At 33.8% G+C, this 242602-nt stretch overlaps 15 protein-coding genes and 1 long non-coding RNA gene across 19 annotated transcripts; 7 read left to right on the forward strand and 9 right to left on the reverse strand.

The window, feature by feature from the left end:
* Positions 1–11245: 11245 nt before the first annotated feature.
* LOC137925410 (uncharacterized) lies at positions 11246–12671 on the reverse strand. The gene is made up of 2 exons (XM_068768847.1): positions 12595–12671; positions 11246–12433 (listed from the first exon to the last, which is right to left on the reverse strand). Exons 1-2 carry the CDS (start codon positions 12610–12612, stop codon positions 11879–11881), a joined length of 573 nt encoding a protein of 190 aa, XP_068624948.1. The 5' UTR covers positions 12613–12671; the 3' UTR covers positions 11246–11878.
* A 3977-nt stretch (positions 12672–16648) lies between these two features.
* LOC137926000 (uncharacterized) lies at positions 16649–18136 on the reverse strand. Its single transcript, XR_011107688.1, has 2 exons — positions 17536–18136; positions 16649–17021 (listed from the first exon to the last, which is right to left on the reverse strand). It is a non-coding gene; the product is annotated as an uncharacterized lncRNA (long non-coding RNA).
* Positions 18137–20466: 2330 nt separating this feature from the next.
* Positions 20467–53531, forward strand: LOC137927135 (uncharacterized). Its single transcript, XM_068770956.1, has 4 exons — positions 20467–20647; positions 50510–50753; positions 51792–51965; positions 53234–53531. The coding sequence occupies exons 1-4, from the start codon at positions 20467–20469 to the stop codon at positions 53511–53513; spliced, it is 879 nt and encodes a 292-aa protein (XP_068627057.1). The 3' UTR covers positions 53514–53531.
* Positions 53532–63654: 10123 nt separating this feature from the next.
* Positions 63655–70447, reverse strand: LOC137924394 (CDK5 regulatory subunit-associated protein 3). The gene is made up of 9 exons (XM_068767795.1): positions 70354–70447; positions 69857–70270; positions 69131–69283; positions 68353–68580; positions 67339–67464; positions 66441–66596; positions 65646–65836; positions 64366–64537; positions 63655–63774 (listed from the first exon to the last, which is right to left on the reverse strand). The coding sequence occupies exons 1-9, from the start codon at positions 70357–70359 to the stop codon at positions 63703–63705; spliced, it is 1518 nt and encodes a 505-aa protein (XP_068623896.1). The 5' UTR covers positions 70360–70447; the 3' UTR covers positions 63655–63702.
* An 813-nt stretch (positions 70448–71260) lies between these two features.
* Positions 71261–79176, forward strand: LOC137924259 (leucine-rich melanocyte differentiation-associated protein-like). Of its 2 annotated transcripts, XM_068767643.1 has the most exons (5): positions 71261–71535; positions 72471–72608; positions 73543–73653; positions 75684–75833; positions 77063–79176. In XM_068767643.1, the coding sequence occupies exons 1-5, from the start codon at positions 71492–71494 to the stop codon at positions 77298–77300; spliced, it is 681 nt and encodes a 226-aa protein (XP_068623744.1). In that variant the 5' UTR covers positions 71261–71491; the 3' UTR covers positions 77301–79176. The 2 variants fall into 2 exon arrangements, with proteins under 2 accessions (XP_068623744.1, XP_068623752.1); XM_068767651.1 differs by lacking the exon at positions 73543–73653.
* Positions 79177–82056: 2880 nt separating this feature from the next.
* LOC137925256 (peroxidase-like) lies at positions 82057–95660 on the reverse strand. Its single transcript, XM_068768682.1, has 12 exons — positions 95544–95660; positions 94100–94355; positions 93816–94024; positions 93437–93610; positions 90781–90974; positions 89830–90025; positions 88681–88878; positions 87831–88011; positions 86147–86374; positions 84652–84715; positions 83226–83424; positions 82057–82405 (listed from the first exon to the last, which is right to left on the reverse strand). Exons 1-12 carry the CDS (start codon positions 95596–95598, stop codon positions 82209–82211), a joined length of 2151 nt encoding a protein of 716 aa, XP_068624783.1. The 5' UTR covers positions 95599–95660; the 3' UTR covers positions 82057–82208.
* Positions 95661–100114: 4454 nt separating this feature from the next.
* Positions 100115–113721, reverse strand: Fa2h (Fatty acid 2-hydroxylase). The gene is made up of 6 exons (XM_068768671.1): positions 113309–113721; positions 106811–107033; positions 106188–106363; positions 105412–105538; positions 102878–102997; positions 100115–100263 (listed from the first exon to the last, which is right to left on the reverse strand). The coding sequence occupies exons 1-6, from the start codon at positions 113612–113614 to the stop codon at positions 100178–100180; spliced, it is 1038 nt and encodes a 345-aa protein (XP_068624772.1). The 5' UTR covers positions 113615–113721; the 3' UTR covers positions 100115–100177.
* A 5830-nt stretch (positions 113722–119551) lies between these two features.
* Positions 119552–120873, forward strand: LOC137927145 (DNA primase large subunit-like). The gene has a single exon (XM_068770968.1). The coding sequence runs from the start codon at positions 119617–119619 to the stop codon at positions 120871–120873; it is 1257 nt and encodes a 418-aa protein (XP_068627069.1). The 5' UTR covers positions 119552–119616.
* A 1521-nt stretch (positions 120874–122394) lies between these two features.
* On the forward strand, positions 122395–131105 carry put (activin A receptor type 2 punt). 2 transcript variants are annotated; one of them, XM_068767545.1, is made up of 6 exons: positions 122395–122733; positions 123950–124848; positions 125549–125916; positions 127283–127433; positions 128802–129002; positions 130462–131105. In XM_068767545.1, the coding sequence occupies exons 1-5, from the start codon at positions 122691–122693 to the stop codon at positions 128994–128996; spliced, it is 1656 nt and encodes a 551-aa protein (XP_068623646.1). In that variant the 5' UTR covers positions 122395–122690; the 3' UTR covers positions 128997–129002; positions 130462–131105. The 2 variants fall into 2 exon arrangements, with proteins under 2 accessions (XP_068623646.1, XP_068623639.1); XM_068767538.1 differs by lacking the exon at positions 130462–131105 and having other exon boundaries at positions 128802–129867.
* Positions 131106–134907: 3802 nt separating this feature from the next.
* eIF4EHP (eukaryotic translation initiation factor 4E homologous protein) lies at positions 134908–139862 on the reverse strand. Its single transcript, XM_068767019.1, has 4 exons — positions 139373–139862; positions 137551–137715; positions 136551–136673; positions 134908–136150 (listed from the first exon to the last, which is right to left on the reverse strand). The coding sequence occupies exons 1-4, from the start codon at positions 139610–139612 to the stop codon at positions 135968–135970; spliced, it is 711 nt and encodes a 236-aa protein (XP_068623120.1). The 5' UTR covers positions 139613–139862; the 3' UTR covers positions 134908–135967.
* A 391-nt stretch (positions 139863–140253) lies between these two features.
* Cdc16 (cell division cycle protein 16) lies at positions 140254–148133 on the forward strand. The gene is made up of 11 exons (XM_068768192.1): positions 140254–140486; positions 141003–141160; positions 142049–142181; positions 142878–143040; positions 143635–143765; positions 144280–144586; positions 144941–145077; positions 145602–145730; positions 146352–146543; positions 147122–147398; positions 147976–148133. The coding sequence occupies exons 1-11, from the start codon at positions 140397–140399 to the stop codon at positions 148083–148085; spliced, it is 1827 nt and encodes a 608-aa protein (XP_068624293.1). The 5' UTR covers positions 140254–140396; the 3' UTR covers positions 148086–148133.
* Positions 148134–149106: 973 nt separating this feature from the next.
* Positions 149107–157705, reverse strand: orb (polyadenylation element binding protein orb). Its single transcript, XM_068770979.1, has 13 exons — positions 157688–157705; positions 157053–157190; positions 155066–155220; positions 153632–153893; positions 153420–153512; positions 152887–152950; positions 152118–152289; positions 151652–151838; positions 151183–151348; positions 150537–150664; positions 150259–150350; positions 149694–149953; positions 149107–149415 (listed from the first exon to the last, which is right to left on the reverse strand). Exons 1-13 carry the CDS (start codon positions 157703–157705, stop codon positions 149339–149341), a joined length of 1812 nt encoding a protein of 603 aa, XP_068627080.1. The 3' UTR covers positions 149107–149338.
* A 6414-nt stretch (positions 157706–164119) lies between these two features.
* LOC137923157 (nonsense-mediated mRNA decay factor SMG8) lies at positions 164120–177740 on the reverse strand. 2 transcript variants are annotated; one of them, XM_068766319.1, is made up of 13 exons: positions 177518–177740; positions 175838–176133; positions 174501–174722; positions 172888–173140; positions 171733–171885; positions 170993–171067; positions 170381–170538; positions 169306–169509; positions 168448–168710; positions 167249–167465; positions 166782–166898; positions 165486–165720; positions 164120–164576 (listed from the first exon to the last, which is right to left on the reverse strand). In XM_068766319.1, the coding sequence occupies exons 1-13, from the start codon at positions 177653–177655 to the stop codon at positions 164379–164381; spliced, it is 2529 nt and encodes an 842-aa protein (XP_068622420.1). In that variant the 5' UTR covers positions 177656–177740; the 3' UTR covers positions 164120–164378. The 2 variants fall into 2 exon arrangements, with proteins under 2 accessions (XP_068622420.1, XP_068622411.1); XM_068766310.1 differs by having other exon boundaries at positions 164121–164576; positions 166782–166904.
* Positions 177741–178398: 658 nt separating this feature from the next.
* Positions 178399–184584, forward strand: LOC137925241 (peroxisomal membrane protein 11C-like). Its single transcript, XM_068768657.1, has 4 exons — positions 178399–178772; positions 181755–181919; positions 182878–183065; positions 184095–184584. The coding sequence occupies exons 1-4, from the start codon at positions 178713–178715 to the stop codon at positions 184375–184377; spliced, it is 696 nt and encodes a 231-aa protein (XP_068624758.1). The 5' UTR covers positions 178399–178712; the 3' UTR covers positions 184378–184584.
* A 4575-nt stretch (positions 184585–189159) lies between these two features.
* Positions 189160–194559, forward strand: LOC137925965 (peroxisomal membrane protein 11C-like). The gene is made up of 4 exons (XM_068769471.1): positions 189160–189238; positions 191106–191270; positions 192357–192541; positions 194132–194559. Exons 1-4 carry the CDS (start codon positions 189179–189181, stop codon positions 194385–194387), a joined length of 666 nt encoding a protein of 221 aa, XP_068625572.1. The 5' UTR covers positions 189160–189178; the 3' UTR covers positions 194388–194559.
* Positions 194560–195987: 1428 nt separating this feature from the next.
* Positions 195988–240211, reverse strand: LOC137927160 (uncharacterized). Its single transcript, XM_068770991.1, has 40 exons — positions 240058–240211; positions 238907–239469; positions 237145–237430; positions 235538–235746; positions 234655–234794; positions 233796–233944; positions 233329–233534; positions 232163–232332; positions 231159–231304; positions 229763–229898; positions 226902–227055; positions 226062–226293; positions 224341–224468; positions 223975–224103; positions 222233–222380; positions 221366–221557; positions 220353–220498; positions 218904–219290; positions 216847–216940; positions 216032–216180; positions 215339–215449; positions 213944–214088; positions 213248–213300; positions 212317–212403; positions 210919–211042; positions 210031–210225; positions 209750–209875; positions 208276–208434; positions 207556–207681; positions 206749–206920; positions 205759–205923; positions 204701–204885; positions 204168–204332; positions 202945–203072; positions 202646–202821; positions 201279–201376; positions 200817–200952; positions 199831–200014; positions 198120–198329; positions 195988–196747 (listed from the first exon to the last, which is right to left on the reverse strand). The coding sequence occupies exons 1-40, from the start codon at positions 240088–240090 to the stop codon at positions 196516–196518; spliced, it is 6774 nt and encodes a 2257-aa protein (XP_068627092.1). The 5' UTR covers positions 240091–240211; the 3' UTR covers positions 195988–196515.
* Between the last annotated feature and the right edge of the window lie 2391 nt (positions 240212–242602).

Raw genomic sequence — 242602 nt, forward strand, 5'->3', positions numbered from 1 at the left:
GTCCTGCGCTGCCCGCATCTAGCGACTTACCGCAACCTTAACTATACCTTTTTTTAAATACTCTTTCCCCTATCATGTTTTTGGGAGAGGATATACACCCTCCTACTTTCACTCTTTCTCTCTCATCCTTCACAATTTCTCTTTTTATTCACTCTTTCATCCTTCATATTTGCTATCATTTAGCACAAATTCAACATACAGTATTCACCCACATTACATTAACGTATCGCCTCCCATACCTCACCACATTTCCTGTTACACAGTTTTGTTTTGCCTAATTATATGACCCAACACCCTGAAATAATACCGTAAGAAAATGTACCTGGACTTTATCTATTCATCTAGTCCACTCTACGATCACCAATCCAAATGAATGGCACAAAATATAACATAGCAGAAATATAATTTTGTTTGCCTATTGTAAACATACACAACTTCGGCTACAATTATGGTAGCCGTTAACAAAAAGTTAGTAAATGAATAAATCTATCATTTAAAACATTTCTAGCGTCTCCAAAAATATCTACCTTTGACTTTAGTACATTAAATTGTCGGTTGCAGATTCTTTTAATCGGTTGTTGCAGTCCGAAGTTAGTTTGGTTAAGCGAAATATTAAAAAAAATATATTCATAATTAAACGTAATTTAAAATATAATAAGAGAGAGATTCAAATAGATAAATAAGTAATCTTATCCTGGACTAAATTTTTAGTAACGATATTAAGGAGTAAGACATTTTAGGTAAATAAAATGTAATTTACTTTATTCTATGTATTTTGAGGTTCGACTATTCAATATAACAAAATTAAAAATCGACCATTGTAGAAAAAAGTCATCTGCTATATATATAAATATATATATATATATATATATATATATGTATATTGTTATATTTACATAAATAAATAAATACACATTTTATATTAATTTTGACAGATAGGTTACGGTCAACTATCACCTTCATCTAACTCTCTAACAGTTCAAACATCTAAATAATGACACATGACAATGTCATCGTGTTTCACAAAGAATGATCTTAGTGTTTATTTAATTTTAATAGAATCGTATTTGTCTATTTATTTATCATTTTTTTTATACTGCACTAGCAATACCATACTCCACTTTATAGAATGTATACATACTATTTCGCTATCCAAATAAAATCAATCATAATTCTTCTGGCTAATATGCTCCATTTTTAAAATCAAATGTCCTAACAAAAAGAGAGAGCATGATGTAGTTAAATCTATAATAAAAAAACTACAGACAATACGGCGACCTTAAACTAGGACATAGGCCTCTCACATAGATTTGTAATAAGTCCAATTGCAAGCGGCCTTCTTTCGGCGTCTTCTGGAGATCACTCAATGTTATCAACACCCTTGTCACTGAACGTCATACGCTCTCTTTTTCGGTCCTGAACCATGAGACTACAGCCGCTGTTCTGTTCACTACCACTTCAACTTATAAACCACTGGGCAATGTCGGTTACTTTTGTTCCTCTACCTATGTCATAATTACTGATTTAATCTCTTTGAGAAAACCCCAGCTAGAACAATTGCCGTAGCTTGTTGATGGACTGTGAACTTACCAATGAGATCTAAAGTTAGAGAACATGTATAATGATAATACTGTGATCAATAAGCAACGTGAATTTGTTTACAAAATAAAAGTTCTTTATTTATTCTTCCAAATCAATTTTCTCCTCAAAGTAATCCCCGTCTGATAAAACGCACTTTTGCCAACTCTTTTTCTAATACTAGAAACAGTCGGAATAGTTTTTTTTTCGGTATAGCATTCAAGCCCTTCTTCGAGACGGTTTCATCTCGGTCGTACCAAAAAGAGGTCTATATAATAAAATAAAAATAGCCAGAAGTTGCACGAAGCCAAATCAGACGAATACATTAGTTGTTAAACGATAAAACTATAGTTTTAGTCGCTTTTTTTTGAAAATTTAGTGATTTTGGCACCAATCGAGACGACGCATTTGAGACATAAAACATCCATCAAAAAGGTTTGAATTAAGCAAATGCTATTACAAATTTTGACAGACAGACGCTTAGTTAATATTATAGACAGTCCTACTGACTTACAAAAGAAGTTACCTGCCTTCCTAATATCGGAGAGTTTTAAATGACTATTTCACCATTGATTAAAAAAAAAGATTCCTTTTTCTTATTTTAAATTTATTATGATTTTTATTCGATATTCAAAAAGAGATTTTCAGATACGATTTGCAGTGTCTATTATCCTATTGAATACATAATAAGAGTGGAGCCTGTATCTCCTTAGAGATTCCGCATATTATTAGTTTTCTCGTTAACCCTCTTGAATTACAGGTTTCCCGTTGTATTACAAACTAGCTTCTGTAAATATTTACATTTTATTGTCCGTATTGTATGATTAAAACATTTACATATTATATGCAAGCTTGTTAAAAATGCATAAAATCAGTTTGTGTTTGTGTAAATCATAAAAATATCAACATTATAATAAATAATAAATAAGCCTTAAAAACGCCATGGATCATGGGCTTATATCCAGAGGTATAGAAAAATGATCTAGAACAATCATGTCTTGGAACCCCAGGAATGGAAAGAGAAACAGAGACCGTCAATTACGATGGGAGTATGAAATAAAAATGACAGCAAAAAGTTTATGGTGAAGACTGGCACAAAACAGAATGGTAGGGGATGGAGGAAGCCTTTGCCGGCTACAGGCAAACAGAAGGTTGTCAAAGAATTTATTTCTAGTAAATATAATGTTGTAAAATTAAATATGTGATCTTTTACTGAATAAAGGCTTATAATAGTGTATAAAAACGCAAGCCCGTGGACGCGGCGTGCGTATGCCCTTCACTCGGTGGATCGACGACTTAGTTAAATTCGCAAGAAATCACTGGATCGGGACAATGTAAGACTGGCAATCGTCATGATCTTTACAGGATATGTGTTCCTTGAAATGGACCTCTATCTCCTGATATGAAGATGATTTTTGTGGGAGACCTATGACTTTGCGTACAAAAGGATAAAATAGTGACTTACGTACATTCTTGTCCATTCAAATTAATTAAAGATTATTATATAAAATTTGGTGTGAAACTATCTTTGTCTAAAACAACGTAAAAGTTTAAAAACATTAAAAATACCTTTCCGTTTATTTTTAAATTTATTATAACTTTTTATTTGATTTTTATCAGTTATCGTTATAATGATTAAAAAAATTGCTCAAAGCAAAAGCTGGAAGTGAAGTCTTTCCACGTATGATCTTAATTAACTTAATGAGGTCATTCTCTTCTAATTCAAGGTGTAATCCCACGGGCTATAGTTTAAAATGTCTTCATCTAAATTGCCTGCAATCAAAAGCTTATATGCAATATAATATAATATAATATAATATAATATAATATAATATAATATAATATAATATAATATAATATAATATAATATAATATAATATAATATAATATAATATAATATAATATAATATAATATAATATAATATAATATAATATAATATAATATAATATAATATAATATAATATAATATAATATAATATAATATAATATAATTAAAACGATATGTGATTAGATGTTCCAACACCCAATTACTTTTTTAAAACAATAGAAAAGAACTTTAAAAAATAATAAGTTTGTTAAAATTTCGTCATAAACGGTCCGGGTTCACGTGGTTATAGAAAACGGTCTTGTACACTTCTCTCCAAGGAGAAGCTTATCTTTTGTAGTGTGAACATTATAGACTATCAGAATTACTGCTTCATGAACAAGAATGGGAGTGGGTAAGCCACCCACTCCCATTCTTGTTCATGACATAGTTAAGGTCACCGGAAGTCGTTGGATGCAGATAGAGCAGGACCAGGAAATGAGGCGATCTTTCGAGGAAGCTTATACCGTGCAGTAAGATTCCATCGCCTGAAAAAAAGAAGAACAACTAGAATGTAATCAGGTGCAGCTAGCAAATAAATTTTTATTTTGCCTTGTATAATCTATCGTTGTCAATATTTATTAAAACTGTACCCTTTTTTGATCGTCAGTAGGATTAAAACAATTGAACTTATAAATAAACCGATTTTATTTACGTTGTTTTACCGTTCATCCAAAACGTGAAATGGTAATTTTATTGTAATAGCGGTTTTTCTTTCTTACAGTAACATAAACGTAAGCCGTAATGCGGACAAATAAAAGCTAATTGCCATTATATGAGTGTATGCTATATGCTAACGCTATTTAAATACTGTATTGTGGGCAGACATTAGCATAATCATGTACTACAGTGGCTAACAAAATTTATGCAAAAGTCCGCGGGGAAATTTCCACAACATTCAACTTCTCATTAATTTCTTTGGGAGATATTTTTTTACATTTGCTTGATTTATTCAAATCGTATTACTGTGTTTGGTTGTAGTGACTACTCCTACTTGATAATATGAATATAACGATTTATATTTTACTTTAATGTTGACAGCGTTGTATACCGAGAAGGAGAGAAATAAAATCAAATGTTACGTGATAATGGTACACATATTTAAGGTTCTGGAGTGAAAACCACGCGCCGGCAAATGCAGCACACAGTGTACACCCAGAAGGTGGACAGGCGACTTTATTAAGATCGTTGTTGGTAAACAATGGATAGTGTATACTCCTAACCGTAAGGAAGGCCGCTAGCTCCCTGACAGCGAACAGCGTGGGCGAACTGAGGTAGGATCCGGATCCATCCTTGGCTTACCTGTGGTCCACGCTGCCGTCCCAAGCCGCATATACACAACATCAACACTACACAGCTCTACTCGGGTAGAGCGGTTTACTTCGTGCGAACGTCATCGTACAACTGGAATGCATCTGTCCAGCTTCTATTTTATTTTAAAGTTCATCGACCCTTCCGCCCCGTGAAGTTAGTTCCGATGAAGCTGGAAAAGCCCCTGGGCAAATAACATCAAATTCAATCGAAACCAACCACCAGCTATTCCTAACCGATTCCTTTGTCCATGGTGGACGGTTCATGGCTATAATTTTGATGATAATGTTATGTCTGAGTTGCCTTTCTAGTTTACTGCAAAAAAAAAAACAATTAAAATGACGAATATTAAAAAGTGAATCTGTTGCATTGTTATCAAAATATGTTGTTTTGATAGAGGGCATGTGAAAAATTAATACTTTATAACTGAAAGGTGCTAATTTTTATGTAATTTTTTTTTCACATCATTGCAGAAATTTTATATAAAGTTTAAATAATTCGCATCTACTTAACACTATAATAGTAGTAAACGAAAAGTAAGTGTGAAAATATGTGTGAAACTAAAATCAATTCTGATTTCATAATGTACTTGTAAATTCTAATTTTATGGGGGAACGAGCTATGCCTTGTAGTGGGCGTCTTTATTCTGGAAAGATTATCCTCATTTCAGCCGCAGGACGTCCACAGCTTGACATAAGTTCCCAAAGATCTCCAACCTGTTTGAAACGGCCTGCTACCGTCTTCCGACGACATTAACAACATCCTATGTCCACCTTGTGAGCGAATGAGTTTCTCCACCCCAACTCCGGGTTCTTGTACAAAAATAATATATTAAATATCTACAATGATATATTTCTTTACACACAGAACATAAGAGTACAGAAGATGCTTTGCGCTCTGGGCCAAAGACAAAGTTTTGGCTATACCAATAAAATCAACTAAATGATATTTTTGGGATTCTAGAATTTCCATCAAAAAGCATAGACGATAGTTATTTCATAAATATACTTAAATAATGCGTAATAAAAAACTAAATGACGAAATGAAATAAAAATAAACATTTAAAATAACTCATGCCAACACTTTACCAGCGAAATATGATAAAGTGAGCGGTTAAGTGCATCCGCCTACGGGATCATTAATAACGCAGATACGTAAATAAGCGACTTGGATCAAGTAACGAAATGTTACGTACACTTTAATATCAGATAAATGCGTCGAAATTAATTAGAAGTCCTAAAAGTAGCTTGCTCTGTTTGTTCAGTTTAGAACAGTGTTTCCCAACTTTGGATTCACGACCAACAATGGGAAAAATTTCCGGTAAATATCGGCAATTGAAGTAGCTGCGGCCATAAGAATATAAAGCAGTGTTTTCCAACATGGAGCTCACGCCTCACAGGAGGGAAATTTGATTGACAAGGGTGCCTCCCTTGATTTAAGTAGGTGATCGAAAAAGTAACGAGGTCTGTAGAAGAGCGATAGTATTCCAGCAGATCGGCAATTTAAAGTAGCTTCTGGGGCCATAGGGATTTGGAACAGCGTTTCCCAACGTCGGGTCTACGCTCCACAGAGGGACAATTTCATTGTTAATGGAATACATAGACAATTCGAAAGTGGACTCGACTCGAGCTTAATCTTTTCGCTTTAATATAAAAAATGTGTATGTTACATAGGGGGTGTGAGAATTTTAGAAACACTAAGGTAACACTTAGGACATGTCACAAAAAAAGTAGGAAAATAGTGGTCTAGAAGGATGTTTCCGAGTATTGCGTTAAGCTCAAGTTATTTTCCATACAGCTTTGTCGGATTTCTCTTTTCTTTTCTCTACTCTATAATTATTATACGTGCCTTTCACTCCTTTCTATTTCCAATTTTAATTTTATATTATTTATAACATAAATGACAAGTCATTGTAAAGGCAGCGCATTCAACATAATACGTTACCAATGCGTTACTGATAACAATATGACGCGCGCGATCTATATCTATTTTTAAGAAAATGGTCAAAGAGTATTTACTTTGACTATTGATTTTTCGTTTATTTATTTATGGTTATATGTATATGTTAATATCTTAATGTGTTAATATTAGTATTAGGGTCCAGAAAGATAGAAATACAAATTTTATAATATATAATTATTTATTTTGTAGAGCACGTATTACACGCATACATAAGGATTTTAAATAGAGTAAAACGTCGGTAAATCAGTACGATTTCTACGACGCTTACTGGCTAGCGCCATCTAGTAGGTTTTAAGAGAAAATATGACAAAAAAGTTTATGTATATACCAGTATGTTTAAATAAATGTATGTATAACGTGTATATAAACGAATATATATGTATTTGTCTATTTAAGTACGTAGAATGTACACTACGACTTCCCGTTATAAGTTCTTCTGTTTCCATACTAAAGTTGTCTATAAGAAATTGCTTTGTGTCATGGTGAACTAATATGCTTTTTAATGTTATAAATCAGGGGCGAGTAACCTTTTTCATCAAAAGGCAAATGTAATTATTGAAATTGTTTGGGGGGCCGCAAATAATGTAACACGTATTGATAATCTACAAAACTATATTTATATTAAAGATTAGAATAAAAATATGCAAATAAAGGAATGTAGTTTCATATACAAATTCAATACAATAATGCGTGGACGCGTCTCGTCGTAACGCATGTTTAAATAGGTCGCTGTGTGAGTAACTCGTCACAAATGTTTTTGTATGTACTACCATTTTTTATAATTATTTAATGGAATCAGGCGTTACTTTGCGGAAGTCCATCCTAAGTAAGAAAAGGACCAATATTACATATTAGTGACAATATACCGATTAGTGACTCTGTGTTTGGCACTAATCGGTGTAACATAACTCCTGAAGATGCCCCGTGGAGGGGTGAAACACGTGTTGAGTGATTTGACGGTGGCAGTTGTGTAGTTCGCATTGTTTTCCGCATGCGTATTTGTCAGTGGGCTGGCGGGCGGTGCACTTTGTTGCACGACTACCACTGCATGTGCGAAAGTGGCTAAATATTGGTCCTTTTCTTACTATTTTATAATTAATTTTATGACAATAAATTGATGGGAGAAAGTCGATATATAAATTTAATTTTCGGAACACTTGGCGTGCCTCATAAGCAAGTTTAAAGGGCCGCATGCTGCTTGCGGGCCGCTTGTTTCTCGTCCCTGTTATAAATAACTCTATATATATTTTTAAACTTACGTGTACAATAAAGAGATTTGATCGCTAATCCTTACCTATTTGAAATAGTTACTTGACAAAGGTGAATTCCGTCCACTTCCGTTTGTATCTTTCTGCTAAGACTAAATTTTATTACATCTTTCTGACTTCATATTGAGCTGTTCCGCTTCAGTAGTTGCAGTTTTTACTCGCAGAGTGGTGAGTGATACTGTTAAAAGGAATAAAACAGTATAGATAAGTAGGTACAAAATGAACTGCACAAATAACTAGTCAATTAATAATAGGAAAAATAAACTAAAAATAGAATAAGAACAAAGTAGTATTGTATTAAAAAAGTCAAACCCAAAAAAAAGAAAACTGTGATATAAGTAATGAAATAAGGAATAAAAGAAATGTACCTAGCCACCTAAGAATAATAAGATGATGGAAGGAAGGCGATGAAAGCAAGAAGGAATGAAAGATATTGTGAAGGAAAAAAGGTAAGAACAAAAGAAATTGAGAAGAATGAAAGTGAGTGAAGAATAAAGATAAAAATTTGAAAAACTTATTTGTAAACAAAGACCCTGACCCCAACAAATTAGGGCTACGAGAGGCCTCCAATAGCAGAGGCCATAAAAAAAAATAGTGGTTGCAGTTATTAGTCTTATTCCCACTATTGGGACACAAGTTTTGTTTCAGAATGAGGACGCACGTGCGAAATGACAATATAGGTACAGAATTATAGGTATAATTTATAAAAGATTTAAAACAGTCAATATATTTTAATGTAAGTTGTACCCTATTTTAAAATGACAAGTTTTATAAATAATACATATCGTACTTATATAATATGTATAAATACAAAAAATATACTCAGATAAAACGTGTTTAAAATTAGTTTTTTTGCATATTAAAATTAAATATTATTAACTATCTGCCTCGGCGTATTTGTGCAGTCAGAAGCAATAAGCCCGTCGCAATTAAAAAGAAGTAAATACATTTAAAAAACTTTTAAGTTAAACGGTTTTTTGATACCCATATTGTGGTGGTTGTGGAAAAATATGTACCAAGTCCGCCATATTGGAACGGCGTTCATCTTGAATTTTAAATTTTGACATAATCATCATGTTTTACTAGTGTAGCCGTTTCATTTGATACCCATATTGAGGGGGTTAAGGAAAAATACGTAATCCGCCATTTTGTATCGGCGGCCATCTTAGATTTATATTGTTATTAATTTTATTATTTATTGTATTGTCATCTAAATTAATTGTGTATACCAAATTTCAGATCAATCTGACAACGGGAAGGTGCTTAAATTTCAATTTCTAATTTTGATCCAAATAAATTCCGTACGGGTCGAACTAAATAAAACCGTTTAAAATAAATAACGTAACATATTTTAGAGTAATCACGGGTGATCGTAGATCGTAAAAGGTATTTGCTAAATAGGCTATATATTTACCCCCTTTAAACCTTTTACCTCTACAATCAATCAGCCTCATCATAATATGCTCAGTTTGAACATAGTTTAATAGTATAAGTTTAAACATAATAAAACGTGATTCAGAAAATTACTACAAATGTTTACATGCTGTACCAAAATGACTCGCTACGGTTTTATTTGCGTTAACTAAAACACTGGTCTGATTTAATTGTACAAGATTTGTGTTTGGTTGGGACAAATTAAAACGGTTTTTCTTTGTGACTGTACAAATCCATTACGCGACTGTTGGATATTTTATAATTTGCTTTTCATTAAATAACGTAACGCGTTAATTGTTCTAGAAAATTGTGTGTACGTTTCAAAATTATTAAGAAACGTTTCGCGAAACTTCTTAGAAAATTTCTGTACTTACAAATTCGCGGTTGTAACTTTTCATGTATTAACATATATTTATACTTGAATCTACTGCGTACATAATAAAGTTATGTATACAACTGTTGAATACTAAGTAATTTGTCGCCGTAAAAATTAAATTGTATTCTTATTGAAATACTTTCGAATAGTCCTCATTTTAAATGAACTTGATTTGTATTTGAATATGCAGGTGCCTGTATGTACTTTTTTAACACATCCATACTCATCACCATCACCTTATCAACCGCCTACTGGCGGTATGCCATCGCCTTCGACAAGACCTGTTGGAAACGGCCTGCTTACAGTATCTTCCGACGACCTTAGCAACGCCGTCTGTCTACCTCATATATAAATAATGGTAAGCCTTAATTGATCTTTATATAATATTTTTCGCAACTGTATATGAAAAGTCACTCTACAAAATCTTTGCTCCTTTCCTTAATACAAAATATCAGCACTGTCAGTAGACAGAATAGTAGAGGAGACGAAGTATCCTCTGTTATTCAGTTGCGATTTCTGAAAAAAAAATATTGTACTTTATACAAAAATTCAAGATACATCATACGGTTTTACGACATTTCGTTTCTCCATTCAGACTAAATACAAATAGGCGTCGACGGCGCCTTTGCAACGGTCACATTCGTCGTGTTTCAAGCACGAAACGTTTAAAATATGATAGTGGAAAATTATTATCGTCCATTTTTTTATACCGCTCCGTGAACGGTACGTAACTGTATTGACGTGATGGAACAGATCACTGAACATAATCTCATATATATCAATACAAAGGATGACTTCTTACCTGACTCGTTCCTACCACGGTCATGTTATGGTATGTCGCAGAGGACAGACATCTTTCCACGGTCATGTTTGTACATGATATACAATGTTAATCCTTTCATAATATACTTAATATAACTTGGGTCAATGAAAGAACTTACTGCATAAATCTATAAGAATTGTGTTTCATACATTTATGCTAAATATTGTACTCTATGGTTGTTACACCTGGACTTAACCGATAAAGTCAAAGGATAAAGACCACGTAAAGCGATCTTTGATCTATCGATACAGAGAGGAGTATACTTGAGATAAGAAAAGTCCAACATATTAAAACCTTATGGATTAAGATTACCAGCAATCCAGATGCTCGCTCCTAGGCAATGAGCTGAGGATATCCTGCTTTGTAAAGATAAAAGATGGAAACTACTGTCAATGAATAAAAGAAATAAAAAAAGGTAAAGAGATAATGTTTTGAAAAATACAGGAAGGGATTGGGTTAACAAGGCGAGACAAGAATGCATGAAAAACGCAGGAAGAAACGTACACTTAAAGAGAAAAAAACAAAAAAAAAATTATAACAACTAAGTACCATTAAAGTAATTTTTTAAGATTAAGAAATAAATGTTTTTATTTATTCATTTAATGTACTTATTACCATCAGTAGCGTAATTATTAAGGTAATGTGCTGCTCTACCAATACATAAAAATTGTATTAACTAGAACTAATATAAAGCTACTTCCGCTATGTAACAGTAATCGTTTAATAAAGTGCACCGCCCGCCAGCCCGCTGATAAATGCGCATGCGGCATACAATGCGAATTACACAACTACCACAGGTAAATCACTCAACACGTGTTTCACCCCTCCACGCGGCATCGGCAGGAGTAATGTTAACTAGAACTAACAAGATATATCCCAACAATTTGTATTGTTAAATACTAATCTTGAGAAAATATCATCAAATTTAAATTAATAAACATTTTAGTCATCGAATAAATGTAGAAAGAATTTCAACGTTATAATTAGTAAATGACCTATATAAAATGTTTAGTTTACCAACACTCTAGTCGATATCTACCATTTGTCACACACTGCAAGATGTTTGTATCAAAACTTAACAACAACACAATAACGTATTTACTTGTGAATTGGACAACAACAGCTCTACATTTGTCAAGATGAAATATTACATTGAAGAAAATTCGTTCATTCGTTCTAGTTTTCTTTTCTATTTCTCAAACATTACAAGCTTCTTTTTAACCTTGATTGATTTATTGTAAATTTTGTTAGGAAATATATTTTATTGTTGATACTCATTATTGCTGTTATTCTCTTCTGTATTCAGATTGTTAACTTCTCTTCTTGCTTTTATCATCTCCATTAGATCAACTTTCTGCATGGTTACACGAACTAGATCTTTTAATATCTTCCTTATGTCCTGATCCTGTGATATCAGGCTTCTGATGTGCTGTCTAGTGAACTCTACGTTTCTCCTTCCATCCATAGGAGGCTGTATAACAGGAAGTTGTCGTATTTTCCCTCTTTTTCCTCGTGGGTTTAAAGGTGGTTGAGGGACAGGGATGGGTTGTCGATATGGCGGTTTGTTGATCAATGGTTGTCTACTCATCACTGACGCGTGCTGATTGTGGACACATTCATCACCGCAACACATGCTACAGCACATTTTACACTCTTGGGGTGGTTGAGGCTGAGTTCTTATGGCTGGTGCAGGTGTGGCGTCCTCTTTGCGTTTATGATTACAGTCTTTATAATAAATGAGATTTTCAATACTCTCCTCTGATGATGACCGATGCCTCTTTGCTAATACGCTGGTTAATTGAATTGCTATTAATATCTGGAAGTTAGAAAATATTTTGTATCATTAATACAAAACAATGCTGACGTTTACTTTGCGGAATTGCTTCCGCTCATAAATTTAAATAGCATATTTATGCTTTGTTTTTTTTTGTAATATCCATGTCTTTAATGTTTATAAGGATTTTTTTATGTACTAACCGTTTCTAATATATCCATTACGACTTGATCTCGATCAAAGAGAGTAATAATACCTTATCAAAAATCGAGGAAATAATCGATGGCTTGTTTTGAAAACTTCGTTCATATTTGCAGCTTGATTTTCGTGTTTACATAACTTTTGTAACGATTGATTTATAACGCTACCGAAAGCGCTGTATCGCAGCTATCGACTGGTCGGTTAGTCAATGCTCGCGGAAAAGGCTTTTATGCTCTTTTTCCTCTGCCACCACCACGTCGTTTTCGGTAGCACTATAGCAACTTTGTGAAGAAATTTTAATGAAAGAAACATAACTAGATTTTCTCTAAAGTTGTTTATTATTATGTCATACGATATATTTTACAGCCATTAGCCATTAGCCAAAAGAAACCTGTTATCTGATTGATTATAATCTACCCGAGTCTACTCTTAGAAATAAATTTACTTTTACATCTGTAATTTTTAGACAAAATTTATTACCGATTGTCTATGTAACGTTAAAGCTCCGTATTGCTAGCTACTACAGCCACAATACTCTCATGTTAAAACATTCTTAGGCGAAATCAAATTCGAACGTCGATTGAAATTCGAAGCCATCAGTGATGTGGTCGCTGCTGTTATGTTAGGATCATGTAAATAATAAATACCCTTTGTACATATGCGAATACACATTTCGATCACTCTTTGCTTTCATCTTCTTTGCCAGCGTGCTGGATGGTAAATCTCCTTTCTCCGCTATTCAGGTATACTCCACTCCCTAGGCAGGCTTTTGCAGAAAGCAGCGCCATGTTGCTCCTACCTATAGATAAGGCTGTAGTCACACTTGAAGTTACATATGTTATAGTTTAATAGTTAGACCGCAAGTCTTGACCGGCGACATACTTCGAGGGAAAATAAAATTTTCGTTATGTTAATAGACTTCGAGTTACGCCTAAAATACAACCTCTCATAATTTTACTCCTCTAGATGTATACGAGTTAATATAATAGCTATGTAGTTTTGACAAAGCAAGCATTCTGTAATAGCGCTCCATACGGAACAGTTATTGCTAAGGTCAAACAACAGTGTTTTATATCAATTAGTATAGATAACCACCTTCTAATCCTAAAAAGTATTAAAAACAAAATCGAACTTAGGACTTACAATCGAAGTCCCAAGTGTTAACATCTAGGCCACTACTGTTCATTACATAACAAATGAATAATATATCGATTTGACCTACAACCTATGATTTCATAACTACATACGTAATAATTCAAAGAACTCTTTCGGCTTTGTACAATAGCATAAAGATACCGAGAACTTCCAGTTTGAATAAAAGAAATTATTAATAATTTTTATGTATATTGTTTGAAAATATAAATTATCTGTTAAAATTCTCTTGTTATTGGAGAAAAAATACGCGACAGTTATAAATGAAGGAATATGTTTTAAAATTATTGTTATATTATTCCAGTGACATCATAGAATTATTCTGTATTATATATAATTAAAAAAATTTTTTGTCCACTGCAAGGCAAAAGCCTCCTCCAAAGATATCTATGGGGGATTGTACAAAATCGCTACGCTTAACAGGCGGGATGGCAGTATAGTATTATAGTACGCAACTAGCTTTGCTGTCTACACTCTAAAAACGTTTTTGTGTAGTGGCAATCCTTTAGATAATACACAAAGTGTGTATTATATATAAGACTGTAGACCTACAATCATAAGTCCAAGTCCACTACTGCTGGGCTCTACTCGCCAAATGTAAACCATTCCTTTCATTTTCCTCTTAGTATTATTCCAATATAGTTAGTGATACAGAATAGTCACATAAAATAAAAGCCAAAATAACTCGCTTCGAAAGAAACACACAACATGCTCGACATGCTCACAACATCTTGCTTTTAAACATTATCCTTACTTTTAAAGACAGTTAATGCCAATTTTACTTCTTTTTTTAACGGGTATATTTAGTTCGACCCGTACGGAATTTGTTTATTTATTTGGGTCAAAATTAGAAATTGAAATTTAAGAACCTTCCCGTTGTCAAATTGATCTGAAATTTGGTACGCACATTTAATTTAGATGACAATACAATATAATAAAATCAATAACATTATAAATCTAAGATGGCCGCCGATACAAAATGGCGGATTACATATTTTTCCTTAACCCCCTCAATATGGGTATCAAATGAAAGGAATACACTAGTAAAACACGCAGATTATGTCAAAATTTAAAATTCAAGATGAACGCCGTTCTAATATGGCGGACTAGGTACATATTTTTTCACAACCACCACAATATGGGTATCAAAAAACCGTTTAACTTAAAAGTTTTTTAAATATAATTATGTAAATCTCAAAATCAGTACAATCTTTCAAATTTATGACGTGTTTGGAAAACCAACAAATAAAAAAAATACGTAAAAAAATAACAATACATTCAGTTAATTTTAACTGAAATCGTCAATATTTTATAGCATGCTATAAAAATTTTATTTTCTTTGGTAAGATGCATTCATTCCCTGCTCCATTTTTACATATAACACTCGTAATATATTTAACGCAAGACTATAACAACATTATTATGTTTTAATTATAATGAGGTTATATATTGCGTAAGCTAAATTAATATGCCGAGTGTTAAAAATTTTAATACATATTTTATGTACTATATTATTAACAATATGAGTCACCGCATTAAGAAAATGACTTTTGTAAGTATTTTTACCGCTGCGTCCTCTGCAAGAAAATAAATACAAAAATGTTTAAAGATATGTTTTAAATTCTTTAAATACAGTGCTTAAAACAAAATTAATATTATCCTAATAAAAATATTTTCACAGCTTGGCGTTGTCATATATCTGATGACATTTAACTACGTAGAATCAAGATGGCGTCCAATTAGTCGACCGCCAACTAAACAAGACACCTTATATATTCCCGAAGACATCCATCCGAAATTATTGAAAGAAATGAAAATACCAAACAAAGCGTTTTGTGCTGATAAATATAAAAAGTCACTTGAACAATTTCTAATAATGCCATGGTGGTACGACTATTGTGAAAATTTAAGAGAGAGAACTCAAAAACAACACGACGCTAAATTAATAAGATATAAATATGTTTTAAAACAACTTGAAAACTATAGGAGAAATGGTGGAAGAATACCTGTGCGGGAAAAAATAAAGACGGCGAAAACGAAAAGGATTTGAATTAAAATTAATATAAAACATAAATAATTTTAATTTTGTTAATATTAGTATAATTTACATAAAGTTATATTGAGAGCTTTCAATGATATAGGCTTTCGGCTTTATCTCAGATATCCGCTGTATCATTAACCCTAGGACTGGCAAGATGAAGTAGCAGTTGGCAAGTCCTATGGCACACAGAACTAATGACCACTGAGGCCTTAAGTTTCTAGAGTGGGAGACCATGGTCCAGGAGAAGTAGCGTAGAACGTTCTCCTAATAGATGGACAGACGACCTAGCTAAGCTATCCGGGGAGGGTAACAGCTGCAGCTTTCCGTCAAAATGTAGGCTGCCGTGCACATGATCTTTTTTACACAGTATCTCGCCTGCCTTCCCAAATGCGAGGTATAGCAGTTTCGGTAGCACTTTAATACAAATTTTGAATAACTTGAGAATGGAGGCAGTAATACGTCAGATATAACAAGGTGCTAAGACAATGACTGAATACTAAATTAAAACTTTTAAATATATTAAAAATTTAAAGCAAATAATTTTCTGCAACTGTCCGTTATCTCAAAAAGTTACGTCGTGTAGGATATATTTCCCTATAATATTATTATACTATAGTATTTCCATCAGGTAAATGACTTGAAGAAACGTTATTTTTTAAATACAAGTTTTTTTAGATTGTAATATTTGGTGCTACGGATTGGACCACGCGCAGTCTATCCACAAGGTGAACAGAGGCTCTGATTGAGGTATTTGATAGACGCTTGATGCAAGCATCTAACATCTAACGGGAACCTCTAGTAGATGTTCTTTGGCTGAATTGACGAGGGTGATATTCTCATCAGAACAAATAATGAAATAAAAATCAATTCAATAAAAGTTTATTTCTTCGCTGTAATTTCCTGTACATCGTTAGGTTTTTTAAAACGTTTTTATAATAATCGTTGACAGCGCTGGGCGTGGTCTTCACAACAAATTTATTTTTCGGACTAACTAACCATTTGCAGTAGAAATACCACCAAGGAAGTGGTGTCCACGGTACCAATGGATTAGAAAGTTTATTCTTACATATTTCCTTTGTTGGTATTTCCAAACATGCGTTGTTGTTCTCCTCGTTACAATAACTTGCTATTTCTATTTCACCAGGCGTGAAAGGACCTATAACTGGTCCTTGGTTACTTTGATATCCATGCGTAAACGTACCTAATGCAACTGCAAATCTCCATAATGACGTCATACTGAAATTATAGATGTTTTATTATTCCTAGCCAAACAAATTGCCAAATTATTTTACAGATATTTTGTTGTTTTTTAATATAATAAAAGAATATGTCATGTGATTCTTTATTCTAAAGCCAAAAATAATTGTAATATTTAATTTTATTAAAACAAGTTGTTCGTCTCAATTACATATATTATTTAAATTTTATCCAGTAAACTTTAACTGCGGTTACATAGTATCTCTAGTAATCGGCTAGTATGAGGCGAAAAATCACGAACACGAACCTTACAGTAACATTCTATCATAAAGTTTCCTGAAAGAATCATATATCAGACGATTTATTTAAAATATTTGAATTTACATGAAATGGCACATCTATTAAGTTCCCCCGCCCCTACTACGTTTGATTAACCACTCCAAACATGCTGTATAAACGTAAAACAAATTAAAAATATATTCTTTAATATCAATTTAAAAAATAAACAAATAATTTCATAAATAACAATAAAAATACTCAAAAAAAAACTCACCCCGAAAGCTTCTCACGGGTATAATACAGTATATTTATTATTTATTTATTACTCTATTGTAATTTTTTATAAATATAACCTAGAAATTGTACAATAGCACTACAAATGTACAAATAGCGGCTTTATCGCATTCCACGAATTATATTTATATTTTCAATTTCATTTAGAACCCATTCACATATTTGAGAAAACTTTCAGCCGTTTCAAATTAATTATAAGTTGTATCCTTTTCAATATAAATATTATACATCCTATAATAATTATCCGAAAAAATTATACGCTGGCATATAGTATGTGTAGACCGGATAATACACAGGAAAAACATGGAATGTTATCTTCTCTGGAGATTCTTTTAAATATCGTTTCTTGTTAATATATACACGATTGTGTTTGCGACCGTTACACACGTTCAACAATAAAATAATTAAAAATATATATTTATTTAACATTATAGAGCTGGCTGGAAAAACTTTATGTCCACAGTTTAAAAAAAAACTAAGTTCTTTTAACACAAATGGCGCGCACAACGGCCGCCTTGCTCACCGTTATCATGAGAATAAAAATTTACTTTTTATCAATAATTAATTTGTTGCTCTTTATTAAGTTTCCAACGCCTTTTAAGACGTCAGGAAAAAAATTACGCACATTATTTATTAGATTTTTAAGGCTTTTAATCTTATTTTATAGCGTCATAAAAATTATCTAACACAGAGATTGTACATTGCGATAGAAAACATTGAATAATTTTAGAAGGAAAAAAGCTGTTTTGAAGTTATTATTATTTTATTCAAATTCAGATAATTAATATTATTTTACATACAGTTGTCACATTAATCACTGGAATTACACACTGAAGACAAAAATTAAATTAAATTGAAATTATCAAAAATATTTAAATTCATTATGTTTAAAAACGAAGTGTTTGGTTGAGATGGCAATGGCCACATAGCGTGTAGAACAAATGGATGCCGGGGCCTTGAGTTTCTGATGTGGAAACCACTGATCGGTAAACACAGGACAAGACGTCTCCGACAAGGTGGACAGATGACTTGTCAAGATTGCCAGAAAACGCTAGTTGCAGGCCACTTTCTATCGGACCTATCGGAAATAAAGGAGTCCAATATCTAGCAGTGAATATCCTGCGGTTGAAGTAATGAGAATTATAAAGTGTTAACTTTAATGTAAGCTATATACCTTTGTCATGACTGTATGGTACTATAAAACGTTTTAAAATACAAAATCCTACACAGCATTGCCTAATTTTGTCTCAATAAATTTTACTTTTTTGGACACAAATGGTGTGAACAAAGGAAAAGTTTTTATGACCAAAAACATAGATAGACAGCAACAACGAGGTTATAGTCTTAAGCGCTTGTCTAATCAGGCTTAAACCACCATCGATACCTTAGTTGCCGAAGCAATACACAAGCAAGACCGACACAAAAGAAGTAACATCGTGTGCGAGAACCTTTCCAAAATAGTTAACGGTCGTTAGGGAAAGATATAATTCAAGGAGGATGAATATATATATTGAGAGTGAAAAAATTTTAAAAAAAGAATCAGATTCTTCCGCGTCCCAAATAAAGCGACAAACAAACACAAACACAATTCTTATGTTGTTACGCAACATAATAAAATACGGAAATAAAAATTTTATTGGTAAAGCCTATAAAATTGATTCGCTTTTTCACAACAGGTGTTCGCGAATGTACAAATAACGAACTGTGTCTAAAAATATATGTACCGGCCTTTTTTAGAAATATCGATATGGAAGAATTCATTCTTCTGAATCATCTCTTCATTTCTGAATATATAAGCTCTTTCCATGTTATCTTATCCACTGTTTGTCTCGGGGCAGTAGTAACGGAGAGAAGTATTAGTGATCGCCACGGAAGATACCTTTAATTGGCATAGTCTAGGATAAAATCCGAAAAATTCTCTGTTTCGTTTTCCAAATTATAAATGGTGAATGCGGAGCTCATTTCTCAAAAAGCTTTGAACCTATTACACTTAATTCTAATCAACTTTTGTAAAGTGATCACTCTGGTGTATTTATTTTTTCTTAATAACGAATAGTTATTGAAATTCGAAAGGTCAATATCTTATGACAGTACAAACTCTACAATGATAAATTGTAAACAATAATTTATTGTAATATGTAGTAATCCGAATTTTTCACACAATATTATCATTGCATTATGTATTTTACTGAAACTTTTGATTTTTTTTTTTTTGGATAGGTTATACCAGATATAAATTGACAGCAAATGCGCTACACCTTTCCCCCTTTCAAAGCTTTCACGCATATAACTAATCACTCTACATAACATGGTTGCGCCTTTTGGAATAACACCGCAATGTTCATACAAGTCATTTTGTATTTATTTTAAATAACACCAAGACAATCCGGGTATTAAATCTACTAATGAATTATCTTTATAAAAGATATTTAATGGAATCAGGCGTTACCTTTCGGAAGTCCATCCTAAGTAAGAAAAGGACCAGAGTTCAGAGTCTTGTCACATATTCTTGACTCCGTGTTTGGCACTAATCGGTGTAACATAACTCCTGAAGATGCCCCGTGGAGAGGTGAAACACGTGTTAAGTGATGTGGCGGTGGCAGTTGTGTGATTGGCATTGTTTGCCGCATACGCATTTATCAGCGGGCTGGCGGGCGGTGCACTTTGTTGCACGACTACTACTGCATGTGCGGAAGTGGCTAAATATTAATCCTTTTTTTATTTATAAAAGATGTTACGCAGGAACTATCTAGACTATCGCAAACAGGAACAGAGCGAGCAGAGATATATCTGTATGTATTTCTTCCAGTTAAAAAAGTATAACAAATATATAAAAACGCGATTCGTCTTCTTGTCCAAAATACCGTAATGTCTGAAGACGAAGGTCTTTGACCTATGTATATAGCTGGTGATGACTTATGGATCTGACATGCAGTCGCTGACGGTGAACCCTTTAAGAAGGATCAAGGTCACACAGAGATCAAATCAATTCACAAAACAACAAAGTTCATCGACGTTGTTCGAGGAATCTAAAAAAGCGCTGGGCGAGACATGTACCACGCAGTCTGTCTGCTCGTGCAACCAACGCCATTGTGGGTAGTCGCGGTGTGGAAAGGATCCCATCCAGGTGGATCGACGAAAAAGCGAAGTCCTGGAAAGATTTTGGACGCAGACAGCATAAGACCGGTCATCTATGGAGGGAATCCTATGCTTTGCAGTGGGTGTCTATCGGTTGACATGGTTATGATGATGATATATAAAGATTACTGATAATAAAGGCCAATGCTGCGAGAAATGCCTACTTTCCAACCATCCACAACTATAACGAGAGCGCTAACTAATGAGAATGGATAAAACAATTTGTGATTACGTTGTGATTTATTTATGAATTATGTAAAATGTTTCGTTGTTATCTTATTTTTTATTTATGTTTATGAATATCGACATAAATATCTTCATCAGTGGATACTAAGTGTGAATGGGACACTCAAAAAGAATGAGATAACTTTAAGAATGTTCTGCAAGTCATACCATTTTATTAAATCTTTTCAAAGATATCTCGACCAATAAACCAAGCACATTTTCCCATCTGCAAAAGGTACTTTCTCTACGGCACTCTGGAGCAGTGAGTTTTCCGGCAATTAAAACGGTATCAACTTGATTATTAATATTAATAATTATGGTGGTGTCAAGTTTCAACAACACAAATTTATTGACACATCCTCGATCCTCCTTACTTAATGTCACTTTCGTGAAATATCTTGAACACCTTATGATGAAAACCTATTTGAAATAGATTAAACGGTTTACCAGGTTTGGTGTTATAATTACAAAAGCAATAATATATACATTTATAATTTAAATTTACAGTTCAGTTTTCTACCTAACACTTCAATGTTGGCAATAGTTCGACCACAGTCAATTGGTCAAATTGTATGGATGCATTTATATTTTCATTTATTTAAACAATTTGTTTATCTATTTTTTACACTTTGAATTACATTTGCAAGTTGTAACTGGCAGACATAAAAATATAAAAATAGAAGTAACTGATTCCCTGATAGAAAAATAGCGGTGGATTACGGATTAATCTGTACTGCAGTACGTGCAGCTGAGTGAGGGTTCCCATTGTTAATACTAGTAGTAATAACTTGCCTGTATTCATTTTAAAATAAGCCAACAAAAAAAACCTTCTTTCGTTCTTTATATTGAAGTACTAGACATTATTGTACGAAAATGTTTCCAATGTAGATCCTGTCATCTATGAAGAATAATATCATAAAAAATGAAAAATATTTTTACTTATATAGTTAAAACTACGTTCCATTTTTAAAAAATTTACTTGGAAAAACTTTTTAAATATTCGTATGATCAAAAATGAGATTTGTTTGTTGCGTAACATTTTAGAATTCCGAAGTTACGGAATATTGTCAATAGGAACAATGTCTGTAGGATTAATCACCGTTTCAAATACAAAATCATTAGAACTATGTAGGGCGCAACCTGCTTATACTCGTAAAGATTGCGTCAAGATATTTAGAAAATTTCGTTATCGTCTTCAATGTTAAGCAAGTGATGAATTAAACATGACCTCATCAGCGGTTCGGTGTCCGTCAACAAATTAGGCAAAAGATATGTGTTTATCGGTTGGAATTTTTTTTAATATTACAACGGATATAAATAGTTTTTCTTAAAAATAATTTTCCATGAAATACTTCAATAATATTTGTAATGAATTGTCTTGTCTTTATATCAGTAATAATAAGATATTTTAAAACAATACATAAAAGTTAAATCATCCTGACATCACATGCGCTAAAAATTATAGCGTTTTTGGTTACCAACTCAGTGTGAATAACATAAGGATAAGATGTGTTAGCCGATGACATAATTCAGGTCACCGAAAGTCTCTGGATGCTGGTAGCACAAGATCGGTCATCGTGATGATCTTTGGAGAGCGCTTATGTAGGGATGAAGGAAGGCAGTAAATGATCCAAAGTGAGTAACATCAATAAAAGAACTAGACTATTATTGGTCTAAATATATTGCAGTAAATATTTAATGTGAATTTCTTACAAAACAAAATAAAAGAAAGCAGACAAATTTCACAAACTCAAGATCCGGACTGACTCGTAATATGTACAGAATGTAACGGCATTACAATGCACTTTTGTACTTCTAACAGCGAATGTGTGTTAAGGTAGAAGACAGAGGAAATTGATTAACAAGAGATGTATTTTTCACTCTCAATGCCAAACCATACCATAAGTAAACAACTTAATAAAAATTAGGGAGTCCTGTTTGTGTATATACATGCATTCACTACATACGGGCTGTGTTTGTCCTTGCAGTCAAAAATTTTATCTATTGCTCTTCAAAATTTTTTACTTACTATTATTTTCACATAGTCGCAGTTAGTTGACTTGAAGTACGATAATTTCTACATTTTGGGTGTACATATGTATTTTGTATTGTTGTATACTTCGGACGGTGTCGATAGATGTCGCTAGGAGACTATTGCCTCTCGCTGACGAACGTGGATGGTTTGTTCTAACCGCAAATACCACTTGAGTAGTAGTGTACCACAGGTAAAAAATTGAGTTAGAAGTTGATCGATAAAGAAGAATCTTGGACCCATATATGTTTAATAAACGCAAGTGAAGTATGGTATCAGAAAAAACTAATTCACAGCGCAGTAAATACTTTTATTCCACTTTTAACACTCTTATAGGCCTACTAGCATAGTTTCCACTGGACAACTTATCACTTAGATGGTAATCGAACGAATGACAGAGCTTCCGACTCAATAATCAAAACGCTGTTTCAACCCCACCACTCTCAATCCTTTAACTGGAACTTATCACAAAAGAGTGACGGGGTCGAGTAGTGTACCTTTATAAAATTATTACAATGGTAATAAAAAAATAATCAAAAGGGTTTGTTTAATTAACTAGAAAAAACTTTAAAAGACCTCGACAGGACATAATTATTTGCATTGTCTTTATTGTCCCAAGCACTTTTCTCTTAAGGTCATGTTCATCTTGAGTGGACGGATATTGACGCACGCAAAATTTTCCATTCTTTTGCTGATCGTATTGGAAACAATGCAAGGAATTTCCACAACAAAGATAGGTGATAATAATGCAACTGTAGAACTAATAATGCGTAAAAACTATTAATGCTAAAAATGCGAAGAAATAGATATAGCGCATTGAGGAAAGGGTGGGCAATAAAGTTCACTTTTGTTTTTAATAACTTATTGCTATCAAAGAATGAAGAGCTCAACGAACAAATTCTATTATTTGGTTCAAATAGGACAAAGCCACTTGTCACAGCTAAATTAAAGCCAGCTTGTAAATGTTACAAAGAAAAATTATGAAGCAAACTCTTCATTATTTTTCTTCGACACATATTCAGTTATCCATCGAGTAGCCTACACGAAGTAGAAATATGTTGCTGTGTGATTTTTTATGGAAACATATTTAAGAAGAAATTACACTTCCTCTAGCTTAAAGTGTGGTTTCAAAGAATCTTCTCGAAGATCCGGAGGATGTTTTAACTGTATTTTTATAATAAATTGCATTCCGTCTTTGTTTATACAAATATGAGAATATCAAAGCATTTTATGATTTTTTTTTGTATTATTTTCAAAGGTGAACTTTATTATTGATATATTAACTTTATTATTGAGATATATACTTTATTATGAGAAAAGCAGATGGTTTCGAACGGTGTAAGAATACCTTATGTTGTATTTAAAACGATAAAACAAGAACACTTTCACAACAGAATTTAATTTCATGTGATCACAGCTGCAATAGGGCTTTTAATAAAAGTAAAATTTACATCCAAATGTGTAAATATAGTTTTTAAACTGAACGCGCTCGTACATAATTTCTGAAGAGACGATAGTATGGTAAGACCTTGTCATCGGTTCCGTCAAAGCATTTTAAGACTTGCTTGACTCTTGGAAATGAAGACATGTTATAGAAGATAATAGGATATGTATTAGACGTGGATATACATTATAGATATTGTATACAGAATCAAATTCGCTGAAATAGCTCAAAGAATTTCGTATCTGTAGTGGCACATCAGCCGATGGACCTTGGAACTGAAAAGTTCTCGAGTGATATCAGCTGTTATGATAATAATGATTTTAATGCAAAATTTTATGAAATATTAACGTTAAATAAATCGTAGTAAATCATCTAAATAATTCAGACAAAAATTTGTTTTTTTTTTCTTTTAAAGAATAAACTAAAAACATTGTTATATAATACACAAGAATGAAATAAAAAATTGTACTAGAATTAATTGCATTGACCAAGTATATGCACAATGGTAATTGATCATGATCTCTGTTTTATTTCACTATTTAAGGCTGTATGGCGTGAGGCCTGTGCCTCCTGTTCACTTGCGAACGAAGCGCGCATGTGCGCGCGCTCTACAAATTTGGCGGGAAAAATCATTCGCCATATTTAACATAGATAATATACTAACGAAATAAATTTAAATAAAATTCTTAAAATATAACTTGTAAGTACTGTGATAGAGTGTGTGTCTAAACAATATATTTGTGTTAGTTCAAATTTTAATACAAGTCGAAGTGCTGTGATAAAAATGAAAAATTTAGGCAGTCTAGTGTATGCGGGTCTGATAATAGTTTTTATGCCGCATGTGTCGAGTGGAGGTAAGGTTGAGCAATTCTTTTTTCAATATTTTAACATTGTAAAAACTATTTATTACTGTAGAACATTTTCAAACAGCCATGTTTTAAATTTAACACTAAACATACCATAACAAGTCAAATGACTCATGTTGAACTTTTGAAAATGTAAAAAAATAAGAAAACGATCAAATATTCTAATTTTTTGCCTTTGTAATACAATTGGTCAATACACTACTTTGTTTATTAATAATAAATTTAATTTTTATTTTCTACCTAACAAACATATTTCATATATTCAAGCAGGTAACATACAGACGGGTCTTATGACTCGCTATGGTAGAAATAGGTGCCTAGGAATGGTTGGTAGGATTAGTGTTCAAAAAGTGTTGCTAATATCATCATTTTTAAATAAAGTCCTTAGTAATAAAAACAATATCATTTTAAAATGTTAATTTATTAATATTATAATAGTGTAATATCTTCCACGAATCTTTACGTATTTGTATATATGTTTATATATGTATGTGTGCGTATGTACTCCCTAAACTGCTCTCTCCTTCATGTCTCTTATCTCTATCCAAAGGTCTAATTCTAAATCTAATTCAAAAAATGAGATATACTTTTCTTGATGTGTTTCCTTTACAACAATAGTATTCGTAATATTTCATTCAACTGATCGATATGTTTTCTGGACAGATTCCAGTGCTTATAAATATAGACTTTGTAGATCGGTTATCAAAGCTATGTACACTTATCTTTTTTATTTCTATGCACTTTACTAAGTAAAACATTAGAGTCAAAATATTAAATGAGAATAAAAACGAATTATAGATTAAAATACATATTATAACAAAACTGATATAAAATGTTTCCTAAAATAAATGTAAAATTTTATTATTACTCAATTTGATTACACCACACTAAATACAAAAATATGTTATAAATATTTTTGGATGTCCAATTCTCTTTTTAACCAATACAAATTATAACCTGTCCATTTGTTTATATATATCTTTTTAGTTTTATTTACCAAATGGTTATTTCGACTTTACGAAAGAGGCTGATTAAATCAAGTAGCTTCATATATTGTTTTTTTTTCTGCATGTATTTTGAAGGTATAGAATCTCTTTAGTAAACATAATAAACTTCTCCATGGTGGTACAGTTCGGTTAATGATTGTCAAGTTAACTCGATTACACAAGTCACGTATATTATGATCAATTCAATTGTTTTCTTTTGTTAGAACGAATTTAGCTTTCTTCGTTGGCAACAAATGTGTATTTATTCTCTTAAACATTATATATGTACACAAAAATACGAAATTTTGCGTAAGTACCATGTATTTATTCGAAAATCGCAATCTAACTATCACAGCAGAAATTTAAAATACTTTTGACACATGTAAATAAATATATCATTCAACATTTTTGTATTTTAAATCCGGCGTAATTGCTTATGGCTGTAAAAGCCTTAAAAATGGGTGAATAAATAGCTCAATTTTCAACAAAAATTTTAAAGGCTATACACGTATTTCCAATCATCATGTACGAACTAAACTGCTTTTCATAGGCTACATTTTTTGAACCTCTCATGCTCCCTTGCTGTGTGTAATTAGGGTCATTATTTACAATAATTAATTCACAGAATTCTGTTATTTTCACGCTTCTGTTTTATCCGTCTTAGGATCTTTCATTAATTCCTGTTTTGTCTTTCTCACTACTTTTTAGGTTTAAGTTACCTTACATGCATCGTCTCTCTTCCTATGTCTTCCCTCCAGACCAATGGGATGAGTCTAAACTTTATTTTATAATTTATTTATTTAAGTTTTGTTTCATATCTACTTTTCATTTTATTACAATTTTTTTTTCAATTTTATAATAGTTTGGTTAACAATGTTTATTTATCTTCTATTGATTTAGGTCTTATTACTTTTTCTTACTTTTGAATAACAAGCGAGACGATATTACTTTCCACTATCCTTACTTGCAACCGAAACTGGCAATCTATTCGGTACATGCCAAATACGGAACAGCAGGTGATTATGTGCACCAATGACTGGTCCGCGCATAGGTCATAGGTGCTCGAGGGACTCCTCTTGAGCTGAAACCTGTGAAGGTACTCGGAGAATCCTCCGTACTATGTATACATCTGGAACATATTCAGCTCAACCTGGCGAAACACACGTAAGGCCAAGATCGCGTCCGGGAAAATCTTCCGCATTATCGAGGCCTTTGTACAAATTGATTACACTGAAATAGGTTACATTATTTAACTTCTGGCATTTCCTAGTCTGTAGGAACAGGTAGTAAAGTATAATTAATTTTAATAGGTTGTGAATATGGATTTTGAAAACACTTTTTCAACTACATTATCAATACGTAATTTGTTATTTCTGAAACCAGTGATTTTGGATATGGTGTATCATACATTAGTGACAACAAATAAATTAAACATTTACCCCTTATAGTTTTACACCAATCATCCTGTATAACTAGTACAAATGTATTTCATTATTAGATTATACACGAGATATCATAACACATACAGACAAAAGACTAGCATATCTATGGCATGTATAAATAAAGAGGATAGACAGATAAATAACGTTACGTCGGATTAAGAAACGAAGCGGCCCCGATGTAACACGCTCTCTTTCACACGCGGTCGCCAAAACATGGGCCATTCCGAATTCTAACCGTGGGAACTGAATATTCACACTTCTAATTTGTAATACGCTAAGCTGCGTGGCTTTGTAGTATGACTGCCTGTGCCGGATTTTAAAAGAAAAATAAATATGTTTATAGACAAGGCTAGTAAAATTATTTTTTATGATCCCTAGATCTCTATCATAATTTTAATTTTAAACTATCTGTTCTGGAGGTAACACAAAAACATATTATGTATAATTCGTCACAGACGAAAAAACCCCCTGTCATAGTTTACAAAACTAAAAAAATATGCAGTCGGCACTTAAACTATGCTAGGAATGAAATTACCTTTAAAACTTGAACTGGAGTTTTTTAAAAATTTGTGCAAGTTTTAAATCGAAATCGATGAGTTGACACAATGGTTCAAAGGTATTATTGCCACTCAGTATTCTTCAAGGGCTTACTCCATCGTATCAAATTGACAACTAACCTTAACGTCATAAAATAAAATAAATTAAAAATCGAACAGACAAAACTAAATTTCATTTTTTTGTGTCAATTAGCTTACTCTTCAATATTCATGCATGTCAGACTTTATTATTCAAATTTAAATTTATAATATCTTTATTCGAGTAGGCATTTACATGCACTATTGAAACGTCAATAATTTTAACATTATAAGTAGTAAGTTACAAATAGCTCGGAATGCAGATCTGCTGAGAAATGACGTCCAGAAACTTAACAGTTGTTCTTTTTAAATGAAATTTTATAATTTTTTATGTGTATATTATAACATCAACCATGTAAATGAAACAACAAACCAAATACCACGCATTTCAATCAACCATAATCTCCTGAATGCCACAATAAGATTAATTTAATAATATACTTTTACTTTCACATTTAAAAGTAATAAAAAGAACGGCAAAGACAGCTCGTGGAACTTTATTACATATACATATAAATCAGACCCATGAAGGATCTGTTACGTCTTGTAATATCTTTTAGACGTTTATGATGTCTGTAACTATTTCTTACTTAAGACTATATTATAGTATTAAATTATTATTAAGAAGCATCTGTTACAATACCAATTTCTTAAACATGTTCATTAAAATTTACAACTTTACAACAACTAATTTTGTCATCGATTAAAGACAATCTGTCTTATATTGAAAAAACAATTCTTAAATTTGTAATTAAAATATAATTATATCATGCATCTGTAAGATTAATTATATATGTACTATATGTAAACATATTAATGTATATATTGTAATGTATTGTAACAATCGATAATCCTAATGAATAAGAAGCGGTTTGAAGACGCGTGGGTTGATCGTAAATAGAGATTTCATGTCACATGTAGGTCTTCGCATCAACGGCCTTATTATGCCGATAACGGTACATGTAGTAAATATATTTCATATTGAGAATATTTTAATTTACATATAGCGGTATATTATAATTTATCTACGTATATTTATATGTTTGTGAAAAAATTCTCTTCAATATTACTGTCGCTTTTAGAACTTAATTAAATTACCTACATTTTATGTATCTTATAAAATAAACATTAATAATATGTTTTGTTGTTGATGAAAAATGTTTAAAGTGGTGAATATATAAAGCATTTTCTGTCATATAATTTATGGTAAACCATGTGCATAATCAATGGTTACGTAAATAATAATAAATAATGATAATATGGGACGAAAAACCTATTTTCAAAATCCGAATTTCTACATGTTAGATTTAATTATTATTACTATCTCTCCCTGCAGAATTTTTACTTGCTGAATTTATTTGCTAACAGAAAAAACCAGAACTCTCCGCAAATAATTCGTTAAAATAATATTACATTGTAAACAAATGCATATTTCAACTACTAAGTTATTAATGACTTAAATTACCTGATAATTAGTAATATATCCAAACAATAACAAAATGGATGACGCGAGGACATTAAACAAAGTAAAATGTATGATCTCGTTTAGGTTAATGGTAAAATGGGTGACATATCATTAACTGACGATTTTATTAAAGAGAAACATACGGCAGACATATACAGGACGTTTAATTTACATCAATAATCACCTGTACTCCGGAACAAATTTTAAATGAAAAACAAAATATTTCCATTATAAATATTACATATATTCATTATTGAAACTTTTTTTAGAAAAGGTAATTTATAACTTTGAACAACGAACTTTACATAACGACTGAGGTACACCGTTAACAATGATTGGATTGGATGAATTGGATCATATATCACATTAAAAAATGTGAGAAAGACAAAAATAATAGACACATAAATTCGAAATTGATCTTTCCTGTGATGGTATTCTTCAGTCTAAAATAAATATGAATCTGGATTCGAATGTGTTTTTATCTGACAAAAAACGAACAAACAATTTAGGTCTGTTTTCTTATGTGATCATTTCATATGTAATATTATTTCATATTATATACGATATATAATAGTTATTTCATGTCCAAAGCTACTTAGTTTTTAAATTTTTTGTTTAAAGACATTTTCTAAAATAAAGGTAGACTAAGTTACTCTTAATTACATCAACTACCTGCCAGTATAAATCTTGTCATAATCGGTTCAGTAATTTCAGATATAATCCAAAACAGACAAAAAAATGTAATAAAATATAATTTTAATATATACCATATATATATATTCATATGCTTGAAATAAAAAAGCGATTATTTTGATATTACAAACAGACACTCCAGTTTTATTTATATGTATAGATTATAAACTTAACAGATTCAACAGGCAATATGCCATATACCATAAAAGGGCAAAAGAAATAATACAGGAACAAAACAAATGTACTTACTATAAATAAAAATAAACATGAAGTACCTTGTTGGTAATCACTCGTTAGAGCAATGCATAATGCAATTACCATTATAGCTGCACTGTATTGCTAATACGTGATCTACATCAAATGTGTGCAGTACACAATGGGATAGAATACAATAGTACTATCATACTGGTGTATTATACTATTGATTATTGCAGCCCGTGTCCTCTTAGAGGTGGTTTGTATCCTAACAGGACATTTATTACAAGGCTAACATACATCTATACCACATATACATATACATATATATATAAGACAAATACATACACAAATCCGAGCAATGGTTGCAATCGTAGGTCGCGGGAGTGATTTAATTGATACTATGTTATATGTTATATAATTCACACTATGTGCAATAATTATATAGGATTACCACTGCTCACAAACAAGTTTTCAGAGGATAGACAGCGTCCTCTGCGTACCATAATACCACACTGTGATCGCCAAACCTTCTCCCAAACGTGGTGATGATATGTCCCTCATAGATATCTTTGAGGGAGACCTTGCAGTGAACGACGTGCTGATACAACGACGATAATATACACAAAGATGTAAAGTAATTTTTCGGACTATTAATTATTTAAAATTAATAAAAATATACTTCCTAATATATATCTTTTAAAATCTGGTTGTCGATTAGTATGTTAAGATTTTGAAGTTACACCTGGTATCGTATATATAGACGGATAAGTAGATAATTTTGTTAAAGTTAATTAAATATGTATACGTGTATGAACATTTATAGATAGTCCCTGTGTACCCAAGAAAGGAGAAGTACGAAAGACTTCCAAAGACGGGACTATACAAAAATGACCTTGCCTAGGTCACCAGACAACGCTATTGTATGTCGCATTCAATAGGTCCTTTTAAAATTCCAAAGAGGCTACCTATGTCCAACAGTGGACGTCATACAGTTGAAATGATGGTGATGGTTATTTAAATGAAGTCAACATGACTGTCTGGTCAACTACTATCTCTTAATTTTACGGCTTTATTGTGTCTATCCCAATATGACAAATACCTTTACGAACGAAAGCGTTATTACCACTTTATATTAGGTGCTATAAAGAAAATCCGAAGTAATTAGAACCGAAAGATTCTTGAGTAGACACCACGTGCTGGTAGACGCTACATGAACAGGCCCTCACTAGGTAGACTGTCGACATAGTTAAAGTCACGGGGAAGTCTCCGGATGCGAGCAGCGCAGGACCTCTCGTAGTGTTTGCGGGAGACCTATCTCTTGTAGAAGACGTCCATCAGCTGAAAAGAAAAATAAAAAATAAAATATACACGTTTTATTATGAAATATGAATAGTACGATTATAAACAAAGGTAGTGTCGATTATTTAACCGCACTGAAATCACAATAAAACTTTGTTACGTATTCGCAACCAATACACTTGCAGTTGTTTGAGCAACTTCATTAATATTATATCGCTAAACTCGCGTAACGTTTATGTAGTTTAATTAATTGTTGTTAGATATGAAAGTTACAATCATTATTTAACTTTGCAAACATTTATCTATTTCTCGTTCGTCTGCAAATGCCCTCATCCAATATTTTTTTAAAAGCCAATTTCTTTTACGTCGAATAAGTTAAAGGTACTGGGTTCATCATATCAGCCGTAGGAGATCCACAGCTGAACACCAACCGCTTCATAGATTTCCAATAGAACCAGTTGGAAGTGGTGCTCATCTGATGACCACGATACGGTCGTCTGTGCACACTGTAGGTAGAGTTACGTTTGCTATTCCGTAGTCTACACTCTTATAATTTTTAGGTCCCAGCACCTATCAGCTCTTCGTGTTATGTGGTCAGCTCAATGCTACTTCAACTTGTCAATCCTAGGGTTAATGATACAGCGAATATCTGAGATAAAGGCGAAAGGCTATATCACTGAAAGTGAGCGCTTTCGCTCAATATAACTTAACTTGAATTTTACTGACATTAATGAAATTAAAATTATTAGTGTCTCGTAATAATTTTATTTCAAATCCTTTTCGTATTCGCCACCTTTTTTTCTCGCACAGGTATTCTTCCACCATTTCTCCTATAGTTTTTAAGTTGTTTTAAAACAAACATATCTTATTAATTTGACGTCGTGTTGTTTTTGAGTTCTCTCTCTTAAACTTTCACAATAATCGTACCACCATTGCATTATTAGATATTGTTCATGTGATTTTTTTTATTTATCAGCACAATACGCTTTGTTTGATATTTTTATTTCTTTCAATAATTTCGAATGGATGTCTTTGGGAATGTATAAGTTGTTTTGTTTATTCTATGGCCCCGCGACTATCTGTGATAAAGTACTTAAAACGCTGAAGGTTTTAGATCTAGGCCTCTTTACTAAAACTAATTCTTAAGACTCACGGAAAGCTTAGCTAATGGCATTATATTATTAGTAATAAGAATTGATTTAATAATCGCCAAAAAAATTCTTTGTTATGGGTTGGAATATAACAATCTCACGCATTTCCTTTGTTAAACTGTAGGTACTTATATTAAAAAGTAATATGTATCATAATTATTTATTGGTGTTCTTAAACGACATTCTTTACGTACGATCAGGAAGGACGCCATCTTTATTTAAGCGTAATGAATGTGGAAATGAAAAGATGCATGATTGACTATAATTTACGAAGCACTTCCATTGAAATAATAAAATTGTTCAGAAAAAATTACGCATGTAAACATCAACTTTTTTTGGTAGAGTCGTTCGGAATTTATTACTAAAGATCGCGAATTAAATTTTCGAATAAATATGAAATAATGCGTCGTATGAAGGACTTAAATGCTCGATCAAATCCAATTTTCTATTAGTTTCATTACTAGTTAATTATAAATCTAATTTTGATACACTCTACTATTCCAATGTATTTTGGTGCTTTTCTATATAAATATCTTTGGAACTATAAGGCATAGATACTTGAAATTTAGTATAAATATTCATTTTATGATGTGAAGGTCCACTAATGACGTAATATACAAAATTCAATCGATAAGGGGGTGGAGGACGCATTTATTAAATTCGCGAAGCGCGTGGAGGACAACTAAATGTATATAACAGCACCGTATTCACAAAGTATATAAACATATTTAAAATTTTATACAGAAACGGAGTTGCATTTGGCAATATATTATTAAAATATTGTAGATAAAAATAATGTGTGTATTACTTAATTTCGTTATACGAGTTAATCATAGGAATACGAGAATCAAAGAGCAGAAAATTGGTCAAAGCTATAATTATTTTTGAAAAGCTTCGTGGCGGGAGATTCGTGACGGCCTGCATTTGTTTGCGAACGTACGTCGCATGCGCGCAGCGTTTTTGCCGCCAAAATTATTCGTTCCGAATTTAAAAAAATAACAACAATGCATAGAACAGAATAAAAATATAATTATAAGAACGCTTTAAAATAGTGAAATTATGTTAAGAAAAATTGTGACAATGTGGACAAAACGTGATATAAATATAAAAGTTATTAAAAAGAAGTGTATAAAATTTAAAAGCGTTTGTGTATTTATGGTTTTGTTAGTGCCATCAGTGTTTTGTGAAAGTAAGAATCTTAAAATTATTTTTTTTATTTTAAAACAGTAATTAATTAGAAAAAAAGATTTAATTTTACAGATCTAAACCTTATTACTTATTAATGTTTTGTCATTTATTAGGGCTAAAATAAGTACAAATTCATTCATCATTACTATTTTTTTATAATTATAATAATATTAACTAAACTGAAATTACATAACAAACATAAAATTTGAATAAAATCAACATAGACATTACTATACAAAAGTTATAGTAATCATTAATTGAGATCATCAAAATATCCTATTTAGCTTTACGTTCAACCTAGAATTCATTTGTTTTTTAACTCACATTTTTTTTTAGTTTTGATTACCAATCGCTAGTAGAAGATCTACAGATTCTTTTGCCATCTAATCTAAAAGAGATCATCATCTCAGCTATTACAGCTTGTTACAACAGTACTTGTAGAAGAAATATTATATTTTATTCTTTTAATGCAAATGGCATATATAATAGGTAAAAAAAATCAAAGAATTTGATTACAGATTATATATACAGATTCAAACCTTTTAACATTATTTATGATATTAGTCGCTAGTGAAAAATTAAAAGCAGTGTATTCTAAAATTTAAAAATTTCCGAATCATTTTTTTTTGCTGTAAATAAATATTAAGTTTTTTTTATTTTTATACCAATATTTAGATTTAATGTTATGAAATATAATATATTACCTGCTCTCTTCTGTTACAATCTAATGTTTAATTTTTTACTCAATATATCGGCAATATTTTGAGCCTCTCTCTTTCATCCGCGTCCTCGGCTGTGATGTTACACTATATATCTTCGCGACATTTTCATATAAATCTATATTTGTCACCATTGTTATTTTGACGGGTCATTAGAGCATTTGATCAATCATCAGTCACCATTGTAGTCAAATCATTGGCCGACATTACGTTTTCGTATCCAATAAATCTAATAAAAAATCTTTTTGCGAATTAAATGTTCGATTAGTGTATTTACTTATAATATAACAATTGCTACATAAAAACATTGTAGCCGGATAGGAATAAATAATATGTCGTAATAATAAGCCGTATTCGTAAAATCACCATTGTATTAAAAAAGAAAAAATATTGTTATAAAAAATTTTATGAAGCAGAGGACTTGTGCACAAGTTCTATGACTGAAATCATGATCAATCATTGCTTATAACATGACAATCTTATCTAATCTTTATGTTTAAAAACAAAATTAAATGTAACTGTATTTACATTAATAATATTTCGAGAAGGCGGTTACAACTGCATTGAAATACAAAATTTAAAATTATAATATCTTTTTAAATATGCAAACATCGGTTTTGTAATAAAACACGTTTTATGGCAATTTTAATCAACTTGTAACTATAAATATACATCGAAATTTCTAACTTAAAAAACTAAAATGCCAAAAATTACTCGTTTCTTTATTTAAAAAAGGTAAGTACCATTTATAAATGTATTTTATGGTTTATATACATATAGGTATATAGTGTTATGTTCTTGGATTCTCCTGTTAATATTGAATGAAAAAATCTTTCTATTCTTATGTTAAATTTATTATTCATACTCTTTTCATACATTGTATAACCGTTTACTAAACGCCGAAGGTATTTTCTGCAATTAAGGCATTTCATACCCATTTGGTCTGTGCTTATAAAAATGAATAGTACATTAAATAAGAAATCATATTGTAAGAAAAGAAATACAAAGGGAAAATAGATAAGTTAAATAAATATATTATAACCCATAAAAAATTATTTAAATGTAATAAATAATAAAATCCAATTTATATATATGTATATATTGACATAGAGAAATATTGAAATTTTTTACATGCAGTACTAGAAGTAATGTTGACAACCCTACAGTCTAATTAGCGATGAAACTTTATAGTCCCTTATTCTATTCCATCTGTTTAACAAAGATTTTTTTTCTAAATGTTATTAAGACTATTACATTACCAATTAGTCCATAAGAGTACAAATTTTTAGAACCTTATACAGTACTTTATAACGACCTATTATAAGTTATGTTACACTAAAGACCTTGACCACGGTCGACTTCCGTTACCGAGCAATGAAATATATGGAACTGTCTCCTCAAAGCATCTGAAGCACGTCGATGCTAGAGATAAACACAACTAATGCATGCATTAAGGAAAAACAGGAAATATATATAAGGAAACTGGGAAATAATAAAAATATCAATTCGTGTACAAAATATCCTATTTCAAATAGGCATGCATACACATTTACTTTTGAATAGTTAATTAATTTTGATATTTTAAAAAGGTCAATGAAGTTAGTTCGAGAATAAGCTGCCACTGGCTCGGAATACAGATCTGCTGAGAAGAGCCAGATGGAAACTGAACGCTTGTTTTTTTTTTAATACAATTTAATAATTTTTTATGTATATATGGAAATATAAATCTTGCAATGAGTCAAGAAACCGGGTTCCATACATTTCCACCTATTAAAAACTCTTGAATTTTATTATTAGATTTATTTAATAACAATATACTTTAGCAATTTTTTACTTAATTACACGCTAGGATTTTAGTATCATCATTCAATATAATTTACTCGTAAAAAATCCAACTCTAACCTTCCTAATGGAACGTAAATATCATTAAGAAATTATTGCAACAGCTGATTCATTTTGATCTTGGCCACTATTATCACAACCTTAAGACGCAAATTCACGCACATTCAAACGTTACATAATAATTAAATAGCATTAGCGTGTATGTATTTTATTGCATTGGCATATATAAATATAAATATATATATGTAAATATATATACATACATTTATATAAATATATATATATATATATACTGTATACTATATTATTACATAATAATTAGCATTAGCGTGTATGTATTGTATTGCATTAGTATATATATAAATATATATATATATATATATATATATATATATATATAATATACGTTTCTCTATAGGACGAGTAGGAAGTCGACCCATTACCGATTGGTGATGATCTACCAGTTTCAGTTCATTTACCAGGAATTATATTCCCAGGTCTCTTTAGGGTCAGAGGGAATAGGCATCTACTGAATCTGCTTGCTTCATCTTCGACTATATCGTCGCATTCCTCCAACAGTGAATGTCTATGTCCAACAGTGAACGTCTTATGGTTGAAAGGATGATGATAATGAATGATCGGTGATTAAAAATTCTACGACATTAAGAGTCATAACTCTATGCGTGAAGACTGCAGGAATCAAATACATATTTAACTCGAGTTATTATTATCCTTAGAAACTATAGAGGTAGCTTCAATAAGCTTCTTATAAATGAATTACAAATCGAACTATTTAATTCCTCTACCTGCGTATGAATTTTTTGTTATCCGTAACTCTCTCCTATATGTTTTATTAGATACATAAGCGTTTTCCACAATAAGCCAACAGTTCAACTTTAGGTAAATACGAACACCCAATATCTGTTTATTATAGTCAAGTGTAGCACTACATAAAATATTTGAATTTACTCTTTGTTCCTTGTTCTTAGACATTAAAACACAACAATTCAAATGTCTTTATTAATATAATCACAGTTAAGATCAAGATATAATCCTGTTTAATGAACGTTCAAGGTTGTTTAGGTTAGGTTTTATTATACCTGCTAAGACCTAAATGCACAGAACAAAAACTGTGATATCTTGTTATATATACCAAACCCCGTGAATGATTAATAAACACTTTATAGTAACAAAAAACATTGACTACTGATATATCGAATAGGCAAATCAACAAGGCATAAGGTTATATATATAAACTCAACTAAAGTTAATTTAAAATGAAAAATAATAATAAATTCACAGCTAATATTAAAGAGATACTGATCAGTAACCATTTCATAGTATCAAAGATAACATATGAGACAAAGGTGCCTATGATTAGTATCCTGATTTTTATGTGACAAACAAAAGATTTATAACAAGAAAAATATTTTAAAAGAGTAACCATCGATTTTCTTATGTGATTCATCTATAAAGAATCAACATTCCATATCTGGCTACATATGTTATATCTATATATACATAGTAAATTGAGACCAATAATACTATGTATAAATATATATTTAATTGTACATTATTTCAATACTTAGACTTTTAATAAATTCTTAGCAAAGCCTATCGGAAAGAAAAACCTGCTGATAAATAAACATCTACTGTTTCAATGCTATGGTTGTCTGGAAGAAATTGCAACAATAAGACCACCCATTATACTTTTTTCTTTACTATTATGCAATATGTGCTTTTTCAAGCGAGTACAATATAGGGTATTGAATCAAATTAATGTTCCCGAATGGCGACCACGAGCCTGTAGACGTTGCGTGGGCGTGGTCACTGGATACGGGCAGCGCAAGACTGGTCATCAAGACGGCGACCTTTGGGGGAGGCCTTAACCTTGCAGTGGGCATCTTAGGGCTTGAAAGAAAAATAAGATATGTTATATGCTGCAATTACAATGTGAAGTACTCACGATTTTGAAATATGATATATTTTGTTTTGAATTACGTTTTGAACATAAAAATCTCACTCGTCATTTAACTCAGTTCTCTCCCGGCTCTCTTGGTACAGGTTGTCGTAAAGATCATCCGACAACATTGAATTCCCGAACGAAATTTCACGTTTATCTCAATGACATCGTTAGATCTGTAAGACTTCTTTTTAAATCATAAGTCAGTGCTGTGATTCGGTAACATTATTACGGTAAAAATAATCATTAATTAATTACGTAAAAACCGGTGTTCGAACCGCCGCGGTTTTATCTACTCTACATTTTTACTGAATACATTTCACTCTCACTTTCAATGTTAAGATCTGATTTTAACCATTTCCACTGTCAGCACGTGAACGATTTGAACAAAAAAATTAAAAGGCTTTAAATCAGTTTATTTAAAATAAAAATATTTTCCAGCCATTGTTAAGACTCAGGATAGACCTTTATTAAATACAGGATGATCAATAATGGGTGAAAAAGTTTTAAAAGGGTGAATATATCGCTTATTTAAAATTATGAAATAAAAACTAATAAATGATTTAATTTAAAAATTCGGATTAAATTTTTCGGATTAAATAAATTTATTATTGTTCACTATGCAGAAACAGCTTATAAACTTTGTACGAGCATGTAACATATTCCGGAGTGATCATTTAATACAGAATGATATAAATGTATAGGCTTTGAAGGTGTATGTTCACACCTTTAAATTTTTACACCCTGTATTAAGTAATCATTCTTAAACATGTTACAATAATATATTTTTCTACTGGAATATTCATCTTTCAAGCTTTTACATCGATGACTAATCATCATGTATATCAAGAATTAATGTGAAATTATTATTTTATGATTTTCATTTGCGTTGCTTCTGCGGTTGAACAGTAGCCTTGGCATTGACAAGACATATAATGTTACGGAATAAACACCTACACAGTGTAAAATATACACTTGATCTGTCTTTGTTGTATTTCTAATCCGGAGAGTTAAATTTACGTTTAAGGCTAGAACCTTCATCGGAAGGTTTCTTTTCAAATAAGATATTGTTTATTCTATTAATGGCTTATATCTAAATTAGAAGACATGATAAAATATGAAACTAGTTTTTTAATAAAAATGGCTTTTTACGCCTTTAAATAATACATATATGTACCGATACCTCATTAACTTAGTGTCAAGGATGTTATATAGGAGCGTGGGTTTTATTTGAATTGATTTGATTATATACCTTCTATTGGTCAGAAGTCAACAAGATTGTAAAAAACTACTTATCTGTCCTGACAGAATTTGTACTGTCAGAAGCTTTTGGCCTGAGCAATGGTAGAGATCTGCTATTTGCGATAGTAGGTGGGAGATTGGATTGGAATACAATCTTAATTCACACATTGTGCAATAATTATATAGGATTGTCACTGTTTATAAACAAGTTTCCAGAGGATGGACAGAAACGTCCTCTGGATACCATAATACAACACTGCAATTGCGAACTCTCCTTCTAAGCGTGGTAATTATGCTATATCTTCCCATAGATACTTTTCGGAAAGGCCTGGGCCTTGCAGTGGACATCTATGGGCTGATACGACTAAATGTATTTCGTAATTTATCGCATGAACTGTCAAACGCGCGAAGTTAAAAGCGAACTGTCAAACATGCATATAACATGTTACAATAGTAATTAGATTTTTTGTATAATGTACTGTACTTTTTTTTCCATGAGATCCTTCAGTTAAGATTTTATTTACAATATTGAGTAGTTAGAAAATTTATATGAATGAAATCATATTTTAATTGTTTTTAAGTTATAGATTGACCACGGGACACGGATTATTTTTTTATATATAATTTTTCTTCGCTGAATAGTGACACTATTTAATTTAATTTTTTAGTGACTTCGATATACAGAATGATTAGGTGTAATAATTAAATAGATTTATAGACAGCAAATTAATATAAATTAAGAATTTGTAATATATGTATTTAATGTGCTGTCTTTTTATGATTTCGATATAACGCATTTGTTAAAATGTAAGTTCAGTATCCGTGAGTTAAGATTAACGTGAAGCAATGGACACGCGCTTCGCCACCACTGGCGGTCAACCAGTCACATCATAACGCTTGTTCCGCCACTCATTTTCACTGCCCAAACACGCACTTTCACTTACGAAGCCGTCTCATTTTATCTCGGACTACCTCGGACTTATTACCGCATTCCGTTTTTTTTTTCTCTCTTTTTTTTCGGTTACGCACCTGTGCCTAAACAACTTTTTACTACAACTATTTAGTAGATATAAAAGAAGCTATTTTTGTATAACGAAAACCTTTAGTACCCACAAATATCAACCTATATCTATAAACTTTACAAACTTAAGTTATGACGACATTGAATAACCAGACGAAATTTCGACACCTAATTTACTTAGTAATAAAGATAAACATAACATCTCACGCAATTCATTCATAACATGTAAACTATTCCCCAAGAAACGCTACGACAACTGGTTTTAACAGCAAATTGATTTATACTAATCGATGTTTGTTATGAACAGGCCAAGGTTACATTGCCATTTGCAAAGCTATGAAATAATGCTTAAGCAACTTTTTTGTGAACGCATTGACGATAGAAGCTTACAACACCTGATTACAAGTGGTTTTGATGAACAAAGAGAACATTTATACATTTATTAACTACGCATAACACACATTATTATAATTAGCAAGTCGACCTTTATAGTCTGTCGGAAAAGGACTTGATTTTATTGTATGTTACGGATTTAATCCCTGTAAATAAACGGTATAATGTGTGTGTTGCAAGGCCTCCCCTAAAGATATCTATGGGGGATATATCATAATCGCAACTATTAGCAAGTTGGTTGTCGATTGCAGTCTGGTATTATGGTTTATAAAGGACGCTGCCGCCCATACTCTGAAAACTTATTTGTAAGCAGTGACAATCCTGTATAATTAATTCACAAAGTGTCGAATCAAATCCGCGACCTACGATCTTAAGTCTCAATCCTCTACCACTGGGTTACTACAACTCGAGTGCAATTCATTTATTTTAGCCATGATGCCATTCAAGAAATAGTTTATTTATTTGTGTTATTATCCATTTAGGACCATTTATAGTGATAAATTTGGTAGAAATTCGAATCAGATTGAGCTTCCTTATAATAGCAACTTTACAGATAATGGTAGTGTACTTTTTAAGGTCCAGGAACACCGGAAAACCATTTTCTGTGATAAATAATTATTTATTTTTCGTAGCATGTATTACAAGCAAATAAATAAATTGATTATAGCTATTTATTTTCATCTATCATTTCCAATTACATTCGAATGTCTCTTTATTTAAAAACCAAAAAAAGTATGTATAAAAAAACTTATAGGAGGAAAATGCTTCAAAATTAATTAAAGCACGCGTATGTACCCAGCCTCAATACGATTTACTGTACCATTTATACGCATTGTATTTAAATATGAAACTACGTTTGCAGATGCCCTAAGATTAATAAGAGCACCAGATATATTCATAATTTCATAACAAAGATCTTCTCGAATGAGATGATTTGGAAATTTAGTTTGAAATGTTGAAATTAAAATAATTTAGAATGTGCGCAATGGAATGTAAATTGATTTCAAAGCGTCTAACTTAACACGTACATTGCGTTACGCGATCTTAAAGATTCTTCGACTTTTGTTTTATGCGTCAAACAAAATTCATGCCATGTCATATATAGTTCCTTATGTAAGACTAAGATAAAAATACATATCTGCTTCCCATTTTACATTTGATCTTATAGCATAATAAAAAAATATTAGAGACTTATCAGGTCTCATACGAAGTACAGGAAAAATTAATTATGTGAAATGTTAACGCAGGGTGTATGTTAACAAATGTTTTTTTCAAATTGCAATGAGCTAAAATTGAAGTCACAGCTTGCATACATTTCATCCATCTGGTGATATAGGCCTCACGCATAGAATTCCAAAAGGATTGGTTTGATGCGACCTACAGTGGCATCTTTTGATGATCTTAGCAAATTCATCTGTTCACCTTGTGGGTATACGTCCTAAGTTACACTTGATCCATGGTCCATGATCTCCTCTCCAAAACCTTAACGCCTCAGTGGTCATATATTCTGTGTTCCAAGTGGCCAGCGCATTACCGTTCTACTTTGCCAATTCGCTGAGCTATGACAGTTATTTACATCTAACGAAATTCCTTTGTTTAAAGTTGGAAGCGGCGTACATACATCGTCTTTTCAGTGGAATCTTTTCCAGGTCCTTAAGGGTTCTGCGCCTATCTGTTCTTCGCGCTATATAACCTACCCATAGCCATCTCCGTGGGTCGTTGAACGACAATGAGCTTGTCAATAGAACCAAAAGTGAGAGACTGAAGCAAGCTATCAACGGTAACACATAGTCCATAGACCTTCCTCGTAGAAATAGTAAATCAAAGGCATATTATTAAACATCTGTACTACTCGAATCATTTATGACCTTTTCGAGTTTAATTATCTATTATTACAAATTAGTACGCCTTGACATTTAAACATAGTTTCTATCAATAAATAAAGGTTGAAAACCTGACAACTACATCACTAGTTTTATCCATTACAAATGCAGAGTCATCGTACCTAAAGTACTTGTTCCTTGACACATTGATATTAAAAACTATAATGGAATAAACAATTATAGTTTTAAAGTACAAGAATCGTAAATGGTATTTTGCTATTTAATGAATACGAAATGTTGTCGAAATAGTTAGCTTGTTGATGTGGCCCAAATGTTTATTTAATTGGATAATCAGTTTATTCAATTTCGATGTTCTACTCAATTGCATCAAAATAATTGTTCACCGTCGGCATTAGGTGTTGAGTGGCGACCATGAGCCAGTAGACGCGATGTAGGTAATCCAACTATGTGAAAAGAGGTCATGGTCAAGATCGCGAGAAGTCGCTGGAAGTCGCTGGAAGTCGATGGAAGTCGATGAAAGTCGCTGAAAGTCGCTGGAAGTCGCTGGAACTCGCTGGATACGGGTAGTGCAATACCGGTCATCGTGGTGATCTTTGCTGGAGGCCTATGACTTGCGATGGGCGTCTTTCGAATGACGTGGTAATGATGAATTGATAATTTCAAAATAACTTTTTGCGTATCAATTTAGAATTTAGAATCAAATGATTACATATCCATGCATGATTTTTGTTACTATGGGGGGAATTTTCTAGATACAGTATTATGTGAGATTGTTACCCACAAATAGGAGTAAATTAAATTCCCAGGATCCCAGGATTTGCTATTTATTACACCGGAGAAGCTATGTGAAATTAACACGTATATCATTTTATGGTAGCAATTCCCATAACGAGAAAATATGTTCATACGATAAAATTTTAATTTTCGAATTTATATTTGTTAATTCATTAATTTACCTGCAGATCTATTTATTAATTCATTTAAAATACCAATAAATAAATTTGTCCATATCATCTATATCATCATATATTATCCATATGGAATAAATTATGACCGCATTTATAAGTTACGAGAAGAATACAGGAAAAGCTTAATTCGATAGAAACTAGAATTAGATAGAGCTGCTCGATTGAGACGTCATTTAACTTTAAGTTAAATTAGGGTAAACTACCAGGATTCCAAACGTGCCATAATCTGAAACGAGCCCACAACAAATTCATGCAGTTTTTTTTTGCTAGTGGTCAATTTTTCAGATAACTGTAACAGAGCAATTTACTCCCAAGCTCTTGTATCTCTTTAAAATCATAAACATGCTGAAACATGCAATATGGGATATGTTCCTATATTTCTATAAACACTTCGTAAGATCATTGTAATCTTCTGCCGGTATATTTTTATTGCTAATTATATACACTAACTTTATACCGACAACCATTTCTCCGAGAGTAAATTGCCAGAAATTAATTCCAGTTGGGCATTTTATCCACATTTTATAACTAATAATTGACTTTTTTCCAACATTATAATAATTTTATTACTAATTAATTAAATAATAACCCACTTTACGGTGAAACTAAATCTACACTAACCAGACATCGATTAATATTTCTGGTAAAAATCTATTGAATCTCTTGACTTGCGCCAAAATATTACTTCTTTGATATTTCTGTCTCCCAAATGTGTGTCAATGACCTTCATACTTAGTAATCTAATAACAATTGATTATATATAAAGATATATCTACATCAGATAGATTTTAAATTGGACATTCATAGTTTCGAAAGAGAATGTATATATCCAAATTATAGCATTGTAAGTTTTATTCTGTTAACGATAAAGTTTATTTTCGTTACAGATTATAGAAAACAAATGATATCTATTGGCACACTATATTTAAATGCATTAGGAAATTTTATCATGATTGTTAACAATGAAATGGTTCATTTTGAATAGCCAGTTCTTACGTTTACTATCCAAACTTAATTTTAAAAACGAATACCAAGGTGACAAAATTTGTAAAAGTTCTATAACAAAATTCTTACATTGTTCTACTGAATATTTGATATGTTAAAACTTTAACTTCGGACTTATGTGAGTCTTTGTATACGTGATTTTTACAACCAAGAGAAAATCAGATTTTGCAATTGTGATTTCAATCAAGTAAAAAACTTTATTCGTTCGTATAGCTTATAAGTTAGCAAAAATAATTTTGCACATACTTCTAATCACCAAGTTTAACGTGATCACTGTGAAATATGTAATATTTTTTTTATTGGAATGCAACAAATCAATAACGTCAGACAGTATAAGTTTGCAGGAACAGATAGTAAATAATTATTAATTTAAATATGTATATATTAATTCTGAAACCGAAATTCTGAAGTTTTGGATAGGGTGTCGTCGTTTCAGCCCATAGACGCCCTCTAAAACTGGCCTCGCCTAAAGCTATGCAAGGATATAACTAATAATCTAAGGAATAATCATGTTTGGTTTGGAGATCGCAGTGTCATTTTATGGTACGCAGAGGATGCTGCTACCTTTTTGTTGAAAACATGTTTTTGAGTAGTGGCAATTCCACATAATTATTGCAAAGAGTGTGACTTATATGAGATTGTGACCCGAGAATCGACCCCGCGACCTATGATCGCAAATCTCAGTTCTTAATCACTGGGCTAACATTGATTTTATATATATGATATATTCTCTTCATAATATTATTATTCACGCGATAAGAACCTTTGAAGAAGGTGCCTTAACGAAAATATAAAATATACATTCGGCGATTTGTTTTTCTGTATGACTTCGTGGTTACTTTGCAATATATTTACAATCCTTTGACTCTACCTCGTCTCTACATTAATTGACAGCATTTTCACACTTTAAATATATTCGAATAGTTTTTCACATATTCTTCCATTTATTGTTTTCTACTTAGGTATTATTACTATATTATTATTTTGCAAAAGTTGTTGCTGATATAGTCTATCTCAGTTTTATGTATTATTGTAGTTTTTTTTTATTATATTACAACTATGGGTTTAATTTGCATCGATTCATGAACATTTCATATTCTTTAAGAAGGTTGTGAACCAGAATATTTATTAAACTACACCGATGTTAATTAATTTATAATGTGAAACTTGATATTTTTATTTGGTTCACGAAATTTGTCGATTACACTAACTATAAATAAAAAAGTATACGTGAAACTAAACAAGATGACATAACATGCAATAAATGTAAAAAAGAAACTATATTACAATGGGAAATTTGAAAATGAAACATTACGGATGGAAGTGATTATTTCTAGGCTCTAAATTTGAAATATTACATTTGACATATCACAAAAATTGTATATATATATATATATTTAAGCATATTATTTTAAACTATACACGTACGTACGCCTGTTGGCTGGGCGGATTACTGTCTGTGAATCAAGTTGAGACACGTTGTCATTCCTATTATTGTAATAAATAAATAGTTCAACCGTAATCACTTTCTGTATAGACATTTATATTTTTGTTAGCCTTATGTTGGGTCCCTTGTGGTAACATAAGCCTTTACTTGTAGAGATAGTGTCACATATAACTCCATTTTTTTTCTCTCCTCGAACTTTATTGCACATCTTTATTTAGAAAAAAATAGTACATATTAGTAACTATTAAAATATATATTTATTTAATAGATTACAATAATTTATCATCCAGTTGTTTTATAACGAAACAAGATGGCGCTGTGACCAAAGACAATTGAGCATGGTAAATACAATTTGACATGACCTGTTGATGTAATAATTTATTAGCTGTTTTATTTTCGTATGATCGTTACAACACGATAAAAGTTTCTTTAGAGAGAAAACAGAAAAATGGCGATGGAAATTGTGAAAACAACATTCATTTTCTTTTGTTGATAAATATTGAAATTAATTTTTCTTCTTATAAAAATATTCTCCTAATACATTAGGATTATATGAATACTTATTTTTAAACGTTTACTTGAAACTAATGATGACATTTTTTGTATCACATTTCTTATTTTAGGATTTTTTCAATATTTTTTTCTTGTGTAATTAACACATTAAGTAAGATTGATGTATATTCCGACTTATGAACCAAAATTAATGAAAAAATATTAAATTAAAATATAATATCTTTGTTGCTATGAATATATTTAGTTGTAATAAATACTCGAAGTTTACCTAGATATTTGCATGTTTACTATAACAATAAATGTAACCTTATTTCATCAATTATTTTTCTATTTCACATAAAGAATCAGTGATTTTGTATCTAAACTACTATTAAATATTTTGTTGTACTTATCAAATAAACATTTAAATTCAAAATCATACTAGGTAATGCTGTATATTCTAATCTAGTTTTAAGTACATTCGGTCTAGAATAATTCGTATTGATTCCGTATAACATATTTTTAGATAAAAGAATTTAAATGAACTATATTTTATTTTTCGTATTATATATTAAAAATTCTACACGACATTTCAAGAGCTTTGTAACGAGATTAAAATAATTAAAAAAACCCAAATCAGGGATGCAAATTCGAAGAAAAACAAACCATTCGTTAATGTTTCATTTCATTAAACCAAATCGGGTTGATATTCATCCCGTGTCGTACATTGGATTAAGCATTTGATAGCGAGCGTTCATTTTCTCGGTCCGCTGGGCCCACATCCTCTCCATTGAAATGCGTATGCCCTATCACAGGATCTCTTTGTGTATTCGTTAGTACTCGGTATTGTCCTAAAGCATCTAGTGCGTAAACTCAACTGATTTTTCTATTGATACCTACCACTGGGTCAGTGTTTCATTGCGTCTTTTTCATTTTATATATCTTGTTACTGTTTGTTATTTATCCAGTATGTGAATACAACATTATCTAAACCCATAGATTTCCAAAAGGACCAGTTACAATCATATGATTTAACAAGTGTTTTTAAGATGAAAAAAAAATTCAATTAATAGCACTGCTTGCAAATACATGAAGTTATTTGCAAGCACATCATTTCCTATAAAATTAGTTGGAAGCGAGCTGTATTCAGCGCCTTCCCACAACCTCGACAATATCGTCAGTTTGCATCCAAAATGCACTTGCCGACCCATACTTCACAACTTTAAAGCTCCAGTTCTACATGCTATGCGTTCTACTTATAACCATTTGAACTTGCCAATCGACTGGACTATGTTGGTTAATATGAGAACCTCCTCATTCCTGACTAGATCTCAAAAAATTTCGAATATAGCACTTGAAACCAATGAAAAATAATAAAAAAATAAGAAGTATATAAATAGAACAGATAAGATAGATAAAAAGGAGCAAAAATGCAATTGGTAAAACTGCATAGAGATGCAAAGAAGTAATTTACTGTGGTATTTTAGGAGCGAAAGAGAGTGAAAAAAGGTGGTGTGTATAAGGAAACAAATAAGGCAGGAGAGTATGAAAGAAATTGTGAAGAATTTAAGGAGATAAAGAAAATTAAAAAGGGAAAAAAATATCTAACACAATTAAAAGACCCTGTCCTTCTCTAAATAGGGGCGAAAGAGTATATTATGAAACCAAAAAAATATATAGCACTCTCCATGGCTAGGTTACCAATGAGATTCGAAGTCAGACGACCACCTGTCGTATGTATAATATATTACAAATCATTAATTTAAATATTTATTTATACATACATATATATAATATACATTTATATGTGACAGACAGAGACGAAAAATATTTTGCTCTCTCAATAAAAACTTTACAAATGAAATTCAATATTTTTCTTCAACACAAAAGTCTTGCACTTGTTTTCTAATCGCCTGGTATTTCTTGTGTAAGTAATTCCAAGTTATTTATTTGCGCTACACAAATCTGGTACACTCTGTCTCCTCTTATACGATAGGCATCTGACATGAGTCTGTTTGAAAAAGCTAATTCGAAAACTACAAAGCAAAAGATATTTAATGAAAACTCTATTTTTGTGTTTTTTTAATTACATTAATTTATTGTAATGTATACGAGTATATATACATATATATTGTTTCGAGGATAGGAAAAAGTGTTGGAAAAATTGCGTTTTATCGGATAGGAATTACTTTGAATGGGGTGAAATTGATTTAGAAGGATGAATAAAGAACTTACAATTTATAAACGAATTTACCATACTTTTTGATCACAGTATTACGTCCACTGCTGTTAAATGCTTGAAAAATACAAATTAAAAACTTTCAATACTAAGTACACACTCAACAAACTACAGGATATAGTAACGTTAAATTTTGTTTGTTACACCGAGAAACATCTATGTGTTTGGTGAAAGTTTACGATGTCCCTTAATAAGTACTAAAATTACAATCGAATTGTTTTTTAAAGTAGTCTCACATAACCTTAGTTTCGGGGTTGGGTTTATATGCTATGTTTATATGGTATATATACTATGTGGTGTATAATACATTTCGAAAAATTCTTTTCTCCTTTCTCCTCCATCAATAATAATACGAAAAAACAGAAAAAATCTGATGCATTATGATTGGTACTGGTCGCAAATTACTTAGTTTAAATCATCATTTTAGCCGTAAACCTCCACTGCTTATCATATAGATATTCAATATTATGCCTCTCTTATATATACTCAATAAGACCATCTGACTGCGATCTGCTTGGCACTAATTGGTGTAACATTACTCATTATTACATTACTCCTGAGATTGTCCCGTGGAGGGGTGAAACACGTGTTGAGTGAATTAACGGTGGTAGTTGTGTAATTCGCATTGTCTGCCGCATGCGCATTTATCAGCGGGCTGGCGGGCGGTGCATTTCTTTGTACGACTACTGCTACATAGCGGAAGTAGCTATATATTAGTCCTTTTCTTACTTGGGATGGACTTCCGCAGAGTATCGCCTGAATCTATTAGATATGCGATTTACTTACATCATCTTAAAAGAATCCTAATAAATTCGTCCTTTCGCTACTACGTCTCCACTCTAGAACCTTAATTTTCTAGGTTTTAATTCCGGTATAATTATAGTCTTTTCTTCATAAAAATAAATCTTGTTTATTAAAATTAGTGACGGCTATTTTAAATTCGTTACACTCCGAATGTTTTATTTTTCAGACGAATTTTTTTTAATCTTACTAATATACTATTTATTATTGTTACAGATCGATCTAAATATTTAACATACGGCGAAATATATAACAGCACTGATTATGCACAGTTACGTGATACAAGACCATATGGTTTTACGAATAACTACCATAGCAATCATAGATATAGTTTAGAACAAACCAAAGTTAATAATTTACAAGAAAGAAGTATTAAAAGAGATAGTGATCTCTTAGTGGGATTTTCCCACGATCCGTATAGATATTCGATTCCTGAAGGTGACTACCTCAAGGGAGTTAGGTAAGTTATTGATTTTACAATGCTTTGGTCTTGTTGCAAGATGACCCAAGACCGCCCTTTGTATAGAATGTTACTGCTCCTTTTTCATGTGGTTTCTTTTTATGTCCAGTTGTAAAATAAACAGTAAATAAATAAATAAATGCAATTTAAAATATGAATATAAATGAGACTCATTAATTTTTACTTTACTTTACTCAACGTTGCAAGGAATATATAACTAAATATAACTATAAAGTGCGGGTGACTTCGTCCGAGTGCAATTAAAAAAATATTTAGTTTAATTAGAATTTGCGGTAATTTTTCTATAATAAATGTAACCTGAGTAACTTCTTGTTACATCAGCTACCTACAATTATAAGTTTTGTGAAAATCGGTCTAGCCATTTCAGAGATAATCCGGAACAAACAGACAACAGAAAAAAAAATTAAAAATATTTTTTTCGTATATGTGCAGAAAACACATTTATATGCATGTAGTCAAAAGCGACTATTTTAACAAAAAGACACTCCAATTTTATTTATTTGTATAGATTAAGCATTATAACGTGAAGTGTTTCAAAAGAAAAAAAAATACATTCCCACCTTCTCCAAATGTATAGTTCTTTCAATCATCATTATCATCATTCTAGACGTAGAAGATCTACAGCTTAACATAGAGCCTCTCACATAGATTTCCTGTAAGACTGAAGAGGGTTAAAGCGCATCTAGCGTTTTCCGAAGTCTTTAACAATGTTATCAAATAGATGTAAAAGCTTTAAAGCTATAAATGTGCTGTATATTTACTCCATTAAAGCCTTTAAACCTATAACCTGCCAAAACCATATAATAATACCTGAAATCGTAGATTTCCTCAAGCTCTACTATCGCACATACAAAACATAATTCGCTCTTAAGTAACTTTCTATTGACAGAATTCCCAAAAGCAAGTCTTTTGGTTTATATAACCACCACGCCTCTCGAATTTATATCATCTACTCAGTAAGCTAACCAAATATAAACTTACTTTTGAGACACCTGTAATTATTTGTTATAATTTCAGAAATATGGACCCTAAGAACTTTGTTAGTAAAAACGAGAACCGCGGAAAACGTGGAGTACTACATTTGTATAACATGATATTTTGTGCGACGGGTTGCGAGCCTCTAGCCTACAAAGGCTATGGTTGTTACTGCGGCTTTCTTGGCTCAGGACGGCCCACTGATGGGATTGATAAGTAAGTTCACAACGTGCAAAACCTACAAAATTAAAATATTTTCATTTACATGCGTTTTTAAATCGTCGATTATTTAAATAGTATAAGTAGTCAGCCACCACCGGCGGATAACGTTGATCTGTTGAAAAGAGCCGGCAAGAAACTCAACAGTTGCACTTTTAAATGAAAACTACAATTTCTTATGTGTACATTATAATGTTATTCATGTATCAGCAAACAAAGTTCCACATAAATCGATCAAATAAAACTCTTGAATATTATAATAAGAACTATTTAATAGTATACTCCTTATTTTAAATTTATAGCTAAGAAAAGGAAGGTATAAGATATCTTGTGGAACTATACTATATTCGGAGGACCGGGAAAGTAATGTCGCTTTCTTAAGTTAAATTACACAACTACATTTTTAACAAGTTTTTATTTCTAATCAACAATATATTCACCTTCGTTATCAGCAACCTTTTGCCATCCAGCATATAAATTTTCAATGCCGGAGCGGTAAAAATCAATCGGTTTTTCTGTAAAATATGTCAACAGAAACGATATTACTTTCCGGTCCCCCTAATATATGCTGACACTCCGACCCGTAAAGGATTTGTTAACTAAAACGAAATTGATGCGAGTTTATTTCTATTTCTCGTATTTATTAATGTCTGTCAAAAATTTTTATGTAAGCTTCGTCAACAAATACACGTGTACCTTGTTGGAAAGAAATACCTTTTTATAGTATACTCTGTATATAGTATTTCATTATTCAAATATGTTACTTTATTGAGCCAAAGTATTTTTATGGAAAAAAAACGCGACTTTTAATTTTAGATTTTAAAATAAGAATAGGAAGATATAAGATAACGACCCATGAAAGAATATTACTATCATTATTATTTTAACTGAAAGACGCCCATTGCTGAACATAGAGCTCCCTGAGGATTTCCAATAAGACTCTTGGGATGTGGCCTGCATCCAGCGTCTTCCGGCGACCTTAACAAGGTCGTCTGTATGAGGTTCTATTCAGTGCTTGATCGTTGTATCCGCTTTAGAACCCTAAACTCTATCGACCATCTGTTCTATGAGCCATGGACCTAGCTACTACGTCTTCAACTTGCCAGTCTGCTAGATTATAGAACTAAAGCACATCCATCTCCATGGCCTGTTAACGTGAAGTTCTGAATGAGGTTCAGAGTGAGAAACCGTGTGAGAGAACATTCCTCCTACAATACTCTGGTTAAAAAATATATATACATCTTTAATAAGCTTTTCATCCACAGCTGCTGTCGCCTCCATGACGAATGCTACGAAAACATCTACTGTCCCTTTTACACCGTGTACTTCCAACCGTACTACTGGAAGTGTTACCACAACCAGCCGCTGTGTGCACTGGAGAATTACCAGACACGGCACAACTTCATCAACGGATGTGCAGCGAGGCTCTGCGAGTGCGATCGAAAGTTCGCGATGTGCGTGCAAAGGTATTCCTGTCCACGAGGTCGGGCACTCTGTCACTCCTCACCGCTTAGGTTGCTGCAAAATTTATTAATGTTCCGATAATTCTCATCATAATATCAGGCAATGAACGCCCAATTGAAGGAATGGGCGTTCTCCAAAGACGCCCTCAATTTCCAGTCTTACGCTGTCCGTATTCAGAGATATCCCGTGGTCATAACCATATCGACAGACTACCTTGTGGGGGCCTACATACAACCCCCCTAATAATTGTAAATGCAACCTATTCACTAAACATTTTATAACGTGCCGCAATAGTTACTAAATAAAAGCTTAAATTATTATCAATCGTTCTATACGAGTATTTGTATCCTTGGAACACGACTCAAGAGACAAATACTACAAGCAATAATGTATCAAGTATAAAAAGTAATGTTATAAATTCTCGTTCACTTGTATAACTTAAATATACTTATTACCAAATGTATAAATTGAAAATAATAATAATACTGTTGTATTTTTATGACCATATTTTATAAAAATTGTAAAAAGTTTTGATTGCATTTATAAAAAAAAATAATCTCATGCAATCTTACAAACGATTCAAATATATCAATTTAATGATCATTGTATTAGCCATAGTACTTTTATTTGATTTGTAAATAAATTAGAAATATTTTATCTGTATATTTTTAAAAAGTTATGTTTTTGCCAATGTTACCAGCTTTATAATTTATTTCATCCAAACAAAATGGAAACAATAATCCATAGTTAATGTTTAATTGGTTATATCTCTTTACTGTATATAAGTCACTTACTTAACTACTTTTTAAAATGTAAGAAATATCTATAATAATATTATTAAAGTAAATTAAATATTACCATATAAGGTCTTATTGATTTAATTAATTTTACAGTTTAAGTGTATAAAGAATGTAAAATATTAATAAATTTGCAATAAAGCTATAAATACTTGTAAATATAAAATTGACGTTATTGTTATAAGCTAATTTACTTATATTAAATATTGTACTAAATAACACTGAATATTTGTTTTTTTTCCTGTCTTCAATATATACCTTGCAAGCTTGGAATCTTGGCACCACGTCTTATTTTTCCTGCTGTACCACTAACAATAAATTACTAAAAAATAAAATATGTATGTGTCGTTGTCGAGTCTTCTTTATTAATGTCGATTGTACCGCGCGGTGCCCCTTTTACACATTTACGAACAACTAGCGCCATCTGTTGACGCCGACTGATATGTTCATGTTTATTCTCGCACTACAAGAAATCCTCTACTCCAAAATTCCGATTAACGATCATGATCATTATTCTATACATAAGTAGTTCACCGCTGGACATAAACCTCCCCCACAAATTTGCAATAAGGCTAGTCTGAAGCTGTCTGAAACTGTCTGAACTAATTGACAGTTTTTTATCAGAAGTGCCAAAATCTCTACAACAACGGCATCCTATCGCTAACTACAAGATGGAAAAAAGTCATCGTAGAAAATGACGCTTAAATTCTACAATTTAATCTATAAACTTTAATATCTACCTGGAACAAACCATTCAGATTGATAATTCCAACTACGAGAAATTACTCGTCGAATCCAACTCGGGTGGGCAACGGTCGGGAAGATCCAAAACATCTTCTAGTCCAAAATACCGCAATGTTAAAACACCAATGTGTGCTGCCATTGTTTAAATACGGATCCGGGACGTGGTCGTTTACGTCAGACCTCATAAGAGGGTCATCCAGAGAGCAATGGAGAGGGCTAAACTAGGAGTTTCGCTGTGGTGTTGAATCAAAAAAGAGGAGATCCACAGAAGAACCAAGATCACCGATATAGCGCGAAGATTTGCTCGTCTGCACACCCCCCACTAAGTGCACCGACGACATAGTTAAGGCTGCAGGATGTTGCTAGATGCAGGCAGCGCAGGACCGGTCTATCGACTAAAAAAGAGAAGAAGAAGATACTTTGAAAAAATATATCTGGATTTTTTTATATAAAATGCGAAGTAACTTTTTCCCCAGCCTATTGTCTCAGCGTGACCACAGTTTTGTATGCTAGCATGTTCTTATTTTTTTTATAATATAATGTTATATAAGCTGATCCAGAACATATAATTCAGATATTATAGATAACCAGCTGATCCCGCAAACGTTGTTTTGCAAAAAAAAATTAAAGTTTTTAATTAACAAATAAAAATAAGGGTTAATCGTAGGGGGATAAAAATTTAGGGTGGTGTATTTTTGTATACTGTATCATAAAAAATAAAAACAAAAACTTTCGTCAAAATATTAAAAAAGAAATTAAGGGTGAACGAACAACCCTTATCATTTAAGGGTATGGAGAATAGATAGTAGCCGATTCTCAGACCTACTGAATACGCATATAAATTTTATTTAAAAATCGGTCGAGCCGTTTCGGAGGAGTACAGTAACTAACATTGTGACATGGAAATTTTATATATTAGATAATGCTACGCTATTTTGTTTTTATCACCTTTACGAATACATTCAGAAACTAATTACATGAGACATACGTAAGCCATACAAATAAACTACAAGAGAACACATTGGTATGGTTTAGCGATCTCTGACATATAAGGTTATTGTAGGTGTGAAATCTGTATAGGGTTTTGCTCATTACAGTACACTCTATCCAAAAATAAATAGTTTCAAAATATTAATGATTACATAGTATGAAAAAGTTTTTTAGAATTCTTCTTCAATTTATTGCTTGTCCCCACAGGTTTTGTACCACCAGAATTTTATTAACATTCCTAAACAAAAAACAAATAAATTAATATATTGGGCAATACATACATGGTGATTCGAAATAGGTGTAACAATTTTAAATCTTTTTACTGACATTCACTCCTTTTCGTTTTAGACCTACTTATGTACAGGGTCATTAGTTAATGACCCTGTATATAAAAGCACAACTGTTTCTAATGAGGTAACAGATGAAGATAAAATCAAGGTCGTGTATTTTTTGAATTTCATTTTATTTCCACGTTCCAAATCACGCTAACCTTCATCGTAAATCTTTAAGATGCATCTGACTGGATATAAAAAACAATGAACCTACAACGCACTTAAAAAGGAAAAAAAGATTAAATATAGTTACACAACCGAAATGAAACAATGTTCAATTATAAGATGTAAATGAGTGATAATATAAAAGATTGCAAATGCTTATACAGAGAACGGTATGCTTTCGGTCCACCTAATGGAAATCCTAATCACGCCGCCTCCACCGGTTCCTAGTCGCCACTCGAGAACCTTTCAGCTCCAACTGCCATCAGTCGCATGAGCGAAGTGCCTTGCATACTGCCACTTTAAACTAGTGACGTCACTATTCTTTTTATATGATTACCACTTGAAAGTAGCCAACATATTGTATCTTTTTTAAAACATGTGATACGACTTCATCGAGTTTGTAAATCTTTCTAATGGAAATGCATATATTTTACAATGATGATAATTCGATAAACCGGAGTCAAGTTACGTCAATTCTTATAGTTATAGTTCTTTTTAAATATTCATGTAACGTTATGCTGATTAAGCTTCTATGAGTTCATTCTAAAGTAAAAGCCAACTAAGAATTTTCATTCATTCATAACAGCTGATAGACGCCCACCGCAAGGAATAGGGCTCCCCAGACATCACCACAATGGTCGGTGATGCGCTGCCCGCATCCGGCGACTTCTCGTGACTTCAATTATGTCGTCGGTACACTAATGGGAGGTTTACCCACGCCGCCTCAGTCGCCTTTCTGAAACTGTGGAACTCACTCAAATACTATTTTCCGTAGGTAAAACTTTAATTTCATGCGAAGAAATACAGACACAGTATGCGTGTGCAGCAAATCAGCACACAAGCTCGGGATTCCCCGTAAAATGTGTACACACCACACGTGTTCAATCACAGTAGGATTTAGTAGAGTACGATAAAAATAAAAAAATAAATTATTTGGAAAACCGTGTAAAAGCGAAAACGTGTAAATAAGTACATGATATGATAAAATGAGTACACCTATCCCCCGTGTAAATCGGGGGATAGGTGTACTCATTTTACTAAAATTAATTTATTTTAATTATAATAATTTTGAATTCGGCATTATCTATTCAACAGATAATTTTGTTTTTTTTTACTGATGATTGGAAAAGTAACGATCATTATTAATAGAATAGTACACAAATCTTTTTATTTATGATACTAACATTTTCTTTTTCACACACTGCGTTGTTTTTTTTTCTACAAGTCATCCGACAATAATATATTAAGTAAAAGTGCACCGACTTTAATTTAGTCTTAAAATATAATAAACTAGAAGCAATTACAGAGATAACACAGAGTATATACTAATCAATTAAAATTCAAAATCGATTTGAATGATTGATCATCATAACAATGACTAATCGATTTATTTTCTCTCAGCATAAAATCGTTTCTACGGATTCCGATAACAGGCTCTGGCTGTTGTAAGATACATTGGTGCCTAATTTTTACTTGACTTTAATTAAAAGTAATAATGTTATTACTTAATCGAAAACAATACATATTTCAAGCAGTAAGTATAATCTTCAATCCATTATTAGACTTCAAACTCCTGACTGTTATAAAAAACTGTACTTTATTTACTATATTACATTATATACTAATGATTTTGATGTCATTAATTTAAAGAACATATTCAGTGGTTTTAAAATCTTTATATGTATTTATAAGGCCGCATAGAACTAATTTGACTAAAATTACAACAATAAAAACAATTTCTAATTTATTTCTAATAAACGAAATCAGATTTAAAGTACCATCTGTTAAATTGAAAGCATACATTAAAAATACATCGTCAAAAAAGGTATATTATTCGGTAAGCGAATATTTTAATGACAAGAATCCTTGACATTAATATCGCTTAATTATTTAGTATTAATTTAGGCTATAATTCAAAGAAAGTTTAAATGGGTATTGTTAATTTTTTTTTAAAAGATGTTATGAAGTTTCTTCCTGCTTCAAAAATAATATATAATCTAAAAAGAATTAACCATCGATGAAAGTCCTGATAAAAAATTCAATGTTGAATAAATTAATTTTATCTTTTATCTCTATCTAGTTGTTGGTGTACATTGAAAACATAAAAAAACACTAAATTGTTAAACAAGCATCGGATAGACATATCAGCTGTATGTGATTTAATTTTAAGAAAAGCTATTTAGTTGAAAAAATAATCGTTGTCCACCTATTGGCACTTTTCCCGCGTGAATGCAGTCCCTTACATATTTTCCCTGTCTCTCTTTTTCTCGGGAAGTTGTCTTATTAGTATATAATTAAAAATATATTTATTCAGGTTAGCATTTAGATTCACTTTTGATTCGACTATTAACATTATAAGTAATAAGCTAACACCGGCACGATCTGCGAAGAACCGGTCAGAAACTCAACAAATGCTGGTTTTAAATGAAATTTTACGATTTTTATGAGTAAATATAATATCAACTATAACTCTCTCTCTCTCTCTATAATAATATTTATTTATTAATATACTTTTAATTTTAGATTTAAAATTACGAAAACGAAGGTTTAATTTAAAATACAAACAGAGAGAAAGTGAATAAACTTAAAAAAAAAATTATAAAGTTTTTACATTTGATTTCAGATGAAGAACTTTGGCCTAACCATGATATTAATTGTTATATTGTTGACAAACTCATGCAAACCGCGCAGTGTCTACAGGAGGGCGGATGACCCAATAACGGAGGAGTGTAAAAATGTAAAAGTCTGTTTTTATAAATATAATTACCCCTATCCCTTTGCATATACATATCCTTACATTCCATACTCGTATCCGTATTATTATTATTACTATCCTGTTTACTATTATGGATAAAAACAAATGTAAAGTTCACGTGTTCTGAATTCAAATGAATTATATTTTTTAAAATTTGCGGCTTGTATTTTTAATTGATTTAGAAGCGTTCTGATTTGGAATGAACTTCCCCTCAGCAATAGAAAGTCAACAACCTGTATATTTGTAAATAAGGTTCAGAACCTATTGGCGGAAGAATGGACATAACTATCAATTATATATATATATATATATGTATATATATATATATATATACATATATATATATATATGTATATATTTATATATATTTGGATGCGAACAGCAAAATCTGGCCATAACAACACAAACATCCAATAACTAAGTCATCAACATCATGTAAGCCGATAGACGCCCAGCACAAAGCAGAACATTACTCCTCACTGAAAATCAGCTCTGCAGCAGGAATCAAGCTGTACTGCAATACGAACCTGAGTATAATATTTTCACTGTATTCATTTTGAGATAAACCAATAATGGTAAGGTAATATAATTAGAACAGAGACAATAATAAAGATCTCCATTTATCTTGGTCTCACCTTGAAAATCGACTATTTCGTCCCACCATTTACCATATATAGCAAAATCCGTGGACCTTATACTTTATAATGTAACACAAAAGCCATCTGTTGTTAATCAAAATGATATCTAAAATTTATTGCGTATAATGGAATTTATGTGTAAATTTGATAAGCGCTTATTAAATTTGTTTGCACGCATCCCTCGTCAAGCTATCCTAAATTAACATTAGGCGTTTTATCATATTTATTTTAATTGAACTAACACATACAAACCAATTAAAATTGGAGAGTGATCTGACCAGATAAAAACTTTTCTTAATACCATATGGCATACACTAGAAAATATATAAATAGATGCGCAAAGGTAAAGAAAAAGTGCAATGGGCGGTCTAATCACACGAGGCAATTTATTACAGACAACCATAGTATGGAAACAGTAGAGAGATAAATAAAGGATATTTATTTATTGGAGATAAACAGTAACAAAAGGTAGTAAAAAAGTACAAACTTAGAAACTAAGAAATATAAATTAAGTTACAATTATTAAATTTTAAACAATGACAAAACAAATAAAAACATTACTAAACAGGGATCAAAGATTCTACATATCACACCGCAATAATTACGAGTCACAGCAAGCAGTCATGTTCCAATGAGGTTTAAATTGTATTGTGTGTACTCAATAATTTCGAACGCAATTGCCCTTCAAGAGATACGAGAGAGCACGAGAATATATTAATATCACTAATATATGAATTGTGGAGGTCACACATCCTTTATAAGGATTGCACGTTTACCGATATTTGTCTTAGTCGTTGATAACAAAAAGAGAGATCTAGAACGCGTTCTTGCTGCAGGAATTCTAAAGTTTACCTCGGACAATAGTTCCGAACAGTTAACATTGCCACCACAAATATTTTAAGTGTAGTGGCGTCCATTAGAGAACGTCGATCCTTTAATGATAGCATTCGGTATCTGTTTAAAAACATTTTATAAGAATCCCGGGGCAAAACGGGGGATGGATACTCTAAGTGAGATCTTACTAGAGATTGTACATATAGATAAAACATACATACATAAACATATATACTCATAATACATAATTATAAATACAATGATAACCTTATATTTTGCGTATTTCAATTTATTTGTTTATATTTACACATAATACAAATACATTCAAATCCCCTTGAACAGTTACTAAAATTACGTTCCTAACACACAGATATACATTACATACACAAATACATTTATGTGGGAATCCCACGTCAGTTATATTATTTAACTATCATCGTTTCAGCCCATAGACGCCTACAAAACATTGCTTGGTGCTTGGTTTCAGTTGAAGTCGATACTGTTACCCGGGGGCTTTTACAGCTTCATCGGAACTGGGTTCACGGGACGGAAGAGTAAGTGAACTTAAATGCAAGGCATAAACCTTCCATAAAAATATATGAAGGGGGATATACCATAATAACCACGCTTGGTAGGCGGTTTGGAAATTGCAGTGTGGTATTATGGTACGCAGAGGACACCGCTGCCCATCCTCAGGAAACTTGTTGCCAGTGGCAATCCTTTATCATTAATGAACAGAATGTGAATTATATATAAGACAGTAACTCGGCAATCGAACCCGTGACCTACGATCGCAAGTATTGGGGCTAACCGTCTACCGCTGAGTATCAATGCGGCTGGCGCCTTTTATTACTAGGACAGCAAGCCGGTATTACTACTAAGAGTCACACTGTTAACTCTGGGTCAATACATGAGTGTCGCAAACGTATAATGAAGTTAAGTAGTAACCTCGCAACCATACAGTGGATTAAAGGTCATTGCGGCTCCATAGGCAACGATGCTGCAGATCAGCTGACCTGGAAAGTCACTAGTATAGTCGAAAAAAAAAAACAATTTACAAAAACCAAAGCTAAATAAGATTAATAATATTGTAAATAAAAAAATAGTAATAATGGTAATAACTCTTAGTAAATTGTAAATAAATAAAATTATAAAGCTAATGTGAAATAAATATGAAACAAAAAGAATGTAAATAAACAAAAATAAAATGCTAATGTGGAATGGAAGGTCACGGAGCGAAAGAGAATGAAAAAAGAAATGTGGAATGAACACCGAATGAAAGATGCATAAATGAAGAGTGCGAAAATAAAAAAAAGGATGTGAAAAATTAAATACATGTAAACAAAAGTCCCTGTCCCACACCAGATAGGGGTTACGAGTGGCTCCCAATAGCGGGGGCCAAAAAAAAAATAGTTGTTTACTACCAATCGGTAAATTTAGATCTCTCGTATCGGAGCGTACTAGAAGTGAACACGGTGGGTAAAAGACGAGCCATGAGGAATGCTGAAAAGCAAGAGGCTGAGCTGCCGGCTTTCTTAGCACTCTGCTCGAATGTCGCGACCCCGACTGCGACAGGTGGCAGGGATCTTAGCCGGCCATGGTATTTTTAACAAACATTTGTTTACTTTAGGTGTTAGAGACAGTCCTCTGTACAGGGCGTGTCTGGAATAGAACGAGACAGCTGCCACCATACTACTTCGGTGTAAGGAATAGCACCCACATCGGAATACCGAAGTACGTCCCCCCTAGAAACACCAAGGGTCCGCTGGGATTTCTCGAAAAGATGGGTTGACTTGAGTATGACTAACCCCGAAACAAAATGAGCGCAATGCCGCTTGGTTGAAAACACATGAGAAGAACAGACCCCTTTAAGGCCTTTAGATGAACTGACGACATAGTTTAAGTCCATCGAAGTAAGTAAGGGTCAAGGTTACAATGAAAATAATATAATCAAAATGATATTAAAAATATAAATCGTGAAGCTAAACAGAATTTTGTTGAGAATATTCTTATGCAAACCCGGGCGAAATCGTCGTACAGAGTTATTCGGTACAAGTTCGTATGAAGCGTTTAATGTATTCATTTCAAAACATGACTATATAAGATAAAAAGATACTGGTGCCCCACCACTAGCTCGATAGTTCACTTGCAACTTCAACGGTAAACGCACGCTTGACCAATCAACTTTTCTTCTAGCGATTTACATACGCTCTGTGATATTTTTAACGTATTTCCTTTTCTGATTTTATCTAATTGGGCATATCAATTCTTTATTTATGTATCTACCTAGAGCTGTTATGTATCCTGTTCACTTCTGCACGTGTAATATATTTTTATTGGGCGTAGTATCTGACTTTCTATTTCTTATCACTGTAGGGCAACCACACTTACGTTTGCCATCTAATTTTATGTTCTTCTCCTTCTTTTTTTGAGCCAATAGACGTCCACTGCACAGCATAGATCTCCCAAAGATCGCCTCGATGATCAGTCTTACGCTGCTCACATTCAGAGACTTCCCTCAACTGTCGTCGGTCCATCTAGTGAAGGATCTCCTCACACCACGTCTACAGATTCTTGGTCAATCGATTATCTTTAAGCCATCGATGGTTCGTACGATGACTAGCCAACTGCCATTTCAGACATGCAATTATTGGAGCTACAGCCATGACCTTGGGTCTTTGTTATTTTTTTATTATTTTTCGTAAGTTGCTGTACAGTGCTATTAAAAGTACCTCCAGCACTATAGGCACTGGTTATCTTTTTACTTTTTTTTATATCAGTCTATAGAAATCTAAGATTAATACCGAACCGTATATTTCTCAATGTAAAACCTTTATGTAAGTTTCAATAAATTAAATAAACCTTCACATACCGGTGCCCGATATTTAAATGTAATAAAATGTTATAAAAGATTAAGTTATGTTTAATATATAGGGTAAATAAAAATGCGTACAATTTTAAAAACAAAAGTATATATTTCTCTCTTCATAGAAGAATTAAATTGTTTACTTTGTGCTATAAAAATTTAACACCTCCAATTATATTCACCGGTCTCCCTTTGTACTTCTTCGAAATGTCTCCCTCGATCTGAAAACAAATAGGAATTATTAACTTATCATTAAATTTACACTTACCCGCATATGTGGGTAGAATTAAAAAAATACAAATACTTGATGTACAGTACCCGGCGATAAATATTGCTCATCAACCATTGGAAAGAGGAAATCTGCTAATTCCGGCTTCGTAGAGCATCATCTCGGTCCCACAATACCTATGCGACGTTTTTCCAGTCGTGCTATCAACGTTCAATACACGATTTTGAAATGTATTCTTATGAACAGGTTGTGATGGGATCTTTGTCACTAAATTAAGCCGGACTGCGATTTCCTTACTTTAATTTACCATTCTTAAATTTTAGTCCCCTTTGATTTCTATGGTGGCCACTTCTCTAATCATGTATATATATTCTAGAACCTCCTTCGTGCATGTAGGATCAACAGAATCCTGATACAGCCAATCAGCGGAGCCGTGCGACAGTGACAGGTAGCTGTGTGAAAGAGAGACACGACCATTCGCATTCTGTGCAGTTTCTGTGAACCGTTGCGATCTTCGGACGTCTTGCAAATGTTCACTGATTAATATCAAGGTAAAATAGCCTTTATTTTTATAAACACTCACTTGAGCTTGCAGTTCTTTAGTGCGCTGTATCATCCTCGCGAGCACAGGGCGTAGCTCCGTCGCCCGGGCCTCTGCCGCCGCCCTTCGCTCCGACTCCCGCTCAGCCAAGCGCGACATCTTACCGCATAGCGACAGCTTCTGTTCTAACTGAGCGGTCAACACGTCCACATACCTAGAAAAAGTATCTTTATATAATAATAATAATAATCCAGGACTTCTTAATGGGTAGAGTAACCTTATATGAACAGTTTATTTAAGGAGTACAGGAACGAAGAAGATTGAGCAGCATTAGGCTATATTTCATTATATCGGACAGAGATAATACTGGGAAAAGTATATCATATATCATTGATACGTTACATTGTAAGGATGCGTTTACATTAACTGTAAAATTCCAATTCACATCCAAGTGCCATGTGTAAAAGCATCTTTATGTATCTTTATAATTGTTTATACCCGTCTCGGAAGTCTCTTTTAATTGTTTCACACAGCGGAATAACGTAACTTCTCAGCATTCCCTAGATTCAAAGTGAGATTGCAGTGCCCGCCGCATTCGGTTTAGCAGCCTTCTTGCAATGCTTTGGTGTTCACCATCACCAACCAAACTTCTCTCCCAACCTAACCTTATTTCAAATGATGCTGTCGAACCTGTTTTATTAACCGGTCCAAAAAATAAAGCCGATGTTCATTTTTAACAGGCCACAGTCTTTCTCTTTCTTTCTCTTTTAGCCTTTAGACGTCTACTACAAAGCATAAGCCGCGCTTATACCTACGAAGGGTATGCCATAATCGCCACACTTGGCAGGCGAGATGGCTATCGCAGTGTAATATTATAGTACACAGAGGACACCACGGCAGATCAGCTGGAAATTGTAAGCAGCGGCAATCCCATATAAATAACGCACAAATTGTGAATTATATCAGATTGTATAGAGGTAATCGAATCGGCGAACTACGATCGCATGTTACAGTCCTCTACCACCCGGTTACCACAGGTCCTACCTCCAAGCATAAAAATTCATTATGAATTTATTACTATTCATTACATTTTCTATTTTGTAGTGCATGATCTTAGTCTTTAAATATATTTATTACGAAAAATAGGTCCGGTTGAAATGTAGAAAGAAATAGGTCTGGTGTAGTAGACATCACCGGTATATATTCTCAAGGATTTTATTTTGTTTCTCATACGTGTCCATCAGTAGCATATCTAAACATGATCCAAATTAAATCCATAACTTAAGTAATATTGATCATTGCTTTCAGTCAAAAGAGTTTACCTCGGTGAATGCTTGACGTTATGCAAATGTACGATCTCCGGAGCAGTCAATGAAGCTGATGCGCTCTGCACTGTTGCCAACATGGCGGACAACGCAGACTCACTCTCCGACGGCAGCTGTTGTATGAGAGAAAACATCTGATTCTCAGACATACTCGTCTCATATTGACGCATTTTAAGGAATGATTCCAGCTGAAAACAAAAATTGTTTTGAAATGAAATACTATTTATTAAGTATGCTTTAAAAAAAGGATTTCTTTCCAACAAGGTATACATTTCTTTGTAGGCGAATCTTATATAAAAATTAGTGACAGGCAGAAATAAATAAGAGGAATAAAAAAGACATAAATTTTGTCTTAAAAAAGTTAACAAATCCTTCATGGGTCTGAGTGTACGCATATATATTAAAGTTCCAATATATATCTTAGACCTTCCGTTTCTTAGTTTTAAGTAAAAAATCAAAATAATATAATAAAAAAATTCTTGTTAATAACTTTGAAAATGAAATTTAACACTTGTGGAAATTGGTAAATTTCATTTCGAAAGAGCAACTGTTGAGTTTCTGGCCAGTTCGTCTCAGCAGATCAGCATTCCAAACTGGTGGTAGAGTTTACTAATTATGTTAAAATAATGAATAATTTAAAAGTGCATGTAAAAGCTTATTTAAATAATTATATACTGAATATGAATTTGTGAGAGTGATCATAAAAAATCGTCGGACTTTACCCTAACAGATAACAGATAGAGAGTCAAAATCCTGGTGAGAAACTGACTATAAAGATAATCATAATAATACCTCTAACAGTTGAGCCACAATTTGACTCCTGGTGATAGGGTTATCAAGGAGAGTGAGTGCTTCTCTACCAGTCGCCACTCCACCACCCAAGCCCTGATCTTCTACCACGATGCCAGATCCCTCCAAAGATATTTCTGCAACATCTGCTGAGATATCCTGATGAAAATTATTTTCAATGTATTTTTCTGTGTTCTGTTTTAGTATACCCTTACTAGAAAATTATTATAAGTGATTATATATAATATTTTTTTAAGCACAACAGAAATCTATAGGGAAAGCCTGGGTTCAGCAGTGGGCGGGGCCTATAGCTAAAAAGATAATGATGGCACGAAGTATTTTGATACACTACTATTTGATATTCGTCTCTCTCCACTGTTTTGCTACTTACACTATACAAGATTCTTCCTCTTCTATCAAAACAGACATCAAGTCTTATTAGACCCTGGTAAGTTTTTTCTGATTTATATTTGAATATCACAGTAAATAATTACAGAGATTATAATAAGGTAGCATAGGGAGTATACCCACAAAGTGAACAGATATCCTTGTTTAGGTCGCCTAAAAACGCTGAATACAGTCATTTCCAACTGGTCCAATTGAAAATATAAGTGAGTGACCTTCCTCTAGCAGGGGGCGCGAGTTATTCAAAAGTTTTCTTCTTCACTTCAGCTGTCGCCCACTGCAAGACTTAACTTAGTTGACTTAACTTACTGCCACTTGTAGACTTCAATAACCTTGGTTCTTAAGTGTATCTCATTTCTGATTCTATCTTTCAATTTAAAAATTACTATACAAGATTCTTCCTCTCCTATCTAATATCTAAAATATATTCAAAGTTTTATCTGATTTATACATATATATAACTTGCAGTGATTATAAAATAATTATTTATACGTACAATACTTGCCGGAGCGACATCTATATTGCCCCAATCGATTTCACCAGCCGCGTCGCCGTCTCCGAAGTCAATGGAGCTGGTTGTATCGATAGAACCAAAGTCAATAGCATTGTCGCCAAAATCGATCTGAAATAACAATAAACATTTTTTTTTACTTAAATTCCTTTTATTATCACATTTATTTATATTAGAGTCCAAATAGGAACATTTAGAATGACTACATAGATACTACAATCAAATTCAACTCCCATATAAGGGCATTGTCAAATTCAAAGGCTATGTGATTTCCAAATGCAACAAGCACTGACAACAGTACCGTATCAAAAAAGCTCGCATTAGCGCCATCTAGGGAACTAGTAAAATAATAATTATAATACACTGCAAGCTACTTACTAATAGGCAATCAATTTGTAATAGTTCTAATTTCTGCCACGCAATTACAAGTGGCGCGCATGCACTGCTATTAAATTATAATGTTATGTAGAATTCCCTTTTTTCGCATTGAACCTCCCAACGCAATAAACGGTCAACCACCTAATTCAAATCTATTATTTTAGGCTATCTTGTTTATAACAGGGCACATGTCTTGTAACGAACACAAATTCAATATCTTGTAACGAACACAAATGGGCTTTTTATGGTCACAGCATATATTTAATACATTTATTGTAGTAGTTCCTTCCAAAACTTTTTATTACTTAAAAATCCTTGACATGAAGATTTTTTAACAAGTTTTTGTATAATGAACTTCTTAAATTTAGTAAATAATAAAAAAGATAATTTAGAGACATTACACGGCATCATATTGTAATACCATATGAGACCAAAGGAACAAATGTATAACTTAGTGCTTTACATTCATCCCTTTTAAGGTTTTACACCTATTTCCAATCAACCTGCGTATATCTCTAAATAACAAGGTGTATAAACAAGTTGTATTACTAGATAACATATAATATTTAAAAAAAACATTACTTGGTGCAAACACAAACATATTCTTAAGACTTCTATTACCTGGTCACCAGCAGCCTTATCATCAGATTCCACCTCAATGTGCATTAAATCTGGTTCAATACTGAGTGGTGGTTCACCATATGTCCATTCATAAACAGTTGTGTTGCCATTCTCTACCAAATATTGCAATAACGGCAACACTTTTGGTGCATTGTCACCAATTATATATTTTGTAAATGCAGAATACAGTTCTATTGCAGGAAGTAGAGGTTTCAGTGATTTACCAATCTAAAATAATAAAATAAACTTTGAGCGTGAGGATACAATTTAAAGTCATTACTGCTAAAGTTTTTCTTAATCATTTAATGTATGTTTTCTTATTGTGTTACAGACAGGACATGATTAGTTGAGAAGACTGCTGCTCACATACTACTCCAATGTAGCATCCTAAAGGGCCTACATATCTCAGTTCACTAAAGTGCCTTCCCATGGTTACCAGCAACATCAAGTGCCTGCTACGATTTCCCAAAGAATTGGATTGCCTAGTTTAAAGCTAGATCTAAGCAAAATAAGCACAGTGTTGCTTAGTTTTGGAAATCGGACACTAAAGACAAGACAAAAGAGCAGTGTCAATATTATTATTGACCCAAAAGCCTAGGTCTCCTGCAAAGATTGCCACAATGACCGATCTTGCACTGTGCGACCCTACATTGTCAATTTACTTCCACTAAAGTGTGCTCAAATTGTGCCTATCAACTCAAGTATAAGCTAAGTATATCTTGAGTAGAGAACTAATGATATAACTGTATATGATGAATATTAATATTTTTTACTTTACCGTGTGATAAATATCGGGTAACTCCTGTAACCTCTTAACTAATTCCTTTTTAATTTTGTCCCCCGCTATGCCTAGCTGCTTACATGATGTAAGGAATTCTGACTTGCAAGACGATTCACTTTTTAAATATTCTAAATGTTTTTTTTCACATTCCTGAAAATTATATGTGAAAATGATTATACATTATTTAATACAAAATACGACACAACTAAAATAAATAAAAAAGATCAAATTAATGGATGTGTATCAAATGGTCAGACTCTTGACAAATGGACACTTTTTTTATATAATACATAAGCAATAGAGATCCTTATGATTTATCACTTACCAAAAATACCAAAGATAAACTGGTTTTATGCAGGCCAACTTATATTGATACAATGTTTTAGAATACAAAATAAACTTTACTCTTATACCAAACCAAATTAAAGTTTCAAGTGAAAACTAAAAGTAACTCAATAAGTATGTAAGCCAAGAAAATGTCATTATTTGTATCCTTAACTATAATTATCATACATTATAAAGAAAATTTAAAATGCTGTTGTTTGACAAACTGACAGAATCTACATGACATACATACACACATTATTAATATCCATATATAGTATTTTTTATTACTTCATATGTTATGGTACTTAGAAAAATATGAATTTCTAATTTAATATAATTAATGCTTTAAAAGGCAATGAATGACAACCTATTTGAATAAAAAAAATTTCTACCAACCAAAACTAACTGCTCTTCCTTGGCTATCTGTTTTTTTAAACTTGGAATTTCGTAATTAATGTTCCTAACAAGCATCTGTGCTGCTTCTGCCAAATAGATGTTCTCTTTTTCGTAGTGTTTAGCCACATCCTGCCAATCCTTCATTCTTTGAGAACCATATCTTCCAAACAGGTTTTTAGTGTCCGCTTCAGTTTCTTTGAGGATCTCTATGATTTTTAAACAGTGAAAGTAATTTATGTAACTCCCTGACAATAGGGTTGCAATATCATTATGTACAGGCATATCCTGTATGGCATTGTTTATTTTTTCTCGGACTGGTATGATATTTTTCTGCCATTCTTTATTAACGTGGCGACGACTTACAAGCCAGTCTTGCAGTTTTCCTATATTGATGTCGATGGGAATATTACTTTCCTGAAAATTATAAACTATAGGATATTAACAGTGTCGATATAAAGAATATATTTATTGTATTAATAAGAATTCAATAAACTTACATCCATATTGTGTTATTTATAGAGATTTGCAATCCTGAAAAAATACCATAGAATTTATCAAAATTTTGTTTTGTTATGTGCCACTCTGTATGACGTGTCAACAAACTAATGTCAAATTAGATATTTTTTAATATATGTGACAGAGGACTTTAAATGTTGCTATCACTCTCATTGTATTTTCGTACAAATTAATACTACAATGATTTAAACCTTCACACGACAACACTGTACAGTGGCCTCGATTGACAAGACTATACAAATAAACAATTATTCAATACTCTTATCTTAACGCACGCCTTGGACTTTATTGATAAGTTACTACGCTTAAAGCTGTCTAGAAATAAGTCTGCATCTTTTTTTAATTGCTTAATTATTAACTTAAAATGTAACAAATTATTTTTATATGTTTTAATCTATCAATCAGTTCTGTGTGATAACTATGGATCTTATAAATTCCGGAACCAATCAGTAAGTAACAGTGAATAAATAAAATATTAATATTTTTAAGACAACTATGGATAAAATGACTTAAATTAGTTTATAGTTTAAGTCGGATTTTACAATAAGTATATGCTTGAATTATTTTAACATCTTTTGGTGTACAAAGAAGATTTATATTTTATGATTTAATGAAGGGTTGGTTTAACAATGCAAAAATAAACGTAAAGATATTTCACAAATATTTAATTAAATATATCTCTTATTTTATAATATTTTAATGATTTTATGATATTCACGTAAATTAACTGACGTAAATGAACACTTATTGTTTATAACAAACACAATCAACAATATTTTTATTCGAGCATAACCTATATTGTTCTTTATTTTTTTTAATGACAATGCAATACTCTATTAGGCAACATTAATATTTTTATGTCATTCTTTTTGTTTTGTAAGATGGGTGTTGAATATTGTGTAAAGAAATTCCCTATGCTTCAAACTTAAGTTTCACATATGTATTAAAAATAAACTAAAAACATGTGAAAAGCGCTATATCGTTTTCCGGAATAAAAAAGTATAAATAGTAATTAATCATTGTTATTATAAAATTTGCGTTTATAGTTTCGCGAGTGTTCTCAGTTGCGACGAAGGAATCCAAGAATTGAACGTCTCTGGGGACGTACTTGTTGATTCTATGACAACAATGGCTCAGGCATCAATACCTCCCGATCTCATCATGTAAGTATTCATACGATTGAAATATAAAATGAGTTGGTTTTTGATGCTTCCAGGTACTCTGTAAATGTCTGTTATTTATGTACCAAAAGTGTTATTAAATTAAATGTAGATATTGTACCAAAATTCTCTCTTAATATATTTCCTGTTGCAAATTAGGAATAGATAATAAATTGTTTTTCATTTTTTATTTTCATTGTATGTAATGAGTATCTACAGCCTATGATCATAGGTGAAATGTTTGCTTTCCAAACCCCCTTTTTACCTAAATATAACTAAAATTGACATATATAAGAACCAGAATTATGAAAAAATGACATCTAATCAAGTGCTGAAATGGTGAATTGCAGATTATACAATATGGGTGTAAGTATGTTGGGAAACATACCCTCTTTCTGTGAAAATGTTTGTCTACAGTTAAAACGTAACATGCTATATGATGATACTGACTGCCCCCTCCACTTCATGAACTTAATACACACCTCCTCAACCCCTCTTACAGGTCAAATTTTGTAAAATCTGTTCTTATCTAGGTTCTACTTATAAAAATGAAATATTTTTACCAAGTTTCAACTCTCTAATTCTTATAGTATCAAAGACATAGTAATATGTCAGTACATGAGTGGAAATCCATGGATTCACTATGTGGGTGCCGGGTACATAATACTGTAGGAAAAGGGTCTGGAATATTGCCTCCATACAATCTATAGGTGTTTACCAACACAAATCTCATTACACTATGGAATCCCATTCCTAAAATGAGCTAATGTACCCTTGACTGACAACTGTGATTGGGGTATGTGAAAAAGTTTTCCAGCTATGGCGAGAATGCCTATAACATAGTATAACAAAAATTCATATTTTTTATATATTGAATGCTCACATTGTTTCATACTCAATAGACTGATTTTTATTACATAGTAGTCAATTTTTCCCAGGTCAGCAGATGGCAATTCCGATGATGATGATGCAAGACTGACCCTAGCATATGAAAACTTGTATGAAGTGCCAAGAACAATTGTGGAGAGATTTTCTGATCATGTCAAGTACTTAGACATAAGCCACAATAAAATTACGTAAGTTATTCAGCAAAGTCAAGGAAATATTTAGCATGTCAGTTGTGCCTTGAAAATATATTAACACCCACTAAAGAAAATATTTATAATCATTTTTTTCGCAATAGTAAGGATTTTTTTATATTTTAGGTCATTAATGATAGATTAGTAAAAATTTCTTTGCATTAACAATTATTTAAAAGTTTGCCATTGTCACTTGGCTCATAAAAGACGGACTTTATTCTGAACTTTTCATTAGGTTTGTTCTTCGAGTATGCAAAGCCTCCTGTTAGTTAGCTAATACATAGTCCTTGACATATCTTTGTCTGCTATAAGCAATTTTTGATAAAATATTTGAATATATTTTGACTATTTTCTTAAGCTAATGTTAATAAAGAAAAGCTTTTATATTTTACACTTAGTTTTATAAAGTCAACCATATGTATAAAACGGTTTTGAGGAAATTGATAACTGTTGATGAAAATTGGATCACAAACCACAAAAACATAAAAAAGTCATGGTCGAAGATCAGTCCGGTTTCAAAGACTGACAAACTCTTGATTTACTTGTAACATGGTGATGCTGTGTGAATGGTTAGATCAGAATGACTTTGTGTATAATGACTTTTACTGATTGACTCGGGTCTCTATCACCAACAACTGATGATATTAAAGCAAGAAGTTGATAGAAAATGGCATAATCAATCAATAGATAAAATGCAGTCTTTCATCATGATAACATTAAATCATGTTTATTAACCTTATTTACTCAATACATTTATCACTTTCTTATGATATATTGTTCCATTCCAAGTGCAGTGATTGTACATATCTCACAGTTGCCAGAAGTCAATGCCACTAAGATTCCTCCCATGTACACTGGATGCAGTGATTATACTGAAGTTTAAATTATAATATACATACTCCATTTTGATTATAAAGCAAACTTGTTTTAGGAATCTCGATGCTGTAGTCCATTTTAAACATTTAACATCTCTCATTGCTGATTCTAATCCAATAACAGAGAATTGCACTCTGCCACCGCTGCCAAAACTGCAACTGTTGTGGTAAGTTTTTAATATTCTTTATCTCACTCTAAGCCTCTGTCAATATATGCAATTAAGATACCATTCCATTTTTTCATACCATTTATTAAGAATCATTTGAGTTGAAACCACAAGTCATGGTAACCATATGCTGGTACATGTAATATATTACCTATAATAGATACCTCCTATATGAAACAATGTAGTAAATATTGCAGTAAGTTGCTGCAGTGCAAGAGTGGTCATCATAGTGAACCTTGGGGTGGCCTATGACTTGCAGTAGATGTGTTTGTGGTGATGTGACTAAAATCATCCATTGTAATAATTAGTTGTGTCATGGGTAGGCTACTTATTAGATGTACCAGAGTAATAAATATCAAAATAAGTTACTGGATGTGAACAGTGCTGGAGTTGTCATTGTGATGATCCTTGGGCCCATGCCTTGCAGTAAATGTCTTTGAGATGATTAAAAACCATTCAGTAAACATTATAATCAAATCCAACTGTTGTCAATCATATACACCAATGCTATGGATATATCAATCCCTTTGGTCATCAGCGCTTAAAAGTAGTTTTGAGATTATTATTATAAATATGCATATTTGATAAGATATATTATCTCTTATCTATTACTATATGTTGATAGACAATATTTTAAAACACTAAAATTCTGCATAATTTTTGAGAATTATTAAAACTAAAGTTGTAATGGCCATAGTGACTATTGTACCTATTATATGAAGTGTTCATATATGAACCCTTTAAATCCAGCAATAACACATGATTATTGTTAGTCTGCCTCCACCAGAAATTTGAAGATGAGGTGGAAACAGTGATGTGTTTGTTAAGAACATGTACAAACACTATTTATCACACTTGTTACAGTGCTGCAGAAAATGTGCTTTGGGTACCAGAAAGACAGTTCTGTCTAGACCATATGTTCTGACTTTTTTTATTTTAGACCACCAGTGGACCACCTGTAGGATTCACTATATTCACAAAATTTATAAAAAATATGAAAGTTAAATCTGACTATGGGTAGTAGTAGTAGTCTGAATATGTTAGTTTTTTACAAGTATCAGTCTCTAACCTTAAAATATTTGCCTACATTGATAGGTGAAGACAAGGCAACATTTTAATTCTTCACTGTCCACCCCTTCCGAATTATGTATCTTTAATTTTAAGTCACACCAAAGGAGATTCTGTCGAGTCTCCCGTGGGGGTGCATAGGGGTCCAGTTTGGGCTAAAACGAACCCACGGTTTTTCGTTATTGAAAATTATATGAGAATGTATCCTTTGTAAGTTTTTCAGCCTTCTGCACAAACGGTACATCAACGTGAAATATACGAGTAAATAAAGGAATTGTAGCTGCTACATTTAATCCTATATACGATTGTCCAATCTCTAATCTCCAAGACCCGACCGGTGTCTCACTTTATGCAAAGATAGAATAATCGTCTTGTTAAGAGACAACGTACTTCTAGTAACGTATAAAGTGAACCCTCATTTTTAACACCTAGGCATCCACCTAAACCACTTTGGGAACTAATGATCTAGGCCAGGGGTGAACAACTTTTTTAATCAAGGGACCAATTTAAATAATTATTGGCGACTCGCACATGCAGCACTTATTAATAAAACTCAAATAATAAAACTTTATTTATGATAAACATTATTATGTTAATTATTACATTGAAAAATATGCAAATTTTAATGCAAAATTAAAACCAAAAATAGAAAAGAAAAACGAATGTATTCGAAATTTTCGATGAGAAATTTGTTACTGTTTTTCTATCCAAACTGGTTAATATTACTAACAACTTTCTAATTGTGCAATTAAAATTGTTTCGGTTTATTTATGTACTACCATTTTTACAATTAATTTGGCGTGAAAAGTCGATATAATTAATTCAATTTTAGATATACTTAGCGGGTCGCATAAACATGTTCAACGGACCGCGAGTTGTTCATTCCTAGTCAAGGCCAGTTAAAGAAACCTTTGTTAATTACAGATTATATATCAATATACAATGAGTATGTATTATTTCAGGTTAAATCATTGTAAAATTTCATCACTTTACCCATGGGCTGGGAAGTTAAAAGAGTCCTGTCCTAATTTGGAGTACATTAGTCTTATGGGCAACCCGGCAGCTCCAAGTTACTTCAACGGTGGAACCTTCTATGAATATTTGCAGTACAGGTATGTTATAAAGCTATTCTTACATTCTATTGGTAAGCTCGCAGAGGCTCATTAGCCATGAAGGGGCATTGCCCAGGATTCAGGAATCAGGAATTAGGAACTCCATAGATGAATAAAAGTAACCAATGTAGTCCAGTGGATTGACAAGTTGAAGCGTTAAAGTTCTGGAGGTGAGCACTGAAGAATGTTTACCCACCAGGACAAATGACTTTCTAAAGGCCCTGGAGATGTTGGATGCAGGCTGCTTTCAATTGGTCTTATTTTAAATCCGGGAAGGCTATATCATCTCAAAGAAGTTCCCAGGGATAGCATAAATAACATATATCCTGGAATGGATTATCCAAAACAGTATAATGTTAGACAAATGCCAGGCAGTGTCCCTCATGCCAGGACAAGGACGATCACTCAGGTGGTATTAGCGGGTAGGATTCCATTAAAAATATTTTTACAATGTGTTGAGTTCTTTAAACATATATGTTTGATGTGAGAGAATGTATCCATAGCGGAGGCTATCTATGAAGCAAGCGCTGAACCAATTTTAACTCAACTGGAATACTGCAGTATAGGCTGTTAATATTAAGGAAAATAAATCTTTTATATAACTTCTTTGTTAAAATTAAGGTGTTAATGTTAATTACAATGTTACAAAAATTACACTCTTAATTAGACAGAGTCTGTGTCTTGGTAAACTGTTACATCATTAAAACAATTTGGCGTTAATTGTTGAGCGTCAATTATCGAGATTTGTGTTAAGTTATTTATGTCTGTGTGTGTGTGTGGCTGTCTGATTGCTGGCGTGCGCGCGTATGTGTGTTTGTAAATACGAAAGGGTTTAATTATCTCATGCACGTGGATGCTGAGAGATCGAATTGATAACAACAAACCATAAATGAGTATACCCGCAGAAGAACCAAATTCATTCGTGTAGCTCGAAGAATTGCTAGTATGAAATGGCAGTAGTGCTTGCAGCCGTCGGTCCTTGGAACCGAAAGTTTCTCGAGTGGTGACCACGATCCGGTGGAAGCCCGGTGACATACTAAGGTCGTATCGGCTGACATGAATGATTGAATGAATGTAAGGTCAATAAAGAGAGGAAGAGATATTTCCATTCTCCTGGTAGTCTATTCTATTCACCACAATTCAGTTCACCACAGATTTAAATAAATATAGAAACGTTATTTATAAATATTATTTCTAATACATGGAATAAATAGTTTTAATAATTTTAGGCTGTTCGTAATATCAAAGTTCCCATCTCTGTCCCACCTGGACGATAGGAGAGTGACGGAAGACGAGAAGGCAGAGGCCCACCGTTTGTACAAGAGGCCGTTGGTTGAAAGAATAGTGAGTCCAGGGTCTGGCGGCCTGTCACAGCTGATGCATAGCTCTGTCTCCTGGAACGCACTCCAGAACAGAATAAGCTCGTTGTGGTCTCGGGAGAAGCAGGGAAGGAATCTTCTGATATGACAGTTGAATAAACGTTAGGGTGTCATCTATGAAATGATATGGATCATAGCTAACGCTTCCAATCAGAAATCAGATAGACTTAATCGCTAAGAAATTATGGAGACAGCTTCTTAACCCCGATTCGAAATGTTTGAATATTTACTAATAAGATACAAGGTACGAAAATATCTTAAACATATGCGGCAGTCCACCCGGCATATGATTTGGCACATCGGAATTCTTATAAGACGTTTCAAATACCATGTATAATTATATTTTTAAAATATTTATTGAATTTCCGAAATTTTAAAATTATCTGTACCTTTACACTTTTGAGTTATACCTTTTAAATCTTCGTAAACATTCCTATGGTATAGTTGTTAACAGCTTATTATAGCCAATAGCTTAGAAATAATGTTGTTTTAAAATTGGTGCTGTTTATCGTGTTAAGTCTACTATCTAATGTTTATATTGTTGCAATAATATGTTACGTATTGCAAAATGTCTGAAGGTTTGTTTTCACTTGACGTTATCGTCTCAGATATTTACATTTGATATATGTTAGTATAATGCTCCCGAAAGCGCTGTACCGCGCCGATGTGACCTGCCCCACCCCCTTCACGCCACGAAGATTAGCATACCTAATCGTCTTAAAAAAATTGGTTCAGAGAGTTTGCTTCCGCGACTCTATCGTATCTATTGTGAATTCCCAAGTTTGGGTCTTTATTATGCTTTAAAAAAAAAACAGGATTCAGGCCTAAAACAAAGGACAAGCTATAAATGTCAAAGGGTAAAAAGACTTAAAGTCTGTTGTTCTTGTAAAACAATGTTGCCCAACGTGGCGCCCACGCCCCATACGGAGAAAGGGGGGAAAATAATTGGGGCAATTCGAAAGTAAACTCGACACGAGTTTAACCTAAAACGTAATTTTGTGGCGTCAATAGTCGCGAATCAGCTGCAGCAAAAAACTATCCTTCATTGGATAGTCTTTCAAGAAAATCGGTTGTGTTTAAGAAGAAAATTCATCAGGTAGACCGGGAACTTCTAGATACTGTAAAGACCCGTGTTCTTTATGTTCGTAACCCAGAGAATTCTACAATTTACTTAGGAATCTATCTTCTTCTTTTTCTTCCTGTGGCGCTACAACCCAATAAGAGTCTTGGACACCTCCACTTTCCTCTTCCATCTCGCTTTAACATTATTTGTCAAGATGTCTTCCTTCCGATACTCCTTAGATCTTCCTCTTCACATTCCAGCCACCTCTTCTTGGGTCTTTTTTGTTGCGAGGTCCACTTGGATATGGTATTAACCGCCCTAGTGTGGTTCATTCTTTCCTAGTGGCCCGCCCACCTGAGCCTTTGTGACTTGCAGAACCTTCACACTCGGTTACATTCTTGTGCCGGTCCGAAGATTGTTTTTAAGATTTTCTTCTCGAACATTACTAGTTTTATTTATTGGATTCTTTTTTACAAACGTATTTACATAGAAAGTTTTGCTAGCTCGATGAAATCTAGTCTAATATGTAAAATTTATTTCTGCTTCTGATTTATTTGGGTTTCATTTATATTGTAATATAATCATCGCTATTATGGACATAAATAGTTGAATTTCTTTTTCAAACATCCTGTATTTTCTAATTCTAGGAAAGTTGTAGTTATCCGATCTTTTCCTAAATCATTAGAAATTTTAAATAATAGATAGAGAAATTAGATGCAGATTTCATTCCTAAATATATCAATGTAGATTATAGTTGAGGTTAAACAAAACGTAGATTCCAATTTAAACTTTATCACCTATGAATAGAGTTTAAAATTAACTGTAGTTGTTAAGATATCTTGTTATGCTTAAAATACTGTGCCTGTATCAAATGTGCATACAGTACCCGGCGATAAATATTGCACATATTTAGAAAGAGACAATAAACTAATTTCGACTTCGTAGAGCATTATCTCTGTCCCACACTACATATGTGTCGTTTTGTTAGTCGTGCGACAGAGATAACGCTCAACGAAACCGTTATTAGCCGATTGTCTCTTTCCTAAGGTCGATGTGCAATATTTATTACCGGGCATTGTACATCGACTGAAGTAATGTTTAGGTCGATATCTTGAAATGACTTTTGAAATTCTTTAAACGTAGTATTTAATATTATAAAAAATCGTGTTCTACTGTTTCGGCCTAGTAAATCTTTAATTGGTTTAAAACCTTTTTATCATGAGTATTTATGCTTTAAGTAGTAAAAATATATTAATTAAAGACAATACTATGAAAATTTTTAAATAAATTCCATAACGCAGAAAACATTTTTACGCGTTAAAAAAAATATTAAATTTCGATTTGGATACGAAATCCATTCGAACTTCCGTGATATACGGACGACCTTCTCTCGATATATATATATATCATTAAACGCGCGAAATAGTGCCAATTCGGACATAACTAAATATTTGATGGTTAGTGATATATCAGTCTAGTCTAACATTTCTATGCAAAAAAACTAAGAGAAAAAAAAAGAGAAACTGGGCCGAGGTTTCTTCATAGGGGCCCTTAAAGGATAGTAACTCCATAGAGCGTCTGCCGAAGCAATCAAAGAACTCAATGACTTCCCAAGCCTGTAAAATAGTATGCAGCAGCCTCGGCCATGTGTCCTCCGGGACCTCACGAAATTCGGTACCTTAAAAGAGGATTTTGAAAAATCTTTTACTGCTACAACTATGGTAACAGTACGGTGTTTAGACGCCTCGGTGAAAAATTTTCGTAATTTTTTATTTCTTAATATTTAAATATGGCTTTGTCAACCAGTTTTGCATAACATAAACATTCTTTTAATAATAAAACACATTAGATAAATGCAAAACGTGTTATATCGCTTCAAATATGTGTACAGGTTAAGTAAATCAGTGGATTTATCAATATATGATAAATATGTATGTAATGATAATGTAAATATTATTCAATTGTGATATGATCGCAGACAATAATTTAAACATCACATGGGTTGTTAAACGTTTGGCAATTATTATGTTTTAATAAAACTTGTCTTTATTTGTGTGTTTTATTTCTTTCAACAATCCTTTGAATTAACTACTTAACATTAATTATATCAATACTGAGGTACATATATCTACTGGCGTGTCAAATGACCTGTTTTTTTTTGCTTGAATGTATGATTGATTAGTAATAAAAAGTCATGAAGTCGAAAGTGCAAAAGTTATACGTGTATTTCCAATGCAAAAATTCAAAATGGGTGATCGACCCTGTAACCATAACATACCAATGTTTAGTGTTAAAAAAATCTTCTTAGATTGTATTGGGCTCTTGATCAAGGCTCATTTAGAATCCGCATAGCATTATGTTGGACGATGTCATCATATATGTGGGAGAAAAATTCTTATCGGGCAACATTAGGATAGAAAGATATAAGGGTTGTCATTGACGGTATGTCAGCGATGTACTTTTTTCATTTGATTAAAGTTCTCGGTTTAAATCAAATGTACACATAACTTTGTTTTTATCAAATTAGGCTCTTGTGGTATACAAGTGATTACTGTAAATCTAAGTGGATAATTATATAAATAAATATGATTATTGTTTTCACTATGGTCAATTTGACCATAATCAATCATCTGTATCACTGCAAGGCATAGTCCTGCGCCAAAGATATCTATGGAGGTATATGCCACAATCGCCACGCAGGAGAGTTAGCGATCGCAGTGTAGTATTATGGCACGCAGAGGACGATGCTGCCCATCCTATCCTGGTAACTTGTTCGTTAGCAGACGCAATCCTATATAAGAAAAGGATCAATATTTAGCCACATATGCACATGCACTGTTAATCGTGCAACAAAGTGCACAGCCCGCTGATAAATGCGTATGCGGCAAACAATGCGAATCACACAACCGCCACCGCCAAATTACTCGGAGTAATTTGGCGGTGGCGGAAGTGGCTAAATATTGATCCTTTTCTTACTTAAGATGGACTTCCGCAAGGTAACGGCTGATTCCATTAAACATAGCAATCCAATATAATTAATGTACAAAATTTGAATTATATATAACACTGTCTGTGTCTCCCAGGAATCGAACCTGCGACCGCAATTCTCAATCCTCTACCGCTTGGCTACCAGAAGCAATCATCAATTATGAGTATTTTACTCATTTGAGGTCTAAAAACCCCATAATTTACATGACCTCAATGCGGCTGTGCTAAATATTTTAATAGTCAAATGAAAAATAGTATTTAACCATCAAATTTTTAAACATTCCCTATTTTTAAATCAACACTAAAAGTAATGTATCTGAAACCATATAAATTCCCTACTGAGTAACTCTACAAGAAGTTAGTAATGGAAAGAAAGCTACTGGAATAATCCTATAACGCGTTTTCATATTACGCGATTTAATTAGCCGGGTACAAGTGTTTGTAAAACTGTAATAAATAAAAGATGAATTACAAGGGCAGTCGTGTATCAGCAATGTAGACGAAAATAAAAGTATGCTCGTAAAATAAATAATCTTTAATACAAAAAGTTCTTAAGGCTAAATTCTTAAAAGTAACTAACTTAACAGGAGATAAAAATATTTATGCAAATTCTAGTTCCGCATTTAAATATCATTGCATTCTATTTTTAAACCTGATTGTTTGACATTTCGATATTGAATTAAAAAATATCATATAATTTTCGCTCGAAAAATCATACTGTCAAAAATTTAAACTGAACACAGAATAAAAATGAATTCGAATCGAATATTAATTTTGTTACAAAAAACAAGTTTGTTATAATTGAAAAAAGTTCTAATTCAGTCAATTCTTCTGTTAATTTTTTTAAAGTGTAACACAGGTGCATGTATGTTAACCTCAAATAAATATTTAGTAGTAAGTTCAAAAACCAGAGATATTTTTATAAAAATCACTAGTCAATTTCAATTAATCATACAACTCAAGAATAGGTCTCTTCCAAGCTGTTAGATCCACGAATGGTATCGCGTCGTAATCCGAGCAACAGTATTTCGGATTCTGCGAAGATTCCATCTCAAATGCTCTCCTCTGCACGTAATTAACTCCGTCCGTGTTGTCGCAGATCAAGCGCGCCATAGACGCCTTCTTTATTTCTTTTAGTTGATCTGTGGGTTTTCATAAAAAAGGCGGGAAATTACAATTGATTAATGACATCTATTTAAAAAAAAACATTTCAATTATATTTCCTACATTCTTTTGAATATTGGTCTAGATGGCTTAGTATGTAAGTTTTTTTTAATTAATTATGTCTAATACTTATAATAAAAACCCGGGAAAATATACTTAATATTATCTGTGACTAAGAAATTATTTAAATTATAAATGTCGATTCTGTGGTATGTAAGTTCTGATTTTTGCTTTTGTAGATCTTTTGCATACGTTAAACTAGTCTAAATAATTGTTGTGGGTAAAGTAGCTCAATTATTTTGTACGTTGGTTTTGGCGATTTCGTAAATATGGCGGATTAGATTTTAAAGTTTGTTTAAGAAAAGCTAACTTCCCGCGTTACTAAATTAATAGTTTTGTAGGTTTTTTGTAATTATTCTGGGGGAAATTAGAAATAACTAACATTATCTGTGAGGACTTTTTTTTTAAATTTTTACGTATTTCCTTTTTCAAATTCTGACTAGAATTATGGCAACGCAATACCATATTACTCGTAAAAGTTTGTTAACAGAAGATTAAAAAAATATTTAATAGCTAAGTATTAGCAATGTCAAACTTTTTAAATTTCTAACTACTAACTGTACTTTTAATTTATAAATGAAATTAAAATATGGCTCCATTGTTGTACATCTGACTGATACTGCTTGAAACATAATTTTAATACTAATTTTATTATCTATTAAAAATATTTTTGAAGCGTGGATATTTAAAAAAATTGTCATACTTATTTATGGATATCCTGTTTAATATTTAACTCACCAGGTGTAAAAGAATGTGACATTTCACCGTTGTCATAGAAAAATCTGTCTCCGATCCTCGTCCGATAGAATTGCTCCGCGACTATGCACTGGAATGTCGGCCCCAGTATTGAACCCTTCACGCTCTTCTCCATTATTCCACCGACGAATAAATCTATATCATCTACTGACTCGTAGATTTTAGAAAGTGCGTATATACGCTGAAACAATTTTTGTTAACAATGTAGTGAACCAGTCATACAACGTGCAGAACAGATGACAGTTGAAGCCTGTTCAGGGTGGATAGATGACCTTGTCAGAGTCGTTAGCAGACACTGAATCCAGGTCGTTTACAACAGGTCCTTTTGATAATCTATGGGAGACCTACAATCAACAGTGAAAGGCCTATGGCTTAAATTATTTAGTGACCTCCCTGAGATAATGTAATATTTTTAGTATTTAGAATACACTCATGGTTGAGGTGTCTTAAATTAAGCTAGCCCAGTAAGGCTGGTCATAAATTTGCCTCAATATTCCAAAACAATTAAAAGATATACTAATAGTAATGTTCAAGTTAAATTTATTAAGGCTAAAGGTTAAATTTATACTAAATTATTTTCTTTAAAAAAAAAATTAATATTTTTTTCTAGATATGTGAAACTTAACATTACTATATTTTGCTATGGGTAAACAAATTCTTTGCAAATAAAATAATCTTTCAATTATAGGCTTCAAACTTAAAATATCAATTTAACAAAATATATCGTATACCATTTATGAAGGGTGTAAGTGTAATATAAATATACATATATATATATATATATATATTAATGACGAATCTACCGCGCGATGGCCCTTTTAAACGTTTACGAGCAACTGGCGCCATCTGTCGACGCAGGCCGAAACTAAAGTTAAAGTTAAGAAATATATCTATATGGCTATTGTATTAATATCACATACACACATTATTACTAAAGTCTTGCAGTGTACAGTATAGAAACTCCCGGACCACTCTGTTTCCGCGAACTCATTTCGACGAAGCTTTCAGCCCGCAGGACTAGCAGCGTCGATTTCAAAAAAGATATAGAGAGAGAATATAAATATATTTTTTATAAGTAATCTTTGCTAGTTGTTAGGACAAAACAAATAAACAAAGCGATCACAATTAAATACGTCATTTTTTTCTATTGGTCTACGACAGAGATATTACAATATTAAGTCTTTCAGATCGGCTCATTTCAACAGCAGGACATTTACTGCTAGAAAGATCTCCCTAATCGATTATCAAGAAGACCGTTTGGAAGCGCCCTGCATCAGATGTCTTCCGATGACTTCAACAAGGTCACCTCTCTTTGTATGTGAACATAGTACTGTACTTGACGGGATAACTTCTTGTTAATAAATAAAGAATAATCTAATAAAGTAAAAACAACTATTAATAAACTTACGTCTTGTGGTATTTCTCCGGAAAGATCTTGAAAACTGTGCGCCCGTTTCAAGCCGCAAGTTTCTCTAAAACAATTTAATGTTGTTAATAAACACATATACGTGTATACATAAATTATAAATATAGTGCTGGAGAAGAATGTTGAAGATATCGTGAACTCAATAACTAATGTCTTAATACTCCTGAAGCACGAAATCAAGCAACGGCCTCTTGACAATCTTACGTTATCAAATTTTATAATACTTTTTCTACGTGATGGGAAAGAAAGCGCTTGGAGAAACTCTACAGGGTAAAAAGACTCAAGAGGTCCTTCAGTATTACTATAAAGATAAAATACATTTATTCAACGTTAGAACTTTTAACAGGAATCTTATTGATAGTCAGTTTCATTAAATCGATTTTATTTTTGACTGTGCAATACGAGGTGTTATAGTTGCGAAGAAGAATTAAGAAGAAACTCCACAACAGCACCTTTCAGAAAAGTTCAGCGTCGTCATATATAGACTAAATGAAAACAAAATATTGAAGTTACGTCATTGCCAAGGATTCTTGTCATTTAAATATTCGTTTATCGAATAATATGCCTTTGTCATCAATTTACTTTTAACTAACTTTGGTACTTTAGTTAGTTTCTATTTCTCTAAAATTGTGTGTATTGTGTGCAATAAATATTTTACTTCAGACGTCTACTGCAAAGTTCGAGTCTTCTACGAAAATATCTCTACGAGGATACATTAGAATGGCAACGATTGTCAGGCCACCCGTTGCAAACTTATTAGTGAGCAGTGGAAATCCTATGTAATTAATGCACAAAGTGTGAATAATACAAGATTGTATTCCGGGAATTGAACACGCTACCTACGATATGCTATACAGCTGGGCTACCACTGCTATGTTATAACATAGTTGAATTCGTAATTATATAGTATAAATAAATATTTATCATCCATGCGTCGTAACTTTCAGTACTCAAGATCGTGAACCTTTTTGAAAAGTTTGTCGTGCACTGTTACCCCGTGTCTTTTGCTTTTTTCTTTCGAGTCTTCTTTGTTAATGTCAATACTGCTTGGTGTCTGGTAATGTTGATGCCGTTAGCCCGGTGGCTTTTATAGCTTCGTCGGAAATGAATTCACGGAACTAAAGGCTCCGTGAACTTATCAAAAAAAAATCCTGGGCATTCGTACTCCAGATGCACGATGACGTTTGCACATAGAAGACAGCTCTAGCCGAGTAGAGATGTATAGTGTATATGTGGCTTGGGACAGCAGCGTGGGCCACTTGGCTACCAAAAGTAGGATCCGGATCGTCCACGCTGTTAGGAGATAGGTGGCCGCCTTTCAATACAGAACGTGTGGTATGGTTAGGAATGTTTTCTCCTATTATTTAGAACGCGGTGTTGTGCAAGTTGTCGCAGGTGGATGCGGAAAACAACTAATGCCATCTATCGACGCCGACCGAAACTACAGAGTTTTGACAGGTGTATTCTTGCTTCTTACCTATAGTCGTTGTAAGAGGCCAAACCGTGGTCCCTGCCTCTCTGAATATCCATAGCCACGAGATCCATGCCCCAGTCGTTGTTCAGCTTGAACAGCAAGTTGGTGATCTCCCTGGTGCAGTGCGGGTCGGATTCCGCGGAGCTCTGCATCAAGATGCCGCGCACTATATCGTCGAAGGACTCCGTAGATGACTCCACTAACGCCGGATTGAAGTAATGATCGCTAAGCCTGAAACATACACGGGAATTATTGCGCATTGAAAAATATTATTATTAGAGATTTATCCTTTAAAAATGTAAATCGTGTTATAAGATACGTAATATAAAAGGAAATAACAAACAGGCAATAAAGGGACATAAACATAACAAAGATACATATGTACAACATGTTTATATATATAACAAGGCCTGCAGGTTGTTGATGTAAAAGTTTTAAAGGTGTGAATGTATAGTACATTTGCTGTCAGTTAATGTATTGTAAATGCTATCCAAAAATCAATTGTCCTTGTAATTAAATGTATCTCTCTGTCAATCTATTAATTGGGCTACCTAAGAGAAGATTTACTTCAAGTCCATTTTAAATTGAATGAGTCACGCTGTCATGTTCAAGAAACTGTTTTAAAAATAACTAAACATCTAGGACAAGAATTTATTAGATGAACACTTGCTATAAAACAAAGGCTAATTTAATTATAACTTAATATTTTATTTCATATAATTTAAGACAAGAATTCGTCAGCCGAATTTAATTTTTTGTGTCCCAAAAGAAACTTTTTTACAGACTATAAATAAAGTATTGGATCTCTGTTTCACCTGTTGCACAAAGCACATTACATAAGCTTGCCTCGACGAAACCTATTCACTCGTGACTTGAAGGCTCTCAAGTTATAGTTAGCTAGAAATAACGATGCCGATAGCTTGTTCCATAACTTGAATGTTCGCAATATAAAAGTAGTGTCAAAACGCATAGTGCGGGTTGAAAGGATTTCAACCGTGTATGGATGTAGTGAATCAGTGCATCTTGTTCGATTGAAGAAAGGAGATGGGTTAATTAATCGTAAGTATGTATTGTACCAATTTTTTTTGTAAACTGTATTATTTGTACATAACTTAGAAATAATCGCCCAGAAAAAGAATTAAAAAACTACAAATAAAAGTACAATTTAGTGCAGTTCTATTAAAAGTCTGTGAGGAATAACATAACACCAAACGCGCAAAAAAAATTCAACAATGTTCGGCCGTCGCATATGTGTAAGTACAGAAGGGTCAATAAAAAAGAATTTTTTGAGAAACCTCATAATTTGGGTACCAAATGAAATTATTGTTTCATTTAGTTGTTCTATAAGGCGCTTCAGGAATATCGGTTTAGGTTATACTAAACATTCTCTACAGTTCACATAAAGTGTGTCGCCTTGCAGGCGCCGAAGTCATGGCTACTCGAGTCTACCACAGATTAGTAACATTTATTTGTTTAGTAAAAAGACGTTAGTCTTTTTTATCTTTAGTGGGCATGTATTTTGGTGAACCCTGTAAAAAAAAATTAATAAAAAGACTACGCAAATGTAAAATGACATTTAGCTTCCAACCAGTCCCATTTGAAATCTCTAGTGGAGGCCTAGGTTCAGCAACGAACTCCTTACGGCTAAAATGATGGTCACGATAAAACGGCATATCTTCATCCTTACTTGTACATGTAGGCGCATTGGTAGGTTGACGGGCAGGTGAGAAAAGAGTCCGGGATCACAGAGTGTAATGATCGGAAAGCTGCTGCGAAGGATCCCACCACACCTGGATTCACTTCAGGATTGTAGTCACGGCTGTATAGCGTACTCGGGATAATGCGGTAGTAGTGAAGGTAGCTCTCACCTGAAACAAATATTTACAGATGATACACTTCATCTGACGTGAACAAGACAGAAGTGTACAAAATTTGTTGGAGACCCAACATCTAAGATTTTTTGTATGTACGTATATACACATATACATAGCTTCTTTTTTTATTATAATGCCTTCCTTTTTGGGGATCTCGCGTTCCCCCCTCTGCGGGGCATGGCCGTTACAACTCGAGTAAAGTATTTTTTTTTATTTTATTTCACTTTCTCCTTTCATCCTCCACAGTTTTTTTATAGATATTCACATTCAAATCGTCTTCTGCATCATCATCCTTTTATCATCTTCGTTCCTAGACCACAGTTTGCTACATTAAAACAGTTAACTATAATATTTTTTTTATTAAAGACTCGATTTCATCCAGTTAGGAAATGATTAAAACATTCTATGGGCGACGTATAAGTTAGAATAGTATTCCAGATAATATAACATCCATTGCTATATTTAACCAAAATTTGTAAAAGGTCTTGTGTGTGGTTACTGCACTGTAAATAACTTTATAGAAGATAGTACATCTGAATGATGTTTTTGCCTCTAGGCTTTTTCAATATTAATTAAGTAGTATGTAAATTTAGATTACTTAAAAAAGTTTCCAACTTTACGTCCACACGAAATGTAATCCACCATATTTTGATCGTTACTTACCGAAGTTCAAAGGAAGCCACTCCTGGTACGTGATATGCTGTATCTCAGCGATGACGATCTTCCTTGCCTCCTGGAATATCTTCTCGTCAGTCCACAACGGGTTCAGAGAGCCAAGGATGTCGGCAACTCTATTATGCTCCCGCAGTAAGAGAGTGTGTATTACGGTTAACGTTGGAGTCTGGTTGACTCTCCGATCTCCTGGAAATTGTTTATAATTAAAGTCCAACAAATCTATCGCTGACAAACTTGTATAGTCCTACTCATTATGGTTCCTACAACTTTGTTTTATATTGTCGAGCTATACGCCAGAGATTCACTCAAAGAATGTCTGTGATTTTGCCAACCAATTCACATAGAAACCAACATAGTTTCCAGGACGACTGCCTATATTGGTTTAAGGTTTGTATTTAGAGCAAAGAATGTCTGTGATTTTGCCAACTTTTCACATACAGAAACCAGTAGTTTCCAGAACGACTGCCTGTATTGGTTTAAGGTTTGTATTTAGAGAAATGACAAACTTTTCTTTGTTTTTAAGTCAAAGAACTTGATTTATATTGACAGATATTACATCTAGTTTAAAAAAATAATAATTAAAGTCTTTTAAACGCCAGGCTTTTATACGTACGTATTTGTTTCATGCATTGAATTTTCGCCTTCCGAGAACGGAACCAGAGATTAGGTTACCACTGTTCAAGAATAATCAACATAATAATCTTTGTGAGTACAAAGCTACAAATGGTTGAATATAAAAGTCATTCGCTGTTAAATTATACATGGAACACTCTAACCAAAAATCAAATGTTTCAGAAATAATAAATAATAATTTAGTAAGAAAAATCGTATTCGAAATTCGGATTACCGAATATTAAAATAAATTATTGTTTACTATCTGTTTCTTCAGAATTTCTACTGCTAGAAATTATTGGCCTGTCGCATTCTATTAGAAAATATAAATTAATGTGACATATTTCAAAGCGATCAGTTTATGCAAGATGATGGAAATGGGTATAAAAACTTAAAACTTTTTTACTGATAAATGAACTACACATTTACTACAGCTTTAAGTAATATCACACATTACCTTGTATTTTGTGTTTGATAATAATATCCGCAATTGTCAAAAAAATGCAAAAGAAATGATAATCATACCAGCGAGATAGCACGGGTCGGACGCGTTCCTAAGGTCGCAGGTCTTGGCATCAGCACTCGGTAAAAACCCTCGTTTGCAGCCCGGCTTCATCTTCTCCTTCAATCTCCCACCACTTCTCTCTCTCAATTTTGAAGCGAGCATTGCTTCTGAACCATAAAGCGGTGATCCGTCCAAAAAACTCGTCACTGTGTTCATCTGTATGTAACATTCATATATAACCATTTCGACACAAATTTATATATATATATTTATCGCTATGTGTTTTAACCTATTTTGCTCAATTTAAATATATTATAACCTAAAAGCATAAGTTAATTAGATTATTAGCAAGTATATCGCTTTCTTATACTACTGGTTGGTGTTAAATCCAAAATTTTAAGAATAAGCGCACTTTTATCTGACCACCTAGTGTATAAGGATTTTAACGATCCCGCTTCGAAATATTTTTTAAATAAATACAATATTTTATTATATTTTTCACCAGCAATAATATGAACTATTTACATAAAACAATCACAGGTTTCAAACTTTGATTAAAACATGCTGAACAGTTTGAAAAAATAATTCAAAGTTCTATTAGGGTAAAATATTAATACTCGTATGAAACTGATTTAAAATATTGTATCCCGAATGAATGAAAAAAAACATTAAAAATCTAACCGACAAGATATCTATTCCCTTTATATATAATAGTAAATTATATTTATTTAGTAGCATCGGAGAATTTATCATATCATTTAAAGAACGTATATTTATTACCTAAAATTTCAAGGGTGACTAGTAAAATCTACATTTGATTTTAGGTTTATTAATTTAGATTTTGAAAGTACAGTCGTTCTCCGAAATAATGCAGTAAATTTTTTGAAAAATTTGAGTAAATATATTTGCTTTATTGAAATAATACAGTTTCTTTGCGTACAGATGTTCTGTTACTAAAGAATAGATCTCACCTGCTCCGCATAACCTAGACTGCAGTCATCTCTGGGTGTGGTGATGCTTCTAACAAAGTTAATGCAACGGACGCCGTGATGACGGTAGAAAGGGTCGTCTTCGGGTACGCAAATGGGAATGCATTTGTCGTTCTGCCACTCTGGAGGGAGAACATCCCTGCCGTTGCCAAAGCAACACTGTATACCTCCTTCATCTGAAAATCAAGTCATCATTATTTCAGTCGTAATATGCTTTTCAAAGGCCTCTCGCGTAGATATCCAGTAGAACTAGTTGAAAGCAGTCTATATCAAACATCAATAGATGGTTTCTATAAGGTCTAAGTAAGAAAAGGACCAATATTTAGCCACTTTCGCACATACAGTGGTCGTCGTGCAACAAAGTGCACCGCCCGCCAGACACTAATTTTGCAAATTGACTCTGTGTTTGACACTAATCGGTGTAACATAACTCCTGAAGATGCCCCGTGGAGGGGTGAAACACGTGTTGAGTGGTTTATCGGTGGCAGTTGTGTAATTCGCATTGTTTACCGCATACGCATTTATCAGCGGGCTGGCGGGCGGTGCACTTTGTTGCACGACTGTGGTAGTCTTGTGCATGTGCGTAAGTGGCTAAATATTGGTCCTTTTCTTTCTTAGTATGGACTTCCGCAAAATAACGCCTGATTCCATTAAAAATCTATAAGGTCTGTATTCTGTGTTTTCTACTCCAGAACCTTTTGGACCCACAGACTTTGGGGGAGGTACATATCAAGCAACGGCTGGACATAGACCAAGGGGCGTTGCTAAGATGAAAGAGGATTATGTAATTTCTTTAGTACTACAAGAAATAGTTTTCATAATTCTAATCGTTTCGTTATTACGAATGTGTTACCTATTTTTTTTATTAAATACGATATCTGAAGTATTGTATATATATATATATATTTATATATATATGTATGTTATTAGATATCAATTTATAAATCCAGTGGCGTACCTAGGGGGGGGCGGTGGGTGCGGTCCGCACCGGGCGGCACTTACCTTGGGGCGGCATTTTTTATATTTACTTATAGTTGTAAAAAGCAACTTTTTCATTTCAAATTTATTTTCTTTCTTGAATAATAAATAATTATTATAAGTTTAATATTTGATTTATATAAATTATGATTAACTTTAAGATTTCGAATATTATTCCTCGGTGTATATAAATGCATTTTAGTGTAAATTTTGGATTCTAATTCAAGAACAAGATAATAATTTTATTTTATTGTATTCATTAAAATTTGTTGAATTCATAAAAGGATCTTTACGACTTTGTTCGGCAATTTTTCCTAACTAAAATTTTTTGATGTCAGTTTATAAATGTCATTTCTTTTGAAAAGTTTGTATGATTACTTTGAAGTGATCAATATTTTTTTAAATCAAAAACCACTATTTCATTGACATATAATAGAAAGGGCGGCAAACTGGAGATCGCCCCGGGCGGCAAAAGTTCTAGGTACGCCACTGTATAAATCATTTACAAAATCAATTGCTTCTTTGGTGAATCTCTTTCGAAATAGTCTTTGGTCGGTGACGTTTCTAAACGTGGGCTTAATATTTTGTTCTTATTTACATTTTGTGATCCTGGTTTATATTGCTACCTTAATAGCCTTCGTACTTTCTAGATGTTTGATTTGATGGCAAATAAAAGAAAAAGCTGGAAGGTCCCGTGAAAGCTAGGGCATCAACCGCTACATATATTTTTTTATGTCCGTCGTTTTCGGGGAGCTCTCGTTCCCTTATCATATTTTGAGACATTTCACTAAGTTTTTAAGTATAATTTTTTTATATTTCTTCTTTCCTGCATTACTATATCTGATATTCTATCTGCTTCCTTATTTCACATTTTCTTTCATTTTTATTGCTTTACCTACAAACCTTCTATGCATCGCCTTCCATTCTTCGAGACATTTTTTAACAATATTACATTTTTTATTCTTTTTATGTAATTTATTTACAATGATAATTTTCTAATAAACCTTCTTTCCGATACAAACATTGCCGGATAGAGAGGCGGTAGAACTCTTAGATCGCTAAGGCAGATACTCAATGAAATAACCAAACACAAGGGCCTAAGATAGAAGATCTCAACTTGAACTTTCAATTCGTACAAATTAAGTATTTTGGCTCAAAGGCTCTCGAAAGGGGGCGAACATTCACTTGGTCGTTTTTTACTGGCTAACATCACTATCACTTCGGAAAGTATTAAGCACATATTAAGCACTTGGAGAAGAGGTAGCGGAATAAATTCAAGCAACATTTACAATTTTTAAGTTTTCTTATGTATGGTCAGATTTCTGTGAAATGTATATGCAATTTTGTTTCATATGTCGTGATACAGTTTTTGACTTTTTTGTTTCATTTTTTGTTACTTTATACACTTTAATGTATAATATATTTATTTTGATTTTTAATAACGAGTGCAGATAAAACAACATACTAGATTTACATATGGTAATTTCAAATAAGTGAAGAATTTCACTGCATGTTTAACAGTTTGTATATACGCAAAAGTATGCTTTCATGTAGATATTTTTCCAGTCATATCTGCTTATTCCGTTTCCTTTTTCATATCTGTTTCTCATAGTTTTGTTTTCTTAATAAAATTAGTTAAACATATAGTTATGTATCTTACCGTTTACTTCCATAGCTTGCGATAACAAATCATGCGTGACGAATTGTCCCCACTGCATGTTCATATATGTCAAGGTACCGCTTGGAATCGGCCTGTCCCCGAACAGGTCAGTTGACAGAAGCCTAGCGTTTGGGAGCGGCTTGCCACTCTTAGCCAACGGCATTGCGTATATACCTAGACAATACATTAAACCTTAATAGCTTATTAAATAAAGAGATCCGGAGACAATAAGTAATAACCTACATAACCTAGAGGATTGGAAAGTTGAATAGGCATTGTATACGGTGTACATTCCTATGTAAAGTCTAAGTTATCATAAACAAAGTAATTAACTTAAGAACTTCAAACTTGTAAAAAAATCTGTCAAAACTTAGCTTACCGTCGCTGTATCTTGGAGGGGCTATCCTCGAGAACGGTGCACCAGCTCGTCCCCACCCTGGATGCTTCACATTATTAGAAGTTCCATCAATAGTGCGATACTTGGACTTGATATAAGGAACCTTGTAGGGTTTACAGTAACCAATGTCTGTCACTTTGACTGACTGATCTTCCAGGCATTCCATAAACGTGTTCGGCGATATATCGTAACTAAAAAACAGTTTAATAATAAACATAATAATAAATTGCTTGCAAAATAATATTATAAATGTAAAGGGCATTCACCTTGAGCATATTTTCATCTGCAACAACTTCGTAGCTGTGAGAAGTTCGTGGGAAACATCGGCTGCTTTTCTGGCTTCCGGTGAGAGTTTCGCGGAGAAGAAATGGAACAGCGCGGGGGAAGAAGAATCCAAACAAACTCCACCGCGCGCCAACTTGTTGCCGCGCTTGCTCGCCGCCCGTGATAGCTCGCGGCCGCACCGCAGACTTTCGGAAACCATCTCCTTCGTTATCAACCCGCGTTCTTCTCTCGAACATTCTAGAAGACACCGTCGAAACCGTATAGCACATATTCGAAAAATTATTACAATTAAATCGGTAATTGGTTTTGTAAAAATTACTTCACTAAAGATCGATTTATGTACAATTCAGTTAGTATTAAATATTTAAAAAGAGATAATGAAAAAAAAAAACATTTTTTCTGAGTAATAATCCCCACCCGACAAAGCTCACTTTTGTCAACGCTTTTTACGATTCTCAAAAAAACCGTTTTCAAGACCTTATATTCAGTTTTTATCTTATCCAAAGTATCAAAACGGCGTCCCCGCATTGACTTTTTGAATCTGTTGAATCACCAGAAGCCGCACGGAGTTAAATTATGAATACGGTGGTTGCGGGCCAAAGAGTCTAGTATTTAAAGTTTTTTTTAATTGGGCGATTTCGGCTTTAATCAAAACTTGACGCGTTTGAAACGCAAAACATCCTTAAAAATGGTTTAGACTGAGCAAAATAATATTACAAATTTTTGTAAACAGGCGCTTAGGAAATGTTATAGATCAATTTGAGATTATAGATCCTAATGTCCGAGAGGATTAAATGACAGTTTTACCTTACTTTTTGATTACAATGTGTCATATGTTCACATGTCAGAAAATTATGGAAATTATATGTAGTGAAAACATATTTATTTAATTCTTATGATATAACTCCCTTTTTATAATTTTGGTATAATTGATGACAGCACTTTTTAGTAATTCTTTCAAATACTGATTCTTTTTTTAACCTAAAGAAGTAGACCTTTAGTATGCTTTGATTTTAATTTTAGGTATTATGTGCACATTTTCTGCCATGTCCTTATATCCCTTACTTCTACTTTTACATCCTCTATTTAGTCCTTTTTAGTTTATTCTATTCCACTTCAATAGTTAATTTTCTTTTCTTTCTTAACAATCGAATTCCTTATATATTTATTTTTTACTTATCAGGCAACGTTTTCTTTATATTTACAGTTACTTAACTTTAATTATAATTTACTTCGGGCTTAAAATTGAGTTAAGAGTTTTTTAGATATTTTTTCTACATTTTTTTGCTGTTATCGGAAAAGTATATCTTAGAAATTCCGTGCTTGTTTCATTATTTTGATTAATTTCATTATTTTCTTAATTTAAACCGTTCCACAAATGTTATCTTCTAGATTATCTTATATTCAAAGCTAACAGAAACTTACCTAATGAATTAGGAGACAACAAATCCTTAACAATGGATGTAGCGGTTGCCAGCATTGGGCAAACATCTGATATCAAATCTTCCAGTAAAAATTCCCAGCCACTATTAAAACACCCACTAACACTTGATACAAAAAAGTAAAATAACACTGAAAGCACTAATACGTTTTTACTACCGCGAAATATAAAAACTGCTTCCATAATTATCTGACTTTAATTTTTTTTTCTTTGTTGATAATTTTTAATATTTTGGCATTTTTTAAGCAAGACTATAACTTTTTAATGGCAACTTTGAATGTGACAATTTTTACTCTGTAATACTTTTCAATAGTAACGTATGAACTTGGCAAAATTCGATCACATAATAATAATAAATTAAACCGATGAACCACAATAACTTATCATGTCACGTCCCTATTGACGTAATTATGAACAATGGGCCATGTTTTATTCCTTTATTACAAAATATTATTTTATCGAGTGATAGTTACGATATTAATCGGCTTCATTAATTAGAATTCCATTTTTAAACGAAATTATGCTCTATGATCGTCACTTTTATTTAATTTTCTTCGTAAATGTCAGTTTTGAAAAAAGAATTTTTTATTATGTTGTAATCTTCGATTAATCTAATGGCTATAAATTTTAATTGAGATTCGAAATTTCTTTATTCAAATAACATTGACAGTCACTTTTGAATCATCGCTTATTTTAATATTACAATTAGTAAGCTACAACCGTCTCGGAATGCTGATCTGCTGAATAAAGCCGGGCAGAAAGTCGACAATTTCTTTTTCAAAATGAAATTTAATAATTTTTAAATTACACATTATAACTCTTCACACTTATTCGCACTCAGCATATCTGCTAATAGCATTCAACACTCTTAAATGCTATAAGCAGATATGTTGAGTGCTTTATGTTCAGCTGAGCGTAGACTCCTTCGAGGTACCTATCCACAAATTGTATATTATTAGTTACTGCTGAGTATTAAGTACCGGGATTCTATGTTGCCAGTTGCAGCTATTAAGCTAGTACGTTTAGTTCAATTTATAGCTTTTCCATTTTTTTGTCTTTATCTCTTCACCATCCACCAATCTCCACTGGTTTTAGATGGTAGGCTATGCCCCATATTCTCATTCGAAGCGATTCTCCTCAAGTATCACATCACAAGAATGGTTATCTTACTTGGTTAACAACAATAATATTAGTCTGTAGTTGTCTGAAACAAATCGCCGTTTTTTAGAAAAACGCCATATTTACTTCTTTTTTTAAAATGTATTTTCTATCTAAAATCATATATATTATTACAAAACTTTTGAAATATGTATAGAGGGTATATAGGAGAAAGTTGAAGATATCCTGGACAGATAAAGTTAATAACAGTGTTAAAAAATTAAAAGTGCTATGTACAATAAAAACAAGAAACCTGCAATGTTTGGGCCGCATGATGAGAAACTCAAAATATGAACTACTGCCACTTATCGTCTAGGGTATAGTTCACAGAGAGTATAGAAGACGAAATCCTGGCTGAAAAACTTACGCGAGTGCTTTGGGTAAAGTAGTATTAAAACAGAGATCCGTCTCTACTATTACACGCGGCAATTTTTTGTTAGATTTTATAAGACGATCTTATTAAGGGATGAGAGATCCATGAATTATAGGATAAAGTAATAAGAGCTTCTTTATAACGCTAAAGCCCAGTTAGCTAACTTTTGTTTTGACAAACGCTTATCGAATTTTCTGATTTTTTTTATTTCTTGCAACAAAAGCGATCATTCATCTTTATTGTCGATATCTTAGATGATTGTAGATCGGTCACGATGTACTCTCACCAGTGCAGCTTGGTGAATTGCCAATTAGTTTTCAGGTTTTTGAGGTAGATGAGTGGGGACAAAGAATCAGTAAGAGCAGTGTAGTATGTCGGCCCACAGGTGGACAGAGAACATTGTTAAAATCATCGAAAGAGGCTGGATACAGGTCGCTTGCAACCAGACATAATAGAGATCTATGTCCTGTATAAGACGTCTTACATCTGAAATAATGATGGGTATATTTGTTATTGGACATACACCAATACCTCGCTTTGCGTCGTTTCGTATTGCGTTTTTTTTTTTGGAAGTTGCGTCGCTGCTGTTAGTTTTTCGAGGTCACGTTGTTTTGGGTTCGAGTCTAATTTTTTTTAAATTTTCTAAAAGATGGCAACACTTTTGTTTCTAATTGCGCCGTGCCATCAACACTCGGGGATTCCCTTCCTAACTAAAAACAACGCAATTAGAATACATTTTTATTTTCACTTTCTTTCGCTAATTTTAGAGTTCAGTTTCAATTACGTAGTGTGTTGTGCTTTTTTTTTCAAAAGAGATTAATAAATTTATATAAATTTCTACGTGTTGTTTCTGGTTACAAAAAAGGTAAATATTTTTTCAATTTATTTATTGGCAGAGTCATATTATTTTTGCTTTTAAAATGTTTACTTTGTTCAATTTTCTTTTTAAAAAGTAGTATTTTCGTAACCATGGAACCTATCTTCGATCTTTACATGGTTTGCTATAGAAAATCTTAATTCACTTTGCGGCGTTTCAATTTGCGTCGCGTTTTTTGGAACGTAACCACGATGCAAAGTGAGGTATCGTTGTATATTAAATAATATTAAAGAATCAGTCCATCTTACATGCATTCTAGTCCACTAGGAGGATCGACAACATAGCCGAGGTCGCAAAAAGTCGCTGGATTATGACAGCACTAAACCGCTCATTATCGGAAAGGCCTAGGACTTGCAATGGGCATCTATTGCCTGACATAACAATGTTGACGTGCCTTAATTTGGTTTTACTCAAACTTTACACATTTCCTAGAACCTACAATTCCTAGACCTCTCCATTAGTCATAAAACAATAATAGATAACATTGTCAAGAATATAAAAAAACGAGTCCTTTGTTGGTTTTTCGTTGATAATAAACAATAGGTTATAACACATGTAATTTATTATTACAAGCGTCAATAAAAAAATATCTTTTTTTAAAAAATTGCACAGCATTTGAATCGTTTATTTGAGGAGTGATATCTCAGCGATAGCAGAAACTTGCGATCGCAGGTCGCCTGTTCGATTACTGGTGTATGTATTAATTATATAGGATCGGCAGCGTCTTCTGCTTAACATTATACCACACTGCGATCGCCTGCCAAGGGTGGCGAATGTGGTATATCCTCCAGAAGATATCTTTGGGGGAGGCCTAAGCTTTGTAGGTGGGCTGAAGCAAGGACAGCGACAGTAACTGACTAAGTTTTAACTAAATTAAAATATTTTTATTTTGATTATAAACTTTTTTTTAAATCTAATGTTATAACTTTAAAAACAATAACATGTACAATTTTACTTACCATACAGTTTTCTACCATTTGATGTTGCCAATTGTTTAATCTATGAGATAGCTAAAATTTATTAATTTCGATAACTCATAGATAATAATTATGTAATATTTAAATTATTATGATATCAATTTATTCGATTGTGACTCCGTATAACTTTTGTTGATTATTAAATAATTTTAAAATTATTTGAATTGCAAACCTACATTAATTAATATTAAATGTAAAAATACTTTTTTTGTTCTTTCAACTATCACAGAATAACAATGTCATAATTTTTATTTAAAACTATGCTAGTGTAATTAGTATAATGCTATGGAAACCGCTGCATCGCTCCTTATTTATACGTATGGAGAGATAGAAAGGTGTATTAACAGCTTTTTTTACTTCACTCGTTCCGCTGCCAAAATGGCATTTAGACAAGCTCGAAAGCTCTCTGGGAAGCCTCGCCTAAGGCTTCTGCATACAGTTTCATCGGATGCAAAGACCGCAAAGCTTTTAGATCGCTTGGGCGGATAGTACCTTGAATGACTAGCTTTAAGGACACCACCATAGGGACCCCGGCTTGGACTGTCATTCGACGATAACACACATTTAGCATTCCGACTCAAGGGTGCTCCAGAGGCCAGGCCAGTATCTCTGTTCTGTCAGTTCGCCGTCAACGTTCGTGGCGGCGCTCATGTTCTTACTTCAGCCCTCACCTCGATGCACCTTCCTAAAGCGCGGCACAGCGGTATCGGTAGCACTATATTACAGAATATTTCACTATTAACTACAATATATTATTTACAAGGTTCACAATATCAAAATATTCTTATGGTCACATTATTGTAATAAAGTTAACAAACTAAAACGCTGTCGATTATCTATGTCATTTATAGGTGTCCCATTATATATATATATATATATATATATATATATATATATATATATATATATATATATATATATATATTTATATATATATACATATACATTTAGAATAACGCATTTATATGTTTTTACACTATATTTTTTAAAATTTATTTTTACTTTCATGTTTGTGTATGTTGTACATTTATGTAAAACCTATGGGTACATTGTAATATGTCATATATATATGTGTACCCACAGTGGTAGTAGATATGTTGTTATGGGTAATCCCAATAACTTAGTCTATATTTTTACGTTTACTATATAAATACCACTATATATAATAATATACATCTTAAATTTCTAAATATTGTACATTGTTTATGAGACCTAAAATTAGTATAAACATTTTCACCAACGCAAACTAAAACCTAATCTTTTAACATGGACAAATGTTTTAAAAACTCGATCCCAAATTTTACTGGTGATGCCGAATGCTGTAGAAAGAAAAAAAAGTTAATATTATATCAGGAAAGAAAAAGATCTTATAACGAAACAGGTATAAACAACACGTTTATAGAATAAAAAGACACTGTGTTCACATTTTTATAGTATTTACACTATTATAAAGAATGTAGACATGAAGAAAGACATGATACAAAAATATACGAAAAAAAAATTGTGATAAAGTAATAAGAATAAAGGAAAATAAAAACTTTTACCAGAATCGTTAAAAATACATATAATAAAATAAAATAAAAAATTGTAAAAAAGCTGTCCAGAAAGAAATGGTGAAGGAAATGAGATGAGGCATGAAAAGTAAAGAAATGAAAATGAGGAATGATAGAGAGATATTGAGGCGGGCTAAAGAAGAGTCTCGAATTAATAAGAAAAGAAAGGGAATAAATTAAATAATATAAAACTGTCCACGTGAATCCAAGACAGGGGTTGTACGAGAACTTCCCAATAGCGGGGGCCATAAAAAACGTAGTAGTAAGAACTGTGTTAATGCTACATATACTGTTATATTATTATTCCATTAAATATCTGTCCGTTGCATATCGAACCCTCGAACTTAGACAAAAGCCAGTGTTCTAATTTATTATGCATGTGAATAGTTTCATAAAATGTAATGTACAATGTACTTAGATGTTTATTTCTTCTTCGTTTGTTTTTTTTTCTTTTTCTCCTAAACATTATTATTTAAAAATATATACATAAAGCTAATCCCTATTTACTTTGGTCAGTCTGGAGTCTACTTTTTTTTTAAATTCATAAAAAGGAAATTGCTAAAATTTAAAATTTTCGGAAAAAAAATTTTTTATGCAATTGCGCCTTTGACAGTTGACACGCTGAAAATTTATAATATCGTTTTTAACAGCTGTAGCGGTCAGAATTTATTATCACTAATTTTTTTATTAATATCGCATTAAATTATTAATGAAGTACACTCTGAAACATGTAAGATTATTTTTTTTCTTTAAGAAGGCGGTAGGACAGTTACTTCTGGCAGTACAAAATCTATCGTGACAGATAATATTATATCAATTGTTATTATGTAATAAGTTGTGTAGTTTCACACGTATAATCTATATAGTTTACACAACCTAGAAGAATCAATCATAAATGGAACTCAATAAACTATTGATTTGTTTTTGTACACGCTAGGATACATTTAAATAGTTTCATAATAATTAACAAAATTATTATAATGAACTAGCTGCTCCCGCAAATGTTATTTTCCAAAAAAAAAAGTTTTTAATTAACAAATAAAAAATAAGGATTGATCGTAGTGAGGGGAAAATTTAGGGTTGTATGTATTTTTGTATTCTGTATCCTAAAAAAATAAAAACAAAAAATGTTGTTTAAAAAATAAAAAAAAAATATAAAGGTACATTTTAGACCTTTGTTTCGATGTGGGCACGCATCAGATGTATGGTTCATTTCTCCACAGTTAAAACAACGCACAGGCCGCCTGTTCTGGGTCTTATCATGGTCATTCGCACTTCTACAACTTACACTGGATCTTCGGTGTAAATTTTCCTTGTATTTCTCATACAATTTAAGCTTCTCTTTTAAACCCTTAACATTTAGGGGGAAGAAAAATAGATGTTGTCCGATTCTCCACCCTGGCCGATATGCCGCTAAAATTCACGACAATCGGTCGAACCGTTTCGGAGGAGTTCAATCACGCACACCGTGACACGAGAACTTTATATATTAGATACATTTAATTAACAAATTTAATTTATTATTATTAGATTAAATTTTAGGGGGACCGGAAAGTAATGTCGCTTTCTTAAGTTAAATTCACTCTACTACATTTATAACAAGTTTTTATTTCTAACAATATATTCACCTTCGTTATCATCAACCTGTTCCCATCTAGTATACAAATTTTCAATGTCAGAGCGGTAGAAATCAATCGGTTTTTCTGTAAAATATGTCGACAGAAACGACATTACTTTCCGGTCCCCCTAATACATTTCAGATGATTATCTATAAAAATAAATCCCTTTTTCCCTTTGTCATAACATGATTTAAAAAAAATTACCGCCTTCGTTAATTTTTAAATGAATTCCTTAATATTTTGTAAAAAAATTTTAATGGAAAATAATTTTAGACTGGCTTAAATTAGAAATATCGATAAATGAATCGCAAGGGCGGTCGTTAAGTGTTTGTGTAATAAATCTTGAAATTCCTTTTTTTTTCGAATTAAGAACGCTTCCATATTATTCATTGTCTTTATAAATAAGTACTTATGTTTATTTATTTATTTATATATATTGATTATTCATAGCATAGACAAGATAACATCTATGGGTGAAGCTAATATTTTTATTAAAATGTATTAAGATCTCTGATCCATTTTAAAAAATTCTGTGTTTCTTTGTAAGTAACGATTGCTTATCTATTATGGTAGACGTAACGTCAACATCCTGGATACAGATATTAGGCCTAGTTTAGTATAAAAAATTTTGTTTTTTTTGACAGGAGAAAGAAATGTCACAGATAAAATGACATAGTCCGAGTAAAAAAAATTGTCAAGCGTGAGCTGATATAACAGTCACGAAATATTAATTGTATTAAAAATAATCGTGAATCACTTGCCTTTATCATGGTTAAGGAAATGATGGTTGGAGTGATAACGTTTCATCTCGTATAGATAGCTGCCGGCGCTAGGCGAACAGTGATGTAGGTAGTAATGGATCATGTCGTAACAAAGATAACCTGTAGACAAAAAAAAAGTAAATAGCTGATTGCGATTTATCAAATATACACGCTATTAGCGGAGGTGAGTTACTGCCTAAGCAAAAATTTATCGAAATGGTGGCTGTGACGTCACTGATACCGAATTCGGAATTCAAATGGGCGTTCGAATTTTAAATCAAACGCGCAAGAATGAATTTACATAAAAGTATTGTAGCCGTAGTGGCTAGCAATAAGAAACGTTAACGCTACAAATGGAAACTAAAACTTCTTACATCCAAGTAAAGTTTTTAGTTTTTTTCATTTAGTGACTTATATATACATCGTGAAAAGAATGGCAAAAAAGCCCATTTTTATAAAATCTAGAATAAAATTCAGCTGACATATTACAAAATGCCACAATTTATGATCCTTTATTTTGTAATTACTAATGTTTATAATACCGCAATTAGCCATTCATTCATTGTCTTCCCGAATTATATCTTTAATCCTGTACACTGTAATAATTTTTTTTTACGTGTTTTCATTTGAATAAACTACATTTTTTTTTACAATTTGTCCAACCGTGAACTCAAAATGATTATTAAATCTAATTCTTTAAATAAGTGACATTTTTTTACATTTCTGAAACATAAAATCATCTTACTTTATTCTATTGCAAAAACTCAAAAATACGTGACGTAGATTTTTAATTAATTTGTTGAAGTAAACATTGCCTGTAAGATCTTGTTTGACGAAATAAACTTGACGTTTATTTAAAGGACAATCTTTATAATAATTACACCGAAGTTAAGTGTATATATATGTGTATAACAATATTACGCGATGAAATTTTTTTATCGGACTTATGATGTTTAAATGAATTACACATAGGTATTGCTTTCATTGATAAGACAATTACGATAAAATATTGCAATCGCTACGGTGACTCATTTTACAATTTAGATACAACTATCAAATAAAATTTGACAGACGTTTTGAATTTATTTGAAAGATGATTTATAAAGAGTGTGTAACAAATCAGATTGCGTATTAAGTTATCGTAAAAACATTTTGATAAAGATAATAAATGGATTTATTTAAAAATATATAAATATGAAATATTGAATACGACATATCATGATTTTGAAAGTAAAACTTGCACATAGCATTCTACAAAATTTGAACTATTTGTTTTCATCATCGATCAGCCGATAGATGATCACTACAAATCATAGAACTTCCCCAAAGATCACCACAATGACAGATCTTGCGCTGCCCGCATCCAGAGGCTTAATACGACCTTGACTTTGTCGTCGGTGGACGTAGTGGGGTGTCTACACACGCCTCAGCCACCAGTTCCAGAACCAGTCAGTCCCAATGGATTTTTGCTATTATGGCATGTTAAATAACTAATCTAACGAACTTTGACTAATCGGTGTAACATAACTCTTGAAGATGCCCCGTGGAGGGGTGAAACACGTGTTGAGTAGTTTGGCGGTGGCGGTTGTGTGATTCGCATTGTTTGCCGCATACGCATTTATCAGCGGGCTGGCGGGCGGTGCCCTTTATTGCACGACTACCACTGCATGTGCGGAAGTGACTAAATATTGGTCCTTTTCTTACTTAGGATGGACTTCCGCAAGGTAACGCCTGATTCCATTAAATAATCTAACGAACTCTTATGTGTTAACCAATGAAGTTGTTACGGATGTAGGTTTGAGTCTGGGTAAAGCTCTGGTATTATTCCGGGTAGAACTAATTAGCCGAGTCCTTAGAAGGCTTCACTCGAAAAGTACCTCGATACTGACCTCTGTCATTCGCTGAGATACTTAACGCTTCTTCTCCAGTTAGGCTATTCACTATAATACGGTTTTCTACAAAGGTAAACAGACGACCATCTTTTGGTCATCTAAAGACATTGAATGCAGGCCGCTTCCAAACCGTGATTGGTTATATAAATTGACTGTATAAAAAATGTTGCGTTCGAAATTAGACTTCCTATTAGTATTAGTAACGAAACACTTTTGCAAAGCTAGAATAATGCAGTTTTTCATCTGCAAGACATTTGTAGATGAAAAAAAGTAACAGCCATTGCACAGACGAATAGCTAGTTGAAGTAGCAGTGGGTTATTAATTATGGCTCTGGAGTGGTGAATGTAGATCGACAAGGGCAGGGCAGGAAGTCCGCGCATGAGGTGGATATCCCTGTTAAGATGGTCAGAAGACGCGGGATCCTGGACACTTACGATATTACTATACGATGCAAAAACCTAAACTTCCCTTCACATAAACTAACAACTGATAATTAAATATATGTAATTAATTAATAAAAAAGTGCATTCTAAAGTAACTGACAGACTAGAAAAATTTCCGTTATCATTTGACGTGAAAGTTATAAGTTTTTTAATATAATTTAAGTTATGATATATAACTTATTCTAAACTTAAACTTACCAATTAAACCTCCTATCATTCTTATCATCGGATACGTAATAATTTTACTGACAGCAATATAAACAATAGCAGCAAGAATTAAAGCCGGTACAGGAGGGAAAACTTGACGTAATCCATCAAAAGGTACCTGAAAAATAATAGATTACTTATTAGATGATATACAAATTTATATATCATCAAAAATTTTGCGAAATCAAATTAATTCTATACAAAAATAAGATTTATTTTTATAGGATATCATTGTAGTAGTATGATTCCCACAGCTGGACAAAGTCCTGCCCCGTTTATTTCCGATAAAATCGAATCAAAAATAAAGAGATTCGTAGAAATACAAAACTGTCGACAGAGTGCTTCGAATTGGCCAGTTGAAATAGCATGTGGGAGGTCACACGTGAAGACCAGATGGCCACTCGTGCTTAAAGATTATGAAGTAGTGACTACAGACCAGTAAGCACAGCGTAAGACCTCTGTCCATAAAGTGAACAGACGACCTTGTTAAGGTACAATTAATTCTATTTGAAAGAAGTGTGTTCAACAGTGGGCGTCTTTCAGCTGGACTGATGAAAACCTCCTAAGAACTTGGCAGTCTCTCGGTAAACTAAATCGGAAATTACAGGTACCCTCAGGCTTATTAAGGTTGAAGAAGTTAAGGCTATGATAATAGCGCTGTTCATACAATACTAAATAATGTCCACAGATCATTGCTTGGTGTGTACCACCAGGCGCTTTGGTAGCTTATACGACTTCTGAGGGTGCCTAAAAGTTACATTACGTACCTTATGATGAATACCATGGATGAGGAAATGGATCTTTATCATTGTGTGGGACGTCCCCGGGTTGAAGTGGAACACCCATCTATGCATAGCGTATTCGAAGATAGTCCATAAAAGTGTCCCTGAGATTACGTACTTCAAGTACTGTAACGTCGAGATATTTTCAGGTCCGCAGGAATCTGCAAAAAGTTGTTTAAGTTATAATAACTAATTACCCACATTTTAACTTGGTTTTTTTTATTATTTACTGCACCTTTAAATTCATTTAAGTTAGCTGTTAATACTGAAAAACAAGTATTACTTAATTCGAGGGAAAAATTACCTTTTCCTTCATTACTGAATAGCCTTTATGTGATCGAAGCTGTACTTATTGAATAATATAATATAATTTATATATAAGAATAATATACAGTAGAAAAATCGATTTTTTTATCTTTAAAAGAGCATCGAATATTTTATATAAATCGATTTTTTTATCTGTGCTGGTCTATCATTCCTTTACAACTTCATCTAAGAGGATAGTGATGCAATAACGCGCTCACACACAACAAACATATAAACAATGTTTTAGAAATTGTCAACGCAGTTCTCCTCAACATTCTTTTACAAAACAATACAAAACTTACCTCCACAAGCCACATATTTGTCATACGTAGTAACAATTAAATAAAATATGATCGGTATCCAGAAGATAGGGACAAGATACCAGGACGTGTATGTCAAACTTTCCAGTAAAGGATTGGAGAACAGCTTGCATTGTCTGTAGACGGCAGTGTGGACCCATTTTTCGTAATGCGGTGCAATCTCACTGAGCTGACTGAGTAGTGGTTTTGACCAGTCCAGTCTACCCTGGAAAGACATAATACTATTAAACAAATACTTTGTTTTTAAAATCAAAACAATATTAGATCTAATATATAAAATTCACGTGTCACGGTTTCGAACTTGAACTCCTCTGAAACGGATTGACCGATTTTTACCAAATTTTATATGCAATATATTTTTCATACCCCTAAGCGATAAGGGTTGTTCACCCTTAAATTTTTTTTTTATTTTTTTGGACGAAATTTTTTGTTTTTATCTTTTTATAATACAACATACAAAAATACATACAACCCTAAATTTTCACCCCTCTACGATCAACCATTATTTTTAAATTGAAAATTAAAAATATTTTTTTTGTTTTTATTTTTTTATGATACAACATACAAAAATACATACAACCCTAAATTTTCACCCCTCTACGATCAACCATTATTTTTAAATTGAAAATTAATTTTTTTTTTTTCGCAAAACAACTTTTGCGGGATCAGCTAGTATTTCTATAAAAATCATTAGCACCAACATATCAGTAAATAGACGACTACTGCAAGGCAAGGGAGATCAATTGGTCCTGCGCTGCCGGCATTTGGCGAATTCCTGTGAACTTTATTAAGTTATAGATTCACCCAGAAGGTCCCACGTCGCGTCTACTGGCTGAAGTGAACCGCCACTGAGAACCTTTGGGTCTTAGTGTCTGTCGATTGTACGAGCGACGTTGCCGCACTGCCAATTCAGACAAGGAATTCTTTGAGGTACGTCGATGACGTTGGTTCTTCTGCTCGTTTCTGATTCGATCTCTCAGCGTAGCTGTCTGTCTAGATATTGAGCCTTATTAAAAGGCCTAACGTTATCTACCACGTATCGGATCCTTATGTCATCACCGGCGACAAACAAACCAAAACCTTCGTCATCAGACATTACGGAATAGCATTATTGAATTCTTAACTACTATTATTTTACTAATATATGGCCAACTCCATCGAGAAGATCTTTACAATAAATTATAATAATACACTTTTATTGTACATCCCGTAAGAATATAACAAAAAAATTACGATAACAATACAAATGTACAATTGGCTATCTTAACGCATTCCGCCATTTTTTAAAGACAGCCAATGGATGGATTGGAAAATATTTGTAATTCAATAAATAGGTGTCCACTAATACGAAGATAAAATAATTATGTCGTGTAAAGGTAAAGTAAAGATTTAAAATTATCCGATAGTGTATATAATTTAAAATAAAATACTTAAAAAATATACAAATATTTAATTAAGATATATGTAATAATATACATACACTAAATATTGTAATACTTAAAACAGTTCAAAAGTATTACAGGCAAGGAAGAAGATAAACATGATTATGAGCGAAAAATAATGCAAGACTTTAAAGGTCAAAAAAAAATTGAATATATAAGAGTTCAATCTATAGATATTCATCAATTTCTCAAGTGGCGACCACGTGCTGGTGGACGCGTGGGCAGGTCCCCCACTAGATGATAGTCATCGTGATGATACACTATGCCCTACAGTGGACTTCTATCGGCAGACATGATACTAAACCATAATGTTCGCGCATGCTGATATAGATTCTTTTAATAAATCACGCTTTGTAAAAATAACGTAATTTATATGTATGAAATGTACGTGTAATTATGAAATAAAAAAAAAGTTTATTTAAAAATTCTAGTTCAATATAATAAAATAATAAAATTTCTAGTTGTTAAGCATCGCCAAAATGGACAGTTCCTTTCCTTGCTACGGAGAATTTTGCGTTGTGTACCACGCACACATCCGATATTATGACGTCACATTTGTCACACCCAACACCAATATTTATTTTACTTTACCTTACAGACAAGCCTAGCATTCCTAAAACAAAGGTTTCCTACCTTTGAGTTCAATTTTCTGTATTCAAGATGGCGGCCTATAGGCGTAAAATCTTTAAAAGGGTGAGTGTATAGTTCTTTTTCAATGAATCTATGGCACACCGTTTACGAAAATCATTTTTTAAGAAGTTATAAACAACGTAATAATAATAATATAAAAAGAAAAAAGCGTTACTTTTAAAGATTTCTACATAATTAATTTAATTATTGCTTTCTTTCTGTCCCTGCAGAATATATACTTCCTTGGAATGAAAAAGAATAAATTTACAAAGTGATCACATTATACAGGATGATTGCAAATTGGTGTAAAGTCTTTAAAGCTTTTTGCTAACAAATGAGTTACACATTCACTCTTTTAAAGCTCGCTTACCAGTTCCACTAAGGATAATACACTCTACTTCAAAATTAAAAAAAAAGTTATATATTTTTTATGCTTCGAATTTTTTCTTTTCGGCTATTTGTTTGTACTTGTCGAATTAATAACAAAAGAGTGTTACGGTACAGTAAACCATGGCAAATATACATCCCATAACATTAAAGAGAAAACTGAGAAGATATTCATACTGACCGGACCCGAGAAAATTGGATTAAAATTTAGGATTCACTCGAAAACCTCGGCCCAGGATCCAGGGCCGGCTCTAGCTCGTGTAGCGCCCGTGTGCAATGAAACCCTGGCGCCCGCTAGGCCTGACCCACCCCCCCGCGCGGCTTTAACTATTAACTTTGCCATCGTAACAAGAAAATTATTTCATATACCAATAAGCTATTTTATAATTATAGGTATAGCTTACAGTATGGTATTATTTACGGCCTTTCTTCTTATGACAGCAGAATAACACTCATTGTTTTTATGCCTGTAGCACATCTCTCATAGTTCATGTTTTTCTTTGTGTTTTAAGTTTTTTGGACAGCGAAATAGAAGCGAAATGTATAGAATTTCTGCTTCGCTGCGAATAGAACATCGTCTCAGGGAGCGCCGCGGCGCCCGTGTACATTGTACACCTTGCACTATAGGTTAAGCCGCCCCTGTCACGATGTTACCTTATTAAAAATTGTAAGGACATCAGGTTTTAGGTTATGACGCTCCTTAGACTGTTGAATAACAAAATATGTGATTTTCTACAAATGTTTACATTCGCCGTTTTAAATCTTAAAGAGTATTGATCCGAATACGTATTCTGTAGTTCTTTACATTAAATTAACAGAACTGTCAGATGTTTTTCTGTCTTAACCAAGAGTAATCAATTCTAACCTCAAAAATGTATTTGTAAAACATTGTGTTAATTGTAACCTTTTAATATACAACATTGTTGGTTATATTATCTGATGCGTAAATTTTAAATTTTATAGTTTTATAAACACCGGTGAAGTTCACATACAATAAGCCATGAGAGAAACATTAATTTTCAAAGATCGATGCCTCAAACAATCAACGAATCTCCTTTTATTTATCGACATTTCAAATGCGTCTCCAAAGTATTAGTTAAAATTAATTCAGTGAAGTCTTTCACAAATTATAGCGTGACTAAAAGAAATAAATAAAGGTAAACCATAAATTCATTTCAGTGATAGAAAAAGGCACGAAAAAATCATAGACAAATATTCCAATCACGATGTTTTACACGTATCTAATCAGAAATGCAATTAATCGTTCGTTAATGTTTGTGGGTAGTTGCTAATTGTTTGGAAGGTAAACAATTACGATTTGTAATTCTTAAACATTATGCAATTGGAGTTTTTAGACTTCGCTGACGTTGAATTACAGTCTGGTCATGACCAAGGTCGGCGTGATTTATCGATTGTTTACGAAACATTCGCTATTCTTTTTTGTCAAAAAATATGTTAATGGTACTAAAATATTAGATAGAGTTTGGTTTTTAAATAATTTACAGATGGTAATTGTATTTCTGTGCCATCGGACGTCCACAGCTGGTAATAGATCTCTCACATAGATTTCATATGAAGATGGTCGAAAGTGGTTTACATCCAGCACCTTAAGACTTAAGACGACCTTCGCAAGGTCGTCTGTCCGTCTCGTGGGTCGTTTGCTTTGCTTACCAGTCTATGGTATCCATTGCCACTTCAACCTGCCAATTCATTGGACCTCTTTAAATCCCTATTTATATATATATACGCGGTCAAGTCATAATTTGAAATCTACAATTGTTTCCGATTTATCTGTATACATAAGAAAGACGAAGGCAACAGCGAGAAATGTTTACTATTTATTGTGGTCATTATCACAAATACAGAAAGTACGTCAAATAGTAGATACTTTTGTAAAATTGCCAACCCCTAAAACCCCAGGAGTGAGAAAAGTATTTAAAATTATAATTCAAATATCCTTTTTTCAAACATTGGTTTACACCTCTTACTGACGTCTAGTTAAATCTGTTCAGATGATATATGCTACAGATCTGAGAAGAACAAGCGAGAGAACAACAAACTCAGCAGGACTACATATTTTTATAAAAACAATTTCAAAATTAATAGACTAAGCATTGTAATTTACAGTATAGTTACTTTGAACACCCTGACGTTCTTTGACATTTAAAAAAAAATAGCAATAAAGTTTGTTGAAAATTATCTGTGATCCTATTTTAAAAGCAAATACTTTGCCCATATGTTTATTAGATTTGGTTATTTTAACAATTAATCCTTACTAGCTATACCCGCCGACTACTTCCGCGTGAAATTAAAAAAAATATATTTTTTTTTTTCGCTTAAAAATATGTCTAAAATAAAATTAGCCTAAGTTACTCCTTATTATATCAGTTAACTGCCAATATAAGTCACGTCAAAATCGAGTCAGCCATTTCAGTGATTATCCGGAACAAACAAACAGACAAAATATTTTGTTGTATGTATCGTATATATTCGTATATATGTTATAAACAGATGTTATTTATACATTCAAATAAATTTTATTTATTTGAATGTATAGATTAACTCTACTAATGGAAATTCTTCTACTATGTTTCAGCTAATGGTCTATCAGTTAAGTATCTGTCGGTATAACTTCAACGCACCATCACTAACACCGGGATCGCAGTCGGAGCTTGTTCTAGCTGTATAACATATCTATACTTATCACGTAAATCTTATCGATAGCAAACAAAAGATTGTATTTAAATCGCGGTTTTGGAACTGAACAGCCATACGTTCGTTCGTGTAGGCCACGCTAACCCCAAATGGCAATCGATATCAAAATTCGCGTATCAGTACCATGTTTTAAAAGAAAAATTAAAAATAATATCAGACATAAAAATATATAAATAAACATTACCATTGTGAGACATAAATAATCTTATATAGAATTTCTTCTAATTAGTAAACGTTATGTCATGTCCCACAGTGTTTCCCAACGTGGGTCTCACGCCCCACAGAGAAATTTTTAAGTTGGTAAAGAAAGTGGAATCTAACTCTAACTCTACTAACCTTTTCGCTTTAATATATATATGTATATATATATATATATATATATATATGTATATATATACATATATATATATATATATATATATATATATATATATATATATATATTACATAGGGGGGGCGTAAGGTCTTTGAAAAGGGTAAGTTGGGACATTACACATAAAAGATTTTAAAAAATGCTTTTACATATCAAGTATTGTAAGAAATAAATATCATCGTAGAATTATTTCATTGACTACAACTGTACAAGCGTATATAAAACTAAGTCAAGATTAAAAATGAAGAGGATAAATAATAGGGAATACAGATGTGATTTGCTTTTGTAACAAAATATTGTGAAGTCGTATGTGTTCAACATATCAGCCGTTTTACATCCGCAGCTGGACATAGGCCTCCCCTATAGATTTTCAATAAGACCTTTCGGTGGCGCCTTACAACCAATGTTTCTGACGATTTTAACAAGGTCATCTGTTCACCTTGTGTGTGGACGCCGCTGAAAACATAGCATTTATCAATGCTTTTTCATACACTACATAATTAATTCTATTTTCTTATTCGTAAATAAATTAAGTTCAACTTAAGCAACAGCGGAAAAGGCGACATAAATATCGTCACCGCTCGACTGCTCTTGTGATATTTATCAAAAACAAATACAAGTAGTGTTCGACAGAAACGTCTGTTAATAATTCTAAAATAGATTCTTCTTCTGCTTTTAATCCGATAGACGCCTACTGCAACGCAAATGCTCCCAAAGTTGGCACTGGTGACAGGTCCTGCACTGCTCGCACCCAGCGACTTCTCATCACCAATTTAGACGAGCAATTCTTAACCCTGCGTCGGTGACCTGGGTTTTTATGCGGATCTTTTCATTTCTGATTCGATATCGCAGCATAACTCCAAGCAAAACCCTCTTTATTGCTCTGACCCTCACCTATCTTCTGAAGATCAGCGAAAAAAATAGAATAACTACCTCTAATTCCTCCAAAAACGCAATCTCTTCCGGATTGCGATGTACCTCCTCCTTCGTGATAATCCTTCCGTTTCCGCTTACAGCACCCGCCAAGTTACCTTCCCGTGTTCCCTCACTCACTTTAAAATCACTCATCATATGATACGCACTAGAACTGTGATCATACATCTTCATGGCTTGGACGATCGACTTCCCTTTGTACTTTTCCAGGGTGCTCCTACCGCCCGGGTGGTCGTGAAGAAAACGCTTCAGGTCATAACTGTTATCGTTAAAGGCGACCATAAATCCGTTATTTTTTGCGAACATGACGACAACCACTAGCGTTAACGCTCCCGCCTCAACTACCTTATCAACGAATGCCGGTGAGACATTGCAGATGTGTTCGAACCATTACCACTGGTTCACGATTCAAAAAAAAAAGAAGAAGTTGTTTTTACTGACTAATAAATATTTAAACACACGATACACTAATCAAGTTTTTCTTTGAATCAAAAGAGAAAAAAAAAATGGTATTTCGTGTACTTTCGTAACTGTGAATCATACTCCTTCAGTTTAATTGAACTATAATGTAATTTTAATGTAGTTAATTTAATGTGTTAATGACAATATCGTTAAAACGAGTCGTAGATTGTACGATTATTATTAAACATTTTGAAATATTTTTTTCGTTACAAATAAATAAGAAACCGTTATTCTTTTGCCTTGTATAAGAAAACGACTTTTTTCTTGGTTCTGACTATAAATAAAATCATAAATAAGATATAAAACCAACCGCATACTGATTTTGGTTATGCTGTATAAAAAAAACAAAAATAAAAAAGTTATAATGTCAAATACGCTTAACTTTGGGTTCATATAAAATTATCGCAAATTTAAATTAACAGAACACATATATACAAAAAACATAAGTAATGTTTTCATTTAAACTCTTGATGTGCATTAAGATATTTTTATAAGAATAATGCATAAAAAAACTTATTTAGAATAATTACGCATTACTAAAACATTTTTAGAAATAAACAAATTACAGTCACGATTTATTTTTTGAATCATCCAGATTAATCTGCATTTTAAGAACGTATGTGAGGCCAAGGCTTTATTGATTTTCAGTATAATCCTACCGAAACCGCTGTACCGTCCTTTACATATATGCGCTTTTCTAACGCGTGTTAAAGATATTTCCGTCGGATTATAATAAAAATCTTAGCAAAGCATTGCCAACATTCATTCAATCGATATTTCTAATAAATTGATATATAATTTCACTTAATAATCCTAAAGAGACTAATCTAAATAATGTTTTTCTTATCAACTTTCTTTTTTTGTATTATAGAGTATAATCTATACAAATAAATAAAATACGGGTGTCTGTTTATAATATTTAACTAACCGCTTTTAACTACGTATACATAAATATGGTAAATATACCTTACTTACATTTTTTAATTTTTTTCTGTCTCTCTTTATTGCTAATCTCTGAAATGGCTGGACCGATTTTGACGAGACGTATACTGGCAGATAGCTGATGTAATAACGAGCAATTCTTAAATGAAAAAAGAAACACTTTATAAACAATTTTTTATGATATTCTACACAGTCGAAGTCGCAGGCACAGGTAACAAAGAATAAAAAAATAATTATTAATGATGACAGCACAAATTTGTTAAGATGACAAAAACATCAACATATGATATGTTTAGAAAGCCAAAGTAATGGATAATAATTTATATGGATTTTACGGAAGACTGGACCGGACCAGAACCATAAACAAACTTTAACAGAATAGCTACAAATAGATCACTTTATATTCCAACGCAGGCGCATTGCAATTTTTGGCAATGGCAAATTAAATAAGGAATAAGCACTTGAAGGTTTTTGACATGTCAAAAATTACATAAAGCCACCATAAGTGGAAGCCGAATCTATACATCAGTAATCGTATCAGGTAAATGTTAAAAAAATATTAGTGTGGGGTTCTTCCTAGGGGCGACAACTACCAAAGCAATAACGACAGGAAGTCTGTAGTAGAAGTGTTTATTTCATTGGAGCTACGCCCCTATTTATACCTCTGTCTATAAAGAATTATATTTCTCTGGAATTCCCCTTTTCGATGCGCCGCTGAAGATGACGTAATATAGCTAAGAAAGGGACTAATATATAGTCATGCAATGAAGTGCACCGCCCGCCAGCCCGCTGATAAATGCACGTGCGGTAGACAATGCGAAACACAACTACCGCCGTTAATCTACTCTACACGTGTTTCACCCCTCCACGGGGCATCCCTAGGAGATATTAAACCAACCAGTGCCAAACACCGAGTCATCCGAGTCGACTACATATTAGTCCCTTTCTTAGTTAGTATGGCCTTCCGCGTGGTAACGCCTGAATCTATTAGAAATGTAATATAGCTCCTACACGGGGATAAAGAGACGAGTCATTTGTCTCCAAACGATAATCAAAGTCTACATTTATTTTTGTTTAATATATGTTACAGTAACCTCCTATAGGACGATTGTTTGAAGTAAAATCATCATCGTTATCATGAGCCGTAGACCATCTGTTATTAGACAAAGGTCTCCTTGATAGGTTTCCTTTGAAGAACCTGTTGATAGCGACCGGCATCCTACCTTTTACCACAACTTTATTAATGAAATTGTTTACTAATTTCCGTTGCGGTCTGACCAGCAAAGTGTCGCGTACGTTCAAGTCACCCAAAATACGTCATCATGTCAGAAATCGTCTATAAAATTAATAGAATAATATTGGAAGATAGGAGAATATAAATTCGTGAAATGACTGATGCTATAGGCATCTCAAAAGAAAAAGTATATGACATTTTACATAAACATTTGGGCATGACACACTCTTACACTAGATTCGAATTTCTTCAGGTGAACGTGCAATAAAGTAAGCACAGCAGATGCCTATTTTGAAAGCCTTGAGAACACCTATCATTTGGAAGGAATAAATATTGAAAATAAAAGAAATAAGTTTATTAATTATGTTTAAAAATAAAACGCTTATTTGTCGATAATATTTTTATTCAAATAGTCACGTATTGAAACAGACAAAATACAAATTATAGCAAGTATCAAAATACATTTTTTTAAATAAATACCCCTCTCCCTTGTAGGTGGAATTTTGTAAAATCTGTTCTTAGATGAATTCTAGTTGGTGCAATGTATATTCCTACCAAATATCAAGTATCTAAGTCTTATGGTTGTGAACATATCGTGATGAGTAGGTAGAAATAGGTAGAAATCTGATAGTACTAAGTCTAGTAAATATGTAGTAATCCAAATTTTAAGAACGCTTTTTCTTACTTCATTATGATTACGTTATTTACTATATATATCTAAAGCCATTAATTTTTGTATAGTTTATAAGGTACATTATTTGACAGCAAATGACCTGTACATGAAGTGGCAGGAGGCGGGGCATATAGTTCGTGCAAGCGATGGCCATTGGGGAGACGTCACGTGGTCACCACTCCAGAACCTGGAGTGATGACCACGTGACGGTAGACGCGCCGTGATTAGGCCTGCCGCTAGGTTGACCGATGACATTGTTAAGACATTGAAAAGTCGCTGGATGGGGGCAGTGCAAGACCGTTCATCGTGACGATCTGAAAAGATGAAAAAGAACAAGATCTATACATTTAACTCTTTTATTTTTTTTACACAGATAACCAATCACTCTATATTATTTATAAGTTGAATAAAATATATTTATGTTAAAAAGTTTGTCATCAAGTTAACCTAACCTTTTTATACATTATTTTTTAATTTTGTTTTATTATCTATCTCAAAATGCTCTTTTTGAAAAAACTATTACCTTCACTGTATAAAAATCATTAAAGATTCTTTGTAAATAATTAAGTACAGTCTACTGCCTACAGAGCATCCTTGACACTAGATCGATACCTTAATACGACACGACCTGCAGTTCTGCAAGTTCTCAATTCATAGACAATATGTAAGATTATATATAACACATCAAATGACCCGATGAACTTCGTTCCACATAACAGCCATTATGTTGACCGGAAAGTAATGTCGCTTTCTTAAGTTAAATTCGCACGACTACATTTTTAACAATTTTTTTATTTCTAATCAACAATATATTCACCCTTGTTATCAACAACCTTCTGCGATCTAGTATATAAATTTTCAATGCCGAAGCGGTAGAAGTCAATCGGTTTTTCTGTAAAGAATGTCGACAGAAACGACATTACTTTCCAGCCCCCCTGATATGAACAGATTTCGAATTTTAAAGTTTACATAAAATTATTAAATCCTATTTTTTACACAGCTAGACTTATGTTTTGACATTCTTTAGTTTTTTAATTGATGGTTTAACACTATTTATCCCATTTTCGACAATTACAAATCAAAACAAAAAATAAATAAAAATGGTCTAACAGTTCTAGAGTTATAATTTACCACTAATGAGAAATATGCTTCTGTTTGCGTGGGACAGGTTCGTTATAGCTTTGCCATAGGTGATCAGACCTCGGTTACTGAGTCATCAAAATTACTTATTCTATTGTAACACAAGACAATAAGCAACACCATTAAACATCTTTATTCTCTAACATAAAAGAAATATCCTCACATACTCTTATGTGAAAGTAAGGTGAAGTTATGTGGAACTGACTAAAACCTTTATGAAGTACACGATACAACACAATCCTGCTCAGTCACTAAACGTAGGGAGAGCAGCGTGTTGTAATACTGAAACTCCAAGCCTTCGGCGACTTTCCCTTCCCAGCAAAAATAGAGTCGCCTCGTAACAGCTGTACGCCTCGAGCTAGTATCGCATGTTTCTCTTAACCAGGGGTGAGCAACCTTTTTTTTATCAACGGGCCAGTTTAAATTTATAATTTTCTTGTCTGGCCGCAAATAATGTAATTTAAAAAAAACCTTACTATAAGAAAATATACAAATTTAAATGCAAAATACAAGTAAAAAATAAGAATAGAAAAACGAATATACCAGAATTTTTTTTTTCTATACTACCTCTATGTAATAAATACCCAGTTTTCTAATCATGTATTATAAATGAATTGTTTCATTTTAGCATACACCACCAATTTATAATAATTAATTAAAAAAAATATATATGAGAGAAAGTCGATAAAATTAATTAATTTCAGAAATGCTTGGCGGGCCGCATGACCATGTTTAACGGGTGGCAAGCGGCCAGCGGGCCGCGTGTTGCTCACCCCTGATCTTAACTTCACCGTAGGTCACCAAGCTACGACAATGGAAGCATGGTCACATAAAAGCGTTAAAGATTGAGGAATCAATCAACATCTGATATTTTTTTTAATAATAGCTTGAGGACTACGTATCCAGAGTCGAGTATCTCCTAGAATGACAGAGATTGATAGATACCCACCAAAACTTTAACCATTGCTTAGCAACATTGAGTTTAGTTATTTACTTACATAAATATTTATATATGACTTTAAAACCAAAAACTATTTTTACGATGCACATGGTACCTACACGTAATTTTAAAAACCGGTTGTAGATAGTTAATTAAAATGACATTACCACAGCCCAATTAATACCGTTTATAATAAAAGTAATAACCATGTGAATTATTAAATATGTTTATAATTACACTTTAATGACATGCTTTAAAAATTGTCTTTATGTGTTATAATTTCTTTTTTAACGTAAACGTAGGGAACCTAAATAGTCATGTAGATAAAGCGATAAGAAAAATAACTATTACCGTCAGCGGTTTATAACAACAATTATATCTATCACCAGTGTTTCTCAAACTGTCACATAAGAATAAAATCCATTGGTGTCGATCCATTTCACTTGTGAAAATTTTAAAGGCAGAGTTAAAACTGTTGTAAACATATTAGAAAATAATACTTTTGTTGCGTCTCATATTGCAGCTTCAATGTGGTTTATTACGGCTGTGAATGTGGAATATATGACAAGAATTTAGGAAACATATCATACTTTTTTTTACCAAAAAAATATAATGATCAAAACTTGGCCAACGAGATATTCTTTATTTAAAATTTCTTCTAATCAATTTCATCTAAATTCCGAATATATTACTTAACTCTATGTAAAAAAAATAAGTTATTTATTTACGTTTACTATTATTTTATAATAAATGTTACAAAATGACAATTTCAAAACTGCGTAAACAGGAATAATCTTATTTAATTGTCAATGTCATTATTGCTGCATCCATAGTGCTTGTTGTGAATTTTGACAAAGAATTACATTTATATTTAAATTAAATTTTGTAATGTACTTTATTATTAATTATGAATAATAATGTCTTTCTTTTACTTAAGTCCGATAAAAGGCGATATGCCTCTGTATTTATTAGAAACAATTATAACAAAGAGGATAGAATATTTAAAAAGTATTTTAAGACAAGAAGAAGCATTTTATAGTGAATATATGGTGGAGGGCGGAATATTTGACAATGTAGGGTATTTCATGTTGTGTATTTTAAGCATATTAAACAATAAAGATGAGTTTACAAGATTTATTTTACATTCAGAAAAGGAACTGTTTAAACTGAGGCTAAGATCATTATCTGCTTACGACTTACGTTGTTTTTCGAAAAAACTATTAAGAGCTATTCGAAAATTAAACACAACACCCACATATATAAAACCTCTTCAAGTTTTGTGTCAACATTTAATGTTAAGAGAACTTGCACATCATGTTGGGCAGACACATGACGATAATTGCTGCATGTATAGCATTCCAATGAAATTCCAATATTGTTTACAGCTAATAGCTGCAAGACAAGTTGAAATAACAAATGGTATAGCACGAATAGCATGCTGCAAATGGAAATATTTTTTAATACAACTTTTTCATACTCAATTAAAATACAGATTGCAAAACACTAATTTGACCAACTTACGAAATGACATGCGAGTAATGGACTTGTTAGGAAGACTCAAGGAACAACTTTTTAATCTAACTTATCACCCACGTCTTGAACTCAAGAGTACAGAAGTAGACCAAGCATCAACATATTTTCCACCATGTATGCTTAACCTCCATAAAAATTTACGTCAAAAACATAGAATGTCTCATATACATCGGTTTAATTATAGTCTATTTCTAAAAGACATTGGTATGCCTATAGAAGAAGCTATTTCTTTTTGGAAAACAGAATATAAGAAGCCTAGTGAAGCACATAGCTGCTGCCACAACTGGGATAATGATGAGAAAAAATTTGTCTATGGTATTAGACATCTTTATGGTTTAGAGGGTAGTAGAAAAACATACACATCTGTAAATTGTCAGAAAGTCCAATCTTCGGAATGTTCAATTTCTGAGGGAGGTTGTCCCTTCAAAACATTTGATTCAAATACTCTATTAAAACTTTTAAATGTAAATAATAATGAAATACTATGTTTACAAATTAATGAACTAAGAATACAAAAGAAATATATCTCAGCTTGTCAAATGTACATGCAAAATAAATATAGAAATAATGTATTATATACAGATTATAGCTTCAATTTTAGTCCAATAAAGTTTTTTAGAAACGCTATAAATAGCAACTAAATATCTGGGATATTTATTTTATTTTCCTAATCAAATAAATATTAGTTAAAAAACAGCAGTGATAGTTATAAAAATTTAGAGGGGTCAATGCACAGCTTATTTTTCGGCATAGGCTGATAAAGCTGTTACACCTATTTCCAATCATCCTGTATAAAGTAATTGACCATAAATGTAACATTAATTTATTTTGTTCTGAAGGAATGTGACATGCCAATAAGTTCTACTAGTACAATCTACTAAGACAGTAAACTATATTTAATTTTAATGTGTAATAATCTGAATTTTGAGAATACTTTATATTTCTATTCTAATTTACTATTACATTCTTTATTAATTCTGTAACCTTTGATTTTTGGATACAATGTACAATAAATTAATAGCAAACAAGCTAAATACACCCTTTTAAAGGTTTTGCACTAATGACCTTGTATGTGCAATATCTGTTATAACATTAAATAAGATAAATAGCTGAAGTCACTGAAGGCGACCTAGATCACAGTTTAATATTACATCGATTATTTTTTGTCTGGCTATGTAAAAGGTATAGTGTATCCAAAAGTAATAGAATTAACTGCAACTTTAGAACTCACAATTTAAAAGAAAATTTTTCTGAAAGATGGGTACACACATGTTCGTACAGGGCATCAGTAATAAATTATAACCAAATGTTTTACTTTTCAATATCATAAACTTAATAACTAGAAAATGATCAATAAAAATTTGAAGTTAGTTAAATGATTTTCATTTTGTTTGACTTGTAAGTATTCGAAAAATAATTTTTGGATACTTGCGCCCAGAATGTCGAATTTATTTTCCTTTCTATACATCTTTATATCACCACAATTCTTTATATCATCACAATTCTTTGCTGATATAACTGCTATTCATAAACAACATCATAATTGTATTTTGTCTAATCCTGTAAATTAATAGAACTATTTAATAATAATATTACCCAATATTTATTTATTTAATATATAGCATCATGCTGTTAATTTAGCAACAATATACAGATTGTTATTTAAAAAAAAAAAAAAACAAAAAAATCTCTCGTGTATTCGGATATTAAATCATAATCAGATTTTTATGACATATACATATATAGATTTTTTTAAAACTTAGGTCATCGAATGGACACTAATTGAAGGTACCTCGACAAGTACACATGTGGTCGACAGATATAAAACCGACAAGACATTTGGCCGATACATAGAAACAATGTTATATTTTCCAATTATAATTTTTTTTCTAACATTCATATAATTCATTAATTTCAATATTTTATTGAATAAGGGTTAATTATCAGTAACAATTTATATTTCCTGTCCTTTTATACGCATTTCCGGTAAAGAACCTGTTGGCCGTCACCAAAATTTTTCTTCTTTGATGTTTCTGTCGCTCAAAAAAGACTAAAAATTTTTGGTTTTATGTCCGGACACAGTAGTTAAATGCTGAGAATGACCATAGACTAATTTTGTTTTTCGGGATGCCTCATCTATACAAACGTCAAAAAAACTAAGCTTATGATAGCTTGTCCGTTCGTAATAATACGTATAAAACGACATAAATCACAGTAATTAAGTTAATTAAACTGATTAACTCTGTCAATTGGTTGCGGCCAATGTATTAAAAGTTTTGTGTGGTGTAATTCTGTCTGATTTAGCGCGAAACGAGATGTGCGTTGTTTGTGTTGTTTGACATGTACCTATGTTGGGATATTTCCTAAATAGAGCTTTCATGTTGGGTTTAAAAATAACATAGTTGTGTCGCGACGAAGCGGGCGGCGGCGTCTGATCGTGTGCATCGGAGCCCTCGCCATGGCCACTAAGTCTCGGCTAAGATTTACCTTGCTTATACTGGGTAAGAGATATTTGTATACACAAGATATTTATCAAAAGACTTTAAGATATCTCTGCCTTCATTAGCTTTGCCCCAAGAGTCATCATTTACGAACCTTAAAATTATATTACGCTATTCCAAGGCTGTATTGTTTGCTCTATTAGTACATTTAGATAAGACACAATATATAAATTGTTATGGACCTTAATATAAGCTCATATTAACGACAATCTATTGCTTATAATCATTTAAATCATGATTTTTATGCAAATTTAATAATTGAAATAAAGTCATTGAAAGAGAGCTACTTAAAAAAACAAGAAAAACCCAATATACTTACCAAAACTCTTGTTATATCACTTATTAGAAAAGTCAAATCACAGCATTATCTGTTATATGGTTTATGAATACATTATAATTAATTGTAAACCAATTTAAATTTGATGTATTATTAGACAACACAATTTCATATTTAAATTACAATATTAATAGGAATTTGGGAAGTTTATTATGAGACACATTTTAAAGATACTACTTGTTGCATTCACTATTGGCCACAAGTTTGTGTTTAATGAAGATTTTTACAATAAATTATATTAAGTACATTTAAAAAGCTGTATTTGCACTCCTACATATTGTATTGTTATTAAATAATTGTGACAGTCATGCTCTTTGTTATATTTATGATAAATCATTCTATAAAGGTCTATTAAAGGATTAGTGAAGCTCCTTTGTAGGCAGATAAATTTCACAATCTGTAATTGAATACTAAATAAATGTTAAAAATTTTAAGAAATTATGTTTATTGCAAGTGTATAAATAAATTTAAAAATATGTGTATACAATTAAATTATAAAATTCTTTAAAATTTGTTGAATACCTGGTGGCAGCACTTCTTAGTAATCCTTTTAGATGCTAGTTAATTAATGGTCACCAGTGTTTGTATTTCATGAGTGGAATGAAATTACTCATATGAGTATGTTTTCCAAAAGATTTTAAATGATTCCATAAATAGTTGCTGTTAAAAGAAATCCTTCAAAGAGCCACAAGAAGCTTGCAAGCCAGAGCTTGGCCTATCTGATCTAATATTTCAAAACACTAATGAGTGCCACCCAAAGACTACGCTTCATTAATTATTGTTTTGTTTGGCATTAATTATTTCATTAAACATATTTATTACTTGTGTTTTTATTAACTCAATCTTTTTCTTTTAAATAGAAATTATGTAATATTTTAGGTATTCAAGGAACTGTGCTAGCAGCACCGCCTATGGATGAAAATCTTCCACCCAGACCAAAAGGAGGTGGAGTAGAAACACACTATTGTGAATTCTTTAATGAATCCACAGCTTGCAATAAAACAAAAGACCCAAACTGTTCCACTGAGGTGAAGAGGGATGAATGTCAAGCGATTGAGACAGATAAGAGTAACCACTGTTTTACCCTTTGGCACTTCAACAATGAAACAAATAAAGCTACTGTAAAAGTCAAGGGTTGTTTCCTGGATACTGTAGCATGTAATGATAGAGTTTCAAATTGCCGACTGCACAACAGTAAATTGCCACTTCTTCATTGTTGCTGCGAAGGTGACATGTGCAATGAGAATGCTACATTTCCAGGATGGGAAGCTGGCATCTCATTACAAACAGAACTGCCTCCAGAGAGGGTACCTGCATCACCCTTGCCGACTCCAGATGATGACACTAAAGCTGTAATAGCATATACATTGACACCTCTCTTCATACTGTTTGCTATATTAGTTGGATGCTATCTTCTTTATAGAAAACGTAAAGGAAGCTCTTTTGCTGAATTAGCAAGTGGTGAGGCATCTTTATCACGACCACCCTCTGCCGGTGGCGGTATGGAGAATGAAGCAGGTGGTTTGCTAAGTCAAGTTACATTATGTGAAGTACGAGCAAGGGGGCGTTTTGGTGCAGTTTGGAGAGCCAAGTTAGGACCAAAAGATGTTGCTGTGAAAGTTTTTCCATTGCAAGACAAGCAGTCCTGGTTAGCTGAACAAGAGATTTTTCGGTTACCAAGGATGGACCATCCAGACATTTTGCATTATATTGGTGTTGATAAAAAGGGGGACAATCTTCAGGCAGAATATTGGCTCATCACAGCTTACCATGAGAAGGTAATGTTTCATCTTGCGATTATAAACATTTTCACTATCAGATAATTACAGCTAAGATTCACGCTTAGTTATGATTAGTGGATATTATATATCTTTCAGATTTTATTCCTGGAACTTATTGGTTTGAAAACAGGTTCTGACAGGCTTAAGTGAAATCAGGTCAACCTGCAACCAGAACCTTGGTTAAAGTGCGTAATCACTAGGCTACCATATTCATAATATATGTAGAACTTTATAAGTCTTAATTAAATTTTTACATACTTTATCCATATAAAGTAAATTAAAATAATCCTTGCATTATCTAAATTTTTATACACACAACCTTCAATCCTATAAGATTCTTCTTTATCTTTAAAAAAGAGTGTGATAAAATATTTAATGTGTGTGTAAGTGATAGTGTGACCTAAGGTTTAGATTAAGATTAATTTTTAAATATATATGTATTACTTTTGCATTGTTTGTTACTTCAAATTGTATATGCACTTGTATGATAGTAATTATAATGTGTTATATTCCATAAACTTTTTATATAATTATTGAAATTTAGATACTTGCTTTAATAACTAGATCTTTAGTAAATTTTGACAAAAATAAATTTGTGTAACTAATCTTATAGATAAGTATAATTAAAACTCTGCACTATAAATATGTTATTAATATCAATAAAAATAGGTTACACAACAAGAATTTTATGTTTCAGGGTTCTCTTTGTGACTACCTGAAAGCACACACATTGACATGGGCGGAGGCTTGGCGCATTGCCGCATGTGTTGCAAGAGGTTTGGCGCATCTTCACGAGGAAGGCGGCGGAAAACCGGCTGTTGCGCATCGAGATTTTAAATCAAAAAATGTTTTGCTAAAAAGTGACATGAGTGCATGCATTGCTGACTTTGGACTTGCTCTAATCTTTGTTGCTGGAAGAGGGTGTGGCGATGCGCATGGTCAAGTTGGAACACGGAGATACATGGCACCAGAAGTACTGGATGGAGCTATAAACTTTACAAAGGATGCATTCTTGAGAATTGATATGTATGCATGTGCGCTGGTGTTGTGGGAGATTGCTTCCAGGTAAGAATTAAACTTGGCAAAGAGATTAAGATAAATAAATAGACCTAGGTCAGGGATTGACAAAACATGGACTTGAATTCCACATGTTGCTTCTTGTCTACATTAGCTTTAATGCTGCAATAAAGGGAACTCATAACTCCTTTGTCAGCAAATAGCTTTATGGGACTCTTCCTAGAGCCAGTAGGTCTTGAAACACAGTAGAAGTGTGTATATTCATTTGAGCTTCGTCCATATTTACATCAATGTATATTAGGAATTATATCTATATGGAATTCCTCTTTTCGATGCGTCGCTGATGATGACGTAATGTAGCTTCTACAGTTTTAAATGCATTGACACCTATTATTACACTATATATTTCCAATCATCAAGATCACTGAAAAAATATGTTACATTAATTATTTCTATTGTACTGCAGCAGGTTAATGCCTTCTAGTAGTACAAAGTCTGCAGGGATTAGATAGTTAACTGTAATTTACTAAAACTTTAATGGGTAGTAATTCAAATTTTAAAATTACTTTTACTTACGCCACAATTTTTATTTTTTCTGAAACCATAGATTTTCAGATAAGGTGTACCATAAATAAATTGACAGCTATGGAGTTATACGTCCACATCTTTAAAGCATTTACACCGACTAGAGTAAACCCTGTATATTATTAGGTCTTTTAAATTTTTTATTTAGGAAGATAAGGCATATTTAAGTAAGAAAACTTTCTAATGAACCTAGTTATTTACACAAACATATCAAGTTTTAAAAATTGGTCTTTTAATGACAATGTTTGAGTATTCCTGAACTAAAAATATCTTACCAATAGCTTACATGTTCCATATAGATATTTTTTTTAATTAACTATGTTACATAGATTAAAATAGATATAAATTTACAGCCAACTTATACATCAAGGATTTCACAATTTCCTTTTACCAGATCAGTTTACAATTGACATAAAAATAGCACGTATTTATTTTAATGAATTTGCCACTATAGTGCCACTGAAACTGCTGTACCACACCTAATGAAAGAGCAGCGAAGTGGGGGATGAGAAAAAAATATAAGCGTCATCGTAAGCGTAGATGGTAGACTGTCGAAACAAAGCTGTCTTCGATATGTCCCCGTCTAACTATGCGCGTAATTAAGGTGTACTGCGATTTCTGTAACACTATACCTGCCTTAACAGCAGATTTCGACTTGACTTTGATTCATGGGACTCGTGTGTAGGAAATTTTTTTTTTTGTTAAACACCTGAGAATCATTTATGTAGCAAAAGAAGCGTTATATGTAGTAGACAATACACACAGATTAAAAAATTATGTTGACATTATTATTATGTGTAAGTTATGTTGACTTAATTATATTTTTTAGATGTGACGAAGGAGGTGCCGAGCCAACAGCACAGTACCGATTACCTCTAGAGGAAGAGGTAGGCTCCCACCCGGGCTTGGAAGAGATGCAGGAGGCTGTGGTGCAAAGAAAATTGAGACCGCATATCCCACTGCAATGGCGTGAACATCCAGTAAGTATCGATGGTTATTTGCGACAAGCTTGATGATATATTGAACTTTATTTAAGTAGGCAATTACACATTTATAATTGTTTATTATTTTAATATTATATGTAGTTAGTCATTATTGGCTCGGAATGTGGATATGCTGAGAAGAGCCAGCTAGAACCTCAACAGCTGCTTTTTTAAATATAATTTAAAAAAATTTATGTAAACATTATAATATCAAATATGTAAATGCGTCAACAAGTTCCACACATTTAGATCAATTAAAAATCATGAATGCTATAATATGATTTATTTGATAAAATACTGTTAATTTTAGATGTAATACTAAAAAAAGGAAGATCTAAGATATCTTGTAAACTATTATAAATTCTGTCTTTACTGCTGTCTGAGTGTACACAGACCCATGAAAGATGTGTTAAGTTATAGAAGGCGATATACTAACTTTAAAAGTTTAATTTGATTTATTATGTTAATGCTGTACCCGTGTGCAGTTCGTGCAGAATTAAAAAAAAATAGTTTATCATATTTTTTCAAGAATTTTACAAAAATTAAAGTATCCTATGCTACACCTTTATCGATCTAATGATCAGATGCGTGCCAGTATAAGTCCCGTCAAAATCGGTCCAGCCATTTAAGAGATTAGCTGGAATAGACATACAGACAAATTTTAGAATTTTCTAATTATTTTATTTCTTCTGTTATATATTCATATGCATGTAGTAAAAAACAGTTTTTTTTTGTATCTGTAGCTATTTTTAATAAGAATTTAAATATATATATTATACGCATAAATTATATATATTAAGGAGCAACCATTATAATACCAATTTATGTGAAAACATATTTCAGATAATCTCTCGATTGTATGTTATTAATAGCATCTAGAGATCTTTTTTGTACAATAAAAGAAGGATTGATTTCGACGACACTTTTCCGTAATAAAATTCCTTGAGATAAAATACTATGAAAATAACGAAAATAAACGAGTCAATAAAAAAAGTAAAATAAATAATTCAAGCCACTACCAATCTTTTCTAGTTACTTCTTTATCCAATTGATGCATTTATTTAATGGTATTTTATTTTTATGTTTACACACTTTCATGTTTGAATAATATATAGTTATCATTTGTGTTTGTCTAGAGAAAAATACCAGAATAGCCAAATTTGATTGAAACTATGATAAAGATAGGTCAAGTTTTACATAAAAACTATTTTAAAACGTATTCATACTATGAAGCTATTTTTAAAGTTATAACAACTATACTGTTAACTTAAAGTGACTTTTTATTAACATGAATACTGAAATTATTTTATATTTCGTTTTTTTTTTAATAATTTTTATGTTAATATATAACTATTTGTTCCTCAGGGCCTGTACGTTCTCTGCGACACCATGGAGGAATGCTGGGACCATGATGCAGAAGCTCGACTCTCGGCCTCCTGTGTTCTGGAGCGGGTGGTCGCACAAAGACCGGCCACAGCAACTGCCCCAGCACCAGCACCATTCTCCCAGGACACCACTCCTCTTCTAATCCATGAGCTAGCTGAACAGCAGATGTGCTGACCGGTGGTACAAGATCTGCCCTTGATAGAGTTTTGAGGGTTTGAGAAAAATTTTAGTACAATGTTTTGATTTGATAAATTCATAGGTCCATACCACAATAGCAAAATAAGCACTAAACGAAATCAAATACTTGTTCCTTTACAATATATGATATGACAAACTTGGTGAAAGTGGGTAGGTAAAATTAATAATGTTGAAAATTATAGCAGAGCTATACTAAAGTATTGTATTAACGAAATATCAGTAAGTACTACTGCTATATGTACTGTATATAATATATTTATATAAATAACAAATCAAAGATATGAATCACGGTTTACACAATTTGCACATTAATATGATTTATATTACATGACAGCATGAAATAAACATATACTGCAATGATTTATATAAATTTAACAATTATGTGTAACATGATTTAGGGTGGGTATATTCTCAAAGTACAGAAATACCGGATTAGTCTGATTTGTCTCATAATTTTCTTTGGCTATTACCTAAAAATAAATTAATCAATAAATATTTTAATCAGGTTATATATAGATGCAATCTACAAAAGCACCCGGACTTTGTAAATTAATAACAAGCCTACATTACATAGGCGCGATTCTTACAGGCTAATTTCACATCCACAGAATAGAGATAAAAACCAGCAATGGAACAATGCAATAATTATCATATATTAAATTGAAAAGGAAGTTAGCTAATTAGGAAAAAAAATTAAAAAGTTAAATCATAATACATCTATTAAATTTTCCACAGCAATAGCTTTACAGTTCCAATAGATCTATCAAATTAACATCTCTAACTCAGATGTATCTTTGATGGGGTAAAAGTGGAAGGAGTAATTTATTTTCTCACAACTTGGCCAATAGTGTTCCATTTAAAAATATAATATAGTTTGTCAGCATTAATAATGCAGTGAATTTTTTTTTGTCTACCTGCCTAGCTATGGCTCTAGCCTAGGGGTGTCAAACTTGCTTAATTTTAATAGGACCACAAAAACAAATTACTAAAACTATACCATATTGATATGAAAATATATTTCAGTATTCAGTGGTATTGTTTCATCTCTGTTTAAGTGAGATCAGTCGAGTAGACTTTTTAGAAAAGGGGATGTCAATTTTAAAAGCTTGGGCCAAAACAAAACAATGCTTTAGGTGTGCTGCAAAAAATATGTCCATAGAAACAAATATTTTGATTTTAACTATACATTGTAATAAATTTTATATACTTGACACCCCTTTTCTGCCATTATCTATTATTTCGAAAGAAATATTACTGCCCCAATATTTTTATTTATGACTTCACAAAGTCAAATTGACTGGGCCGTAAAAATGTTCATCTTAGGCCGCGAGTTAGACACCCCTGCTTTAATCAATCAAACAAGTGGACACAACCGTCACCTTCAAAAGCATGAAATCTGATCTCTGTTGATTCGAACTAATTACTAAAAATTTTATTTCAGGGCATTTTTAACGCAAGTGAACTATATGGCGTCAATATGTAACGCATGTTTATTTATAAACATTAAATTCTAAATCATGTTTTGTGGATGGATTTTAGTAACACGCCTGTTTTTGTGCGGTATATGAAAATTTCAATCAAATCGAAACATAATTGACGATATAAACGATAAAAAAATAATGTTTGATCGGACATTTACTTTTTTTAATTTTTGATATGTACATGTTTCGTCGCATTACATTCGCCTGTGCCATTAGGTCGCCGAATTAGTTTTATGCTATTGATATAGGTTCATTGTTTTTTAACGAGTAGGTAGAAAAAATATACTGATCTACGCAAATGACAATTCCGTAAGGTTTTGAATTATTTTCTGTGTAAGACTTTTTTATGTGGACTCTATATCATATAAAATATTATTTGTAGCTACTCATGAAGTTTTTTTAAGATTTTTTAGTCTTTTTTTAAAGCGGTCCCTATGCACCGCACAAAAACAGATTTTGTTGTAATCAGAATTTTAATTTGTCGACTAAATAATAATGACGTTAAAAATCAATCAGTATTGACTGTACAATTGCATATTAGAGAGACCGGAAAGTAATGTCACTTTATTATTAAAAATTCACACAACATTATTAACAAGTTTTTATTTCTAATCAACAATAATATATAATTAATATAAAAATAATTATATTTCTAATCAATAATAATACCTTCGTTATCAAAAACTTTTTGCCGTCAAGTATACAAATCTTTAATGCCAAAGCAGTAAAAATTAGTTTCTTTGTAAAATATGTCGACAGAAACGATACTACTTTCTGGTCCCCCTAGTATATTGTTGAGTCTCAAACACAATCAAACCTAGATTTTTTACTTTATTCTTTACATTATTCTTTACATTATTTGACGAAATGTAAGCTTTATTTATGTATTAACAATAATTACATTATACCAGGATTCTATATTCTATACAATTATCATTTAATATAAGTTTTCTACTAATTTTGTGGCTCAAAACTTTGCAGCATTTATATGAAAAAAAAAGTATGTATTATTTTTATAAATCTAGTCTTGAATTTATAATCAGATTTACTGAAATTATCTCCAATAGAGGCCTAAAAAAATTAATTCACTAAATATTTTATTTTAATACTGGCCATTAGAATAAGTTTATATGTTTAAGTCGTTAAAAAATATATTTTAACTATTAATTTAATATTATAATCAGATATCGGATATTCGGGTGCATACAGATGATTGATTGGAGATTTAAAAGCTTCAAAGGAGTGAATATACAGCTTAGTTTCATTAAATTAATGTATGGCATACACTATCTAAAAAATAAATAACATAATCATAATATAGCAAGAAAAACCATTGTCAAAAATGGGATTATTATTAGCTATAAGCTATAAGAGTGAGCACATTATATAGGGTGAGTGTAAATAATCATAAAATCCTTAAAGCTTTTGATGATAAGGTTGCATTTAAGCAAATATGTAACCAAGACGACAAAGTAAATATACATATATATTGACAAAACTTGTTTACAAATAATACAATACTGCGTCGCATGACAATTAAAACAATGTAAAGTTCGCTGTATACAAGTCCAAACCGGACTGGCGTCAGTGCAGGTCCCTCACTGTCCTTTCTTTAGCCTCTAGCGACACCTATATCTGTTCTTTAGTGTTTAATTTCTTCAATTCAATATGTGTATATACAGCCCACATGTGATAAGCTCAAAAATACCACTTTACCTCTATGTACCTATAAACAGTCACACAGTACCTTTACCTGCTTATTTTTATGCTTAAAGACAAATTTAATGAATTTATAATAGAGTACTATTTAGTCACATATGTATAGTCAAGTAACTTGCCCATTTAAATCTCAAGATTTTTTTCAATACAAACGTGCTTTCCACCTATGCTAAAAATTCAACTTCAGGTATATATATATATGCATCCGAATACCCAACTGATTATAATTATTATTAATTTGTTAAAGTGATTTTTTATCTGTTGTATTAATAAATCAAATCTTTTGAAGCCCCATGATTAGGAAGACTGCCACTATTTGATATATTTTGTAATAATCGCCATTTTTTTTAAGTTAATTTGGTATGCTTGTAACTAATGACGAACAAATAAAAGCAATCGATTTAGTTTAAGTGTAAAATATCTAAGATAGATATAAAGCAATGGTGAGTAGTTGTAAATTACGAAGTATTTCTGCATAGTGAATTCTATCAATTCTTTAAATATTGTCGTTTAGTGAACTAGGTTATCTTTAAAGGAGATCATATCATCCGATGGTATTATGTTGAATGGATGTGCTTTTCTTTAAAGGTAGATTTAATGTCTAAATTGTATACAAGGAATCACATTTAGACGAGTAACTGAAAGTAAAATTATCATTGGAAATGATTGTGATTAATAAAGCATATTCGTTTTATAAAATATCAAAGGGCTGCCACTACAATTGTTGCCCGATGCCATGAGCATATCACCACCCATAGACTAAGCAATGTTGCCAAATGTAAATATGATCAAGGTTAGCTATAAGTATTTTTGTCTGGATGTCTGTCTGTTGAGTTGTGGTCACATCGTCTGCTTTGTTGATTAATAACCGTTATAATACATTTAGCTTTATTTGTAAATAAATGTATAAATGGCCTAATTATTTGAAATTTAAAACTATTTGTGTCAGCATTGATTTGTTATATAAATTTTGTGTAAGCTGTTTGAAATTTGTCAATTTGTACATAATGCTTCAATTGTTATAAATGTTATATTTACATTGTTTTTAATAAGCTCAACAAGGCTTTGTTATACACTGTAAATTAGAAGCTTCATATTAGACTTAATTGTCTTTATAAAAACCTATGTGTTTTCATATTTGTATACTTTTGTATACAAATTATTGATGTGTCCACAACTTTGTAATATAAATTTTGTCGAAAGATAAGCTAGCTAATGTCCTAGATTGTGTAGGAAATTCAAAAAAAAAATATGATTTATGGAATTCTTACGCGCAAAAGAAGCGAAGTAAGTGACCTCTGTCGTTATTTTTTTTTATTTTCTTCTATGAACGTAAATGTCTGTTGAGAATTGATGTATTAAAATATATTTTCTAGACAATTTTGCTGTTTTATTAAGATTCGATGCTTTATTTTGATCTTCCAAATAATTCCTAGGATATTTATTTGATAAAAAATCCTGTGACATTCTATAAAAAAATTCTTTGTTAACTTTAAAGATTTATACTGGATGGTTGGTTATAGGTGTAAAGGCTTTAAAGGGGTAAATTGCAATGCTTATTTTATAGCAAAAATTATCCAAAAAATTAATACTTACAAAAACAATAAATAATGTAAGAAACAATGTTTTCAAAATTGGAATTACTGCATTTAAAAATTGTTTTTTGTTTATGACAGATATGTCATTGCAGACTTTGTACTGATTTTCTTTAGAAAAAATAATGAATTTAACATATTTAGGAGTGATCACATACAAAGATGATTGGAAATTAATGTAACCGCTTTTTGCTGACATTCAAACTTAACGCGAAATAATTTAAGAGAGGGAATTTGTTATTATAGACATAAAAAACAGACAAAATCGGTATTGATACCAAGTATTTGGTAAAATTTCGTTGGAATTATTTTCTTCTGAAGAGGTTGGCGGTATTCATTAAAAGTTGGGTATCTATAAAAGAATAAGAGAACTTAAAAATACGCGAACGAATGTATACTAGTCAACACTTCAGGTATAGGATGTCCACTGCTGAACATAACAGAACACACATAGATTTCCCACAGGACTATTTTTTTTTATTTGGCACCGTTTGTTTGGCCTTTCATGGCACCATCTTAATATAAGGACTTTCTTTCAAAATATTTTTCTTGTAATTTGTTTTATTAGCATTCTATATCTCTCATCCATCAAAATATCTTGTATTCTCTTTTCCTTCACTGCTCTCTCAAACAGCTTGCTTACATAAAATTCGTGCACCCTTCCACATTTCATGAACTTTTCATTAATTATATTTTTATAGTTTTATTTCTTATTTTCATTCAATGTATTGCTCCATAATTTAATATTTTATTAAATAAAGATTTCATTTACAATTAAGATTTTATATTATTTTATTATCAATTCACCAAGAAAGTGCAACATCTTTCATGAGGTGACTGATTGAGAGGTGATGTTGCCGCTGGTGATTTATTCTCTCAATTCTATCTCAAAATCCCGTCCTTTTTGTCCTCCACATATGGGACAACAAGTGACAGATGTATGAGGGATTCTTGTGTTTATACTTATGTAGGTCAGAGAATCCCCTATGCATGAACAATTGGACTTGACACTTAGAACTAGTGGTTTCAGCTCAGATGGACAGACACATTTTGTGCTGAACTAAAGAAGGGGTTTGCAAATATAAAAACACATTCAAAGTATGAAAAATCCGATTCTTTAATTTCCGGCAACACTGTCCAATTCAATGAACAGGTAATATACAGTCATTTTCGTTTATGGCAACATATTGATTCTCACAAGATCAATCCCGCGTTGAGCAAACTATCCGACCTATAATCACCTCTATATGTACATCCTTCAGAAACTAACATTCTGTGAGAAACATACGCTGTGGGACTCGAACGGGGAACAAATTGCGTTCATTTTATTTCAATATGCAGTTTTCTGAAGCATAAATCTTGCCAGTTAATGCTTCAAAATCGTCCAGTCGTGAGACTTGATAATATATTTATTTGTACTTAAATTTATAGGTTTTTTTATAATAAATTATACACAAAAAAATATTTTTCGCAAAGGTTCAATAACTGATCTACTAAAAAAAAATCGACAATGTTTATTCAGAGACATTTTAAAATGACAATCTTTTTTATATAGCGTTTCAGTTTTAATATGTTTGCAATAGAAACAAGTAAATAATGTATTGCTTTGTGGACACTTCTATATAAAAGAGTATTTTAAGCCCAAAAATAAATCCGATCTATTTAACTGTAACTTCTTATATAATTTAAGGTTAAGGATAATATTAATTTTTTATCAAATCATTGTATCTGGAAAGTAAAAAGAATGTAGCATATTTCTATATGCTACCATCTTTTTTTAATCACAAATTCAAGTCATGAACAAATCAAAACTGTAATATAGTTTATATTAGCAGTTCAAGTTCAGTTTTGTTGGCTACGGTTTTCTAAAGTTGCCTTTATCGCACAGCGCTGAGACATTTAGTGTGTATATAGTTATTAAAACCAAATGTGTTTATTACACATTAATATTTCTTAGAAACACATTTCCCACATGACAAATAATTTGGTAGGATATCTTGTATTTATTTGATATTAAATCCAATGTTTTACTTGACTGTCATGAAAAATCTATTTGGATTGAATGCAAATATAAACTGTTATGTAATAATGTGGTGGATACTTGCATATTGAAATAAATTGAGAGTATATGTCAGGGAGGGATGGAGCGTCGCTACGAGTGGTTATTCATCTCTTCTTCTGTATGGCGGGTTGATGCGCGGAGGCAGTCTCCGTGAGCCTTGTAATCTATAGGCACTGAGACAGGAAGCTGGAGAATGCGTCTCATTGCATCCCTTACTCTCGCCGCTGCCGCAGTGTCCGATGCTGTTTTGTGCCATACTGCTAAATGATCCTCCTAAAAATAAACAAAAAATTTCAACAAGAGATAAATTCAAATTTTAATTTCGCGCCAAATCATTTCAGTATGGGCCTATATGGTCCATACATTACAAAGAATCATCATCGTCATGCCAACCGTTAGACGCCCATTGTCAGGCAAATGCATTCCCCAAAAATCCTTGACCAGATGATGACCAGTCTTTAGTTGCCTGCATCCGTGTGTCATCTTGTGACTTTGACTATGTTGTTTGATAAACCTAGTGTAGGTATATCCACACCGTGTCTAACGTTTGATCGTCGCTACTGGAGAACCTTTGGGCCCTAGTCACCACTGCCACTACAGATAAGCAATTCTTCACAATATACCTAAACAAACATAATATTTGAAAATTATTGAAATTGACAGATTAACAAACCTGGAAGCGCACGGATAAAACAATGCCACAAAGCTCAGGACCAACCATGAACTGCTCTCCAAGCATCGCCATGCACAGTTCCTCCCACGCACGCCCCGTCTGAGCCTTTCGCAATCTGACCACCTGCAAGCAAAAATAATTATATATTACATATTCTTCTTTTGTTTGTGACATCACTAATAAAATTTCATAATGAAACTATTGTATTCCATGGGGCTGTTCCTATAAAGAATCTTCCCTCTGTAGTGGGGGAGATAGCTTAGTGGGCCAGAGCGGTCAAATAAAATGTGCCGTTCACTATTAAGATATGTTTATGAATATTTAAACAGCCCTTGGACTCCTGAACATATAAATATATTAATAATTTATTTCCTATTGTAGATATACATCAATTTATTTGAATTTTATCATTATATTAAAATTCATAATTTTTAGGCTAATTTGTGTAATGTAATATTTCTAAATAATTAACCATAACCAGATACATCTGTTAGGTTATGATTAATTGTAGCCTATTTTATATTAATAGTCTTTATACTATTAATTTATGTTATGAATACTATACAAAAAATATTATAATAAATACCAAACAATGATAACTATCTTCCACATTTTTGGAACACTGTGTCATTTTCAAATGCCTAATTTTTACTTTGATGTTAACATGAATAACTCTGCTATAAATAATATAAAATATTTTATACTGCAGTGGCATGATTTTATTAGAAAATATCACTCTTTGTTAAACCTACATGATTTTCACACAGGATTTTCAAAATCAAACTGGATATCCCGCTTTGAATGCGAAATATCGAAAAAAAAGAAATGAGAGGCGAATGTTAGAATTGCCATAGGATAATCATAATTATGCTGCAAAGAGTAATCACTGACCCATAATTTCGATATTTAGTTTTCGTTAAAACACTCATTTAACTCATCACGGTTTAGATGGAATACCTTAATCAGTGTTTATGTACTAAATAGTCATTTACAAACTTACCCATTTCCCACCATTAACATTGGCAGGGTCTTCCCACATAGGCTTGATGCCCAGCTTGAAGAGATGGAGGTCAGAGAGCGGTGGCAGCTCATCGGGGCGCGTTAGGTGCGTGTACAGCCCCCACCACTGTTCCACACTTCCCACGCGACCCACCATACGTAACGCCTGCAAAATGATAGTTATTTGTGAGAATGCTTAATGCATGTAAGTCCGTCTTTTATTCTTTTCAATTCTTATTATATAGTACCTTTGACTTAGCAGTACCAAAAAAGGCCCTGGTTTTGATATAAAACATATGAAGATAGACCAGCTACAATGTGTAGTATATTATTATAGTAATGCATAATTATTAATTTTATGTAGTCTAGAGCAGTAAAGATATTTAACCAAGTGGAATATAAAAGAAATATAATTTATATACAATGCACGAAATCAGTTCAAAAACATATTTTTCAGTGTAAATTGGAATAAACAATATTGTTTTAGCCCATAGACTTGCATTGTATGGCGTAGGCCTCCGCCAAAGATATCTATGGAGGACAATACCATAATTCACACACTTGGCATGTGGTAATCCCAGTGATTATGGCATGCAGAGGATGGAAGATGGAAACATCTGTGATGAAAATTTTGCTTGTGTAAACCTCTCATTAACTTGATATCACAAGCTAATGACATTGAAGAAAAAAAACAACTAAATTTTCCCATTCATACTTGTTTTTGATTTAAATGAGATTCTTGTGTACATACATAAAATTTTCATAAATAATAGTTGTATACATTCTTTTATGTAATTTCTTTAAATTTTCTTCTTAAACATAAGTTCCAACTTTTAGCTCAATCTTTTAAACTTGGTTTACAAAATAATTAAGATTAAGTTTATAGTAAGTATGGAATAGAGGAAGGAACAAGAGGTACATCTCTATAACACACTGAAGGATTTAAACCTTTTGAATGAAGAGCGAACACCAGTTCATTTGTGTAACGTGCTTTTAAAACAGCATAAGAAAGAAAACAACATTCCCAAGCTAACCAAATTATCAATAATTTGGTTAGGTTTGGAACAATATTTTTCATTATCGCTGTTTAAATGCAACAATAAATGGAGATAGAATATCTTGGTACTAACTCATTTATAACTAATTAAACTTATTGTGAATCAAATTGTAAATATATAGATATGTACATTAGTAATAAGTAGTAACAATATTGAAATGACTGAGACTAGCAAAAATAGGTCATGGGCTTAATTCCTGGGATACAATAAAAAAATTTCAATACAAATAATTAAATAATACAAATAAATACTGAATTGAAGTATAATATTATGTATTAATTTTATTGTATTGCCACTGCTCACAAGCAAGTTTCCAAAAGATGGGTTGCATCCTCTGCATACTATAATATTATAACTGTGATCGCCAACTCAGCTGCTAATCATGGCAATTATTGTATATCCCCGCATAGATATCTCTGCGGCAGGCCTATGCCTTGGTATGGGCATCTATGGGATGAAATGACAAGTGACAGCATAGCAATAATAATAATTAATTATTGCTTTACTACTGGCCTACTTTACCTAATCATCAATACTATCTAGTGGATACTATTTATTTATTCAAGTAAATTTTTATGTTTGCGTAATAAATATTTATTTTACTACATGAATGCAACCAATGTTCATTTTTATAATATTGTTTTATGTTATTGACATATGGAAAAATGAACTGTTTTATATATTATGACATATGTTATATTTATAACATTAGTCTATTTGCCCTATTTTTGTCGGATATAATATTTAACTGTGGTGATTACTAACCTGGCCAAAGCCCGAGGTGGCATCGGATAACTCGCGGGCGGGCGGCCGCCGGGAGAACCACATCCAGTAGCTATATTCCAATTTGTGTTCGTGCGGCGGTACATACGGTTGCACGACCTCGTCCGTAATATGATCTTCTTCATCACTGCTCCCATGGTTCTGCGTTGCACCCTCGCCTGACCCAGACCGTCGTTCAGGTACGTTTAAATTGTAGAACTTGCACATTTTCCGTTCAGTCATGTTATGCCAAATGCACTAACATGATTCCCTAACGGCCTAACCCTAGGACACGTTGCTTTCTAATCAGTATCGGACTATTCACAAAACGTAATTTATAATTTTATAACTACGCAACGTTTTTATTAGACCACTTAAATATAATTTATAATTATTATAAAAATAAGCATTCCATAATCAGCCTATTCCCTCTTTTTCAATGTATAACCTTTTTCTTTCCGTCATCAAAATTCAAACTGTCAAGTGACAGCATGGGTAGGGGACCGACGCGTTCTTTGTGAAGTAAGCATATGACCTTTTCCAAACTTAGTTATTTTAATTTAAATTACGCATAAACAGAACGTTGAAGGAAAATATGCAACTATGTAGTAGTGTTTCATAACTTATATTCAGCCAAGCCGACAGTTTCATTTATAGTGCTTTGAGGAATATTGTCCACCAATATTTTATAGGAAACGAGACATTTAAAAAGTACCAATGTAAATGCATCTTTATATTACTTTTATTTAACGTTAACTCTTCTGGCCTTTTCATTTGCTAACAATTGAAAGTATCTTATATAATCTTTGTCTGAAAAAAAAATAGTAGATTATCTGTTTTCAAATACGTTAAAAAAAAGTAACAGATAGTGTTTAGAAAGATATCCTTGGAGAAGTATACGTCAAATTTGATTATTGCGGCGGGTGGAGTTTTGAAATAAACAAATACGATTTATTATTTTGTGTTAAAAATAAGTTTATTTAATTATATTGATTATTGAACATTTTAAGATATTAGTTTACGAGCAATGGCCAAAGTAGATTCCCTTGGCCGAAGTAACCCTCAGTGCTTAAATGTAGACTTTATGCGGTCTTTAGTGAAACAGTATTCTGAATTGGTAAATATAAGAGAAATTACTTTATTCGTTACTTAATTTTTTAATTGACGTATAAATAAGTGATTCAGTGAATTAAAATATGACTTCAGTGCTTTGTAAGGTTTTAAAGTTTAATTTTAATATTTTTAAATATTTTATGTAATTTCTTGAAAAAGACAATGTATCAGAAATTTTTGATGACATTTCAAAATAACTACGTTTTCGCTCGTTACTTTTTTCATCTATAATTAATATAAGTGAAACAGTACATACCTTAAGGAATTTTTAATTCTTTTTCACTTAATTAGAGCACATTTTCAGTCTAATCTTTTACGGCAATTAGAATACCAGAAGAAATCTTGAATAACAAGTCTCCCCGTGGCATCTTTCTTTCGCATAATTAGGCTAAAGTATGTCAAAATTCTATGACGAATGTTAACCAAGATGAATTGATTGCATCTTGTGCTCCTGGAGAACTTAGATAATATTAGATCTTGTTACTATTACCTGTATTAATATCTATGTACATAATTGTAGGGACAATGGACCAGTGCATTCTTCTGGGCAGATGCTGCAGCTGCCTCAGCCAATGACACAGCTAGTGGTGATGATATATGGCTATTGGCTAGTGCCATGCTTGCAAGAGGAGAACTACATCGTGCAGCACATGCTATCACATCTAGAGGACTGCACAGGTTGTAATTTTTAAAAAATAATATATATGTAAACTTATATTACTAGAGACATAACTTCTTAATATTCTATAGATTTACTGAGACATGAGTGCCAATTCTATCACAAATCACTGAAGCATAGCAGGTTTAATGAGACCACCTTGTAATGCCTAAGTGTTTACCTACCTGACTAAATTTGTTTTCATTCTATCAATGAGGTCTCAAAGGCCCGTTCCAAAAATGAGCTGATATTCTTAACAGGTTACAATCATTAAGTAAGTTTTAGAGACATTTCGTTCTTATACTTGCTCCTATCTCCACCAGATACAAATATACTATGATTTTATATCTTAAATTTATCAATCCTAAAAACCTTGATTTTTTATATACAAAGTATATAAATGTCATGTCATAAGCAAACAGTTTAACTTAGGTTAATAAGTATAATACTGCTGCATTTGATATGGTGATGTAAGCTTTTAGACAGTACTGCTTCATTAAAATGATTACCTACTGTATAAAGACCGTATAATAATTATGACAGTAAATAATATTAACCATCCCTCTGAATATTCTATACAAATAAATAAAATTTTAATGTCTGTTTATTTTATTAAAATAAAAGATTTTTCTTACCATCAATATATATACAGTACATTAACAAAATAGCATTTTATAAAATTTTTGCCTGTCTGTCCATTGGAAAACCAGCAATCTTTTTTTTTTTAAAGAAAAAAATTGAGTGAATTTGAGGGTACAACTAGAAGTAAAATAGGAAAAGACCAATTCATGTTAAATTAATCATGTACATTTGTTTTGCAGCTGGATCAAAGCTGCAAATCACCATTATATATGATAATAATAGTAACAGATAAATGTATGTAATTTAAAAATTAATAATATTAACAGGAGACACCTTCTCTGCCTCGGTGTGGCAATGCGAGCCTACATCTCTGCAAGAGAACCTGCCACAGCATTGTCACTGATGGAGGAATGTGATACACCATTACTGGAACCGAGGAGTCATGATCAGACACACAATGTAAGTTGGTCAAGCTTATTTACTCTTATGACTATTTATCACATGAAGGCTGAAAATTTTTTATCAATATTTTAAAGGTTTTTTTAGGTAGGAACCTTAAGCATAGGGAAAGGTTACCTGTCCTAATTGTCAAATAAAAGTTAATTAAAAAATTTTTTTTTTGTGAAGTAAGCCACATGATCATTCCGTATGGATCAGTTGTATTTGTAATACACTTACATGAATAACATTACGAAAAGTTCCAACAGTAGCACAACACATAAATGATGGACATGTTGCTCTACATCCATAGTCCGTAGTCAATGGTTTGCCAATAAAATGACTATTTTATTGTCCTTCACGACTCGTGGGTTAGCTCGGCTGATAATATGTGAAGGTTCAAGTGGCAGCTACAGTTTCATTCTACTGTTCACTATAGAGGTTAATTGTAAAGATTAAATTATTACTTCAGTAAGTTGTCCACCACAGGAAGGCCACGCCTATTGGATTTCAATAGGCTGGAAGTAACTAGCATTCCTAATGACAACCTTAACAAGAATGTATTTATATCTTTTTTTGTGTACATCCTTTTTGATGACTAGGTATCTCTTGATGCAGACTTAGCCAGGCAGCAAGGCTTTTATATACTTATTAAAATTTTACCTAATTAATTAATATCTTTAAAATTCATGTATTATCACAAAATATTTATTTTAGAGAGCCCTAGGCAGTGTACTTGTTTGGCAAGCTCGAGCACTCTCAGCACTGGAAAGAAGAGAAGCAGCAGTTGAAGCTCTCACTACAGCACTGCGGGTCGACTGTGCTTGCTATGAGGCATTAGATTTGTTGCTGGAACAACACGCTTTAACTCCCAGACAGGGTATGAATACAATCTTCTTTATTTTAATATCATGGTTTCATTCTATCATCATTACAAATACATAAGGCTAAGATAAACTCAGGATTTCTTCTAAAGCATTAGCAACCTGTATTTTTTTAAATACAAAAGCTCTTTCCATAATAAGCCAACCTATCAACATTAACTATATCCTAAAACCTCACGGACTTACAATTTACTTTTACTACAAATTACCTGTTACAACTCATTTATCAGATAATATAAGTCTTTTAATATTGCTTTGAGAGATTTTCAATTGTTTAGAACACTTGAAATTACCCAAAGAACCATGGAGAGAGTTGTGCTCGGAGCTTCACTGAGAGATTAGAAATAGAGAGATCTGCAGAACCAAGATCATCGGCTTTTATTTTTTGTTTAAAGTGGCAGTAGGCAGGACACCTTTTGCAACCCAAAGTTCTCAAATGGCAGCCATGAGGTGGTAGTCGCAGAATGTTGCTGAATGCGGGCAGTGGAAGATCGATCATTGTGGCGATTTTTGGGAGAGAGAAGATGATGAATATGACTTTATACTTTAAATAAACATGACTATAAATCATTATGTATTTTTAATTTCAGAAAGCAATCTTATAGAGTCATTGCCTATAAATAATCAACTGTGTGATCCAGAGGCTACATTGCTAAAGATGGCGTATAGAGATAGATTACTGAGATATGCACCACTCAAAGCATCCCCAGCTACAGATAATGTATGTAAAAATATATATTTTTAATACTGTAGACCTACCCTGTTAGCCATCACAATTGTGCATGTATTATTTTTAACCAGGTGTTTTTCAAAAAGGCTTTCAAATCTAGGTAAACACAACTGAATATCCAATCACTGGTTATATTATAACACATCTGAATATATTACACAGTCTGGCCAAAAATACTGTTATAAGTAAAAATAAACAAAATATTACTTTTGAATTTGGAATATGTCACTTTTATATGATTGGTCTTTGTATTTGCTTATTTTCGCGCGAAATTATTGTTAAATATTTTGTGATCTTAAAATAAAGTGGGGAGATAAAGACAATCGAATCACCTGTGATTGCATAACGTGAAGTAGTTGAAGAGTCAAATACAGTTTTTAAAATACTTTATACGCTTGGTATTAGACAAATGGTCATGTGCCGGGTTATTGATAGGTACAATAAAACATACGAAATTTTACCCATAGTCTACTTTTTACTAATACTTTCCCTCTCCCCCTTACAGCGTGGTATAGAAACAGAAGACGGTGTGGTGGGCAGCAATATGACCGGCGCAGTAGAGATGGCGCTATTCCGTAGTTCAGAGGGAGCTGCCCGAAAGGCTCGTCGCTTGGCAGCTGGGGGACACTGGGCCGAAGCGCTGAAGACCTTGGACCTTGCTGGACCCTGGGCTTGTGCGGACGTGAGGGCGGCCTGCTTGGTGGAGCTAAGGAAGAGTGCAGAACTATTCGCGTTTGCACATGCCTTAGTCGATGCATATCCGCAGTCTTGGACGTCGTGGTTCGCTGTCGGATGTTATTATTATCTCATTGGTAAGTTACTTCATAAGGTTTAACCAGTCCAATTAAAACTCTATGGAATAGCCCTTCCAGTCCAGCGTTGGACATCCATTTAGTAAACATTGATTACATTTTCTAAAATTATTGAAATATCTGTACATTTTTTTTTATTCCACTAAGAACCTACCACATATGATAGGAATATGTTTAAGACCATATACATGTAAAAATAAACACTGTTACGTAACTATAGTGCTACCAAAAGCACTGTATGCACATGATCGCCATCTTCACGAGTGCTGACAGTGGATTGAAGGAATGGAAGGTCCGATACTACCGCTTCCCTCTTCACCCCACCCTCTAAATTAAATATCACGTTGGTTTTAGGTAAGAGCGAGTTTGCCAGGCGATACCTGAGTAAAGCTAAGAGCTTGGAGCCTGGCGCTGGTTGCATCTGGCTGGCCTATGGTCACAGTTTCGCCGCAGACAGCGAACACGATCAAGCCATGGCTGCATATTTTAAGGCTAGTTGTGAAAGAATTTTTACGCTCACACCCTGAAATCTAAAATATATAAATCCATACAGTGCCATAAAATTAGTGATCTAATCTTATATACAGGATGATCGGTTATAAATGTAAAAGCTTTAAAGAAGTATGTAAATCAATTTAAGAAAATTCGGATTACTATATATTAAAATAATAGATTTTAATAAATAGTAATCCGAATTTTTTAAAAATGATTTGTTCAATATATGGGATTCTTCCTAGGGTTGGTAGGTTTTGAGGTAGTAATTACACGAAGTCCGAAGTAGAAGTGTGTATACTGATTCGAACTTCGCTCGTATTTATACCGAAGTAAAAAAACAATATTATTTCTGTGGAATTCCCATTTTCGATGCGCCACTGATGATGACGTAATGTTGTCACTACTACATGTTTCTGCAGACTGAACTGACAGAAGTTATTTGAATTCCAAAAAAAAAACTTATTATTTTTCAGAATGATTCTAGTAAACTAAGATATTAAGTTATAATATATATTACCAGGCGAGCCAGCTGATGGCAGGCTGCCATCTGCCGCCGCTGTACGTCGGTGTTGAGTGCTCGTTGCTAAGCAACGTGAGCATGTGCGAGAGATTCCTACTTCGCGCCGCGACGCTACACAGTGACTCTGACGTAAGACATACATTTATGGTCTGAAGGTCACCACAGATAATATATATTAGGGGGACCGGAAAGTAATGTCGCTTTCTTAACTTAAATTCGCACGTCTACATTTTTAACAAGTTTTTATTTCTATTCAACAATATATTCACTTTTGTTATGAACAACTTTTTGCCATGTGGTATACAAGTTTTCAATGCCGGAGCAGTAAAAAGCAATCGATTTTTCTGTAAAATATGACAACCGAAACGACATTACTTTCCGGTCCCCATAATAGATTGAAAATAATTGATAAAGGTAACCAATATAGCTGTCTGGATTAAAGTGACAATAAGCAAGTCACATAAAGATAAAATTTATTTATTCATCATTTATTTATTTAATTGGAATATGGAACTGAGGTTACCGAGATGTCGCTACAGGTGCGTTTGCGATGATAAACTTAAAGTTAAAATTATATTATCCTATGCTTGGACAGAAGTCCCGGCGAGAGAAGTATATAATACATATATGTACATATATATATATATATATATATATATATGTACATATATGTATTACATGTGTGCGTGTGCGTGAATTTTGTATCATAAAAAACGGAACTATTATTTATAAGGGGTAATATCTTTACAGGAGGCGGAGCTGGAGGCGGAAGAGGAGAAGGGTGTGGAGAACGTGAGCGGATGGGAGCGCATCGCGCGCGTCGTGGTGGACCCGTACGTGGCGCACGAGGCGGGAGCAGCGGCCCACGCCGCCGGCGACCACGAGCGGGCGCGCACGCTCTGGCTGCGAGCCCTCAGCGCCGCACAAGACGAACACACTCAGGTGACCACACCACCAACACCTGTCCACCCTTTTTCAAAATACTTAAGTAAGATACAAGTTTGCAGGTATTAAAATTTCGCATTTTATCAATATATCGAAAATCTGTAACTTTGGACGGCGCCGATAGATGGCGTTTGTTGTATATTGCCTAATGATGTGATATTTATGTACATATATATATATATATATATATATATATATATATATATATATATATATATATATATATATATGTATATATAAATTACTCCATATAAATTATGATGCCATTATTTACCCACTTACATAACCATTTACGTTATAAAGTGGATAAATTAGACAAAATTAACCACAGTAAGCTAAATTACTTTTAAATTTACATTTAAGTTAACTATTACAAAATAAATAGCTACTTATCAATTAAAATTGTCGGTATTTCACTTTGAAGTTTTGGTTATTTATTTTTAATCTAAACTCTGCTAAAGACTTGTACATCTATAATCAAACAACCTGTATACGTGACATACATTTTTTTGCAAACGATTTCGGCATGATCTTGATTTATGAGACGCGTATAACAATAAGCTGTTTGCCTGCAGCTGCACCCGCGTTGGGCGGCCACTATGGACGGCCTGGGGCATGCGTGCCGTGCGCTCGGCGAGACAAGCGCGGCGCTGCGCTGGCATGAACAGGCGTTAGCGCTACGACCCGCGCGCGCAGCATCCCTGACAGCAAAGGGCTTCTGCCTGGCGCTTCTGGGACGTGCGCGTGCCGCCGCCGACGTGCTGCACGCCGCCCTGGCCCGCGACCCCGACGATGTCGTGGCTCTGGCTCTACTCGATGCAGTCATAGAGCGCCTCGATGCCGCGCTCACAGGTATGACGCGTTTCACCAATAATAATCATCATCGTCATATCTAATATCATCAGCCCATAGATGCCCACTGCAAGGCATAATTCTCCCCGTTGACCACGATGGTCGCTCTCGCGCTGATCGCATCTAACTACTTCCCCCGACCTTAACTATATCGTCGGTCTACTAAGTGGAGACCTACCAACGCCATCTACCAGCTCGTGGTCGCCACTTAACTTTTCGGCACCAACGGCCATCGGTTTTCACGAGCCACATGCCCCGCCCACTGCCACTCCAGACGAGCAATTCTTCGATCTACGTCGCTGATCTTGGTTCTTCTGCAGATATCCTCATTTTTAATCTGATTCTCTGTTTCCATATATAATAAAGTTCCACAAGATATTTCTGATCATTTTCTTAGATTTGAATTTAAGATATATTTACATGGTTGCTGTAATAATGTACACATCAAACATTGTTGAAGGGTTTCTGGCTGGCTCTTCTCAGAAGTTATGAATAAATAAAAACCTTGTGGTTATTGGTTACTTCTTAGCTTGATTAAATTTAAAAAAAATATTTATCATAATTTTCACACCAACAGAGGAAGAGATCCCACAGTTCCCGTTCCCAACAGTGGACCTGTGCGTTTCAGCGCCATTGCCTTCGGCAGACGCCACAAACACATCCGACATGAGCATGAGCTTCGACTGAACATAAATTATTCCACATAAGTTAATTTATAAAGGATAGAGTTGTAAATAAATTGTTACAGAAAAATATATTTATTAGTTTCATTTAATTTTGAGGTTTCTACATTATTTTTGTCATCGAAAATTTTCAAAAATTAGCAGTGTCCGCTAAACCAATATTTGGTGCAACAATGTATTAAATTGCACCATGCATTTTATTAGGGAAGCAATATTTTTACTGTATTTCTAAAAAGAGTAAATTTGAGAACTATATGGATTTCCATAGTCCAATAGCCTTACGTCGGAATTCCAACCACGAATTAATAGTTTCCAAGCACACATCAGTTTTATTCAGTGGCTCTGGACGTCTCGACACATACAGAATATGTAGTATGCTAGTTTTTTTACAAATAACAGCTGAGCTTCTTAAAATATAATCTTGCCTACATAGAGAGGGAAGTTAGCCCAAAATTTTAGTTCTTCACTATCCAAAGCAGAAAGTTTCAAAAGCTTATGAAATTTAAATCCACATTGTTTTCGTCACATCAAGGGTCCCGGTAGAATTTACCAAGGATCTGAGCCACTGCAATATTGATTTAGTATAGCAATGTTTTTGGTGATCCCCGATTTTAGGGTCCTTTCGTTTTTCTACCATTTTTGGACCAGGAACTTTGATTTGAATAAAATTTTCGGTATAGTTTTATTTATTTTTCTTCTTTCGTCCGTGACAGTATCTGGCGTTTTATTGCTTTCATTTACATACAGTCTATGCATCGCCTTCCTCTTCCGCAGTCTATGCATTCTTCACCACATTTCTCAAAATATAACAATTTTGTTCTAAACCTTTCTTTACATTTTAAAATTCATGATTTTTGCATTATTCTATATTTCTGTCAGATATATTTATTACCTCATTTACTATAATTTTAGCACATTGCAATAAAGCGAGGCGGTATGTAAATAAAACAAAAAATTCCCAATCAATTTTTATTCAGCAATAACAAATTGTGTTTTGTATATCTTACAATCAAACAAGCCTAGGGGTTAAGAATTTGAATTGTTTTTAAAATCACCGAACACCTTTTTTTAAAGGCCATAAAATTCTTAAAAATCCTCAATAATCATCCAATTATCTTGTACGATATAAAAGTTGATTAAAATCATGCCCATAGATACAATAAAATAACCTATTAAAAATAATGATATAAAAAGATTAACAGAACAAAATCAGATTTCAAAAATAATTGATTTCATGTTGATCCAGCGTAGACTGCTTTAGATCCAAGGCTCAAGAATAGCTTCATTTACGTTGGAGACTTCACTAGTTCCACTATTTGGTGGGGAAGGTGTACCTGAAATAAAAGAAAAGATTAATTACCAATAATACAACTTTAAGACGTCGGTAATTACAATCTAAAAGATAATTCACAAAGGAAGATAAAGTTGCATTGCATTTATCAACTGCAGTACGGTATAGAATGGCAAATCCGTAGGATAAATAGAAAACATGCGAAAAGGATTTCGTTGCGTCCGCCCCGCACCAACGTCTGATATTGACTAACATTTTGAACCCATGTAAACGCATCAATACCTGCACACGAATAAGATAGAGTAAAAAAGTATAACTTGCCTTCGCTAGCTCTTCTATATCCGTTTTGATAACGCTTTTCCGAACGTTTTCGCGATTTTGAATTGGAATTTGAAGGAGACGCCTCAACTACAGATGTGAAAGACGTCGATTGAATTGATCGTGGAAGAGGAGATGTAGATATTGACCCTTGAGGTGGTAGAATTGAGGCCCCGTTATGAGAGCCCTTAGAGTTTCGCATCAGCTGTTTATGATCCGTCATTTCACGGTGTTGCCAGGCCCAGCACGAGCGGCAGTAATATCTGAAAAGTTTTCACATTTTATGTTTTGGTATAAATATCACCATGCACAGGTCATAACATAATATTTAAGATTATTATTATAATTTAATAAAATTAGAAAATAGATTTAAAAAAATGGAATTACTTCCGGGTATTAGGAAGGCAGGTGAATTTTTTCTAGGTTGGTAGAACTGTCAACTGTCACTTTCTTAACGTCACTATATTTTTGAAATATATTTTGTCCCAATTGTTGAGTCTCAATTGGTGCCAAAAAGCTCAATTTTTAGTATCAAGATAACGTTGAAAGAAATTATAAAAGATCTTACCTAAAGCAAAGTGGATCGCGGCAGAAATATGGACCTTGCTTTAGATTGCAAACAGAGCACATAGAATCTTCCAAATATGGATCCACTTGTATCTGCGAACAATATGATTAATTATTATTAAGATACATCGATAATCACTGTGTATATTTCCTTGTATAACAATACAATACAATACACGCCACCGAACCAACACTACGGAACAGTAGTTGTAAGAGTTTGTTCGATAGAGTCAAAAACAGACTTTCATAGTGGAACATCTATAAAAATGGTGTACTTACAGTTTTAGTAAACTTTTCAGTGGATACTTCGATGAAAGCAGCCGAAATGGCGCGAACGTACGAGTGCACGTTGTTGAAAGTCACGCGACCTGATCCGATCGGGTACTTGTTCTTGTCAGTGTCAATACCTGGCGAAAAGGCTAGTAGTCAAGACTAAAGAAGGATTCGGAACAATACGATATTTTCCATTTATGGCGACTATTTATACGACAAAATTAAGTCAATTGAAACGATAATCAAATTAATGTAGTCCAAAACTGCATGTAGATTGATCGAGATTTGCATAAAGTTTTAAGCGCATATCCTAAACGGGGAGCTCCCAAATTTAGAGGATTGGTCAAGTTTTTAAATACAGTATAAGCAACCAATTAATCTATTTTAATGATTTGTTATCAGTTGCATAAAATTTATAGACAGTATTAAGCCATATTCAATCCATATCAAACTATATAGTTTGTCAATAGTAAAATCGATGTTAAAAATTCATAAAACAAGATTTTAGTTTTTAATTGCGTACTGGCATTGTTTGATCAGGTAAAAACCTTGTTTGGGCTTTTTGTGCAGCACAAAAATAAACTTCGAAGCTTTTAGAGTCTTTAGTTTGCAAGTAAAATAATTTCTATGAAACATTTCAAAGAGTACTTACCAGCATATACGACGCCGGAGAATAGGTCGTTCATTATGAGGGCGAGGGCGTAGGCGCTGAGCATGCCGTGCAGAGCGCCCACGAAAACAGTACGACCGGGCTCCAGACGAGTAGACCCGCCCGACACCCAGTTGGAGTCGCAAACTGCCCACGGGATCACCTGCACCTGCACCACGACAGAATCATTAGCATTGTTTTAACCACTAACATCTTCAGAGGACAGTAACATAGGCTGTTCACCTTGCTGGACCTCCATAACTGCATTTCCGTTACTAATCTTCATTTTAGAACTTTAAAGGTCTTTCTCTTGGTAAAATTGTTGTGCGTGCAAGCTATATCCGCCGATAGACAAGGCATACCATTCTCAGAGATTGCCACTATGACCATTCTCACGTTGCCGGAATTCAGGGACATCCCAAAATTCTTAACTATATACTGAAGGATGCATAGGGATTTAATGGTAAGTTACCTCTTTGGTGCGCATGTTACGCGATGCGATGCGGTAGTACCAGTTATAGCCGTCGCGGCGTGAGGCGGACAGCAGCGAGCGCACGCGCCGCTCGTTCTCCAACGTCACGTACGCGAATCCGCGCGGGGCGCACTCGCTCGGTCCCGTTGCCACGCCCCCATTTCCTTCGCGACCGGGCCATTCCACACTAAAGACAAATACGCATTAAATTTTTATTCCATATACTCAAATAATCTGACCTGAACAAATCTAAACTTCATTTTTAAAATGAAATTTAAAAATAAACTTCGGAAAATTTCGTTTAACTAAACACTTGGTTGGTGAAATGAAGGTATAAAATATCTTAGAGGTTTATTCTTGTGTACTTGAAGGATTTGAACTGTTACGATCATAAATAACATTAATTCGTGTATCGAGAAATGACAGATAGAATTTCAGAACAAGTAAGATAATTTTAAAAGCTTACCGTACTGGTATAAAGATTTTAAGGGCATGCATTAGAGTGTCCTCTGAGATGTCCCAGGGCAGTCCGCCTAAGAACACCTTGGCGGAGTACCCGCCGCTGGAGTCTACACCACGCGGCGGCAAGGCCCCACACCAACGCAGTATCTCATCAGATCCACGACGCGCTACGCCACCTATCGTAAAAGTTGGACCTTAAAACTTCTCGAAAACAAAAGCCTGGAGATAAATTGAAACCGAAATGATTGGTCGCGACCCTCATGATCAAACGACCAAGAAGAAACTTCATCAGTCTTAACGCCCATCAGGACATGATATAAAAATGGAATAGTACTTTCTGAAGGGTTTACACTAACTGGTCGTTGTGAACATTGCTTTCGAATTAAATATGGCCAAGGCGCATCACTAGTTTGACAAGTGACTAAACAAGCTAGAGACTAAACAAGTAAAGACTCGCTTTCAAAAGCTTGAAATAGTTTATAAGTAGCTTGCTAGCAGTTTCCAGTAACATCTCCAACTAATTAATTTAAAAGAAAATATTTCGCGAAAATCAGTTCAATCGCGTAAACTTATTACTACAGTGGCGGCATAACGTGGCTGCCTTTTGAACAGTGTGCAATTAAAAGACAATTTAGACATTCGATAAAAAACAAGAGTTCCTAATCCACATTTCACTTTATTTAAACTAGCAAAAATGAAATTTCCTTTAAGGTTTACAAAAAAAAAATATGATTGTAAATAAAAATATTTAATGTACTTACAAAAGGATGCACCTTGAGGCAGGGAGGGAGCGGACGCAGCTGATGATTGATCATGTGGCCACGACGGTTCTTTCTGCTAAAAGAACAGAAGATAACATAATTATCTTCTATATATTCTATATATACAATGTAATAATTTATACCGTCGTGTGTATTGCACGACTATGTCTCGAATACACATATTTGATTTGTCATCAAAGTCTATAAGACTCTTGAAAAAGTTTACAAAACTAAACTAATAAAATATTTAGACTAGAATTGCGATTATTCTAGTTTAATTTTTAGCGCATCAACATCTTTCGTCTTGTCTGACAAATGGTAGAAGTAAATATAAAAATGTAACATTTAAAAGCAATTATGTATATCGTAAATCAAAACATATTTTAAAAAATGTACTATAATAGCGTTGATATAACGTTGAAGAGGTTACTAGATTTCAGTATAAGAATTATTAAAGATATGCCTTAATATTTATACTATAAAATCTAAGCTGTGTTTACAAGAAAAAATATTGAAGTTTGTACTAATTATAAAACTAAACGTACATTTTTATCGTTTCCTTCATAAGCAGCGCGCACGATCTGTGGAACTCCGGCGACATCACTAGCAGGGGCCGTCGGTGCCATAGACAAATGATTCTGCAGAGTATATTAAAGAAACAAAATTAAAAAATTATCAAAGTTAAAATAGTCAATTCAAAAATATTAAATTTTGGTTAAAAATTTAAATATCTCCGAAATGACCAAATAGAACTTACCAGTGAATCGACGAGATCGGACACTTGTCCGGGAGAGTTGTTGCTCCAATGTGCTGGTGCATTCTCGCTCCACTGTTGAGGCGCATTCTCGTTCCAATGTCCTGGTGCATTCTCGTTCCACTGTTGAGGTGTATTCTCGCTCCAATGTCCTGGTGCATTCTCGTTCCAATGTCCTGGTGCATTCTCGTTCCATTGTTCTGGTTCAGTCCCGCTCCATTGTCCTGATGCGTTCTCGCTCCATTCTCCAGGACGCGCAGTTTCACTGTATCGTTAAAGAAATAAATAAGTTATGCATAGACTTATAAACTATGTATACTGCAAGCGAATGGATTTTTAAAATGGTGGGAAATAAGCACTAATGTATGTAAAATAACATATGTCATCTTTAATTATAACTAACTCTTTAAATATAAATTTATTGTATTAACATATTAGCTAAAGACTAGCTTTATGTTTTTTTTTTGTAAATATCGTTATTATTTTTCAGATAATAAGGCTTATATTATTTTGAACTATATTAATATTACAAATGTACTATACGAAATGAGACTACGTAATGCTGGATTGTGTGAACATGTTCTAAAAACGGACCGCAAAATCAATGAAATTCACAAAGATAGATTCCAGATATAGAGAAGCTTCGCTCCGCAAGTAACATTAATGATTATAGTTCGCGACTGGCCGGCTAAGTTGAAACGAATTTAATTTTAAAAAGAATACTTTATACGCGAAATGAAATCTTGTACAAATTAGACTTGAAGTGCTATTAAATAATATTTATAGCAATAAAATAGGGTACTTTAAGAACATGTTAAGTCTCGCCAAGTAAATAATGGTTTGCAATTTACTTAACGGATAGAGTGGTGTTAAGAGACACGCATTGTCACATTGGTTGGCAAAAGCCTTCTCTTTTCGGTTGGCACGAAGCCTTATCAATTATTAGGATTTAAGACGTATGCCATTACAGCCATGTGTAGATACAGATGGACTTTTAATCCTGCTCTTGGACTATTATAGATTTGCATTTATAATGACTAACAATAACAGTGTAAAAATGAAAAAAAAAAACCGACTTAAAGTTTGTGCAGTAATGGATAGTTCTCCGCTTAGCGAGAAACTACGATATACGTTCAGCTATTTACCAAATTAAGTTTAAATGAATGCAAGCCTATAAATATACTTTTAGAGGAATGTATACGTAAAGATTATTTTTGTGTAGGCATAGGCAAATGCATTAAGATATTCGAACAATATTCCACCGAATAAAGAACTAAAATTTTGAAGAGACTACGCAGATTAAGAATGAATATATTTTATTTATTTATTAAATAATTATTTGTAAACGTGATCAGAATAGAGGGTGTCTCGTCCTATGAAATTTATAAAAATCGTCAACTATATATCTATTTCTTTAAAACTTGAAATCCGACTGACCTGTAGCTAGCGAATGCCGTGGGGTGTTGGGGCGGGAAGCATTTCAACGGCACCAATGACATAGGAGTCTGTGCCGCTTCGGGACTTGCAGGGTCGCTGCAATCGTTCCAAGGCCAATCGCGCTGCAATACAGTACCACTGCCAACTCCGCACTCCTGCGACAACCATCAATAAGTACCTCTAAAGGTATAGAATTTGAAAGGCTATTACTGAAAGATTTTCGAGCGGCGTGGGAAAGCCCGCCACTAAATAGATCTATAATCAAGGTCGCGGAAAGTATCCGATGCACGCAGTACAAGAGCTGTTATCGAAAGGCCTATTGCCTTGCAGTGGGGGCTTCTAGCGGCAGACAATATTTTATCAAGGTTCCATCGGCAGCCTTCCCCCGGGTTAGTATAAGTTCTATATATGCTACATATAAAGCATATGTATCAATAGTTTAAAATATCGAAAATTTAGAGAAACACAGGAACACAAAGAGGAACGCTAATTCTCATTTTAGTGCATGGTCTAAATCAGTGATTGCCAAAGTAGTCTTTATCGACCCCTAGGGGTCGATGACAACCTGCAGGGGGGTCTACGTCAGCGAAAAAAATTTGGGGGTCCATGATAGTGGATCTCGTGGAGTGTGTTGACACACCGATAATACCTATTTACTTACATCATACTATCTTATAAATCAAAACATTAACATTATTTATAAAAGTACCTATGAAGTAAAAAAATTATTGCTTATGTTATTTTATTTATAGTTTATTTAATGTTTATTTAATGTTACGTATATTTTACATATACAGATACAAAATTTTATTTTGAGTAGTTTTAATTTAAATTCAATTAATAAATGTATAAATTAACATGTGTTTTTACTTTAAGTTTTAACACTAAACTTCACTACAGTTAGAAATTTACAGGAAATCAATATCAGGTAAGTAGGGGGTCTACCCAACACTGAAAAACATGGCAAGGGGTCTAACGGACATAAGAAAGTTTGGGAAACTCACTAATGTCGCAAATATTGTGTAGATTTATATATTATATCTTATAACTTTTGACCGAAATTTACTACCACGGAGTACTTAGAGACATTAAGAAAGGTTAATTTTATGCAATTTTAAATACCTAATTGAATAATAACGAGATTTGATTATAAAACAATGAAACCATTACAATAAAATGATGGTAAATCATCAATCTAACTCATAAAAGACATTTCCAGGTTCGTAGCGAGCAATTGGGTTTGCCTCTACGAGGCTACGACGAGCAGCTACGAAAATATTGCGCTGCCAACAACCCGGGGTAGTGCCAAGTACCCGGTCGCTAACTTTGTTCATTGAAATGAGTTTCGAGTTGTTCGAATGATAAATTGGTAAATTGTTAATAGTTTAGAAAACTACGCAAATTAAAAAGAACTATACTTTACTTTTTAGTATTTGAACAAACTACGAAAGATTTCAAAAAGAAATTATTGAACGTTCCGACAAGAAATATGTGGTCCTATATATCTAATCTAACATATATTTCTACCTTCACGATTTTTTAATTTCGAAATAATTGTTCGCGCTATAAATTTTAATTTTTTGTTAAAATCTGAGGGTAGACCAAGCACATTAAGTGTTTTCTGCATGTCATACACTAGAAAACAGGGGCCCCCGCAAAATTAAAAATAAAGGTATAAAAGAAAAATCGTTATTGCAATAAAGATATGAGCGTACATTATCAAGCGATTTCGAATTCTATACAGTCTAATCCAAGAAGGGGCGAACCCGTCGCGGCCAGTCTGCGTTATTTGGCACAAGAATGCCATTAATAGGATAGCTGGCAACGATGCCGCCAGCACATTTAATGTGCATCAGAACGGATGTCGCTATAGTTATGAATATACCGGTCAAATAACTAAAAACCAAATACCCACAAAGAACATTGATTACAAATTGGCGCCCAATATGGGACCAACAAAAATTGTAGTGAAATTAAAAATACTTACTTCTGGGCTCTGTTCAAGATTAGGCGTGGCATCAGGCCCTGGAGGCTGCGAGGCATCCAAGTTGTAGAGGCTTGTGCGCGATAGGCGGTTATTTCTCGTACCGCCACCTCTGCCATTGCCCTTGCAGAGGCCGATATCCTTAGAGAAACACGTTCATTGACAAGTTTCCTAGTTACGAACTTACTACTCGGGCACCGTTATTTTTATTCAAAAATAGAACTGGTAGTAAAAGAAAAATAAAGAGTTCTTAAAATAGAAGAATGGTCCAGTAAATTATACAGATACTCTATAATAGAAGATATTCTAGATCAATTATCTACGTAAATAAAACAGATCAAAGCTTCCAAAATAGTTTACAGATTTTAATATAGAGACTTCGTTCTTGAAACAACCAATTTACATTTTCACCATTAAATTTAATTATGTTACAATTTTAAGGAAATAAAGCTGAAAGCTTACAGATCAGTCAATTAAAAAAATACAAAATTTTACCTGCGGGTTTATTGCACAAAATGATAAACTATAATGTCTCAAATATTTGATACGAAAAAAATAAATGTAGTAATATACATTTACGTATTACAATGCTGATGAAAATTTCAGAGTATTTCTCTTAATAAAAAAAGAGTACTTACCTTACGCAGGAGCGGCATGTTGCAGTCTAGTATTTCAAACTTTGTAGACACTTCTAAAAACGGACAGAGTTTCGTTCTTTCAAACACGTTGTTTCGCCACAGCGACTTAAAACCGAGTGACGATTGTAACACGCGCAATGACTGAAGAAAGCATCCCCACTCCCTTACGAACCCCTACCACTATCTTCGTGAGTGGGAAAGTCACGCCCATTTTCAATCCTTTTTATAAAATAAAACAAATAATAACTACGTGGTAATTAAATTAATATATTTTTAATGAATATTACGATTTTAAATTTACTTTACAATTAAAATGATTGTGCATTTTTAATATAATAAAAAACAATTTAAACAAATTATCATTTCAATACTCTTTCCGGTTGAAAATATTGCGCATGCGTTTTAAAGTTAGGTCCCAAATTTCAAAATTAGCCCGAGAAGTCATAAGCTTTGTGAGTTTATAACAAAATAAAATGTACGTGATTTTTAAAGAGAGAACTACTGCGAAATAAGCTCTAAAAATTAAAAAAAAATTTAAGTAAGTGTAAAAAGGAATGAAATTATTGAGAATGTGGAACGAACGGAAAATATTTCATAAAATTTTTCTTTCCTTGTTAATTACGATGTATTGCTTATTTGTAAAATATTTAAAGTATTTTTTTAATAATTTATAATGTTTATTTTAATATTATCGTTTATTATATTAACAGTTTCTAAATAAAAAGGAAACTAATTAAAAACTCAAAACATATTTATTATTACTATATACAATAATAAAGACTAATAAATGACTATTATTACTTTACAACTTATTTAAAAGATGGAGTAAGATTTCTATTAAAAGAATGTTATTAAAAAGAGTATAGAATTTTTCATTACGTAAAAGTTAGTGGAAGTTTAATACATTCGAAATTTAATTATCGAAAAGCTTTTATCATTTTATAAACCCATGAAACAAGGAGTTACTAGTCATTTGATAGAAATCGTTGTTGATTAACTAAAACTGATATTGTAGTGTAAAACTGTATTTCGTTAATAATAGTATATTTTAATGAAAATATCTTTTTAACAAAATAATGCGCTCTTATATAATAGAAATCAAAATTACCCGTAATAGGAATTTTAAAATTAGGGACGTAGAGAAAGGTTCTCTATTCTTACTGAAATGAAACACTGTTGACTGTTCCAGACGGAATGCTTTATTTAAAAATATATTTAAAGGAGGTTCTATATCGTCAATTAAGTAAAAAGACTGTTTTGCGACGTAAATCTAATGGCTGTCCCTGACGGAATATATATATATATATATATATATATATTTAAATATTTTACACATATAATATATATATATATATATATATATATATGTGTATGTATATATTTGTCAAAGTGACATGGCAATTTATATATATACCAAATAATATCATGGAAATTACTATCTATATGCATGTAAGAATATTGATTGTTGTGTTTTAGCATCGGTCGTGATGGTTAGCAAGAGGTTGATACAATATAAAGGTTCGAGTGGCAACTAGATACATTACATTTTTCATATCTGTTGGAATAATGAGTGTCATGGAGTCGACGTTTATCAACTATTCTCTTTTAACTTGAAATGTCCAAAGTCGGGGACTCGCGGGCTAGGAGCGATAATATTAGGGGGACCGAAAAGTAACGTCGCTTTCTTAAGTTAAATTCACTTGACTTCATGTTTAACAAGTTTTTACTTCGATCAATATATTCACCTACGTTATCAACAACATTTTGCCGTCTAGTATGCCGCAGCGGTAAAATCAATTGGCTTTTCTGTAAAATATGTCGACAGAAACGAAGTGTTGCTATAGATTTCTTACTAAACAACGTACTGCAATACATTATAACCTGTATTAAAACGCTGATTTTCAGTAAAAATTTTGTAGGTCACAACCGTAATTGAACTAGGTCCCCGCACTAGGCAGTATCAATGTTTCGTTTATTTATTTTAAATCAGGGGCGTCTTAACCTATAGTGCAGGGTGAGCAATGCACACGGGCGCCGCCGTCTCAGGGAGCGCCGTAGCAACAGAGATGTGCTACAGGCATAAAAGCAATTAGCGTTATTCTGCCGTCATAGGAAAAAAGCCCGTAACTAATACCATACTCTAAGCTATGCCATACCCACTATACTAATTTAATAGTTATAGCAGCAGCTTTCAAACCTAGAGGGCGCCAGGGTTTCATTGCACACGGGCGCTACACGAGCTAGAGCCGCCCCTGTTTTAAATGAACACAAAACATTACATTTAAACACAACAATAGTGAGAAATATCCTTTACTCGCAAATCGCTATAAAATTTGGTATTTTAGAACAAAAATAATAATATACATAAATAATTAGATGCGTGTACAAAATTTTTATCAAGATTGAACTATTTATTCAACATTTCTATTTTTTTATAAATGTACAGGTTAGGTTATAGTAACATGTTTATTATTCTATTTATTGCTTCGATGAAATTCTTTGAAGTCCTCAGAAGACCCTGGATACAGACCGCTACCAACTGGACGTATTAGAAATCTACGGTGGTCACCTATGTCCATTAGTAGACGTTTACAGCTGAAATTAGAATAATTTGTAACTTCTGTAGTTGTAATAAAAGGTTGTCAAATATCTCCCTTCCGCCTTTTTGTCTTATGAATTTCGCGGCTATGTACAAAGCGCTACAGAGCTCGTATTTAGCAATACCATACATAATTTGAAAGGTCTTGACATAACCTACAAAACAACGCTATGCATGATTAGTTTAGATATTGCGTTCAACAGTTATAGACGTGTAAACATTGAGTTCAATAACACCGAAATTCGCGCTATTTTAAAGTTTTCCTTCGTTAAAGGCAAATCCGTTAGAGAAACGTTCCGTGAGATTAATGGTGTTTTGGGGGATGGTACTCTATCACTTCGAACCGCGGAGGAATGGTTTCGACGATTCAGAGCCGGCGAAAACGACACCATGGATAAGCCAGCCGGCGGAAGACCTGTGACGACAAATACCGATCAAATCATGGACTACATCCAGTTAGACCGGCATGTGGCATCTCGTGACATCGCCCAGGAGATGGGAGTTAGTCACCAAACCATTTTAAACCATCTGCAGAAGGCTGGATACAAAAAAAAGCTTGATGTTTGGGTGCCGCATGATTTGACGCAAAAAAACCTTCTGGACCGAATCAACGCCTGCGATATGCTGCTGAAACGGAACGAACTCGACCCATTCTTGAAGCGGATGGTGACTGGCGACGAAAAATGGATCACATACGACAATATCAAGCGAAAACGGTCGTGGTCGAAGGCCGGTGAATCGTCCTAAACAGTGGCCAAGCCGGGATTGACGGCCAGGAAGGTTTTGCTGTGTGTTTGGTGGGATTGGAAGGGAATCATCCACTATGAGCTGCTCCCATATGGCCAGACGCTAAATTCTACCATCTACTGCGAACAACTGGACCGCTTGAAGCAGGCAATTGACCAGAAGCGTCCAGAATTGGCCAACAGGAAGGGTGTAGTGTTCTACCAGGACAACACCAGACCACACACTTCATTGATGACTCGTCAGAAGCTACGAGAGCTCGGATGGGAGGTTTTATCACATCCACCATATAGCCCGGACATAGCGCCAAGTGATTACCACCTGTTCCTGTCCATGGCGAACGCCCTTGGTGGTGTAAGGTTGAACTCAAAAGAGGTTTGTGAAAAGTGGCTGTCCGAGTTCTTCGCAAATAAGGAGGGGGGCTTCTACGAGGGAGATATTATGAAGTTGCCGTCTAGATGGAAACAGATTATCGAACAAAACGGCGCATATTTGAACTAAATCCGATCACTGTAACACTTTTTATAAAGCATTGAATAAAGAGCAAAAAAGCGGAAGAGAGATATTTGACAACCTGTTAAATAAAGTTTATTATTTTTATTATCTACACCCTAAACTGTCTTTCGTAGTAAAGGTTGCAATAAGTCGCTTGGATCAGACCGCATCCAAGACCAATTATCGTGGCGATCTTTGGGGAAGGCATATACCTTTCAGTCAACATCCTTTGGCTGAAAAGAAAAAGCTGTTATTTTAGTTATTCCTTCCAACTTCTTACAACAGCTGTCTAGTAGAGATCGCTTCAAATAATAAAACCTTCGTGTCTTACGCTGCCTTATATATACTATATGTAGTCTCTATAGTGTACTATAAAGTGTAAATAAATATATAAATGATAGATCTAAACTTTTATTATTATAATGAAATACCACACCTCTTATATTTGCAAAAAGATTTTATTTCAAATTTAATATGTACTCACTTGAAAGATATTCCTCAGGGATTTTGTTGTTTCCTTTCTGTTCGGTTCTGTTTTACAAATTTATTCTAATATTGACAGTTTTACTAATTAGAAATGGTTTCCCTACTTTTGAGGATAATCATTAGACATACTAAAAACGAAATACATGTAGTTTTATACATGGCGATTGGAAATAGATGTAAAAAATTCACCAACCTTCAATGTTTTTACATCTATTTTCAATCAACCTGTATAAAAGAATCACTGTGAAATGTGTTACATTAATTAATTTCTTATCTATATTTTCTTGCAACGACTTACCTTGCTGAGGGTAAAAAATATCATAAGTTGCGAGAATCTTTGATCACTTAATATCAGGTGAACAGTTATCTATGACATTCACTCTTCATCATCATCTCAGCCGATGTATAGCCCACTGCAAGACATAGGCCTCCCCCAAAGATCATTACGATGACCGGTCTTGCGCTGCGCATCCAGAGTTCCCACAACCTTAACTATGTCGTCGGTCCATCTAGTGGGATATTTTAACCCTTAAATGCATGACTTTTATATATACTTACAAATTAAACATATATCTTATCTTAAAATAAAACTAGATATATATCTTGCAGATTATCACATATTACACTACAATGCAGAGAAAAAACTTTATGTTGCAGATATACAACACTATGTATTTACTGTACACTATTGTATGCAAAGTGGTATGTTGCAGTTTTTCATCATTATGCATTTAAGGGTTAAAAGTACCACGGTAGAGGTAAAATAAACAAATATAGTTTTGGCATTTTTAATACAAAAAAAAATTGTAGTTCCTGTAATAAACATTGTCATATACTAAATTCATAGAAAACTTCATTTTTAAATATTTTCCTTGTAGTAGAGCAAAAATGAACATCAACTCTACCAAACAGAAGTCACACTGCTGCTGTTTACAAAGTATAAATAACAGAAATAAGATAATAGAGATAAGTTAGAAATCTATGAATTCACCGTCAGCCCCTAGCAATGTAATCACATTGCTCGGGTCTGACGACCCACGTGGCAGTGTACGGACGATTTCTTACTATGCATTAGTCATATTCACTGACCACACACAACTCCCTTATCAACAAAATTTTAGATTATCCTATTAATGCTCCTTTAGAAGTCTGTTCCAGGAATAAGCTGATGTTAGTTCTTGACAATCCTAAATCCTTATGCAGGTTATAGAGATTTCGCTGACATACCTCTCACTCCTATCTCTATCGCATATCGAATTATTTCGTTGACTAGGTAGTCTTGTAGGGTGTTACAACATACATATAAAAAATTGAATAATAAGTCCAAATTCCATATATATCACTGTATACATACAACAATAGATAATTCAAAAAGAGATCTTATACATAATAGAGAAAAGTTCAAAATACTCTTACTCTCTTTTAAGAATTTTATGATGATAGGAATAAATATAATACATTTACCGTTCCAATATATGTATATATATATATATATATATATATATATACATAAACAAATATTTACATATGTAAATAAAAATCTTTCCAGAAAGGTCCTAAACGTTCTTATTTCATATTTTTGGAATTTAAAAAAGTCACAATGTTTCTCGGTTGTTGGCCATTATACCAACAGTACATTGTAGCTAATTCACCCTAAAAACATAATTACAATAAAAATCATACTAAAATCAATCTTTTCTGAGGGTCTGTATCGTCTCTACCTTCCGTCATTCTGTTATCAATGGTACCAGATGCAGCGCTCGTGCTACTTTCCATCTTTTTCCTTCCGCCCCCGTCTTTCCGCATCTTTCCTAAAGAGTGGTACAGCTGTTTCGGTAGCATTATTATCGTCGTTTCAGCCCTTAGACACCCACTTCAAGGCCTGCCTCAATGATATATATCTATGGAGGGGATGTATATCATAATCGACGCATTAGCCAGGCCTGTTGGCGATCGCAGTGTGGTATTAAGACATTGTTTGCATCCCGGGACTCGAACCCATGACCGGCGATCGCAAGTCTTAGTTTTATTGCTGGGCTACCACCACCCACAGCGCTATAATGACATATCACAAACAAAAATTTCCAAAATAATTTTTTTTCTGTAAAAATACCACAGAATATAATAACATTTTTTAACTGTTTATTATTAAGACATTAATAAATACAATGTTCACTTCGACATGCATTTGTTTTATTTAAAAATAGCCTTCACTTTTGACTTTACAAATTCTGTTTGGCAAAATATTTATAAAAGCACAGAGATATTAACATGACATACACAGTCCGGTAAAGTTCACACGGCTTTATTCCGCTTGCCTTTCTTCTTCTTTGTTCTGATGCACGTCTCTTCAGACGTGATGGTGGACTAGTCCTGGAGCCCGAAGAGTGGGGGCACTAGTGTGCCGGTGGTGTATGCTGGAGGGCGTGGACGGGGGAGTACGCCCCTCTCGTCGCAGTACACGTACGGGAACCGGAGTACCCAGTAAGCGGAAGTGCTCAACTTCAAGGGAGGCTCTCCGACTGGATGAGGGATGAAGATCGGCCCTCCCGGTATCGGTTGCACCTACGGATGAGGATATTTATTTATTAATTATATTCATAGCTTCTTAGGTTTTTCGTAAGAAGTCCACCGCGTTATAGGAAGAGGGGTCTGGCACGACCGCGCAATAGGTTTAGGGAGGCTTTCTTGAAATGTGTTGACGTTAACCTTTATCAACCAGCTCCCTCTCCCTATTTTAATTTTTAATAATCCTTCAGATGCTACTTTGGAAGCTCGTTTCAAAAATAAGGTGATGTTCACTCTTGACAGACCTATTCAGCAAGTTATAAAGAGATGTCGCTGTTATACCTCTTATATAAAAAACGCGCTACATGTAATAGCATCTTTAAATTTCTTTACAATTGTTGACGCTCGCTACAATCATCCGTCACTTCCACTTGCTTCCAAAAATGAGATAGCACTATTAATGAAATTTTTTAATACAATGCCCTATGAGGTTTTGATTTGATACTGTAATTAAGATAACTAATTATACATAAATATGTACATATATAAATATTAACACTAATAAATTTAGTTTTTGGTGTGGCAATATGTTCTGTTTCTACTGGGCAACACTTTTTGTGATATAATGTCTCTATCTTCTTCTTTTCAGACGATAGACGCCTAGCCAAGACACAGGCCTCCTACAAAGTCGTCACGAGAGAAAATTTGTCATCTATTAATATTGACGAAATTAGCTGTTAAACGAATATTTGGTGACACTGACATAACTGGCTTTTGTAACGAAAATCTTAAAATTATTTAATAATAATAATTTTTTTTGTAATTATAATTAAATTTATATTAATTACCGGTGTCATCAATTGCCACAATAGGTCATACGCCCCAGCCTTCTCTCTTCATTTAGAGCTAACGCATATATCGGTCTCAAATGGTACAAATGTAGTTAGTTGTAGTTGTTTAGTTTACTTTTGGCTGCAGTGTGACGTGCACGTTGGACTTGGGTGTGACGATGTGAGCCCGGGCGAGGTGTGCACGCGGGGCTGCACGGCACAGGCACGGCAGCTGCAGCGGCACCGCCGCGTGTGCGAGGCGAGCTCCCGCTGCGGCGTCGCGAGCCCATCCGCCCCCTGTCGCACCTCCGGCACCTCCTGGGACACCCACGCCGCCGCCGGTACCGCCCTCTGGCGACGACATCATGAACCTGTAAATTACATCATTTGCTTACACTATCCATTGCCAATAGTACCACACACACGGAATTCCTTCGTATATTTCCAAGAGCACCGGTACGAAACGGTTTGCATCCAACGTCTTCCTAAACAAGGTCGCCTATCCACATTGTGGATCTCACACTGTGATCAATGGTCTGTGTCTGTCTCCAATCCAGAATCTTTAGATCCCAGCGGCCGTCTACAGGATGAAAATCATTGGAACTCATGATACTTCCTATTAAAAAACTATAATGAAAATCATCCTATAGATTAGAGAAGAAAAAGACGGACACTGTGTTTCTTGTCAACAGACAATACTGAAATAAATAAAAATAATTATATTATGAAGTGGCTGCATGTAATCGCATCTTTACATTTCTTTACAATTGTCGACGCCCGCCACAATCATCTGTCTCTTTCATTTGTTCACTAAAATGCGGTAACCCTATTAAAATACAGGTCATTTTTTTATACAAATGGCGCAAGAAGTGCTGGTATAATTGGTTACTGTTTGACACAAATATATATATATTCATAAATATATATATATATATATATATATATATATATATATATATATATATATATATATATATATATATATATATATATATATATTTATATCTTCTCTATATCTTTCTTTTCAATCGATAGACGCTCTCTGCAAGGCATAGGTGTCTCACATAGATCACCACTTTGACCGGTCTTCCGCTGCTCGCATCCAGGGACTTCTCGCGACCTGAACTATGTCGACGGAACCTTTTGGACCTAACGGCCGTCGAATGTACGAGCGATGTGCCCCGCCCACTCCCACTTCAAACGAGCAATTCTTCGAACTACGTCCGTGACATCCTTCTGAGGATCTCTCAACTGCTCTTTGTGCGACCTTGAACCTGTTTATAGGGCCCATCTTAAAGTATTACGTCTCGGATCCGGTGATAACTATGTTAAAAGTTTTAATAAAGCTTTTAAATAAACTGAATTACATCCGACTCATCCAGTAACACCACTATAACTCACCAATTTAAGAAAGTTATATTATAAACATTACCTATGTCCCCGGGGGCATTCAAACTCGAAGCCTATAAATATCTTGACTGTGAGAGGATGTTGTGGAGTCGGCTTTCCTCTCCCACGACTAGAACGCCATGCGTTCGTCTGCTCGCTCCTGTAACTACAGACGTTTTAAATGCATGAATGTACAGCTTCATGGTTTATACACCAATTTTCAATCAACCTGTACATGATCATTCTGAAATAAGTATAAATAATTTATTTTTTTATTTAAATGCTACATGCAAATAACTTTTGGATTTACAGTCTACAAGGACAGATATTAAACAAAAAGCTTTTTATTATTACATTATCATTATGTTATTTATTATTCATGAAACTATAAACCCAATCACCCTGTATATTAATAATAATATTATACTTAAAAAACACTTTACTAAAGATATACACGAAATTAATAATGTTACTGAAATTTAAATGGTAAAAAAAAATTGTATAACTCACTTAACTGAACAATCCCATGGGAAGAGATAGTTGGTGTGGGGAAGAAAACCAGGTTGCAGGTGCTCCGGGAGACCCAGGCTGTGGGAGTAGAGGGAGGAGGGTCCTAAACACACTAGCGACCAGCTGGGGAAGGCTGGGAGTAAGTTAGCTGGGCTAGCTGTGTGCAACATCCCGGGTAGATATTCCGTTGTGGACGGCTGGCGGCTCATTACCTTCTCTGGAATTAAATGGATATCATTATTAACGATGCAAAGATAAATAAATAAAATGCAATAAAAGCCTTTATTGATGAAATTATCTTTAATCTTTTCTTTAAAGGCCTCCTCTGAATTTTTTTTTATTTAATTATCTTTCGCTATGTGCATCCATGTTGGACCTGCTATACTTTATATTACTATCTCTTATTCCGTCTACCTCTCCTTCTCTTACAACCCCATGGATACAGTTATTATTATTTTCCATTTATTCTTATCTTATCTTTTATAGGTACCAAAGATCAAAGGCTTCTATAAGAACATGTTCTTGTACCACTACATACTATTATATAACCAAATTGTAATATAGCTTATACGTCATATAGCTGGTTTTAGTTCGCTTAGTGGGTGCCTAGGAGTCATCTAGTGCTAGAGTGAATCTGGTGAATTTGATCATGGTGAAGAGATTATTAGACGCTATGGGTGTGGAAGATAATGTAAAGATAAGAAGAGTGATAGAAATTGTTAAAGATGCAGGTAGAGTGAGTCATTAAAAATTTAAGAAGAATTATTTTAGAAAGTTAAGATCGTTAACCCCTTGCCGCGCCAGGTCGACGAAAGTATGACCCAAATGTTACGCGTCAAGGTAGTAAACAGATCAGACTGATTTGTGATTGATTTAGTACATTATTATTATTATATTTTATAATCGACAACAATTACAAAATAACGTTTCATGAATTCATTTTTGGGTAAAAATTTTCATCATGAGTCAGACTCGTTAAGGCAAGGGTTAAACGATAGGAGGAATAAGAGACCCCTAAAACGGGGTACAAGTGAAAATAACGTGAACAGGCTTTGTTCAGGTCATTGGAGAACAATGGATGCAATCCGCTTCCGTCTGACCTTTACGGAAGGCCTATACCCAGCTGTTGTTCTAAGGTTGTAATGATGATGACAGTGATATCTTTGTTTTACGCATTATATATAAAAAGGGCATGTTACCCGTAGCTGGCTCCTCCCTGAGCGGCACAAGGTCATAGCGGTCGCGGTCAGTTGCCGGAGCTGTTGTTGCTGTGGAAGGCGCTCCGTCTCCCGCTTCATCGTCATCTCGAGCCGACCCGGGTGACAGCGCATGCGGGGACCATGCGGAGCCTTCGCAAGCTTCCCCTTCGCCCGAGGAGCCGCCCCACCCCGCACTGCTCGCACCCTGGGCCTCACCAGCCTCCGACAACTCCTCGCCGTTAGCACCTTTCACCGACGCCGCTCTATAAATATAACCATTTCATTTGTTTAACATACACTAATCTGGTATAAACCACTGTACCGAGCAATATAATTTTACGTTCTTTTTTAAATGTACAGGATGATTGTTAACAGATGTAAGCACTTTTAAGTGCTAACCATATAGCTCGTTTGTTTTCAATAAATATATAGTACACCATATTCAAGACGGTTTATCAATGGTTTGATATCTATAGTAAGGAAAAGGGTTTACAAAATTCTCATCATCACGTATTGTTAAAACTAAAATTAATTATTGTTTACTATCTTTCCTTAAAGACCTTATAATTCCAAAATTTATTGGCCAGTCACATTTCAATAAAAAATTAATGATACATATTTCAGAGTGATCACTATATACAGGTTGATTGGAAATATTGGTGTTTGTAAAGCTTTGCTGACAAATGAACTATACATTCACACACACACACATAAATATATATATATCTTACATCTGTTCTTCTCAGGTCTAAGGCATATAGCGTAGGAACAGTTGGTAGATTCATCTTGACTGTGTTGAATAAAGATTTTTAAATTTATTTAGAATAAAAAGTAAGTGTCGCGTGGTATAGTGGGCACCTGAAGGAGGGCGTGGAGGGCTGGAATACGGGCATGTCTATAGACTGCAGCGTGTTGCAGACGCCGCAGTCGTCGGCCGCCTGCTGGTAGAAGCCGTAGTTGGCCTGACGCACGGTGTACGGATCCTCGCGCGTGCTCTTGTGGCGGCCGCAGTTGCACGCGCTCACGTACCGCACGCCCGACGAGTGCTCTTTGCTGCTGTCGCTGAAATGTCACACCCAAAACATAATTCAAAGCTTCAAATAGTCCTACACAACAAGCGCTTCACCATTATTATTTCAACCGTAACATGTCCACTGCTGAGCATAGTCATGCCCAGAAGTTTCGAATAGCTTATTTTTTGATAACGTTGATTTATACGGAGTTCTATTTTAAAACTTTCTTTTTGTTGTTTTCAGCCAATAGAAGCCCACTGCAGGGCATAAGTTTCCTCCAAAGATAGCTATAATGATCGGTCTTAAGATTTAACCCAGCGGTCATCTGTTCTGGGCGATATGTGACCTGAATACTGCCACTTATACTTTTCAATCCGCTAGACTGTATCGGTTACTTTCGTTCGTATACTAGAGGTACGATATATATATGCTATGGTATATGTGTGTGTGCGTGTGTGTGTGTGTGCGCGTGTGGTCGCGTGTGTGTGTGTGTGTGTACTCAATCGCTGCGTTTGGAAGGTATAAAATATACGCCGAGAAAAACCAACCAGAATTTCAACACTCAATGAATTAAAACTCTTCTAAAAAGCCCAGTCACATTTTTCGTTACAAACATTTTGGCTATTTATTCATGTTTTTATCGAAATAGAACCATTTACAATGTCCACTTCTATATGACATACGAAGAAATGATGCCATACGAGCCCAATTTGATAGAACTAGAATCAGATGGAATTTGAATATGAAATCGAATTGATATTTAAAAGCCGATCTGAATTCGAACGTACAAACATAATTCGAATTTTAAAAATTATTATCGCCGTAGTGGCCAGTAATACAGAGTTCACATGTGAAAGGCATATATCATAATAGTGGGGAAATTAAATGAATAATTATATAATAAGTGTTTTGACACTGACTGTTCCGGCTCTATGCAGGGGTGCTGCGTGAGGGAGGGTGCTTCGCAGAGCTTCCGGGTCTTCCACACGGCTGCGCAGGCGGCGCGTAGACGTGTGCGTGCGCCGCCTATCAGGGGTCCCCGGGCCATCGCCTCCAACTCACCCAGCGCTACATTCACCTGACAAAACAATTATGGCTTTATTATTCTTATTTTTACGCGAGTGTATTTCACTTATATTTTAAACTATCACTAGAGATTAAAAAAAAGCAATGGCATTACATCCGTCACGCTCATGTTATATGGGACGAAAGTTATTGTTCTTATCTGTGGTCAGAACATATCTACTGATTTATTTAATGGCTTCCATTATTAGGGACCCCTGTTTTGGTTCATTCCTGTCTTGTGAGGATAGTCTTTATTTTTCAATTTAATATTTTTTTCAGTTATTTATCATGTTTAATTGTCCTCTTTCATGAATCACATTTTCCTTCGTACTCCTTTTAGGTTTTTTCCTTCATCAATATCTCACTCTGTTCTCTGATCTAAATATTGGAACCAACTTAGAACAGCTTTTTGAGTCACCATAAATTTTATGTTTAAATAATATAATTTAAAAAAACAATACATTTACCTTATGAGCATGTTGCTGGCTGGAATAAAATGGCGGTAAACCCTCTGTATATGACGCCTGTGCTATAGGCAGAACCTGCGATGAAAAAATGATTTTTAATAATTTTCCTGTGGATGTTTCATTTTTAATTAGTTGCCGTTAACACGTAATATTTGAACAGGGACGATGGAGTAAAATTTTCATTTGCTCCTCCATTATCATTTCAACCTTAAAACGTCCACAGTTGGACATATGCCGTAAATTTCCAAAAAGAACCGAACCTATACAGAATACGGGGGAAACGGCTAGCGGCCTGTGATCTTTCAGTATTTTGTTCAACATTTAACTTCTCCCATCCTTCACATAATATCGCATTATCTTCTTCCTTCACAATATATTGTTTATTATTTTGGCCACATTTCTCACAATATTACCTTTTTCATTTTTTACATTTTTATTTTTATCATAGACATTACATTTGTTTGCCTCAGCTCTTTTTGTTTCTCTCTCTCTCTTTCTTATCACTATATCACACCTATTTATCACTATTACCCGACCTTTGGTTTTGTTCAGTAATGACTTTCATAATGACCTCCTCGCAGTATTGTAAGATTCTGTGTGGATAATAGGATCCTGTATCCCTATCAGGGACGCGATGCTGCCATTCTCGACCTTCCTTCTTAGCTCAATCTCTACTTCTCTTCTGATAGCACTGAACAAAGTACAGCAGTACCATGGAAAAGGTTAGAAATAATAGTTACCTTAGCGCAGCGGGCTTGTGAGAAGCGCACGTCAGTTGCGAGGGTATCAAATAGCACCCCACTGTATTCCTTCTCACCCTCAGTCTTGGAGGTCTGCAGGTATATGGGTGCGAGTGCCTGTGCGGCTTTCCTCCAAGATGACGCGCTGGGTAACTGTTTAAATAAAACTATAGATAACATTTCTAATATAATTTAATACACAATAACACACATACACACAATTATACAAATACACATACAAATCATAAAAAAAAATTATAATGGAAGATAAATATGAATAGTAGAATGTACTATTTTAATACTACCTACAATGTGAATCAATGTTTTCCAAAGTAGGCCCACGCTCCACAGATGGGCAATTTGGTTATTAAGGGGGATGATTCGAAAGTGGACTCGATACGGGTTTAACCCTTTCGCTTTTAAATAAAAAAATGTATGTTACATATGAGGGCCTAAGGATTTTTCTTTTTAGCTGTCGTACCTTTATTCGGTTTTAGGGATAGGGTGTTTATTTCCTTTTTTTTATTTTTTTACATCCTTTTTTTAAATTTTTAAGGTCTGCTATTCCTCTTAAGATCTATCTTTCCTCTTCCATCATTCTACAGTTCATTCTTTTCCATACTAATTTCCGTTCATTCATCTCCTCACTTCCTTCGTTTCATTCCTCAAATACTACAAGAATTATCACATTTCTTTACTTATTTACTATTTAACATTATTATAATCTGCTTATTTTTACATTTTATTACGGATCATTGTCGGTTTTTATTTTATTTTCTCAACATTAAGTTCTAAATTTATTTTATTTTTTATTATTTTGTTTTTTCTACCCACTATCTGTATTGGTTTTATTTAGGTGCGGTGCATGGTATATAAAAGGTTTAAAAATACTGATGAAAGTTGAACCAGGCAAGCCTAGCTTTTGAGACCAACCAAAGACCAATCTTGAGCTGCCTGCATTTAGAACCTTTCCGCTACATTACGTCCTCGGCCCACTTGATGGAGGGCCTAGAAGGCTGAACCTTGGCTTGGCTGATTGCTATTACCTGGTTAACATTACTTCCACTTTGGTAAGCACAACTTGCTGCGATGGCATTAATAGGTAAGTAGCTTTAACATTCACAAAATTATTCTTTAACAGTCTTACGTACTTACCTCAAAGAATGATGTACTCATAGCATACTTTCCAACATTGTCATCGAAACCTTCTCCAAAGGCAAGATCGATGTGACCCTGAAGGAACTGCCGGAAGGAGGGCCTCTCAGTGGGTGCTTCGGACTCCTCGCCTCTGCACAACTGCACCAGCCCGCGGACGAGGGAGCTGACGTCACGTGCGTTGCCTGTCTCTTCCTCTGTGTTGATGTAAACAAACTCTTCATTCTTGGGAATTGCGAACACTGATTTTGCGCTGAAATAAATTTATCATATATCATAACCTGAAGATATTATACAGGATCATTGTAAAAGGGTGAATGTACAGCTTATTTGTTATCAATTACATTGTGAGTTACTAGTGATTATTTATACAACAAGATAGTTAGTTATAAACACAGCATGACTAATTGCAGATTAATTCTATTTCTTAGACGTTTGACAAGTAAGCTGTCTAATTGATGTTGTAAACATCCGACGTCCTGTCCAAGAAAATCAACAAAGTGAGATTAAATAGTAAGTTGGACTTAGGTTCTGGGAAAATAGTTGCTCACCAGGGTACAAGAGACACAGAGTCCGACTCAATGGGAATCACTCTCCTTTAGAAATAGAGTCCCAAAATCGGCTCTTAATAAGTTCAACACACATAGTGTTTAACTTAGTTTTTATAAAAGAAGTCTTCGATTGGTGTCACTTGACTAGATTACCCAAAAATTATTATCAAACAATAAATATCTATCAAAACAGACAAACAGAAAACTTTCAATTTTAATTTTAATTTAGCAATAACATATTATATATGAGATGATTGACATGATTACTTGTAAACGTAAAAACTTTGAACGGTTCAATGTCACTCTATTCAAAAATCAATGGTTTCAGAAATAAAAAATAACTTATTAATAATATACTGAGAAATTCCGCTTACAACACATAAAAATTAATTATTGTTTACTATGTGTCCCTGTAGATATTGTAGTGCCAGAAGTTATTGGCCTATCACATTTCAATATAAAAAAAATAATGAATGTAACATATTTCACCCCTTTAAACTTTAAAACCCGTATATATAAACTATCACGGTTACACAGACCCAAATCCCATATGCATACTTAATTAATTGTTACTTTAATAAAAATCATTTGACTAGCATCTATAGAGTTAAAAATTAATAAGTGATATGCTATAATTAGAATAATTATTTGCATTGAAAATAATTAAAAATATATTTTAATTTAATTTAACATTCTTTATTATACACGCTAGGATACATTTAAATAGTTTCATCATAACAAAAAAAAAGATCAATGGGTAGTCTTATTACACAAGGCAATCTCTTACAGACAACTATAGTATGGAAATGGTAGAAGTATAAATAATGGGTAATTAACCTATACAAAACATACATATATACAAACAAACATACATACATCTGTACATAACTTATATATTTATAATATGTAAGCTATAATACATATTATAAATGTAATACAATAATAAATAAAAACATCAAATTCAGAATTAATAAATATGTATATACATAGTCTGTCAAATGTCTTTTTAAACTATATTACTTGAATATTAAAAAAGAAAATTAAAAAAAAATCTCGACATACCAAACATTTGTGATGATTCGTGTTTTCCTTAACTTAAAATACAGCTGATCCTCCACCGCATGTTCGAGCCTTTTCAGAGCTGCTGGAGCCTTGCGCAATGGAGTCGGAGCTCTTCGGAAGTGAAAGAGCAGACGGGGACAACACAGCCTCCCATGGGTCTCCCATGTTCCTCCTATTTTTGCATTGGTTAAGGCAGCTTTCGTTGGTAGTAGTAATTCATTTCTATGGAAAAAAAACGAATTTATTTTCGTATTGAAAATTATTATCGATAATATGAAATTTAACAAAAAATTATAAAAATATGCCACTAAATAAATTGAACGAGGTTTTTAAGAATTTATTTTATGATTTGTAAAATATTATCAATATTAATGCGTAAATAAATCAACAATTATGAATTCAAAATGGCGGAAAATTGTGTTCACATAAAACTATAACATACTGCAGGCAATTTAGTTTTTTTTTTACATAGAGACAACCTTGTAATCATAATTTCATAAACTACTTTAAATTTTCTATTAAAATTCAAATTATTTGGTATTAAATACAAATATATAAAACACCTTATAATACATTTCATTAGCCCAGTTTTTACTCTCAATAAAACCCATTTTAACGTATTCCATGCCATGTGGGGCGTATACGTCCCCCGCTGCACTTTCGTTCAGGCCATTTGCAGTTCTCATTGACAAAGGATACTAAAAAATAAGTTGTAGGGTCGAATATATATAACCTTAAATCAAGTATACGCGTACGTAATGCACATTAAAATTTATAACTTTTTCCCGCTAAATATATCTTTGCAGTATTGAAAAAGTGTAATATATCTTAAATGTATGTATATGCATATGTCTAAAACAACTTTTTTTAAGTTTTAAAGTGTGGGTCTTATATGCCCCATGTGGCCCAAATGGAAATCTTCAAAATTTGCTGTGGCACAGAATATGTTAAATAATTACTTAGAAATTTTGTAAATTGTTCAGATTGATATTCATTTTTATAGCTAAGCTTTATTATACAATGTATTGGTATATTATATTTTGTTTAGTCATAACACTTTAAACATTAGTTGTTAAAAAAAATATATTTATTCTTTGATTTATGTGACTGGAGCAATATAAGGAAATATCATAATAATTATCGCAAATAGTTTGTAGAACATGGATAGATAGATGAAAACACAAATTACTAGGTTTAATTTTCTTGTTGTACTATTTGACATCAAAAATGCAAATAAGATAGAAGTCTGCTTATAGTAATTGATTTAGAGATATTAGAAAAATCACTTAAAATTTGAAATTACTGACTTATATCATCTTAGTTTTAAAGTACATCACCTGTAGGCATCAACAGCTTCAAACAATTGCAGGTAACCAAGATCAAACACTGGTGTTGGCAGAGACAGAATTACAATATGGCAAAGGTGAAAGATCAATGTCATTGCTTTGCAGGATTCCATTGCCAACTCTCCAGCTGCCACCAGCCAGTGTGCTGCATCTGCATCCTTGACGCTGCTCTTTGAATCTTCATTGAGGTCATTGGCCAGTGCCACAAGACGTTTTGTATCCAAATATGTCATGGCATGTAAATAAAGGATACCTCCACGTTCATCCCAATGGCACTCAATGTCATTCTGCAATAATTTAAAATTAAATTTAACTTTGGTTTATGATTGCCTACAACATTAAGATAATTAATCTTGAAAATTTTAAATTAATTACATATCATATTAATTTGCATTTTTAGCACAAACAGTATTAGACATGAATAAAAATACAGGTAAAAATATATATACATATTTATATGTGTACATAAATTTTCTTGAATGTATGTTTGTTTAGTAATGTATGTATATGTATGCATGTACACCATATACTGCCCTTTCCTTCATGCCTTTCATCTCCATCCAAAAGTTGTCTAGTAGAGATTGCCACAAGTGATAAAACCGCATCTTGTACCATATAAATTGTTTCTTTTTTTCCTAGTTATTGTCAAGGGTGCATACAAAAGTGTAAATAAATAAAATATTTGTATCTTTGGTAATTATCAATATGTATTTCATATGGTTATATATTATTACTTCTACTTTCGACTTTCTATGGCCAATTTTATGAAGTCCTCCGATACACAACTAAAATGTCATAGATATTCAACTTAAATTTATTAATCATATTAATGTGGAGCAAATCAAGCAATTCCATTGTGAGTAAACAGTAATTTAAATTCTCTTTTTTTATATAAAAATGTTTGCAACAATGAAATGCAATGAGACCAAAACTGGTTAATTTATTTCACCTTGAAAAACTTCAAACACATATTTATATATGTTATACCTAATTTCTGATCTAATACTAATGTAGTATAACAAACAACAATATATCATTTCAACAATTTGCATTACAACAACTTTAACAAGGTTGTCTGTACACCTTATAGGTTGACTTACAACACAGGCAAGTTCATGTTGACCACTTCAGAACCTTAAGGCCACAATGGCCTGTGTTATGCATGCTATGTGGCCTGCCTACTTCAATTTGCCAATCTGTTGGGCAATATTTGTTACTATTGTTCATCTATGGATCTCTGCAGTCCTGCTTCAACCTCATAGTTTATTTTCTAGTCTAAATGAGTCAGTTCTAAAAAAAACTTATTGACCTATGAGAGTTTGTATGATAGAATTATCAGTTTCTGTGTATTTATTGGACAGGAAATATTTGAGGGACCGGAAAGCAATGTCGTTTCTGTCGACATATTTTACAAAAAAACGATTGATTTATACCGCACCGGCATTGAAAATTTGTATACTAAATGGCAAAAGGTTGTTAATTACGGAGGTGAATATATTGTTGAAAAGAAAAAAAATGTTAGAAATGTAGTCGTGGGAATTTAACTTAAGAAAGCGACATTACTCTCCGGTCCCACTAATAGTTACGTACTTTGGATTTGTGGTGAATATACTAATGTTTCAGTTGAAGGAGTGCTCAATGAAAGTAACATACATTTAAAAACGCACTTACTTCCTCACATTTAACAGATGGTAATAATGGTGTTGTTTTATTAGGATATCGATACGGTGATTTTCCAATAATTCCGACCACAACTATTCTCTCTTTTTTAGAAAATTCAGGTATATCGTTTATTGAAAAAACATTCATTTTGTCAAATGTAAATTCTAGTTTTTCATTTAAAATATAATATTAATTGGCGTTTATAAATATGTAGTTAACATGTTAACATTCAATGTTGTGACATTTGATTTGACAGGCTTCAAAAGCTTGTTTTGTAAATGCGAAAAATAATTCATTGCTGATTGAAAACTTCTACAACAAATATTTCACATTTCTAATGTATAATGTAAAAGATATTATTGGAAATAATTTTAAAGTCAACAACTTTAAGCAAAAATGTTTATTGTACTTGTATATAAAAAGGAAAACTGAACGATTTAATTTTTTTGTATAATAGTGTTACTTATTATTTAAGAAAAGTGCCGTTTTATTAAACTAATATGATTATACAAAGACGAAGTGATTGAATTTTTTACACAACAAATAAAAATAAATAGTTTTTGTTTCTTGAAGCTTTCCATATTTGTGGTACAATTGTGATCCCTATAATTATTTAAATTATTATCATAAATTATAATTATAATAAAATAGGTCTAGGTCTAGTTAAAACAATTATATTTTATTACCTTAAATATGTCACATTATTGCTTTTAAACCTGAAATTATATTATTATTTGGAGTTCAAAAGTTTGGTGATAGACCCAAGACCGAAGTTGTATTTGACCGATATTTTAAAAATATTGACTACCTTTTTACTACATTACTGTTCTGAATAAATTTTAATGATACCTGTTAATTATTATATTACAATTAAAAGTAACAAAAATTTTATGTATACATGTATATTTGCTTAAAAGATTATTCGACCTCGCCAAAATGTCACTTCGATGATGTGCCTGTCAACAAAATGTGTTGACTGAATGTCTTTCGATACTATGTCCAGACACGGTTCGTATCAGCTGTTAGAAAACACCTTTCGAAATCAAGGCCTGCAAGTTTTCATATGGTATGGAGAAATGTTATCGTCACATAGTATCGGACATATCTCTATGCTATCAAAGTGTTCCTTAAATCCAGTTACGATTTTACAGTGCAAAAGATAACTTATCAGTGAATTTGTTTGTGAAAAAAATAGTTTTGGACAATGTCTTCGATTGTTGAAGATATTTGCGAACTGCTGGACAGTTACAACGGTAGAGACAAGGTAAAGTATGCGGAAACATTTCGGCCTTGATATTTACACACTGCCGCATTTTATTGTAGACAATAATTTTTTCAAAGGTTAAATTTTTGTAGCTTCGTGATAATTCCAATAGGTCATGTATTAATGTTAATAGATAATAAACCGATTTAGTTTTGATAATAAAAATGGCTTTTACTTTAGTGAAAATTAAGTTATAAACTTGATTAATTTGGTAATTTATCATGAATATATAAAATTACGAAATATATCATTGAAGGTTTATCAAAAGTTTTTTTTTTTTTTAATAATAATCTAGCTGAATCAAATGCTAAGTTTTAAATAATTATTAAATCCCCTTCCTTTTTTAACCATATATTTGTGTATGTATATATATGTAATTTTTATACACTTATGTATATGTATATATTGCTATAATGATTTTAACATAAAACAAATAATCCTATTGTCTCATTGCTTCCTGAACATGGAGTAATCTTTGTCTTGATTATGCTGTAGATCGGTTTCTTACTTTGTTGCTGTGGGACACTGCATAAATTGGTGTTTATATTTAAGCAGATTTGCTCCAAACTATCAGTTGAGACTATCTTTAGTTTTTGGCTTCAACATTTCTAATTACTTGTCATTATACTATTATTTGTCCAAGATTATGACTGTCCCTCTTGTTGTCTCTGAAAAACTCCTGTTCTTGGTACAAGCAGATGCTAGAAAGCTTTATTTTTGTTATGATAGTGTATAAAATGAAATGTGAAATTTGTAATTGGAAGCATTTTTCTCCAGTATCCAATGTAGATATCACATATTTATGGTCATATATCTGATCTTAATTGGTGTTTTTTAAAGTCTGACTTGTAGCTGAAAAAAATGATAAACATAAAATAGATACATGCTAATAAATATTTTCATCATTTGAATTTGAATAGACATTTAATAAAGTACATAATAACAATGTTAAATAAATTCTCAATTTGTATACATATTTATAACTAAGGTATAACTTAGAATAAAGCATATAAAACTTATGCAACTATGTTTCGTTTAGAAATCATAAGAATTTAGAAGGGAAACATAAGTATTGCATTACATTCAGTTTGTGTTACAGTTGGTGTAATATTACAGATTGATACAAGTTATAGTTACGAGCGAGGTGTAATATTGAAATAAGTAAACCATTTTCAATTTTAATTGTAACAACTTTATTTAATTAAGTACAAAACTAATTTTTTTATTTAGGTACTCTTTGTGAGTTCAGTTAGAATTAAAGTCACCTTCATTGTATATTCTCCATGGTCATCATCATTGTCTTTTCAACCCATAGATGCCCACTGCATAGGCCTTACCCAAAGATGTGTATCAGAGAGACATACTATAATTGCCACACTTGGTAGGGGGGTTGACAATTGTCGAGTGGTATTATGATATGCAAGGATGCAGCTGCTCAACCTCTGGAAACTTGTTTATGAGCAGTGGCAATGTCATTGTCCTATTGTCCATACTATTTTTAGGATTGGAGATATTTACTCTAACATTGGGAACATCAAAAAAACATTAATTTTGTTTATGCAGAATAATCATTTCTTATTTAATCTTTCCCTTATCATTATCTGAATATTAAGTGATATAATTGTTATCTTAATTGAAATTATTTATCACTATAACTAAGCATAAATTTTTGGTGTTTAAATTATATGAATTTAGTTTAGTTAAACACTTGTTACTTTTAACTGTTTTTCTTTATAATATTTAAAATTTATTACGAATATGACTTAAGAAAATCTAATTCCTGATGAGTATTACATACTATATACTAGGGGAACCGGAAAGTAATGTCGCTTTCTAAAGTTAAATTCACATGACTACATTTTTACAAGTTTTTATTACAAATCAACAATATATTTACCTTTGTTATCATCAACCTTTTGACATCTAGTATACCAATTTTTAATGACAGGGCAGTAAAAATAAATCAGTTTTTCTTTAAAATATGTTGACAGAAACAACATTACTTTCCGGTCCCCCTAATGTATTACTAGTGAACAGTAGTAACCTAGTGGTAGAAGGAGACTTGCTATTGTAAGTTGCAGGTTCAATTCCCCAGATACAATCTTAGATTATTCTTACTTTGTGCATTAATTATATAGGATTGTCACTGTTCAAAAACACATTTCCAAAGTGGGCAGTAGTGTCCTCTGTGTGTCATAATACCACACTGTGATCACCGACCTGCCTTAACATAACATAACCAACATAATTAAGTTGTAATTACATAAACAAGAAAGCAATTAAATATATTTCCAGTCAACTTTAGATTTTCAATAATTAATGCTTTGCACTCAAGGTTTTTTTTTCATTCATATAACCAGCAAGTAAAAGTAGTTATAGTGAAAAGAATATTTTTACATTAATATATGTAATAAATATATATACAAGGTAATGAAGTATGCATTTAAATAAATCATCTTTGTATATTATTATTATTTATATGAATACTAATTTTATGAATACTAATGTCATATAAAATACAAAAAAATTATGAAACACAAACATTTTATAGTTGTCCAAAGTCTGATACCTCTTAAAGTAATTGTTAATATGTAATCTTGGCTTTTCTAGAGAGGTATCAAAAAAATAATGGGTCCACTGTCTTTTGCTCAGAATTTTTGTATAAGAACACACTACACAATCTTTCTTAGTTCCAGAATGTATAATGTGTAGTGAGCTGAAAAAATTTTGTATTGTTCAAATTTGAGATTTTACTTAGAAGAAATTTGTCCATAAAATTAAGATTAACTAATTGACAGCTTCAATAAAGAAAATAGATTTTCTTTGTATTGTTCATTAGTGAAGAAACATCAAACCTTGTTTATACAATTGTGTTCAGATCTTCCTACAGTTCTATGTTAAATAACAATTATCAGTATATTATTAATAAAAAATAATTGGTTTTAAAAACTGAAGGTAAATAACTTATTTTCTTTTGTTCAGGTTGTCCGGCTAACATGCTATGCATTCAAGCTATATGGATGTATCAAAGGGGAGAAGCCCTGGCAGACTGCTGGTTCACGTCTGTCAAACGCAAGGATGATGCTGCGGCTGTTCGATGATATACCAATGATAAGACATACATACAACTACGGGCTAGGAAGACATGTAAGTGTTGCAGTGGCTATTTTAATATTAATGGTAACTGAGTTTACTTGCGTGCAGGATAGATGACTTGTGGTGGTTTTAATGTTTTGGAGCTGAGACCACAGACCATGTCCCGATCCCACAGACCATGTCGCCGATCCCAAAATTACGAGATAAGTGCTTAATAAAACTTGGTATGAATTACTTTAATGTTATAAAGTTATTGTGAGTGATGACCACAAGTAGAGATCGTAAGTCGCGGATTCGATTCCCGCTTTGTGCGTTAATTATATAGCATTTCCACTGCTCATAAACAAGGTTCCAGAGGATGGGGAACAGTGTCCTCTGCATACTATGATACAGCACTACGGTCGGCAACGCGCCTCCCGTGTGTGGTATTTATGTTATGTCCATCTATAGATATCTTTGAGGGAAGCCTATGCCTTGCAGTCGGCGTCTATAGACAGAAACTACGACGACGATCACCTGCAGACCCTTCTTAGGTTGTTGTGGTTCCTCCTCAAATCAGGCTTCCTTTGGAATCCTCATAAAAAAAGAAAGATGCTACTACAGGGAAACTGTTTTTTATTTTTTTATTTGATACTAGTATGTGTCAAACTGCTCTTGTGGCATTATTTTCATGATACAAGTAATCACTAGATGATACTAAACAGATAATATGAAGAAATGAATGTTCCGAAGCCAGTTAATCCATAGAATATCAGTAAGGTACTTCAATTTTCAGTTGAAAGCTATGTTAGTAATAGTTTAGTATTCAGTATAATTAATAAATAACTTACTTTTTTATATTAATTCTTTTCTTATTGTTAGATAGACAACATTGCACATAATGTATCAAATTTAAAAATCAAACTAAAGTGTCTTTGCCCCAAAATGAATATAACTAATTCATTCAGAGTAGATCTTTTAAAATCCAAATATATATGATGTGGTAAATTAACTTGTTTATATTAAACAGGAGTCATCAAAGATGGCAGCTCTATTGGGAGTGCTGGCCAATATGGTCGACCAGGCCTTCCTGCCGGTGGAGAAGGCATGTTGGCTGCATGAGGTCGGCATCCTCAAGCTGTCGCCGCGTACCGCAGACACCCTGGAGATAGTCAGCACCGCTCTCTGGGCGGCCAGTCTCTACATATCACTGATACAGTAAACACATACATTTTTGTCATCATTTCAATTGTAGGATGTTCGCTACCATTGCAGATTTCAAATAGGATCAGTTTAACAAGGTTCTGTTTCCACCTTGTGAGTGAACATCCTACCATGCGTTTCTCATCGTTTTATCTATGGTGTCTACTTTAAAACCTAAAAGCCTATCAGCTTTTAGGTTTAGCTACTTTAAAACCTAAGAGGCTATCAGCTGAGCGTGGCCTGCCGACAGCCCCTTCACCTTGCGAATAAGGCTATATCCTTTTGAAGTAAACAATGAACAAGATATGCTAGCTAACACAGTACAAGTTTATTATATTTATACTAGCAGATCACACAAACATTGTTTTGCAAAAAAATTAAAGTTTTTAATTAACAAATTAAAAATAAGGGTTGATCGTAGATGGGTGGAAATTTAGGGTTGTATGTATTTTTGTATGCTGTATCATAAAAAAATAAAAACAAAAAATTTTGTCTAAAAAAAAATAGGGGTGGACAAGTGAACATTTAGGGGGATGAAAAATAGATGTTGTCTGATTCTCCACCCTTTATATATTAGATATGCTTGGTATGTTTTTGCAACAATTGTCAAAAGATATTAATTTGAAACAGTTATTGGTTAATTTAAGAGATCATAAGACAAATTCAGTTCTGATGGGAAGCATTCGAAAAAGAAAAAGTTCTTAAACATCTTCTGGTTAAAAATATTGAAATATCTGATGATGAAGGTCTTTGAAGCCTATAGGCTAACATGAGTTTGATGATTGGTTCCGTTAGTGTGTACCTTTTTGTGTACCATCATTTATCATCATCTTTATTATTAAGCGATAAGACCTCTACTAGTCAAAGTCCTGTCTCTTAAATTTTCAAACCGATAAGACTGATTGGAAGCAGTCTGCATCCGGCGTCTCCTGGTGGCTGTATCTATAACATTATTTTATTTAAATAAAGAAAATTTTATAGTTGGCCTTCTTATATGTTACCTTTTTAGTTTTCTACTAAAATTGATATTGATTATCTTTATAGAACTTTCCGGTCGATGCGTCATTTGTGGTGGAGCAGAGGCTGCCTGAAGAATTGTTCGGAGAACGGGGGGGCAGAAGCACGCGATAGCCTGGACGTGAGGCTGACGCTGCAAGCCGTCACCGCCGGCAAGCTCTGCCTGGATATAGCACACGCAGTCAGCTGCCTACCCCCTGGTTGGTTGTGGGGCGAAAGGATAGGTCCTACCAAAGTCGCAGCTGTCGCCACCACCTCCTCCATCATCGGCATCGCCTTATACTTCGCCAGGAAACGATTGTTAAAATAGTACAATTTCATAATCGGTTATGAAAAAGCGATATATCGTCGATATTGCCATTTAAAAAAGTAAAAATGGTTGTGATCCATGGTATTTAAAGGGCAATATTTCTAACTAGAAATGAGGTTTTATTGTAATATTTTTATTATAATATTATTTGATAAAAAATAGACAATTTTTATATTATATACACAAGTGAAATATCCTATTAAAAATAAACTGATTTATATTCAAACTTTTCGGATTATAATTTGTTCTTGCACTGAATATATAGTGAATGAGACACAGAACAGCAATAGGGTCCAGCTTTTATTGAATCTTATCTAGTATTATCGTCTTTTTATGTAAAAATTTAATCAAAAGTCGCAAAAATTTGTTTCCTTTATAATTTCTTGTTTTTGATATTCTATTTTTAAATTCTGAAGACCTAAAAGGCACGTCTATACAAGTACTTATGTTATACCGCTTCACCTGTTCCCGATAATGTTTTATTTGTCTTATTAAAATGTCTTGTTAAACTATACATTTGAATTAACAGATTTTATAGTTTACACTATTTTTTAAAAATATTATTTCTCTAATTTATTTAATGTCTAGATAAATACAGATTTCTGACAATAATAATGTTTAGAAAAGTTGTGTATTTTGCTATTTTTTCATTATTATACCTTGATATGCGGGTGGAAATAAAAGGTAAAATGTTACGTTGGAATTATTTATTTAAAAAAAAAACAAGCCGCTCGCAAGACAACGCCGCCATTACGAAAAATCCTGTCACTTGTTAACTACAGACTATACATAATCCCGATGACTGATTACTGCGTTTCATTTCACGACCTTAGTGTTGCTATATTACCACGCGTTTATTTTTTATTTTAATTCAAATGCGAATATTCTTTATTAAACTTTTAATGGACTACATCTCTTTTGGCGTCAAGTTGAAACTACCATCTGATAGAATAAATACCTCAGACCTGCGAATAGGCGAAAGAGATTTTAGAAGTTTAGTAAAGAAACTTATTAATAATACAAAAATACATGTGCTTCGCCAACTGTCACTTTAGACGAGCAATTCTTCATTTCTGATTCTATCGAAGCGAAGCTGTCTCCATTGCTCTCTAGGTATCCATGAGCCTTTATTAAGTCCTATCGTAAGCGACCGCTTCTAGGATCTGAAGTACATCACTGGCAACACACACTGGTCAAAGACATTGGTCTTCAGACATCTTCGTACATAAAATATGATTGACATATATATCTTTTCAACATCGGTTTCTTTCTTGTGCCAAATTAAATAAAATTTGAAATGGGTTCATGTCGAACACATTATTCCGAAATTACTACCTTCTATGAAGTCATTTACAGCAGTGCTCTGCGACCTTTTTTCATCTATGGCACACAAAAATCTTTCCTAGTATTTCGCAGCACACAGAAAGCTAAATTTGAGAGACTAGTGAACGTGACGTGCCACTGTGTCAAATACAAAATATGTGCAATGGACACTTATAAAATTTTAATTTTTACCGCGGCAGACTTGTATCCGACTTACGGCGCACCGATTGCGGAGCATTGATTTACAGTACACTAATACCTCGCTTTGCGTCGTTTCGTTTTGCGTTTTTTTCGAAGTTGCGTCGCTGCTTAATTAACACGAATTCTCATTGTGCGTCGTTAGATTTTCGAGGTTGCTTTGTTTTGGGTTCGAGTCTAATTTTTTTTAAATTTTGTAAAAGATGGCAACACTTTTGTTTTTAATTGCGCTATGCCATCAAAACTCGGGGATTCCCTTTCTTACTAAAAATCAACACAATTTTAATATAGTTTTATTTTCACTTTGTTTTGCCAATTTTAGAGTTCAGTTTCAATTACGTACTGTGTTGTAATGTAGTGTGTTGTGCTTTTTTTAAAAGAGAATTATAAATTTAAATAAATTTTTACGTGTTATTTTTGGTTACAAAAAAGGTAAATATTAATTCAATCTATTTGTTGGCAGAGTTATGTTATTTTTGGTATTAAATGTTAACTTCGTTCAATTTTCGTTTTAAAAAGTTGTATTTTCGTAACCCTGGAACCTATCTTCGATCTTTACACGGCTTGCTATAAAAAATCCTAATTCACTTTGCGGCGTTTCAATTTGCGTCGTGTTTTTTTGGAACGGAACCACGACGCAAAGTGAGATATTGGTGTATAGTAAGTCTTACAATACAAACGTTTTTTTACAATTTTAAAATCTAAATTAAAGATGGAAGTTTTCTAAACATCAATAGAGATTGTAAAAATATACGTTGCTCACAATAATATTGAACTCTATAAACATGAGTCGTAATTTGCTGTGATTTATTTTTGAAAAATAAAATATCGATTGATATTTTATGTCTAATTTTCCACTACTTACCTCTCTCGTAACTTGACCAAGATGTAAAAATATATTAAGTCAAATCGCTCCCGATTTTTACATGTAGCAACACATTTAGCGACACAATTCTTTTTTTATAAATTGTATTTTTATATTTTTGTTTACAGCTTATTCACGAGCTAATTTAAAATACACTGTAAAATTTACTAGTTTCAAAGTAAATATATTCATATAGAAATATTTAATTTTATGACATTTAATGATGTAAATTCGTGATTAATAATGTTTTTCCCTGTTTACGTATCTATAGTATACAGGGTTTTAGATAGATATGTTTAATTAGAATTTAATTAAGATAATTTGTTGTTTTAAAAAAACGTTTGTTAATAATTCCGTTTAGAATGTAATCGTTTTATTTCATTGCTCCTTAATATATGTACTAGTTAAAACCTATTATATCTATGACATCGATCTCCTTTATATTTCTTTTGTTTTGTCGCTCCGGTTCGTCAGACTGTTGTCAATTTTACCAGATTAGTAGGCAGTAGGCCGACAAATTCCTAGGACGCATAGACGGGACTCTCCGTGAAGATGTGTCTGCCAACTTTATATTTTATTGGCCGTTTGCTAATCTGCGAGTCCCGACCGACGTCAAAATAATCATTATGATGTTGTCGACTATTAGCAATAGATATAGTGCAAATGAATTGCCACGTAATTTTGATAAATATGTAAAGACAACATTACGTCGAAAAGGGGAATTCCACAGACATATAATCATTTATGTCTACTGACTCTAGGAAGAATCCCACAAATACATTCATTCCGTATTGAATAGTCGTTCGATTTACTTATAAACAATTATTAATTTCAATTACGATATAGAACTCCATGTTATTCTTAAAAAGTTTTAGTGAGTATAAACTATTAACTCTATAAATTTGGACTTAAATAAAATAAATACTCTTTGTGAGGTAAACTGAATGCCTGGTTTAAGTGGAATGCTTGCCTATATTTCTAAAATCCCTTGACTTTTATATATCCACGGAGTTATATCATAAATGGTTCCGACATTGCGGCGGCGTTCCTGAAGGCGCTTGCTTGTCGAAGTAACATCGGTTCTTCAAAGCGCACCATTATTAGTTGTGTGTTAGGAATGTAGTTTCTACACTGGCAGCTAGGCAGTAATTGGATAAAAACCTTTTACATTGTCCTTGTCCCGAAACTGATATAAGTTTAATTAAAAAATACTATCTGTCTGTGACAAGAACAGAGCTATTTAGAAATATACCGAATATGTATAACAAAATTTTAGATTTCGCATTGGAATATTATTTCCGTTAATATTTCAAGGTGAGTATTAAAAATAACAAATGTTCGCAAAGATAGAATTCGAAAGAAAAAGTACAAATAAATGTATGCGCAATTAAAGAGATAACTGCTAAAGACTGTCTTAGACTCTGTGTAGGTACATTATTATTCTAGAAAAACAATTTCATTGACGACAATCGAGTATTTCGTTGAAGTTGCAGTGATAAGTGTTAAATAAAGTTTTTATTAAATTAATGGTGACGATCAGATTTAGGACAATACACACTATTTTGATAATTTAAATGACTATTAAAACATTGAATACCTTATTAAAGTTAAGATAGGTTGTTCCTGTTATAAATTAATAGAATTATTATTTGTGCGCGACTTTTCTTGCTGGCTTGTAGTCATCTGTTGCTGACTTTGCTGCAACGTCATCTATTGGTTTCCAAGCACAAACATTGTATTAATCTTTTATTTCTTCTGGCATTTCTTTTGAAAGGGAAATCCCTTTTTAAAGGTTCATTTTACATGTTATTTCTCGCGATTGTTTATCTGTCTGTTATTAAAGTTACTTATGTTTTATGATAACAGTTAAACAGAAGTTATAGCATTGTTTATAACAACAGTATGTATGTATAAAAACATTTTATTTGTAACAATTGAAATAAGAAAAAATCAATTTACGTAATAAGTTTTGCAGTGGACAGACGAATAGCGAACTGATTATATTAAACTGTAATGTTTATTGTCAATAAAATCTTTGTACAATTTATAGCCTTTGATTTCTTTATAAGACTAGTATAGAAATGTCAACGATAAGGAAAATATGGTTAGGTTTCACACATTTAAAGTAAAATTCGATAATTAAAATATAATTTAAATTTATTTAATCTCTCAATTTCTTTGAATATATTTGTAGATAATACCTTTATGTTTATACAATGTAAATAGGACTGAAATTGATGTAACAACGCCTTCATTAAAGTTTTTATTCAAAAATTTTTGCTGACAAACAATGTCATGTCCGAAATAATCTATTGTATCTTATCGAAGACATGTGATAAAAATGTGATCAACATGTAGTTGAAGTGAAGCATTTTGATAGTGACATTCGTTGTTTAGAGTTACTGGTGGTAAATCATGGGGATGGTGGCCGACGAAATCTGCAGCCTGCTGGAGGTCCATGCGAATCGAGATAAGGTACTCTTAATTAATATACTTAGATTAATATACATATATAATGATATTAATTTATTGAAAATAATAAAAATATATATTTGTTAATATTTAAAATACAAAATGTGATTACATTTTTAAAAGTAAATATGTTAATATTCTTTCTAAATATATAATCTGTGTCTCGATTTCTTTATAAGTCATTGTGAAACTATAGATTATGTAATAAACATAATTTTTCATTACCTTTTTTTTTAATTTAAATAATTATGTTAACTATTCTTTGCAAATTTGTCCCACCGTTTCAATCGCACCACAGATAAAAAACAGTCTTTTTCAAATATCTGTATATATTTTATTAGCAGTTTTTAACTACGAGTTTTAGAAATATTTAGCTTCTCTAACTAAATCCGTTACTTATAACTTAGAGCTCTAATATTAGAACGTTTGAGGGGTTCTTTATTTTTACGAAAGTGGCTGTGCTCTGGATTTCTCGATGACGTCAAATAAGGAATGAGGAGATCTGTAGAGGAATGAAAATAACTGACATAGCCCAGGATATTGGCAAGTCGAAGTAGCAGTGGGAAATCTACATATAGCGCTGAACAAGAGGCCACTAGAGACTTAAGGTTTTGCGTCTAAGATCACAGATAGATAAGCGCAGCGTTTGAAATCAACCCCCAAGGTGGGCAACCTTAATACATTGACTACTTTAGTAAGAGGACACTGAATGTGAGGCCCATGTCGGCAACAGTGACGTCCTACAAATGAAATGTTGATGATAATGATAAAGATTGGATTCTTCCCAGAGCTGGTTGGACTTGGAGGTAATAACAAAACGAAGTCCGAAGTAGAAATGTGTATTTCATACGAGCTTCGCCCATATTTATACCGCTATATATAAAGAATTATATTTTTGTAGAATTTCCCTTTTCGATGCGCTGACGATGAAGTAATGTAGTTCCCGCAAAGTTTTAACTTGTAATTATTAATTGTATATTGTATTTATGATTTTTTTGTCCACTCATATGGTGGAAAAACAACCTTGTTTAGATCATTAGTAGGAACTGGATGCAGGCGACATTATATTAGACTTATTTTATTTAATTAATTATAATTTGTATCGCTAGTGTTTTTTTTACAATATTTATTTTTCGCTTAAACTAAACGCAGACAGTTGGGAGAGGGTTGCCGCTATTTGATACGAAACTTTCTTCTCCCAGCTGCGAGGCACGACAGCGTTTTATATTTTTTTTACAATTTTTCTTACACAATTTTCTCTTATGGGTAAAAACAGCTAAAATTTTTACATATTAACAATACAATTTGAAATACTCAATTATATATTAGTTGCTACATTATTATATTTCAAGTCGCTGCCCAAGCGCTACAGACCGTTAAATGCCTTGAGATTTAGGACAATGTGCCGGGCCAAGTCATCCAAAGATTCCGCTGTAGATTTTTTTCTTGAGAAGGTCCGGTAAGTTGAACGGAGGTATATTAAGGTTTTCACGTAAGATCACGTGGTTACGTCTTTTGGATGCAAATCGGGAGCAGTGTCTGAGTAAGAGATCAAAAGTCTGTACTGTGGAGTCGTCACATGGGCAAGTCTCATTATCGATTATTTTAAAACGGTGCAGGTACTGCTTGCAGTACCCGTGCCCGCTTAATAGTTGTGTGTGATGGAAAAATGTCTTGATGAGTTTTCGCAGTTTGTATTAGACCTATTAGAGATGTATATTGACGTATGTTCAGCAGTTGACGTAATACGTCTGAAATGGTAATAACGATAATGATGTCTTTGTCGTAATCACATTTTACAATACATTATTTTAGACCACCTTAGCTACCGTGCTTTTGTAAGTTTTAAAGGGGTTGTTTTATTACATAGGTCGTATCGTTGGTTAGCTACACGTTGAAGCTATGGGGCGCGACGGCCAAAAGCCCGCCTCTATTGACGGCGAGTGCGCGCATCGCCGGCGCACGCGCAACTCTACGGCTCTTTGATGATCCTGCCGCACTCAGAGCTCTCTTCAGATACGGACTCGGTAAACAGGTGTGTATATACAAATACATGACTTTTCTCTCATATTGAATCCATTTGATTATGATGACTTGAAAGCAACATAAGTTATATTGCTGAAGCTTAGAGCGATCCTTTGCGCCGACCGGTTTACTGCGTAGAAATGGATTCGCTTTTATAAATTGGGTCAGAGCTGAAATAAGGTTTCATGAAGATATGACATTTCCTAAGCTTGTCTACGAATATAAATGATATAGAGGTGAACATACCTAACTATAGCATTATAAATAATAAATCAAGCCAGTTACAACTTTCAGATGATACTTTTTGGAAATCGTAATAGAGGCCTATGTTCAACTATAGACGTGGTATGAGTGAAATGGTGATGACGATGTTAAAGTTTTAGGTCGTTATATTGATTGCATAATGAATTTAAGACTTTTCTATATTGAACTAAGATTATATATTTAAGATTTTATATATTTGGATTTTTCCTCACACATTTCAACCCTTTGCACTCGAGCAGCGAGTCTCAGAGATTCTAAGTATAGCTAGAAATTCTAAGTATAGTTAGAGATCCTGGCGATAGTGCGATCGCGAGGAGCAGTGATGATAGTGAAGAAGTAAGAGGTGTAAGAGCACGAAAGATCAGAATAAATGACAGTAAAAGCGACAGTGATAGTGATACTGCAGAAGACCAACAATCTGACAATTCTGAACGGATTAGCTGTACAGAATCTGAAGAGACACCCTCAAGAATACCGATGATAGCCGGAGATGCTCCTGGAGGACCGCACGTACCTGCACAAACGAAAGAGCCGTCGGATTTTTCAAACTGTTTTTTCCTGACGAACTCGTAAATGAAATTGTTAAGGAAACAAATAACTACGCTACAACAAAGCAGGACGCTATCACCGTATTTGATATGGCAAACTTCGCTCTTTAACTTGGCAAAAGACTTTGTGTTTAATCATTTTAAGTTAGATGTAATAAATTCACCAAAAGCGCCGCGAAACGCTCCGAGTTGCTGGTAGGTTTAGGCGATAACGGTCTCAAGTACAAAGGGTTAAAAATAACTCATTATAAGTTAATTTTGTTCCTTTATATGTTTTATTTTAGGAAGGACTGCTCTGGGGCAGTTTAGGCGTTGCGAATGGCCTGTTAAACTTGTCATACTTGCAAGGAGAGAAACTCGTGTGGCTACTAGATACCGGCGTGTTGAAGCTACCTCCAGAGCTGGCTGAACGCGTTCGGATTGCCCATAAGCTTTTTTGGAGTCTCTCCGCCATCGTCGGACTTATCAGGTGACTTCTGATGAGAAGGATGTGTTCACAAAACTGAGAAATATTTCAGCTTATACAATAATTCTCCATATAACATAAAACTTTCGTTTCCCAAATTAAAACCGCGTTCGTACATTCTGAATGGTTTATTTTAATTGGTCAATGTGAACATGTCTTTCTAATACACAATGGACGGTTATTTTTTAACGCGTTTTTATTTTAATTATTGACTTTAAAGGTCCTGAAATTTAGTCCATTGTCATAAATATGTTTCCATAAGTAAAAGTCATTTAAATATTATTATATATCAGGGGTTGTCAAACTGCGGGTCGCGATGAACGATTATTTTTGGGTCCGATTAATTGTTGAATTATTTCAATATTTAAATTTATATAATCTATGCCTGCTCCTAGGAAATCGAAACTAGTGTGTAAAATATAATAATTATTATTATTCCACCATAAAATTGGTGAAATACAAACACCTATCATAATTAACTAACCGGCATCTTAAGTATTATTAGGAGTGCCGTCATATACATGTGCCATTATATCTAACTTCTATGGACATATTTTGTACATGGCATATTATTTCAATATATATAATTTTCGGAAAAAAATCTTTTTCGTGTTTTAAATGCGTATTAAATTGCGGCTCGCGAAAATTTCAAATTTCGAACAATGGCTCGAACTATCAAGGAGCTTGGTTGGCCACGCGTTATATATATATACCCAGCGTTGATCAAGTAATCAATAAATTTAATTGTAAAACACATTTCGTTATAGGAAAAAGGGTAAACGGGCAAAAATTAGCTTCGTATAACGCGTAGTGACCCACGTTTAAATTTTCTCGTTATAGGGTGCTTAAATCGTACATATTTTATTTTATTAAAAATAAACAAATCACAATGTGCAGATGTATAATAATATATTCATTGTGAATTGTTTAAATTCACAGTGCTTTATATTCAACGAACCAAGGTTTGGAGAGTTCGTTTCTTTTAACGAATTGACCAATCAGCAAACGCCATATATCGAAACTTCTGGAACTTTTTTTTATTTCTGCCAATAAGAGTTTAGCAAACCGAATACTGTTCGGACACTTTATAATTTCATATATCACTTCAAACGTCAAGCGGCACTCGACCTTAATTCTTTTAATATAAGGTTTGATTTAACTCGTCGTGTTAAATACTCTATGTATAACCACGTAAAGTTTCTATTGTGCAACCGTTGAGACCGAAAGGTGGCGACCAAGAGTCAGTACAAGTCGCGTGGGTAGGCCCCCATTAGATAGCACGACGACATAGTTTCTCCGGAAGTAGCTGGATACGGGCAGAGCAGGACTGGGCATCATCGCCATCTTTGGGCTTACCCCTTGCAGTGGGCGTCTAGACCAAAAACAACGTATCAACCATTAAACCAAATAAAACTTAACTTAAACAAAAACATTTTTCGGATACAAAATTAAGTGCGAAATGAACCTATGCCGCGTGTACGAAAAATGTTAAAAAAAAATGTTTTTTATCACAGACTTTTGCAATTTTAAATTACTTTCAGTTTGTACGCTAAAAAAATCAACATTTATTTCAATTGTTACTATTTTCGACAGATCTCTACGTGCTCTGCATTTAACATCGCTGATGATGAAGTCAGATAACAGACCGAAGTGTGCCGGAGTGAGATTTACCCAGGCCTCGCTCACCAGTACGAAGTTACTATTGGACGTTGTACATGCCGTCAGCTGGCTGCCGCGCGGATGGCTCTGGGGCGGAGCCCTAACGACTACGCAGGCTGCCACCGCGGCTACAGCGTCCGCTGTTATCGGTCTAGTAGTTCACTATCATGGGAAGAAGTTAGTGCGATAATATTAAGTATTATCTTCAATAGTAATTTGAACTTAGTGTTGGGAATAAAATAATATAGCGATCTTCCAGTTCAACAAACAATATACCAGTTATCTGATCATAACAACATTTAATATTAAGACACATTTGCCTAATTTAAAGTGGTTGAAGTATACAGGATGATTAGTTATAGATGTAATTATAATATAGTAAAAAAAGTTACAAAAATACTAGATGTTCAAATTAATTATTGTTTATTATCTGCCTCTTCAGATATTGTATTGCCATAAGTAATTGGCCTAACGTATTCTAATAGAAAAAATAAATTGATGAAATATATTTCAGTGATCATATTTTATAGGTGATTGTAAATAAGTGTTTATTCATAACCAATTGGTGCTTGGTGTAATGCTGCCGAGACCGCTACCCCGCTTTAGGTATGTGGGCAGCGAGATGGAGGGGTAGTCTCTCAATGCTCGCGGCGGCGCTTATACTCTTTCCTCCTCGACCCTCACCTCGCAGCACTTTCTTGAGGCACGGTACAGCACTTTCGGTAGCACAAAAAGGTGTAATTTCGCTTAAGGATGTTACTATGTAAAATACTGTATTGTACAAAATAATTTATGATTATTAAACAATAATTGTTTACATTTTTATTATTATTTGCACACTGCAAAACCTCGATAGTGATTATATTTTCATTGCCATTACTCATATAAAAGTTTTCAGAGGATGGGCATCAGCAACCTCTGTGTCATAATACCATACTGCATCACCAACCCGCCTGCCGAGCGTGGCGCTTATTATATATTCTTCCATATATATCTTTAGGGGAACCATATGCCTTGCAGTGGGCGTCAACGAACAAATTAATATTGATTTAAAAAAATCCTTTAACTATTTGTTGTTTACTCAAAGACCAACAAACTTTTTATACACAAAATTAAATGTGCCGTCTTTTTTTTACCGCCTTGTAGTATAAGATCATTGGCCATTTTTTTAGAGGTTCTACAATAGTTGCTGCAAAATTTTCACTTTCGAAATGTGGATAGTACAGGGTAATGTAATGAAAGATTAATTGTAAGGAACCATTTAATATAAAATTTGGTGAAATACAAAATAAAGGTAACATACATGACAACGTATACGACACTTAAAAATTAAAACTATCAAGAAATAGAAGATTTTAATTTGTAATATTTGAGATGCTTATATTAATAATATATCATAGAAGCAATTTAAAATTCAACCAACACTCACACTAGTAATTGTGATGAACAAAACAGCTTTTGTTTCCAATCATAACAAAAATTATTTCTAACTAAACAAAACATAATGACATTATATTTTACATCGTATTTGGCGTCTGTCAAATTTAGCCACTTTAGGGTCTATGCACATGTAGCATTTTTTAAATTTTTCAACGGTTTTTTAAACGTTAATTGAATTTTTATCAGTGCATATAATCTATACCTCTTCAAATACATAAACATGTTGTTTTAAGACTCATTTGCATTTGAAACAAAAGTAAAAAATCAGTGCGATTACTCCTTTACTTTTAGCCTTTAATATTAAAAAAGTCTAATAAAAAGCTTTTACACCTATTGAGATTTCTTTGATATAATTATAGTATTTTTTAAAATTCTAAAAATATTAGGCGGTAACACATACATTTAAGCTTGTATAGAATTAGTTGTCTTTATTTTTATAATTTACATATCACATAGGTGGTACAATATTTGCTGACCATATAACAAACTAATCAATCTTAGCACTTTTATTTTAAGTTACAATATCGTCTACATATATTCTGGATACTATGTATACATTATCTGTATTTTTAGTAATTTCTCTCACATACATATTTTCTGTTGGTAATTTTATTTTTTTTAATTCTTTTTTAAATAAAATACATGCAAGTATTAATACTAAAAGCCTTTAGACGTGATGTGGGTGAATCCTCCATAAGGTGTACAATCGACATAGTCAAGTCGCTGAATGTGGACAAAACCGGTCATCTTGATCTCTGGATAAGGCCTATATCTTGTAGAGGGCGTCTATCAGCTGATATGTTGATACTATATTATATATTTAATCCTGTAATACACTAGTAAGAGTATTTTTAAAATGAAATAAACCTGTTTTTGTATCATGTGTCATTAGATACAATTTCCAATTCGTCTTTAAAGTATTCTCCTTTCCCGGCATATAGTTTTTCCGCCAGCCGTGGTAGGTACTTCGCTCGGGGTGCTTTGCCCCAGGACATAAATTCGGGTTGATTCGAGGCCGGGAGTGTAGCGCAGGAAGCCTCATATGCCTTCGTCAACGTCTCTGACGCCGGGCTTAGGACGCACTGTGCGTAGCGCGCAAGGAGTCGGATTCTGATGACAAATTTTTTAACATCTTAACATCTTACTTTAAGACCAGTGTTTCCCAACCTTTTCTGTAGCACGCCCCACTTAAGCCTGAAATTCTTACGCCCATCTGTATAGCATACATAACTTTTATATTAAAGTAATAGAATTAAAAGAGAGTCGATATATATGATAAAATGTGATGATCTGTATAAAATACAAATTAGTATAGTATAAAAAGCTTAAAACGGAAAAATGTATTTATTAATTAAACTTGTGATATTTGAGGAAGGAGGTAAAGGAAGAGAGGTGATGAAAGTGATTAGAGAATTATAGAATGAAAGAAGAGGGAAGTTAGATCACGGATTATTTAAAAAAAAAGAAAATGGAAATGCCCTGTCCCAAAACCATATACGGAAGTACGAGAGTTCCACAATAACGGGACCATAAAAAGCTTGTAGAGTACATTTTAGAATTCCCCTTTGCAATCAAATTGTCCCTGTCTTACACCTATCTATTGTTTCTGAAGATGTTAATGCTGTTAGCCCTAAGGCTTTTACAGCTTCATCGGTACTGAGTTCACGGAGCGGAATGGTTCGTGAACTAAATTTAAACTAGAAACTAAAAGCTGGGCAGGCGCCTACTAGTTACACGGGGACGCTCTCACGCTGTTGAGGCTCTTCGCGGTAGAGCTTTGACAGGGTGTATTGCTGGAGTGCTTGCGGGTTAGAACAGCAGTGTGGACCACAGGCGAGCTGAAGAGGTATCCGGATCCAACCACGGTTCGCCCAAGCTGTTCGCGGTTAGGGAGCGGGCGGCCGCTCATTAAAAACGGGTGTTGTAGCGTGGTGGGTGATGTTTTGTTTTGTTATGTAGAACGCGACGACCTGTGTAAAGTGTTGCAGGTCAATGTCTTATATCTTTAGATTTCAACTAAGGTATTAGTTGCATAAAGAATATGATGGCTGTGTAATGAAAGAAACGTGATTACTCACTACAGACCTCATTGGCATGTTCAGTTACGCGACGTGCCATAGAGAGAGCCATACTCGGGATTTCTCTAAGAGATCGAATTAGCAATGTATAGATCCGTAGAAGATAGTTTAGCGGATCACCAAATTTAAAAGTGAATAGGCCAAATAGCGGGTAAAACAGGCCTCTTGTGCCTTAAGGTTCTGGAGTAAAGGTGGACAAAACTTATTCATGTCTTCGGATGATGTTAAAGGCAGGCAGGTTCTAAAAGATCTATACCCAGTAACGGCTGAAAAGATACTTCTACATGTAGACAACTAACAACATTTGAAATATAAAATATAAGCTAAATTGCTTATTGCTATTATGTATGTATGTAAATATGAGTTTGAATGAAAGTAAGTTATTGAAGTAAAGGATGCCATACTTAGCTGCTTCGTAGTTCTGCTGCATGGCAACCACTTGGAGCAGCGAGCGACGCGGTTCAGCCGCCCATCGGGACAGCACTGCCCGAGCTGACAGCGCCCTCTCCTCCTTATCATTGGCTGGAGGTGTTGCAACCGCAGAGGTTTGAGATTCCCGCGCCACACGGCATGCGACGCAAACCCACACAGCCATGATGGGGTCATCATCGCTTCTATAACAAAACTAAAGTCTGACGTCTGGTATCTGACAGAGATTGTGTTAACACCTTTGCCAATCTCAACTACTGACTTCTGCACTGCAGGAGGGTGATGAAGAATGTAATTAATTATAAGAATAGACTGTGATACATTGTTACAAGACCTAGATTGTAATAATTGAGGAGATGAAAGGAGACGCAAAGAAGAAAAATTAAGAATGAATGAGAATGTTAGACTGTGTGAAGACTGGAAGAAGAGAATCAAAGAAAGACACGTGAAAAATTTATTAAAAAAGTAAAAGTCCCTTTCACACAATAAGCTACGGGTGTAAGAAAGGCTCCAAAAATCGGGGACCATTGAAAAGAAGAACTACTCTTGACTTACTGCTGAAAGTTGAGATAATTGAGAATGTAACTTATTTCAGAATGACGTTATACAGGATGATTGAGAAAAATTTTAAAAATTTTAACTTTTGCTTTCTTACTTTTACTGTGCATTCACCGCTTTAAAGCTTTTACATTTATAACCAATCAACCTGTATGGTTTGTTTTACCGAAGCTGTCAAGATCTTAGCCACAAGAGATACGTGAGAAGTGACCTCGGCCTAGACCAGTGTTTCCCAACCTTTTTTATACCATGCCCCATCTTATCTTTTTCAAAATTCTTATGTCCAGCATTTCAAATTTGTCATTTATATTTAATTAAGAATTTGCTTTTAACTTTAACCTGACATCTGGCATTGCATTTAATGGGCCCGGAGCGGAAGGCTACCATCATATTGATTCTATTTTCGAATTGCCCCCTAAAAAATCAAATTACCCCTTTGTGGGGCGTGGGCCCCACGTTGGGTAACACTGGTCTAGACTGTCCCGAAATCGATTAACACTTCCATATAACGATTAGCGCTCGATAGCAACGAACCTCTACTCGATTTTTGATTACAAAACGATCTCTGTCTCTGTCAAGCTCATTCGTCCAATGTAAAGAATGTTCCAGAATGATCAACGAGTTTATTTTTTATGGCCTCCCCTCTCCTATTCAGAACCTCTCGTCAACCCCCTATTTTTAAGGGACAGGGACTTTTTACTTTATGAAATAATAATCTATCTCTCCTTACATTCTTCACAATTTCTTTCATTCGTCATCTATTTTCCTTTACAATACACATAACCTTCCTTCTGTTTCTTTCGCTCCTTAGATTTTACAGAAGGTTACTTCTTTATATCGCAGTACGGTTTTTGTTTTATTTTTTCCGTTTACTATTACACTTTAAAAAATTCTATTAGTTACTACGAGATTGAATTAGGAAAGAGGGGATCTTTACACGAATGTAGACTACATGGCTCAGCATGTTGGCACTGGTGGATTTTAAGTGGCAGCAGGCCGACCAAATAACGAACGGAAATGATGGCCATTGAAAACTTCGCAGGACGTCCATCTACAAAATTGACATACGACCTTATTATGGTCAAGTTGTGTACATAAAATCAATATATAAATAATTGTTTTGCTTACGCAGTGAGGTCGTGTTGTGAGAGTGTGCGTATGACGTCAGTTGGTGGCTGCGCAGGCGCAGGTAGCAGCGCGTACGCGGCGTGCCAGCTGCGACGAGTTGCAGCAGCCGCACTGGCAGCTGCCGCCCCCCATGGGCACGCTGCCCACCGCCCACGCAACGCACCCCACCCTCCACTCTCTGACCCTATGGAATAATTAATAATAATAATAATCGATGACTGCCTGATGGTAAAACTTTTAAGTTCAGGGTGTCAGTATTTTTAAAATCAAACGTGTACACTGGCTGGTTTATTGTATTGCGAACATGGGCTTCGCAAGCTCAATTCAGATGCTGTAAGAACTATATGGCTTACGGCACATAAATCATATGAAACTATATTAGATAAATAGACCCGTCAGTGACTGGCACCTGACAAGAAAGAAGTCGTCCGAAGTGAAAAATGCGAATAGTAGAAGTGTTTTTTTCTATGGCTCCTGTTTTTGTGAACCTTTCGTATGCTCTTAGCTTATTGTGAGAAAGGGACTGTTACATTTTTAATAATTTTTTACGTGTCTTTTTCCATAGTGGAAGGGCGGACAGTCAACTCGTCCGAGTTCAAAAAATATTTAGACATAGATATATTTGGGGGAGCCCTATGCCTTGCAGTCGGTGTTTATGGGCTGAAACAACCTGCAATTTTTAATTAAATTGTATTATAATTGACGAAATTACCACCGAGACTACATGATAACTGAAAAAAGTTAACTTAGTGCGAAGTGAACAAGTGAAGAAAACGATTTAAACCAGTTTATCACAAGACTGTTCGCATATTGTCTATAGACTAGAAGGCATAATGGTTTTTAAAAAGATATTTTCCACGTGGTCTCTATTCACTGTATAAAAATATACACTTTAACTATGTACAAAATGGTTAAGTTTTTCTGGCAATATTTATAAATTTGTTTATTAAGTTTGGGTGTGCATATGCTTCTGTAGTACTCCTGACCTGATCGCGTCATGTGCGCTTTGGCGACGACCTCGACTAGGGGCACAAAGTATTCCAGAGCCGTGAGGGATGCTACGGCGGACGCACACGCTAGACGCAGCCTGGAACCGCACTCCTGGATCCACTGCCCCCACACCTGAAAACGAGGTATCTTATAAAAAGTAATACCAAAAATAAAATATTAGCAAAAGTATTGCATAATACCGCTAATATTTTATTACAATTTTTAAAAGTGGGTAGTCTGAAATTATATTTTAAATAAAAAAATCAAAACAATCAAAAAAACATAGACACCCTTGTATTTTGTACGGCAATGTACTAAAAAAGAAAGTATAGATCGACGGAACGGAGTTGCCGTTCCGCACCACATATCGCCTAATGAAATGACTTTACCAAACTCTTTTAGAACATCCCGTATACACTCAATTTACAAGATAAAAAAATAGAAAGAGATAGACGCACGGGTAAAGCCGCTCCAGCTGCAGGTTCAATGCACATAATCACGATAGCTCTGCTTAGCAGTTCTTCTATTTCTCCCTCCGAATTCTCTATATGTGGCGCTACAAAGAGAACATACTGTGTTGATGATTGGTTATAAGTATAAAGGCTTTCAAGGTGTGTATGTATATCCTTTACACGTATTTACGATCAGCCTATATAAATTTATCAAAATCAAAATATTCTTTATTCGAATAGGCAGTTTAAAACACTATCAAATCGGCTCGTAAGGCAGTTCTGCTAAGAGCCGGCGAGAAACTCAACAGTTGCTCTTTGGAAACACAGTTTTATAAAGAGTGCATCAATAATTTAATTCGACGCATTAACATCAGTATAGTATTTTTGTATAGAATAATATACATTTTTTCAATAATTCTTCTATTGGTTTTAAATCTCTCCAGTGACAGATCTGAAATTGATTGTTGAACTTTATTGTATATACGTACACCTTGTGCCGTAAATATCTCTCTGAAATATTCGTTTTAGTAATTTATTTTTTCTAATGGAATGCGACAAGCCAATAACAATAAGTCTGAAGGGTCAAATAGTAAATAATAATTAATTTTAATACGCAGTAATGCGAATTTTGAAAAGGTTTTTTATTTTATTATCATTATATTATTTATTATTTCTGTAACAATTGATTTAAGATATGGCGTACATTATCTTAATGTGCTATACATGTATCCCTTTTAGTCTATCTATCTTTAACCAATTATATATTACATCTTATATTGGTAAAAATAGTAAACGTTGACTTATATATATATATATATATATATATATATATATATATATATAAATTACGGTATATTTATACATAATTATAGTATGTAGTAGCCATTAGTATATTTAAATAAGGTGTTTTGAATTGATTTTATTTTTTTCTTTCATTTTTCGTATTTTATAATATTAACTAGTTTCACCTACTTTTATCAATTTATCTCTGCACCACCAGATGGTTAACTGGTAAAGAATGCCTTTGGTATTAAGTTCTCCATTATGCATGGTGTACAATAATATCAGAGAAGAAGTCTTAGGTTACTAATATAATTTTGATAAATAAAAAAATTAAAATATCACAGTATCTGGCAATCTTTTTTGTATTTGACTAATAGAGCAAGGAATTGAGAGACACGAAAGCTTCAGTGGTTCTATCATTAACTCTCTCTCTCTCTCTTTTTGTGCTGTCAGTGTTACCATATAAACATACATGTATAAGTTTTTTTTTTACAAAGTTTTTATTATATAACATTTTTATAAAGTTTTATGTGCATAGATAAATGTATAAGCGTTATTACAGTATTTTATCTGTAGTAGAGTACACGCACCTAAATCACTGAGTATTCGAAGTATGGCCCGAGTGAATGCAACTACATGTGATATCAGTTCGGGTGCAGAAGCTGCGCGTACGCACTGCGACACGCTGCGGGCACGTCGCGGGCACGCTGCGGCCACGCCCTCTACCCCTTCCACCACTATCAGTTGACTCGCTGCCAGCAGTACCCTTGACAAGTTATATTTGATTAATATATATATTTCTCTATTACAACAAAAACCTGTCTCTGCCCTGTGACGTCATCAGAGATGGTTTAGTCAATGGTCTTGAGAATGGCTCTATTCAATTTACCTGAATTGTGGAGTCTCGTGGTAGGGAAAAGCAGGATTATGGTGATCCACAAAGAACTGTTCGAAGGCAGCGTCCAGGGCGGCCTCTGGCAGACGGTACCAAGGTAGACGTGTTGCTTCGTTCAATGTCTGAAAGTTTTTATATTTTGTTATACCATATGTATATTTATAAAAAAACGTACGAACGGAACCTACAAGTCCATGCGAATTGGAATGTTAAAGTGATCACATATTTTTAACATTTAATTTTCCGCTTTTGACCACCAACTCAGATGATAGAAAGAATGATAGATAGAAAGATGATAGAAGCACGCAGACGCAGTAGGTACAAATACACTTTGACATTGAAGAGATCCGGATTATAAGTGTTCGGGAAATAATGAAACCAACAGATTGTTCCATGCAAGGGTTTTGCGAGTCAGAAATTTTGTGGTGAAACGCTTGGTACGCCTCCAAGGATCACTGGCTCACTCGGTGTTTGGCACTAATCGGTATAACATAACTCCCGAGGATGTCCCGTGGAGGGGTGAAACACGTGTTGAGTGATTTAACGGTGGTAGTTGTGTAATTCGCATTGTTTGCCGCATGCGCATTTATCAGCGGGCTGGTGGGCGTTGCACTTTATTGCACGACTACTGTTGCATAGCGGAAGTAGCTATATGGTAGTCCTTTTCTTACTTAGGATGGACTTCCGTAAAGTAACGCCTGAATCCAATAGATATCCAAGGGTTCCATTATATAGGTGATCGACTTCCGACAAGACCTATAGAGAGTGATTTATATACATATAATAAATATATTTTTAATATTCTTTATTGTACACGCTAGGATACATTTAAATGGTTTCATAACAATATACAAAAAAGTACAATGCGCGGTCTTATCACACGAGGCAATCTCTTTCAGACAACCATAGGATGGAAACAGTAGAAGTATAAATAAATGGTAGAACAAACATACACACATATTGTTCGTGTCTGTTATTAAACCTAATTAGTAATAATATGATGTAATAATTGTTAATTGATTGTAAGTGTTCAAGTAAAAAATAGATATGCCCGACCCAGGCTGCCTCGGAAGTCAATTTTAGCTGAATTTTATTTTTCATCTTTAACATTTTATCTAAAAGTTTTTTCACCATCTGAAGCTTAGGTTCTTCAAGGTTTATGCTACTGGCAACGATATGTCAAGACAAACAGAAAACTATAAAAAAAGTATATTTACTAGTGAGGGTAGTTGTAAATGTGGCGAGCAGAATATAGAGAGCAACGCGGCCAGGTGTGGTGCCAGCTGTTCATCGGGGATCCCCCGGAGCCAGGACCCGGCGCCGGTGTTCCGCCAAGTCAAGCAACACCATGTCGTGATCTCCTTATCAGTGCTTCTGCTTACCTTTAGTACATTAGGATCGATAGAGCATGACTTATATTTACTGTTACTGTTATTTAAAAACTATGTTAGAATTCATTATGAGTTTTGGATTAAAAAAAATGATTTGCTGTAAATAAAAATTTTACAATACAATATGCAATAATTAATTTTAATATGTAGTGATCTGAATTTTGAAAACGCTTTTTCTTAGTACAATATTTTTACATTATTTATTATTTCTGGAACCATTGATTTTTGGATAGGGTTTATATTAATTGACAGCATTACAGATCAACCTGTATATATCGACAATATTATAATATTTTATTAACAAAACATTTCTCTAAGAGATTCAGCTAATGCACAATTGCTACTCGAGCAAGCTGTACCTGTAGGGCTAAGGGCATGCAGTTGGCATGCATCCACTGTGTTTGAGTCCAGCCTAGAGCTTCAAGTGTCGCCAGTAGCGTGGACAACTGGACACGGCTCCCCTGGGCAGCACCAGGAATGGACACCGCAAGGTAAATGTGTACAGTCCATTCCCATACGTAACGGAGTATGAACTCGTCACTTCCTGTGAACATGTTTTATTAGTAGTCAAGGGGTAGTATCATTTGAGTAGATCTTTTTTTTTTTTGGTCTCTGACAAGGAAGTTTATGGCACACAACAAAATTCCTTCTGCGGAGCTATGAGGGATTTTTACCTAATAAAACCTCCGCGATGGTCATCCTTACTAATTTAGGAGGTTCCAGGCCTAAAACCCCTATGGATTGCGTACGTGCCCATTAATTCTAAACCCAAGTAAACTGTCGGTTTCTCTTTTTTTAGTTTTGATTTCCGGGGGGAAATTTTGCAAGACATACTCAAGATATCCTGTACTTTGTGGGAAAGAGGATTTTTATGGATTTCTTGCTACATATAACCTCATCGGTGGTGCCTTTCGTAATATGCCTAAGCAAATTACGAGGCTTGGATTTATTTGTATTGGTTTCAGGGGAAAATTAAAAAAATAGGATTATGTGTTCCCTTAAAAACTTTCTCAATGATCGGCCTCAATAATTAAGAAAGAGCCTGTGATGTACTACGGAACAAACCTGTGACCATCGATTGTGCGCAAAGGTATAATATACCGAACTTTGTGTCTTAGTTTCGGAAAAACATGATATCCTGTCGTTTGTAGGATGGACAGGATTAAGTGGTCTTCCTGGCCACTAAACACTTTCTCGGTGTACCTTACAGCTCAGGGAATTCTACAGAAAACATCAATTTGCATAGATAGGCACAAGTCCGTTTTGTAGGTACAAACCGTGACTCGTCTCTAGGAGGCATAACAACGTACTGTTGCACAATAACACAAAGTCACAATAGATTTGCACATAGAAGGCCTTCCATTCTTAATAATTGCAAAGCCAAATAGAAAAGGAGATTTACTAATAGTAACGATACCTGGAGTATTGTCGATAATAATCTGCAGCGTCTCCACGAAGCGTTGCAGCATGCATGCATGTGTACGCCCGTCTGAGTGCGTGATAGGCAGCAGCGACCACTGGTAGCCAGGATACACCCAAGGAGCCCAAGCTTCGCTCAGCGCTGACCACGAGAACCATGACGCTAAAGACAACAATTACAAATTATTACATCCATGCGTATTATATACCCGGAGCCAGTTGACCGACAACATAATGGGTTACGGAAGACATCATGGTGATATTAAGAGGAGGTTTATGCCATGCAGTGGGCATCCATGTCGTCGGTCCATCTAGTGGGCGGCCTACCAGCACCGTGTCAACCGGCTGAAGTCGCCACTTGAGAATCTTTCTAACGTGCTCTACCCACTGCCATTTCAGACAAGCAATTCTTCGAGCTACTTCGGTGATCTTGGTTTTCTTGCAGATCTCTTTATTTCTGATTCGATCTCACCTTAAACTTTCTAAAACTCTTATGCCCCCTTATATAAGCAAAAAGGTTAAACTAGTGTCAAGCCCACTTTCGAATTGCTCCCTTAACCCTTAATAGCCTAGAGTTTCAATTTTGATGCCAATCTTTTAAACCGAATGTTCACATTACTATTAGTTTTTTTTATAGGTTGGCTGTACGTATTTTACTGTTGTATAATGTTCTTTCCAACGTGTTAAAAAAATATTTTTCCCTTCATCTAGACCCTCAAGCAAACACATTAATATAAAAAAAATCACTTTCGTAAATCAGGCTATTAAGGGTTAACAGTCAAATTGCTCCTCTGTGGGGCGCGGGACCCACGTTGGAAGACACTGTATTATAATGTATTGGATTGTAATGCCGCTAAGCCTAGAGAAAAGTAATCAAAGATACTATAGTAAAAGATGTGGCAGCTTTCACCAGTATTACAGTCTGCTGAACCAAAAGTTGTGGGTCATTTAAATGTGTTCAGTTATAGAAAATTATCAAATATCTTACCCTTCTCAGCGTCATATTCCAGTGCCGCGGTAGCTGCTGCGAAGGCTCGCTGTAGTGTCTGCAACAAATCTGCAACGAAGGTCGCATACTGCACGTAGGAATCTGTTTCTGCAGTAAGCGCTGTGCGTGGTCCCCACCATAGTTTTCCCAAGCTCCTTAGAAGGTTTCCCAGCTGTGAAAGTTTAGATTATAAACACTTTTTATTTAATCTCCTTTTCGAATCATTAATAGTGGTATTAATTTATAATTGAAAATTTAATAGCCATAATTTCAGAAAACTTTCACTGCTGTAAAATAGGTCTTCAGCACAGATTTTAAATAGATCGATTGGTATCTACTTGCATCCAGTGTCTTCTGACGACCTTAACAAAGTGGTCGATTTAAACGATCTGTGGTCACTTTTCCGGAACCAAGTCCCAATGACCATGGGTTCTGCTGCATAACCTACAACTTTCCAATCCACTTGGCTATGTCTCTTCTTTCTTTCGTCTCTTATCATTCATGATATCTTACAGAAATCTGAACTTGGCCATTTATTTCGCTACTCAACGGAAACATTATCAGATATCGTAGTTAAGGCGTAGCTCATAAATGCTAACTTATTTAACATAAACTTAAATGAATTGACACTATAATCATTGTTACCGGTAATCAACTTAGATTAACTTGGATCAACTGATTAACTTTAAACACCAGGATACCCCCCCCCCCCCCAATTAACAAGTATTGTGACAACAGCTCAAATATCAGATACAAAAAAGAATGCCGTCAAAACTGACGACATGGCATCAAAAAGTCCCGCATAACGCAGAACGTCGCATCCACTTTATTCTTTATGAGGCTGCCGTCGGTGTAAATAACCAGATCAGCAGCCGCAGTGGCAAGTCGGGCAGCCTCCTCACCTTCCTCCAGGCAGGAGAATTCCACACCTAACTGCCCAAATGGATGTGGAAGTCTTGGGTAGCTGACCGGTATCTCCAGTTCCCGATTCCCTACCACTTGCCGAGAACAGCTACACTTTATTTCAAATAAATGGGCTGCTTCATGGACCCATAGGTCCAGGAGCAGTCCGGCAAGGATAAGGGCCGAGTGCAGGGACGGTCCCGTGGCTCCTCGTAATCTTCTGACCAAAGCCCCTCTGGACCGCGCCCTAAGGCTATGTTATATAGGCTCTATTGTGCGTCCTTCGCTTAATTGCATGTCGCTGCAGGCGGTAAGAGAAAATACTGTAGACTACAATAGAGGTTCTTCAAGTGCCTTTTGATGTTTCTTTACCTGCTTGCGGTATTTAAGGAAGGAAGATGGAAAAAGACCAGAAGTATTTTCCTCAGACATCACGGGACGATAAGAAGCAACAACGAATGAGCTCGTGGAGTAAACACTTAGTGTTCGCGAAGTTATAGTTAAGCGATCACGTAGATAGGAAAATGTTACTTCGGCGCCTTAAAAAAAAGGCCAATTTTGAATAAAAGTGGCACTTTAGAGTCCAACCAAGACACTTAACAGTATTTTACAAAAGAGCATTACCTCGTTGTAGGTCAGTGAATGCGCTTGCGCAGCTGCCAGTGCAACGTGCGCGCATAGGCCCGACGGGAATGTACCGCGTGTACACGCAGCTGAGCTATGCAGTATCAACCAACACACCTCACTCACTCTGCACACTGCTCTTATATGGACACCTATTAACTGAAATAAAAGATTTGATACATAGTCATTGGTTAAAGGTGTTAAAACTTTAAGGTGTGAATGAAATGACTTTTTGTCAACTTTAAAGATTTCACATTTATTTTCAATCACCTGTATAAAGTTATCACTATGAAATTTGTTACGTTTAAAAAAAAATGATTAACAACTATTTACTAGACCCATGATTATTATCTGTTAATTCATTTATTTTTCTTTATTTTTTCAACGGCAAGTGCGTCTAAGTTAGTTTGATATTTTTATTTATTATTGTATTATATTTATACCCTGTATTGTACCGTTGTATCTCACAGACTCCCACTGCAAAGCCTTCCTAAAAGATATCTATGGAGGGATATACCATAGCCACGCCCTTGTTTCACTGAGCGGGTATTATCGATATATGACAGAGAAACACGTGGTTCTCTTATGAGGGCCTTTTGGGTATTTTTTTTAATGGCCAACGTTTTTGGGGGCCTGTCGTATCCCTATCGCATGTTAACAGGGACTTTGTTTGGGTAAAAAGGTTTTTCGGTATTTAAAATGTTATTAACACTCCATTTCATTCTTCTCAATATCTTTTATTCTTTCTACTGTTCCTTCTTGCTTTCATCATCTTTCTACTCTTAGGTGGTTTAAGGTGATACGTTATTTTATTTCTTTATTTTCTTATTTATTTCTATCTTTATACATCATCAGGATTTTTGGCTTTTTCCATTTTTGTTATATTATACAATAATAAACTTACTTATGTATTATTTTTATTATTACTTGACTAGTTTTATTTTTATATATTTTCCTGTTCATCTATTGCGTCTTGTTCCTTTTTATGTTATCGCTCACCGCCATTCGAGCGAATGAAAGGGTGACGAAACCTTCGCCCATGATAAACGATTCCCATCAATAAAGCGATGCTCTTCGTTTCCATACTTGTGTTTTACTTCTATTTCTAGGGCACTGCGTATCCTTGCATGTACGGGACAGTTGGCCAATACGTGCAAGACCGTTTGGTCCGGACTCTCACGAAGCTTAAACCTATAGGCCTTTTGTGTTAGTCACTCTATGGAGCGTCCGCCGAAGGCGATTTAAGATCTAGAAGCCACCGCAATCGGGCAAAATAATAGTATGTATCGCCTCGAGCCCAGGCCTCCCCGGGAGCCCTCTAGCTATTTCTATCTAATAAAAAAAACAGTAGCTTGCTACGTCTTCCAGTAGGTCAAATAACAATTAATAAATTAAATAATAATTCTATGAAAACAATTAAAATAATCTTTCTGACCTGAAATATGTCATTTAATATTAAAAAAAAAATACAAACCTCTAATAAAACATTGTACTCGGGCTGCAAGTTTTGACCCAGCCGTTCTGCATTCCGTACCAAGATTTCCAGCATTTTTTCTCTCTTCGCGGAGTCAACTTTATCGGCCCATGGACTCATTTCAAACTGTCAAATTTTATTTTATTATTTGTATTATAAGGTTACCTATTATACCTAAAGGTGGCTTATCGGACCCAACTCTTAATATGATTTTGTATTTTAAAATATTAGGCAACAGAATCTTATTAAGCGTTCCCCGAATTCCTTAACACCAAACTTACCCTCGACAGGTAGCTGAAGACTTCGTGTGCAGGTAGGGGAGCGCTGAGAAGCGTCTGGTACAGTTGCTGGAAGGCTGCAGGGTCGAGGCTCCGGGGGGAGACAAGCGCAGAGCACAGGGACTTGCGCCCTGAACCACCAACGCCCCAACATAGCACCAGCCGCCCACAACCCTCCACGTCACTGCATAGCCACCTCTGGACATATGCAATTTCTCATATTATAATCTACAAAAGAGTTATTAATTTTATGAAGCTTAAAGAAAGGTAGAGTTATATAAACCGACAGCATAGTCAAGGTTTCAGAAAGTCTCTGGGTGTAGTCAGCGCCTATGCCTTGCAGTGGGCGTCTATCAGCTGACGTGATGATGACAATTACAACCACTTCAAATATATTTTTTTTGTTATCTGTGGTCAATAAGACGCTCGAAGATTTACATTACCGACATCATAAAGATAACAAGGAATAATTGGACAGATTTAAGTAACGATAGACACATATATAAGAAGCTGGAGGAAGTCTTTACCAAAACATGTAGTAAATACATACAACTGTTTTATCATATTTTTTCTGAAAGTCTACTAGATGGCGCTAGTCTGTAAGTCTCATACACGTGATACTGATTTACCGACACGAACGATACGAACCGATACGTTTTTTTCTCTTTAAAACCACTCTGTATGCGTGTAATACGTGTTCCAACAGATAAATAATAATATATCACATAAATTGCGTTTCCGTTTTCCTGAAACTCGAAGAGCAGTCCACCTGTGTCTGCAACAGGGGTCCATAATTCTAGCACTGAATACATAGATACATAGATTGTATACTAAAAATATTTTAAGATTAATAACGATTTCTGAAATAATGATTTCAAAAAATTTAGATACCTCAGCGAGAGAAGTGACCAGGGTACTGATTGCGTTATGTGCTGGGGCGAAGTCTGCCACGTTGTCCGCGCTCTGACCAGCGCGCTCCGCCACTCGACGTGCGGTCTCGTTGCTTCGTACGTGTCTGAACATCGTCATTATATCATCATCATCATCACTTCAGCCGTGGGACGTTCACTGCTGGACACTGACATCTCCAATACATCCCAAAAAAAAACTAGTTGGAATCGGTTTACGCAGACAATCTTTACAAGATCGTTTGCCCACCATATGATCACGTGGTCTCGACTCAAGAACCTTTAGGATCTGTCGGCTATCCATTCTGCGCGCTATGTGGACTGGTCTCTGCCAATTCTATTTACTCAGTGCAAATAAATTAATTTCGTTCCTGAACGGATCTCCTCGTTCCTAATTCGGTCTAGATAAATCCTGGACAAAACCTTCAATACCACCCATGGCTAGTTGAACGACTGAGTTTACCAACGAGACCTAAAGTCGAAGATCAAGTTTAACAAAGTCATCACTGGTAACACACATGACGAGAAAATGTTTTGTAGTTTTGTAGTTTCCGAACGCTGCCCCTAAAGAAGGATATGATTATAATGATCTTTTTCAAAGATAGACTTGCGTAATTTGATTATTTGGCCCAGGTATACGTACAAGTTCACAACTTCAAGATAATTACAATTTTGTTTTGATAAACTAACATCAATAGTAATTTGATGAACTAATTATTTTTTTTATTTACTAATATACAATATAAATGTAACAAAATAAGACGTCAATTAATAAAACTTTTGACTTTTCAGAGTCATTATTTTTTAAATATACATAAATGTATACCTTTTACCCTTGGTTAGGTTATGGTGTGAGACATGATATCAATATGTTTTTAAAGATGAGAAAGAAAAAAATAAAGATAAAACCAACATCACTGATGTAATAAGTAATGAAACGACTCAAATGAAGACAGGCAGAAATTCCGCTAAGTTAAATAAGCTAGATTCACCCCAAGAGTTCAAATTGAAGAAACAGATACTATAAAATGAAATACAATCATTTTTTATTGATATGTAGATATTTATTTTTTAGTAATTAAATTAAATGTAAGTTGTAAATATAATCTAGGTTACTGCTAATTGTAATAAAAATGAATATATGGCGTAAAATTATTTTTTTTTGAATCGAAATAAATAAATAAAAATATGCCAGAAAGGTCCACAAAAGTTATAAAATATTACCGGAGAGAAGTTTAACGTAAGAGAGGAAGACTTGCAGGTGGAACTTGGATGAGAAAACCCCGTTATAAGCTAAGCAGAAGCCTGATTAAGGCATATGCTGTAACATTTGATTGTTAATAAAGCATAATTGAATTGTAAATTTAACGATATTACATACCTGGCGAGAATTTGCAGAGAGGCAGCCAGTCTTGCAGATTTGACCCTTGGCCGCGCCAGTCTTCGAAGTACTGCCAAAGCGCTGCGTCTGTGTACATATACTCTAGTCAGTAATGATTCCATTGTTGTGACAAACGCTTCATTTTATAAACTATTGACCGTAATCTAATTTAAATTGAACCCGAAACCTGACATGCTCAAACCTTGAAAAGCATTTTTGTAAATAAATAACACGTGTTTCAGAAGTGTTAAGTATATATATTAAGTATGTAACATATATACATATATATTTAATGGAATCAGGCCTTATTTTGCGTTAGTCCATCCTAAGTAAGAAAAGGACCAATATTTAGCCACTTCCGCACATGCAGTGCAACAAAGTGCACCGCCCGCCAGCCCGCTGATAAATGCGCATGCGGCAAACAATGCAAATTACACAACTGCTACCGTTAAATGACTTAACACGTGTTTCACCCCTCCACGGGGCATCTTCGGGAGGTATGTTACACCGATTAGTGCCAAACACAGAGTGAGCTCAGTCCGTCGCCGCTTTGTTATTTATATCCGCATGTCCCATAGTATACCGCACAGTCATTCCTATGACGTGCTGCATACCTGTAGCAAAGGATTGCGGATGGACGTGTTGTGAGTGGGGGTGTGGTGGAGTCGTGGGGCGTGTTATATACATATATGGTAAGTAAGATATATTATAGTGTTACCGAAACCGCTGTACCGCGCCTTGGGTAAGCATAAAAAAAAGAACATGCAAATTGATGGAACGAAGCGGCTGATACTACACTCTCCGTCTTGCCGCACCGACACCTAAGGCGGAGTACAGCAGTTTCGGGTACCACTAAATAGGTATATATCCTGCTGATAGTTGTGTATCCATGATTTGGGTATAGAGTGTAAGGTACTGCACAATACAATACCTGTTCTCCTCGAATTCCTGCTGGACTCTTGGCGACAGCACCCACTCGTCTTTCTGATGAAAAAATACATAATTAATTAAGGAAACGATATTTGATTACACTACCCTCCATTTATCAGGTAGGATATCCTACCCGATGCCGCCCCAAAGAAAAGCTCCAGTGCCAACCAGAGGGCAGTACCGCTCATATGAGAACATATAGGCTCAAGTAATAAATAAAAGGTAAATAAATAAAAATATCATATATCAATATCAAGGTATATGGCGAAAGAAGAGAGGAGATGTGTGAGTGTTGTGAATAAAGGAAAGAGAATGAAGAAAACGTGAAAACTGAAAGAGAATATAGTGTAGTAGTTCAGATAAACCGACGACATAGTCAAGGTTAAGAGAAAATGTTTAATACAGGCAAAGTAAGGCCGGTCATTATGGTGATCTTTGAGGTCAGCATTGTAGTTGGCGTCTAGTGGTTGAAATGGTGAGGTCTATTGGTAGAAATGGTGAGGTCTATTGGTAGAAATGGTGAGGTCTCTTGGTAAAAATGGTGAGGTCTATTGGTTGAAATGGTAAGGCCTATTGTTAGAAATGGTGAGGTCTATTGTTTGAAATGATGAGGTCTAGTGGTTGAAATGGTGAGGTCTATTGGTAGAAATGGTGAGGTCTATATGTAGAAATGGTGAGGTCTCATGGTTGAACCGACCAGTACGAGGAACGTGAGTGGGGGGCAGTTGTCGCTGCAGGCCTTCTTGTAGGGTTGTATGGGGCGCGCTACGTATAGTGCTCCCACCAGCTGCCACAGCGCGCTGTCCAACTTCGCCAACCGCTTCACATCTCCCGACCAGTCCCTTTAAGTAGGCATTTACATACACTTTAGTTAACTTCTGTATAGATATGGCGACGAATGTACGCTGCTCTTCAAGGTCCAGGAAGACAGATACACAATTATTTATGATATATAATCATTTAATTTGTGGAGCACGTACTACACGCATATATAGTGGTTTTAAAGAAAGTAAAACGTCGGTAAATCAGTACTACGTCTATGAAGAGTACTGACTAGCGCCATCTAGTAGATTTTTTAGAGAAAACATAATAAATCGGTTCTATGTATTAGGGGACCGGAAATTAATGGCGTTTCTGTCGACATATTTTACAGATAAACCAATTGATTTTTACAGCACCAGCATTGAAAATTTATATACTAGATGGCAAACGGTCGTTGAAGATAAATATATTGTTGGTTAGAAATAAATACTTTTTAAAAATGTAGTCGAAGATAGAAAGGACCAAGGAGAAATACATGCATAAGCTATATTCGCGAATCAAATACGTCTCGAAACTTCTTTTTGGACATGTACTTTTAATCTTCTATTATTTTAATATTATAAGTAGTAGGCTGAGCAACGCTGATCTGCTGAGAAAAGCCGGCCAGAAACTCGACAATTTCTCTTTAAAATGAAATTTTACAATTTTTGATGTGTAAATTATAATATGAACCATTAAAATGTGTCAACAGATCAAGTTCCCGCATATTTCGATCAAATAAACACTCTTGAATGCTGTATTAAGTTCTATTTCATAATATACTTTTGATTTTAGATATAAACTATGAAAATTAAGGTATAAAATATGTTTTGGATCTTTATATACGTAACTAAGAAAGTGACTAATATATAGCTACTTCCGCTATGGAGCAGTTGTCGCCCGCCAACCCGCTGATAAATGCGCGTGGGGTAAACAATACTCAGACTCAGACTCAAGAGAAATGAATATGGGAAGACAATTAAAATTTTTTAACAAATTAAAATTAATTATTGTTAATCTGTCGCAATAAAAACTGTGGAGAAAAAATAAATTAATGTACCATATTTTAGTTATCAATTTATACAGAATGATTGAAAATAGGTGTAAGATTTAAGCACCTTGTATAAATTGGTCACTCTGAAATGTGTTACATTATTTTTTCTCTGTTGGAATAGGACAGGCTATTAACTTTTAGCAATACAAAGTATGCAAGGACAGATAGTAAATATTAAGCAATTTTAATATTTAGTATCACCCTGGATACTTAAAAAACATGTTTTTAATAGCATACTTTCCCAAAGTCTCGAATTCTCTTAAAAACTGGTCGACGAGGTTATAAACCGACCGCGCATCTCCCAGGTTATGGCCTTCCAGCAGAGCTTTGATGCGTGGAATCCTGGGTCTGTAAGCAAGAATAGATTTTTTTAAAACATGCATTGTTAGTGGAGTCCACAGTCTTTCACAGTTGAATTTATCGAATAGAACATATTGTTACAAAGCACGAGTTACAGAACCCTTTGAACAATAAACACTGAACCCTAGGATCAAGAACACGCGTGATCTTGAAGTTATTTACAATTTTTTGTTTTCGGTTCTCGGAAATTTCAACAGAGTATTATCTCGAACTTACTAGAACTTTTTACGTTGTTTTCCGAGTAATAAGATTAAGTTCTTAAGGCAATTTATTTGGACAGCGATTTCTTGAGCGATTTGGAAGCGATGTTTGCACTAAGCGAAATTATACTTTGTGTTAAAGTAGGGTGACCATCTGATTTGTGAATAAAGAACTCCTTGTGAACAAGTGTTATGTGATTTTGAGTCAGAACCCACATTACGTAACATTATCATTGCGGTATTTATAATTTGTGAAACCCTTGGATTTTGGGTAGGTTTATCATCATTCCAGCTGTAAGACATCAAACACGTGTCGAAGATTATTAGACTTTGTAAGCAAATTGTAAAAAAAAAATTTTTATGATATAACCTAGTGGCTGAGTAGTCGTGTATTTTGAGCAGATGGCCAATAGCTCGCTGCAGGTGCGTCGGCTGTGGTGGGCGGAGATTGCGAGACTCGGAAGGCGGCACCGCGCGAAACCAGTCGGGGAGGGAGCTTTTCCACGATGCGTCCAAGCCCTACAACAAACTCATAACATTAACATTATTTTCGTAATTCTTGTCTCTCACTCACTCATGTCAGCTGATAGAAGCTCGCTGTAAGGTAAAGTCTACTTTCCGCGACCTTGATTATATTGTCGTTCTACCTGGGGTGGGTCTACCTACGACATCTACCGGTTCATGGTCGCCGCTCGAGAACTGCTCGACTCCAAATGTCGTTGATAGCACGAGCGACATGCCCCGCCTACTGCCACTTCTAGTCAACTCTTCGATATATAGATATAAAAGCGACTAATCATTCGTTTATTAATTAAAAATGTCTACCACACTTTCGACAACCTCTCATTGACAGATGTTATAAAAGAGCGCTTAAAATAAAACATATTAATATACAACAGTAAATAAATAAGACAATATTGCACACACAAGTAAATACATATAGTGTGTGTATAACATTAGCTTATTTATTTGCTAATGTACATCATTTTGTTAATGTGTGCAACATTCACAATACGATTTACGACACGTAACATGATACCTGTAGATACACCAAATTTTTTAATTGTTATATTGCTTAACCGTATCTAAATGCATCCACTTTCGATGTTTTTTTTTATAAATAAAACTCCCACCATTGGGATTCAAGTGTCTTTTACCATGAACATATCAATATTGTATTAATACCTGTTCGGAGATAAATCTCGCGATGTCGGCGTGATGAGACGCCACACGTACTCTGTCTCCCTCATTCAGCCAACGCGCGTACTCACGTACCAGCCTGTAGTAAACATATGTAATCATTTTATAAAAGGTTGTTTTATTTTTCTTAAATGGCAACACTACTCGACCCCGTCATTCTTTTGTGACAACTTCCAGTAAAAGGATTGAGGGTGGTTGGGTTGAAACAGTGTTTTGATTATTAAGTCGGGAGCTCGTTCAGTAGTTCGATAACCATCAATGTGGTAAGTTGTGCAGTGGAAACTATGCTAGTTGGGCCTATAAAAGTGTTAAAAGTGGAATACAAGTATTTACTGCTGTGAATTGAAATTTTCCTGATACATACGTTTTAGTATATATTTTTATTAATTAGATTTATTAAACAGAAGTACCATTGTATTTAAAAAATTTTGGCTAACCTGTCTTAAATTATTTCGTTTTTCATTTAACATTACATCATGCAGCTATTTATAACGAACTATAAACTTATTTGATTTTTTTTTATTTAGACAACCGAACTATATAGCACATCAAGATTCTTATAAATCGATTTAGCTAGGTGAAGAATTCTGTATATGGATAAGTAAACCAAAATTTATTCGACACTGTTGATTCGAATGCGCATAACTCTAGTATGAAAAGGGGCAAATAAATTTTGCCGTGAAGCTGAGAGATGGGGAAAATGTATCTCTGACAAGTGATTTATATCTTTTCGAACTTGGGATATATATCACTCTATCTTTAACTCATATGGCTCAGTACGGCTAATAGAGAGAATAAGGCAGATAAGACTAAAAGATATATCCTTTATATCTTCGGCTCTTTTAGCACAAACTAAGAATTCAGTAAGGCGTAATTAAACATGTAAAAAATTCTTATGAAGCATTTTATGTCTTTGTCATAAAGCCCGCGCGTGTGGTGTTGTCGTTGTGAAAATCCGTAGTTTATATTTTTAATACAAACATGCAATAGCTACCAGTCTCTCTCTTTTACGTGTAAATTGCTATATAAGCCCATCTCTTTCTCTCTAACTGTGAACGAGCAGTAATTCATCAAGAAAATTGAGTCTTAAGCTTAAAGATATAGAGATACAATTACAACACACGCGAGTTGGAGAGTCATTGTATCTTTTGTAAAGGTATATATGTTTCTAGTCTTTAGGTCGCGAACTACACATCTGTACCGTGATGACATGCGTTAATCTTGGAAAAGTAAGTTAGTGTGATAAGCTTAGATAGAAAACAGCATAATATGTCATTTAATACATTATTTACGCGTTATAATGTAAAATCTTATTAAAAATTGTCACATACACATAAATACAAGTAATAAAAATAAACTTGTTGCTAACATACAACAATAATGTTTTGTTTTTCCGCAAAAACCTCCAACATTATTAAAAAAAAAAAACAGTGATAGACGTGGTATTAATACAGGGAATAACTATTATTATAAGTGGTCTACTCCTATTTTTCATGGTTGTTACTAGAATTTTAACTTTAAAAATTGTTAAATTTCCTTTTAAAGAGCAACTGTTAAGGCTCTTCTCAACAGATCAGTGTTCTGAACTGGTGGTAGTTTATTCTATTCAACCACACGAGCGGGAAAAAGCTATTGGTTAGGCACTTCATTAAATGGATCAACAACATAGTTAAATAACAAAGGGACTAATATATAGCTACTTCCGCTATGTAGCAATAGTCGTGCAATATTCACCACCCGGCCAGCCCGCTGATAAATGCGCATGCGGCAAATATTTAAATTATCAGCGGGCTGGCGGGCGGTGCACTTCATTGCACGACTACTGCTGCATATCGGAAGAAGCTATATATTAGTCTCTTTCTTACTTAGGATGGACTTCCACAAAGTAACGCCTGAATCTATTAGATAACATAGTTAAAATCGCTAGAACTCGCTGGAAGCAAGCAGCGCAAAACTATCCTTCATGGCGATTTCTAGGAGACTCCTATGCCTTGCAAAGGCGTCTATAGACCAAAAAGAAAAAGAAGTAGAAACGGACTTACTTTTCCGCGGCTATGTGATAACAGTAAAGGTGAGACTTCTCCTGCAAAGAGACCGCTGACTCCACTGCACAGTCATTCTCTCTCTCTTCTTCAGATTCCTCGTCCGATGATTCCGTCTGTGAATCGCTTAAACTCCTTTCTCCAGTGAAATCGGTGATGGTTAGTGATGGAAAAAAATTACTTTCTGTACTCGGTGTCGTCTTGGTATCTTTACTGGTAGTGGCGACTTGTTGCGTTTGTACTGTGGTCACTTCAGATTTAAGCTGCTCCGAACGCGTATGGTGGTAGCCTATGGTGTCTTGGAGACGTTTCTTGAGTTGTGATAGAACACGTGATTTTATAATACCGCTGTAGAAGAGTGGACCAACTGGCGCTGTAGCTGTTTGCCTTAAAAAAAATCGTAGAAGAATTATAAGAAGTTGCTTACGACCGCTATAAAAATACTTTTAATTAATATATACATTTAACGATGTAAATCGAAATGTATATATGATAGTAGAGTACTAAAACAAACTGTAAATTTTTACGATGTTTTTTGTATAAAAATCGGTAATATGATTGATTGATTGGTAAAACAAACATACGAATATGTAAATTGGACAAATCATCTCTAACGTATTCTTATTTTTTTGATTATACCGTCCCTAAAGTTCCCAACCGTTTAATTATATCAATAAGTACAGTAAACCCGAGGGCAGAAACCTATTTACGGAAGGTTTTGCCTCCATCGTCCCTAACAGCAGTACTTTTTAAAGTAAGTGCTCCGTGCGCGTGCGCACTGCTTGATTTTCCAAGCAGTTGATGGAGTTGTATGGGGCATTCGCTTTCCGTACGTCACCATTAACGCACTAACGATTCAATCCTGACTCAGGATCATCCAGATAAGCTGGCTCTATTAGCACAGTCACTTCCTGATTCCCATCACGAGATCTAGTCTAAACTAGACCCGGCTGCGGTGGGTATTATCTAGCATATACCTCTCGCTGAGCTGGCAAGTATCTGAACTGCGGTAACTTGCCGGTTGCCAGTCAACAAGCTGCCGTTAACGGTCGCTCTTACGAACATCCACCATCACAAAAATGACCAGGCCCACGAACATGTGCGACGTTTGACTGAATCTGACACTTATGACCAGTATCTTCTGCTCACGTAGATGGTGCTGGTTCCCAGCTACTGGTTCCCACAGTACTCTAGTTCAAACAAACAAATCCGCAGTTCCGTAGTTTCAGTTGCCAACTGACTGAAGCCTTAAGTATTTTTTTTATGGCCCCCGCTATTGGGGGCCTCTCGTACTTTGGTGGGACAGGGACTTTACGGGCAATTTATTTTTTCACATAGTTATTTATTATTTCTATTCTCTCCTTTCAGCCTTAAGTATTTCCAATCGGGTAGGTAAAATGAACAGTGAAATAATAAATAAAAATGTCAAAAGAACCGGTAAAAACTCACGGACTGGAAGGTGGGCGCTGCAAGTATAAATGGAAGAACAGCCTCCAAAGTGTTAAATGGGCAGGATGCTGCCACGGCGCAGATAGCGCTGCAGTCGCGACACGGTACATCACCAGCTCTTCCGCATTGATTAATGCTCCAATTTGCTGTCGGTCAACCAGTGAAGTTAAGCAAAACTTAAATTAATCACTGTTGTATTATCGATATCAAATCGATTAAAATCGCGATAATTTATAACCAACGAAAAATCGATATAAGATACAAGCGAGCTCTATGAACTTTACAATATTTTATTTTATTCTCTTTACACTACATGTAATATAGAATTATACAATAGGCGGTCTTATCACTCAAGACATCTTTTTATGAGCTACATTACGTCAACATAAGCGCATCGAAAAGGGGAATCCCACAGAAATATAATTCTCTATATACGTCGAGCGAAAGAGAGCGCTCTACTATACTTTTCGACTTGTGATTGGCTTTGTTTTCTTTTAAATCGGTATAAACATAGTCTAAGCTTACATGAATAAACACAATTCAACTTAAGACTTCGTATTGTTATCTCCAAGACCGACCGGCTCTAGGAAAAATCCTACAACTTCAAGATAACCAGGGAAACGGCAAGTAGCGGATACTTGACGTAATGTACTATATATAATATTAACACTAATACCTTACATACATTTATATATTTGCTTGAAAATTATTTTGGAAGTCTGATCATTATCTTGTCAGCTGATAGACACCCATTGGAATCCATAGGTCTTCCCTAAAGATCGCAGCGATGAGTGGTCTTGCGTCGCCTACATTCAGCAAATTCTCGCGACCTTGACCCTTGACTAAGTCATCCGTCCAGCAAGCATACCTACAGGATCAAGATTTGTGGTCGCAAGTGCGGTATACTCCGCCCACTGCTACTTCAGACGAGCAATTCTTCGGGACACATCATTGACCTTGGTTCTTCTCTGCAGATTTCATAGTTACATGTAACGCATAACGTAAGATGTTACCTTAAGAGCGTTGTCGACGTGAACTCTCTGACCCTTGGCCCGCTGCTGAGCTAGAGCGTCGAGTAGGCGTGGCCACGTGTGGGTGGTGACTTCGCAGCGTGCGTGGGCGCCTCGCAGCGCGGCTTCGCATAACAGCGGCGCATGCGCAGCATTCCGCACTGCATCCGTCACGAACTCTTTCGAATTCCCGCCCTTGAATTATCGTTCTTTTAGTTATATTACACAGGGTGATTAATTATAAATATTAAATAAGTTACTATACAGCTCCTTTGCTGTAAATTAATTTATGATATATCTTATCCAAAAATCAATGATTTCAGAAATTATAACATAAAATAATAAAAATGTAGGTAAAAAAAGCGTTTTCGAAATTTGGCACGAAAAAAAATTACGTAACATTAGCTTATTATTTAAGCTTACTGACAAAAAAAACACACTTTTACAGCTACAACCAAACATACTGTGCAAATAAAAATTTAAAACGAAATGTATTGATATCCTAAAAACTCGTGAACAGCTAGAACAATTAAGGGTATTTATTATCATATTTTTGTTAAGTCATAGTGAAGATTCTTATAGGAAAAAAACTCGTAAAAATGTATAATTTCCGTTTTAACATTTTTTTTTTAAAATATATATTCATTTTCTATAAATATTAGTTGTGCTTTTGATCCATATGAATAAAAACAAATAGCCCATTTGTCACTTTGTGCGAAACTCAATACGAGTAAATTAAAACACCCCTCTCTAGTTGTCAAGACTGTTGAATCTAGAAAAGGCGTGTATATATAAAAAAATATATTACTACAATATTTGGATAGTGTATAATAGAATTATTAAAGCTACAAACAGATTAAATATACACACCTGTAGCATGATGGCTACGGTCGCGTCAAGCGCAGGCCAGTCCCTCGCAGCGCGTAGTCCCATATCCAATAACGCACGTGCAGCGCTGGGCAACGTCGGTGCCCAAAGCCCACGCAGCCACGGATTTAGCGCACCAACATACTGCGACCTATAAACCACAGGAGAACTTTTTTTTGGCAACGGTTACCTTCTCTTTGAATCGCATCTTTAACACCTGAGGATCGTGACCTGGACCCAGTTTTGGGAGCTTATGTACCCAACCTGTGCCGGTCTTCAGCAGTGTATGTTGTTTCGGATACTGTCCTACCAAGTGTGGTTCAGACCTGACTACAGCGACTTTTCCGGTGATCAAAATTTTTTTCCAAATTGTCACCGCTTTTCTTAAACGGAACTCTCAAACGTATATAGATAATCTTTAAAAATAAAACGAAAAGACAAATGTGTAGTTCCACATTCCGTTGATTTTACGAAAATTTTCTGGAGTTCGCTACCGTTACATCTCAAACATGCCGATGCGTAATCTGCCTGCTTTTAAGATTCAAGTCGGGCACTGTTACAGTTTATCATAATCATCGCTCTAATGTGAGTGTAAGATGTAGACACCCTTTACATATTTCAAGTAACAAAACATTGTACAAAAGTAAGTCCATAACCATAAACTAGTAAAGGTAGTTTAACACGAATGTTTCGATTCTGAAAATTGAACGGAACATCATCGAGTAAAGCATTTTAAAAATTTGAATAACATATAAATTACTTTTCATTATTGTAGAAAGACGTTGCATCATTATACTGGTATTCATTGACATCCTTCTGATTGCAGTGTGATTTATATCGTCTATATCCAACTATCTTCTCATACGTCTCTTGTAATCTCAATTTAACTTCTCTATTTATTTATATTGGACACTTATGGATATTAAAAGAATACCAGAAGAGTCTAATTTTAAAGAAACTAGAATTAGATAAAACTCCCCCTATAATGACATTCTTCATCTTAAAACTACCGACGTTCCAAAGGTAAATTGATCTAATAAAAGCCTGTAATAAACTAAGACAGCTTGTCTTTGTTGGCTTTCACAATATCCTTAATAAATCTTTAAAAAATCCTTAACGCTGTAATAGGATTATTAATATACAAGTTAATTATAAGTATCATATTTACTAATAATTATCACAAAAAATATATACCCTAAAAGATTGAGCTAATTCTTGTTATATTTATTTATGTATGACATTAAACTAAACTAGTCTCAAACTGGTGCCTATTGAAAAATCATTTTAAGTGTTGTATCAGCTCTAATAGGATATATCCTATCTAATAGGATAATTGTCTGGATTTTTTTAACCAGTTTTAATAATCACTAGTTCAATGAGTGGGAGATTGGGAGGATTCTCTATAGAGAGACTGGTTCAGGGGCAACCGAGTGGGTCGAACCTCGACTTGATCGGTTGCTATTACATGGGTAATATTATCACCACTTAGGTAAGTGTTAGCGCTGGTAGAAAAAAAGTGGTGGAAGAATCTAGAATCATCGGTGGTTTGCTATTCCCTCAAGCCGGCTGGTTCTCGAACGACCGTGAAATGAGTTGTTCGTAGTGTAATGTTTCGCGTCTCCTTGTATCAATGAAACACAGTTTTACTATTGTAATAATTAATAGTGCGCACAGTCACAATAGATGCGCGAGTGTCGTAGTCGGGTTGCGCATATATTACACATAGTATTAAAAAATATACTCACTGTGACCCAGTCAGCTGGTTCAGTAGGGTTCTCTCAAGAAGATCAGCACCCGATGGTCCACCGCGGCCGAGCGCCCGCGCCACTAGCGACGGACCTGTGCCCAGTAGAATACTGAACACTTCCGTAAATCTACACATGTAACATCACTATAATATTGCACCCTTGTACTTACGTAATTTTTTTAAATTTTTTTACCTGTCTTTATTGGCAATCAAGAATGAAATTACATTAATAATTGCAGTTAATTTATGGGACACCTGTACATAAGAATAAATTTAAAATTATTGAAATACTGTCTATTTTTGTTTTGACGTTGATTTATGGGACACTCGTAAATAAGGGTCAATAAAAAAATACACAACTTACTTAGGCGTGAGCGCAACGGATTCGGGGGAGTGTTGCATGACTCGCATCATGGCGCCCAGACAATGTGCAGCCTCCTGGGGCCGCTGGCGAGCCAAGTCGCACAATGCCTTTATCCCGACCGAACATATCTGCCAAATATACCTTGTTCATCTATACTTGCGTAGAAACCTTTCTTGCAAATTCATATGAAACTTTTCAGTAAGAAAGTTGTTTTATATTTCATAATACGTAAGTAACATTGGCCAAATGATTTCACAAGTTTCAGCGTCTTTCAGACCAGAATACTTTGATACTTGCGTATTTATGCTAGTGTACGTGTAACCCTAGAGGGACTTTGGAATTTTTTTTGTTCACTAACAAATAATTACAGAAATAATGCTGTCTTATGCCTCACTACCTATTACTCTAGTTTTGGATCGTGATTAATTTTTTAATTGAATCAGGCGTTACCTTGCGGAAGTCCATCCTAAGTAAGAAAAGGACCAATATTTACCCAATACCGCACATGCAGTGGTAGTCGTGCAACAAAGTGCACCGCCCGCCCGCCAGCCCGCTGATAAATGCGTATGCGGCAAACAATGCGAATCACACAACCGCCACTGCTAAATTATTCAACACGTGTTTCACCCCTCCACGGGTCATCTTCATGATTCATCACGTGATTAATTTATCTAAATCTAGAAACTTGTAACATAATATTAACTTAACCTGGAATCAAGACTGGGATATCTTGAGTGATCCCATATTTTTACATGAGAAACCAGAACTCTGGCCATATATACTGTTATAATTAAAAAACAAACAAAATATTACAAATTTGAATTTGGAATCTGTCATTTTTATATGACTTTAATGTTTTCTTATTTTCCCGCAAATATATTGTTAAATGTTTTGTGATATTAAAATGAAGTAGGGTGATTAAGCCGAAACTCCATGATTGCAATACATAAAGTAACTATGTTTCTAAAAACAAATTTTTAAAATCCATCCATACATTTGATAATAGTCAAATGTTTGTGTACCGGGCTATTGATAGGTACAATGAAACATCCTCTGTTTTTAAAAAAAAAAAAGATCTGATCGCCCACGTAGTGTTCGTCTGAAAAAGGCGATCAAAGCTCTGAAGAAAAGAATTTAAATAAATCCTATCCTAAAATAAAAGACTTTTTTTCAGGACAAAGATAGAACCGTGTCGCGTATTTTAAAAAATGACTTACGACTTGTAGCCTATAAGACACGCACTGGTTATTTCTTAATTTAAATAAAGAATAGGGACGTTAAATCAAAACTACTTAAGAAATACGCAAAGAGAGGTCAAACAAAATGATCGTATTTATGGAGAAAGTTGTTATAAACATTCTCAATTAGTCATCAGAGTACAACGTGGGCATTATCTGACTTCAGTTATGGTTTGGTGAGGTGTTAGATATGAAGGAGATAAAGGTATCAAAACATGGGCACAAATGTATCAAGATACAATTCTTGAGAAGATAACACATACCTAATCATCCCACCAAGAAAATTTAAAATATAATGCACAAATTGTGGATTACATATAAGATCCTGTAATATCCTGGAATTCGAATCTGCTACTTGCGATCGCAAGTCGCCGGCCTCTACTTATAGGTAGGTGTTTAGTTTTAGTTCCTAACTTAACTAACGGTAAGAGTGCTTAAATTGGCCTAAACAAGTTTATTGTCTACAATATTAAATAAACTTACCAACGGTACTGAATGTCCCCAGTTCGTAGAAAGAAGCGCGAAGGTGGTCGAGAACAAGTCTGGAGGTTCAGGGTCCGGAGGCGGGGCGTCGAGCGGCAACGCCCAGCATGTGCGGTGCACGCACAGCTTCCTCATCACAAGCCACGCCCACTCGGCGACGTTGCCTCCAAATTTATTCATGTACCCGCATAGCCATAATCCAATTGTCAGCTGCGTTTCTAATGATACTCCACTGTTGAACATATAGTTATTTATTCCCAATATATTATTAATCATCACGGATTTCGGTTTGGTCTCCTACTACATAGACCAGATAAAACCACGTTGGGCCAGCGGACCTTTGAAGTATTCATTTTGGCTGCAAATTTTTTTCAATTTTTTTTTCTGACAAATGAGCTATGGCATTCATATCTTTAAAGCTTAACATGTATAAACAATCATCCTGTATGTGTTTAATAAATGACACATAGTAGCACCAAAAATAGCAGTATAATATAGTATGATAATTATAAAGAAAATATGTGTCAAATGTTTGAACAATAAATGTAATATTGCAAAATAAAATAGTAAGGAAACCTAGAATGTAGTGGTTGAGGATGGATGTGTGGCTAATGGAATGAAAGAGAAAGACTGGGAAAATTGTAGAATGAAAGAAACAGTACGACAGATAATATGATACATGAAAGAGAAGAATGATAATAATAAAAAATATGAATAAATTACCAGAAATAAAAAGTCCCTGTCCCACACGAGATAGAGGAACGAGAGGTCTCCAACAGTGGGGACCATATAAACAAAAAAATTAAAAAATAAATGACACATATGGTTTATAACACTTACTGATGCGGCGTGTAGTCCATCTGAAGCAGCAACTGCTCGATGAGGTGGGGACACTTAAGTGACCAGTCTTCAAGCACACCTATCACCTCCCCGAGGGTAGGGCGCCACTCTTGCACCGCCAAGTAGCTGACCGTCTTCTGATCTACTGGTTCGGCTGAGGTTCAAAATATTACTTTATAGTAGACTTTGTTAAGGTCACCGGAAGATGATGGATGAAAACTGCATTCAACCGGTCCTAGTGGAAAAATACGGGGGAAAGCCATGTTCAGCAGCGGACGGTCCTATAGCTGGAATGATGACGACGATAATGATTATCGATAAAACTTTTTAATGACCAAAAAAAAATTGAGTCGTCACGTATCGTCGTGGTAAAAGTCACGTGATCAAATTAAATAAAATTCCACCAGGTTATATTTATTTTAATCTTCCTAGAGACCAGTTTGTCAAATAAAACTAAAGAAAGCGTGATGACGTCATTGTCACATTGAATTTTTTATATCACTGCAGTCTAAGTGGCATTTGCAGATTTGATTTAAGTTACAGGGCGCAGAGTGTGCCTAGCCTAGCCTTGACTTGGGCGGCCACATGCTACTACTTTACACTACGAAGGCCCTATGAAGTGACTAAGTGATAAGTGACCCCAAGACGGGACCTCGTATTGAGCCGTCTTTCAATAATACACGCTTAGCATAATGACAGGCGCCCGAGTGCCAAACCTCGACTTAACTGGTTGTTCTTGCCTGGCTTATATCACTACTACCTCTTTGAAAAGCGTTAGCGCTGGAAAAAGTAGCGGAAGAAACTCCAACAACGCTTCTATCTAGTATCATTGTGTATATTAATGAAATGATCCGCTATGCAGCAGTAGTCGTGCAATGAAGTACGAGGGCCAAACTGAAAGTTTTTAGAACTGGCAACTTAAAAGCATTATATTAAAAAAATAAGTTTAAATTTTGAAAATAGAACTCTTTACCAATAATATTGAGTATACATTTCATTCATTTGTCATTTGTTTTACGATTTGGCGGCAAATTGAAAATTGTCTGTGCACGTCAGAATGAATTTAAGCCGAGAAAATTTTCGTGCAATGATTTTTTATGACTTTCGATGTCATATAAGTCAACAAGAAAGTTATGATAGACTTCGATTGGCTTTTCACGATGAAGCCCCATCTCGTGCCACAGTTTACAACTGGTTTAATGAATTCAAACGTGGTCGAACTAATCTCACCGATGATTTGCGTGAGGGACGGCCTTCTACAGCGACGACTGAAGACAATATCAGTGTTGTGCGGCGTATGATAGAGACTGACAAAAGAGTGACCTATCAGTAGATTCGGACAAGTCTAGGCATAGGTATGAGTCAAGTGCACAAAATCCTCCATGAACATTTAGCGGTCAGGAAGCTTTGTGCCCGCTGGATACCGCATAATTTGACGGAGGCTCAAAAACTCCGCCGTGTTGATTGGTGCCGAGAAATGATCCAAAAATTTAACGGAGGTGACTCAAATGCTGTGTTCGACATACTAACGGGTGACGAAAGCTGGATTTACTGTTATGATCCGGAAACCAAAAGACAGTCTGCTCAGTGGGTGTTTCCTTCCGAAGAGTTGCCAACTAAAGTGAAGAGAGGTCGAAGTGTTGGAAAAAAGATGGTGGCCTCGTTCTTCGGAAAGACAGGTCATTACGCGACAGTTGTCTTAGAGGATCAGAAAACGGTTAATGCAGAGTGGTACACTAACAACTGTTTGCCACTTGTCTTGGAAAAAGTTCGAGAGAAACGACCTCGCAGCAGGATCCTCCTTCATCACGACAATGCCTCGTCGCACACCGCCAGGCAAACGATCGACTATTTGGCGACCTCAGACGTGGAATTACTGGGTCACCCGCCGTATAGCCCCGACCTCGCACCCTGCGATTTTTATTTATTCCCGAAAATAAAAGAAAAACTTCGAGGAAAACATTTTATGGACGCCGGAGAAGCAGTGGCTGCGTTTCAAAACGCCGTCGAAGAGACCCCTAAGGCCGAGTGGGCAAGGTGCTTTTCTCAATGGTTCCATCGAATGCAGCGATGTATTGATGTAAATGGACGCTATTTTGAAAAGTTATAATAAAACTAATAACTTGCTAGAATGCTTAGTTTTTGATTTTCTAAGAACTTTCAGTTTGACCCTCGTATACCGCCCGCCAGCCCGCCGATAATTGCGCGTGCGGCAAACAATGCGAAACACAACTACCATCGTTAATCTACTATACACGTGTTCACCCCTCGATGGGGCATTCTCAGGAGATATTAAACCGACCAGTGCCCAATACCCCGAGTCAACTTTGCCAAACAACAAGAGTTGGCACTGGTCAACTTATCAGCGGGCTGGCGGGTGGTGCACTTCATTGCATGGCTACTCCTGCATAGCGAAAGTAGCTATATATTAGACCCTTTCTTAATTAAGATGGACTGCCGCGAGATAACGCCTGAATCTATTAGGTATGTATTTATATTTACGTTTATATATATACATTTGTAGAGAAACGTTTGTATATATGTATGTGTGTATAGTTATGTACGTATGTATACCATAAACTGCCCCCACCTTCATGTATCTCATATCCACACAAAGGTTGACTGTTAAAGATCACCTCGAGCGATAAGACCGCCTCTTGTACCATATGAATTGTTTTTTTTCCTCTATTTATTGTCTGTGGTGTACAAAAAAGTGTACACAAATAAATTTAAAAAAATAAAACTCGCAGCGCAAAAGCGCTTCGTCGCGGTTTTCGAGATAAAAGAACGCAGCGCAGTAAAAGGGTTAAGAAACTTATATTAATTAGTTGTATTATTGTAGTTAGCGATGCTAAGCGTACCTTGGTTCAGCTCGGCCAAGATGTGCAGGCTTGTGGTATGCAGCTGTGGGTGCACCGCCAGCACACGCGGTAGACCTTCTTGGGCCGCAACACCACAAGGGTTCCCGCAAGACAACTGCTTTCGTCTGACAGCCGTCTGCACACATAAGACAACTATACAGGATTATTTGTTTAAAAATATATGGGCTTTTAAATGGTGACATAAGATATAACGTAATGGTTATATAGTAAGAGAAAGTAGTTTAAAAATTAACATAACTTCATATTAAATTTAATGATTACACACTATATGGTATTGCAGGCAATGCGTAAAGTTATTGGCCTGTTAATTTCGATTACAAAACATAAATAATGTAACATTTCAGAGTGGTCACTTAATATAGCGTGTACGCAAATAGACGTAAAACCATTTTTACCTTTACAGGTTTTACACTTGTAATAAATCATCCTGTATATCATATTGTTTACAATATTTATGGCATAAGCCTTAACTCATCATGTCGCTATATTTATGGGGCTTAAATGCCATACATGTATCAAAGTAACAAAAAAAAACAAAAATCTCTTTTAATCATCATTATCATTTTAGCTGTACGACGTCCACAGCTGGACATGTGCTTCCCACATGGACGTCATGGCGGTAAAACATCATCCTGTAAAGCAGTCAATTATTGTCCCGAGGATCTAAGGGTGGAGATTCAGTTCTTCAGATCCAATATAAAGTCAGTACTAATTGCTGTACTAGAACGCGACGTGGAGGGTGATAAAAGAACTCACGCTGCAGCTCCATGTCTTCACTAATCGGCCATCATCATCATTACAGCGTTAAGATACCTGCTGAATATAAACCGTTCCCCAAGATTTCCGGATCGATTGGAAAATTCGTGGTCGTCTGTCCAAGTTGGGGGGGGAGGCTACTTTCGCCGTATCTACCCTGATCAATCCACGTTTAAAAAAAAAAGAAAAATAACGCTATAGAGAGATTAATACAACATAAGTGAAAGCGTCAAAAGCAATCCCTGGGTGACAACAATACAAAACTGTTTAGAATACGGATATATATAATAACTTGCTAAAACTCTTACGCCCGCCCCTCCCCCTATAAACTCTTATCAAGTCCACTATCGAATTGCCCTAAGTTTGGAAACTCAAAATCAGATCACATATTATGCAAAGAATTTTCCCAACAGTTTGTAGAGCAAACTTAAAACTAGTGTTACCAACATGACGCTACAAGTGCAGTTGCACCAACTTAAAAAAGGATGCGTTCTGAAACACCAACGATATCAAATGAGGACCCTTACAAAATCTTTCTTGATTCTTTATTCGAAATGCCTGTTACAGAGATATACTAAGACTGAAGAAGATTTCAATTCACATATTTGGTTTACTATACCTGGCATAAAAACTCAAGAAGCGTCCTCGTGAGTTCGTCATCATCTGTTCTATCAAGCGCCACTTGCACGAGGTTCCTAACCCTGGCATCGCACCGTGACTCCGGTAAAGATATGCCCAGCGATGGTATACACCGTGGACTGTAGTCTGGAAGTAAATATTACAAATTAATCGATTAATTTCATTTCCAACTGAGGAACTCGATGCAACAGAATCAAAGATAAAATAAAACTACATTGTGTCAATCAATATATCGACTTGGACTAGAAAGAGATAAAGATACATTGCCAGTGTTTTGAACGTGAGAGTCAGTCAGAAACCAACTTTCTTTTTTGTTGTTTATTTGTTTAAAAATGATTCAAACGCTGTTAATTAAATACCTTTTGCACATATAAGGCAATTATCAAAAATAAGAAATCAAAAATATCACGCACCGGCGCGAGACCGGTACTGCGAATAGAATTCTCTCTATCAGTTCCTGGTCTCGCGTTTTTTGGCATTGCAGGTGCAAATGAATTTAATTTATAAAAGAAAATCAAAAGCCAATAGTTCTCCAACGAAGCTAAAACGTTCAGTGCCATGTTGGCATGTAACTTTGCGCGATGCCGGCGCCGTATTGGTTCTTAAAAGTTGGTCCGTATACATCTCGCGCCGGTGCGAGATCGGCACCTAACCCTACAATACGTGCCCCGCGCCGTTATGTATAAAGTAAACACTGCCATACGGAAGCAGGATGTGAAAAGTAACAAAAGAAATCACGCTACGGATTCAACTCTTAAACGGTCATAGTATTATCCTTTCAACAATAAGGCGTCCAATACTGGACGTGGCCTTCTCATAGATTTCCAACAGAACTGGTCGGACAAGACAAGCAATCAAGAGCCTGTAAAAATGTCCATGTTATATACCTGTAGTAAATTAATTGTAAATCATGCATATTTTGAAAATAATAAGTTAATTTCAAGGTAGGCCCCGTGTCTTAAAACATAAACCTAATTAAGATACCATGTAAAGATTGAATAATTTCCACGCAGTAGTCCCTGGCAGCGCCGTCACTCAGGAGCGTGGTTGGAAGCATGTGGAACTCCTCAACGTTGAACATAGCAATTCCAGCTACGAAACTCGCCTCCAGTTCCGCCAGTACCTTGGCATGAAGATCTTCGTGATAGAAGGCCCTGTGTGCAGTCAGTACAGACCGGTTGTAGAAGTGAACCTTGATATTACGAGCAAAAGGTTCAGGATTGAAAAAGAGTAAATCTAAGCCAGATTTTTTGTTTACATACCTCCTCCTCGCTAACTACAATAGTACCTCAACGTAGACAATGCTCTACAAAACGCAGCCGATTTTTTTGTCGTAAGTAACTAGTCTACTAGATGTGCCAAATCAAATGCCGGGATCTATACCTATGTTTATGAAGAACCATCAACGTTAGCTTTGGTTTGAACTATCATATCGGTTGTAGGACGTTTACTACTGGACATAGGACGCTTTATGACTTTTTTAAATATATTATCTGTCCACCTTGTGGGGGGAACGTCCCACGCTGCGCATGCCTGTCCGTGGCCACTTCTGTTTACCAAACCACCGCTCTATATTCCTAAGTAAATCTCGTAGAGTAATCACGGAAAGCCTCGCCCCGCACCCCAATAACTCTTTGAGTAACTGTGCTTACGAATGCGATCAGAACTGAGAGACCATGTTTCAATACCTTCATCATCATATAACCCAACTATAAAGCATAGGTCTCCGTCGCAAACGACCATGTCTTGAGTTTTAATACATTTTTTATGACCACGCCAAAATCATTTTCCATTCAGAAGAGACAATTACATTTCATTTCATATTAGGAATGTTTCCCGTTTTATTTCCTAGATTTAATTTTTTTTACCCACAAATATATTTTTATACCCGATTCTTCAACTGGCGATTTTAACGCATTACTATAAATTATATGTAAGACTAAATTAATAATATATATTTTTTTTGTCAATGCCATTTTTCGTCTATTGTAACAATTGGAAAAATAAATGTTAAAGATATGTTTTTCTCACATTTTTCTTGTGACTTCAATATCAGTAGGTAAATGATTCTATTTTCTTTATTTTAAGGTTACCAACTGCTGCTGTACCATAAATCATCACTATATTTTGTAACAAACACATCATGTTACCTGGAGCGCAGATGTAGCGCGGCTAGTAGATGCAATGCGCACACGCACAGAGTCTGCAGTGCACGATGCAGGCGTGTATACTGCGCATGCACACACATCGCCCGCTGCAGTACGCTAAGCAGCGCTCGAACTCCACAAGCAGCCTTCAAAACCCCGTGACCTCCTGACGAGTCACCCCACTCGTGTTCCTGCGTGCCTCTTATGTCCTGAACAATTAATTGTATTAATTAAATAGAGATTACGCCTTCCTCATAGATTACCAAGATTGACTGTGGTCGGAACACTAAGACCCTACTAACAAAGCAAATAATATTAACACACCTTCCTAATGTACGGGAGTTTTTAATGACAATTTCACCTTATTTTTTGACCATAGTATAACAGATTATTCCGTTTAATTAAAAATGAAGTCATACAATTATTACAATTAAATTGAAAATAATTTCTAATAATTAAACTTTACTTACAGATCTTGAGAAAAGAGCGAGTTTCGCCAGCAGTTGTCGCAGCGGCAAAGCCTTTAGTAGCGCCAAAGCATCTCTCTCGCGCAAACGGCCGTCACTCACTGCGCTTCCTTCACCTCTCTTGCCAACTTCCTCCCACGCCTCATCCAGATCTGTTTAGGTAAAAACTCTCAAAAAAATTAATCACTAAACATCATACTGTATATCTTATAATGGTGTATTCTTCACCTTCACCAGCATAATTTTTGCCATAGAACATCTACTACACTTACATCTTACCATTTCTTTCCATTACACAATCGTCTCTGCACATTTAAAAGTAAGATCTACAAATCTCTTCATTTGTGATGAATTAATCCTAATGATGGCAACTTTACAGGGATCATCATCATAATTACATCGGCCGTAGGATATTTACACCTGAATGTCCTACGACCCGTCTCCCAGATATTTCCGAGGAGACCGGTAGAAAGCAGACTTACATCCTGGTTGGACGTTGTACGAGCTGTTTCGTGGTCTCAACTAGAGAAACTTAAGATGCCATCCACAAGATCTTGGTAGAGTTGACTCTATACGTGTTTAACATTCTTTTTCATAATACCCGAGAGGATAGAATGGTTGCTTTTATTAGAAAGATTACTATCCACCTGGCGTCAGGTACCAGAGTGAGAGGTAGACCTAATGCCAGATGGGTTGAACAGATCGTGGCTACAGCAGGTCGCAGGTGGCTCCAATTCGCCAAAGATAGAAAATTGAAAGCTTTGGAGTAGGATTTTACCCTTTGGTTAAAATTATTATGTAAAATTTTAAATTATTTTTTAATCTATATGGAATTAAATAAAGCCTTATTATTATTACTAACCTTCCGTACATTCCACGGCCGTTTCAAGTCCAGGTTTTGCCAGAAGTAGCTCTAGCAATCCGATGACTCTTGCCGCGCTGCTCAGGTCAGTGACTTGCACGCGTATCACTTGTGATGCCCATTGTACGGAACGTGTTTGTCTAATTATAAAACAAAAAATTAAAAAGGTTTTTTTCTACTTTAATGCTACCGGAACCGCTGCACCGCCTCTTAGGCAAGAACGGAACGAGCGATACTCCCACCTCCTCACCCCGCGCATACCTAAGGAGTGGTACAGCTGTTTAGGTTACTATAAAGAGCTATTGTTTAACCTTCAACATATCATATTACTTGTAACATTATACCTATTTTAATGAATCTCTTTAATCAACATTTATTAATATCATGGAATATTGGTAAAATAAAGATACCGATCCGAGACCGTATCGTGTTTAGGACAAGGACTTTATTTAGCAATATTTTTTCATTCGTACTATTTTATTTTCATTCTTCCTCTCCCATTCAACGCACGAACACAATTTCTATTGCTACATCCTCTTTTATTCAGAACATTTTTTTTCTCTTCCTTTCATAGACTATCCTTACACGCATCGCTTTTCTTCCTTCGCCACGTTCTTTGATATTATTTAGTTAACAATTTAAAATTTCTTATTTTTACCGCACCTTAGACGCGATTAAACGGAGGAGGGAGATTATCGACTTTGTTCCTTGGCCCCCGCCACGTCGCGGTGTACTAGGGCGCGGTACAGCGGTTTCGGTGGCATTAAAAATAAAGAGCTTTTTCGCGCCCTTTAAATGTTCCAATGGGAGACCAAGCTCTGCGTTTTTAAAAAGTGATCATATTATTAATCATAATTCGTTTCAGAGTAAAGTTGATAATCACCTGAATAAATGATGAATTAGAAATATTAAATGCCTGAGGTCTCTGTTATCAAGCAACGAAGCTGTTAATACAACCGCCCACTGTCGGAGCGAGCTGGAGTAAGCCTGCGAGTTGTCGTCGGCCAATCTAAGCGCTTGCAGCACCAGGGACAGCGCTTCACGAATCTCACCCTTATTGCTTCGTATCGTTTCGTATACCAATTCTTCTATCTAAAAAAAAGTAATTTAAAAACAAAACTTCTTATACTTAGGAAAGGCACATACATAGAGGTCCCATTAATTAACGTCAGGCTTAATTCGATTAATAATTGGCTGGTACAGTATATGTGACATACATTTTGAAACTAAGCATTAATACATTTTGAAGCAATTTACACGTAAAAGAGAGAGACGGACAGCTATTGCATGTTTGTATAAAAATTGTAAACTGAGGATTTTCGAAACGACAACATCACACGCATGGGCGTTTAAGACAAAGACATAAAATGCTGAAAAGATGATTTTTTATTTACATTCAATTCTCATTTTCATTACTTTATGCCTTATTCCCCCTCTGAGCCGTACTGAGCTAATAGAGTTAAATATATAAAAGAGAGATATAGTTGATCATGGGATATCCAAGATCAAAAAGACGTAAATCACTCTTCTTGTCAAGGATACATTTTGCCCTATATTTAACATTGTATGTATGTAGACAACTTGTTTAAAATTATTGTGAGAAGCGATACCATTATATTAACATTATAAACGAAGTATATACATATATGTAACAAATCATTCGCATCATTTATTTTTACAGGACATTAAAACAAGTGGCTGCGTAAAATTGATAAGAGAACCTTATCAATAATTTCCTATTACACACTACAATGTAACTTCGTAATAAATATAAATAAATAAAGTCCGAAGAATAAATGCTTGTTTATTATTTTTAAGAATTAATTTCTTTTAGTGTAAGTTGCCGTATAACTGGATGCAGCCCACTTCGAATCTGTCTTATTGGATTTTTTTTCGGTGAAAGCCTTTCTCCTGCTGCTGAAATATTTTTTTAAATAAAAAGTATATTTGTATTGAAAGAATCCGGGATGAGAATGAGTGAGACGGACGACATACACCATCTTGAGCGCCGGTAGAGGATTCTAAAATCCCTCACACTATAATAGGTTTTATTGTTATTGCCATAGAGTTATAACTCGTTTCACACTATTGCGACATACATCAATTATACCGATTAAAATGAATTTTATACTAAATAATCCTGGGTTTAATACTAAATTCTATTTAGTGTTATTCATGTCTTTAGTTTAATTTTTTCAATGTAATTGTGTTTCTGTGTTATTATAGCGTGTTATAAATATTTAACCTATATTCTTTAAGAAACTCTCTCGGAAAATCTTTAACTTTTTTCTACCTTCAACGGAGTACGGTTGCACTGCCACTACAGATGTTCGTAGGTCAATGAAACATTTGGTATTAAGACAATTTAAAAGCACCCATAGAAGATAATTTTGACTTTGACGGACAATTCTACAAGTTACGTTGGTGCCCTTAATTCTCTGTGGATCTTCTCATTTCTGATAAGAGTTAATAATGAAAGTTGATACTTGCCTGACAATATGCCAGCAGTGCTGAATGTTGGTGATGGCAAAATGACTCCTGTACTTCACGCGCTAAGGATTCTAATCGCATGCGAGCAGCTGGAATCTTCTCCTTCTGCAACTCAGCGTGCACGTAACTTAAGTTTAAATGCACAGTCCTCGCACAAGGTGGGCACTCTTGTGACATGAACACTTGACGTCTCTCAATTTTCCATAAAGCTGCTCTCGACTTCTCTTCCAGTACGAATCCCTGACTTATAGTGTTTTTTGCGCGCTCCACTGCATTTAAAGATGATCTGAAATATAACTTAAATGTATAATAAATTATTTTGAGGTTCTTTTTAAGTTAATAAGAGTATTTACAGAATACGACAAACAAGAATTAGGAAGTTAGTGGCAGTCACACAGAAGAAATGGCCGCAGAAGCCTTAAGGTTCTGTATGTAGCGACCACGGACCGGAACGCGCCAGTAAGCTGAACAGATGATCTTGTTGAGGTCCTCAGAAGAGGCTAGATGCAGGCCCCTTTCTACCCGTACATTAGGTGAGGCCTATGTCCATCAGTGGTGATGAAGAACAAACACTCAAAAGGATACATAAAGTTTTAATTAGGATTTTAATATATAGTCATATAAATAAATGGTAATATAAAGTAGAATTGTAGCCTTAACAACAAAAGCAATTTTTTATAAAAAATTTGTTACAAATTCTATTATAATCGTCAATTTAATCATAGGGTATCCACTAATGGACAAAGGCCTTGAAATAATTTAAATAAAACAAAAAAAAGAAAAGTGATTATAAACTGTGATACAATCTCACAGCCATAGTAATAAATGAAAATGTAAATTTCGGATCCCGCTAAAAAGATGATGGAAGTGAGGCAATGTATGAAAGGAATGGTAAGAAAATAAATGTAAGATGGTGAAAGGAAAAAAGAGAAAAGAATGGAAGATATTAGAAGAATAAGAGAGGAGCGTGAGAATGATAATAATCAGTGATGATTTTTATTTTTATAAATAGTCCTAGTTTTACCATGGTAGAGGAGAATGAGATGTCCCCAAACGGGGGGCTATAAAAAATAGACACATACACACACCCCTTAGATTTACAATAGAACTGGTTTTTTGGTTTTACTGTCCTCTGTTTCTAATACTCTACTTCTAGATAATGATAAATCGCATAAATCACATAAAATCTATAAAGTTTTAACTATTGTTAGCTAACTTAATCTAAAATATGTTGTCTCGTTCATGTATTATATATTATCTGTGTAACAGACACAAATGATTAATTAAAACCGCCTCAATAAATAATTAGCTAAAACTTCTTTAGACACAAATATACATCTATTTATATTGTCCACTTGAATTTAAAGGACAGTAATATCCTTTGTTGGAAAAAATAATCTTCTATAAACATAATCCGTTTAACTAATATATATATATACACCTTGATTGGTTATTGGTGTAAAAAGCCTTAAAGTGATCTATGTATAGATCATTTGCTGTCAAGTAAGTACATCCTATAAAAATCACTTGTAGAAATAATATATAACATTATGATGATATGATAAAGATAGCATTTTTATAATGTGGATAATTTCAAATTATAATTATTTACTGTTAAATCATTTGCCACTACATACTTTGTACTTCCAGAAGTTATTGGTCATCACTTTATGGTTACTAGTTCATTGAAAACAGGTATAAAAGCTTTTACATACATAACTAATTACCATATATATAAGACTTGTACTACATATCTTTCTACCTGAAGGTTGTTAACAGATCCACAAGCGGATGCTCTGGGCCGCTTACAGGACCCGCCTCTACAATGCTCTCTTCTTTTTCACTAATTGTTCTTACTTCATTAATTTCCATTCCACCGAAGAGTCTTATTGCTTCTTGTAATGTCATGCATTGTATTTTAGGCATAACTTCAGCAACAGGAGCCTCTGCTTCAATGTTATATGCAGCAGGAATTGCATTGGTTTCTTCATCAAATAATGGAGCTGATGGGATACCATGTTCATCAGTATTTTCACATGTTTGATCACTATACAAAGCTTCCCCTGGGCTTTCATTATATCTAGAACTTAAATTTTCAACAGTTGAATTAAAGTTTTGAAGATCTTCATCTTGAGTTACTTCTTCTACTGGTACTGTGTCAGATGTAATATTATCTATTAATAATGTAGCCTCTGTGATAACTTCTTGATGTATTCCATCAGTATTTCTTATAATTTTAGGTTCTTCATTTATTTTTACATTACTCTCACTTTCCAATTCTTCTGATTCCGAAACTTTTATCCGTTTCTCCTTTGTTTTCTTTTTCTAAAATGATTGTCATACTTTAATAAATTATATCTTTCTTAAATATATTTGATATGTGTAAAATTAAATTAATTTTTGTTAAAAATTTATGTGATATTTAAAAAAGAATATTAAATTAAATGTATTATAATATGATAAATGTGATCCCATAGGCCAGATTTCAGATAATTTGACTATAGGATAAAGATAAATTTTAACCAAACAGAAAGGCAAACTGGTCTGGAGAGTACAATTAGATTAAAAGAATTATGTCCTGCTCTTCCAAAAACATCTTAATGGGTAGAAATTGACCTCAGATTATTTTTGGAAGCAAGATATTTCTTTAGTACATAAATAATCTTTAATAATAGAGAAATAGAATCGTTATCCACATCTGTAAACTTCTGATGTTAAGAATAAGTAAAGATTCGAGGTAATAAAAATCAAAAATAATATTAACACACTGTCGTTCGAAAAAACTTTAATAAATATCGAAGGTAATGAGAAATTATACTAATTACAGATGTCTTTAAATGCATCAAAATGTATGCTAAATGTATTACACATACGCAATAATGAACAAAGAGTTTACAATATTTTACTACGCACTTCTCGTCGTTTTTCCTTGACCATTGTCGCCATATTACCATGCAAACAAAAATCGTGATATATATTTTTTTTAAATTCACTTGTTGATTGTAGCCTTTACTAACTTGCACTGTTTTGCACTTGCTGTAAATTGAAAAGGAGTTTGTTTTGGAAATCAGCTGTGTTAGCTGTCAAATCTTTTGGTTAAATGTCAAAGTCAGATATTTATGAAGACCATAATTAGTTTATCATTTTGCTTGTACAATGTATGATTATTGCATATTTTTATAATAGTTTCTGCTTTTTCTTTTAATATCATTTTGTGACATTGCCTACATTTTCCTAATTTTACTTCAAAAGATAAATATAATAGTATCTATGGTTCATTTAATTGGTCTATATAATTTATGGTAATCTATTTGAAATCAAATTTAATGAAGAAAAATTTAAATATAACTACGCGATAATATCAACATGCAATTTAATTTTCTATGTAGCTAAATTCAATAACAATTATTATCATTTAAGAATGATATAATTAGACCAGCAAAATTAAATCTTCTACGTTAATCAATCAATCGAATCTACACCATATTTAATAATTCATATAAACATTACTTCATGGATTATAAAAACATCAATACTATGCAGTGAAAAAACGTATTTTTTTTATTTTCATATTTATTTTAAAAGTTATAAAGTCCCCAACTGTTTTTAGCCAATCCGGCCATGCATTCCGTCGCCAATTATAATTTGACAGCGATAGTCTTCCTTTCTACACTTTATTAGTTTACTCTTTATTTAATCACAGAGAGCAGGAATTAATGCGCATAGTACTGCAGCTGCCGCACTTGAGTTACTTATTTTATAGCTCAATTTCTAAACTACGAGTCCCGACCGACCCCTACTTCCAGCGAAAACAGAATAATCGTCTTTTTGAAAGACAAGTGATTTAGTAAAGCCTAAAGTGAAGAAAACTATTATACAACAATATTAAACAACGCCACAACATGCCACAGCGAGCCACTAACACGCCGCGACTGTGGGAACCATTCATGATATTATTTTTGCAGGTTGCATACATAGCCAAAGTATGGAACAGTCAGCTGTTTATTAACTTTGTCTTTTATTTCATTTAGGAAGAGAATCTGTTTCCACCTAATGTTCTCTGTACCTAAAGTACAAGTAGTACTTATATATACATATTTATCTCTTCCCGTCTCCACCTTCGCTGCGAACGCACGGCCTTCTGCAATCGGTCAGCACGTTTCCAGAGTAGACCTAGTGAATATAGCGATCTATGAAGATTTATCGCCGCGTTGACCTGAGTGCTACTGTTCAGGGATCACTAGGTGAGTAATCATTCAACTTCGGCGTAAGCTTAGGGTTGATGCAAAGACAGAATGTAACAAAAACAACTTAGAATAGATGTGGTGGCAGATTATAATAAATATGATTATACTATAAAAACTCCAAACTACTATAAAATTAACCGTTTTTTTAACATCTCAATCGAAATAGTATTAAGGGCTGTTCACATAAATAGGAAAACCTAAATGTACTAAAAAACAGAGCATTGACATTGAAAATAGCCTGGCTGGAAATTAATTATTTTTTATTAGTAGAACAAAAAAAACTGTCTCTATGTTTCAAACGGTAAGACAAGGCACTTGTAAGTGTTAAGTGGCATGATGGTGATGTGTAATACCCGAAGTTTGCTTTGGTACATCAGGCAGAATGGTAAGACTTGTGGAAAAGGTAAACTGTGTCAGCTTTGTGAAGCATTCTTTTTATCACACAGTACTCCGACAGCTTTGTTATTATGATGGACAAAGGTTACGATTCATAAAATCTATTATAGCCGAAGAACTAGCTATTGTTACCGACATGCCAAATCAAATGCCGGTCTCTATACTATTCGAGTTTTGTTATACTACCCGCGACATAAAGACAAAGTCATCAGTATTCATATGTATTTCGATCTCCTTTTGTCATTAATAGTAGAACTTAATATTTATAATTTTAAAATTTTGTATAAAAATAGTAACTACTTCACCGGTATTTGGTGTTATTAATATAAAAAATAATGAATTTTGAAATAATTTGAACAAGTTTGATAATTACAAAAGAAATTTAAAAAATCATACTTTATGGTTTATCAATTATGAGAATATATGTAAATAGATAACAGACTTTATCTATGGTTACATTCTAAAATAGTATTGGACTCTGATTGTTTATTTCGATGAGTCATCTTGATTCATATTAGTCGTAAAGTTCGTTAAGTAAATTATAATTTAAATACCTACCTGTTTGCAGTATGTTAATTTCTCAAACAATTGAACATATATTACATTAAGGTACTTTATAATCGTACATCATATTAAGTATTGTAATTAGTAAAAAAAAAAACATAATTTTAAATTTTGAATATAGAATTCAAAGTATGTTTAATTACCCTTAATGGTGGCCATCTTGACTTTTTCACTATAGATAATGTTAAAAATAAAAAAAACCTCATATTATTGTCATTATTTATTTTTATCCAAAATTACCAAAAATAGTT

This window comes from Battus philenor, unplaced genomic scaffold (assembly GCF_028537555.1).
Source record: "Battus philenor isolate CCGP_79_NKW_IND1 unplaced genomic scaffold, ilBatPhil1.0.hap1 SCAF_10, whole genome shotgun sequence".
NCBI lineage: Eukaryota > Metazoa > Arthropoda > Insecta > Lepidoptera > Papilionidae > Battus > Battus philenor.

Coding starts and splice junctions, on each gene's coding strand:
- LOC137927135 (XM_068770956.1), top strand. CDS start 20,467: ATGACTTATGGATCTGACATGCAGTCGCTGACGGTGAACCCTTTAAGA. Junction 20,648..50,509: donor CTCGTGCAACCAACGCCATT/GTGGGTAGTCGC, acceptor TTATTGTTACAG/ATCGATCTAAATATTTAACA. Junction 50,754..51,791: donor GACTACCTCAAGGGAGTTAG/GTAAGTTATTGA, acceptor TTATAATTTCAG/AAATATGGACCCTAAGAACT.
- LOC137925965 (XM_068769471.1), top strand. CDS start 189,179: ATGGGGATGGTGGCCGACGAAATCTGCAGCCTGCTGGAGGTCCATGCG. Junction 189,239..191,105: donor TCCATGCGAATCGAGATAAG/GTACTCTTAATT, acceptor TTTATTACATAG/GTCGTATCGTTGGTTAGCTA. Junction 192,542..194,131: donor GCCATCGTCGGACTTATCAG/GTGACTTCTGAT, acceptor TATTTTCGACAG/ATCTCTACGTGCTCTGCATT.
- orb (XM_068770979.1), bottom strand. Junction 152,290..152,886: donor CGCTCCCTCCCTGCCTCAAG/GTGCATCCTTTT, acceptor CTTTTACGATAG/GTGGCGTAGCGCGTCGTGGA. Junction 150,665..151,182: donor CTCCGGCGTCGTATATGCTG/GTAAGTACTCTT, acceptor CCTTTTCGCCAG/GTATTGACACTGACAAGAAC.
- LOC137924259 (XM_068767643.1), top strand. CDS start 71,492: ATGACAACAATGGCTCAGGCATCAATACCTCCCGATCTCATCAT. Junction 71,536..72,470: donor ATACCTCCCGATCTCATCAT/GTAAGTATTCAT, acceptor AATTTTTCCCAG/GTCAGCAGATGGCAATTCCG. Junction 73,654..75,683: donor CCAAAACTGCAACTGTTGTG/GTAAGTTTTTAA, acceptor GTATTATTTCAG/GTTAAATCATTGTAAAATTT.
- LOC137925241 (XM_068768657.1), top strand. CDS start 178,713: ATGTCTTCGATTGTTGAAGATATTTGCGAACTGCTGGACAGTTACAAC. Junction 181,920..182,877: donor ACTACGGGCTAGGAAGACAT/GTAAGTGTTGCA, acceptor TATATTAAACAG/GAGTCATCAAAGATGGCAGC. Junction 183,066..184,094: donor CTCTACATATCACTGATACA/GTAAACACATAC, acceptor TTATCTTTATAG/AACTTTCCGGTCGATGCGTC.
- put (XM_068767545.1), top strand. CDS start 122,691: ATGGCCACTAAGTCTCGGCTAAGATTTACCTTGCTTATACTGG. Junction 125,917..127,282: donor TTGTGGGAGATTGCTTCCAG/GTAAGAATTAAA, acceptor TATATTTTTTAG/ATGTGACGAAGGAGGTGCCG. Junction 127,434..128,801: donor TGCAATGGCGTGAACATCCA/GTAAGTATCGAT, acceptor TTTGTTCCTCAG/GGCCTGTACGTTCTCTGCGA.
- LOC137923157 (XM_068766310.1), bottom strand. CDS start 177,655: ATGAATGTTTTTTCAATAAACGATATACCTGAATTTTCTAAAAAAGAG. Junction 166,905..167,248: donor CCATGGGATTGTTCAGTTAA/GTGAGTTATACA, acceptor AAACGTCTGTAG/TTACAGGAGCGAGCAGACGA. Junction 164,577..165,485: donor ACGTCACACTGCAGCCAAAA/GTAAACTAAACA, acceptor CCTCATCCGTAG/GTGCAACCGATACCGGGAGG.
- Fa2h (XM_068768671.1), bottom strand. CDS start 113,614: ATGTTCGCAAAAAATAACGGATTTATGGTCGCCTTTAACGATAACAGT. Junction 105,539..106,187: donor TCCATGGTATTCATCATAAG/GTACGTAATGTA, acceptor ATTATTTTTCAG/GTACCTTTTGATGGATTACG. Junction 102,998..105,411: donor AATGATAGGAGGTTTAATTG/GTAAGTTTAAGT, acceptor TTTTGTCTACAG/GTTATCTTTGTTACGACATG.
- Cdc16 (XM_068768192.1), top strand. CDS start 140,397: ATGGCCAAAGTAGATTCCCTTGGCCGAAGTAACCCTCAGTGCTTAAAT. Junction 143,041..143,634: donor CGCTTTAACTCCCAGACAGG/GTATGAATACAA, acceptor TTTTAATTTCAG/AAAGCAATCTTATAGAGTCA. Junction 143,766..144,279: donor CATCCCCAGCTACAGATAAT/GTATGTAAAAAT, acceptor TCCCCCTTACAG/CGTGGTATAGAAACAGAAGA.
- LOC137924394 (XM_068767795.1), bottom strand. Junction 69,284..69,856: donor AGGAAGAGCAGTTAGTTTTG/GTTGGTAGAAAT, acceptor TATAATTTTCAG/GAATGTGAAAAAAAACATTT. Junction 68,581..69,130: donor TACCCGATATTTATCACACG/GTAAAGTAAAAA, acceptor TTATTATTTTAG/ATTGGTAAATCACTGAAACC.
- LOC137927160 (XM_068770991.1), bottom strand. CDS start 240,090: ATGGCGACAATGGTCAAGGAAAAACGACGAGAA. Junction 222,381..223,974: donor AACCAGCTGACTGGGTCACA/GTGAGTATATTT, acceptor TGTGGTTTATAG/GTCGCAGTATGTTGGTGCGC. Junction 202,822..202,944: donor CACGAGACTCCACAATTCAG/GTAAATTGAATA, acceptor TAACTTGTCAAG/GGTACTGCTGGCAGCGAGTC.
- LOC137927145 (XM_068770968.1), top strand. CDS start 119,617: ATGTCTTTCTTTTACTTAAGTCCGATAAAAGGCGATATGCCTCTGTAT.
- eIF4EHP (XM_068767019.1), bottom strand. CDS start 139,612: ATGACTGAACGGAAAATGTGCAAGTTCTACAATTTAAACGTACCTGAA. Junction 136,674..137,550: donor ATGTTAATGGTGGGAAATGG/GTAAGTTTGTAA, acceptor TTTTGCTTGCAG/GTGGTCAGATTGCGAAAGGC. Junction 136,151..136,550: donor TTTTATCCGTGCGCTTCCAG/GTTTGTTAATCT, acceptor GTTTATTTTTAG/GAGGATCATTTAGCAGTATG.
- LOC137925256 (XM_068768682.1), bottom strand. CDS start 95,598: ATGCTGGCAACCGCTACATCCATTGTTAAGGATTTGTTGTCTCCTAAT. Junction 90,026..90,780: donor GTCTAGGTTATGCGGAGCAG/GTGAGATCTATT, acceptor TGTTACATACAG/ATGAACACAGTGACGAGTTT. Junction 88,012..88,680: donor GTGGCTTCCTTTGAACTTCG/GTAAGTAACGAT, acceptor TATTTGTTTCAG/GTGAGAGCTACCTTCACTAC.